We start from the raw sequence: 288,358 nt of genomic DNA on the forward strand, positions 1-288,358 counted from the left end.
GCCGTGAGATATGCAGCCGCGGGGACTCGAACATATTTTTCAAGCACGCCGAAGTCACTCGGTTAGTACAAGAGCATGCTCGGATAACATAACACTTTATCAGTGCACGTTCGCTCATCACTAGTGATTAGTACTGAGTAGCATGTATAACCTCTACACAAAGTACCCTGCTCGATAGGAGTGTCATGTGTCAATCACTGATCGCCTGCAGCCTTTACCAGGTGTCTACTCTAGACAGAATGAATATTGATGAGCTGCAACCGCTGATCGTCTACAGCGGTCACATGACACAAAACGTCACCTCACCCACCAAGAACAGTGCCGACATCATTCGAATTGTGCTGCTGCAGAAGGTGAGTAACCATTGTATTATTTTCCATGGAGCATTGACTTCTTTAAGAAGGTGTTGTCCAGTAGTGGAGAAATCCTTTAAATCACTACAAAAACACTGATTAACGATTAAATTTAATAAGCACAGTGAAGTAAAGTACAAAGAGCCATATCTTTGTGCCACCAGTCATCTATCAGCTAGTTCCCACGCCAGTGCATCAGAGTTCATCTGTATCTGCATTATACTGAGCATATTGTGTCTATACAGCTGGCTGCTGGCAGAGAGCTGTGCACCCAGCCTGCTGCGCGTCTGCTCCGCTCTCAGATCCTCCCGGTACCTCTCCACCTGTTCTTTTAGATCAGTAACGCAGTCGCTTGTGCTTGTGACTTTTCTCTCCGCTTTACAGTTCAGGGTCAAATCTTTTTCAACTTCACTTGCCGCAGCAGACACTAAGTTTCTTAAGGCGGACAGTTCTTCTTCCACAGACCGTGCTAGGTTCATGGTCATAGCATTCCTGTCACCCTGTCTCATCACATTTACCGCACAGGTTGGCGGGAGAACACATTTCAGGCTATGGAGACAGCGGAGGAGAACTGCATCATTCCTGCAAGACAAGAAAGCAAGTAAATAGAACACTGCGTCTGCCGTTAATAACAATAAATGGCCAATGTGTGAGCACAAAACAATTCAGAAGCACAGAAATGAAAAGTAATAAACGTTTGATGAACCTGAAATGTGTAATAAAGCTTCTATAAAATGCTATCACAGTGTGGAATGACTTCTCAGGCAGCAGCCAGGTCAACCAGAAAAGTCCGTCTCCATTTACTCCACAAAAGTTTGATGTAATTTTCCACGAATCCCCAATGTGTATTCCTCACAAAAATCTGAGGGTATTCCAGGTTCCACTGACTCTGCTGGGATTCTTCCACCATGGATGGCCATGAATTAGATGGACATTGGATGCGCTCAATCTGTGCGAGGGTCTGCGCCGCGTCACACTGCAAATCTTCGTCAGAAATCTGAGCGTCAGCCTGGGACTTATGTCTCGAACATCAGATCTGCCTCATTATGGTGATGTCAAGGAGCTGAATCACAGCCATTCGTTACCATTCAGGAGTAGTGATGAGCAGACCCGTGAATGTTCAGGTTCGCCAAGTTCGACTGAACTTTAGTCCAAAGTTCGGTTTGGGTAGCAGAACTCTACCCAAACATGAACCAGAACAGAAACCCCATAAAAGTCAATGGGGACTCAAACTTTGGTGCTGTAAAAAGGAATCTCTCTCTTCGAAAAGTCTGTGTTCGGAGTTCAGCACCGGACATTGAGTGTCGGGTATGAACCCAAAACCTTACAGTTCAGGTTCACTCATCTCTATTTAGGAGCTTAGGAAAATTTGGCAACAGAAGTAGTCATATCGGTTGTCACCCAGCTATCCGAGAAGCAGATTTGTTAAATTACTATATACTGATGGTATTTTTTTTGAAAGGGGGGAATGCAGATTACACAATTCCCTTGGCTTGACATGAAACGAGAAGTTGTCTCTGTCACAAGGGAAATGAATCAGTGATCTCAGTTGACATCTCTGAATCTCCAATGGTGGGAATCATCTGTGATTTGGTCTAGACCTTCCTTTATCTGTTCAGGCTGACATTTTTAGTCTACGTTCACACTCTGCAGCCATTTCTGTCCAATTTGATGGGACAAACAGCAATACTTGCAGAGCTAATTTTGATGACAAGACCTAACTAATGAAAATCATGGGTCTCTCCGGAACCATTGGCATCCACAACACATCCAGCACTGAACCATGGTGTGTTATGAATGAAAGCCATGCCACGCAGGAGATTGCAGCCTGGGAAAATTTACATTTCGCTTTTACATTGTAAATACTAAGACTAATACATCTTAAGTAGAGAAATAAGAAAACAAAAATAACACTTTCAATATCCAGCCAACTTTTGTTTGGCAGATGGTGCTCGGTGAGGGGGTCTTTCCCAGCTGATTACTAGCACCGGGCTCAGATAAGTTTTCTTACAAACTATAAAGACCCTTTTACTTGTCACTAAACTCATCTGAAGTTTTTTCTCTTTGATCTGTGGATCTCAGAAATTAAACAAGATGTCCACACTAATGAAGATAAGGTGCCGCAGCTAACTCCAGAGTGAGCCGCTATCCACAAGCCACAAGCTAAGGGTACTGTCACACTCTGCAACTTTCCAACGATCACGACCAGCGATACGACCTGGCCGTGATCGTTGGAAAGTCGTTGTGTGGTCGCTGGAGAGCTGTCACACAGACCGCTCTCCAGTGACCAACGATGCCGAGGTCCCGGGTAACCAGGGTAAACATCGGGTTACTAAGCGCAGGGCCGCGCTTAGTAACCCGATGTTTACCGTGGTTACCAGCGTAAAAGTAAAAAAAAAAAAAACGTACATACTCACATTTCGGTGTCCTTCAGTGTTATGATCCTTAGTGGTTGAGGATCACAAATTACTCCAGCTAAGTAACAAACATAGGACAAGCTCTAGGGAGGTGGTAAACTGGACTGACCGCAAAACTGAACCTATCCAAACACACTAGAGGTAGCCGGTGAACGTGCCTGAAAATCCTAGACGTCTCGAGCCAGCCTGAGGAACTAACTACCCCTAGAGAGAAAGAAAGACCTCTCTTGCCTCCAGAGAAATAATCCCCAAAGATATAGAAGCCCCCAACATGTAATAACGGTGAGGTAAGAGGAAGGCACATACACAGGGGTGAAAACAGATTCAGCAAATGAGGCCCACTAATACTAGATAGCAGAAAATAGAAAAGGGGTCTGTGCGGTCAGTAAAAAACCCTTACAAAATATCCACACTGAGATTTCAAGAACCCCCGCACCAACTAACGGTGTGGGGGGAGAAACTCAGTCCCCTAGAGCAACCAGCAAGCGAGGAGATCACATTTTAGCAAGCTGGACAAGAAACATGATGAATGCTGATAATCAAAAAATGAACAAACAAAAACTTAGCTTGTCTTGGAGAGACTGGGAGCAAGGTAGTCACAAGGAATCTGAAGAGCACTGAAAACATTGATAGCAGGCAAGGAACTGAGTATCCAGGTGAGCTAAAAAGGAAACCAACCAAGGATAACGAACCAGCTGATGCAGCCAACCTGCAGAAAGACAACACTACACAGTATCGCTTGTGACCACTAGAGGGAGCCTAAAAATAGAGTTCACAACACTTCAGGTCCCTTGCCGTCTGCTTCCCGCTCTGACTGAGTGCCGCCGTAAAGTGAAAGCAGATCACAGCGGTGACGGTTTGTTTTTTTTTACTTTTACGCTAGTAACCACGGTAAACATCGGGTTACTAAGCGCGGCCCTGCGCTTAGTAACCCGATGTTTACCCTGATTACAAGCGAACGCATCGCTGGATCGCTGTCACACACAACGATCCAGCGATGACAGCGGGAGATCCAGCGACGAAATAAAGTTCCAAACGATCTGCTACGACGTACGATTCTCAGCGGGGTCCCTGATCGCAGTAGCGTGTCAGACACTGCGATATCGTATGGATATCGCTGGAACGTCACGGATCGTACCATCGTAGCGATCAAAGTGCCACTGTGTGACAGTACCCTAACACCTCCAGCAGCTTCACGGGTTTATTTTCTTGGTTGTATCAGAACCTGAGATAATTTACCAAAATGAGTCTTTTTGGACAAGTCTCTTCCTCAGTCTATAAAAATACATCCCAGTGACACAATTGTTGACCAGAATACTATAGAGCACATTTATAATACCTCGCAATCAACCCTAAACCAAACCTCCAAAATCCAGACAATCTCCTCCCAGGACATTTAAAGTCTCTCAGTCAGCAGGTCAGTGTATGATATATTTCTTTGTGGCATTGATATCCGAAAATGAATACTTTTCTAAAGTCTATTTGTATAGGTTTTTATTAAAGGGATGTCCGGTCCAAATCGATAATTCTGCAGTTACTCTGTGTGACTGCAGAATTATGAATCCCCTTAATGTACGCACTGTGCGCTGGGGGGATTCACCAGTTTCTGAGTTGGGCCCGGAGGGCATGTACTGTATGTTTTATACATACTCCTGGCCAGAACCCGTCTAGTGACACTTGTATTGAGCAGAGGCCGTGCCCTGACTAGTGACACAACCATGCAATGGGCATGGCCAACTAGAGGGGGTGGCCTCGCTCCATGCAAGTCTATGGAGGAGGCCACGTCCACTGACCGGTAGTATGTGAAACTCATACATACCCTCCGGTCCCGACTCAGAAGCCAACAAAGTCTGCAATCACTCGCTGCAGACTTATAGATTTGGACAGGACAACCTCTTTAACCCCTTCATGACGGAGCCCTTTTTCGTTTATGTGTTTCTGTTTTTTGCTCCCCTTCTTCCCAGAGCCATAACGTTTTTATTTTTCCCTCAATATGGCCATGTGAGGGCTTGTTTTTTGCAGGACAAGTTGTACTTTTGAAAGACACCATATTGTGCACGCAAAAACAGGAAAAAAATTCTAAGTGCGGTGACATTGCAAAACAAAAGTGCAATTCTACAACTGTTTTTTGGATTTTTTTTTTACCATGTTCACCAAATGCTAAAACTGACCTGCCATTATGATTCTCCAGATCATTATGGGTTCATAGAAACCAAACATGTCTAGGTTCTTTTTAAGTGGTGAAAAATTCCAAAGTTTGTTAAAAAAATAATTAAAAAAATTTGTGTCTTATCCTGATACCCGTAGTGTCTCCATTTTTTGTGATCTGAGGTCGGGTGAGTACTTTTTTTTTTGTGTGCGGAGCTGACATTTTTAATGATACCATTTTGATGCAGATACGATCTTTTGTGCACTCGTTATTGCATTTTAATGCAATGATGTGGTGGCCTAAAAAACGTAATTCTGGCGTTTTGACTTTTTTTCTCGTGATGCCGTTTAGCGATCGGGTTAATTAATTTTTTATATTGATAGATTGGGTGATTCTGAATGCAGTGATACCAAATATGTGTAGGTTCGATTTTTTTTTTATAGTTTTATTTTGAATGGGGTGAAAGGGGGGTGATTTGAACTTGTATTTTTTTTTTTTTTCACTTTTGGCAATCTTCAATAGCTTTCATGGGAGACTAGAAGCTGCGATAACCCGATCGCCTCTGCTACATTCAGGCGATGATCAGGTCACCTGTATGTAGCAGAATTGCTCACTTGCTATGAGCGCCGACCACCAGGTGGTGCTCATAGCAATCTGGCAGTGACAACCATAGAGGTGTGCTGGAGACCTCTGGTTGTCATGCCGACCCATCGGTGACCCGCGATCACGTGACGGGGTCACTGATGGGCGGGATTTCCGGCGCGCTTGTCAGAAGCACACTTTAAATGCAGCTGTCAATGCAAATGCAGCAGCTGGTATCTCTAGTCTATTCAGGTGATGTAATTTTTCTCAGCTAATCCATTTATTTTTTTCATGACATTTAATGACTTAATATATGCATTGAACATTGCTGAATTATATTTGTGAAAACACATCCTCATATATGCCGGTGCTACAGCCTGTCCATGAGTAATTATTAATTAGGCTCTGTTTCTGCACTAAGAACCTTTTTGGAACCTTCAATATATTGTAATATACCGTAATTTTTCTAATGAGACAGAACTGAATACATTGACATACATGATAATGAATTGTGCATTAGACTACATCCTTATGTCATGAGATTTTGAATTGCATGGTTGGCCCAGCCTTACTTTATTTATACACATCTCCCCCGCTTTGGAGCTTTATTCCCACCCTGTTGTTTTATTTGGAATCTTCTCTCTCTTTTGTGTATTTTTAATTATATATTAATAAATCATTAATTTGAAAATTATTGCTGGAATCCTTAGGCGGTAAAACACCGCTATTCTGGAATAGTGTGGGTACTGACATTTATGTGTCTGTCGAATGAACTGTTTATTTGCGGTTACACCTTTGCGCCCAGAAGAGGCAGTTTTGGTTTTAAAACCCTTGAAGTTTTATGAAAGCAATAAAACTGCACGTTTGGATCAAACCGCATTGCCCATGTGAATGGTATCTAATGCCTACCTGAGGGCGTGAATCTCTAATATATACAATCGTGTTCAAAAGTCCTGCATAGGCGTGAAGAAAACTATATGTTTCATACTTCTGCATCTCTACAGTGAAACTGGTGGAACATACACTCACTGGCCACTTTATTAGGTACACCTGTCCAACTTCTTGTTAACACTTAATTTCTAATCAGCCAATCACATGGCGGCAACTCAGTGCATTTAGGCATGTAGACATGGTCAAGACAATCTCCTGCAGTTCAAACCGAGCATCAGTATGGGGAAGAAAGGTGATTTGAGTGCCTTTGAACGTGGCATGGTTGTTGGTGCCAGAAGGGCTGGTCTGAGTATTTCAGAAACTGCTGATCTACTGGGATTTTCACGCACAACCATCTCTACGGTTTACAGAGAATGGTCCGAAAAAGAAAAAAAATCCAGTGAGCGGCAGTTCTGTGGGCGGAAATGCCTTGTTGATGCCAGAGGTCAGAGGAGAATGGGCAGACTGGTTCGAGCTGATAGAAAGGCAACAGTGACTCAAATCGCCACCCGTTACAACCAAGGTAGGCCTAAGAGCATCTCTGAACGCACAGTGCGTCGAACTTTGAGGCAGATGGGCTACAGCAGCAGAAGACCACACCGGGTACCACTCCTTTCAGCTAAGAACAGGAAACTGAGGCTACAATTTGTACAAGCTCATCGAAATTGGACAGTAGAAGATTGGAAAAACGTTGCTTGGTCTGATGAGTCTCGATTTCTGCTGCGACATTCGGATGGTAGGGTCAGAATTTGGCGTAAACAACATGAAAGCATGGATCCATCCTACCTTGTATGGAGCATCTTTGGGATGTGCAGCCGACAAATCTGCGGCAACTGTGTGATGCCATCATGTCAATATGGACCAAAATCTCTGAGGAATGCTTCCAGCACCTTGTTGAATCTATGCCATGAAGAATTGAGGCAGTTCTGAAGGCAAAAGGGGGTCCAACCCGTTACTAGCATGGTGTACCTAATAAAGTGGCCGGTGAGTGTATGTTCTGGCCATACTGGAAATATAGCCTCAAGAGGGGAAAGTAGATGCGGAACCACGGATTGTGAATAAAACTTTTGCCAACTGGACTGTAGTATCGAGCTGGGACTATAAATTGTTATGGTATGCGCATTTTTGATAATTTTTTTTACAGCATAACCATACCTACACCAGTACAGTGTGTAGAATGGTGAACAGGTTTCTAAGTTCATTAACCCCTTTCTGACCTCGGACGGGATAGTACGTCCGAGGTCAGATCCCCTGCTTTGATGCGGGCTCCGGCGGTGAGCCCGCATCAAAGCCGGGACATGTCAGCTATTAACTAGTAAAATGCCGCTGTCAAACGCAGACAGCGGCATTTAACCGGTGCTTCCTGCTGGGCGGCTGGAAATGAGCGCATCGCCGACCCCCGTCACATGATCGGGGGTCGGCGATGCTTCTGTATAGTAACCATAAAGGTCCTTGAGACCTCTATGGTTACTGATCCCGGATAGCTGTGAGCGCCACCCTGTGGTCGGCGCTCACAGCACACCTGCATTTCTGCTGCATAGCAGCGATCTGATGATCGCTGCTATGTAGCAGAGCCGATCGCGTTGTGCCAGCTTCTAGCCTCCCATGGAGGCTATTGAAGCATGGCAAAAGTAAAAAAAAAAGTAAAAAAAAATGTGAAAAAAAAAAATATATAAAAGTTTAAATCACCCCCCTTTCGCCCCATTCAAAATAAATCAATAAAAAAAAAAAATCAAACCTACACATATTTGGTATCGCCACGTTCAGAATTGCCTGATCTATCAATAAAAAAAAGGATTAACCTGATCGCTAAACGGAAAAAAAATTCGAAATGCCAGAATTACGTTTTTTTTGGTCACCGCAACATTGCATTAAAATGCAATAATGGGCGATCAAAAGAACGTATCTGCACCAAAATGGTATCATTAAAAACGACAGCTCGGCACGCAAAAAATAAGCCCTCACCTGACCCCAAATCATGAAAAATGGAGACGCTACGGGTATCGGAAAATGGCGCCAATTTTTTTTTTTTTTTTTTTTAGCAAAGTTTGGAATTTTTTTTCACCACTTAGATAAAAAATAACCTAGTCATGTTAGGTGTCTATGAACTCGTACTGACCTGGAGAATCATAATGGCAGGTCAGTTTTAGCATTTAGTGAACCTAGCAAAAAAGCCAAGCAAAAAACAAGTGTGGGATTGCACTTTTTTGCAATTTCACCGCACTTGGAATTTTTTTTCCTGTTTTCTAGTACACGCCATGCTAAAACCAATGATGTCGTTCAAAAGTACAACTTGTTTTGCAAAAAATAAGCCCTCACATGGCCATATTGTCGGAAAAATAAAAAAGTTATGGCTCTGGGAATGAGGGGAGCAAAAAACGAACATGGAAAAACGGAAAATCCCAAGGTCATGAAGGGGTTAACTTCCAATGCAAGTTCACACAGACTTAAATTTTACTTTTTAAGGCTACGTTCACATTAGCGTTAAGCTAATGTGCGTCGGGTTTGCGTCGGCGACGCAGCGGCGACGCATGCGTCATGCGCCCCTATACTTAACATGGGGGACGCATGCGTTTTTTTTGTTGCATTGTGCGACACATGCGTCTTTTTTGCCGCAAGTGTCGGACCAAGAAAACGCAACAAGTTGCATTTTTCTTGCGTCCGATTTTCGGCAAAAACCGACGCATGCGTCGCAAAACGCAGCGTTTTTGCGTGCGTTTTTGCGTGCGTTGTGCGTTGCGTCGCCGACGCAACGGCGCACAACGCTAGTGTGAACGTAGCCTAAGATTTATTATTTTTTATTTAATTCAGAGTCCTGAAAAGGGCCTTTAGAGTGCATCTTTAGCTTCTAATACTTTATTGGCCAGCCTTTGCTCTTGAGCACCAGCTTGCATCTCTGTGGCATTGAGTGAACAAGCTTCTGCAGATGTTCACGAGTGATGATGTGGTTCCAGGCCTGTATTAGAGCCTCAATCAACTCACTCTTGGTCCTTGGCTGTTTTCTAGATATCTCTAATGATACCTTGGGCCACAAATTTTCAATTGGATTGAGGTCCGGGGACTGAGCTGGCCAGTCAATAGTAGCCATCTTGTTCTTCCAACACCATTGGCTGCCATACAGCCCCAGACCATTACTTTCATTAGATGTTTCACAGAGAAGCTCAAACACTCTGGCTTGTACTCTTCATGTGAGAACCTTCTCACATAAGACTTGCCATCATTTCCTAAAATGCAGAAAGTGCTTTCATCACTAAATAGCACTTTTTCCCACTCCTCCTTCCTCCATTTTAAATCTTTCAATGCCCACAGTTTTTGCCTTTGTCTGGCTGTCATCAATGGCTTCTTTCGGGCCTTGCACCCTCTCAATCCTGCTTCCAAACATCTCTTCCTAACAGTTGATGTTGCTACCTCAATATTGCACTTTTCTTGCCATTCTCGCAGAAGCTGAGGAGAGGTGAGCTTTCGATTGGCAAGGGATGTTCTTATCAGTACTCTATCCTCCCTTTTAGTTGACTTTCTGGGCCGACCAGATCTGCGCCTGTCCTGGGTAATTCCAAGCTGCTTATGTTTCTGCAAAATTCTTACGACTGTACTCTGATTACAGCCGACCTTCCTTGCGATCTGGGGGCCAGTATAACCCTCTTCATGTAGCACCACAACTCGCACACGATCCTCCGCTGACGAAAATCTGAAGGCTCCCATCATAAAATTCTACAGTATGATTCAGCTAGATAGACCAACAGATAAAACAAACAAACAAAGCAGCAGATGTGATGCAATGTAATGCAATGAGATTGGCTGCCATATCCAGGTTATGATTGGTCACAAGAACCTCATCTGTGATTGGCTAATTTTGGATCTGAAGCTGTACAATATTTAGCTGTGCTTTCAATTCCCATATTGTTGCAATAATTTCAGGCAAAACTGCTTCAAAAGCTAAAAATATTACAGGGAGAGAATGCAAAATTGTATTCTGAACAAAACCATATATAATATGTCATATTAGCACCGAAGATGTTCGACAGAAAACGTTTAAAACTTGAAAAATCAATTTATCCTATGCAGGACTTTTGAACACCAGGAATCACACAAGTGCAGGTTAAAACTTCCAAGAGAAACTGAAATATACAGGAAGAAACGCTTTTAAAAATATTTAAAAAAATAAAACGTGTAATTTAAATTTCTATCTTACTGATTTAAAAAGAAAAAATAAATAAATATAAATATATATATATCCCATTTTGCCACATCCGTAAAAGTCAAAGCTATCAAAATATGAAACTATGTAATCTATGAGGTAAAAAAAAAAAAAAAAAATTAAAAAACGAAAAAATTGCCTTTCTTCGTCTGCTGTGTTCAGCCTGAAAAATGTAATGAAAAGCGATCAAAATGGCATATGTACCCCAAATGCTATAATAGAAAACTACAGCTTGGCCACAAAATAAAAAAAATAATTTTCATGCAGCTTTGTCAACATGAAAATCAAACGGTTACGAGTCTCAGAAGTTGGTGACACAAACCACATTTTTTTTCATCTTTTGAATCAACTAAATTGACAGAAAAAAACTACACGTTTTGGTACTGCAGTAATCTTCCTGACCTGATCATTTTACTACAAAGACTTTCAGTTCGTTCGTGGTAAAATGGATGGTGCCATTCAAACTCGTCATGCAAAAAAAACAAACAAAAAACAACAAGCCCCCATACAGCTACAGTCACAGAAAAATATAATAGTCATGGCTCTTGAAAAAAAGAGAAAAAATAAAATCACAAAAATGAACATTTGCTGCGTTTTTATAGGGTTAATTTGTGACCTGATCTCATGCTGCATCATTACTGACAAGTGCGTGATCTATTCCTTGTTTCTCCCTGATCAAAAGATTGTGGAGCAGCCTATTATATGTGGAGTACCCTAAAAGTTTGTGGAGCACCCTATTAGTGGAGCACCCTAAAAGTTTGTGAAGCACCCCATTATTTGTTGAGCACCCTATTAGTGGAGTACCCTAAAAGTTTGTGGAGCACCCTATTAGTGGAGTAGCCTAAAAGTTTGTGGAGCACCCTATTAGTGGAGTAGCCTAAAAGTTTGTGGAGCACCCTATTATATGAGGAGTACCCTAAAAGCTTGTGGAGCATCCTATTATTTGTGGAGTACCCTAAAAGTTTGTGGAGCACCCTATTATTTGTGGAGCACCCTATTAGTGGAGTACCCTAAAAGTTTGTGGAGCACCCTATTATTAGTGGAATACCCTAAAAGTTTATGGAGCATCCTATTATTTGTGGAGTACCCTAAAAGTTTGTGGAGCACCCTATTATTAGTGGAGTAGCCTAAAGGTTTGTGGAGCACCCTATTATTTGTGGAGCACCCTAAATGTTTGTGGAGCATCCTATTTGTGGAGTACCCTAAAAGTTTGTGGAGCACCCTATTATTTGTGGAGTACTCTAAAAGTTTGTGGAGCACCCTATTATTAGTGGAGCACCCTATTATTAGTGGAGTAGCCTAAAGGTTTGTGGAGCACCCTATTTGTGGAGCACCCTAAACGTTTGTGGAGCATCCTATTATTAGTGGAGTACCCTGAAAGTTTGTGGAGCACCCTATTATTAGTGGAGTAGCCTAAAGGTTTGTGGAGCACCCTATTATTTGTGGAGCACCCTAAACGTTTGTGGAGCATCCAATTATTAGTGGAGTACCTTGAAAGTTTGTGGAGCACCCTATTATTAGTGGAGCACCCTATTATTAGTGGAGTACTCTAAAAGTTTGTGGAGCACCCTATTATTAGTGGAGTAGCCTAAAGGCTTGTGGAGCACCCTATTATTTGTGGAGCACCCTAAACGTTTGTGGAGCATCCTATTATTAGTGGATGTGACTAGTGCAATAATGAGTAAGTGTTTCCTTCAGGGTTACCTATAAAACACGGTGAGGCTTCCTTCACACGGTGTCTTAAGATTCCAAGTTAGGAGAGTCCCGTGAAGAGATCCATCTTTCTTACACACCAGCATTTCAGGCATGAGTTTCAGGGGCTCTCCCTGCATACGAGTCTGCATCCATTCACTTACTGATGGTATCGTACAATCTTGTGATAAGATATGAAGAGAACACTTCTTTAATGCTGAGAGAACAGCAAAAATATCCTCCAGACTCCAGGATCCTAATATTCAACAAAGAAAAAACAACAACAACGCTTTATTATATTCTTGATATCCATGTTTTAATTTTTTATGTTTTGTTTTCTTCAGTTTGCAAGAATGCAGTGATCAGGTCAGCTTCAGAGCAGCGCTTGCAGGCTCTATGTCAAAGAGCTTTGTAAGTGCTGCGCTCCTTGACTGGGAAACTGTCCACCTATGGTGCACTGCAAAGGTAACCGGTAACCTAGGTAACAAACTGTATAGAATAGAACTTGTAACAGCACTGTGCTCCTGAACATACACAACTCTGGCAAAAATTAAGAGACCACTGCAAAATTTTCAGTTTGTCAGATTTTTCTCTTTATAGGTATATTTTTGAGCAAAATGTAAATTGTTCTTTTAGTCTATAAAGTTCTGACAACAGGTCTCCGAAGTTCCAAGCAATAAATTTAGGTTTTTTTTTTACTGAAAAGGAGAAATTGTCAAAATTAAAAAAAACAGTGCTTTCAGACTTCAAATAATGCAAAGAAAACAAGTTCATAATCATTTAGAAACAACAATACTAATGTTATAACTCGGGAAGAGTTCAGAAATCAATATTTTGTGGAATAACCATGATTTTTAATCACAGCTTTCATGCGTCTTGGCATGCATTCCACCAGTCTTTCACACTGCTTCTGGCACAAAAATGTCAGCAGTTCTTCTTTGTTTGATGGCTTGTGACTATCCATCATCCTCTTGATTACATTCCAGAGGTTTTCACTGGGGTTCAGGTCTGGAGATTGGGCTGCCCATGACAGGGTTTTGATGTGGTGGTCTCTTCATTTTTGCCAGAGCTGTATATGTAGGGAACAACCCCTTAAACCCTTTTGTCACATGTCATGTCCCTAAGTATAAAGCGGGTTCAGGACCTGAGCCTGCGGCATAATCGGTAGATGCAAGCTGTGTTACACAGCCAGCATCTTCTTGTAACAGCAGTGGCCAGCATATAAATGGCATGATTGTCAGTGAGTGAATGCACTGGTTCCCGTTGACCCCTTCCGCAGCGTGATCGAGGGGTGTAAATTGGATATCATGACAGCTAGAGGACTGCTCAAGGCTGTTATCTTGTGGCTTGTTGCAGGACTTCATAAGAGGAAGTAATTTTGACTATTTGCTGCAAAACAGAAGTCTTTCAGTATATAGAACAAGCGATCAAAGTATAACAGGTTAAAAAAAGAAGAAAAATATATATATAAAAAACAAATAGGAATATTTCTCATCACTGCATCCACAAAATGAAAGTCACATCTACTAAAATCTAAAAATGAAATAATCTGTATGGTAAACGCTGTAAAGAAAAGAAAACCGATACTCCAGAATTAGTGTTTTCTGGTCTTCATGCCTCCATACAAATGTCAGTTCGCCACGCAAAAAAACAAGCCCTCATGAAACTCAAAGGAAATACAAAAAGTTGCGGAATTGGTATTGTATTAAATACCCCTTTACAGCATCAAGTCATTCCCGCTGGTCAAAAATCCTCCTCAAACCGCCTCCTGCATCACACTGTAAATTTTGTCCGGGTAGGAAAGCTGTCCTCAAGCAGCTCGTTCCAAAACAACCACTTAAAAGAAAACCAAAACAGCTAAACACAGGATAGCCCTGCTGGAAAAGTGATTTCCAATAAGGGTTTGTTTTTTTTTTGCGTCATTTTCTAAAATTGGTAAGTCTACGATGTGCTTGTAAAAACAGATAACTTTGAAATGTACTTATTATAGAACGTGGCCTTGTTCTTCCCCAAATCTTTATTTTATTGCTTACTGCTCTTCACCATGGGGATCGGTCACCACTGCTAGACCGCACTGTTCCAGAACGAGCTTGTAAGCGCTGCTCTACAGCTGGCCAGAATCGTGTAAGTGAGGAAGGGCTTAGCGCCTAAAACCCTCCAAGCTTAACCCCCAATTGCAGAAACAAAGCTGCCTCGGAGAGCAGCACCATGGATGCACAGGTCTGGCCAGCGGCAAACAAAAAGGGGAATTTGCCCCCCTAGTAATCTGGATTTTGGAGAACATAGGAGCAGTAGACCCCTAAAAAAAACCACTGGAGTAACCTTTTACTGCTGGCTATAGAATGCTATCAGCCAACAGTAAAATGTTACTGTAGTCTTCTTTTTCTCAATTTCCATTTTAATTGTGTGAGAAAACTAGAGTACCTGGTGAAAAAATTCTGCTGGTTGGTTGGTTGGGTGGGGGTAAGACATGCAAACCTCCTGCAGAAGCCATCCATGTCAGATGTAGACCCAGGACTCTGTACACACAAGGATAACTGTGCTACCCACTGAGCCACCATTGTTACCCACTGAGCCAACTTGCTGTTCACATTTCATCCAAGTTGCATTTTTTCCTCCATTTAAAATTCAAGTGAAAACTTTTCAGAGTTCTCGCTGAACCTTGTGAATAATAAACCCAGGAAGCCTTTGTGCCTTAGTGCTGCTGAATAATTTAGAGATGTTTTCTATTGAATCTTATGAATTTACCTTGACAGTGTTCAAATACATTTACTGTATGTTTTCCTTTCAAAACATCTTCAAGCCTTAAGGAAACGCTCCGGCATGGTACAATCAGCGTCTGGCTTGTAAGTAAACAGTCAGGCTGTGTTTTCCTCCTGGCGTGCAGCAGGACGGCACAAGCAGCGTTATTACGTGCCAGCAGCGGAGACAGCTCGGTGACAGCAGTGACCGTGCGCTCCAAATCATACTGATGGGACGGAGGGCAGGGTCTCCGCCAGCAGCTCCCGGCCGTGCTGTGGACGTCGAGCCTTTGTTTCTTTGCGGTGGGTTCTGTGTGGCAGATCGTACGTGGATCTTGGGAAGAGCTGAAGGCCAATTTTAGCACATTAGTTTGACACTTGGTGACTGGGGAGGGTGAAGCGCCTTCTCCATCCATTATAAGGGATAAGCCGATGTCACTCAGCGATCTGTGAAGAACAGCAGAAGAGCGCTGTAAACAAGCTGACATCTCCCAACATGAACGACGCACGTCAACAAGCAGAATTTACTGACACTACGAAAATCCAGCAAGATTCAAGGATGACAGGGACATAGGGAGATCGCAGGGTCCTGTGCACTTTGGATGACTTCAATTTTTCTTTCTCCGGCATCTTATGATTTAGAGAATAGTAAAATGCTGGATGAACAAAAAACTACCCTGAGGGTCTTCGGCAGCTCCTCTACAGGCACGGATTACAGATCATCGGAATTCGACTGTACTAGATTTCTGATTATTTTAGCTAAACATTTAATTTTCAATCTTTAGCACGGCAAAAGGGCTTAGAGACAATGTGTAACGGAAAAGCACCAACGGTGCCTTCTGACGTGCCGATCTCAGCCCTTCATACACCCAGCGAGCGCGGATCTATGACATACAAGGCAATCAGCGCTCGCTTACTGCCTTGTGGATGAACGAGAGAGAAACATTTTGCTTATTTGTCGCTGGCAGATTATTGCTGATTATCGGCCGTCTAACTGCACCATAACTCATGTAAAGTAATCTAACACTAAATAGGTTCATTCTACTGTAACATAACGTTCCTTTATATTTGGTTGGTCGTTGCAGCTCTCCTGCATGGGGTATATTCTAATTAATGAGACCCACGCACAATACACAAAGGGCGACACACTACTGTCCAATCCAGCCCACAATGGCAGCCCTTCAGATCTGATGCCAGATGGGGCTGGGAAGTATGCCCGCACAATCCCACAAGGCTGCGTTCACACTGGCATCTTAGTTTCCCTTCACACAGCCCCGACAGCTATGAAGGATCCGTTTTCCAACACGCCGACAGATCCCATTCATGTATGTTGGGATCGACTGACTTCCCTTTGGAAGTACAGTATTTTTGATGAGAAAATATAACATTGAAGATTACGGCATTTTTGTGTTTAAAGAGAAACTAAACCCAACAAAAAGGAAAAAAACTACCGGTGTGAACAGGCCTTAAAGTGTAAGTGTCATTTTATCAAAGTTTTTATTTACTACAGGCAATTATAAACTGTTGCTTATCAGCGGGGGTCTAGGTCCGGAGACCCCACCTCATCCGTGAAAACTTTCTGACGCTCTGAAGTGCGCCTCTCCAGCATGAGCTCCGTGCACACAGCAGTGTCTGTATCTATGGTCTGCACATTCACGCTCGCTGGGCTATGTCGGGACTGATTCACTTACTATTGACCCCATACACCACTATGTGTGAACAGCTCGTGCATAAGCTCAGCATTTCAGAAAGGTGTTTTGACTGATCTGTGGGGGTCTCAGGACCTAGACCTCCACCAGTCAGCAACACTGTACAGTGACTGCAATATACAAAACTGTTGTACAATGACAGTTACACTTTACATGGAACCAGTCATGTCAAAAAACGCTACTAACCATAAGATATGTGGCTAATCTGCAGGTTAGTAGCGTTCTAAACCTGTGAATCCACCATACTGAAAGCCCGGCTGCCGGCAGGAAATGAACTTTGTTTCTCCTGACAGCCTCCAGCTTTCAAAAATCCAAAAAAGAGCAGTTAAGCTGCACCCTATAAACACAACGCCTCCATGGGCATGAGGGCGCACGTCAACACCAGCGGGTCCATTCCAGATATAAAGTCCATACCCAAAAAGCTAAAAGGACAGCGCCACAACGGACAGTGAAAAAGCAGCTCACATTTTATTCTGCCTCCTGCGATGACGTTTCGGTCAAGAGACCTTGACCGAAACGTCGCCGCAGGAGGCAGAATAAAATGTGAGCTGCTTTTTCACTGTCCGTTGTGGCGCTGTCCTTTTTGCTTTTTAGGTATAGCCTCCAGCTTTCAGTCATAGAGGCACAGCCAGCATGGCTTCAGTCACTGCTCAGTACACAGTGAGCTGCGGCTAAAATCATGCCCCGGCATTGACTGACAGCAGGCTCAGGACTGCGGCTTCGTAGAGCTGACTGTCAGTCAGTGTTGGGGTGCGGTTACACCCGCTGCTCACTATGTACTGAATGGTGGGTGAAGCTGCACCTCTATGACTGAAAGCTGGAGGCCGCCTGGAGAAAATAAATAATATAATAATAAAGTTCACTTCCTTTCAGCAGCTGGGCTTTCAGTGTGGCAGCTGCATAGGTTGGTAACACGACTAACCTGCTGATTAACCCCATATCTTTAGGTTAATAGCGTTTTTTGACAAGACAGGTTCCATTTAAGAGTTTTTTTCGCTGAAGTGATGGATACACTATTGCTTACTGATAGTAATCAATTCCTGACAGTTGGGCCTGAACTATCTATTGTATGTACACGCACACAGGAATCTTTTGTCATCTTTAAATACGTAATTTCCTTTACTGCATTTTGTCCTATGTGCTGAAGAAAACAACCTAAACTGCGTACTTACTCTAGAACTGAGGATTTCAGCTTCACGCCCACCACTAATAAATCATCAACCACACGATACCATATTGTCTCAATCAGCTGTTCTGAGCTGACAGGGGGAGACTTATCTGCAGCAGGTGGAGGAGGACAATATTCTACATCTTCATCCCACAGCGACACAAGGCCTTCCTTTAACAAAAAAAGTCATATTGTAACACATTGTAGGCACAATAAAAGCTGACATTTCCCATTGAAAAAAAGGACTTGTAAAACATTTTTTAGCTTGATGAAATAGACCTAAAATAAAAAGCTAAGAAACTTTTCAAATAGTCTTGTTTAAAAATATTCTTCCATTTTAAGTCTACAAAGTCCTCTGCAGACCTTTGTATTTCCATTTACAGAAGATATTCTGTAATCCGATCCTGCAGTTGTACTTCTTTCTATCTGTCCTCTACTTTTTACCAACATATAGAATATTTGCTGCTAGTAGGAAACAGGAGACAGATAGAAGGAAGTATGTCTGCAGGGTCAGACTGTATAGAGTTTTGGTTGTAGTTGGTTACCATGGAGACACATTGGTTTGCAGTGGAGCTGTAGATGTAAAAGGTAGGATATTTTAGTAAAGGCTATTTGTATTTAAATTGTATTAAGGGATAATGTTTCTCCTTATGGAGACTAACATGCCTGATATACTAGGGTAAGGAGACTTATAGGCCATGCAATGGTCCTCTGGGAAATTAAATATGCAAATTGTCTCCTCAGAGAGGAAGAAGACTTGAACTCCGGTATCACCTATTGGAAGTGGCAATCCTAAAAGTCAATATTGACTCTTTAACGAGCCTTGTCATATGTCTCAGGATAAAAGCTAAACCAGAATCTCACATTTGCAGACATGTGTTTCAGAGTGTTGCTTCTTCTCAGTGCAAAGGTGACAGGTGACACTAGAGTTCCAGTCCTTTACTTCTCTGAAGAGGCAATTTGCATATTAAAATTTCCCAGAGGATTATTGCATGGCCTATACATCTTCGGGTCACTCTCCACAAGGAGAAACATTACCATTTAGACCCTTTAGTAAGAGGCCTCTTATAATTCCCAAATCAGACCTCATACTTTGCACTGATGAGGGGCAACTCCCCGAAACATGTCTGCCAATTGTGATTCTGGTTTGGCATTTATCCTAAGTTAAAGCTAGTCCTCTTCATCTGTAGAGAGGCAATTTGCATATTTAAATTGTACAGCCCTGTAATGGCAAAAGGATTCACAACAGGAACCTGTGATTGACAAGTCCAATATATAACATCTCATTTGCACAATGACATTTTCGATCCCAGTTCCTTTCCTGTTCAAAAAAACAGTGCAGATGAATAACTAAACTTGTGTCTATCCTCTGCTAATTCACTGACGCTTTACTCCTCTCACAATTACAAGTTACCATCTTTCCATAAGATAGGTGATAGGTTCATTTTAGTTTCAGGTACCACCAATCATGACAATGGGGGTCCTGTGTTCCCTGTTTCGAATGGCACAGGTATCACCCATGCACACTGCCCCTAAACTCATTACCAGCAGGACAGCAAAAACCGCCATTGCTCTTGTAATTGGTGGGAGTCCCTTCAGTGGGACCCCAGTGGTCAGAGACTTGGCACCGATCCTGTGGATAAGCGAAAAGTTGTAATTGTGGGACACTCGGCCCCTCAGCTAAACACTGAGATTTTGCTTTTGTATCTGAACAGTACTTTCTACACTGGAAGACATGTTGACATGGTGAAGTATTATCAGTAGAAAACTATGCTGCAAATACTGATGTGTTGGCAGGCAAATATGCATGTTTGTGCCGCTCTTATTTCTGTTTTCCCCATGCATTGAAATGGGGAAAAAATACTGTAAAAAAGCTGTAAAACTTGACAGGGAAAAAAATAATGAAATAAAAAATTAATGAAATAAAAAATAATCAAAGTGTAAAATTGACCTCAAGTACTAGGAAATGTTTCAGGTTTTGTCACAAAACTGCACGGAAAAAACACGACCCAAACCGCAGCAGATAGATAATGTGTGCGCACACCGTTCTGTGGATTTTTACCAGTTATCCCCATGAGATCACAAGGTGTCACTGTACCTTCCCTGCAGAGAGGACAGGCGTCTCCAGGCCCAGAGACATGTGCACTAATGCAGCGCAGGAAGAGTCAAGCACTCCATCTTGGACTTGTACGTGGCGCTGCAGTTCTTCAAGTGAAAGTAAATTAGCCTGTAAGCGGCACAGAGTAATTACCATCCATCACCATTCACTCCGTGGTTTACGTCTTCAGGTTTCAATCTTATTTACGATCAATAAGTATTTTCCGATTTTAGTGAGGCATTCTATGATAAGAAAGGAATAGAATCTACAGGATCTATGAACACCAGATTATAATGGAGGGGACTGCTAAGAACTAGTGATGAGCGAGTGTACTCGTTATTTGAGATTTCCGAGCATGCTCGGGTGTCCTCTGAGTACCTTGGGCGTGCTTGTAGATTATGTTTGTGTTCCTCCAGCTGAAAGATTTGCGGCTGCTAGACAGCCTGAATACATGTTGTGATTCCCTAACAACCAGGCAATCCCTGCATGTGATCAGGCTGTCTAGCAGCCGCAAATCATACAGCTGGAGGAACACAAACATAATCTCCGAGCATGCCCAAGATACTCGGAGAACACCCGAGCATGCTCGGAAAACCCGAGAAACGAGAACACTCACTCATCACTAGAAGAGACACTTCTACATGAGAAAAATCTGAAACTTGGATCAGGCTGCAAACTGCCTATCAGAAGGCCAGAAAATGAATAAAATTGCAGACTAAGATTTAGCATAATTTTTTCAAACAAAGGAAACATCTAAAATATGTAAACAGCATTTTTCCACGTCAAAGGTGTCTACTGCCTTTAAAGGGAACCTATCACCTGAATTTGGCGGGACCAGTTTTGGGTCATATGGGCGGGGTTTTCGGGTGTTTGATTCACCCTTTCCTTACCCGCTGGCTGCATGCTGGCTGCAATATTGGATTAAAGTTCATTCTCTGTCCTCCATAGTACACGCCAGCGCAAGGCAATATTACCTTGCGCTGGCGTGTACTCCGGAGGACAGAGAATGAACTTCAATCCAATATTGCAGCCAGCATGCAGCCAGCGGGTAAGGAAACGGTGAATCAAACACCCGAAAACCCCGCCCATATGACCCAAAACTGGTCCCGCCAAATTCAGGTGATAGGTTCCCTTTAAGACCCTTTAATAAGCAAATGATAGATGCCGCTAAATAACATATGTTTCAAGCTAATTCAGTCACGTTAAGGATTAAAATAATGATGAGCGATAAGTGGTATGGCCACCATCTCCACCTGGAGCCCTGCAAATGCGACTGATGGGAATCTGAAATAGATAAATAGCGGATTTAAAGGGAACCCGTCACCACCAAAATCAATGGTGAGGTAAGCTCACCGACATCAGGGGCTTATCTACAGCATTCTGGAATGCTGTAGATAAGCCCCCGATGTAACCTGAAAGATGAGAAAAAGAGGTTAGATTATACTCACCCAGAGGCGGCTTGGGTCCGATGGGCGTCTCAGGTCCGGTCCGGGGCCTCCCATCTTCATTCCATGACGTCCTCTTGTCTTCACGCTTCGGCGCAGGCGTACTTTGTCTGTCCTGTTGATGGCAGAGCAAAGTACTGCAGTGCGCAGGCGCCGGGCCTCTCTGACCTTTCCGGCGCCTGCGCACTGCAGTACTTTGCTCTGCCATCAACAGGACAGAAAAAAGTACACCTGCGCCGGAGCGTGAAGACCAGAAGAGGACGTCATGGAATGAAGATGGGAGGCGCCGGACCGGACCTGAGACACCCATCGGACCGCAGCGGGACCGCCCCTGGGTGAGTATCATCTAACCTCTTTTTCTCCTCTTTTAGGTCATATCGGGGGCTTATCTACAGCATTACAGAATGCTGTAGATAAGCCCCTGATGACGGTGAGCTTACCTCACCATCGATTTTGGGGGTGACAGGTTGCCTTTAAAGGGGTATTCCCATCTCTAAGATCTTAGCCCAAAATGTAGTAGGTGTAATAATAATATTAGCAGATACCTCCAATTAGAAATGCAGTATAGTTCTGATTAGCTACGTCACTTACACCATGTGCAGGGCATTGCAGTAGCTTAGGTATCAATGGTTACGACCACTAACACTATATGAGTGGTTATAATCATGGATCCCTAAGTTACTGCAAAGCCCTGCACATGGGGCAAGTGACATAGCTTAACAGAAGAACTATACTACATTTCTCATTGGAGGTATCTGCTAATATTATTACACGTACTACATATTGGGATAGGATTTTGGAGATGAGAACACCCTTTACCTTCTGGTCAGCTTTCTTTCATGTTCTACAATCCACTAACACAATGAAGCGTCTTTATTCAAAGTAAACCTGCAATCTGGCTTCTAGTGTCTGTAGCATGAGAAAATGATTTTCCTGGAACCCAACGCCGTCAGCATCTACACGGTCAGTCTGAAATAAAGCACAATAATGCGTGTTTAGTAAATGTATAAAAACACAATCAGAAATTATATGTCAATTAATTAACTTAAAGGTTTAATAGTTTTATGGTTGATAGACACAATTCCATTATTTTCATAATTCATAATTCATACCTTTATGTGGTTCTAACTAATGTTGGGGTCCATTCTGGAGCCCACCAACAGTCAGCAGCCGCTGCCACCATAAGTGATCATTAATTTATAGGTTTAAGTTCTATAAAAGAACTAAAATAAAACAAACAGTAGTTTAAACAAACAGAAAAAAAAAGTAAAACAGCATATATTATCCCGTTGCAAGTTCTGTATCTCCGGAGATATTAAGACAAATCATTTTTAGCGCAAGTGGGCATTAAAACAGAATCCAAAAAACAAATGTGGTGAAGTGAATGGAGTCATTAAAATGTACAGCTTGGCCCGGCAAAAAAACGTCCTCGCTCATGTCACTGAAAAAAAGAAAAAGAGGAAAAACAAAAGGACAAAAGTGAAAAATGTCTCAGATGGGAAGTGGTTAAACATGTGGACAACCTTTTAAAGAATTTGTGAAGTTCAAGGTCAAGGCAGCTGCACTAGAAAAGAAGATAATGTGGAAGCCGCCATCTCTCCTCCTTCTTCTCTAGTAGTCTTTGTCTCCTGGAGGAAACACTGTACAATTTGCAACAGTGCAAGCGAATTAAGGCTATGTGCACATATTTAGGAATTTTCACGTGTTTTTCCGCTATAAAACCGCGAAAAAAACGCATACATTAAGCATCCTTTTTAGAATGTATTCCGCATTATTTGTGCACATGTTGCGTTTTTTTCCATGGCGGAATCGCATTCCGGAAAAAACCAGAGCATGTTCATTCTTTGTGCAGAATTGCAGGGATTCCGCACACATAGGAATGCATTGATCCAATTACTTTCCGCATGTGGCTATGCCCACCATGCGGAAAGTAAGCGGATCATGTGCGGTTGGTACCCAGGGTGGAGGGGAGGAGACTCTCCTCCAGGCCCTGGGAACCGTATAATTGTTAAAAAAAAAAAAAAAAAAGAATTAAAAGAAAAAATCATGATATTCTCACCTTCCGGCGTCCCCGGCAGTCTTCCCGCTCCTCGCGATGCTCCTGCTCCCAAGGATGTTTTGCGGCAATGACCTATGATGACGTAGCGGTCGTCATCTGGGGTCATTGCCGCTAGGCATTACTGGGACCGGGAGCATCGCGAGGAGCGGGAAGGCTGCGGGGGACGCCGGAAGGTGAGAATATCACGATTTTTTTTATTTTTTTTTTATTTTTAACATTAGATCTTTTTACTATTGATGCTGCATAGGCAGCATCAATAGTAAAAAGTTGGTCACACTTGTCAAACACTATGTTTGACAAGTGTGACCAACCTGTCAATCAGTTTTCCAAGCGATGCTACAGATCTCTTGTAAAACGCTAGCATTCTGCAAGCTAATTACACTTTTAAAACGCTAGTGTTTAGCGGGAAAACGCATGCCAATTCCACATGTGTTTTTCCCGCGGCAGGGAGTTCCTGAATTGCCGTGGAAATTTCCGAGGCAATTCTGGACGTGTGCACATAGCCTAAGACTTGGATAGCAGAGTGGCCATCACACCCGTGTGTCTTCTGCACTATGCCCTGTTTGTCTTTACTTCCCGTAATCCAGTAATGACACAGGTGACAGCTATAATGGCTGCAGAGAGCCTACTGCAGGACCTATACAAGATTATTCTCTCCTCGCAGCCCACGGGCAGATCTGATAACTGAGTGGCGGAGAGGAAGCTCAGGAAATAATAATGTGCTATATAAAACGTGTCTGCAGATAAGAGCCCGAACAACTGATGTATGCCTGTCACCTATATACGGCGCAGGCGGCCGGGCTGGAAAAAAAAAATGAGAAAAAATCCTGGCATCGGACTAGTAATAGCACGACATGCCGCATCTTCAATATCTCTGCTTTTTAGTGATTATGGGCATGTTCAGAAAAAACAACATTTTAATTAAGGTGACACATGAGAAATGAATAGCAGCTGTAAGCTCAGGACTCCAGTCCAGCCTTTGACTCCTAAGTCTAAAAATGTAAGACTCCAATAATCTTTTTGGCAATTTGCAGCTCATATGAAGCCTGTAAGGCTCCATTCCTAGAAGAAATGTGTTTTTAGTTTCCTAGCTGCTTCAGGAGTCTTTGCCTTTGCTCCTGCTCTCCTATCTGTCAAACTGCAGTCAGGTGTGGGGGATGAAAGTTGCCCAATTGTATCTCAGGCCCTGTTCACTCGTGCTTTTGAGGAGTTCAACTGAATCCTCCTAAAAATTGGATTCAAACTTCCAAACAATGACACAAACATAGATCAAGTGTTTTTTTTTCCTGAAACTATCTATTCTTACAGACCTTTATAGAAACATCACAGACTATGTTTCTGGGACAGTGTAAACAGATGAACACATTGAAAGGGAACTTGTCATGTAAAGAAAAACACTATTAACCTGCAGATATGGCGTTCTGAAACTGCCCAACACCCACACTGAGAGCCCCGCTGCCAGGAGGAAATTAACTTTATTCCTCCCAGCAGTCTCAGGCTTTCAGTCATAGGGGAGTGCCGATGCAGCTTAGTCATAGCTCAGTTCACAGAAAGTGGTAGCTGTAACCGCACCCTTTACATTGACTGACAGCCGGGTCTCATGCTGAGCTGCTGTCAGTCAGTGCAGGGGCACGGCTACAGTCACTCACTGAGCGGTGACTGAAGCTGCGCTGGCCCACCACTATGACTGAAAGCCAGAGGTTGCGGGAGGAATAAACTTAATTTCCTCCTGGCAGCGGGACTCTCAGTGCTGATGCTGGGCTGCTTCAGAACACAATGATCCAGCAGATTGACCCCATATGTGCAGGTTAATAGAATCTTTTTATTTTTTTTTAAGCTGACAGGTTCCCTTTAAAAAAATAAATAAAGCACAAACAGGGTTCACATGAACTCTGTGTCAATGCAGTTTATTGCCCCAATTGGGGTTGGTCTGATTTTGGTTTGTGGGAGAATTCGGGTCAAACCAATGCACCACAGAAATGCAGTGTGAACATGGCTTTACCAGTTCTGAAGGAGATGGCAGACCTGCTTTAAAATCTGATTCCCATTTAGAATGTTCCCCTAAAACATCAAGCATTGGTGGTCCGGGTCACTCAGACCGGCAGTGTGGATTCTCCTCTACGTGAGGGGGCAGCCCCAGTCAATAAGTATCAGTGCACTAGGAAGTTAAAATACCAGTACGAGGCGCCATAATAAGTATGTAAAAATACTGCAGTGGCCAGACGGTGACTTTGGCCAAAGATGGCTATCAGATGTTGCTACATCGGCCCATAATGCTGATCAATGAGGTCACATTGTGACCTGCAGACTACCGAGACGAGCAAGGAGCAAAAAGTCAGAACCAGGTAAGATTTTTTTGCAACGTGCTTGTTGTGATGTCGCCATGTGATCCCATCACCTGTATTATGCTGCACGCTGTGATCTGGGGCCAACGATGGCGTTTAGCCCCAGCCCGACACGGCTGAGAAGGAGTCCGCGTTACATCCACCCCTGCCCTCGGGGACACGTACAGTAACACTTGACTCTCACCAGATGGTGTTATCATGATTTTAACATGTTTGTGTGCACTTGCTAAAAGCACTTGTTTTTACAAAGTACGTGCCCCAGGCGACATAGTTTCTACTGAGGAATCGCAGTCTCCGAGTTTTACCTGTACACACAACATTACAAAACCTTGACAATTTGTGGTAAAAATACCTGAGATTTTTTTTACATCTTTTTTTGGTAGGTAAAATAGGGTTTATAATAAAAAAAAAATGTTTTTTGCTATTTTATTTCCCTGCAATCAAAGTATGGTAAATTAGTGGGTGTAGCTGTAAAAAATATCTAGATGTTTCAGCGTCAGTTTTAGAGGATTAGACCACATCAGTATTTGGTCAGTATTTTACCTCAGTATTTGTAAGCCAAAACCAGGAGTGGGTGATAAATGCAGAAGTGGTGCATATGTTTCTATTATACTTTTCCTCTGATACCTTTCTCCTGGTTTTGGCTTACAAATACTGAGGTAAAATACTGACCAAATACTGAATGTGTGAACATGGCGTTATTCTCATGATTTCTTTTCTTTTTTGGCTTCTTGCTTTCAAAGGGAAGGTGTGCCCCTGCTTGTGACAGTTCAGACCTGCAGCATGGAGGAGCCACTGGTTTGTGCGCTCTCAGATGCTGCTGTAAGAGGCAGCTTTGCCTCTGCAGAAATGGAGGCGCACAGGGGCAATGAAAGTGAGTGGCCCAGCGCTCTGCTAGCGTCAGAGCAGTGCTTCCAAGCTCTAAAGCAAGCAGCTTGTAAAACACTTGGCTTCTTAAAAAGAAGACCATCATCCCCTAAAAGGTGGCCGGTGACCCTGGCAACAAGCAGTAAACGACTGAATTAAACATCCATCCGTTCTTGAGAACTGAGATTTTTGAAAACAAGTAAACTGCAAATTAGCCCGAACCTTGTAATTTTACCTTTCTAATATAAGCTCTCAGGTCACCTGTATATATCAGGCCGACCAGACAGGTGCACAGTTATCGTCTAGGCCATATCTACTATATAATTGTCTAAGGGTCACTTCCGTCTGTCCTTCTGTCTGTAACGGTTATTTGTTCGCTGATTGGTCTTGCCAGCTGCCTGTCATGGCTGCCGCGACCAATCAGCGACACGCACAGTCCGGAAGAAAATGGCCGCTCCTTACTCCCCGCACTCACTGCCCGGCGCCCGCATACACCCCTCCGCTCACCGCTCACACAGGGTTAATGCCGGCGGTAACGGACCGCGTTATGCCGCCGGTAACGCACTCCATTACCGCTGCTATTAACCCTGTGTGACCAAGTTTTTACTATTGACGCTGCCTATGCAGCGTCAATAGTAAAAGGGTCTAATGTTAAAAAAAATAAAAAATCATTATATACTCACCTTCCGCTGCCTTTCCCGCTCCTCGCCACCCTCCGGTAACCGCTCTGTGCAAGCGGCAGGTTCTGGTACCAATTATCGTATGGCAGAAGGACCTGCCATGACGTCACGGTCATGTGACCGCGACGTCATCACAGGCCCTGCGCGCCTGCGCGAGCAGGACCTGCCATGACGTCACGGTCATGTGACCGCGACGTCATCACAGGCCCTGCGTGCCTGCGCGAGCAGGACCTGCCATGACGTCACGGTCATGTGACCGCGACGTCATCACAGGCCCTGCGCACCTGCGCGAGCAGGACCTGCCATGACGTCACGGTCATGTGACCGCGACGTCATCACAGGCCCTGCGCGAGCAGGACCTGCCATGATGTCACGGTCATGTGACCGCGACGTCATCACAGGGCCTGCGCGAGCAGGACCTGCCATGACGTCACGGTCATGTGACCGCGACGTCATCACAGGGCCTGCGCGAGCAGGACCTGCCATGACGTCACGGTCATGTGACCGCGACGTCATCACAGGCCCTGCCATGACATCATGGTCATGTGACCGCGACGTCATCACACCCTGGGACCGGAAGCTGCCACCTGTACCGCGCAAAGGCGACAGAACTACAAGTATGGTGAGTATGTTCTAACTACAAGGGGACTTCGGATCGGAAGGTGAGTATGTTTATTTTTTAACCTGTCACTTACGTGGCTGGGCAATCTACTACGCGGCTCTGTGCTGTATACTACATCGCTGTGCAATATACTATGTGACTGAGCAATATACTACGTGACTGGGCAATATACTACATATCTGGGCAATATACTACGTGACTGGGCAATATACTACGTGGCTGGGCAATATACTACGTGGCTGGGCAATATACTACGTGGCTGGGCTATATACTACGTGGCTGGGCTATATACTACATGACTGGGCAATATACTATGTGGCTAGGCAATATACTACATGGCTGGGCTATATACTACGTCGCTGGGCAATATACTACGTCACTGGGCAATATACTACATGGCTGGGCAATATACTACGTGGCTCTGTGCTGTATACTACGTCACTGGGCAATATACTACGTCGCTGGGCAATATACTACGTCACTGGGCAATATACTACGTCACTGGGCAATATACTACGTGGCTGGGCAATATACCACGTGGACATGCATATTCTAGAATACCCGATGCATTAGAATCAGGCCACCATCTAGTGATATATAAGAGCAGTAACAGAACAGGACTGTCTCACACACTTACTGGGTAATCGATGTCTCCACAATTGGTGAGTCTGAATGGCCGCTGCTCGGGGGAGTTGCTCAGATCATCATTGAACAGCAGAAGAACTTGATCTGAGCCGCTGCCGATAAAATCATCCACCAGTATATTTCTCACATGTTTCCAGGTGGCAGCGGTCTGTAAAGATATAGATATGTACTGTACATTCATTACGAGTTTTCACATTTTCATCTCAGCTGTGACAGATAACTCCCTTAAAGGGGTCGTCCACTACTAGGACAATCTCCTCTTGATCTAAATGTTTGGTCCCGATAAAATAATAAAGCCTATACTCCCTGCCGTTCCAGCAGTGTCGGGGCTCCCAAGTTTGTTATGACACATGAGCCCGGAGCCCAGTCAGCGCTTGCGTCAGTGGCCCCGCCGCCTTCACACAAATTGAACATGAAGAAAAAGTCAGATCAGCTGCAGCCCGGACTTCCTCTTCAAGTTCAATTCGGAGACAGTGACGCCAGCGCTGAGTGGGCCCCAGGCTCACGTGTCACAACAACCGCACGAGAGCCCCAGGACCGCGAGTGCTAACACCACTGGAATGGCGCCGACACAGGAGGTGAGTATAGGCTTTATTATTTTATCGGGGCCAAGCGTGGGGTAGGAGAAGGGGCTATCCTAGTAGTCGACAATCCCTTTAATTAAAAGGAACATAGGAGCCTAAAAAGAAATACACTAACATGCCTGAAGGGACTATGCACAACATAGACTGAAGCAAAACAAAAGAAATTAGCAAAGCATAAGTTGGTATAAATACGTTGTTAGCGATATCCCCAGTCAGTTCTTAGTGATGCAATGTCAATTACCAACACATTTTTTCATTAAAAACAGTGGTCGAATCATGTGCAAAAAGCACTTTATATAGTTAGGTCTTACCTGCTCATTTACAGTAGTCATAGCGGAGTGCTTCATTGTGTTCAGTCACGGTTGTCATCACCCACGTAATTTGAATGATGTTCTCGGGGTTGCACCAAGGTCACTGGAATCGGCTTTGAAAAATCCCACACTTGCGCAGTGTATCGTGGAGCCGCGCATGCACAGCGTCGATTGTGGAGCCGCGCATGCACAGCGTCGATTGAGGAGCCGCGCATGCACAGCGTCGATTGAGAAGCGGCACATGCACAGCGTCGATTGAGGAGCCGCGCATGCACACCGTCGATTGAGGAGCCGCGCATGCACACCGTCGATTGAGGAGCCGCGCATGCACACCGTCGATTGAGGAGCCGCGCATGCACACCGTCGATTGAGGAGCCGCGCATGCACAGCGTCGATTGAGGAGCCGCGCATGCACAGCGTCGATTGAGGAGCCGCGCATGCACAGCGTCGATTGAGGAGCCGCGCATGCACAGCGTCGATTGAGGAGCCGCGCATGCACAGCGTCGATTGAGGAGCCGCGCATGCACAGCGTCGATTGAGGAGCCGCGCATGCACAGCGTCGATTGAGGAGCCGCGCATGCACAGCGTCGATTGAGGAGCCGCGCATGCACAGCGTCGATTGAGGAGCCGCGCATGCACAGCGTCGATTGAGGAGCCGCGCATGCACAGCGTCGATTGAGGAGCCGCGCATGCACAGCGTCGATTGAGGAGCAGCACATGCACAGCGTCGATTGAGGAGTCGCGCATGCACAGCGTCGATCGAGGAGTCGCGCATGCGCTGTGACGAGCGGCTCCGGCCGTACACAGTGAAGTTGGGTACTACACACAGCTTCAATACGCATGCGCAGGGAGCCGCTCGACAAGGCGCATTCGTGACCCCACGTTACACTGTGCAAGCGTGGAATTTTTCAAAGTGGATTCCAGTGACGTTGGCGCAACCCCGGGAACATCATTCAGATTGCGTGGACAGTGAAAACTGTGACAGAACGAATGAAGCATACGCCTATGACTAAATGAGCAGGTAAGATATACAGTGGGTACGGAAAGTATTCATACCACTTTAAATGTTTCACTCTTTCTTTCATTGCAGCCATTTGTTAAATTCAAAAAAGTTCATTTTTTTCTCATTAATGTACACTCTGCACCCCATCTTGATTGAAAAAAAAACCCATAAATGTAGAAATGTTTGCAAATTTATTAAAAAAGAAAAACTGAAATATCTCATATAGGGTTTACCTCCGTCAGGTGATGGGACTACTGCTCCCATCAGCCGAGTGAGAGCAGGAGCAGATGATGGGAGTATTCATCAGCTGGCTCCTGCGCTGTAAATAAAAACAAACAAACAAAAAAAACGCATGGGTTCCTCTGTATTTTTGATAACCAGCCAGGCAAAACTCACAGCTGGGGGCTGCAACCCTCAGCTGTCAGCTTCAGCAAGGCAGGTTATCAAGAATAATAGGGTGCCCACGCTGTTTTTTTTACTTATTTAAATAAATAATAAAAAAAACTGTATGGGGCCCCGCCCATTTTTGACAACCAGCCTTGCTAAAGCAGACAGCTGGGGGCTGGTATTCTCGGGCTGGTAAGGGGCCATGGATATTGGCACCCCCATCCTAAAAATTGGGGGTCACAATACAAAGGTGACATCAACCCCACAAATATGAATCCCACTTGCCACCGCTACAGGGCAAGTGGGAAGACTCGGGCAAAGCGCCAGAATTAGCGCATCTAATAGATGTGCCTTTTCTCGGTGGCTGTGGGCTGCTATTTTTAGGCTGGGGGTTGCTATATCCATAGCCCCTTACCAGCCTGAGAATAGCAGCCCCCAGCTGTCTGCATTAGCTTGGATGGTTGTCAAAAATGAGGGTGACCCCACACCATTTTTTCTAATCTCCTCTATTCTCGATAACCAGCCTTGCTGAAGCTGTCAGCTGAGGGTCGCTGCCCTTAGCTGAGTTTTGCCTGGCTAGTTATCAAAAATACAGGGGAACCCACACTGCTTTTTTTTTTTTTTAAATTACTTATTTACAGCGAAGGAGCCGCCTGATGAATACTCCCATCCGCCGCTCCTACTCTCACTGTTGTTAGCGGCAGCAGGCGTCGGCTAATGGGAGCAGTAGTCCCATCACCTGACACCAGTGACCAGAGGTAAACATTATACCTTTTGACAGCGTGGGAACCACGGCTCTCTGACCGGCGGGGATGATTTTACTGCCGATCAGAAGCGGTGTTAGCCACGCTGTCATGCACATGACAGCACGGCAAACACCTGATGTTTCGGTTGAACCCAAACAGTAACACAGACTTCCTGGTGAAGTCCGTGTTCAGTGTCTGTACCCGAACAGTGGGTGTTCGGTACGGATGCCAAACTTTACTGTTTGAGTTTGCCCATCTCATCAAAGTGTAAAGGCCATCGGGCAACAGTGTATGGGGTTAACCCAAAATTCTCTTGATAAATGATGTCGGAGGGATAGAAGAATCAGGCACTTTAATCCTTGATTCTTCTTGAATGATTAAGCTTCTATCAGAGGTTTACTAGCCCTTAATACTGATGTACGGGGCGATGGTGATAGACATCTGCTGATGGAACACGTATGCCCGATAGATATGTCCTGTATAAAGACATCTTCATGAAAAATCTGCTTACATGTACAAAGTATAATATAGCCTCACAAATACCTTCCATCCGTCTTTCCATATTCCGCAGGCATCCCCAGAAGAGAAGGAGAGAACACATAATGTATCTGCTTGGCTTGTATATGCAACCTGTAACTTTGAAAGGCTTTCAGCGGGAAGCTGGCAGACCTGCTTAGGGACTCCATTATGGAACCAGATCAATTGCTTACTGCTGGCTGCTATTGCTGCCGTCTCATATCTGCCATTAACATTTTGCATCATGCAAACTTCAAGGCATCGCAGCACGCTGGAGTAGACATGCGGAACAAGACATGATCCCGGCACAGCTTTCTGATTATCAATGCAATACAAAATAAACTCCTTTCCTTGCAGAGTTCTATTAGGAAGAGAAGAGCTTGTTAGATGCTCACTATCCAATCTCATGCTTGTTATCCCCAAAATACAAGTTCCTTCTTCAACAGTACCAGCCCAAAGAAGAGCGGAAATATTGATTGGAGCCGTTAAAACTTCTGAAGTTAAAGATGAGACGTAAAGGAGATTTTCCTGTTGTCTCCACAGAACGGTGGGGCCATCAGTTATGGAGAGATCGTCCATGGTTTCCGAGTTCACTTTGAACTTGGAGTAGGGTTCCAGTTCATTAGACGAGTGAAGAAGAAGCAGAATCAGCCTGAAACAACCGCTAGACTTTCTTTTACAAGTCCTCAGCAAAACGCATGGAAGCCTAATGCCGCTTCTGGCATCTGCCACACAGCGTACGAAGGCCAGTTCCAGGGCGGACTTACTCCACGGGACGTTGTACTCCCCACCAGAGGCCTCAATGAAACGTCCACTCTCGGAATTGAACGCCTTCCTCGAGAAAGCAAGAACATTTCTCTCTGCCGAGTCCGAGCTCTTTCTCTGTAGTAGCTGAAATGTAATGATCTGTCCATTGTAGGCGACAACGTGGCCATTGTTACTAGTGATCTCCATTCTTTCACTGTACCGATGTGACTACTAAAAGGTTCATCTGAGAAACAGAAGGATATTAGGTTTAAAGAAGATGAGAACTGACCTAAAAACACAAAATAGGTTTTACGCAAAATAATAAGTACTTCTGTGCAGAGATAACTGTGATGTAAATGATAGCGCCTCTTATGGTTGTAGCTCTCGCCAGCATCAGTGCCGTAGAGGGATCCCTCCTGGTAATACAGCCCTCTATTGGGAGAAAGCACTGGCTCCTCGTGGGTGGGTTTGAAGAAAGCACTGCCCTCTATTGGGAGGCTTTGGGACAAAGCACTGGCTCCTCAAGGGTGGGGTTATTATTGTACAACGGCGCAATGAAGAGGTCTTGTGACCCTCCCACAACTAAGCAGCACGTGGGAAAAATGCTGGAAAATGGCAATTTAATTTTTCTTAATTTTCAGAATTAGAAAGTTCTGTTTAGAGAATACCTGTATATGTGGTGTAAGAGAGTTCATGGGCTAACAGCATTAAAGGGACCTTGTCAGAACATATTAACATATGGATGTATTAGTATGGCTCTATAAGTCCTCCAATAAAAAATTATACTTTTCTTGTTGAGATCTGATGAGCCAGTCATTAGCACTCTAGTCACAGGCAAATCTGGCTGAAAGTGCACTAGGGGCGTGCCAGTACATTTGGTACAGCAGTCCAAGTGCATTAACACGCCCCTGTGCACTTCCAGACTGATTTGCATATGTCTTCTACGCTAGATTTCTCATGACTGGCCCATCGGATCATTACAAAAAATGTGTATTTTTTATAAACGTACAAGTTACTACACCGATACAAAAAAAAGCAGCACGTCTTTTGTACTACATTGTAGCTGCACCATGGCCTCTACGTCTGGCCTTACCCTAAAGTCCTGGCCCCATATGCGAAAGCACTGCATTTTTTTTCCTGCACAAAAATTCTTAACAGTCTGGTCTGATTGCTGCATTTTTGCAGCTTTTGTGTTGCATTTTCCTCCTTTTGATGCATTTTGATGTAGATGTGAAGCAGGATTTTTTTTCTGCTTATTTAGTACAGAAACGCTGGGGTTCTGCACCCAAACACAATTCTGCATTTATTTTTTCCAGACTCATTTTTTTTGTGAAAAAATGCACAGTTCAACCGCAGTTTAATTGCAGAGTTTTCATTAAATCACATCCACGCTGCTAGAATTGGCAACTGCAGCAGACTGTCCGGCTCAACAAAAACACAGTGCTTACGCTATGGGGGGAATACGGCCCAAATACAAGCAAGGAGTACTTCATTTACCAATCTACCCAGTTCGTTGTTATATAAATTTGTGATTGTGGATAACTTCACATTTGCATGCAGCTGAAAAATGGGGAGTTGGTTACTGGTGGGCCCTTGGCATCCCAGTCCAATACTCATCGCAACGCAATGCTCGGAGTGGCCGTCAGCTCTCCCAACCAGAACATGACAGCATGGCTAATCCGAGAATTGCGTTGCGATCTTCGTCCCAGTAACGATCATGAGATGCTTCCATTTTAACAAACATGCACGCTGTGCCAAGATGAGCATGAATGTATTTGGGGAGGTCAGGTCTGCTTGGCTGATAGCAGAAAGATAACTGTAGGCTCCTCTTGATCACACTGGTATTACGGCTTCCGTTCATACGATAGCAATGACAATCTATTCACTTTAATAGGATCATTGAATCCCTGACAGTGAGAACAGTACAGCAGACTGCGCGCTGTCCGAAACACCGCAACGTGTAACTAGTGATGAGCGAATGCAAAATTCTTATTTTAAAGTGGGCACCATCGATTAATATTATAACAATAAAGTAGAGTGGGCTCACTATAATGCATGTAAAGCATAGTACACCATAAATATTAAAGAGAAAAGGTACATGCATAAAGACTAGGATCACCACAAAATTTAAGCAAGAAACAAAAATATTTTTATTTCCAAACCGAAGAAACACTACACACAATTAAAAACAGCTAAAACATTCCAAATGGAAATCATTCAGCTGCGGCAAGAAAAACTAAATTTCCGAGAATTAAAAAATACTCGGAGGACCCCCGAGCGTGCTCTGGAAATCTCGAGTAACGAGTATATTTGCTCATCACTACGTGTAAGTGCAATGAGGTGGTGGGCACTGACTCGGGTTTTCTGTAGCCCCTAAAGTGAATAGTGCAGAGAGACAATACCACACACAGCCTGTAGACGGGGGCAGCGCTATTTTTGTAAAAAGACAGTCATAGTTTTCTAATCCAGGACAATCTCTTGAAGCCCTCTGGCACCTAAAATTTTATATATCTATAATATAACGCTGGGAGCGTCACTCTGTCCGAAGCCTCTATAGACTGCGCAAGCGCAAGCGCCGGCGCAGTCTGGACCGCACAGAGCGACGCTCCCAGGAGATCGCGGTATGCGTAAGCGCTGAACGCACACCGCGATCTCCACCGGACAAGCAGGGACGAGCCAGGAGGCGGAGGGTGAGTATACTTACCTGACCCGTTCCACCGACGCGCTTCCGGGCCGTGACTGTCCCCCTGCTCCCGGAATCGGCGCCTGCGCAGTCCGCGCTTTCCGACGCCATTTTCTTGAAGACACATTGCAGTGTCTTCAAGAAAATGGCGCCGGAAAGCGCGGACTGCGCAGGCGCCGACTCCGGGAGCAGGACCAAGAAAATGGCCACAGCCACGCACAGCCGCCGCACCCAGCACAGCCGACCATAGCCGCCCACAGCCACGCACAGGCGCCCACAGCCACGCACAGCCGCCGCACCCAGCACAGCTGCCCACAGCCACCCATAGCCACGCACAGCCGCCGCACCCAGCACAGCCGACCACAGCCACGCACAGCCGCCGCACCCAGCACAGCCACGCACAGCCGCCGCACCCAGCACAGCCGACCACAGCCGCCGCACCCAGCACAGCCGCCCACAGCCACGCACAGCCGACCACAGCCACGCACAGCCGCCGCACCCAGCACAGCCGCCCACAGCCACGTACAGCCACCCATAGCCACACACAGCCGCCGCACCCAGCACAGCCACGCACAGCCGCCGCACCCAGCACAGCCGCCCACAGCCGCCGCACCCAGCACAGCCGCCCACAGCCACGCACAGCCGACCACAGCCACGCACAGCCGCCGCACCCAGCACAGCCGCCCACAGCCACGTACAGCCACCCATAGCCACACACAGCCGCCGCACCCAGCACAGCCGCCCACAGCCACGCACAGCCCACAGCCACGCACAGCCGCCGCACCCAGCACAGCCGCCCACAGCCACGTACAGCCACCCATAGCCACACATAGCCGCCGCACCCAGCACAGCCGCCGCACCCAGCCCACAGCCGCCGCACCCAGCACAGCCACCCACAGCCGCCGCACCCAGCACAGCCGCCGCACCCAGCACATCCGCCGCACCCAGCACAGCCATGCACAGCCGCCTACAGCCACGCACAGCCTCCCACAGCCGCCCACAGCCACGGACAGCCGCCGCACCCAGCACAGCCGCCGCACCCAGCACAGCCGACCACAGCCACGCACAGCCGCCACACCCAGCACAGCCGCCCACAGCCACGCACAGCCGCCGCACCCAGCACAGCCGCCCACAGCCACGCACAGCCCACAGCCACGCACAGCCGCCGCACCCAGCACAGCCACCCACAGCCGCCGCACCCAGCACAGCCGCCGCACCCAGCACATCCGCCGCACCCAGCACAGCCATGCACAGCCACGCACAGCCGCCTACAGCCACGCACAGCCGCCCACAGCCACGGACAGCCGCCGCACCCAGCACAGCCGCCCACAGCCACGCACAGCCACCCATAGCCACGCACAGCCGCCGCACCCAGCACAGCCGACCACAGCCACGCACAGCCGCCGCACCCAGCACAGCCGCCCACAGCCACGCACAGCCGCCGCACCCAGCACAGCCGACCACAGCCGCCGCACCCAGCACAGCCGCCCACAGCCGCCCACAGCCGCCGCACCCAGCACAGCCGCCGCACCCAGCACAGCCGCCCACAGCCACGCACAGCCCACAGCCACGCACAGCCGCCGCACCCAGCACAGCCACCCACAGCCGCCGCACCCAGCACAGCCGCCGCACCCAGCACATCCGCCGCACCCAGCACAGCCATGCACAGCCGCCACAGCCACGCACAGCCGCCTACAGCCACGCACAGCCTCCCACAGCCACGCACAGCCGCCCACAGCCACGGACAGCCGCCGCACCCAGCACAGCCGCCGCACCCAGCACAGCCGCCCACAGCCACGCACAGCCGCCCACAGCCACGCACAGCCGCCGCACCCAGCACAGCCACGCACAGCCGCCGCACCCAGCACAGCCGCCCACAGCCACGCACAACCGCTGCACCCAGCACAGCCACCCACAGCCGCCGCACCCAGCACAGCCGCCGCACCCAGCACATCCGCCGCACCCAGCACAGCCGCCGCACCCAGCACAGCCGCCGCACCCAGCACAGCCACGCACAGCCGCCACAGCCATGCACAGCCTCCGCACCCAGCACAGCCACGCACAGCCGCCTACAGCCACGGACAGCCGCCGCACCCAGCACAGCCACCGCACCCAGCACAGCCGCCGCACCCAGCACAGCCGCCCACAGCTACGCACAGCCGCCGCACCCAGCACAGCCTCCCACAGCCACGCACAGCCGCCTACAGCCACGCACAGCCGCTGCACCCAGCACAGCCGCTGCACCCAGTACAGCCACCGCACCCAGCACAGCCGTCCACAGCTGCCGCACCCAGCACAGCCGCCCGCACCCAGCACAGCCACGTCACATACAGCCGCCCGCACTCAGCACAGCCACATACAGCCGCCCGCACTCAGCACAGCCGCCCGCACTCAGCACAGCCGCCCGCACTGATGGGGGCGCAGGATGGAGCAGTACGTGATAGGATGGGGGCGCAGGATGGGAGCACATGACAGGATGGGGATGAGGATGGAGCAGCACATGACACGGTGGAGCAGCACATGACAGGATGGGGGCGCAGGATGGAGCAGCACATGACACGGTGGAGCAGCACATGACAGGATGGGGATGCAGGATGGAGCAGCACATGACACGGTGGAGCAGCACATGACAGGATGGGGGCGCAGGATGGAGCAGCACATGACACGGTGGAGCAGCACATGACAGGATGGGGGCGCAGGATGGAGCAGCATATGACAGGATAGGAGCAGCACATACCAGGATGGAGACCATATTCCAATATAAATGCTCGCCACCCGGGCGTAGAACGGGTTCAATAGCTAATATATATATATATATATATATATATATATATATATATATATATATATATATTAAACAAAAAGTGAAACAGCACAAACAGATGTAAAAAAGAGGACTTTAATGCCCTGTGGCGTGGCAACTTTCGGATAAAACAAATCCTGGTTGTCAATCCTTTCTTGAGAAAGGATTTGTTTTATCCGAAACGTTGCCACGCCACAGGGCATTAAAGTCCTCTTTTTTACATCTTTTTGTGCTGTTTCCCTTTTTGTTTACTGTCTGAAAGGCCATTGGAATGCTGGTCAGGGAAGCGTGCACGCTTGAAGGTATTTTTTCTGGTGCTGTTCCTCTTTTTCTATCTATCTATATATATCCATCTATCTATCCACATACACTGATCAAAAAAAATGAAGGGAGTACTCAATCAACATCCTCCAATTCCGAGTAAAAACAAAACAAAGAAAGAAATAGTAGTGTTTTTTTGTAGTGTTTTTTTTTTTTACATATCTGGTATTGTTGTGTCCGTAAAAATCCAATGTATTCAAATGTAATTGTGTAATGTATTCAATGCGGGTTGGACGCTGTATACTTGTGCAGCGACCAGATGTTACAGCATAGTGGATGGCATTTCAAGAAATCCTTTGCCCTTTATGCATGCATAGATGCCCGCTGCTACCTGTGGAGACGGACATGCGGTGTGTCTTTCCAGATCGCAGCATGTCTATTTATCTATGTAGTGGAGAGCGAGCCCACGCAAGATAAATCTCACCCGTCCAATGCAATGGACATGGTGAATCCGCACGGTTCAATGTACATATGCGGATTCTCCTGCGTTCAACAGCTGGCAGCACTTTGGACGCAGCGGACATGTGCTACGCCCAGAGCCATGCCAGTTCCTGAGCACGTGCACGTACCCTAAAGCAAAAAAAAAAAAGGTTACAGGTTTCGGAAAATGGGCACAAACTTTTTTTCTTTTTAATTTTTATAAACAGCTTTCCACTCCCGCCTAGAGGTTGTGTTTAGTACTGCACTTTAAGAAAGCTCCTCCCACCGGAGGCTTTAATCATAGTGAGTCCATTGTATACGGGCACCATTTTGTTTTTCTGTCACAGAACCCTTGTAACTGAACACTACATGTCATATTCCCCTTATTTCCCAATGGAATGGCACAGATTCTTTAAAGGGAACCTGTCCCCCCCCAGTTGTTTCAAACTAAAAGAGCCACCTTGTGCAGCAGTAATGCTGCATTCTGACAAGGTGGCTCTTTTAGTTCTGGGTGCTGTAACTAGAGAAATAATCCGTTTTTTAATTTGTCAGAAATACCTGGTCTTCAGTCAAGGAGGCCGGCGTTTCCCCCCCTGCTTCAGATGCCACACAGCCGTCACTCACACCTTCTTGGCGCCGGGCGCCGCCTCCTCCTCAGCGCTGTTTTCAAAATAGCCGGCGCCTGCGCTCTTTTCCCCTGCCTGGTGCAGGCGCAGTGAGCACTGGCCGTCTTTCCTCATATGCAGCCCAGCTGACTGCGCCTGCACGGCCGCCCTGCCTGTGATTCCCAGCCCTGCAATGTGAATAAATCAGAAGACACTACGGGGCTGGGAATCACAGGCAGGGCGGCCGCACAGGCGAGGCGATTTGGATATTTCTACCATCCTTCGGGGGCCGTACAAACTCCGCCCACAAAGTACATCCTAACTCTGGCAGTGGTTTCAGGACGTAATCTTTCATTGCATGCCCTTCAGTGTTCAGTAGTGAACACTGCGTGTGTGTTTTAACAGAGCAAGGAGAAATTAATGAGCTGGTTGTAATCAAAATACACCTCCCTGCCCAAGAATGCGGTCCCTGAGAATCTGCCCGGGGGCCTGATAAAAGGTCATCAAGGGCCGTAAATGGCCCTGGGGCCTGAGGTTCCCCACCCCTGCTTTAAAGAATAACGTTACAAAGGGCTCCGGGACATGACGTCACTTTGTGCCCCGGGACTAGAGCCACACTACATGACGTCACTGTGGGCCCCAGGACTAGAGCCACACTACATGACGTCACTGCGGGCCCCGGGACTAGAGCCATATTACATGACATCACTGCGGGCCCCGGGACTAGAGCCACACTACATGACGTCACTGCGGGCCCCAGGACTAGAGCCACACTACATGACGTCACTGTGGGCCCCGGGACTAGAGCCACACTACATGACGTCACTGCGGGCCCCGGGACTAGAGCCATATTACATGACATCACTGCGGGCCCCGGGACTAGAGCCACACTACATGACGTCACTGCGGGCCCCAGGACTAGAGCCACACTACATGACGTCACTGTGGGCCCCGGGACTAGAGCCACACTACATGACGTCACTGCGGGCCCCGGGACTAGAGCCATATTACATGACATCACTGCGGGCCCCGGGACTAGAGCCACACTACATGACGTCACTGCGGGCCCCAGGACTAGAGCCACACTACATGACGTCACTGCGGGCCCCGGGACTAGAGCCACTACATGACGTCACTGCGGGCCCCGGGACTAGAGCCACACTACATGACGTCACTGCGGGCCCCAGGACTAGAGCCACACTACATGACATCACTGTGGGCCCCGGGACTAGAGCCACTACATGACGTCACTGCGGGCCCCGGGACTAGAGCCACACTACATGACGTCACTGCGGGCCCCGGGACTAGAGCCACACTACATGACGTCACTGCGGGCCCCGGGACTAGAGCCATATTACATGACATCACTGCGGGCCCCGGGACTAGAGCCACACTACATGACGTCACTGCGGGCCCCAGGACTAGAGCCACACTACATGACGTCACTGCGGGCCCCAGGACTAGAGCCACACTACATGACGTCACTGCGGGCCCCAGGACTAGAGCCACACTACATGACGTCACTGCGGGCCCCGGGACTAGAGCCATATTACATGACGTCACTGCGGGCCCCGGGACTAGAGCCATATTACATGACGTCACTGCGGGCCCCAGGACTAGAGCCACACTACATGACGTCACTGCGTGCCCCAGGACTAGAGCCACACTACATGACGTCACTGCGGGCCCCGGGACTAGAGCCATATTACATGACGTCACTGCGGGCCCAGGGACTAGAGCCACACTACATGACGTCACTGCGGCCCCCAGGACTAGAGCCACACTACATGACGTCACTGCGTGCCCCAGGACTAGAGCCACACTACATGACGTCACTGCGGGCCCCGGGACTAGAGCCACTACATGACGTCACTGCGGGCCCCGGGACTAGAGCCACACTACATGACGTCACTGCGGGCCCCGGGACTAGAGCCACACTACATGACGTCACTGCGGGCCCCGGGACTAGAGCCACACTACATGACGTCACTGCGGGCCCCGGGACTAGAGCCACACTACATGACGTCACTGCGTGCCCCAGGACTAGAGCCACACTACATGACGTCACTGCGGGCCCCGGGACTAGAGCCACTACATGACGTCACTGCGGGCCCTGGGACTAGAGCCACACTACATGACGTCACTGCGGGCCCCGGGACTAGAGCCACACTACATGACGTCACTGCGGGCCCCGGGACTAGAGCCACACTACATGACGTCACTGTGGGCCCCGGGACTAGAGCCACACTACATGACGTCACTGTGTGCCCCGGGACTAGAGCCACACTACATGACATCACTGTGGGCCCCGGGACTAGAGCCACACTACATGACGTCACTGCGGGCCCCGGGACTAGAGCCATATTACATGACATCACTGCGGGCCCCGGGACTAGAGCCATATTACATGACGTCACTGCGGGCCCCGGGACTAGAGCCACACTACATGACGTCACTGCGGGCCCCAGGACTAGAGCCACACTACATGACGTCACTGCGGGCCCCGGGACTAGAGCCACTACATGACGTCACTGCGGGCCCTGGGACTAGAGCCACACTACATGACGTCACTGCGGGCCCCAGGACTAGAGCCACACTACATGACGTCACTGTGTGCCCCGGGACTAGAGCCACACTACATGACATCACTGTGGGCCCCGGGACTAGAGCCACTACATGACATCACTGTGGGCCCCGGGACTAGAGCCACTACATGACGTCACTGCGGGCCCCGGGACTAGAGCCACACTACATGACGTCACTGCGGGCCCCGGGACTAGAGCCACACTACATGACGTCACTGTGTGCCCCGGGACTAGAGCCACACTACATGACGTCACTGTGGGCCCCGGGACTAGAGCCACACTACATGACATCACTGCGGGCCCCGGGACTAGAGCCACACTACATGACGTCACTGCGGGCCCCGGGACTAGAGCCATATTACATGACGTCACTGCGGGCCCCGGGACTAGAGCCATATTACATGACGTCACTGCGGGCCCCGGGACTAGAGCCACACTACATGACATCACTGTGGGCCCCAGGACTAGAGCCACACTACATGACGTCACTGCGGGCCCCGGGACTAGAGCCACACTACATGACGTCACTGCGGGCCCCGGGACTAGAGCCACTACATGACGTCACTGTGTGCCCCGGGACTAGAGCCACACTACATGACGTCACTGTGGGCCCCGGGACTAGAGCCACACTACATGACATCACTGCGGGCCCCGGGACTAGAGCCACACTACATGACGTCACTGTGGGCCCCGGGACTAGAGCCACACTACATGACGTCACTTAGTCACGGTCTCAGGCTACTTCCAGATACCCAAAAGTCCCGCCATATGCCGCAGTGCACTGTGGGTAAGCACGCCGCATGGCTGCGAGGAGCCCCCAGTCCCCGCTGGTCTCACCGTACACACCGCCCCGCAGTCAGGAGCGCCGTTACCCGCTCACGGTCCCAGCCTCACACCCGCTGACGTCATGCAGCAGATAGCGGAGGCGACAGCCGCCCAGGAGGGGGCAGGACGAGCAGTGACGTGACCGGTGACGTCAGCGAGGCCGGAAGGACTGGGAGACACCGGGCAGCGCAGTGTACGGAGAGCAGCGGCGGCAGACGGCGACCATGGCCGATGTGAGTAGTGGGGAGATGGGAGAGTAATGTACGGGGAGGAGGGAAGAGGCGGCCAGTGCCCGTAACACCGTGTGATGGCTGCAGGCACTGTCCTCATCAGGTGGCGGCGGGGGACGAGACGTCATCAGGTGGTGGCGCTGTGTGATGTCATCAGGTGGCGCAGTAGGGGCTGTGTGATGTCATCAGGTGGCGCAGTGAGGGCTGAGTGATGTCATCAGGTTCTGGGGCTGTGTGATGTCATCAGATGGAACGGTGTGATGTCATTAGATGGTACAGGTGGGACTGTGTGATGTCATCAGGTGGTGCAGGTGGAACGGTGTGATGTCATTAGATGGTGCAGGTGGAACGGTGTGATGTCATAATGTCATTAGATGGTGCAGGTGGGACTGTGTGATGTCATCAGGTGGTGCAGGTGGAACGGTGTGATGTCATTAGATGGTGCAGGTGGAACGGTGTGATGTCATTAGATGATGCAGGTGGGACTGTGTGATGTCATCAGGTGGCGCAGTAAGGCCTGTGTGATGTCATCAGGTGGTGCAGGTGGAACGGTGTGGTATCAGGTGCTGGGGCTGTGTGTCGTCATCAGGTGGCGCAGCAGGGGCTGTGTGATGTCATCAATCAACATGGGAGAGGGGAAAAAGGATTTTCACAGTGCTCCCAGAGTATCACAGGACCACGGGTGCCAGGTTCAATGTGGCTGGAGTCCACTTGTAAATGCAGGCAAAAAAGGAAAAACCAACACCAGGTGATATCCATAAAAATTAAAGTTTTATCTTTTATTTAATCCATTATTTGTAAAAAGTTAAAACAATGAGTAAGGACATAAAGTCCAGAACGTGTCAGGCGTGCGGGGGATGTTTGCCCCTTGAGACTCTGACATGTTTGTTTTTAACTTTTTGCAAACAATGGATTAAATAAAAGACAAAACTTGAATTTTTATGGAAATCACCTTGTGCAGTTTTTTTCTTTTTTGCCTGTGATGTCATCAGGTGGCGCAGTAGGGACTGTGATGTCATCAGGTGGTGTGGGTGGCTTTCTGTGATGTCATCAGGTGGTGTGGGTGGCTTTCTGTGATGTCATCAGGTGGTGTGGGTGGATTTATGTGATGTCATCAGGTGGTGTGGGTGGCTTTCTGTGATGTCATCAGGTGGTGTGGGTGGATTTATTTGATGTCATCAGGTGGTGTGGGTGGATTTGTGTGATGTCATCAGGTGGCTGCGGGGAACGAGACATCAGGTGGCGCAGTAGGGACTGTAAGTAGGAAATAAGAATGTGCAGAGTATGTGATGTCATCAATAGTGTGTTATTATATGTGATGTCATTGTACGGGGGTCCTGTGATGTCACCATGTGATGGCCCTGAGGACAGATGTGCTGGAGGATCACGGCTGTGAGCTGCAGAGTCTCATCCCGTCTTACCACTTACTGTGATCTGCGCCGATTTCAGTCTCCTGTTACTTTGTGTCAGAACGGAACAGAAAACTCCAAACTGTGGATTAGGTGAAAGTATCACTGTCAGCATGAAAAGTGTCAGAGCTTGCTGAGACCTGTAGTTCCTCAATAGCTGTAGGCCGTTGTACTGGGAGTGCCGGGTTATACGAGTAGGGACTGTTCACACATGTGCCAGGAGATCCGCGCGCCATGTCTGCACCTTGTTATATTCAGCTGTTTAAAAATGTCTTATTTGTTGCTGATCAAAAAAAAGTGACTCCTGCAATGTGAGAGTAGGAAGAAGGGGACTAACACTGCAGCATGGAATATTCTGGAATCTGTTAGACTTGCTGCAGGAGGCGCTCCAGGGCCTGACAGATTGGTTTATGGGGTCACATGTGAAGAAAAAATAAAAGAAGGTATAATCTCCTATTACATCCCTGCTGTTTCTCCACCGTCTCGTTCTGATCCTCCCCGACAGTCACCGATTACTTGGCTGCAGTGGTACAGCAGTATACCACTCAAAGCAGTGATTGGCTGCAGTGGTACAGCAGTATACCACTCAAAGCAGTGATTGGCTGCAGTGGTACAGCAGTATACCACTCAGAGCGGTGATTGGCTGCAGTGGTACAGCAGTATACCACTCAGAGCGGTGATTGGCTGCAGTGGTACAGCAGTATACCACTCAGTGCAGTGATTGGCTGCAGTGGTACAGCTGTATACCACTCAGAGCGGTGATTGGCTGCAGTGGTACAGCTGTATACCACTCAGAGCGGTGATTGGCTGCAGTGGTACAACAGTATACCACTCAGAGCGGTGATTGGCTGCAGTGGTACAGCAGTATACCACTCAGAGCGGTGATTGGCTGCAGTGGTACAGCAGTATACCACTTGGACTAGTAGTTATCTGCAGCAGTTTACCACTTGGACTAGTGGTTGGCTGTTTGGTACACCAGTATATCACTTAGACTAGTGATTGGGGGGAAGGTGAGCTGTGATATCCTCTATTCTGAATGGTGGATTCTGTGTTATGTACTGTGTATCCAGGTGTTATCTGTCATAGTACATGAGGGAGAGGAGGTGAGCTTTTGTGAATGGTGGATTCTTTGTTATTAGTCATTGTACAAGAGGAGGTGAGCTGTGATATCATCTGTTGTGATTGGTGCATCCTGTGTTATCTACTGTATATAGAGGTGCTATGTCTCTGTAATCCTCTTGGTAATGAGACTGCTGTAAAGTCTTGTGTATGAAGCACGTGACCATGGCCCCCCGGAGAGCCCTCTATCACTTCTTTCTGATCTATTAGGGCATATGGCCTGAAGTTGTCTGTATGGGACAAGCCCTTGGAGTACCAGGTTGTGATGATGAAGTCATCGGTGATAAATGAATGCGCGCTGGGCTTCTGAATATTGGGCCCCAGCCGATCATCAGCATAGGGGTCCCAACACCACTTCCTGAGATGCCGCCGTAGTCAAACAAATGTGGACTAATGCTCACACAGAGTAATCAAGACCCTGTTTAAATAATGGTCGGGGTCCTCAGTAGTCAGATCACTAGCAATCATATATCTATAAATGTTAAATTTGACATAGTCCCTGTAAAATGCACTTGACAGCTGATGCATGCTGCCCGAGCCACATTTCAGCTGTAGGGAGAGACCTGTCATCTTCGCAGTGAGGTGAGGGGAGGCTTTTGGGGTCCGACTGCTTGGACTCGTCCCCTGAGCGGCATGGTTCTTGGCCGGCTTTTAAATGTATGTTTTCTCTGAAACACTGCAGCGGTCCAGCTGTCAGATCGGTCAGCATGAATCAGCTGCCAGGTTCCCTTTAAAGGGATTCTCTGGGCAAAATAAAACTTTGTCCAAGGGACTGGATATGTATACAATATGAAATAGCAAAGACCGATATACTCTCCTACCAGCACCCACTGGACGGCCGCGGCCTGTGATGGACGGCCGCGGCCTGTGATGGACGGCCGCGGCCTGTGATGGACGGCCGCGGCCTGTGATGGACGGCCGCGGCCTGTGATGGACGGCCGCGGCCTGTGATGGACGGCCGCGGCCTGTGATGGACGGCCGCGGCCTGTGATGGACGGCCGCGGCCTGTGATGGACGGCCGCGGCCTGTGATGGACTGCAGTGGTCTGATGCCTTGAGCTGCGTGTCATTGGATGTTTTATGATTCAAGTTGCTGCCATAGCTGTTTCCGTATTCAGGTGAGTGCCGTACGGTGATTATGTCCGAGTGTGTTTTGTTTGTTTTTTTGTACTTATTTCATCCTCTGGGCAAAGTTTTATTTCTTCCTGACAACCCCTTTATGTCTCGCTGGGTGTGTGAAAATCTTTCCTGATCTCCCAGGAAAGAATCTGATCCTCGGTGTTCGGCCCCTCGGACGCCCCCTACTCTAGTCTACACTGGCACAGATAAATCTTTAGTTTTCTATTGTCGCAAGTCGTTTTTCAAGTTGCCTGTGACCGAGTTCATTGAGCCAGGACGACCCGAGGATCCTCTTTTCTGTGTTATACCGGCAGGGAGAAGCGGTTTTATTTCTGGAAGTGACATTGAGCTTTGTCACAGAACACTAAGTTCAAGTGTAAAATTAGGGAAGAAAGAAAAGAAAGCTGTCATAAGATCATGGGGATGATTTTCTATATGTGAGGGCTGCCTGCCATTATGTCACTGTATATCAGGGGTTCTCCGCGGTTATCACAGAGTACGGGCGTCCATCCATAATGAAACATTCAGTGCAACAGTAAGGCTCTGTTCACATGTCCACTTGTTATGTTAAATAAATATGTCTTTACAAACAGCAGAAAGGGACATGGAGTGGATCACAGGTTCTGAGCAGATCCTTCTTTGAATGATTTAAATTATAAACTTTAAAGGGAATCTATCACGTTGCCAAATGCTTGGTGGTTAGCACTGTAGCCTTGTAGCCCTGGGTTCAAATGCCACCAAGGACAACATCTCAAGGAGTTTGTATCAGGGCTGTGGAGTCAGTATTCAATCTTCCAAATCCTCGATGTCCCTGACCCCGACTCCACAGCACTGGTCACTACTGAGCATGTGCTTAAAGTGCAGCACAGATTCATCTCAACTACGACTCCACAGCACTGGTCACTACTGAGCATGTGCTTAAAGTGCAGCACAGATTCATCTCAACTAGAAGCCCAGATCCTTAGATCAGCAACAGAACAGACATTATAGGACATTTCAGAACTTTTATTATGAAAACATTTACAGCCCATCCTGCATTGTGCTACTGGACCCAATGTGTTAAATATTTTAGGAGACACTCAATTTTATACCAACTCCACCAAAATTGACACCTACTCCACAGCCCTGGTTTTTATGCTCTCCTTGGGTTCTGTGGGTTTCCTCCTACACTCAAAAGACATACTGATGGGAATCTAGATTGTGAGCCCCAATGGGGACGATAATGATGTGCAGACATGGAGCCGCGGCTTCAGTTACCGGTCAGTATGCAGTGAGTGGCGGCTGTAACCAATCCCCAGCACAGTGACTGACCATTTGCTCTGCTGTTGCTTAGTGTAGAGTCGTCATTACAACTTCTGCTCACTATGTACTGAGTAGTGACTGAAAGCTGGAGGCTGCCTGGAGAAAAAGTTTTTCTCCCAGTAGCTGCACTTTTAGTTCTGCGGCCACTTGTCTTAAGAAAGTTATTAATCTGCAGATTAATCCCATATCTACAGGTTAATAGCATTTGGATACATGAGAGGTTCCCTATAAAAATGAACAGCTTTGTTTACACTTTGTATCCTTTTTGTTGTGTTAGTAACGATCCGTTTTTACTAGGGATCTCTGAATACCTCTCGCGTTCCGTGTATGCGCCGTGCTGAATTAACAGATCCGTTAGCGGAAGACCTGTTTCCTCAAATGCTTCAATGTTTAAAGAATAACCTCCGTTTCTATCCATTTTTGGGGGGGAAGAAAAAAAGTTTGTGCCGACTGTATTTTTTTTTCTTCCAATTAAAAACAAGATATCCACCAGAAAGGAGACAGAAGACTGCGGTCAGTGTTATTTCCCCTGAGACGAGCGGTGATTCTACCAAACAACTATTCACTCGTATGGTTTTGGGCCCCTTTGGAGAGTTCATGGACATAAGTGGGGTCTGTGGAAAATCCGCTGGATGCTCTCCCCTTGGGAAGCTATCCTAAGGTGTATGTAAAGTGCCCCCTTTTCTGGTTCTCGGGTCTACAGCTCGCCTATGTGCAGACACCGAGGGCTGCTGCGTTGTTACATTGGTCAGTGGGGACTGATGTTATGGCAATGAGTATCCACACAGCGAACTGAGGTCACCAGCGAGCAAAGTCTCCGGTTGTGAGACCATCCAGAGAGCGCCTGTGACCCATCCCCCTGCTCTCTGGGTGAGTTCACACCTCATGATTTTCAGCCAGGCTCTCGGTTCCCGTTCTCTGATCTAACTGTAACTGTAAGAGCAGTGAGACTATGGAACTCTCTGCCGTATGATGTTGTAATGAGTGATTCATTACTTACATTTAAGAGGGGAATGGATGCCTTTCTGGAAAAGTATAATGTTACAGGGTATATACACTAGATTCCTTGATAGGGCGTTGATCCAGGGAACTTGTCTGATTGCCGTATGTGGAGTCAGGAAGGAATTTTTTTCCCCAATGTGGAGCTTACTCTTTGCCACATGTTTTTTTTTTGCCTTCCTCTGGATCAACATGTTAGGGCATGTTAGGTTAGGCTATGGGTTGAACTAGATGGACTTAAAGTCTTCCCTCAACCTTAATAACTATGTTACATGGGCATGTGTTTCAGACCAGTCCTGGGAACCTTGCTTGCTTTTAATACATGTTTGATCTGTTAATGGAGACTTGGAGTAAATATTAACTAATGATCTTATTGTTATAGGTTATAGAGACCTCTGCATGGAGGACATCTACTATATAATTGTCTATGGGTCACTTCCGTCTGTCCTTCTGTCTGTCGCGGTTATTCGTTCGCTGATTGGTCTCGCCAGCTGCCTGTCATGGCTGCCGCGACCAATCAGCGACGCGCACAGTCTGGAAGAAAATGGCCGCTCCTTACTCCCCGCACTCACTGCCCGGCGCCCGCATACACCCCTCCGCTCACCGCTCACACAGGGTAAATGCCGGCGGTAACGGACCGCGTTATGCCGCGGGTAACGCACTCTGTTACCGCTGCTATTAACCCTGTGTGACCAAGTTTTTTACTATTGACGCAGCCTATGCAGCGCCAATAGTAAAAACATCTGTTAAAAATAATTAAAAAAAATAAAAAATGATTATATACTCACCTACGCCGCCTTTCCCGCTCCTCGCCATGCAACCGGCACGTTCCGTTGGCACGGATGGTCTGGCAGAAGGACCTGCCATGACGTCACGGTCATGTGACCGCGACGTCATCGCAAGTCATACGCGCATGCGCGGAAAGGACCTGCCGTGACGTGACGGTCATGTGACCGCGACGTCCTCACAGGCCCTGCGCGAGCAGGCTGGGACCGGAAGACGACAGGCGACAGAACTACAAGTATGGTGAGTATGTTAGAACTACAAGGGGCCCTCGGATCGGAAGGTGAGTATGTTTATTTTTTTATTTTTTAACCTGTGACATACGTGGCTGGGCAATATACTACGCGGCTCTGTGCTGAATACTGCGTCACTGGGCAATATACTACGTCACTGGGCAATATACTACGTCACTGGGCAATATACTAGCAATATACTACGCGGCTTTGTGCTGTATACTACATCACTGGGCAATATACTACGTCACTGGGCAATATACTACATCACTGGGCAATATACTACATGGCTGGGCAATATACTACATCACTGGGCAATATACTACATCACTGGGCAATATACTACATCACTGGGCAATATACTACATGGCTGGGCAATATACTACATGGCTGGGCAATATACTACATGGCTGGGCAATATACTACATCACTGGGCAATATACTACATCACTGGGCAATATACTACGTGGCTGGCAATATACTACGTGGCTCTGTGCTGAATACTACGTCACTGGGCAATATACTACGTCTCTGGGCAATATACTAGCAATATACTACGTGGCTCTGTGCTGTATACTACGTCACTGGGCAATATACTACGTGGCTGGGCAATATACTACATGGCTGGGCAATATACTACATCACTGGGCAATATACTACATCACTGGGCAATATACTACATCACTGGGCAATATACTACATGGCTGGGCAATATACTACATGGCTGGGCAATATACTACATCACTGGGCAATATACTACATCACTGGGCAATATACTACATCACTGGGCAATATACTACATCACTGGGCAATATACTACATCACTGGGCAATATACTACATGGCTGGGCAATATACTACGTGGCTGGGCAATATACTACATCACTGGGCAATATACTACGTGGCTGGCAATATACTACGTGGCTCTGTGCTGAATACTACGTCACTGGGCAATATACTACGTTACTGGGCAATATACTACGTGGCTGGGCAATATACTAGCAATATACTACGTGGCTCTGTGCTGTATACTACGTCACTGGGCAATATACTACGTGGCTGGGCAATATACTACATGGCTGGGCAATATACTACGTGGCTGGGCAATATACTACGTGGCTGGGCAATATACTACTTGGGCTGTGCTATATACTACGTGGACATACATATTCTAGAATACCCGATGTGTTAGAATCGGGCCACCATCTAGTTATATAATACTTGTCAGAGGAGGACCCCTGTACCACATATCCTTTGGGATAAGTTGCTGCTTGGAAGGAGACCTTCTCCTATTGGCAGAAAAGGTCCCTCACCTCCACTTGGTCTCTAAACTCCTAGAACATTTAGTCTAATCTCATCCGATCCGCTATCTCTCAGAGAACTCTCTTGACCCTGTACAATCTGGTTTAATCAGTCTACTAAAGGCATTATCTAATGATTACTGATCCCTGTTGATTCTCCTGGATCTCTGCAGCATTCCACACTGTGGATCACCAGCTCCTCCTCACTATGCTCCGCTCCATAGGCCTCAGGAACACTGTTCTCTCCTGGTTCTCCTCCTACTTCTCTGACCGCTCCTTCACTGTATCTTTTGCTGGCTCCTCTTCCTCTCCCCTTCCCTTTAGGCTATGTGCACACGGTCAGGATTTCTTGCAGAAAATTCCTGAGAAAAACCTGAAATTTTCTGCAAGAAATCTGCATGCGTTTTTGCCGTGTTTTTGGTGCGTTTTTTTCCGGATATTTCCCAATGCATTTTATAGTGGGAAATCCGCAAAAAACCCACAAAATTAATGAACATGCTGCGTTTTTTACCGCGATGCGTTTTTTTTTGCGGAAAAAAAACGCATCATGTGCACAAAAATTGCGGAATTCATTCTAAATGATGGGATGCATATTGTATGCTTGTTTTTTTGCGGTTTTATAGCGTTTTTATCGCAAAAAAAATGCGAAAAATCAGCAACGTGTGCACACAGCCTTAGGCTATGTGCACACGTTGCAGAATTGCCGTGGAAATTTCCGCAGCAATTCTGCAACTCCTGCCGCGGGTATATCGCATGCTGAACTGGCACTAAACACTAGCGTTTTACAAGTGTAATTAACTTGCAGAATGCTATCGTTTTCCAAGAGATCTGTAGCATCGCTTGGAAAACTGATTGACAGGTTGTTCACACTTGTCAAACATAGTGTTTGACAAGTGTGACCAACTTTTTACTATTGATGCTGCCTATGCAGCATCAATAGTAAAAAGATAGAATATTAAAAATAATTAAAAAAAATAATAAATCATGATATTCTCACCTTCCGGTATCCCGCACAGCTTTCTCGCTCCTCGCGATGCTCCGGTCCCAGTAATGCTTTGTGGCGTGACCCCAGATGACGTAGCAGTCTTGCGAGAGTGCACGTCATCACAGGTCATTGCCGCAAAGCATCCCTGGGAACGCGAGCACCGCGAGGAGCGGGAAAGCTGCGCGGGACGCTGGAAGGTGAGAATATCACTATTTTTTATTTTAATTCTTAACTATTATATGGTTCCGAGGGCCTGGAGGAGAGTCTCCTCTCCTTCACCCTGGGTACCATCCGCACATGATCCGCTTACTTCCCGCATGGTGGGCACAGCCCCATGCGGAAAGTAAGCTGATCAATGCATTCCTGTGTGCGCAGAATCCCCACGATTCCGCACTTTAATGAACATGCTGCGTTTTTTTCCGGAATGCGATTCCGCCTCGGAAAAAAGCACATGTGCACAAGAAACACGGAATGCATTCTAATAATAGGATGCTTAATGTATGCGTTTTTTTGCGGTTTTATAGCGAAAAGACTTGAAAATTCCTAAACGTGTGCACATAGCCTAAGGGTACCGTCACACAGTGGCATTTTTATCGCTACGACGGCACGATTCGTGACGTTCTAGCGATATCGTTACGATCTCGCAGTGTCTGACACGCAGCAGCGATCAGGGACCCTGCTGAGAATCGTACGTCGTAGCAGATCGTTTGAAACTTTCTTTCGTCGCTGGATCTCCCGCTGTCATCGCTGGATTGTTGTGTGTGACAGCGATCCAGCGATGCGTTCGCTGGTAACCAGGGTAAACATCGGGTTACTAAGCGCAGGGCACGTCACTGCTGCGCTCTGCTCTCACTGTACGGCTGCACTCAGTCAGAGCAGGAAGCAGACGGCAAGGGACCTGACGGACATCAGATGGTCAGTATGTACTGTTTTTTTTTTTTTACTTTTACGCTGGTAACCACGGTAAACATCGGGTTACTAAGCGCGGCCCTGCGCTTAGTAACCCGATGTTTACCCTGGTTACCAGCGAACCTCGGCATCGTTGGTCGCTGGAGAGCGGTCTGTGTGACAGCTCCCCAGCGACCACACAACGACTTACCAACGATCACGGCCAGGTCGTATCGCAGGACGTGATCGTTGGTAAATCGTATAGTGAGACGGTACCCTTACTGTCAAAGTTCCTCAGGGTTCTGACTTAGGTCCCCACCTCTTCTCCTTATATACTGCCCTTATTGGACAAACCATCAGCAGATTTGTTTCTCAGTACCATCTCTCTGCTGATGACACCTAATTGTACACTTCGTCTCCTGATATCACCCCTGCATTACTGTCTCTAACGTCATGTCCTCCCTCTATCAAAAACTCAACTCCTTATATGTCATCCCTCCACTAACCTTCCTAAACCCAATATTGCCATTTTCTTGTGTGGTTTTACAATACACTAGCTGGCTCAGAGTTGTATTTAACACAGATTTTTTTTTCACTTTTTGACTCTGCAAAAACGTTTACTGTTGGTCTGATTCCTTCTTGTCTGGACTATACAGCTCTCTGCTAATCGGTCTCCCTCTTCCTTAACCCTCCGTAATCCATCCTGAATTCAGTAGACTGGATCAATCATATTTCTGTCCAGCTGCTACATCGGTGTCTCCACCCTGTGCCAGCCATTGCACTGGTTGCCCATCCAATACAGTGAACTGAATAAACTTATCATTCTCATCCAATCTGCATATAACATATACAATAAATCAATCCGTACACCATGGCAATGTAAAAAATTAATTATTCCTTACACGTTTCCAAACCTCAACCCAAGCCTTAAGGGTGTATTTACTTATGTAAAAGTTACGATAATGTCTGCGCACATTTGCTTGGCCGTTTTAGGAACTCTCATAGAAATGATTAGACTTAGAGAGTGCCACGATATGGAGCTGCCTCTTCATTCACAGGGACATGAGAGGAGGCCCCATTCCTGGGATGGGGGCAGTTTATCAGGTGGGGCATGCGTCCCATGGATATGCCATGTGTATCTGAGATAGGAAGAGCTCTTTAACCCATACATGTCTGCAAACCATAATGATAAATGAATAAACCAATAAAATGTTATTTTTCTTTACTAAAAAAAAGTCATCTGTTTCCGTTCTATTTTTAATTAGTTTGGGTTTCAATTAACTCTTAAAGAATACTTGTCACTTGCTCAAAAAAATGAGTTGTATACCTTGTACAGTATTTCCTTTCCTGATTCTGCAGCTTTTTTTTTTTGTTTGGCACTGCGTTACTTCAGTGCAGAGATAATCACATCTGTTGCATTTGGCGTGCAGTATGTGAAATCTCTGCTTGTAGTGCAACTTTCACCTCCTTCTACCTTACCTCCTTTTTTCCTGGATTTTTTCAAAGTAAGTACACCAGTCTCATCAGGTACTATTGATCTGCGTAATAATTTTAGCAGTTTGTGTTGTTAAATATAGTTTTAGACCTGCTGTGATGAGAATTTGAGAATTGCATTTTTCTTTTTCCTTTCCATTATTAAAAAATAGTCAAATGGAAAACAACCTAAAAGTTAATGTAGTAGCGATAAGTTTATTAAGGCTGTCTGTTTTACATAAAGAGGTTTTGGCATCTTCATCTTTCGTTTTTTGGGGGGAAGGGTTTGCGGCAGTCAATTTTTGCCAAAGTAACAACAGGAAATGATAATTATTTTGTTATTTCTTCATTCCATGGTGCTGTACATGTGAAGAGGGTTCATATACATATAGAATATACTATAAGTAGACTACCATTGAAAGACTGGTCCGGAGGGGAGAGGACGCTGGCCTCATGGGCTTACAATCTAAGTTCAGCCATACTGCCTGTTGTTTATTAATGAACTTTCTAGAAATGGATAGTAAAAATGTCATTTTGCTTTATCCAGCTTTCATTAAAAAGAGGGAAAACCACAATGACCAAACCTGAGCTTTGGCTCTAACTTCTGAGTTTCTAATACTAAAATAATAGACATGTATTTCCCACATGTATCGATTGGAAGTTCACTAGAGAAGAAGCTGGACAGGACTAGTCTTCACAGTGTAAGGGCTGGGGCGGATGGCTGTAGATTCTCTCATCTGAAAGAATAGGGCCGATATTGTGGTCGGAGCGTGATCAGATTCTCTTGGACGAGGAGAAGATGGACAAAAAATGTCTCCATCTTCTTCATTCTGAAATAAGACTGCACTCAGATGTCATCCGAGTGCAGTCTGATTAGTTCCATGAACTCACTGACTTGCACGGGCGAGTTCTATCCAAATATCTCATCAGACTCGGGCATGTAGCAATTTTATTTATTTTTTTTCCCTGTTGCTAGCTCTGTGCATTCTATGTGCACGGCCCCATAGAATTACATTGGTCCGAGTGCGATTCGATGTTTTGTCGGATCACACTCAGACAACAGATGCGCTCATCTGCACCTGCCCTAAGGCTCAGTCCACACTACGCCTGTGCACACTGTCGGGTGCATACACTTTGGATGTGTATGGCCGCTGTCGGGACGATACCGAGGATCCGTCACTATAGGAAGCCATTGTAATGAAATGTGCATGGCATGGTAGACTTCTCTTTGTAATGGCCACTGTATAGGAAAGTGCTGGGCAAACTCACAAATGGCATACATGTCCGCCAGATGGAGGCTGAAAGAACACACTTTTGGCTTCTCCCTGGTAATTGGAGGTCTACAGCGATGTTCCAGTATACGATGGGAACTACTCCTAACATATACTGTTGTAAAGGCGCACAGGTGCAGTGTGCGCATAGCCTTAAAGGGGTTGTGCAGTGAAAGCAAGTTATCACCTGTCCTCAGGTTAGGTGATTATATGCTGATTGGTGGGTGTCTGTCCGCCAGGTCCTGCACCAATCAGCAGATTGGGAAACTTTAATCCCTATGACAAAATGTTGGATGCTCAACCACCGCTCCATTCATTCTCTGTGGGGCTGCCATTGGGAATGAATGGATGGACGGTAGAGCGAGCGCACTGCCACTCTATTCTATTGGGGATTAAAGTTCCTTGTTCTGCCGCTCGGTGCAGGTCCCTACGGTCGGACCCCCATCAATCAGCGTGTTATTGTCTATCCTGTTGGTATGTGATGACTTGTTTTCACCACACAGCCCCTGGCAGTGGCAGTGATAGTACAGTAGTAGCAGAGTCTCCAGTGGCCCCTGAGGATGATGTCTGCTCAGGGGCTTCTCTCCAGATGGTGTATTCAGGATGGTGGGCGCCTTTCTCCTAACACATCCCCTCGGATTACATGTATTGTGCCGAGTATAGAGCCCCGCTCCCCTTACTACCTACAGCTGAGATTTGTGTAGAATTTGTCATGGATCAGTCTCTGTGAATCTGAATGTACATGTCCTTCAGTTCTTGTCCGTCCCCTGATGCCGCACCATTGTGCCTGCGGACTGCACGTTAATCTGGTTACCAGGGGAATTAAGCAGTGCCCACATGTTGTGCCAGGTTTATCTGGTTCACTGATGTTATTCGAGGTTATGTGGTGCTTGGATTTTCCGCACAGTGACAGTGCCCCGCACACTGCAGTCACCCCAGACTAAACCAACAGTGCTGGATTCCAGAAGTTACAGAGCGCACTGCTGCTGCTGACAGTTTTCTTCTCTCTACCCAGGCTGAGACTTTTGTGCTTGATCAGGATGCTGTTGGGCTTTGTTCACATGTTGCAAATTTGCAATGTTTTTTTTTAATGCAAAGTAAAAGCTGCTGTTTACAGCACCAGCAAAAGCTGAATTGGAAACTGCTGTCAATTTGTTTCAGCCTTATTGCAGCGTTTTTTCATCTATACAAACAATGAGAAAGCGAAAAAAAGCAGCAAAATTATTGCCAGTTTTTGGTGAAAAAAATCAGGTACAGCAGGATATGAAGCCTAGGCAGAGAGGTTTTGGGGTGCGCTGAGGTCCGTTGTAATTTATTTTTGCGATTTTTCCTTAAAGATGTTGTCTACTACTTTTACATTGATGCCCTATCTTCAAGATAGGGCATCAATGTCTGATCGGTCGGGGTCCGATATCCCCTCCCCCGCCGATCAGCTGTTATCAGTAACAGTGGCTACCAGCCTGAAGCACTTACTTGTGGAGCGGGCCGTCTACTTGTAGTGGCTGCCGTGGGGTACTACACATCCGCCTTCTATTCTATTCACTATTCTACACTACAAGTAGATGGCCAGCTCCGTACATGAGCACTGCCGGTCTGCGGCCATTGGCACAGATAAGAGATAAGATCCTATCCTCAATATGTAGTAGGTGTAGCAATAATAATATTAGCAAATACCTCCAATTAGAAATGTAGTATAGTCCTTCTGATTAGCTGTGTCGCTTACACCATGTGCAGGGCATTGCAGTAGCTTAGGTATCCATGGTTACGACCACTCATCTAGTGAAAGTTGTTGTTGTTAGTGGTCGTAACCATGGATCCTGACGTTGCATATCCTGATTGGTGGATCCTATGTTATCAGCTGTGGTGGTGTAATCCTGACTCTGATGATAATAAAACTGCTGTAATTTCTTACCGAAACACAAATACCTGATTAACTATATTTCATTTTCTGAATGCTTTTTACACAGTGATGACGCCTTTTACCAGTTGCTATTGTTGTCCTTTTAATACCTAACATCTACCATGGATATAAGCAGCCAATCACTGGGCTCTGCAGTGATGTCCGTGTACACAATGTAAGGTGGCCCTGGTGAAGTCATGTAAATGGCGATACGCATTTAGTCCATGAGCCGGGCCAGATATCGGTACCACCCGGAGTGACTAATTTTCTTTGGTATTTTTAGGTAGATGCATGTCTGTAGTTTATTTTTTGATATGATAGCCCTTACATATACGTAGCTTATTAACCCCTTCAGCCCTAGGCCTATTTGTACCCAAGTGCCTAAGCCAATCTGACCTGTGCCACTTCATGGGCTAATAACTTTGGAACGCTTTCACCTATCCAAGCCATTCTGAGATTGTTTTCTCGTGACATATTGTACTTCACGTCAGTGCTAAATGGGAGTCAATATATTTTACCTTTCTATATAAAAAAATGCTAAATATTCGGAAATTTTGGAAAAATCGGCAATTTTTTAACTTTGAAATTCTCTGCTTTTTACAAAAATACTGATACCCCCCATAATAGTTATTAATTTACACTCCCCACATGTTTACTTCATATTGGCATCATTTTGAAAATGAAACCTTATTGTTTTACGACGTAATAGGGCTTATAGTTTTATGCGCAATTTTTCACATTTACAGCAAAACCCACTTTTCAAAGGACCAAGTCACTTCTGAAGTCACTTTAAGGGGCTTACATAACAGAAACCACCCATAAATTACCCCATTTTGCAAACTACACCCCTCAAGCTGTTCAAAACTCATTTTTAAAAACTGTTAACCCTTTAGGTGTTCCACAGGAATTTTAGCAGAATGAAGGCGAAATTTCAAAATTTCATTTTTTTTCCAGATATTACATTGTAATCCAATTTTACCTGCAACCTAGCAAGGGTTAACGGCAAACCCAAACTTGGTTACCCTAATTCTGCAGTTTATAGAAACACCCCACATGTACTCGTAAACTAAAGTATGGGCACACAGCACAGCTCAACACGGAAGGAGCGCTATGTGGTTTTTGGGTGGCGGATTCACTGGAAGAAATCTAGGGGGCCATGTCACATTTGAAGGCTGCCTGAGGTACCCCCACAGTGGAAACCCCAAAAAGTGACCCTATTTTGGAAACTACACCCCCAAGGAATCTTTTAGGGGGTATAGTGACCACTTTGACCCAACCAGTGTTTCACAGTAGTTGGAAACACTTGGTTGAGAAAATGGAAAAAGTGCATTTTTTACATGAAGGTGTCATTTTAGGCTCATTTTTTTATTTTTAAGAGGTGTACCAGCAAAAAATGCACCCCACTATTTGTTCACCAATCTCTCCCGAACACAACAACACCCGATATGTTGTCGTACACTGCAGTATTGGGGAACGGCAGGCCTCGGAAGGGAAGGAGCGCCAAATGACTTTTGGAGTGCAAATTTTACTGGAAGAAATCTAGGGGGCTATGTCACATTTGAAGACACCCTGAGGTGCCCCAACACACGCACACACACTGACACATACACGTTCTGTGCTGAACAGGACTCTCCGGTCTTCTCTGCAGAGCTCCTATCTCCCTCTGTAGAGGCTGACACCTATTTCAGGATGCAGGCCTTAGAGATCTGTGTGTTGAATCCGGTGTAATCGCTGAAGGATCAGTGTCTGGAGTGATGGACGGCCGGAGGTACAACAGAGCAGTGAGACTACACAAGCTGGTCTATGAAGCACTTATGAGGCTTGCATGGAAAAACTTCCTTCCATGGCTAGAAGAAAACCATGCAAGGGACCTTCACCATCTGGATGAAACACTGAAGAACATCACAAACTTTCGCATCAGTGTGTCGCAGGGATCCTTCGAAAAGCTCTTGGATAATGAATCTTGCACACTTACCCTGAAGCTCTTTCAAGTTTATCTTGAGACCCTCAGAAATGAACAACTCTCAGCATTCTGGATGTCATACTTGGACATGGTCGAGACCATGCTGGCCCTGGTTCGAGCTTCAAGAGAAGGCAACTGGATGCTTCACCTAGGAGCAATCCGACAGATGATACCATGGTGTTTTGCCTATGACAAGGTCAACTATGCCCGATACCTAACCTATTACTATGCCACAATGTCTCGGCTGCCCATAGAACACCCAGAGGTCCATGAATACTTCATGCAAGGTGGCTTTTCGGTCCAGATCGGTAGCAAGAATCCTTTTGGACGAATTCCTGTGGACCAGACCATTGAAGAGACAATCAACAAAGACACCCAGACACCAGGGGGCACAAAAGGCTTCAGCCTCAAAGTTGGAGCTGTTTCCAGGTTCTACCTGACATCAGAGTACCGCAGTATGTACTTGAGGCAGCTGAGGGCCCTGGTAGGCCAACAATATACTGACTTCAGCCATTCAGACCTACAGGTGTCTAGGATTAGAAGAGATGAAGCCGATGTCCAATCTTTCGTTCAACTGCTGGAGACAGGTTGGGTGAACCCCTTCAACAAAGAGCATAATGGTGAACTTATCAGTTTGTCAACAGCGACTGTAGCACCACCAGATGTAGCCAAAGACCTTCAAGGGGCATACAGTATAGGAGAGGATGCATATCAAACATTCAAGGATGAGCGTTTGGGTACCGATAAGCCAACTACATTGTTTCATGACAAGATGACGAAGAACAAACTTAAAACGTTCTCTAACATCCAAATGAAGACACGCAGACAAGGTCTTGGCAAGGAGGTAATTTTGAAGGCTGACAGAAACCTATTTGGCCAGATGATACTTGTAGCTGAGAACAGAAAGCTACAAATGAGTGATGTCTTGACTCATCCCCTGGGTCCATTGCCATGGGCACTTGCCAATGGTGATGGGTCTATCCGCAAGACCAACAAGGCTGCCCTCGCAAGGGAGTTGGAGAGGAATGCTCGTCCTGCAGAAGTGATCCCCGAGCCCTCTGCAACCATCATTGATGGGATGAGCCTGGTTCAGAAACTGAAGGGAAACAATGCAACATTTGGCCAGCTAGCAGGCACAGCAATGAGTCGCGCTATCCATGAGGGTGCTAAGAGCAAGCGCATTGATATTGTCTTTGACGTCTACAAGGAGACATCCATCAAAGATACAGAAAGAGTCAACAGATATGAAGGCACAGGGATCCATTTCAAGAACATTCAACATGGGCACAACATCCAGCAGTGGAAAAAGCTTCTAAGTAGTTCCTCCAACAAGGCAAGTCTCATAAAGTTTCTGGTAGAAGAATGGAAGGCGAAACACCACAGGGAGAAGCTTGAGGAGAAGGAGCTGTATGTCACATGTGAGCAGCTCTGCTTTAAGATCACCAAAGAACAGTGGGAAGAGGCTGCTGACCTTAAGTCAAATCAAGAAGAAGCAGACACACGCCTCCTTCTCCATGCTCTTCATGCAGCAGAATCTGGTTACAAGTCGGTCATCATCACTTCGGAGGATACTGATGTCATGGTCCTGTGTCTGGGCATGTGCCACAAAATCCCATCCCACCTGTTCCAGAAATGCGGTACACAGAACCGGACAAGATTCCTGGATATCACCACTCTGAGCCGAACATTGGGAGGCAGCGTATGTGATTCATTGATTGGTATGCATGCATTTACAGGCTGTGACACCGTCAGTGCATTCGCTGGCCGTGGGAAGATGACGACACTCAAGCAGTTGAAGATGAACAAGACATACCAGGATGCCTTTCAGGAAGTTGGTCGTTCATGGGAAGTGTCTACCGAACTTTTTGAGAAGTTACAGGAAATCACCTGCCACATGTACCTGCCAACTACCCAAACAACTGAGGTAAACAGGCTCCGTTATCAGCTGTTCTGTGCCAGACGTGGAGTGGTAGAGTCAAGTCAACTCCCTCCTTGCCAGGACTGCCTTTTCATGCATGCACTGCGTGCAAACTACCAGGCTGCGATCTGGAGGAGAAGTCTGCAGAGCCAGCCATGGGTTGCAAACCCAACAGACTGCGGTTGGATGATAGATAACGACGGAAAGCTTGTTGTCAAGTGGATGCAAGGGGCACCAGCACCAGAAGCTATTATACAGCTACTGTCCTGCAAGTGTGTGCGGTCATGTGAACTTCCTCAGTGTACTTGCCTCAGCAATGGCCTGAAGTGCACAGACATGTGCAGATTACAGACATGCCAGAACAAGGGTACTGAAGACGAGCCAGTAGAACAACAGTCAGATTCAGAGTCCGATGTTGAAGATATTATGGAGTAACATATATATATATATATATATATATATATATATATATATATATATATATATATATATATATGCACATGACATGTTCAGTGTGTATTTACATAACTTGGATTAAATTTTGTTACAAATACTACATCTAGTCACTCCGGGTGGTACCGATATCGTCATATTTGGTTCTTGGCTCATGCTAAAATTCCTGTGGAACACCTAAAGGGTTAACAGTTTTTAAAAATGAGTTTTGAACAGCTTGAGGGGTGTAGTTTGCAAAATGGGGTAATTTATGGGTGGTTTCTGTTATGTAAGCCCCTTAAAGTGACTTCAGAAGTGACTTGGTCCTTTGAAAAGTGGGTTTTGCTGTAAATGTGAAAAATTGCGCATAAAACTATAAGCCCTATTACGTCGTAAAACAATAAGGTTTCATTTTCAAAATGATGCCAATATGAAGTAAACATGTGGGGAGTGTAAATTAATAACTATTATGGGGGGTATCAGTATTTTTGTAAAAAGCAGAGAATTTCAAAGTTAAAAAATTGCCGATTTTTCCAAAATTTCCGAATATTTAGCATTTTTTTATATAGAAAGGTAAAATATATTGACTCCCATTTAGCACTGACGTGAAGTACAATATGTCACGAGAAAACAATCTCAGAATGGCTTGGATAGGTGAAAGCGTTCCAAAGTTATTAGCCCATGAAGTGGCACAGGTCAGATTGGCTTAGGCACTTGGGTACAAATAGGCCTAGGGCTGAAGGGGTTAATAAGCTACGTATATGTAAGGGCTATCATATCAAAAAATAAACTACAGACATGCATCTACCTAAAAATACCAAAGAGAATTAGTCACTCCGCTTGGTACCGATATCGTCAAATTTGGTTCTTGGCTCATGGACTAATTGGACTCCTGAGAGTGTCTCTTCTCTTACTTACCCCCAAATGCTTCCCAGATCCCTGGCTGCTAAGTATTTATTGCATTACTCTATACCTTTTTTTTTTTCCCCCCTTTACATGTGTTTTTACTTAAAGGGGTTGTCCTGGAGTTTAACATTGACGATGGCCTATCCAAAGATAGACCGATGTGTGATCAGTGGGTTTGTGACTTCCGGCACCCCTGCCGGTCAGCTGTTCCTGGTGTCGGCGCCGGCCGGTACTACACAGTGCAGCTCTGTCAACGGAATAGTGGCCACGGCCCGGTACTGCACCTCCACCCCCTATTGATGTGAATGACTGGCGGATGTGGAGTACCCGGCCACGGCCACTCTACAGTAGAAAAAGCTGAGCAGCTCCATAGCGAGCAGTACCGGCCGCTGCCAACACCAGGAGCAGCTGATCGTGAGGAGTGCCGGGTGTCGCACCCTCACTGATGAGACATTGATGACCCGTCCTAAGGATAGGCCATCAGTGTTAAAGCCCGGGATAACCCCTATAAGATATTACCTGTCCACTTGCTGATTGTGGGGTCTGACCGCTGGGACCTGCACCAGTCGTCAGGATGCTTGACCTTTCGCCCCTATGGGTCATGTTGAGCGTTACGTTTTAGCTTTTTCTGGCAGCTCCATGGAGAATGAATGGAGCAGCAGTCGGGCATCCAAGCTACCGCTTAATTTTTGAAGTGGAGATAAAAATGCCCCGTCACTAATAAAAATTCTCCAAGCTGCCAGTTGGTGCGGATGCCAGCTGGTCAACCACCGATCGACACGTTGTCACCTACCCCATGGATAGGCAACAACTTGTTTGCACTGGACAACCCCTTTAATTGTTTAGTGCATTAGCAAGTTAATGTCCTTTTTTATTGCTTTTGACTTGTATGGATGTTTGCTTTGTTATGTGTAGATTGTTATATTTTGTGTATTCGTGTTTGTGTGCTGCTCTCCTTTTTTATGATGTTTGCTTGCTTTCCTTAGTATGTTCAGATGGACACGGTGTGTTTATTTTTTTATATATATATATATTAATGTAAGAATAACATTCTCGGGGGCCTTGTTGCACAGTCAATTCTGAGAAATAAGTTCCTGTTCAGGAACTGAAATTTCTAGGGACGAGTGATAACCTTTGGTATAACTGCAGATCTGCTGAGCTGTAAACCATGGAGAGTTATTTCCAGCAGCTGCTAATGGTGAAAGGTCAGCCCTCATAACCTAAAGCCGTGCTCCCCAGCGCCCGTCCTCGGGAGCCTCCAACACATCATGTTTTCAGGATTTCATTAGTATGGAATATTCAGGAAATCCTGAGATCATCATGATCTGCGGGTGGCTCTTAACTAGAGATGAGCGAACTCATTCGGAAAACCTTCGCCAATCTCAAATTCGACACGAACGTAGCACATTTGGATTCGTGTTCATGAGCATTTTTACCCAAAGTCGGCAAAATTCGGTCACAGTTCAGTAAATCATCGTGTTTGTCCTAATGCTTGTGTGATTACTTTGGCTACGATAGTGATGCTGTATGACGTGCGGGGGGACGGAGGGACGTGTTTGATGAGGGGAGGGCTGTGGGGAGATTAGAAGAACGGCACACTTTTTTTTCCCCTTAACTTTGTGTGCACATTCCAGCAGCCAATCAGGGTGCGGAAACAATCCACAAAATAATGACATAAGGTCTTCTGTGATTGGCTGCCGAAATCACATGTCCTTGGCCATATAAAAAGCGGACATGTTGTTTTGCTGCCTCCATTTTCTCAGTGTCACAGTGCAGAGAAGCTGATAGTGCTGAAAGTGAACTTGTCAGTTAGCTAGATAGGATCCTGTCCTGTGTGATATGGATCTTCCAGCATCTAACTAGATTAAGCAAAAACTGTGTCATTCTCAGGAGGTCCCACTTGCTACTCCAAATCGTTTGTGATAAAACTGTGTTTCAGTGGCAAATCAGAAGGCCAGATTTCCACGTAAAAATCGTTAGGTATCAATGTTGTTCAGGCACACTACCTAAGAAAAAAATAGTAATTGTTCATTTATTGACAGGTGATTGACAGCTGTGGGCCTAAGGTTGTGAAACAGCAGGTTACAAGAGAGTAAGGGTACATACAACATGAGTGGGGGAAAAAGCGAGGTCGTGGTGGAAGGAAGAATAGGCTTGGTGTTCTACGTCTAGTGGGTTAGGCGTTAATGTTAATGAAAGCTCAACTGAACAAACACGGTCTTGTCCTATCGAAAGACCACTGACAACATCTGTTACTGAATGGCCTACTACAATCCCTTTCTTTGACAGCCACACACTGGTACGCCTTGTGGACGAGGGCTAGAAAGAGCATTTCCTTCAGTGGATGGCAAGCGCTGCGTCAAGTGGTCTCTTTTCCTCCACCTTAATATCACACACAGTACAATCCTCAGAGGTGGCTCCCCAATCACAATAGTTTGCCCCCCCCGCATCACAAATTTCCAAACTCCCAACTGACTGTGGGGAACCACAGATGGGCCTTTCTGCAGAGCTGTTCACACATTCTATTTCATGGGCATCAGAGGTCTTCTCTGAAGATTCACAGAATCCAGAGGAGGAAAGCATGCGCAGCACCGATGCCCAATATTTTTTCATGTTGGATCCGGGGCCGGACAAAGTAGAGTCTGAGCAGAATCCAGACCCTCATCACCAGACGGTAACAACTAGGGTTGAAGGTAGTCCTGATGAGGCTCCTATTCCAGAGGCGCACGCAGACTCTACTGTGGTGTCAGGTCAGGAAGAGGAGGAGGGTGACTCAGGGTGAGGATTGTGAGAACAGAGAGGATGACTATGAGGTTGTAGGTACCACTTGGTGTGAACCCAGAGGTCCGCAGCTGAGTAGCTCAGCAGAGGAGGAAGACGACGAGGAGGTGACATTGCGGCTTCACACAGACACGTAGTGATGCGAACATGACAAGCACTGCATACTCAACCCCAACTGTGGCTGTGGCCAGCTCCAGTTACGAGTGGGCAGTTCGTAAGGGTTGCCTAGCCTGGGTCTTTCTTGAAACTGCAATTTTGCGTTCTCTGCCAAATTTGCAAAAAAAAAAAACTACAGTAGAGGCAAAAATTGCAATCATTTGACAACTACATGCATGAACCGACACATTCACAATCAACATGCCTTAGTGTGGGAATCTCACTGCGCTAAAATGCAGTCTAGCAGGTCTCGCCAACCAACAGCCATTCCATGAACCACATCTGCCGCTTCTTCCTCCTCACCATGCCAAGTCTTCTCACACTTCTCTCCGGCCGCAGAAACTCCACTTGTTTACCCCTACAGTCGGGGGTGAATGAGAGCCCGTCAGCTGTTATGGAAGTAGACATAACTGCTGTTTTTGTGTCACCTAGCACAACACATCTTTGTCAATCCACCATAACATCTCCGCCTGCACCTCACAGTCCAGCAGTTTATCTTGTTCTCTGTACTCCACCCTCTCACAGCACAGCAGCCAACCCTCAGTCCCGTAGTTGTGGTCACGTAAAAGGATGTATCCTCCTACACATGCCAAAGATAAGAGCTTGAATTCCAACATCTCCAATCTTTTGAACAATAGTCAAAATAAGCAATTCATAACAATTCTTCCATGAGAGGAGAACAGCTCACTTCCTACATAAATCCACCACAGAGTAGTGGTAAGTAGTGAAATACTCCCAGAAGTACAAGCAAACGAGAAGAAACAAAGTACAGAAAACCACCAAAGGATATTAGAAATAAGTCATTTTTATAAAATCAAAGTAAATACAAAAAATAAGATGCATACAGCATCAAACTAAGGGAGGAAAATAACCAAGGAAACATGCTGATACAGCAGGAAGAAGATGGGACCCAAGTACCCAGAGGTAAGCAAGCACGGAACTACAGTAGACTCAGATACAAACAATAATATGTGACCTGCATAGTGAGCAAAGGCTACTAAATAATCATAGGAGTGCCAGTACATGAATCCTGCCAGGCTCCCATGCCACAATAGCTTAGTCCTGCTTACCCATCATCAATGGTAGTGTCCACACGTCTCTCCACTGACCCGCGTTTTGCGTGGCAGCTTTATCAAAAGGGTCACACAAAAGGATCTATCCTACACTTGCCGAAGCTAAGAGCTTGAACTCCAACATCTCCAATCTGTTGGTAATTGAAATGCTGCCTTCCTGCCTGGTGGATACAGACAGTTTCAGAAAGTTGTTGACAGTTGCCCAGTTGTCATTATTTCTTTAGGAAAGCTATGCCTACGCTACTCCAACATGTCGCAGACATCGCCTGTTCCCTGAAAAAATTGATGTCTGCCATGGTGCATTTCACTACTGACACCTGGACGAGCAAACATGGGCAAGGGCATTACACCTCACTGACTGGGAGCTGGGTTACTCTGGTGGTTGTGGGTGCAGGTGGCAAGGCGCTGCTCCACAAGTCTTTGAATCCCCAAGACTTGTGGGGCAATCCTCTGTATCTAACACTTCCTCTACTGCTGCTGGCTCCACCACCTCTTCTAGGGCCTCCATCTGTGCCCTAAACCTCTCCCTTAATCAGACACACATTCCAACAGTGCAGATAGAATCCCCCCCACCTCCGTACTGCGCAGCCATCGCTCACCGCAATCGGCAGTGTTCAAATTAATATGCCTTGGAGATTGCAATCACACAGCTTAAAAGTTGCGGACAGCTATCCAGACCAAGTTAGAGCAATGGCTGTCTCCTGGAGCTAGGTAAGACTGTGTGTTATAACGGTGCAAACCTGGCGGCGGGCCTATGCCTGGGGCAACCTCACAAACATGCCTTGCATGGCTCACATCCTCAACTTGGTGGTACAGCAATCTTTCCCCAACTAGCCGTCCTGGATGCGCTGCTGCAGAAAGCATGGTCGCTGTGTGCTCACTTCTGACGATCAGATCATCGACTTACATTGCTGCAGAGGTCTTTCGGCCTACTGGATAACTGTTTGATTTGCGATGTTACCGTGAAATTCCACTCTGCGCATGTTGCAGCAACTGTGCCTGCTGCGAGGAACCCTGGTGCAGTATGTCCTTTTGCATAGCCTGGGCCAAGGCAGTATGGATGTGGTGCAAATCATGCTTGTGGATTGGGCTCAGATGAAAGACCTCTGCACCTTCTGCACAGTTTTGAAATGGCTACTAAGATGGTTACCGCTGATTATGCCGTCATCAGCATCACTATTCCAGTCATCTACATGCTGGAGCGCACTTTGAATAGTCTGCGTGAGGAGGTGGTGGTCCCAGAGGACGAGGTGGAAGCAGAGGAGGATATGGAAGGGATAACAATATCTCAAATTTCCAGACTGTTGTTGCACAGGCTGATGCCATGGGAGGGTGGCTTACAGTGATTGAGGGAGGCTCATGGTATGAGGCAAACTTAGTGAAGATGCAGAAGCCGAGGATTAGCTGGAGGAGGACAAGGTGATAAATGCACAACAGTCAGGAGATGAAAAGGATAGTGATCCCCTCTCTGTTATCGGTGGTTGGCGGGAGGGGTCGGAGGTAGCAATCTTGAGAGTTACCCTGCAACCAACACACCATGGACTTGGACCACATGGAAGGACCTGACGCATGAGCGCCTTCTTGCTGCACTTCTTCACATCTTCCCGAGCACTGCTGTCCCTGGGAATCTGCATGTCGTAGGTTCCCCACCCCTGTAATACAGTTTTGTTTTATTAGAAGGACGCTATGAGAACCCCCAAGATGTGTTGATCCCTCGAAAAACTCAACAGTAAAATTTCTCAATTTTCCAAGCCCAACTAACACTAAGGTCTAAGGCTACGTTCACATTTGTGTTGTGCGCCGCAGCGTCGGCGACGCAACGCAAACAAAAACGCAGCAAAAAGCATGCACAACGCTGCGTTTTGCGACGCATGCGTCCTTTTTTTGGTTGATTTTGGACGCAGCAAAAATGCAACTTGCTGCGTCCTCTGCGCCCGGACGCGTGCGCCGCAGTGACGCATGCGTCGCAAAACGCAAGTGCAACGCATGTCCATGCGCCGCCATGTTAAATATAGGGGCGCATGACGCATGCGGCGACGCTGCGGCGCCCGACGCTGCGGCGTAGACCGCAAATGTGAACGTAGACTAAAGGTACCGTCACACTAAGCGACGCTGCAGCGATAGCGACAGCGATGCCGATCGCTGCAGCGTCGCTGTTTGGTCGCTGGAGAGCTGTCACACAGACCGCTCTCCAGCGACCAACGATGCCGAGGTCCCCGGGTAACCAGGGTAAACATCGGGTTGCTAAGCGCAGGGCCGCGCTTAGTAACCCGATGTTTATCCTGGTTACCAGCGTAAAATGTAAGTACATACTTACATGCGTCCCCCGGCGTCCGCTTCCTGTAATGACTGAGCGCCGGCAGTAGCAGGGCACAGCGGTGACGTCACCGCTGTGCTGTGCTTTCACTTTCAATTTGCGGCGCTCAGTCAGTGTGGGAAGCGGACGCCGGGGGAAGCATGTGAGTATGTGCTGTTTGTTTTTTTTTACATTTTACGCTGGTAACCAGGGTAAACATCGGGTTACTAAGCGCGGCCCTGTGCTTAGTAACCCGATGTTTACCCTGGTTACCAGCGTAAAATGTCGCTGGTATGGTTGCTTTTGCTGTCAAACACGGCGATACACGGCGACCTAGCGACCAAATAATGTGCAGACCTTCTAGCAGCGACCAGCAATTTCACAGCGGGATTCTGATCGCTGCTGCGTGTCAAATACAGCGATATCGCTCCCTAGGACGCTGCAACGTCACAGATCGCTGGCGACGTTGCTTAGTGTGACGGTACCTTAAGGCAGTGTTTGCCAAACTCCAGTCCTCACGACCCCCCACATGTCATGTTTTCAGGATTTCCATAGTCTTGCATAGGTGAGAGAATTCCTGATGTGTTGATGATAATTCCATCACCTCTGCAATAGTAAGGAAATCCTGAAAACATGACCTGTTGTGTGCTGTGAGGCCTGGAGTTTTGGAAACACTGGTCTAAGGCTATGTTCACACAGTGTTTTTGCAACGTTCAAAACGCAGGTTTTGTTGCTTTTTACTGGATTTTTTGGTTGCAGATTACATGTGTGATTTGTTTACAGTACATGTTTAATAAGCTTAGTTTTATTAACCAAAAACACAGTAAAACCAGTGTGCTGTGTCACTTTATCATTGCTTTCTATCGGTTAAAAAGATGCTTTAAAAACACAGAAAGAATTGACTTGCTGCAAATTTACAAAATGCTGCAGTGATCAAGTGCAGTCAGGAAAAAAGAAACAAAAGTGTAAGACATTTCTGAAATTGCTGATATTAATAAATGCAGCATCTTTTCTGCAGAAAAGAAAAATGCTGCGTGTAAACATAGCCTAAGGGGACAGGGTTGTTTGCAAGATATGCCAAAAATCATGGTTGGAATTTTTTTTTGTATCGGTCACAACAGTGACCATCAATTGCAAAATCACAACTCAACGTTGTCTCCCTCATGTCTCAGTGTATATTACAGTTTGGCCTCTAAGTATTGGTCGTGGCTACCGCAGCGGCGGGGGGGCTAGTTACACACCTCCTCCATGTATTGTCCAGTACATTGGCGCCGGTGATCAGCATGGCGCTGACACTTCGGGAGTACAGTATGTGCTACTTACATCAGACTGTAGAAACCTTCTTTCTAGGTGTCACCTTGAGACTCGCAGTTATACAGTGCACTGCATTTACCGAACAATTTCTATATATTCTACGACATAATCTAGACATGGAAGATAATTGTATGCGACTAGCATGGCTTTTTTGCACTTGTTTCATGACTCTTTTAGTTGTATTCTTAGTGACGGTTTATGCATATTTTTTTTTTTGTTCTCAACAGGAGAAAGAGAAATTAATTCATGAGACGCGCAGGAGATTTACACAAGAATATATCCAAGGTCTGTAGATAATGCGTCCGTTCATGAATGCGTATATTACATGTCACTATGTACTTGTCTTACCACTTAAAGATGCCTACATATCGTGCTTCTGGCTCTCATCCCTCATCGCTCCTCTTCTAGAATGTTGGTAACATTTCAAAGACAAGTCCAGCGATACCTTTACATGACCGGTCAGTTCCTCCATTACTGAGAAATCAGCGATTGAATTGAAAGGCAAATGAGGCTGAAGAACTGTGTGTAGATCTGAAGCCTCTGTCACTCCAGCTCTATTTGCTGCCTCCTGCTTTACTCATTGCTCCTTTGCCTCAAGTCAAACATCATAGAGGATGTCAGTCAAGCAGCAGGAGAAGGCGGCACTGGGCGAGGAATAGAGCTGACAGTATGCCGGCAGTGAGTGTGGATCCACTGCGCCACTGGCCGGGCATACCCTGGAGGCTAACTAAGTGACTACCTGGTCTCTACTAGAGTCTCTTTTGGTGAGGATAGTGTTGAGCTGTTAGGATAGTCACCAGGTGCCCCTCCTAGACCTGCAGCAGGTGACTTATTGGTCACAGGCACAAGTCAAAGCATGGAGGGTGAAGACCAAGACGTGATGAGAAAGTATGAGTTTGGGGCAGGCGCACTGGTTCAGAATACAAAGAATGAGTAAACTAGCCAGATTAGTACTTATAGTACTATAAGAGACAAAACAATAAAGCACCTTGACAGGGAACTAGTATCAACTGCAACTGTGACCTAAGCTAAGGCAAGGTGTGGAGGGAGGCGCTGCCTGATATATTCACTGCTGGCTGGGGATAGGCTAGGGAAGCAAAACTCTGTAGCACACAGTGGATTAAACTCCTGGAAAGTCTGGCCGCGCCAGGAGGAGACTATCTAGCAACAGGACAATGTAGAAGTGTTGCACGAGGCAGCTCAGCGAGATGATCTAATACTGGGAGGAGCAGAGCGGTGCACTCGATGAGTAGGACGGCGCTTACCAACCGTGCGAGTCACTATCCTGACACTGTGGGGGGAGAGTGGTGGACTGTAATATATTTGCAGCAAAGTTTGTGACTTTTTGAAAAGTGACAAATAATGAATTGTGTGAAACATCTGGAAACCCTAATTCCTCCATTAATGGTGGCAAACTAGAATAAAAACCAGGCGAAGACATAAAATAGACTTTAAAAAAGGCACAAATGAAAAAAAAAAATTAAAATGGCGTAAGAAAAAAACCTAAAACATCAACATTTCAAGAGAAAGTAAATGCAATAATGATCCCACTATGTTTCATATGATTAGTCCCAGGCTGGTCCCCGGCAGCTTCTTCCCACCCTGCTAACTTGGGCTAACAGGTCTCTCCCTTTACACACACATAGAAAGAGTCCTGGCAGCTGTGGGGAGCGAGGTGGGAAGCCGCCGGAGACCTGCCTCGCACTAGTCATGTGGAACACATAATCCCTAGCCCACTATTCTACCGCAGCATTTCATCGTAACATGGCAGCAATAACGCAGCTACTGTCTGATTCATGCTGCTCGCCGTTCAGGCAGCATGAATCTGATGACCATTTCCAATTTAAGTACGGTATTTCCTCTTTACTTTTTTCCTGTATTGTTTGTTTTTGCTGCTTCCTGTTTTGTAAATGCCTCATGCATTAAAGGTTTGGATGTATCGTGGAAAAAAGATCGTTAGCGCTTTTTCACCCCTGTAAATAATCCAAACTTTGAAAAGCCGTACCGAAAAATGAGTAGAAAAAGATTCATATGTTAAATAGAAAATGCGTTTTTGGTCCTGAATCGGGAGTTTCATCATGTTATAACCATGCATAAATTAAAGGGATTGTCCACTACCTCGGATGTCGGCCCTGTATCTCTCCATAGTATAATGTGACATTATCAGGAGCCACTGATTTCTTATTTGTCTTCCTCTGCTCTTTTGTCTCCATTATCTCTGTTCTGCTTCCCCTTTTCTTTTGCCTCTTTTGCTGTTCTTCTTCCTTGTTTCCCATCTTCTTTTTTCCTTTTTCCTTCTCTTTCATTTCAGTGCTGTGCAGGTTTTATCTGTCCCCTATTTTGCTTGGTTTAGGATGTGTGTTGTGTTTGTTTTGTCCCTAATGACCTATTAAACGTAACCTAAATGGAAAGAAAAACATTTTAATATGCAATTGTAACTATGCAACAGATCTATTTTAGTGTGACCTGGATAGATAATGTCTGAAATCAGGCGCTCCCTTTTATCTTTTCTTGAGCGTGTTTTCTGTCCACTCCATCTCAATCACCAGATTCGGCTAATGCTTTTAATGCTTTATATCTTTAGTTGTTTGGTTTATCTCATTATTTAGAAAAAAAAATTGCTCCGAGCTCATAATACTGCAGTAATCGGCGATGTTTATTATCCTAAAAATAATAATTACATAGAGAATGTTAAAATCCGGCCTTAAAATCAGTTTGTAGTAATTATCATGGCATTCAGTATTCTACTAATTCAATTATTACTGGAAAACTAAACCTATAAATTAGAAAAAACAAACAAAACCTGAAGCAAGCACCCCATCAGTCTGTATTCAGGGACCACGGAGAACTCCTGCAGAAATGTGTCTAGGATCCTTACAAATTGTTTGCATAATTAACTTTCAAGAGGGGAGGGGAATGAAACAAGCGCTACTCAAAAATGACCGGAAATAATAGAACATTTAAAACTGTTCTGTACAATATCTTGTGAAGTTATTTTTCTGCACTTCTAGAGGTTCACCAGAAGTAGAAAACAGCAATAATTTTAAGAAATGCCATTATAAATACATTTCTATACAGTATATCTTTAATTACCAAATCTCTATTATTTACTTTAAGGACCTAATCATTATAAAATTAAAATAGTAGCCATTAGGTCAGAAAGACGGTGTACAGCAGTGTTAGCAGCCTCTTCTTACCTCACTACTTCTGGTATCTCCAGTATTACATCAGGTATTGTGAACAGCAGTGTTAGCAGCCTCTTCTCACCTCAGCTCCTCTGGTATCCCCAGTATTAGATCAGATAGACAGGGTAGACAGCAGTGTGAGCAGTCTCCTCGTACCTCTCTACTTCTGGTGTCTCCAGTATTACATCAGGTATTGTAGACACCAGTTTGAGCTGCCTCTTCTTACCTCAGCACTCCTGGTATCTCCAGTATTAGATCAGACAAACAGGGTGGACAGCAGTGTGAGCAGCTTCTTATATCCGCACTCCTGGTATCTCCAGTATTTGATTATGATTAGATAGGCAAACAGGGTGGACAGCAGTGTGAACAACCTAATTTTACCTCAGCACCTTTGGTATCTCCAGTATTAGATCAGATAGACAGGGTGGACAGCAGTGTGAGCAGCCTCTTCTCACTGCAGCACCCCTGGAATCTCCATTATTAGGTCAGATAGACAGAGTGGACAGTAGTGTGAGAAGTCTCTTCTTACCTCAGCACCCCCGGTATCTCCAGTATTAGATCAGACAGGCAGGGTGAACAGCAGTGTGAGCAGCCTGTTCTTACCTAAACACTTCTGGTATCTCCAGTATTAGGTCAGATAGACAGAGTGAACAGTAGTGTGAGAAGTCTCTCCTTACCTCAGCACCCCCAGTCTCTGCAGTATTAGATCAGATAGACAGGGTAGACAGCAGTGTGAGCAGCCTCTTCTTACCTCACTACTTCTGGTATCTCCAGTATTACATCAGGTATTATGAACAACAGTGTGAGCAGCCTCTTCTTACCTCAGCACCCCTGATATCTCCAGAATTAGATCAGACAGACAGGGTGGAATACAGTATGAGCAGCTTCTTCTTACATCCGCACTCCTGCTATCTCCAGTATTTGATTATGATTAGATAGGCAAACAGGGTGGACAGCAGTGTGAACAACCTAATTTTACCTCAGCACCTTTGGTATCTCCATTATTAGATCAGATAGACAGGGTGGACAGTAGTGTGAGGCTATGTGCACACACGTTAACCATTGTTTTTATAAATTTGATTAAATAAATAATGGATTTTATTCGGTCTCTTATGGATCTCTTCATTGGAGTCAGGGGTTAATTCCACTGAACTTCCAAATTGTTGTTTTTTATGTGCACACGTTGCGGATCTGCCTGCGGATCCGCAGCGGATTTGACGCTGCAGATTCACAGCAGTTTTCCATGCGGTTTACAGTACCATGTAAACCTATGGAAAACAAAATCCGCAGTGCACATGCTGCGGAAAATCCCGCGCGGAAGCGCTGCATTGTATTTTCCGCAGCATGTCAATTCTTTGTGCGGATTCCGCAGCGTTTTACACCTGTTCCATAATAGGAATCTGCAGGTGTAAAACCGCAGGTGAAATCCACACAAAAAACGCAGGAAATCCGCTGTCAATCCGCACACGAATCCGCAACGTGGGCCTTAGAAGCCTGTTCCTTACCTCAGCACCCCTGATATCTCCATTATTAGGTCAGATAGACAGGGTGGACAGAAGTTTGAGCAGCCTGTTCTTATTGCCTCAACGCCCCTGGTATCTCCAGTATTAGATCAGATAGACATGGTGGACAGCAGTGTGAGCAGCTTCTTATATCCGCACCTCTGGTATCTCCAATACTTGATCAGATAGACATGGTGAACAGCAGTGTTAGCAGCTTCTTCTTACCTCAGCAATCTTGATATCCCTGATATCTCCAGTATTAGATCAGAAATACAGGGTGGGCAGCAGTGTGAGCAGCTGTTACGACCGCACATACTCACCTGTCTTCTCCTATCCCTCGGCGCGCTCGCAACTCTGTCTCTCGCCGCTCTGCTTCTTTCTTCGCTGGGACACAGCGTCTGGGTTCTTCGCGGATGCGCAGTCGCGTCTCCTGTGCCGCAGAGCCTCCTGGGAGGTCGCGACCTGATGGCTCCGCCCCAACATGGCGGGACCCATCGGGTATTTCTTCTCGGCGTCTTCCCAGGTAAGACGCCTTTGCTTTGTAGGTTTCTCTGAGCTTTGTTCAGCGTACCTATGTCCTAGGCTCCCCCGGTCTCTGTACCATTCTCCTTGCTGGTTGTGCTTTGCCCGCTCTGTGTCCCCGCTGTGTTTGTCCTTAGTTCCAGCTTTGCCCGCTCTGTGTCTCCGCTGTGTTTGTCCTTAGTTCCAGCCTTGCCCGCTCAGTGTCTCCGCCGTGTCTGTCCAGTGCTCCAGTCCATTGTGTGTCTCCGTTTTACCTGCCCTTTCTCTAGTCCCGCGTCTGTTTTCCCTTCCTGTTGGTATCCCTGTTCTTTAGTTCTTTCTTTTTGTTTTTTTGCAGCCTCGTGGTTTCCTTGTTCCTCTCCAGTGACCCCATATATATCTAACTTCCCAAGTCTGTTCCAGTTCCCTATTGCTAGTCCTCTGTCTCCCTCTTTTGTTTTGGGTCGCCCCTTTGGCTCTAGCTGTTGTGTCTCCATTCCCCCTTGGACCTGCTCCTAACGCTCCCTGTATAGGGGGTGTTTACATCTGGTCCACTCGTCCTCGGGGGCTCTAGAGTCACGACCCAGAGGGTCCACTTTCGGATTCTTCTCCGAATCCCTACAGCAGCTTCTTATATCAACACCTCTGGTATCTCCAATACGTGATCAGATAGACAGGGTGGACAGCAGGGTGTACAGCCTTGTTATACCTTAGCACCCCTGATATCACCAATATTAGATCAGTGTACCCACAGGGAGTACTTCTTCCTATACATGAAAAAAGGGGGCTTAGCTTCCCCCCAGCGCAGTCTATTTCTCAGTGTGCACAACAGCCATCATTCTCGCAATAGATGCAAGTCCCGATGGTGGGACCTACAGCTATGTGAGTTTAATAGCATACTGACAGGATATGTTATTCATGTCCCAGATAGGACAACCTCGTTAAGGATATGCTATAAATGTCCTAGTTGAGACTAGCCCTCTAAGCTGTAGTGGATCTGATCTCATTACAGATTTCCCATTACAAGTGTGTTGGGAGGACATGACACCTCTCAGGTCACTACCTATTGGGCTAGCTATGGGAGGACATGACACCTCTCGGGTCACTACCTATTGGGCTAGCTATGGGAGGACATGACACCTCTCGGGTCACTACCTATCGGGCTAGCTATGGGAGGACATGACACCTCTCGGGTCACTACCTATTGGGCTAGCTATGGGAGGACATGACACTTCTCGAGTCACTACCTATTGGGCTAGCTATGGGAGGACATGACACCTCTCGGGTCACTACCTATTGGGCTAGCTATGGGAGGACATGACACCTCTCGGGTCACTACCTATTGGGCTAGCTATGGGAGGACATGACACCTCTCGGGTCACTACCTATCGGGCTAGCTATGGGAGGACATGACACCTCTCGGGTCACTACCTATTGGGCTAGCTATGGGAGGACATGACACCTCTCGAGTCACTACCTATCGGGCTAGCTATGGGAGGACATGACACCTCTCGGGTCACTACCTATTGGGCTAGCTATGGGAGGACATGACACCTCTCGGGTCACTACCTATTGGGCTAGCTATGGGAGGACATGACACCTCTCGGGTCACTACCTATCGGGCTAGCTATGGGAGGACATGACACCTCTCGGGTCACTACCTATCAGGCTAGTTATCCCCAGAAGCCTCAGCTTTAATGTACAGATTTGTATAGCCCACAAGTAATTTTCTCAGTTGTTGTTTGCTCTTGTTTTTATAGTCCCGTTACAGGTGTAACAGGTTTATTGTGTTTCCTGCATTTTGTGTCCTATGTTTACTGCAATTCAACTGCTACATGTAAGAATTATACTTACAAGTGGACTCCATACAGACAGGCGATATTGAAGGAAAGGAAACAACAAATTTTTAGAAATGTCAAAATAAAGGAAAAAAGAGCATGAGGACTTAAAGGGAGTGTTTCATGCCTTTAATACAAATTCAGCTCCTTAGACATTTATAAAGGGGAGTTCGCCCCTGTTAGACTCATGCCAGTAATCTACATTTTAGTGTTGTAGTTGCAGATAAATTCACCTTTATTCCATGCGCAGCTGAGGGCACTTTGGTGCACCCTTGGTGTGGCCAGTGGCTCGGGGCACTGTTACGCCCCATGATTTGTATATCCAGCATCGGCCCTGGTCTTGATAGGATGGCTTTCTAAACTCCAAGCCCTGTTCCTGTGCATGCTTACTGACATGGCGGAGCCCAGCGGTGGGCACACAGTGTCGGGGCTGCCGCTCTCAGTGCCGGTCTGGGCACAGTCAGTTGATGCCACTCGTTACATCCAGAAGCTTAGTGACCGAGCAGATTCAGTGAGGAGCCAGATATCAGATCCTATGTTCCCGCAATTTGCTCCTACAGTGTTAGTGTGCAGGAACAGGCTGTGAGTTTAGGGAGCGCTCGCTGAATGCTAATGGGATAGTGTAAGAGTGCACCTCGAGCCATTGGCCATGCCAAACCCTGACTGACGAGCCCTTATTTGCATATGGATCAAAGTGAATTTATCATATCAAATCATAAGTCGCTTTGCATTTTTGTGGTGACAAACTTCCTTTAAAGTGTTCCTGCCCTTACACACACAACTTGTAGAAAAGCATGGTCTTCCTGGCCTCATGCCCTACAACAGGTTAAAACTGCTTTTACACATATCAGTCTAATATATGTCCAGAAACAGTCTTGATTCTCATGCTAGCTTACAATCCACACTTTTCAGTGGATGGTTCCTTTTTAGCATCATTCTGCCAGCACTATTGGTGCTGCAACTTCCCTTCCTTCCCTTCTCGGCATTCATTGCTCCTGCTTTGCCCAATGAAAACCCCCCTCTATGTTATGCATGTATGCAACTTAGAAGACAGTAGAAATGGAGCCGATGTAGTAAGACCTGTGTCCCCTTCCTGTAGTCCATCTCTTTAGGCATTTACACAGTGATCAGCAGTACCCAGTAATGGCCACTATGTGGTGCAAGGAGTGTTTGTGTTCTGGCTGCCGCCTGACCGAAGAACTGCTGAAAAGTTGGGGTGCTGACTGCCGGACCACCACCGATCTGATACTGATGACACATCCCAAGAATATAAGCTATTTCTCACCACCGTGTAGCGGGCGTATTTTCTCTTTTGTGTCTTGGCCTCTGTTCTTCGCTCATGACTCAATCTCAAAGGTTTTCTTGTCCTGATGAAGAAGTCTGTAGTACCTCGAAACGCGTCGACTGAATGAAGAAAGCCCGCAATTACTTTCTGCCTGCACTTGGATCTATCAGATGTGATACCAGCAGCACAGATTATCTGCAAATCCTCCTTATCTGTGTAATCCTGGTCTGATGATCCGTTGGATCTCTTCAGCAGCTGGATTTATAAATTCTAGAAAGGTTGTTGTGTATACACAACTAAATCAGGTTACCATAACCCCCTGTGCTGTTTTTCTTCTCCTAGCTTTTTCCTACATGTAAAGAGCAGGAAGTAAGAGATATTAGGCCGATTAGTCAGATTTAATTTTTTTTTTTAGGGATTAAAAAAATTATTAAAAAATGATAGTAACATAAACATCTGATTTAAAGAGAAAATAAACCTTTTTTTTTAAGTTTGTGCAACATGTAAAGTTATGAATCTTTGCAAATCAATTTATTAAGGAATTTGTCTTAATTTCTGTAAAAGAATTTGACGTTTTGCAGTGATGACTCATGAGTCATACAGGGAAAATTGACCTTCTGTTCCTACATAGAGCTTAGAAGGATTCAGCTAGTCAATTTTTAATCACGTGATGTCATAGACCTAATGGAAAAGAGAAGTAGTATTGGGTAGAAAGGCAAAATGAGCAATTGTAAGTTCTCAGTGCTATATAATATGATGACTGCAATATACTAAGAGGATAACAATTTTGATGGGCGGAGGAGGAGGAGGGCTTCTTTAATTTTAGGGATGAGATGTTGCTAAGCACAAGACACAGAGGAGGACAGGGGTGCAGAACTGACCCTTTCACTGCCAGCATCAGTACTCCTATTGAATTACGGTAGTTTTATCATCAATGCAGCTGAAGACAGACAAATAGACCGTCAATAGAAAGAAAGGGATCTGGAAGCCATTTACAATCTTGTTTTTTCTACAGTGATCCTTCATAAAGTGATATGCAAATTTTCAGAACTTTCCATGATGGACAAAGCTATTTAAAAATAAAACAAAACAATTGAAAGTTTACTCCCTATTTGAACAATGGGTCCTTTTCTGATGTCATATTCCAGTTAAAGGTGTCGCCTCCTGACCCCTTTTTAGGAAGAAGACTATCCAGCGATCAGCTGATCGATAAAAGTCCAACTTCTGGCCGATCTGTTGCAATGGCCTGTGTAGGTGTCCTGTGCAGCGGCTGCTTGTCACGTGGCAGACATGTATATACGTATAAACCGTTGTTTCCATTGCAGACAATTCCAGTAAATATGATTCCCGCGATGTGGATCGGCTACAGACGGACGACGCCTGGGTGGAGAGCTATCTTCTGTGGAAGCACAACGTGGCAGACGATGCATTGAAGATGATTGATGAAAGCTTCAGATGGAGAAAAGAAATAAACATTAATGGTGAGCTGTCACATACCTGTCCAGGATAAACACTGATTGGGTTTATGATATCATACACATAGTTTTTGACATTTTTCTTAGAATCTAATGATGCTCTACCTAAATGATACTTGCGTCCATCATTGAGTAATATAGCTCAATTATACGCATGATGGAAATGTATAAAGTTCTTGCTATTGGACCGGTTTTCCCAGGAAAGTGGCTTACAAAGAGGTGTTCCTTGGCAAAATGATGCCCAAAAGTGTTCGTCTGATCCAGGCTGCGCAGTAGAATTATGTAGTAGACCATCTTCCTCCTTGACATAAATTGCTCTGCGATTATTATCTTTCTGTAAGAGGCTTCTGCGTCACGCAAGAAATGCTACTCCAGTCACGGACTGGAGTAGCATTTTTCAAGTCCCAGGTGAAAAAGTAAAACAAAACTTACTCTGCCATATAAAAGGTACCAACGTTTCAACCTGTCAAAAAGGTCATTATCAAGCGACGTGATAAAGACCTTTTCGATAGGTTGAAACGTTGTTACCTTTTATATGGCAGAGTAAGTTTTGTTTTACTTTTTATTTTACCCTGGACTTGGAGGCTGTCTATCACCACATACTGGAGTATCTTGGAGCTTTTGAATTTCCGACCGTTGATAGAGTGCTGCTGGAGTAGCTTTTTTGGTGTACAAAACGTAAGTATTTTTGATTAAATACACCCCTGTCCCACCCCGGCTCTGCCAATTTGGACTGATCGACTGATTTTGCGCCAGTTTTCTGGTGTAAAACTTTTGATGAACCAACCTTAAAATCTGTTATGGCATTAACTGCAACCGGAGCTTCATGAGATTGATAGCCATGGTTACCAATCAGCTGCATTCCAGCCTTACATCACCAAGCGCAATACAATGTGCCAGATCAAGTGATGTAAAGCTACCATCACTGGTGTCTGGAGCAGTGGAAACGTGTTCTGTGCCGTGACGGATCATGGTTTGCTATCTTGTATCTGATGGACGAGTCTAGGTCAAATTCATGGGGAATGTGCCTACAGTAAAGTTTGGTGCTGGAGGGATAGTGCTATGGGCTTGTGTTTGCAGGGTTGGACTTGCTCCGATTGACTGTAGCTTTTACCCTTTTTTTCTCTGCAGTGGCGGTATAGCGTCTTTCTCCATGTCGGCACATGAATACATAGTATAGAATAGTCTGGATTTACGTTTCGTGTCTCGTGTTTATATATACGATATTGATTTTTAATTGTATATTTCATCCCACGGTCAGAGGCGCAGAAACTTCAGCATTTCTATTGTGGCGCTTTATCACACCTGATTTATGGGTAATGTGAAGTCGGATTTCATCTCCAGCGAGCCAACGTTGTGCCGTGCCTGTAATAGAATTTCGATATTTTAGCAGACAGTAAAGAGACAATGGCTGAGTTATAACATTAAAGTCTTCTGATTTGTGCCTCCTGCGCTTCCCTATTCACAGGAGAAAGCCAAATTCCCTGTTGACATTAATCATTAAACGCACATTCTTCATTCTGAAGACAAGCTGCAATTCACAAGCTGGGAATTTACCTTCCCTTTGTTATATTAGTCATTTTCATAACCTCCAGATATCCTTGAATAGAAAAGTTCCCTTCCAGCAAACTCTAAAAGGTGTTCGCACAATATTTCCCTTTGACTATTTATTTTTAGACAAAAACAAAAAAAAGCATTGCGGTATATATATAAAAAGAAATAAATTAGAAAAGTTCTGCAGATGCACGTTAAGGCGAGCTGGGCGATGGGAGTAGTGTCAGTTTTTTTTTTATCTGCATTTCCTGCTCTAGTATGCATATAAGTGCTGCACCCTGTAACCTTACTCATCTGCTGATTTGTAGTCATTTGTATATTTACTTGTAGGATATCCTACTGCCCTTTATATACCGCAGAATGTGCTGTAATACTGTGGGACTCGGGAGAGCTGGAGCATGGCCTGAAGGCAGTGAACCCATGGGGTTTATTTAGGGCTGTGGTTCATCTGCTGATCTTTGGACCTTTTATATAAAATGTTTTTGTCACATGGTATTTCTATTTTTCTTAATTAACGTAGAGGACCATTGGGGGGTTTATATAACGAGGTAGAGCAATTGTTTAGTACAACTGGTGCTGCCATAAGGGGTACTGGTAACAAAAGCAGAAAAAAAGGGCACGACATTGGAAAGCAGCTCCGGCGGCTTGTTGATTTCTTGACTAAAGTCTGTATTTTTACTCTGTTTGTTGAGCTCTCCATGCATGTGTTGTGACGGTCACACAGCCGTGACACATGTGGGACGCCGGGTTCCCTCAGCATAAAACTCGGTAAGTGCTTTAGCTTTCTGAACAAGCAGTTGCCCTGCTCAACTCTAGTGACCACCACAGAAACTTCAGGACCTTGAATGAAAGCAACCCTTGGTGGACTTTGAAGCATGCTCCTGTTGTAAGGTCCAAGCTTCAGCTTCTCTGATTTAGTCATACAGATCCGTCGTGGCAGAGTATGAACCCAGTCAGTCAAAATGGTGGAGGGGAAACAATAACCCTACCATTCACCTATTCTCGCCTGAACCTAACCACAGAGGTTTGTACCCTAACAATGCAATTAGCACCCCTGCTGAAAGATGTCTAGCCCTGATAGGCCCTATAAAACTGGAAAATTGAGGGATTTATCTTTCTCCTAAAGTTGATTGAGGTTTATAGGTGGCGATCTTGTAGAATCCCTTTGGTCATGGTTTTATAGGGCATTATAGGACCTTTTAGGGCTAGCCGTCGTTGAGCGGGGGTGCCAATTGTGTTTTTGGGGTACAAACCTTCACAGTTTAATAGGGTGAGAATATGTGAATGGTGGTGTTATTGTTTCCCCTCCCAAACTTCTTTGACTGACTGGGTTCATACTATGACCAAATCAGAGATTTAGATATTGCTGGGTATGCGACAAGCTCACTCCGTGATCCTGCTCTTTGCTGACTTGCACCGTACGTGTATGGCGGATGTCAGTAAGTGGTTAAAGGGAACCTGTCACCACGTTTTTGGAAGATGGGATAAAAATAGCGTTAAATAGGGGCAGAGGTGGGCATTACATTAGTGTGTTTGTTATGCGTTTATTACCCACCTAAGTTGCCGAAATACCTTTGCAAAGTCTCCGTTTTCGCCTGTCAATCAGGCTGGTCTGGTCAAAAGGGCGTCTTGTCTTCCCCCAGATTTTGCGTAGTTTTCCGTTGGTGGCGTAGTGGTGTGCGCATGCCCAAGGTCCCGAATCCTCTGCCAGGGGATTTAAAAAAGCGCGCTGTTCGTGATTTCATTGGTGATCGGTGGGCGCGGCCATCTTCCTTTGGCCGCGCGTGCGCAGAAGCGGCGCTCTGCTGGCCGCGGCTTCAGGAAAATGGCTGCGGGATGCCGCGCGTGCGCAGATGGATATCGCGGCGGCCATTTTCCTGAAGCCGCGGCCAGCAGAGCGCCGCTTCTGCGCACGCGCGGCCAAAGGAAGATGGCCGCGCCCACCGATCACCAAGGAAATAACGAACAGCGCGCTCTTTTAAATCCCCTGGCAGTGGATTCGGGACCTTGGGCATGCGCACACCACTACGCCACCAACGGAAAACTACGCAAAATCTGGGGGAAGACAACGCCCTTTTGACCAGACCAGCCTGATTGACAGGCGAAAACGGAGACTTTGCAAAGGTATTTCGGCAACTTAGGTGGGTAATAAACGCATAACAAACACACTAATGTAACGCCCACCTCTGCCCCTATTTAACGCTATTTTTATCCCATCTTCCAAAAACGTGGTGACAGGTTCCCTTTAAAGACCGTTAACAATCTTCCCAGGAGTGGACCATCCAGCAAATTCACTGCAAGGTCTCAGAGAAACCCAAGAGCTACAGCTGAGACTCTAAAGTCCCACTTAGCATGCTAGATGTACAAGTTCATAACAGCACAATTAGAAAGACTGAACAAACATGGTTTGTTTGGCAACATTGAAACAATGTCCTTTGGGTAGACCATAATTATTGCATTATGGCCTAGCTTTTCTTTGACCCGATGTTACACTAGCAGAATCCATGCAGTTCCCTTCTACAAGCCAGTAATGTGCACGGTGCTGCGCTCTTACAGACCGCGGACGTGTCTCTAGCTCCGGATTATTGCACTTTGCTAATAAGCTCCTGGGCTAATGAACAGAACGAGATGCCAGACTCTCCAGGATGTTTTTTTAGCTTGGCGGTCATGTGTTTTTAATTGATTCCTGGAATTCGTCCAAGTGAAATTAATGTTGAAGGTATGTGGTGATTAGACTTAGCGCCAAGCTTAGGAACCGGGCTCATAAGAACATGAAGGTGCGGACTCACAAGGCGGGCTGTGTGCCATGGCTTCATATCTCTACTTCTGAGCTCAGACCGTCACAATCTTCCAACAAGTTTCCTGTCCATTAAAAACAGGAGACATCCACCCAAGATAGGGATCTGTCCCTTAGGAAGTACAGGGAATATGTAACTATCATTCTATACAATGGCTGCAGTGCAAATTATTGTAGATCTGTTTTCAGATGAAGCCAAGTAGGGTTCATAGGCCTTTACCTATAAGGGGTATTAAAAAAAAAACCAAAAATCGTTAACCCCAATCTATGGGATAGGTGATTACTGACTGATCGCTGGGGATCCTAAGTGCTCCTGAGATTGTGGCTCTGGAACTCCAACAATGCTCTGTCCTCAATGGAGCGATGTGCGTTTCTTCATCCTCCGATCTTTGCCAACTCGGAGAAGTCACAACTCGCTACTTCCAGTAATTCCAAGGATTCTGGTGACGTAGAAACGGCAGCAGCTTCATTTCCGTTCTGCTCTGTTGATGGGCCATGACTGCTGATATCATATTCATTGATAGTCTGCTCCCTGCTGCATAACTGCGGGGAGCCGGCTATCGATCAGCATGATGATGGTATTTATGTCCCCTCGTCAGCTTTCTGGAACAGGAAGAGCTGCTCTGTTAATCTGTGGTCGCTCTAAGCCGGCGTCGGGCACAACAGACATGTAGTTAGCAACTACTTGCCTGTCAGTTCTTAGCCCCATAAGACAAAAATAAAAATATTCCCAGACAACCCCTTTAAGTTCCTTTCACCGTGACATTATCTTTATGATCAGGGTCTACAGCAATCTATGGCTGTACTCTGTAGTTGCTTATCAGACCTTCCATTAGGGCACAAAAGTATTACCGGTACTTTTATTACTGTTGGTTTATGACCTGGCCTTTTCCATAGATGTGAACTGTACGTGTTTGTCACAATATGTTGCACTTAAAGGGTGATTGTACTTTAGATGCTGAGAGTTGTCTGCTTTAGCACTATGGCCCATAGTAGAGAGATTCAGAATCCTGTTCCTATATCTGCAGTATACGTTCACCATATGCACTGGATCCACCCCATGGAAACCAGTTTGGGCAGTGTTGGAGCTTTTCTAGCATGTGCACTTATGGAAGCCAAAATGTGTGAAAAGAGCCTGGTTCTGGGTACACCTTGTGTTAGTGACGTTTGTCTTTTTGCTCTGAAGTTAATTTTTTTTTTGGTTCTCTTTTTCCCAGATCTGAGTGAATCTGTTCTACCCCGGTGGTGCTTTGATGTTGGAGCCACCTACCTGCATGGCTACGATAAAGAAGGCAACAAACTATGTAAGTATAAAGCAGAGCTTACATACGGCTTCATCTTTTTCAGAATCCAATCATTCAAAAATGTCTTTATTCACATAATCTACGGTGGTTCTTTAGAGAGAAACATGCTTTAAAAGTGCTCTTCTAGGCAGAGACCTGTCACTACAGGGCAGCGGGCGGGGAGAAGCCACCAGGGACCCGCCTGTCCGACCAGTCTACAGCACAACTCGATATCCAGAGCCTTTTAAAGTAGGTTTTTCTCTGAAACACCGCAGCATTTTAGTGTCAAATATACCAGACTGAGAATATACAGGCCGTGCCTGATACATGCTGGCCGCGGATTGGGCAGGATCAGCTGTCAGGTTCCCTTTAAAGCAGAGAGAGGAGAGAGACATTCTCAGCCTCACCATTTGCCTTACACCTAGTTTTTCAATATTCCCACAAAGTACAATAAAAATAACCAGATGCATGCATGGCTACCTCACTACCTCATCTACTCCTGCCTAGACAACCACAACCATGTTTCTCTGATCTGTGGAGGTCCAAGAGATGGCCACAAAGTGCACCGTTAGCACTTCCCAACGCCTGCCTCTGCCTCTGCACCACTCCTCTCTGATGTGGAAAATGTATGGGGGGTTTTGGAAGCCATACTGCATCCCTGCCCTCTCGTCTGCCTCCACTATTTTTCAGGGCTCTGGATGTTGTCAGAAACTCCTGTTCTTCTGTGTGTAAGATTTTTCCTCCACTCCTACATCAGTGTTGTGTATTTTTTTTGTCTTCTCTGTGTAGGAGGGGAGGTAAGAGTTAACACTCTCACATGTGCCTCCTTCTTAATTTCTCCCCTGTGCCTTCTCACCTCTGATATATACCCTCCATAAACTGCAATAAAGGTTCTGACCCTTCACCTATCACCTCCGCCCCCTGTTTCCCAGCTCCCCCTTCCTAGCATTTGCCATGACCCCTCATCTGACACCTCCTTCCTCTGTTACCCAGCTGCCCTTTCCTAGCATTCGCCGTGACCCCTCACCCGTCTCCTCCATCTTGTTACTCAGCTGCCCTTTCCTAGCATTTGCAGTTAACCCTCACCCGTCTCCTCCATCCCATTACCCAGCTGCCCTTTCCTAGCACTTGCCGTGACCCCTCACCTCCATTCCGTTACCCAGCTGCCCTTTCCTAGCATTTGCCGTGACCCCTCACCTGTCACCTCCATCCCCTGTTACCCAGCTGCCGTTTCCTAGCATTTGCCGTGACCCCTTACCTGTCACCTCCATCCCGTTACCCAGCTGCCTTTTCCTAGCATTTGCCCTGACCCCTCACCTCCATTCCGTTACCCAGCTGCCCTTTCCTAGCATTTGCCGTGACCCCTCACCCGTCACCTCCATCCCATTACCTAGCTGCCCTTTCCTAGCATTTGCCCTGACCCCTCACCTTCATTCCGTTACACAGCTGCCCTTTCCTAGCATTTGCCGTGACCCCTCACCTCCATTCCGTTACTCAGCTGCCCTTTCCTAGCATTTGCCGTGACCCCTCACCCATCACCTCCAACCCATTACTCAGCTGCCCTTTCCTAGCATTTGCCCTGACCCCTCACCTGTCACCTCCATCCCGTTACCCAGCTGCCTTTTCCTAGCATTTGCCCTGACCCCTCACCTCCATTCCGTTACCCAGCTGCCCTTTCCTAGCATTTGCCGTGACCCCTCACCCGTCACCTCCATCCCATTACCTAGCTGCCCTTTCCTATCATTTGCCCTGACCCCTCACCTCCATTACGTTGCCCAGCTGTCCTTTCCTAGCATTTGCTGTGACCCCTCACCTGTCACCTCCATTCCGTTACTTAGCTGCCCTTTCCTAGCATTTGCCGTGACCCCTCACCCGTCACCTCCAACCCATTACCCAGCTGCCCTTTCCTAGCATTTGCCGTGACCCCTCACCTGTCACCTCCATTCCATTACTCAGCTGCCCTTTCCTAGCATTTGCCGTGACCCCTCACCTGTCACCTCCATCCCCTGTTACCCAGCTGCCCTTTCCTAGCATTTGCCCTGACCTCTCGCCTCCATCCTTTGTTACCAGCTGCCCTTTCATAGCATTTGCCATGTGTGGAGCAGGCTCTGCTCCTGAGCCCGCTTCAAAGACTGACACGTTCCATGACATATATTTCTATCATCAAGTGTGAACAGGTTACGCTGGAGTAGATTTACATCACTTTCTGATGTAGATTTGATGACCTGAAAATGGCCCACACCTTTACTGACACCCACAATAAAAAAGAAAATTGAGTTTAAAGTCTAAAATTGTCTTTAAATTTAAATCTCTCAGCCCTACATTATATATTTATATAGTATAGCATTATTATTGCAATTGCAAGTTAGTGCATGTCTGTCTTACCACTGTTAAAGAATCCCTCCCATGACATTTCTTTTTTCACAAAATCTGCGTATACATGCCTGTAATGTGGTGTGTGTATTAATGTATTGAAGTACAGCCGACTCCTCCGGTCTTCTCCTCTTCTCAGTGACATCACCACTCTTGAGACTCTCCCACTCACTCTCTGCGTGACCCAGAAGTCTTTCTTACAATGTTAGTCTATGTAGTCTCATTCTGAGCCTTGTTCTCATGCTCCATAGACTTACATTGTAAAAGTCACTTTCCGGTCACACAGAACCCAGCATGACCTGAAGAGTCTGGAGAGTGGTGACATCACTGAGAAGAGGAGCTGAATGACACTGGATCCTGGAGAAGACAGGCACATACAAAAAAAACTTCATGGGAGGGCTCTTTCACGTCGTGTCCATAAAGTGAATGCCGGGTGACAAAGAATATAGCAGAGGTCACTGCCCAATAGATTCATTATTGTGGTTTCTCAGTTTGGTAGAATGAAGAATTCAGTAGAAGTGAGATGGGTGAAATACAAGCTCAGTCATGTAAACACCCGACATCAATGCCGCTGTTTCATCTCGTAGGGATGATAATGTTCCACTTGGCGCAGACCGAAATCTGTGTGATATTTCATTAGCGCCTTGTTTTATCCAGGAAGACACAGTAGTCTTGTGACTGAGCCTGAGGTCGGGCCTTGTTCTCCTCCATGACTGGAGTCTTTGTTTCCCTGCAGTTAGTCAGATGAAAACTAGTTGAGCGTGTGTTTGTCAGTGACAGAGTTTGTGTTTGTAGTTATTAGATGTTATTATAAGTTATAGCTGCTTTGTGTTTGATTTGTAAATAGCTTTTAGTTTGTGCGGTTGGAGGAAGCATTTTTAATGAGCCAAAACTACACTGCTCAAAAAAATAAAGGGAACACAAAGAACAGAATATAACTCCAAGTACGGTAAATCAAATTTCTGTGAAATCAAACTGTCCACTTAGGAAGCAACACTGATTGACAATCAATTTCACATGCTGTTTTGCAAATGGAATAGACAACAGATGGAAATTATTGGCAATTATCAAGACACCCTCAATAAAGGAGTGGTTCTGCAGGTGGGGACCACAGATCACATCTCAGGACCAATGCTTTCTGGCTGATGTTTTGGTCACTTTTGAATGTTGGTTGTGCTTTCACACTCGTGGTAGCATGAGATGGACTCTACAACCCACACAAGTGGCTCAGGTAGTGCAGCTCATCCAGGATGGCACATCAATGCAAGCTGTGGCAAGAATGTTTGCTGTGTCTGTCTGCGTAGTGTCCAGAGGCTGGAGGCACTACCAGGAGACAGGCCAGTACACCAGGAGACGTGGAGGGGGCCGTAGGAGGGCAACAACCCAGCAGCCCTTTGTGCAAGGAGGAACAGGAGGAGCACTGCCAGAGCCCTGCAAAATGACCTCCAGCAGGCCACAAATGTGCATGTGTCTGCACAAACTGTTAGAAACCGACTCCATGAGGATGGTCTGAGTGCCCGACGTCCACAGATGGGGGTTGTGCTTACAGCTCAACACCGTGCAGGACACTTGGCATTTGCCACAGAACACCAGGATTGGCAACTTCGCCACTGGCGCCCTGTGCTCTTCACAGATGAAAGCAGGTTCACACTGAGCACATGTGACAGAGTCTGGAGATGCCGTGGAGAGCGATCTACTGCCTGCAACATCCTTCAGCATGACCAGTTTGGCAGTGGGTCAGTAATGGTGTGGGGTGGCATTTCTTTGGAGGGCCGCACAGCCCTCCATGTGCTCGCCAGAGGTAGCCTGACTGCCATTAGGTACCGAGATGAGATCCACAGACCCCTTGTGAGACCATATGCTGGTGCGGTTGGCCCTGGGTTCCTCCTAATGCAGGACAATGCCTGACCTCATGTGGCTGGAGTGTGTCAGCAGTTCCTGCAAGATGAAGGTATTGAAGCTATGGACTCGCCCACCCATTCCCCAGACCTGAATCTGATTGAACACATCTGGGACATCATGTCTCGCTCCATCCTCCAACGTCACGTTGCACCACAGACTGAGCATCTTTTCCTTGTCATGAGGCATTTCCACTGAAGTTGAATCAGCCTGTAATTTGATTTTCCACTTTGATTTTGAGTATCATTCCAAATCCAGACCTCCATGGGATATTCATTTTGATTTACATTGATAATTGTTATGTTTTATTGTTCTGAACACATTCCACTATGCAATGAATAAAAATTTGCAACTGGAGTATTTCATTCAGAGATATCTAGGATGCGGGATTTTAGTGTCCCCTTTATTTTTTTGAGCAGTGTATATTTTACAATGTCATGTGGAGGACTCCTTGTGTGGATTCTGCTGATTTTTTTTGTTTGTTTGTTTGTTTTTTTGAGCATGGCCTCCTGTGATGACCTCTCATCCCACGTAATTGCTGCAGACAATGTCTTGAATCATCTGTTGTCTTGAATGTTTTCCACTTGTGAATAATCTTTCTCCTTGATAAACTCTAAATTGATTGAAAATTGCCCTATAACCCTTCCGAACTTAATGGGCAGCAACAATTGCTTCTCCAAGATCATTGTTGATATCTTTCCTCCTTGGCATTCTGCTAACACACATCTGAATGCTTTGAACCAGCAAAATGCCAAAACTTCTGCTTTTATAGTGGTGGTTACACTTTTTGATGAACAATTACTTGCACCTGGCTAATACTTACCCTCTTAATTCCTTTGGAAGAAGTAAGAGTGTACTTAATTTTTCACATACTACTTCTGGATTTTGGCCTAGTTTTTAGTACATAATGGCACAGTGTAATTTATGTGTTGTTCATTAAAGATTGTACTTACCTAATTTTACAAATACCTCAAGCGCTCTGCCCAGTTCAGACTAATGTCCGCCGAACCTGCCGATATTAATGGGTTTGGCCAACAGTCTTGTATACGGGAGCCACGAACAATTCAGTTTTGGGGGGAAATTTTAATTCGGCTTGTCCAGTTTCAGACTGCTGATCAGATCATCCACCGGGGATAAGTCATGTCTGGTGAGGACCCTCCTACAGAACACAGGAGCACTAGGCGGAAGGAGCGCTGCTGTGTATGGGAGAGTTGAGAATGAGGTCTTTCTGGGCCTTTTCTGCTTTGTCCTCCTGAATGATGGGGCCAAGTAGCTTCATTTGAACACATGAACATTATTTTTGGGGGTAGATTAACACAGTATACTATTATTATACTGAAATTTTGATTAAAAAAAACCCATCGTGTTTAGACGTACTTTCATTGGTTGGCTAAAGGGGTGGTCCGGAATTAATATTGATTGTTATAATCGAATCTTTTTATAATATGCTTTAATTAAAAAGTCCCTATTGTTCTATCATTACAACACTTAGATTACGACTTTTTTTTTATATAAGCTCCATGTTGTTTATAGGGAACCTGTCAGCTGATAGATGCCCATGGGCATAGTTGTACGCGCACACAGGACCAAGGCTTATCAGTCACCATCAGCGGGCATCGAGAAGCCACCGGGTTCCCGCCTGTCTGACTAGTCAGTAGTGTGTCTCTGACCCTGGCGGCTATCAACAGCATGGTACATGGATGTGATCATTCAGCCAGTGGCTGGTACATGCCGCCCAACCCGCAGGCGGCATGTATCAGATGACTATTTTCATTATAGGTAACCAGTCTGAACTAATAACATAAATATATTATCTGTATCTGTTTAGTTTGGCTCCGAGTAAAGCTCCATGTACGTGATAATAAAACAAATGAAGACAAGAAGAAATGTGTTGCGTTTTGGTTGGAGCGCTACGCCAAAAGGGAGCCGGGAAAACTCCTGACGGTTGTGTTTGACATGGCGGAGTGTGGACTGAGTAATGTGGTAAGTTATCGACATTCACCAGATGTTAACTGTGTGACGTTTTTTGATCTGTTAGTAATTTTCTGTATTATTTGGCAATCCGTGCATGGTCAATCTTAAAAAGCCTCTCGAGTTTAACGGGAATCTGGCAGACGATTCTTGCTGACCGGACTGCGGGCAGCACAAATGCAGCCCGGTATATTACTCTGCAAAACGCTCCGACATTTCAGTAAAGTACACCTTAAAGATCTGTCCGGGGACTGTAGCCAGAGACCAGACTAGTTTGGCTCCGACCCGGACAGCTGTTCTCAGGGCCGCTGCAGGTAATTGATGGGTGTCTCTTTATCATGTACGCAGGGAGGGGAGAGATCTGTCAATCAGCTACAGCGGCGCTGGGAATAGCCGGCCTGGGGGCAACGCCGGACTAGTCTGGTCCCCGGATGGGTTTTCAGAGTAGATCTTCTCTGAAACACCAAAGGAGAGTAGTATATAAATAAAGAGAAAAAAAAAAAAAAAAAAAAAAGAAAAAAAAAGATAGACCTGACAGAGTGGGAGTCACCACCATATAGATGTAAAATATAAAAAATAACAACCTTTATTGAACACTTATGCAAAAGACAGCACATTTAAAAACATTTAAAAAGGGATCAAACATATCCCTGAACCAAACAGCCTATAATAAGGCCTAAGCACCGCACCTCCTAATGAAGGGTTAAATACACATGCCAAATACAGTGAACAACGAACGACCCTATAACTAGCACAATTGCTACAGATAAACTGTCCCCATGGTCCAAATACTGGCTAACGGTGCCTGTCAAATAACAGAAGTGTCAGCACCCCATGATGGCATACAACCTGAAAAACAGCAGTAATAAACACAATCCATAAGATACAAACTATACAGAAATGCTGTGACCATACCAGGATTAAAATACCCACCAAAGCGGGAGAGACCGGTGACCCAAAGTGCAGGAGCAGGCAAAGACCCGTAGAACCCAGTCCTGAGCACAATAGCATACAAGGGCATGTGTACCCTAACATAGGTGAGTGCGGGCAACAGACACCCAACGCGTGTCGCCACACAGCGGTGGCTTCGTCAGGGGTGATGTCTGTGTGTGCTGCCTTCTGCTTAAATAGCGTGGCTGCAATAACTTACCGAGTGGCAGCTGTGTGAGCGGGCGGACCGCATGGAGAAGCCAGAACGAAGTTCCTATCAGCCGGGCCCGGCTTGTATTTACTGCGCATGCGCCGGCGTCCCAGAGCGGAAGTGTGCACTCCGCTCTTGGTTGCCGTAGCAGCGCATAAACAATCTACAGCGCTTGCGCAGAGTGAGAAGAATGGTTGCCGTAGCAGCGCTTAAACAAAAATGCGATTGCGCACCGGTGACTTGTGGGCTTACCAAGGCTGCGCTGAACAATGGTGAACAGCGCTAGCACAGAAATGAAGAGATGGGAAAAAGGGGAAGGGGAGAGGAGGGGAGGGGAGGAAAAAGGAGGGGTGAACATCACCATGAGGAATATGCCATAATAATGGAAGCAATAAGCAAAGGCTGCTCCAAGCTGCAGAGTAATAATAATGATGCTGTGGCCAAAGTAAATACATGGAAGACCTAAATCATTAGCAGGAAACAGTACAAAACCTTATCATGCATTACTTGGTACCTTATGCTTAACTATTGCTAGTACTAAAGCCAAACTCTATAGAGTAGGTAATCTATGGCTTTCAAAAAGGAAAAGCATGAACCCTATCCTATACTCATAAGGGGTTTACAGCTGTCAAGGGCATTTATGCCCTCAGCACACAATACAGTGGAGTGTAATGTACGATAGCCCTAACGTTGACATTCAAAAAAGACCAACGTTGACCCTGTCCTATATTTGAGAGAAATTTACAGAATCCAAAAGCATTAATGCTCAAAGCACCCAATACAGTGGAATATGATATACACTGGCCCCAAAGGAAACACATCTCAAAATAACTAAAATAATTTCAAAAAAAAAAAAAAAAAAAAAATACAAAAAAATACAAAAAAATTATAAATAAAATACAAAAATACACAAAGAGAGATGTATCCCTTAACATGGGCTATTAATCAAACATCCATGGATGCAAGGCATAAAGAAAAACCAAAGCTGTATATACAGCTAATTGTCCCTTTTACTGTTTGTAAAAACCAGTAAACAACAGGTCTTCATTGATACCAAATGGGACGACACTGTTTAGGTCAAAGATCCACTTGGATTCCCGTTTTAAAAGTTCAAGGGTAACATTTCCACCTCTCATATTCATATTCAATGCTTCAAGTCCTAGGACCTTCGTGCCAGCCCAGTGCGAATGATGTTCATCCAGATAATGTGTTGCCACTGACGTAAGGGTTTTCCCCTTAGCCTTGTCCCTTTGCGCTGTAGTTACATTGGATAGATGTTGTTGTGTACGTCTCCTGAGCTCCTGCGTGGTTTGGCCCACATAGATTTTTGGGCATGGGCAAACCAACGCATAAATCAAGTTCCGGGACCTGCAATTAAAATAAGTCTTGGTAGGGGTCTGCGAAGACAAAAAAGGCACCATAATTTTCTCATCACGAGTGGTAAAGGGGCAAATACTGCAGTTACCGCATGGGAAAGTACCCCTAAGCCTAACCCCTCTGCAAAGTGTTCCGAACAGTATACCCTTGTGTCTTCCCACCAACCCAAGGCGAGGTTGGCATACGCAGGGGCACAACGTGCCCCCATGGCGGTGCCCCTTACTTGCCTGTAGTAGACACGATCAAAGGTGAAGTAGTTTTGGTCCAGGACAAACAGTAATAGGTCCAAGATGAATGAGTCATGTCCTCTGTCTCCCGTGGTCCTCAGGTCCAGAAAATATGATACAGCTCCAACGCCCCAATCGTGTCCAATACAGGTGTACAACGACTCAACATCAAGTGTGACGAGCCATGCCCCTGGTGGGATCTCGAGGTCCTGAAGTTGTAGGATGAGGGATGTAGAGTCCTTGACATAGGACTTAAGGGACAGAACTAAAGGCTGAAGGAAGAAATCAATATAAACACACGGTTTTTCAAGTAGACCACCTATCCCAGACACAATAGGCCTACCCGGAGGGGCCTGAATGGACTTGTGTACCTTGGGAAGCATATAAAAAGTGGGAATCCTGGGATATTGGTTGGTTAAAAAATCCCTTTCACGTTTGTTAATAATACCGCGTGTGTGCGCAGCCTCCAGTAAACGATTCAGTTTGGCCTGAAAAACACAAGTGGGGTCTGAGGGCAATACTTGATAGCATACTGTGTTGCCCAACTGGCGCCTGGCTTCTTGAGCATACAGATCAACCGGCCAAATGACAAGGTTACCCCCCTTATCCGCTTCACGGATAACGAAGTCCCGGTTAGAACCCAATCTAGCCAAAATATCCTGATCCCGTTGGCTAATGTTCCTCCCCCTAGTAGTATCTAACCTAAGATCATGTACCTCTCTGCAAACGGCATTAAAGAAACTCTGTACCGCAGGGAACAGAGTAAAAGGGGGAGTGGCCTGTGAAGGCAACCTTCCAGTGAATTTTCTTCTGGGCTGGCACTCCTCACCCTCATCCAGGAGGTCCAGAAGATCCCTCAAAACGAGTCTGTCCGCCATAGGCAATTCATCCAGAGCTGAGGGACGATGATATAACAATTTAAAAGTTAGCTGTCTGCAGAAAAGATAAACATCCTTGATGAAAGTGAATTTGTCAAGTCCACTGGTAGGGCAAAATGACAGCCCTTTTTCCAGTAATGTTTTTTCTCGTTCTGAGAGAGCATAATCGGACAAATTAATGATTTGTAACTTACCAGTAGGACAGGGCGGATCTAGTATTGGCGATAGGGACAGTCTATTACAAGGTAGGCATAGGACCAATGATAGACCGCTTGGCATAATCACGGCTTTTAACAATCAGTGGCAGGACCTACGAGGGATTCTGTCTAAATATTGGGGCATTTTGCAAAGCGAGTCCAAACTTCTTCCCCACATCGCCCCCCAACCCAGTTTGGTGGCCAGGAGGGCCAGGAGCCTCAGGGACCAGTTGAGCCACAGCCATTTCCAACGACCTGTCACTAGATTGGGCAGAGGGGTTAGGCTTAGGGGTACTTTCCCATGCGGTAACTGCAGTATTTGCCCCTTTACCACTCGTGATGAGAAAATTATGGTGCCTTTTTTGTCTTCGCAGACCCCTACCAAGACTTATTTTAATTGCAGGTCCCGGAACTTGATTTATGCGTTGGTTTGCCCATGCCCAAAAATCTATGTGGGCCAAACCACGCAGGAGCTCAGGAGACGTACACAACAACATCTATCCAATGTAACTACAGCGCAAAGGGACAAGGCTAAGGGGAAAACCCTTACGTCAGTGGCAACACATTATCTGGATGAACATCATTCGCACTGGGCTGGCACGAAGGTCCTAGGACTTGAAGCATTGAATATGAATATGAGAGGTGGAAATGTTACCCTTGAACTTTTAAAACGGGAATCCAAGTGGATCTTTGACCTAAACAGTGTCGTCCCATTTGGTATCAATGAAGACCTGTTGTTTACTGGTTTTTACAAACAGTAAAAGGGACAATTAGCTGTATATACAGCTTTGGTTTTTCTTTATGCCTTGCATCCATGGATGTTTGATTAATAGCCCATGTTAAGGGATACATCTCTCTTTGTGTATTTTTGTATTTTATTTATAATTTTTTTGTATTTTTTTTTTTTTGAAATTATTTTAGTTATTTTGAGATGTGTTTCCTTTGGGGCCAGTGTATATCATATTCCACTGTATTGGGTGCTTTGAGCATTAATGCTTTTGGATTCTGTAAATTTCTCTCAAATATAGGACAGGGTCAACGTTGGTCTTTTTTGAATGTCAACGTTAGGGCTATCGTACATTACACTCCACTGTATTGTGTGCTGAGGGCATAAATGCCCTTGACAGCTGTAAACCCCTTATGAGTATAGGATAGGGTTCATGCTTTTCCTTTTTGAAAGCCATAGATAGAAAGCGCTGTAGATTGTTTATGCGCTGCTACGGCAACCAAGAGCGGAGTGCACACTTCCGCTCTGGGACGCCGGCGCATGCGCAGTAAATACAAGCCGGGCCCGGCTGATAGGAACTTCGTTCTGGCTTCTCCATGCGGTCCGCCCGCTCACACAGCTGCCACTCGGTAAGTTATTGCAGCCACGCTATTTAAGCAGAAGGCAGCACACACAGACATCACCCCTGACGAAGCCACCGCTGTGTGGCGACACGCGTTGGGTGTCTGTTGCCCGCACTCACCTATGTTAGGGTACACATGCCCTTGTATGCTATTGTGCTCAGGACTGGGTTCTACGGGTCTTTGCCTGCTCCTGCACTTTGGGTCACCGGTCTCTCCCGCTTTGGTGGGTATTTTAATCCTGGTATGGTCACAGCATTTCTGTATAGTTTGTATCTTATGGATTGTGTTTATTACTGCTGTTTTTCAGGTTGTATGCCATCATGGGGTGCTGACACTTCTGTTATTTGACAGGCACCGTTAGCCAGTATTTGGACCATGGGGACAGTTTATCTGTAGCAATTGTGCTAGTTATAGGGTCGTTCGTTGTTCACTGTATTTGGCATGTGTATTTAACCCTTCATTAGGAGGTGCGGTGCTTAGGCCTTATTATAGGCTGTTTGGTTCAGGGATATGTTTGATCCCTTTTTAAATGTTTTTAAATGTGCTGTCTTTTGCATAAGTGTTCAATAAAGGTTGTTATTTTTTATATTTTACATCTATATGGTGGTGACTCCCACTCTGTCAGGTCTATCTTTTTTTTCTCTTTATTTATATGGTTCAGTTGTTATAGACCTGGGTTGAGTCCCACTGATCGTGGTGCCCCCATTGCTTTGTCTGATGACCAAAGGAGAGTAGTTCACCTAGCTACATTTATGCCACCACGATGCATTTCATGTTCCAGTTTCTAATCTAAAATTAACAAATATAGTAAATGCTTTGATATGTCTAAGTTGATACTGTCTCTTTTAGAATTTGTACTCAATCACAACATATTTACATTTAATAAAGACATTTACCTCCAAACTCAGGGCACTGCCATGGGGGCCTCCTGTGCCCCCTCATACGCAAACCTAGCTGCATTTATGCCATCACGATGCAATTCATGTTCTAGTTCCTAATCTAAAATTATCAAATAAATGCTTTAGGCTGTTCATTCCCAAGCTGAACGTGAGCGATAAAATATACAAAACACCATGCCAAAACCGATAAGGAGAAATTATTTTTTGTTTTTGGGAGAACATGCTAGTTAATAAAGTCCTGTGATCGCTGCAGCATCAGCAATAATTTGGTCTCAGGGGGTTAGGAGAATGCGATGTGACCTAGTGGTCAAGCTCCGCTACATCTGAATTTGAGAGACAATGATAGGAAAGGAAGGAAAGTTTTGTAGTTGTAAACCCTCCCCGTCAGGACTAAGTTCGTTTCTTTGTATTTTGCCATCTTTTTTTCCACGAGCCATATTTTTTTTTTTTTCTTTTTCCCACCAACATGGCCACACGAGAATTTGTGTTTTTTTGAGGGACAGATTATATTTGAGTATGACACTGTTCACTTTACCATCTAATGCACTGGAAATGGGAAAAATATATTTAATATTGGAAAAGACAAAGCTACTCCAATCCGCCATTGTTTTTTAGTATTTATTTATATGACAAGCTGCCAGACTATTGATATAAGGGTTGTGACTAATACAAAGATATATTAGGATATTCATTCACACTAAGTGTTCTCCCCTTTTGCACCTATGAAGAACCTATTTTTAATCTCAGAAGATTTGAGAGGCGCTTTATCTAATATCTCACGCTGGGCTAATGTGTTTTTGAAGCGAGTCCCACATCTCGGTAGGATCAACATTAAAGCAGGCTTTGAAGGCCGCGAAGATTTGTTCATAAAGTATCTGTAATCTAGTTGTGAAGGGATCGGGCGCCGGTGTCGCATAAATCAAGATTTTGTACAATCTGAAACCTTTAGCGGAGTGTATACATTTACACATCAAAAATCTGGCGGAGAATGAAAAGCTTTTGAGTCATTTTTATCTTTTGTGAAGCGATTCCCCTTGATGGAAGGAATGACCTTTTCTGTTTTAAGTTTCTATTTCTTGCAATAATTACAAATGCAGCTGTAGATTTAGGATCTGCACGGGTTTACCATTTTTTTTTTTTTTTTCTTAAAAAAATATTGCATCTGAATTTAAAGGGAAATTCCCATCAATGCTGAGAATGAAGGAGGCTCTGTGCTGTTTTTGTACTCCATCCCCTTTATAGTTTTGCACAGGGTCATTGCTGGACGTTGTCGCTGCGCAGCTTCATTGGAGTGAAGGAGGCTGGCTGCAGTTTCCTGCACAGTAGGGAGCACCACTATGGTGCAGCCAACTTCATTCTCAGGATTGGTGGTGGTCCCAGAGGTCTAACGTGCAGAGATCAGGGCTGTGCAGTCGGTGTCATGGAAATTGAGGAGTCAGAGGTTTGGCTTACCGTCTCCTGGTAGGGCTGTGGAGGGGAGTCGGAGTCGGAGCCCGTTTTGGTGGAGTCTGAGTCGGTGTCATGGAAATTGAGGATTCGGAGTCGGAGGTTTGGCTTACCGTCTCCACAGCTCTGGTAGGGCTGTGGAGTAGGAGTCATAGAGTCGGAGTCTGAGCCCGTTTTGGTGGAGTCGGTGTCATGGAAATTAAGGATTCGGAGGTTTGGCTTACCGACTCCACAGCCCTGGTAGAGATCATTAATGGGTTATTCCATTCTTTTGGATTTCTCACCAACCCAACCTGGGAACCCTCTCTCATGCCAAGCAAAAGGGTTTGAAATACCCCTTTTGAATTGAGTGGTGTCCGGGCATGTGCACTGCTGCATTCTTTGTCTACGGAGCTGCTGGAGAGAGTTTAGTACAACGCTCGCTTTTTTTCTAGCATAGAATGATTGATGGTGGCTGTGGTGTACAGGCGCTGCCACTGCCCAATCTACGAATAGGTGATAGCTTCTAAAGAAAAGATCGCGATAGTGAAATGCCATCACTTACTAAGATAGCAATACCCCTTTAACCTCTTGACAATGAGCGCCATAGATGTACGCCGGGTGTATGGAGCGGGCTCAGGAGCTGAGCCTGCCCCATTCTTGGCAGATGATGTCTGTCTTTCAGCCATCATATGCCTCTAACAAAAGCAGTTTCTGATCCACCCACTGCTGTTAACCGCTTAAATGCTGCTGTTAGAGATTGTAGCTGGCGGCCCAGGGTCGCCCCATTCCACCCGCTCATTAAAGCTGCAGCCTTTAAAGAGATATTCCCATCTGCAAGACCCTATCCCAATATGTAGCAGGTGTAAATATAATAATATTAGCAAATACCTCCAGTTAGAAATGCAGTATAGTTTTTCTGATTCTCTATGTGTCTTTCCTCATGTGCAGGCATTGCAGGAACTTGGGTATCCATGGTTACGACCACTAGCAACTAGCTGTCACTATATCAGTGGTCGTACCCATGGATACCTAAGGTCTTGCAATGCCTGCACATGAGGAAAGAGACATAGCGAATCAGAAAAACTATACTACATTTCTAATTGGAGGTCTTTGCTAATATTATTATATTTACACCTGCTACATATTAGTATAGGGTCTTGGAGATGGAGATACCCCTTTAAGCATAGTTGTGTTCTAATGCACTAAACAAATATGTGACATTTAATGTGAATTAAAGGTTAAAAGTTCTCAGAGTTGTACATCTACCTGGTGCCCAGCTGGCCAGGCAGTAATCTATGCCAGTATCCCCATGACAACACTTCTTAGCTCCATGAATTAGCTCAGTGTTCCAGTGGATATACTGGATATATTAAAGACCGATCTTTTCTAGCCCAAGTCAGAGATAAAATAAGAGATTTACTCATTTACTATTTGTCCCATGGTAACTCTAAAGTTGCTAAAGCGCCAGGCCAGGCAGTGTTACCATGGGAGCATGGATCGAGAAGCTCTCATTATTGCAGGCCTTTAATTTCAAGTGTTTGACTAGAAAAATCAGTCCCTAAATTTGACTGTAAAGGGAAAATATCTTGGTAATATCAGATGGTTGGCAGAATTGCTGTTAAAGGGGTATCCCCATCTCTAAGGTCCTATCCCAATATGTCTTAGGTGTAATAATATTAGCAAATACCTCCAATTAGAAATTTTGCATAGTTCTTCAGATTTGCTATGCCGCTTACCCCATGTGCAGGGCATTGCAGTAGTTTAGGTATCCATGGTTACAGCCACTAAGAGCTGTCTAACTAACTGTCACTATATGAGTGGTCATAACCATGGGGTAATCAGAAGAACTGTACGAGACATAGTGGAATCAGAAGAATTATACAAAATTTCTCATTGGAGGGATTTGCTAATATTTATTTATTTATTTATTTATTTATTAGTACACCTACTACATATTGGGGTAGGATGTTGGCGATGAGAATACCCCTTTAAAGTTTGGCTCCTACTGGGCATGTTCCTCCGGGGTTTTCCTATACCCAGTCTTCTGCATGGCAGTTAATATGCCACCATAGCAGTCACAAATCCACATATTCACTGTAGGAACTGCCATATTGCTTACCACCCAGCCCTCCTAGGTCTGCAAAAGACGGGGTTCACATCTGCGCTCCTAGATCAAAAATTCTGGGAGTACTAGTTCTGTTACCAAAAGCGCCCGATGGAACCTATTGACTTTAATGAGGTGTGCCATTACACCGGGGGAGGGGGAAACACCGCTGCCCTATATTTTTCCATTTTTTTTTCTTTTTAAAGAGTCTACGTCTCCAGCGCGGGTACGAACCTGAGAAAGCTGACTATACTGAAAGCTCTCACATAATAGGACAGCACGTGGCATTGTATTCACCCGTGATTCTCTCACTTTAGGGGAAATAATCTTTCCAGAATTTGTATTTCCGACTCGTAGCATCTTTTCCCATTGTGAATTATCTCCTGGAACAACCTTCGCGATAATTGTATTTGTAATCTGCGGCAGCGCCCGCTCTCTCCGCGTCTGATATCTTCTGCATAGTAATAAGCAAATCCATATCGCTTGTAAAAAATAGAAAAAATAAGAAAGATAAAACGCGGTTCTCATAGCGAGCGGCTTCATTAGAAGAGGTTGTTCTCCAGATAATGTGCATTTGCATATGTAATCCTCCTGGGTTTTTAGTTTCCGGAGATAAAGTGAAGTTTTGTTTTTTTTCTTGCTTCTGCGTTTTGAAGTGGAAGTGATCTATTTCTAAAAGGACGGAGCCTGAAGGACATTCATCTTGTGGAGTTGGGGAGATGTCGTGCTATGTGCTTGTACGGTGATGCATTACTAGCAGACTGTGGTTTAGCCCTGTGCTAATAGTATGTAACTCAGGGAGAGGGACATCGTGATGGGCAGGGGCATTATCAAATCACTAGAAATCAAACGGGCAAAAATCACCTTTAATATTACTATTTATACTTCACAGGCCGCTTTTGAACAATCCGTGTTCAGATTGTGCTCGGATCAGAAGATCAGACCCGACTGTCTCCTAACCTGAGCTACCTCCTATTATATGTCTGCGAGGCTATTGACTAAAGTCAGGAGACTCCGCTGTCAGGCCAAGCCTTTTGATCTGAGCGCGGTCCATAGTCCACGGACATGTGAAACCAGCTTTGGAATAAAATTTCAAGGCTGGCACATTTAGGAGTTCTTTTTTTTTATTTTTGTAAAAGTTTGGGCACCCCTGGGAAAAATTACTGTTATAGTGAATAGTGATTAGTTAAGCAAGATGAAATGAACTCTAATATATATATGTATATATATATATGTATGTGTATATATATATATATATATATATATATATATATATATATATATATATACATACATATACATACAGTCATGGCCAAAAGTATTGACACCCCTGCAATTCTGTCAGATAATACTTTCTTCCTGAAAATGATTGCAATCACAAATTCTTTGTTATTATTATCTTCATTTAATTTGTCTTAAATGAAAAAACACAAAAGAGAATGAAGCAAAAAGCAAAACATTGATCATTTCACACAAAACTCCAAAAATGGGCCAGACAAAAGTATTGGCACCCTCAGCCTAATACTTGGTTGTACAACCTTTAGCCAAATAACCGCTACCAACCGCTTCCGGTAACCATCAATGAGTTTCTTACAATGCTCTGCTGGAATTTTAGACCATTCTTCTTTGGCAAACTGCTCCAGGTCCCTGATATTTGAAGGGTGCCTTCTCCAAACTGCCATTTTTAGATCTCTCCACAGGTGTTCAATGGGAATCAGGTCTGGACTCATTGCTGGCCACCTTAGAAGTCTCCAGTGCTTTCTCTCAAACCATTTTCTAGTGCTTTTTGAAGTGTGTTTTGGGCCATTGTCCTTCTGGAAGACCCATGACCTCTGAGGGAGACCCAGCTTTCTCACACTGGGCCCTACATTATGCTGCAAAATTTGTTGGTAGTCTTCAGGCATCATAATGCCATGCACACGGTCAAGCAGTCCAGTACCAGAGGCAGCAAAGCAGCCCCAAAACATCAGGGAACCTCCGCCATGTTTGACTGTAGGGACCGTGTTCTTTTCTTTGAATGCCTCTTTTTTTCTCCTGTAAACTCTATGTTGATGCCTTTGCCCAAAAAGCTCTACTTTTGTCTCATCTGACCAGAGAACATTCTTCCAAAACGTTTTAGGCTTTTTCAGGTAAGTTTTGGCAAACTCCAGCCTGGCTTTTTTATGTCTCGGGGTAAGAAGTGGGGTCTTCCTGGGTCTCCTACCATGCAGTCCCTTTTCATTCAGACGCCGACGGATAGTACGGGTTGACACTGTTGTACCCTTGGACTGCAGGGCAGCTTGAACTTGTTTGGATGTTAGTCGAGGTTCTTTATCCAACATCTGCACAATCTTGCGTTGAAATCTCTTGTCAATTTTTCTTTTCCGTCCACATCTAGGGAGGTTAGCCACAGTGCCATGGGCTTTAAACTTCTTGATGACACTGTGCACGGTAGACACAGGAACATTCAGGTCTTTGGAGATGGACTTGTAGCCTTGAGATTGCTCATGCTTCCTCACAATTTGGTTTCTCAAGTCCTCAGACAGTTCTTTGGTCTTCTTTCTTTTCTCCATGCTCAATGTGGTACAGAAAAGGACACAGGACAGCGGTTGAGTCAACTTTAATCCATGTCAACTGGCTGTAAGTGTGATTTAGTTATTGCCAACACCTGTTAGCTGCCACAGGTAAGTTACAGGTGCTGTTAATTACACAAATTAGAGAAGCATCACATGATTTTTCGAACAGTGCCAATACTTTTGTCCACCCCCTTTTTTATGTTTGGTGTGGAATTATATCCAATTTGGCTTTACGACAATTCTTTTTGTGTTTTTTCATTTAAGACAAATTAAATGAAGATAATAATACCAAAGAATTTGTGTTGCAATCATTTTCAGGAAGAAACTGAGTATTATCTGACAGAATTGCAGGGGTGTCAGTACTTTTGGCCATGACTGTATATATATCTTCATTTTTTACAAAAAGGAAAATGGGCCGATGCAGAAGTTTGGGGTGTATCCCCTGCACACTGGCAGATAAGTAATGGTTGTTTATTAAAGGAAATCTGTCTGCAGGTTTTTGCTATGTAATCTGAGAGAACCTTAAAGGGGTTGTCCGTGCCAAATCGATAAGTCTGCAGTCACTCTGTGAATGAATCCCCCCCCCCCGCTCCTCATAACTCATACTTGCCCTCCAGTCTCGGCTCGGAAACTGGCGAATCCTGGCAGCGCATAGTTTCTGAGCTGGGGGGATTTATAAGTCTGCAGTCAGATCGAGTGACTGCAGACTTATTGATTTGGTATGGAACCCTTTAATGTTAGGAGTAGAGACCCTCATTACAAGGATTTGTCACTTACTTTGTTTTCTCAGCAGGATATCATCACTACAGGACTAGGTGCCTCGTGCCTCCTAGTCCATCCTCTCCCCCAGTACTGACTAGCAGCTCTCTGTTACTGTACCATGTACCCAGACAGCTGTGGTGTGGTCGGCTTATACACAGCTCAACCTGCTAAGGCTACGTTCACATTTGCGTTGTGCGGGGCAGCGTCGGCGACACAACGCATGCAAAACGCAGCTTTTTGTGACGCATGCATCCAATTTTGGCATGATTTTCGGCGCAAAAAAAAATGCATCATGCAGCGTCCTGTGCGCCCTGACGCTTGCGCCAAAAATGACACATGTGTCACAAAATGCAAGACAACGTATGTCCATGCGCCCCCATGTTAAATAAACATGTTAAATAGTTAAAACATGTTAAATAGCCTATCACGTTTCCTTTAACACATTTTCAGCTCTTAGCCATTTTTTTATTATTCCAGGTAACCCTCTAAACATTATTATCCTCATTATTGCTTTTTCGTTCTAGTTTGAAGATAATAAAAAAAAAAAAGTTTAATTCCCCATAAGAATAACGTAGCTGTGTTACAGCGACAATTATATTCTCGTTTCTTGTCTCCTAATAAACTGTTGTCATTGTAACTGAACCTTTGTAATGGAATATTCTTCACTTTTAGGACATGGATTTTGTTCGCTTCGTAATCAGCTGTTTTAAGATCTACTACCCCAGATACCTGTGTAAGTAGTATCCTGACTGATGTGTGATGTGATAATTTTTTTTTCTTATTGACTTTGGCTACGTCATGATTAGTTTCCCTTAGTAAGGGCGGGTGCAGACGGCTGTATATTCTCTCATCCAAGAGATTATGATCAGAGTGTCCGTGTAGTGTGATGTGATTCTCTTGAAAGTGGAGAAAAAAATTCCTCCATCTTCTCCATTCTGTCAGTCTGTGTGAATCAGACTGTACTCAGATGTCATCCGAGTGCAGTCTGATGGTTTCCACACACTCATTGATTGCACGGCCAAGTGCAATCTAAATATCTGCTGAAATTTGGGCATGGTGCGATTCTTTCCTCTGTCCGGTGAAAAAATTGGACATATAATAACATTGGTCCAAGTACGATCCAATGTTTTGTCGGATCACACTCGGACCGAAAATACAGCTGTGTGCACCGAGTGGCGTATCCAGGGGGGGCAGCCGGCATTTGCCCCTGGCGCAGCCGGCCGCCTGATGATGCGGCGGTCCAAGGAGGCTCCTCGTCGAGTCATACCCAGGGGTCGGCAGGGGAGCGGGGGCTGTCTAATTATACTCACCTGCTCCTGACGTGGTCCCTGCAGGTCCCTGGCTCCCCGGCGCCCGAGCTTCTTCCTGTACTGAGCAGTCACATGGTACCGCTCATTACAGTAATGAATATGCATCTCCCCCTTCCATAGGGGTGGAGCCGCATATTTATTACTGTAGTGAGCGGTAACACTGACCGCTCAGTACAGGAAGAAGCTGCCGGGGAAGCAGGGATTGCACCGCGCCAGGAGCAGGTGAATATAATGGGGAGGGGAGCGCTGCGCGATATTCGCCTGCTCCTCGTTCCAGCCGCCGCTCCGTCTTCAGCGTGTTCTGCAGTGACGCTCAGGTCAGAGGGCGCGGTGACGTGGTTAGTGCGCATCCTCTGCCTGAACGTCAGTGCAGAAGACGCTGAAGATGGAACGGCGGCTGGAACGATGAGCAGGTGAATATTGAAAGTGCCGGGGGCCTGAGCGACAGAGACAAACTGATCCTTTGCCCCGGGTGCAGGAAAGGCTAGATACACCTCTATGTGCATTGGCAATAATGGTGTAGACACGAATTACTGCCTCACTGGTCATACACACAAAAATGGGGAAACTTTCTTATTTTTTCATTAAGAGGGCTTCAGCGTCCCACCCACCATGTCTTCATGTATCTCATATGTTTGGTTTGGAGCTTTTAGCTAAAAGGGGATCACACTTTCTTTACTCAGACCCCTCTTAATCTACATAAAGGGGTTTCACAAAATCACAAGTTACCTCCTATCCATAAGATTGGGGTTCATTTGCTGATGGCTGAGATCCCCAATGATCCTGAGATCAGGATTCTGCAGGGCCCCATGTAGGCTGGAGCACAGGTGCAGATGGTCAACCTCCAGTCATTGACTGCGGGAGAAAGCCGAGGACAGCACTTGGCGGGTTCTGGCAATCCTGTTCACAATTAATGGAGTGGACACCGAGCTTGTGCACGTCTCCTCCATTCAACACCGAGTTCTGCAGAACCCCCCCCGTTCTCAGGATTGTTGGGGGGCCCAAAGTCCAGACCCTAAGCGATCTGCAGGTTGTCCCCTATTCAGTGGATAATCTGGGAAAAGCTCATCAGGACCACCCCTGTAATGCTGCCGCTAGCCCACCGATCAGCTGGTTGTGTCAGTGGAACAAGCTTCTCGATAGCACGTGTCGCGGGATAATAGAACACTTGCCAGTAACCATGGCCCAAGCTCCAGTTGGATCCTTCACATGTTTTGTAGTGTTATACAGTAATATTCATGTATTTCCATCTACATGGCAAAAAAATAAAACGTGCGATTGTATATTGTCCAATAACTTATTCATCTACCCCATTTCTCATGTGTTTTCTTTTTTTTTTTTTATAGCAAAAATTGTAATATTTGAAATGCCGTGGATAATGAACGGTAAGTTTAATTTTATGATTTCATTGTTGTTTTAGGATCCTTTATGTTCTTGGCTAGTCTAGGCTAATAGGCTGAGCTATGTTGGCAGAGGAAAGGACAAAGAGCTGACATTTGATGGTTTTAGGGCTCAGGACAATGCCTCCTCCCTTCCTTGGCGGTCTATGGTGGACGTGTTACTTTATGATTCCTTAGTGGTCTAGCGTAGGAGAAGTGGTAAGGCCACGCTTCTTACAGAGATTCTATATGGGTTGTCTGCTACGAGTAGACTAATGACCGATCCATATAAGATCAGTGCCGACAGGCGACACCGGTCAGCTGCCATCACCGCTAACGGCAGCCAGGTGTAAACCGTGTACGGACCAGATGTTGAGTGGCCGCCGCCGGGGACTGTTGGTCGACTCTTCTTCTTCAATACCACAAAGGTGATAAGAGCCGATCAGTGGGGGGCATCTGTCATACTACGGATAGATCATTATAAATCTGGTAGACCGCCCTTATGATATTTGAATCCTTGGGGGTTTAGGCTACAGGAGGTGGTTCATCCCTTTCGGTAACGACAGCTCCTTTGGTTGTCTATGGTAGAAGTGTTTTTCTTTTTTATTCTGTGGTGGTCCGGCATAGTCAGGATGGCCTTTTGGGTTACCTATCTTCTGTCTCCCATACATTACCCAACCAGTAATTGGAAGAATAGGTCAGATACTGTAAAGCTCCGGCTTCATACATGGCAATACTGCCATGTGCAGCTTCTTCTGTTGTCCTGCACCACAGGATAAACCCAGAATCAAACATAACCCGGTATACAAAGCTCGGATGTGAGCGCTGCCGACGTCGGGTTTCTCAGGCAATAGTATGAGCGATTATAGTGAGCGGCCGCTTCTTCAGGCCACGCTCTTCATTCTGTGGCCGATCATGCGTGTCCTGCCTAAGACTGGCAGCTGAACGCTCTCTGCGCTTCCTGCCTGGCAGTGCTCAAACACATCAGTGCCGGGCGAGGAGACAGGACTGCCAGGCCATGGACAGAGAGGGGTTTCTGTGGCCCGGAAAATGCAGTGTATTTGTACATTTTACTGTCACTAGCGCTCTGGGGTAAGAGGAGCATTGTCCTCCCCGCTGGGACGCTTCTTCACCGACCATCTTGTCTGCACAGTATCTTCTTTCTTAAATAGATGTCCTCTAGTAAAAGGAATTTTACATTGTTCTATTATTTCATGTCCATTGTGAGTTTATTATTAATTTTTTTCTCTGATGTTTCGCACTTATATAACATATTATATGCCTGTTTGCACCTTTTTTACCTGTATAAAGGAGTATTCCAGTCTATGTAGTGGACAGGTGATATTTCGTGAGGTCTGTGTGGGTCCTTGTCCTTATCATTGTTTATCTCTGCGTAGTGTCCATGTCCTAGACGTTGAATGCAGTGGCTAGATACATGCCTTTTTTTTTCAGTTCCTCATGGGTGGAGCTTTTGCCTTCAAGCGACAACTGGGAACATAAGCTCCCAGTTCTGACCCTCAGTCCTAGAGGTCCTGCACAGATCTAATAATTATCACCTCTCCAGTAGATAGTGATTTAATTTGTAGACTTCATTATTGCTTTACAAGGAATTTGTAATCTGAGGGCAATGACTCCCGTGATGTGTCACTTACTGGGCTGTTTGCTGCAATTTTGATAAAGTCACTGCGTTATCTGCTTCAGGTTTAGCAGTTCCCTTAAAGGGAACCTGTCACCACGTTTTTGGAAGATGGGATAAAAATAGCGTTAAATAGGGGCAGAGGTGGGCGTTACATTAGTGTGTGTGTTATGCGTTTATTACCCACCTAAGTTGCCGAAATAACTTTGCAAAGTCTCCGTTTTCGCCTGTCAATCAGGCTGGTCAGGTCACATGGGCGTGGTGTCTTCACCCAGATTTGGCGTAGTTTTCCGTTGGTGGCGTAGTGGTGTGCGCATGCCCAAAGTCCGGAATCCTCTTCCAGGGGATTTAAAATAGCGCGGTGTTCGTTATTGCATTGGTGATCGGTGGGCGCGGCCATCTTCCTTTGGCCGCGCGTGCGCAGAAGCGGCGCTCTGCTGGCCGCGGCTTCAGGAAAATGGCCGCGGGATGCCGCGCGTGCGCAGATGGATATCGCGGCGGCCATTTTCCTGAAGCCGCGGCCAGCAGAGCGCCGCTTCTGCGCACGCGCGGCCAAAGGAAGATGGCCGCGCCCACCGATCACCAATGCAATAACGAACACCGCGCTATTTTAAATCCCCTGGAAGAGGATTCCGGACTTTGGGCATGCGCACACCACTACGCCACCAACGGAAAACTACGCCAAATCTGGGGGAAGACAACGCCCATGCGACCTGACCAGCCTGATTGACAGGCGAAAACGGAGACTTTGCAAAGTTATTTCGGCAACTTAGGTGGGTAATAAACGCATAACACACACACTAATGTAACGCCCACCTCTGCCCCTATTTAATGCTATTTTTATCCCATCTTCCAAAAACGTGGTGACAGGTTCCCTTTAATGCTCATCTCCGTACAACCCCGCCCACATCACTGATTGGCAGATTTCTGTGTACACTGTGCATTGGCAGAAAGCTGCCAATCAGTTGTGGGGGCGGGGTTATACAGAGCTCATGAATATGGAGGACAACCTGGCAGCAGGTTTACTGGTCATCTGGTGATAATCTCCTGCTGATTAAACTGCTATTTTATCAAAACTACAGCAAGCAGCCCAGTAAGTGATACATCAAGGTCTCTGTCTCATGCTGCTCTCAGTTTAGGTGGCAAAAACCTGGCGACCGATTCTATCTTAGGCTGTGTTCACACGTTGCATTTTTGGTGCATTTTTTGCTGCTTTTTATGCAAATGTAAAATCTGCTTTTTACAGTACCAGTAAAAGCTATAAGATTTAAGAAATCTCATGCCCACACTCTGTTTTTTGTGTTATGTCTGACTGAATTGGAAAACTACTGCTTTTTTGAAAACTGCAGCATGTCAATTCTTTCAGCATCTTTGCATTGTTTTTTCACCCATAGAAAGCGATGAGAAAGTATAAAACGCAGTAAAAAACATTGACTTTAATTTTTACAGTGTGCAGGGACAGCAAGATGTGAAACCCATTTATTTTTTCATGATTTTTCCAAATTTAAACCATAATGTTTTGGTTTCCTCACCTGAGAATGGCATTTAGGATTAGAACAGTTTAAATCATTTAGTGATGTGCGCTAAAGTAAATATTGGCTGACCAAGGTGTGGAACCAAACCATGTCCAACCAAGGTGTGAAAGTATAAAATGGACTCCTGTGAAATGTCCTATAAATGTCTGTTCTGTTCCTGATCTAAGGATCTTGGCCTTTAGTTGAGATGAATCTGTGCTGCACTTTATCTACATGCTCAGTATGAGGCAGTGCTGTGAAGTTGGAGTTGGAAGTCAGGGAAATTGAGGAATCGGTGGTTTGGCTTGCCGACTTCACAGTCCTGCAACCTCTTCTATGAAGAATTGAGTTCCGGACTGGACCAATGGAACCCAGTAGATGTAGTGTATATGGACTTTTCAAAAGCTTTTGATACGGTGCCACACAAAAGGTTGATACAGAAAATTAGAACAATGGGGATAGGGGAAAATATGTGCAAGTGGGTTAAGAGCTGGCTCAGGGATAGGAAACAAAGGGTGGTTATTAATGGAGCGCACTCGGACTGGGTCGCGGTTAGCAGTGGGGTACCACAGGGGTCAGTATTGGGCCCTCTTCTTTTTAATATATTTATTAATGACCTTGTAGGGGGCGTACAGAGTAGAATTTCAATATTTGCAGATGACTTCAATCTCTGCAGGGTAATCAATACAGGGGAGGACAATTTTATATTACAGGCTGATTTATGTAAACTAGAAGCTTGGGCTGATAAATGGCAAATGAGCTTTAATGGGGATAAATGTAAAGTCATGCACTTGGGTAGAAGTAATAAGCTGTATAACTATGTGCTTAATTCTAAAACTCTGGGCAAAACAGTCAATGAAAAAGACCTGGGAGTATGGGTGGATGACAAACTCATATTCAGTGGCCAGTGTCAGGCAGCTGCTACTAAGGCAAATAAAATAATGGGATGCATTAAAAGAGGCATAGATGCTCATGAGGAGAACATAATTTTACCTCTATACAAGTCACTAGTTCGACCACACTTAGAATACTGTGCACAGTTCTGGTCTCCGGTGTATAAGAAAGACATAGCTGAACTGGAGCGGGTGCAGAGAAGAGCGACCGAGGTTATTAGAGGACTGGGGGGTCTGCAATACCAAGATAGATTATTACACTTGGGGCTATTTAGTTTGGAAAAACGAAGACTAAGGGGTGATCTTATGTTAATGTATAAATATATGAGGGGACAGTACAAAGACCTTTCTGATCATCTTTTTAATCATAGACCGGTGACAGGGACAAGGGGGCATCCTCTACGTCTGGAGAAAAGAAGGTTTAAGCATAATAACAGACGCGGATTCTTTACTGTAAGAGCAGTGAGACTATGGAACTCTCTGCCACAGAGGTGTCAAACTGCATTCCTCGAGGGCCGCCAACAGGTCATGTTTTCAGGATTTCCTTGTATTGCACAGGTGATAATTTAATCACCTGCACAGAATGATTCCAGCACCTTGTGGAATGCTAAGGAAATCCTGAAAACATGACCTGTTGGCGGTCCTCGAGGAATGCAGTTTGACACCTCTGCTCTGCCGTATGATGTTGTAATGAGTGATTCATTACTTAAATTTAAGAGGGGAATGGATGCCTTTCTGGAAAAGTATAATGTTACAGGGTATATACACTAGATTCCTTGATAGGGCGTTGATCCAGGGAACTAGTCTGATTGCCGTATGTGGAGTCGGGAAGGAATTTTTTTCCCCATGGTGGAGTTACTCTTTGCCACATGGGTTTTTTTTGCCTTCCTCTGGATCAACATGTTAGGGCATGTTAGGTTAGGCTATGGGTTGAACTAGATGGACTTAAAGTCTTCTTTCAACCTTAATAACTACCGTATGTTACTATGTAACAACACCTTAAGGTACCGTCACACTAAACGATATCGCTAGCGATCCGTGACGTTGCAGCGTCCTCGCTAGCGATATCGTTTAGTTTGACACGCAGCAGCGATCAGGATCCTGCTGTGATGTCGCTGGTCGCTGAATAAAGTCCAGAACTTTATTTGGTCGTCCGATCGCCGTGTATCGTTGTGTTTGACACCAAAAGCAACGATACCAGCGATGTTTTACACTGGTAACCAGGGTAAACATCGGGTTACTAAGCGCAGGGCCGCGCTTAGTAACCCGATGTTTACCCTGGTTACCAGCGTAAAAGTAAAAAAGTAAAAAAAACAAACAGTACATGCTCACCTGCGCGTCCCCCAGCGTCTGCTTCCTGCTCTGACTGAGATCCGGCCCTAAAGTGAAAGTGAAAGCACAGCGGTGGCGTCACCGCTGTGCTGTTAGGGCCGGAGCTCAGTCAGTGTCAGGAAGCAGACGCTGGGGGACGCGCAGGTGAGCATGTACTGTTTTTTTTTTTTACTTTTACGCTGGTAACCAGGGTAAACATCGGGTTACTAAGCGCGGCCCTGCGCTTAGCAACCCGATGTTTACCCTGGTTACCCGGGGACCTCGGCATCGTTGGTCGCTGGAGAGCGGTCTGTGTGACAGCTCCCCAGCGATCAAACAGCGACGCTGCAGCGATCGGCAGCGTTGTCGCTATCGCTGCAGTGTCGCTTAATGTGACGGTACCTTTACCAACTCAATGGACAATCAATGTGTAATCAGTGCCCAACCTACACAATGCACTGCTGATGTTTTAGGTAAAATACACACAACCAACTCAACTCCCCCCTGCTTTTACATTTAGGCTATGTGCACACGTTCAGGATTTTTCGCGGTTTTTTTTCGCGAAAAAAACGCAATAAAAACTCATTAAAAATGCATACATTATGCATCCTATCATTTAGAATGCATTCTGCATGTTTTGTGCACATGGTGCGTTTTTTTCCACGAAAAAAACGCATCGAGGTAGAAAGAGCAGCATGTTCATTAATTTTGCGGACGTTCCGCGTTTTTCCCACAATTCTATGCATTTGGAAAAAAACTCTTCAAAAACGCATGAAAAAACAAGAAAAAAACGTATGCGGATTTCTGGCAGAAATGTCCGGTTTTTGTCAGGAAAATTTCTGCAAGAAATCCTGACGTGTGCACATACCCTTACAAATTGTGTGTTTTTCATAAACTTTTTTAAGTTCAAAATAGTCACTATTTTTTAAGACCTAAAAAAAATTTTTCCACTAATTTGCTCAAATTTCCCTTTTTTCCCTAAAGTGTTTTACGTCCTGCATTGGTGGCCTAACACCTTGCATTGTTCATGCCTGTATGGTGGAAGGAAAGCTAAACTTTGTGATCCTGAAAAAAGCAGCAAAAAAAAAGAAAAATGCCAGCAATACGTGTTTTTTGTCCGCAGCTTCTTTACTGCTAAAAGATCAGGTTTTGGATGCTGAAAAAAAGCAACGTGTGAACATAGCCTTACAGTTATATGAAACTTTTCCTATTGTTATTAATATTTGCCAATTAGATTGATAGTATGGTAATTAGAATACAGTCTCTCCGGGTAAAGTCTGTATCGAACAATCACTTTGCTCATCCGTCCGTCGGTGACCACAAGCAGCCATATTGCCATTTGTCACAGTGTCTGTATTCATTGTTCCTGCCCGCTATTTGCACACCAGACTGCAGACAGCAGTAATTTCCTATTAGTCAGTGACAGCCGATTATTGTGTACGGTGTCTGCCCTGCAGGAATACACGGCTGGGAATAGTTTATAGCCATGTTATTATACCTGTTCCACAGAATCATTTCCTGTAGGGCAGATGAACGGCTCCTCGCCTCCGATCCTTGTAGAAAATGGCACTATAATGTCACTATAATCATAATAATAAAGGCATAATGTGCAGAACGCCCTACAAATTATACATATTAGTGCCTCTAAGTGAAGGCTTATAAATATGTTGTCTGGAAGATGTTACCTGCCTTCGGTCCTGTTCACTTCCATGGGGTTGAGCTGCAATGACAGACACAGCCTATGATTTGTGAGAAATTCCTGAAAAATCAGGCACTTTTTTTTTTTTTTAATTAAAACCTCTCTAATTTGATAGTTTAACTAAAGCAGTTGTCCGTAGATGGAGACTTATCAGTGTGTCTGATTCAAGTACCCCCTGATCACATGAATGGAGGTCCCGAGTCCTCCTAAAGGTCATGCGTGTACAGTGGCAGTGTACAAAGTCTGGCCCTGATAATGATGGCCATGCGCTCGGTTGTGTAGCTCCGTCCCACAGGCTTTGAATGGAGGTACACTGCACACACCGGACCCCTGTGTCCATCTTAGGTTGACCCCCTTTTAAAGATCATTTTCTTGTTATTGTTGAGGAGCAGTATTCCGTCATTTCTAGGTTCACCTATTTCCTATCATGCTATTTTCCTAATTATGTTACGGATACTATGATGGAAACCCGTCGTTCCTCATTTAGATCAGTGGGGTCTGTTTGGCGCCGATGGGGTTTGTCATATAACGGATCCATCCCAGACATCAGTTCTGCTCCAAGTATGTAGCACAGTAACAAAACCTGAACGCCGGTGTGAACGTGGCCTTAGATGTGTCTGTATCTGAGAAGGCTGGTGGCCAGTGTGGTGTCTTCACAGCACTCCTAAAACACTTAGGGTACTGTCACACAGTGCAATTTTGATCGCTACGACGGTACGATTCGTGACGTTCTAGCGATATCGTTACGATATCGCAGTGTCTGGCACGCAGCAGCGATCAGGGACCCTGCTGAGAATCGTATGCCGTAGCAGATCGTTTGAAACTTTCTTTCGTCGCTGGATCTCCCGCTGTCATCGCTGGATCGTTGTGTGTGACAGCAAGGCCGCGCTTAGTAACCCGATGTTTACCGTGGTTACCAGCGTAAAAGTAAAAAAAAAAAAACGTACATACTCACCATCTGATGTCTGTCAGGTCCCTTGCCGTCTGCTTCCCGCTCTGACTGTGAGCGCCGGCCGGAAAGTGAGAGCAGATCACAGCGGTGACGTCACCGCTGCACTCTGCTCTCACTGTACGGCTGCACTCAGTCAGAGCGGGAAGCAGACGGCAAGGGACCTGACAGACATCAGATGGTCAGTATGTACGGTTTGTTTTTTTTTACTTTTACGCTGGTAACCACGGTAAACATCGGGTTACTAAGCGCGGCCCTGCGCTTAGTAACCCGATGTTTACCCTGGTTACCAGCGAACCTCGGCATCGCTCCAGCGCCGTGATTGCAAAGTGTGACCGCAGTCTACGACGCTGGAGCGATACTCATACGACGCTGCGACGTCACGGATCGTGCCGTCGTAGCGACGAAAATTGCACGGTGTGACAGTACCCTTAATCCTAGTTCTTTAGTCCTGCTGTCTCCTGCCTAAACCTCAGGATACGTAGTGACATTTAGGCTATGTGCACACGTCAGGATTTCTTGCAGAAATTTCATTACAAAAAATTGACATTTCTGCCAGAAATCTGTATGCGTTTTTTTCGCGGTTTTTATGCGTTTTTTTGCGCGTTTTTTCCCAATGCATTTAAATAGCGGGAAAAATGCGAAAAATCTGCAAAATTAATGAACATGCTGCTTTTTTTTACCGCAATGCGTTTTTTTCGCGGAAAAAAACGCATCATGTGCACAAAAATTGCAGAATGCATTCTAAATGATAGGATGCATATGTATGTGTTTTTATCGCGTTTTTATAGCGAAAAAACGTGAAAAAAACGCAACGTGTGCACATACCCTTACTAGTTAACATCACTTTCTCTGAAGCTGCAGCTGATTTCCCAAAAACACAAAATTGTTATGATACATTTGGGTATAAAGTAAGAGGATGTGAATCAAAGAGTTGAGGGACCATATAATTATTTTACTCACATCTAGCGCTAGCATATAATATTAATAATAATTTTTTATTTATATAGCGCTAACATATTCCGCAGCACTTTACAATTAAGCGGGGACTTGCACAGACAATAAATTCGGTACGAGTTAAGACAATTTAAACAGTGACATTAGGAGTGAGGTCCCTGCTCGCAAGCTTACAATCTACAAGGAAATTGGGGGACACAATCGGTGAAAAGTGCTTGTTATTTCAGGTCTGGCAATTATAATAAATAGGGATTTTCATATAAAGCTGCATGATCTGGTCATCAGCCCGTGTGTTTAAGTGCAATAGTCAAGTATCAAGTGCAGGTATCGTGTGCATGGAGGGTGTGGAGACAGATGAATAGTAGGGTGCAGATTCAGGCCATGCGCACACGTTCAGTATTTTTCGCGTTTTTTTCGCTATAAAAACGCGAAAAAAACGCTTACATATGCCTCCCATTATTTTCAGTGTTTTCTGCATTTCTTGTGCAAATAGTGAAAAAACACCTACAGAGATAACATGGATCCCACACACACCGTGTGTAGTTGTAGAAAGCTGTCGAGGTCTACCCATGTATATATAAGGACAGTACCGTATACTCCGGATATTCATAAGTAACAAGAAAAAATGGAGTTCTATACGAAATATTGAATAAAAACCAATATTTTATTACAACAACATAATAAAAAGACAATTTTACAAAAAATGTAAAGAAAAAAAAGGGGAGACCCTAGTACAAAAACATCCACGTCACAGACACATAAATTTGTAAATCACCATGGTGTAAGTGTCTAAGAGAGTATTTATATTAGCACACAATGGTAGAGCATAATTCTAGTTCTCATATGGACCAGTGTCCTCCATGCAAAATACGCAGGAACACCATTTGTAATGCATATTAGATAAACAGTTTCTTACCCATGGTAAAGTAAAGTGACCAGTGCCCTTAGGGGGTCTCCAGAGACTCTCCTCCACGGACTGGGCACCATATAATTGGTAAAAAAAAAAAAGAATTAAAATAAAAAATAGTGATATACTCACCTTCGATGGCCCCTGGAGTCTTCCCGCCTCTCAGCGGTGCGTGCTGCCGCTTCCGTTCCTATAGATGGTGTGTGTGAAGGACCTGCAATGACGTCGCGGTCACATGACCGCGATGACGTCGCGGTCACGTGACCGCGATGACGTCGCGGTCACGTGACTGCGATGACGTCACGTGACCGTGACGTCATCGAAGGTCCTGCACACACCATCTATAGGAACGGAAGCCGCTGAGGAGATCCGCTGTCTGCAGGTGAGTATAACCATTTTTTTTAATTTTTTTTAATTATTTTTAAACATTCTATCTTTTACTATTGATGCTGCATAGGCTGCATCTATAGTAAAAAGCTGGTCACACTTGTCAAACACTATGATTGACAAGTGTGACCAACCTGTCAATCAGTTTTCCAAGCGATGCTACAGATCGCTTGGAAAACTTTAGCATTCTGCAAGCTAATTACGCTTGCAAAATGCTAAAAAAAAAAAGGGAAAAAAACACACACAATAAAAATGCGGATTTCTTGCAGAGAATTTCCGGTTTTCTTCAGGAAATTTCTGCAAGAAATCCTGACGTGTGCACATACCCTCAGAGTAATATTTGGAAGGAGGGAACAGGGCAAAGTTAGTTTACTGAGTAGTTGATGTGGTAGGCTTGTTTGAAGAGATGGGTTTTTAGAGCGCGCTTGAATAGGTCGGTGCTAGGTATCAGTCTGATCGTCTGGGGAAGTGCATTCCTGAGAGCTGGCGCAGCACGGGAGAAGTCTTGTAGACGGAGCATATTCCACAGCACTTAACACACATTATCATCACTGTCCCCGATGGGGCTCAGAATCTACATTCCTTATCACTATGTCTTTGGAATGTGGGAGGAAACCGGAGAACCTGGAAGAAACTCACTCCGACATGGGGAGAACATACAGACTCCTGGCAGAGGTTGTCCTTGGTGGGATTTGAACCCAGGACCCAGTGCTGCAAGGCTGCAGTGCTAACCACTGAGCCACATAACATCTAGGAACCTTGAGACTGATTCACCGAACCGTTTTCAACAGAATCCTCTTATCAAACTGCTTGTAGAGTCGCAAACTCGGAGTTAAACAACAAATGTGTGATCCTTCTACACCAGTCTACTATCATTCCTAAGAAGGGCAAAAACGCCTATATGACAGTCAGTGGAGTGAAGAAACCAGTGATGGAACCCCATCTGGTTGTTAGATTTATTTATTTTTTCATATGGGGCATTTTTTTTATTTTTTATTACAAACAAAAGCATACAGCAGCACTATATACAGTAAGATGTATGCAAATGTAGCATATATGGATTGCATTACTGCTATATAGAATTTATTTTAAAATGAAGGTACTTAGCGCATAAATTGGCCAATTTCTGTGCGCCCACCAGCCACGACAAGGTATACCTTGATGGCAGGAGCTCAGCCAAAATATGGAGGCAGTCACTACTTCCAATAGTAAAGTACAAAAGAAAGACTGACAAGCACATTCAAACAGAATAAAGCAAGTGTGAACAGGTGCACGTAGCTATGACTGCATGTTTTTTATTAAGATATTTTCAGACATAATTGTATTTGTCTTCTTTTTTTTTTTTTTCCCGTTAGCTGCTTTTAAAATTGTGAAGGGCTGGCTCGGTCCAGAAGCGATCAACATGCTGAAATTTGTGAACCGGAGCGAAGTCCAGGACTACATCAGTGCGGAGTACTTACCGCCACACATGGGAGGAACGGTAAGTTCTGCGGGAATCATTTCTTACAAGGCGGTAATTTAGATTACTAAGGAGCATGTAAAGCTTTGACATCCCGGATGACTTCTCACATGACTACTTCTGGTGTGGATTATTAAGCTGTGTATTTCCTTACCTGTCTCCTAATATAGCGCCTGTCATCATTTAGTAATCACAGAGCAGAGTAATAATAGGGCTTCCTATTCTGCTAGACTGGGCACACAGCGCTTGTGTTATGGGCTTCTCATAAGACTTCTTAGGTGACAAGTTTTATGGTTTACGAAAAGTTGTGAAAAGTGCGCGGATATTTGACTTTTTTTATCCTTCTGATTAATATTGGATTGGTTAATGTGGGTCATATATTTTTTTTTTTAGACAACCTAAAGAATGAAAAGGGGCTGCTCCATAAACAGCATTTATTTGATTATTTTTTAAACATAGGAACAATTTAAAATGTTCCCTACCCCAACAGGTCAGTTTGAGTGAACACTTGTATTTTTCATAAACTGAGCATTGCGTGTTACTATTCCACCTGTCCGTTCAAACTGACCGGTGCTAAAAGCACATAGCCATTTTTATTTTGCTGTGAAATATTCAATTAACAAGGCAATACTTCACCGCTTCATTCATGTACGTTTGTAGGGATTTTTAACTACTTCTGGACCACCCATAGGTGATAAATATCCAGGCGGTCCACATTGTACTCTGTAGTGACGTTGTAAAACGTCATTGTAGAGTATAGCAGTAGCACGGGATCGGGGGACCAGCTGTTAGACACAGCCGGACGTCCCATGGAGAAGGCAATGATGGTTTATTACCGTCTCTGCCTTCTCTATTACTGCGTATACAGTATTGGATACGTACTAAATACAGTAATAGGAAGCGTTGATGGCGTTACTCGGGTTCCCTTTATTCTCCTACCGATATCGGCAAACAAAACAAAAAATGCGAAAATAAAACTTAGGCCACAATTATTAACCCCAAAAGATGCAAAAATGACTTGAATATCCGAATGAGAAAAACAAATGTTTACACCTCTTTGAAATCGCATGTATGAAAAACTCAGAAAATGTGCTTGATCGTGAACGGGGAAGACTGGTGCGCGATGGATCTGGTTTTCTAATTGATTTGCTTCGGCGGGTGACGCCCGTGTACAGTGACAGGTCCTGAGAGCACACCGTGTCCTCCAAGACTTCTGAGCCAGGATGTTTTTATGTTTCAGGATCCTTTCAAATACAGTTATCCTCCATTACCCGATGATGATTTCCAAACTCCAATTTGTGAAAATGGCCCCGCGTCCTGTGAGGATGAATTAGAGAGCAAAGAGGAGAGCGAGGTGGACGCCAGGGACTCTGTGGATTCGTTTGGAGCTGACGAGGGTGCACCAAAGCCTAAAAAGGTATTTCACGTCATGTGGCAGAACAGTTTGTTTCCCCACATTTTACTACAACTAGTTAACTAAGTAAAGAGCAACAACGTTTGTTCTACAGCCTGTGCGTCTTCAAATGATCAGGCTAAGTGGGGGTCGGATCACTGAGACCCCACCAGTCACCACAATGGAGCGACGATCACACATGATGATTGCCACATAATTCATACTCGGCTGGAGCTGCGCTCTATAATCTCTCCAGCAGCGCCACAGAGACTGAATAGAGCAGCAGCGGTCATACGCGGCCATCACTTCCTTACATACTGGTTCTAGCGTCACTTCGGTCCCCCTCCTTCATCTGCCGACCGCCGCTGTGACTGGTTGGAAGTTCCTGCTAACGGTCACTGTCTTTCTTAATGTCAGTCTATGCGAGCCTCTTTTTGAGTCTCCTAGACTTAAATTGAGAAATAACATACGGCCCACCCAGCAAACAGCGGGGCAGTCCGGCCAGTCACTACTCATGGGCGCATGGTGGAGAAGAGGACCAGGGCGGTGCTGGAAACAGCAGAAGACGGTGGTCAGTTAATATTATACTGCACATGGGGAATATACTGTACATTAGTGATGCAAAAAATATGCCAGAGTGGTACTCTAATCGGAATACACAATATTATGTTAAAAATCAATCACATGATGATGTCGTATTTGGTTCATGAACCAGGAGGCGCAGTATGAACATGTTTATGTACTCCTTACATCTGTCTCGCATACTAATGTTATACTGGGAGTCGGCTGTATTTTCGATGTCACGGTGTTATCTTGGGAAGGCAATTACAAATGAATGATTTTCGGTTCCGCGGCTGATAACGCCTGTCATTTCTAAAGAGCAGTTTGCGCTACGTTTGAGAGATTGTTCATTTCCCTGTAAGTGGCAGATCCATTTGTTGCTGAGGAAGACATCAGGTTTTTTATTTTCCAGAGTTAAACATTTCATTTTCACAACAGATTGACAGCCATTGTATAACCATAAATGACAAAAAAATGATAATCTATATTTTATGTGCGGCAAGTGTGTCGCGGGCAGAATAAATATCGAGAGTGTGCAAGATTTTCTTCCCAATTCATCCCCAGAGTAAAAAAAAAAAATGTATTAAAATGTTCCTTTTTATTTTATTAACCTCTCTGCTCCGCTTTAATGTATTGCATAGAGAAAAACTAATGCGTATACTCTGTACTCTTATTAAAGTCTGAACTTATTATCATTTTCGAAGCGCGTCGCGCGAACACGATCCCCAGCAGCGACTTCGCTCGATGAGCTGGGTCCTCATTTATGTGCTAACACGGTAATCCAGATCAGCGGTTGTTGGACTAACTGGTTAATTACTATTAATATTGCATGTCTGCCTGGGTGGAGCGCCAACAAATTGTGCAAAATGATTCTATTGACTGCCGATAATCTGTTTCCATTCTCGCAAAGAGGAGGGGTTGCTAATCTAGGAGGTGAAGCTTCTACTCAAGGCTTGAAGAGGCCTTCTGTATGGAAGGACTGCTGGTAAAGGGCTGGAAAAAGAAGGTCGCACATGCTTAATATTTCATCTATAATTCCTGGTGTAAACTGCTAAACCTAACCCTGACCCTGTGCTGCCCTGTCTCTGCTCTGCGTCTGCCTCTTCATATCTGTTTCTTAACCAGCCGCGGAGTGTGGATCGTAGCTCTCCTGTGCATCAAATTGTAAGTTTCCAGCAAATTGCATTTTTCTTTTTATTTCCTTAGACTTTTTTTCTTAAATTTCTACATACTTCAGAGTTTATTTTTTTGTGTATATGTTGCAGTTCCAAGATGTCAGTCTTGTCTGCGGTACGTCTGACGGTCTAGAAGAAGAGGAACTGCACAGTGGGACATGTCACAAGACCAGGGTGTAAGTAGAAACTGAGATGGTAGTGACTCGAGATATTCACAGGCATCTACGAGGAAGGTTTCCAGATTTGCTGATTTAACTGTGTGAGAGTTAGGACTTGACTGTTAGCTACAGAAGAAGGACAGGGAAGGAATTATTCTATTCTGGTAGGAAACGGATACAGTCAAAATTATTCAACCCCCATTGCAAATTGGTTTATTAGTAAAATTTAGGATCTAAGGGGTAACATGACTCGTTGGTGAAAGTGACAACCCAGGCCTGGCATGTCAGAGTGAGGAGACCTTTAAGCCATGCATGCTCCTCTGGGAAATTAAATATGTAAATTACCTCTTCAGAGAGGAAGAGGACTAGAACTCTAGAGCCACCTATTACAAGTAGCAATCCTAAAAGTCAATATTGACCCTTTAACGAGCCTTGCCACATGACTTGGGATAAAAGCCACACCAGAATCTCAGTTTGCAGACACTGTGCCCCTCGTCATTTCAAAGATCTCATACTTTGTACTGATGAGGGGCAATACCCCGAAACACTGTGTCTGCAAATTGAGAATCTGCATATACAACTGTAAGTTGGGGTAAGTAGACCCGGCCCCGGACTGGGCATTGCGTTCTGTATACGGACCATGGAAAACGCTCATGTGAAGAAAGACCTCTTTTTCTTTTAGACAGTCTTATAAGTCCCCCTAGTGTCATGGTAAATGGTTGTTGTGTAGTGACCGTGAGTAAAGGGTTGTCTCCTTTCAGATAATCTGTCCGGGGTGCAGTTTTTTATAACATAAACCTCCACCACTGCTTTTGGTGTCTGATGTTGTCTGTGGCACCAATGGGACGTTCTGTCTTCACTGTCGCTGCCCTCACTGATAATCGGCTGCCGGTCGGTGAAAATTGGCTGCCGCCCGGTGATAATCGGCTGCCGCCCGGTGATAATCGGCTGCTGCCCGGTGATAAATTGGTAATCGGCTGCCGCTCGCTGGTAATCGGCTGCCGCTCGCTGGTAATCGGCTGCCGCTCCTTGGTAATCGGCTCGGCTGCCGTTCGCTGGTATTCGGCTGCCGCTCGCTGGTAATCGGCTGCCGCTCCTTGGTAATCGGCTGCCGTTCGCTGGTAATCGGCTGCCGTTCGCTGGTAATCGGCTGCCGCTCGCTGGTAATCGGCTGCCGCTCCTTGGTAATCGGCTGCCGCTCCTTGGTAATCGGCTGCCGCTCCTTGGTAATCGGCTGCCGCTCCTTGGTAATCGGCTGCCGCTCGCTGGTAATCGGCTGCCGCTCCTTGGTAATCGGCTGCCGCTCCTTGGTAATCGGCTGCCGCTCCTTGGTAATCGGCTGCCGCTCCTTGGTAATCGGCTGCCGCTCCTTGGTAATCGGCTGCCGCTCGCTGGTAATCGGCTGCCGCTCGCTGGTAATCGGCTGCCGCTCGCTGGTAATCGGCTGCCGCCCGGTGATAATCAGCTGCCGCCCGGTGATAATCGGCTGCCGCCCGGTGATAATCGGCTGCCGCCCGCTGGTAATCGGCTGCCGCCCGCTGGTAATCGGCTGCCGCCCGCTGGTAATCGGCTGCCGCTCCCTGGTAATCGGCTGCCCCGCGCTGGTAATCGGCTGCCGCTCGCTGGTAATCGGCTGCCGCTCGCTGATAATCGGCTGCCGCTCCCTGGTAATCGGCTGCCCCGCGCTGGTAATCGGCTGCCGCTCACTGGTAATCGGCTGCCGCTCGCTGATAATCGGCTGCCGCTCGCTGATAATCGGCTGCCGCTCACTGGTAATCGGCTGCCGCTCTCTGATATCCGCCACCATGTTGTTAATATGACTTCAGCCCTGCAGCCAATGTCAGACACTAGGGGCAGAGGTGGAGGCTCGCGACTGGACCCAGGACAGTGAGTACAGCCAGGTTTGTTATGTTTTAACTGCACCTTGGGCAGATCATTATCTGAAGCAAAACCGCTCCTTTTAATTGTTAAACACAAAAGATTTTCTGTACAAAAAAAGCAGCAGAAAAAACACAGTACATAGGAATTTGGCTTTACATGCAACTGTGGGGCCCATGATCCAAACTAAAAGCACACGTGACGTATATGATACTGTTAGTTTGAGGTAGTCTGCCAATGTCAACCCCAAAAAGCAAATTAAACCACTTCTACAATTTTTACGTATGTAAATGAGGGTGTGGCTAAGGGCTTACTGTGCCGTTCTGCCCTCTCATCATCGGCCACAAGTCTCCATGGCATTATTGGCACCACATGATGGCACACACAATGTCACTACCAACGCACTTCTATCCCTCTCACCTGTCTGCAGCGGCTGCTCACAGCACACCTGAGCTTACTGTAGCCGGCAGGAGAGGGAGATAAGAACATTGCCACACTAACACTGCAGGAACCGAGTGCACACACTCAGTGTTGGAGCCATTTCTCCTGTCCGCATCGGCCACTTGCTGCTGTGTGATCCTGTGTGCTGCATACGGCCGGTGCAGACAGGAGAGTGGGATGAGCGTGATCCCGCGGTGACACTGTGTGCGCTCTTTTCACCTGCAGTGTCAGTGCGTCCAGGGCTGAGGATCCAATTATCAATCACGCTATGGAGAAGCGTCTGTCAGCACCCCGAACCCTCGGCCACGCCAAGAGAGCACCAAGGTCCCCTCATTTACAATATCTTTTTAGGGGCTGTATGATTGTATTACTGATTTAATTTTAGGTTTGGGGGTGACCGACTCCATTAATGGTCAGTACAGGCATTTTTCAATATGATCACATGAATTGTCTTTTGTCGATAGTGTGATATGAATCCTGGTTATAATCTACACATTGGCCGTCTATCCATCCCATGGATGATTAGAGAACAATAACCATTGTGCCAAGAGCAGAATTCTCTAGGGTAACGTGACAGCTCATCTGGCTTTGGCCATCTTGTTTAAAGGCCTTATTTCAGCCAAGTGATCTTTCAAGACGTTTAATTGCATTTAGACCCCTAATTTTCGAGTGTGGCTTGTGATGTGGCTTGTGGATATATAATGTGTCATGCTTACTCATGTCTTAAATTGCATTTTTCTACATGATCGGTTTACTTAGGAGTCCCCAGTAACAATTGCTGCATCTTTTTTGCAGCTTAGACATTGAGGGCTCCTAATCCCCTGTAAAGTGCTTTCTAGCCTTATTTAGACTCTTTCCGACTGCCCCAAAATTCATAACACTGCCTCTGAATTGTTGAACCGCTGCTGCCAATCATAATTAATGGCTCATTGACAGCAGTGGAGAACTAGAGAGCAATTGTTTATTCCTTTCTAGTGCTCATTCTCCCTCCAGATTGTATTATAGAGGATGATATTACATCTGGAAGTCTGTATTGTACCGCTCCTCACTATTAATGTACAGCCATATGCTGGATGATAGTAGATGGTGGTAACCACCATAACTTGTTCCCTATCCGCAATTACAGTTTTATTTCTTTCTATTTTTGCAGGTGCAAGGATTGAGAGCGACTTTCAAATCACAGCTTAAATAATTTAATCAGTTTTCATCACCAGATTATTGGTGCAGGTGATTCTGTAGATGCTTCCGAAATTATAGTATTGCAAAGTTGATTTCTTTTTTTTTTTTTTTTTTTGTTCATTTTTCATTTTTTTGTTCTAATTAAAGGAGAATCCATTAGAAAGTCTGCATGAAATTAGAGGCAAACGGGGTCCAGTACTGTCCCATAGTCTTCTGTAGGTGCAGTATTTTGACTGTGCCCTCCATACACATTAGATTGACATCGGCTAAATTGACTGACCACCTAATGTGTATTCGCGCCCCTGTCTTCACACAGCCATGTTAAATTTCAATATCGAATCCATTAGTACCCACCCTGGGAACAGGCGCCGCCACCACCCAAGTTTCTGACCGCTGCTTATTTTCCTTTTTGCATTGAAAATGAAGGAATGCTCGGCCAAACTAAGATTTCCGTAAAGGGATGCATCAAGAAGAGCCAGGAGAGAGAGCTTTAGGTTACGTTCATCTACGATGTATGGACACCTCTGCTCGATAGCTCCTACAAAGGTTTCATTCAGACGTCCGTTTTACACATAAATGTTCAAGCTGTGATTTTTCCATATCCATTATAGTATATGGGACTATTCACATGTCCATGTTTTTTGCAGACCGTGTGTCCATGCAAAAATCAGTCATGGACATGGTTTTTATTGCCATCAAGGATCAAAAGTACCAATACAAGAGTATGGGTCCGAGAAAATCATGGACAGAACACGGATGGCATCAGTGTGTACACTGTGTGCTGTCCGTCATTAACATTGCAATAGATAAGAGAAGCTTTGTCACGTATTTTTTTTATATGTGAAAATCACTGATGAAGCTCTGATGGTAAAAACTGACAACTAACCAAATACTGATGACAATCAGATCCAAAACACTGATGGTAAAAACGACTGACCAAACACTGATGAAACTCAGATCCAAAACACTGATGGTAAAAACGACTAACCAAACACTGATGAAACTCAGATCCAAAACACTGATGGTAAAAACGACTAACCAAACACTGATGAAACTCAGATCCAAAACACTGATGGTAAAAACGACTGACCAAACACTGATGAAACTCAGATCCAAAACACTGATGGTAAAAACGACTGACCAAACACTGATGAAACTCAGATCCAAAACACTGATGGTAAAAACGACTGACCAAACACTGATGAAACTCAGATCCAAAACACTGATGGTAAAAACGACTGACCAAACACTGATGAAACTCAGATCCAAAACACTGATGGTAAAAACGACTGACCAAACACTGATGAAACTCAGATCCAAAACACTGATGGTAAAAACGACTGACCAAACACTGATGAAACTCAGATCCAAAACACTGATGGTAAAAACGACTGACCAAACACTGATGAAACTCAGATCCAAAACACTGATGGTAAAAACGACTGACCAAACACTGATGAAACTCAGATCCAAAACACTGATGGTAAAAACGACTGACCAAACACTGATGAAACTCAGATCCAAAACACTGATGGTAAAAACGACTGACCAAACACTGATGAAACTCAGATCCAAAACACTGATGGTAAAAACGACTGACCAAACACTGATGAAACTCAGATCCAAAACACTGATGGTAAAAACGACTGACCAAACACTGATGAAACTCAGATCCAAAACACTGATGGTAAAAACGACTGACCAAACACTGATGAAACTCAGATCCAAAACACTGATGGTAAAAACGACTGACCAAACACTGATGAAACTCAGATCCAAAACACTGATGGTAAAAACGACTGACCAAACACTGATGAAACTCAGATCCAAAACACTGATGGTAAAAACGACTGACCAAACACTGATGAAACTCAGATCCAAAACACTGATGGTAAAAACGACTGACCAAACACTGATGAAACTCAGATCCAAAACACTGATGGTAAAAACGACTGACCAAACACTGATGAAACTCAGATCCAAAACACTGATGGTAAAAACGACTGACCAAACACTGATGAAACTCAGATCCAAAACACTGATGGTAAAAACGACTGACCAAACACTGATGAAACTCAGATCCAAAACACTGATGGTAAAAACGACTGACCAAACACTGATGAAACTCAGATCCAAAACACTGATGGTAAAAACGACTGACCAAACACTGATGAAACTCAGATCCAAAACACTGATAGTAAAAACGGACACTGACCAAATACTGATGAAACTCTGACCAAACCACCGATGGTAAAAACAGGCACTAACCAAACACTAACAAAACTCAGATCAAAACACTGATTGTAAAAACGGTCACTGACCAAATATTGATGAAACTCCGATCCAAAACACTGATGGTAAAAACAGGCACTGACCAAACACTGATGACACTCGAACCATTTTTTTTTGTGTACATGAACAAAAACAGACGTCTGAATGAAGACTATTTGATTTAAAAATGCTGCTGATTTCAATAAGACCGTTTGACTCGTGCAATAAAGCTCAACCTTGGGTATGTGCACACTGAATTTTTTTAAGTCGTTTTTTGGAGCAAGTCTGCTTCAGAAAATGCCTGAAAATCAGTTAAAAAAATGCTTGAAAAAATTCATATACATCTCTATTGTCAAATCCCTTTTTGCTGTTCATACGTTCAGCCTTTTGAGCATTTTTGAGCCTTCTGCTCCAAGTTTTGAAAAAAAAAATATTTGTTGGGACAAAAGAAAGTTCATGTCACTTCTTTGAACTAGCTCCCAATCAAATTTGCTTCATGTTGGCACCGTCCAATCAAAAGCCTGCAAAAATTGATTCAGAAAAATAAAACTCTTTAAACAAAAAAAAATGTCAAGTCTCCGCAAAGAAGGAGTATTTCCTGAACTAGTTTTCACTATAAAACTTTCCACAAAAAAATCTCTGGCCCCCATTCATCTAAAAAAATTCCATCAGAATTGTTGGTGTTGTGCAAAAATTCTGTGACTTTTGACATTTTTGGTTTTCGTAGCTCTGCCAAGGTGGGAGTATGCGGGGGTATGATGTAGCCATGAGTTTGCCTAATTCATGAGGAGCTGTGGCGTTCCCCACATTAGGAATATTACTCCAGTCGGGGACAGGAGTACGATTTATGGTGAGCCACTCATAAGACACTCCTTATACATTAAGGTTCATGTTCCTCTTACTGAATCAGGAGCGTCTGACTCCAAAACTCCCACTAGTTAAGACTGGTGAGAAAATTGGGACCTCTGTGTGCATTTGTGGCTTCACTAATAAAGAAAATGGGGCACAGTTTTAAAACCTGAAGGCTATTAAAGTGTCCGACTCGTTTAAGCTTCTGGCTTTTCCAAGTTGAGATCCAAGCTGATGTGATCTTCCGATAATCCATAGCTCTTTGACAAGGACACTAGTTTTCCGATGACCATTCATGACTTGACGCCTCCATTACTAGTGACTTATATGGTACAATAAGAAGACTGTTTAGATTTTAAGAAGAAGCCTGAAAGTTCAGAATGTTATATATCCAAGTGCCAATGGCCTGAGGTTAATTTTCTCTTAATTATTACGTCTTTGATTATTACGCTGGAATTATCTTATTGTTATGTGTCCAACTTGTGCATCAAATAAAACCATTTCAGATTCGACTCTCCTCTTGTGTTGTGGGGTTTTCTTTCTTCTTTTTTTAATCTGTAACTACTTGACCCTAATAAATGTTTGTATAACAATTTCCGGAGCGCGGCACGTGTATCTGTGACTGAGTTGAGTTCAGTGTTTTAGGCGAAGAGGCTTGAAGACAAGTAACCATACAATTGTTTGGTTTTTTTTGTTTTTTTCACTTGACAAAGGCACTAGTCCTGCTTTGAAACGCGTTGTAGAAATAAAAACCGTTCAACTCTTCCTGGTCCTAAGGATTCTTCATTACAGCACAGCAGCCGGACATCGTCTTTTCATCCAAATTGGTCAATATGGGTGTACAGAAATACAACTTTATAGTCAATCTGACAACACAGAATGGCTGTTCAAACCAAGTACAAGTGTTTGGTGCATCATGGCGGGGCCAGTCATTTAAGTGCACCTTTCCACCGACTTGTCCACCCCATCTTCTTTGAGTGACAGTTCTGGCTCTGCCAGGGAAGGGTGGAGATTAGTGATTAGCGAGCATGCTCCAATAAGGTGTGTCCTAAATAAGTATTTTCGGCATGTCCTGAAAAAAAAAATTCTACTTGCCGCTCATGTATGTGTCGCGGCTGTTCAACAGCCACAACACATGCAGGCGCAGCAACTAGAGCATTTTTTCAAGCACGCCACTAATACTCAGGACACAAGGTTTCTCAGATAACACCTTATCAGAGCACTCACGCTCATCACTAGTGGACATGGATGAAAAATAAGTAGGTGGCAAGGTACACTTTACTGTTTGGCCACACCAAGGGTGCGCCTGTACTTAGTTTGAACAGTCATTCTGTGCTGACAGTCTCCCTTTAATTGTTTGATTTTTTTATCGGAATGTTTCCTCAACGCAGAGAATTAACATAAAGTCTTTCAAGCCCCTACTATGCTGATTTTCTTTTTTTATTCTGTTCTTGGCTATTATGCTGAGTTTAATGAGGAAGTTCTACAATTTATCCACAAGTCAAAATTTACAATAAAGTCAGTTTATTGTAGATTTTGCTGCAGATTATCCACAGGTCTGTCCAGAATAAAGAGGAAGCATTTGACTTTTGCTGCCAATCTTTACGGTCCTACAGTATGTCCAATGACGGTGTCAGTGCACCCCAGTGTATTTACTGTCCTTGCATTCTATATATATTATATATGTGTAAATCCTCTTCCATGCACAGCACCTTGGAATTAATGTTGCCTTAAAATAAATGCTGCTGAAATCTGTAGGGAAATTAACACCAAGACCTGCACGATCTGGTGTGAGATCTGCTGCTCTACACTTCCCTGTGAATTTCAGATTTCAGCATCATGCTTACGTGTGTGTGTGTGTGTGTGTGTGTGTGTGTGTGTGTGTGTGTGTGTGTGTGTAAAATAAATATATATATATACTAGCTGTACTACCCGGCTTCGCCCGGGTTAATGACTGCTGTTAGCAAAATAGAATGTGTTAACAAAAATTTATTCTGCACACAAAAACCACAAAACAAATAGATAGAAATGTAATTATTAAAAGGCAAAAACTAAGCAAATAGAAGCATTTCACAACATATATTAGCTTTGTTATACTGAGAATGTCTTTGTTGCCTATATTAACCAATCAGAGCTCAGGTTAATTAACTGTAGCAAAATAGAAGCTGAGCTGTGATTGGTTGCTATTGGCAGCCTGATAAATCCCCAGCCAACAGGAAGCCCTCCCCCCTGGCAGTATATATTAGCTCACACATACACATAATAGACAGGTCATGTGACTGACAGCTGCCGTATTTCCTATATGGTACATTTGTTGCTCTTGTAGTTTGCTTATTAATCAGATTTTTATTTTTGAAGGACAATACCAGACTTGTGTGTGTTTTAGGGCGAGTTTTATGTGTCAAGTTGTGTGTGTTGAGTTGCGTGTGGCGACATGCATGTAGCGACTTTTGTGAGATGAGTTTTGTGTGGCGACATGCGTGTAGCAACATTTTGTGTGTTGAGTTGCATGTGACAGGTTAGTGTAGCAAGTTGTGTGCAGCAAGATTTGTGCATGGCGAGTTTTGCGCGTGGCGAGTTTTATGTGTGGTGCATTTTGAGTATGTGCAAGTTTTGTGTGAGGCAACTTTTGCATGTGGTGCAACTTTTGTACATGTGGCAATTTTTCTGTGTGTGCAAGTTTTGCATGAGGTGAGTTTTCCATGAGGTGAGTTTTGCACGTGTGGCGAGTTTTGCGTGAGCCTAGTTTTGCATATGGCGAGTTTTGCATGTAGCGAGTTTTGAGTGGTGACTTTTGTGTTTCGACTTTTATGTGGCGAGGTTGGTGTGTGTGTGTGGTGAAATGTGTGCTGAGGGTGGTATATGTGTTCAAGCACGTGGTAGTGTGTGGCGCATTTTGTGTTTGTGTTCATATCCCCGTGTGTGGTGAGTATCCCATGTCGGGGCCCCACCTTAGCAACTGTACGGTATATACTCTTTGTCGCCATCGCTCTCATTCTTTAAGTCCTCATTGTTCACATCTGGCAGCTGTCAATTTTCCTCCAACACTTTTCCCTTCACTTTTTCCCCATTATGTAGATAGGAGCAAAATTGTTTGGTGAATTGGAACGCGCGGGGTTAAAATTTCACCTCACAACATAGCCTATGACGCTCTCGGGGTCCAGACGTGTGACTGTGCAAAATTTTGTGGCTGTAGCTGCGACGGTACAGATGCCAATCCCGGACATACACACATACATACATACACACATTCAGCTTTATATATTAGATATACCTGTATGTAATCTCCTGTATATAGTATATACCTGTGTGTCATCTCACCTATATATAGTATATATCTGTGTGTCATCTCCTGTATATAGTATATACCTGTATGTCATCTCCTCCTATACATAGCATATACCTGTGTCATCTCCTCCTGTATATACTATATACCTGTAGGTAATCTGCTCCTGTATATAGTATATACCTGTGTGTCATCTCCTCCTGTATATAGTATATACCTGTATGTCATCTCCTCCTGTATGTAGTATGTACCTGTATGTCATCTCCTCCTCTATATAGTATATACCTGTGTGTCATCTCTCCTGTATATAGTATATATCTGTGTGTCATCTCCTCCTGTATATAGTATATACCTGTGTGTCATCTCCCCTGTAAATAGTATATACCTGTGTGTCATCTCCTGTATATAGTATATAGCTGTATGCCATCTCCTCCTGTATTAGCCCTCGTTCACACGTTATTTGGTCAGTATTTTTACCTCAGTATTTGTAAGCTAAAATGGCAGCCTGATAAATCCCCAGCCAACAGTAAGCCCACCCCCTGGCAGTATATATTAGCTCACACATACACATAATAGACTGGTCATGTGACTGACAGCTGCCGGATTCCTATATGGTACATTTGTTGCTCTTGTAGTTTGTCTGCTTATTAATCAGATTTTTATTTTTGAAGGATACCAGACTTGTGTGTGTTTTAGGGCGAGTTTCGTGTGTCAAGTTGTGTGTGTTGAGTTGCGTGTGGCGACATGCATGTAGGGACTTTTGTGAGATGAGTTTTGTGTGGCGACATGCGTGTAGCAACTTTTTGTGTGTCGAGTTGCATGTGACAGGTTAGTGTAGCAAGTTGTGTGCAGCAAGTTTTGCGCATGGCGAGTTTTGCGCGTGGCGAGTTTTATGTGTGGTGCCTTTTGAGTATGTGCAAGTTTTGTGTGAGGCAACTTTTGCATGTGTTGCAACTTTTGTGCATGTGGCAATTTTTCTGCGTGTGGCAATTTTTCTGCGTGTGCAAGTTTTGCGTGTGGCGAGTTTTGCACGTGTGGCGAGTTTTGCATGTGGAGAGTTTTGCGCGTGGCGAGTTTTGAGCGGCGACTTTTGTGTTTCTACTTTTATGTGGCGAGGTTGGTGTATGTGTGGTGAAATGTGCACTGAGGGTGGTATATGTGTTCGAGCACGTGGTAGTGTGTGGCGCATTTTGTGTGTGTGTTCATATCCCCGTGGTGGTGTGATTATCCCATGTTGGGGCCCCACCTTAGCAACTGTACAGTATATACTCTTTGGTGCCATCGCTGTCATTCTTTAAGTCCCCCTTGTTCACATCTGGCAGCTGTTAATTTGCCTCCAACACTTTTCCTTTCATTTTTTCCCCATTATGTAGATAGGGGCAAAATTGTTTGGTGACTTGGAAAGCGCGGGGTTAAAATTTCACCTCACAATATAGCTTTGACGCTCTCAGGGTCCAGACGTGTGACTGTGCAAAATTTTGTGCCTGTAGCTGCGACGCCTCCAACACTTTTCCTTTCACTTTTTCCCCATTATGTAGATAGGGGCAAAATTGTTTGGTGAATTGGAAAGCGCGGGGTTAAAATTTCACCTCACAACATAGCCTATGACGCTCTCGGGGTCCAGACGTGTGACTGTGCAAAATTTTGTGGCTGTAGCTGCTACGGTTCAGATGCCAATCCCGGACATACATACATACATACATACACACACACACACATTCAGCTTTATATATTAGACTAGCTGTACTACCCGGCTTCGCCCGGGTTAATGACTGCTGTTAGCAAAATAGAATGTGTTAACAAAAATTTATTCTGCACACAAAAACCACAAAACAAATAGATAGAAATGTAATTATTAAAAGGCAAAAACTAAGCAAATAGAAGCATTTCACAACATATATTAGCTTTGTTATACTGAGAATGTCTTTGTTGCCTATATTAACCAATCAGAGCTCAGGTTAATTAACTGTAGCAAAATAGAAGCTGAGCTGTGATTGGTTGCTATTGGCAGCCTGATAAATCCCCAGCCAACAGGAAGCCCTCCCCCCTGGCAGTATATATTAGCTCACACATACACATAATAGACAGGTCATGTGACTGACAGCTGCCGTATTTCCTATATGGTACATTTGTTGCTCTTGTAGTTTGCTTATTAATCAGATTTTTATTTTTGAAGGACAATACCAGACTTGTGTGTGTTTTAGGGCGAGTTTTATGTGTCAAGTTGTGTGTGTTGAGTTGCGTGTGGCGACATGCATGTAGCGACTTTTGTGAGATGAGTTTTGTGTGGCGACATGCGTGTAGCAACATTTTGTGTGTTGAGTTGCATGTGACAGGTTAGTGTAGCAAGTTGTGTGCAGCAAGATTTGTGCATGGCGAGTTTTGCGCGTGGCGAGTTTTATGTGTGGTGCATTTTGAGTATGTGCAAGTTTTGTGTGAGGCAACTTTTGCATGTGGTGCAACTTTTGTACATGTGGCAATTTTTCTGTGTGTGCAAGTTTTGCATGAGGTGAGTTTTCCATGAGGTGAGTTTTGCACGTGTGGCGAGTTTTGCGTGAGCCTAGTTTTGCATATGGCGAGTTTTGCATGTAGCGAGTTTTGAGTGGTGACTTTTGTGTTTCGACTTTTATGTGGCGAGGTTGGTGTGTGTGTGTGGTGAAATGTGTGCTGAGGGTGGTATATGTGTTCAAGCACGTGGTAGTGTGTGGCGCATTTTGTGTTTGTGTTCATATCCCCGTGTGTGGTGAGTATCCCATGTCGGGGCCCCACCTTAGCAACTGTACGGTATATACTCTTTGTCGCCATCGCTCTCATTCTTTAAGTCCTCATTGTTCACATCTGGCAGCTGTCAATTTTCCTCCAACACTTTTCCCTTCACTTTTTCCCCATTATGTAGATAGGAGCAAAATAGTTTGGTGAATTGGAACGCGCGGGGTTAAAATTTCACCTCACAACATAGCCTATGACGCTCTCGGGGTCCAGACGTGTGACTGTGCAAAATTTTGTGGCTGTAGCTGCGACGGTACAGATGCCAATCCCGGACATACACACATACATACATACACACATTCAGCTTTATATATTAGATATACCTGTATGTAATCTCCTGTATATAGTATATACCTGTGTGTCATCTCACCTATATATAGTATATATCTGTGTGTCATCTCCTGTATATAGTATATACCTGTATGTCATCTCCTCCTATACATAGCATATACCTGTGTCATCTCCTCCTGTATATACTATATACCTGTAGGTAATCTGCTCCTGTATATAGTATATACCTGTGTGTCATCTCCTCCTGTATATAGTATATACCTGTATGTCATCTCCTCCTGTATGTAGTATGTACCTGTATGTCATCTCCTCCTCTATATAGTATATACCTGTGTGTCATCTCTCCTGTATATAGTATATATCTGTGTGTCATCTCCTCCTGTATATAGTATATACCTGTGTGTCATCTCCCCTGTAAATAGTATATACCTGTGTGTCATCTCCTGTATATAGTATATAGCTGTATGCCATCTCCTCCTGTATTAGCCCTCGTTCACACGTTATTTGGTCAGTATTTTTACCTCAGTATTTGTAAGCTAAAATGGCAGCCTGATAAATCCCCAGCCAACAGTAAGCCCACCCCCTGGCAGTATATATTAGCTCACACATACACATAATAGACTGGTCATGTGACTGACAGCTGCCGGATTCCTATATGGTACATTTGTTGCTCTTGTAGTTTGTCTGCTTATTAATCAGATTTTTATTTTTGAAGGATACCAGACTTGTGTGTGTTTTAGGGCGAGTTTCGTGTGTCAAGTTGTGTGTGTTGAGTTGCGTGTGGCGACATGCATGTAGGGACTTTTGTGAGATGAGTTTTGTGTGGCGACATGCGTGTAGCAACTTTTTGTGTGTCGAGTTGCATGTGACAGGTTAGTGTAGCAAGTTGTGTGCAGCAAGTTTTGCGCATGGCGAGTTTTGCGCGTGGCGAGTTTTATGTGGTGCCTTTTGAGTATGTGCAAGTTTTGTGTGAGGCAACTTTTGCATGTGTTGCAACTTTTGTGCATGTGGCAATTTTTCTGCGTGTGGCAATTTTTCTGCGTGTGCAAGTTTTGCGTGTGGCGAGTTTTGCACGTGTGGCGAGTTTTGCATGTGGAGAGTTTTGCGCGTGGCGAGTTTTGAGCGGCGACTTTTGTGTTTCTACTTTTATGTGGCGAGGTTGGTGTATGTGTGGTGAAATGTGCACTGAGGGTGGTATATGTGTTCGAGCACGTGGTAGTGTGTGGCGCATTTTGTGTGTGTGTTCATATCCCCGTGGTGGTGTGATTATCCCATGTTGGGGCCCCACCTTAGCAACTGTACAGTATATACTCTTTGGTGCCATCGCTGTCATTCTTTAAGTCCCCCTTGTTCACATCTGGCAGCTGTTAATTTGCCTCCAACACTTTTCCTTTCATTTTTTCCCCATTATGTAGATAGGGGCAAAATTGTTTGGTGACTTGGAAAGCGCGGGGTTAAAATTTCACCTCACAATATAGCTTTGACGCTCTCAGGGTCCAGACGTGTGACTGTGCAAAATTTTGTGCCTGTAGCTGCGACGCCTCCAACACTTTTCCTTTCACTTTTTCCCCATTATGTAGATAGGGGCAAAATTGTTTGGTGAATTGGAAAGCGCGGGGTTAAAATTTCACCTCACAACATAGCCTATGACGCTCTCGGGGTCCAGACGTGTGACTGTGCAAAATTTTGTGGCTGTAGCTGCTACGGTTCAGATGCCAATCCCGGACATACATACATACATACATACATACACACACACACACATTCAGCTTTATATATTAGATATATATATCTTCTACTAGGTGTAAAATATACAAAATGAAATGTAAACAGTATTTACACTTTATAGTCATAAAAACTGCATCCCACAGATCAACTGTTCCAAGAGTTGGAAAGTATCCATTACAAAGCTTTATCACTTTTGGAAATCGATCCTCTAATCCATGGCTCATGCATTCTGTTAAATACTTCACGTTTCCAATTCCTATTATGTATTTATTTTTTTCAATCATCATATATATATTTGCACTGCTTGCCTAAATTTTAGTACTGTTAATAATTTTATATAGCGCCGACATATTCCGCAGCACTTTATATTATAGACTTGTACAGACAATAGACATTACAGCATAACAATAAACACAGATCAAAATAGATACCAAGAGGAGTGAGGGCCCTGCTGCTCGCAAGATTACAAACTATGAGGAAAAGGGGAGACACGAGAGGTGGATGGTAACAATTGCTTTAGTTATTTGGACCAGCCATAGTGTAAGGATCGGGTGTTCATGTAAAGCTGCAGGAACCAGTTAACAGCCTAAGTATGTAGCAGTACAGACACAGAGGGCTATTAACTGCATGAAATGTATGAGAACATGATGCAAGGAACCTGATTATAGTTGAAGATTTTGAATGGGCCACACAGGGATAGTTAGGTTAATGCATTGAGGCGGTAGGCCAGTCTGAACAAATGCGTTTTTAGGGAACGCTTAAAGCTGTGGGGATTAATCGTATTAACCTGGTTAGAGCATTCCAAAGCATTGGCGCAGCACGTGAAAAGTCTTGGAGACGGGAGTGAGAGGTTCTGATTATTGAGGATGTTAACCTCAGGTCATTAGCAGAACGGAGGGCACGGGTAGGGTGGTAGACAGAGACCAGGGAGGAGATGTAGGGTGGTGCTGATCCATAGAGCGCTTTGTGGGTGAGGGTAATAAGTTTGTACTGGATTCTGGAGTGGATGGGTAACCAGTGTAATGACTGGCACAAGGTAGAAGCATCGGTGTAACAGTTGGTGAGGAATATCATACTGGCTGCAGCATTCAGGACAGATTGGACAGGGGAGAGTTTGGTAAGAGGGAGACTGATTAGTAGAGAGTTACAATAGTCCAGACGACAATAGTCCAGAACAGTAACAGAAATTGGTAACAATGGTGCTTTAAGGTAAAGCTCGATCACCACCTATAAACTAATTATACTGCTGCATCTTTTAAGGCTGATTACAGACGACCCCATTGTGTGGGAAAATATATAGCATTTAGTGATGGGCACGTTTTCAGTCTTTCGCAACATATCCAAAGGATTTAGACTAGTCACAAAGGCGAGCACTAGAGCCGACTAGTCCTGCCTTATTTGACAATGGCATGCCCACTGAGGCGTGACTGTGACCACTGATCCAGCCGCACTCTCTCCTCCAGAACTTTGTATCCCACAGCGGCGTATGAACGCTGCGACTTCGGGCAATTGCGTGACCAAAGTCACGGCGCTCTCAGGCAGTCGTGGCATGCTAGGTGTGTGAGCGACTGTTCCTCAGTGTTAGTACCGTCAGATTTGGTTTTCTTCTGCACCGTGAATGCTCAGCTAACATTGTGGCTTGTGTGCATTCTGCTGGTAAATGGGATCAGAAAATGTGACCTAGAGAATCACAGGTCACAGAGGTACATTAGCACATTACATGCGGACAGGATGCCTTCTTAAAGTATTCTCACTGAAGTCTAAAATGTCACCTAAATGTTGCCAAGCAAATAAAATGGCAAATGTGTGACAGTTTGCAAATGAATGCCTGATCGCATCAGGAGCAGACTGCTCAACAGATTTGTTTTTTTTCCCTGTCAAAAATGTTAAATGCATTTTTATAAACTTTTGCCAAATAATACTGTCAGGCAGGAAAATCCGGAAAAGGAAAAAACTGATAACTTTTTTTTAATTGCCGACAAAACTTTATAAAGTCTGAGAAGAGTAAAAATTCCGGTAAATGTAATGTGCGCAAACCATAAACCAAGTCCCCTTATTGTATTAGGCCCTGTTCAAATCAGGTTTTCACATACAAGCTAAAAATACCCATATGCTATATTTCCAGATGGAAGCCAACGGAGGTGTCCTTTTTTCTTCTGTCTGGCCAGTATAAAATGGCAGAACTATAGGTGCTGTACACACCTTTCATTCACTTCTTACATTATATTGCTCATTCTACTTTGCAGTTACTTTGCCTATCCTAATATCAGGATACCGCGATAAAGACGGGCCAGAAGATCGCAGCATCTGGTCACACAAAATCCTGCACTGATTAGAACTGCTTCACCATCCTATTAAACAGTGCAGGTTTTTCTTGCTCTGTCATTCCAAGGGTTTATCAGTTCAGTTGATCTCCTGGAGCGTTTCATCCTGAATTAACTTAGCTGTTCTGTGTTGGCCACTCTCTTCTGCTATATATGCTAGCCATTGGCACTTGGGAGTTGCCAGTGATAGTTCTATTTCCTGATAAGGTGTTGGAGGAAAAATTCAGTGTTTGAAGTTTGGCGAGTGTTCAAGAGATTTCTGTTTGAAATTGGTGTGCATGTTTATCTTCATCCTCTCCTATTTGGTTTATCCTACCTATTCCCTCCCCTGCGTTCCACCCAGTTGTTTTGTGAGTATTTTTGTATGATTGTAGTTTCCTTTCATCCCTGTCTGTCTTCCCTTATCTGTCTGGTTAGTGTAATCCTTTTCACTTCAGTCTCATACCACCCTGGGTGCGGGAGAGAACACATAAGGTTTAAGACAGGAGCATAACAAAGTACATGTCCCAGCATCTCCACCTTCTGGGGTAACCTTGGAGACCGGGATAGACTAGGGTGCCCCCAAATTCGATGGATCAGGTAGATGCCCACAGTCCCAAGCCACTATGTGACACCTCCTCTGTGCTATGCCTGTAAGATGTATGACAGACAAGAAAGCAGGCACGAATTGACAGACCCACCCTTCTTCCTGTAATCGTTTTAGCATTTCTGCTGCTAGATCCAGACTGCACTTGAGAGCAGTCAGCGGACACAGCAATTTAGACAGAATGGAGACACCCAGTGCCCGGCACTTAGGAGTGATTTAACACGGGAATGACAACATCATTTTTAAAGATATGTATGAAAACTATTTGCGCAGATGTGACAATTACAAATTGACATTATTATATGAATGGTATTACCACTGATAAGTCTCAATTAGGTAAGTATTGGCAAGGGATCTAGTTTACACAATTCATAAAGTTCTGAATAACAGCCGCCTACTACCAAGTCATAGTTCCATCGTTTTTGAGGTTGAAGGTAGACATAAGTCCATTGAGTTCAACCTATAGCCTAAAATGTTGATTCAGAAGAAGGCAAAAACCCCATGGGGCAGACACTACTAGCTCCATGTTCAGCTCCATTGTCCGGTGGACTTTATTGGTGTATGGTAGGAAGAGTTCAGTGGATCGAGCGGTCGGTGGTGTGCCAAATGAGGAGTGCTCTGCCCGGAAGCGCTCGCTCAACTGAAAGTGGTTTGAGGACGTAAACCATGTTTCCGAAACAGGTTGCATTATTGGTCCATGTTTTGAACCGTAGCAAGACAGTGCCAACGCTTGGCGCTGCCTACCGGAACTCTCGTTTAGAACCACATTCAGCTGAGTGAGCGCAACCGGCCGGAGCACTCCTCAGTCAGGAGACCACAAGTCAATCCTCGACTGAACTCTTCCTACCGTACACCGATATGGTCGTATATACACGCGTGTGTCTTACTACTGCATTTGGTGAATGAAAGCGTTGTATTATGCCGCAGTAAGTGGCACCGTTGCAGTTTTACTTTGTCATTCTTTGTCAGTTTTAAGTATCAAGTTGTCTGAGAGGACAATGACCATTTAAATAATCATCTAATATTTATAACCCTATGTGTAATCCATATGTATGTGCACATATTTAGAAAATGTTTGTTTTGGTTTTATGGCCCCAAAGTTGTTTCACATTTATGACAGTACTGCAGGATCCGTCGTAAGTGTATTGCACCTTTAGCTGGAGCAAAGCCTCAGGACAGTTCTAGGCTGGATTTACGTCTTGTTCTGTAGAGGTTTTACAAACCTTAAGTTGCTGTTCTTGTTTTATCCTATTACTACACGGACTGCAGAGGAAGCAATTTCTGTAGGTGTCTGTAATGGAGCGAGGAGATAAAAGGGTTTCAGTCAAATGACAGATCAACAGATTTCATCCTCGTTGTTTTCTATTGCAGCTACACAGCTCAGAAGATCATTTCAAACACGACGACAGCGAAAAGGCTGATGCCAAGCCAAAGAACAACAGGAAGACGCCATCCGTTTTTAAAGGGCCTTTTCTGCACATCAGGTATGTTAGAGATCACAACTCGCTTCCAAGGTTCACTTTTATAATGTTGGTGGCTGTGAAGATTGAGAAACGCGTTTCTTAAAGCGCTGACATCAATTACGCTCCATCTTCAGAAGTGTATCTCGCCACGGCTGACGTTTTGCTGATTTATCTCATTTGCGCACCAAAGTCGCGTCTTTCTGTTGATTTTTTTTTTCCTCATCTGCTTCCTTCTAAAGGAAAACTCCCAAAGGGTTGACGACGTTTCATTTTCTGTCCTTGCAAAATGAATCTTCGGAAAGTTCTGTAATAATCTATCTTGCAACATCTGTCTTTTCTCCTTAAAAAAGTTACCTTTGTATTTGTTAACGTTGAATTAATTGTTCCTTTTAGTCCCGCAGAGGAATTACATTTTGGATCCAAGGAAAGTGGAGAAAGGAAATGTGTTATTGTCCTTAATAATGTCACCAAAAATACAGTGGCGTTTAAGGTAAATCAAGCTTTCTGTTCTATGGGATATTGTATTTAAAGGGCTTTTTGAACGGCCTCCTGCAGTACTACATCTGTCCTGCAGTGGCGCCAAAGGAAATCCCAACAGGGAGAACTTTCCCTGGCAAAATCGGTGGTTTTGAAAAGGAGTGTGAAAAAGGCAATGTCAACCAGAGAAGGGGTTATCTGTGTGGGGAAAGGCTTCCACCTCCACTAATGTTGATGCTAAAATATATGTTCTATTATATAAGAATAAAAAAGTCGCCTCAACTGGCCCTCTCTGCTAATTTATGACCACATCAAAGATCAGTTCTCAATTGATGTGGTCTGTGGTTATATATCAGTGTAGAGGAGCGTTACAAACTCTCTGTCAGAACTTAAATCAGTAATTCTGCAGCCAGAAATAGACGTGGCCACACAGAGGCGATAGAAGGAAAATTGTGCAACATTTTTAAAGAAACCCAGTTGGAAAGAAAAATGTAACCAAAAATACATTTAAGAAAAAATAGAAATTCCCCAAAGGTGTCCATATTGTTTGAAGCACACTTTCAGAGTGGTGCCTCTAATCTGAGTTCCCTGACCGTAGGTTTATACTTACCAGCTGCCGTCTTCAGCTCTTCCCGGCGCCGCCCCAGTTCCGTGCCGCCATCTCGTAACCACAACTTCTGACTGACCGGTAGTTAGAAGTAACAGTCACCAGCTTTCAATGTAAGTCTATGAGAGTCTCTTCCTGGCGTCATTCCGGCTCTCATAGACCTACAATGGATTTTGACTTCCGGATCACCCAGCAAACACTGGAGCAATCTGCTAGAGACTGACCTGAGTGGCGCCAATAAAAGATGAAGGTAAGTATAATACTAGGTGCAGAGAAGATTAGTAGCACCACTCCAGTACTGCAATTAAAGAAAATGCTGGAGTGGTGCTTTAAGGGTTTTTAAGTGCTTTTTTCTTTTTCTTTTTTTTTTTACTTTATAGTTATTTATCCTTTCTGTTATGGAAATCGGCCCTAGCTTTTTTCTTAGATCTTTTATATTATAGCAGAGCAGATCAGTAGCGTCGCTTTAGGCTGAAAGGGCCAGCCGCTATAATGTGTCCCATAGAAAGCACATAGAGAATACAAGAGATTCTTCTCCCCTATTTCTCTTGTATACACTTAAAAGCTGAAATATGAAGGGCAATTTACAGCAGAGATGAGCTGCGCTGTGAATCCAGCACTGGGGCGAAACACTAGAACTCTTGCTGAAGCAGAGGCATCTGCGTGTGTCTCTTTGCCTATTTTTCTAGCTTAAGCCTCTTCTCTCCATACACTTCTATGGGCTGCAGGTATTACCTGACCTCGCAGTGAAGCTAGCCAGTCTCTTCTGCAGGGATTCTGCTGCTTTTTCTGAGCTCCTCTGCACTAATTTATTACCACAGACCACATCAAAGGAGAGCTGATCTTTGATGTGGTCATAAACTAGCTGAGAGGGCCACTGAGTGTTACTCGTGAATGGAGGGAGAAAAGAATCTGATAACTGGAGAAAGCAGCATTTTTCTGTAAAAAGATACGTTGCAAAGTTTCTTTTCTTCACTTTTACAATTGGTTTATGTTACGTTTGTTTAATTTGGCACAATTGTACCCATACATTCTGCCTTTAGGTTAGGACAACAGCCCCTGATAAGTTTCGGGTGAAGCCAAGCAACAGCAGTTGTGAGCCTGGATCGACGGTGGACATTGTGGTCTCCTTGCATGCAGGTAATGTCGTGTGATCCAGGGGGTAACTTCTATTAGAAGACATGTAAGGGGTTTACATTTAGAGATTTGTCTTTTTCATTCAGGGAGGATTTTTCTATTACAAATTTCCATCTCTCGACTTTACACAAAAACCATTTGCACTTAAGAAATGTTCCATAGAAGCTATAAGGAGACTTTTAGGTGGACGTTTCTCATCACATAAGTTTGATAATATAAGGGAAAGCTCAAGACCTTGTCATGACAAGCCGAGACAGTGATTGATTGCACTGCAATTACAAAAGGCTTCTCCACAGGTAGATACCCAGCCCAGGAAATGTGCCGCACATTCAGGACCAATTGGCTCCAAGTGTAATCGAAAATGTATTGGCCTCTTAATCTCCACTTGTTAAACATTTGTTCCTAAATTGCTTTCCTCCTCATTTTTTTCCTTGTTGTTTTCTTTTGCATTACAAAGCATCCACAGCATCACTTCAAGACCGCTTCTTGGTAATGGCTGCTGAGATGGAGCAATCATCGGGGACAGGAGCACAGGAACTGGCACAGTTTTGGAAGGAAGTGCCCAGGAATAAGGTCATGGAGCACAGGTAAAGCGCCCCGATATGGCTCCATCCAAGGTGGCAGCTATTTATGTGCTACAGTAACTATACTCCGCTGGGGTACGGTAATACGCGTTCTTGGCAGCAAAGCTCGTTGTTTTAATTTATTCAGCTTACTTTCTTCATGTTACTGAGCATTAGAATGATAACACCTGGTCCATATATACCATACCTCCAGTGTTAATGCACCAAATTAGAAGGTGCACCAGAGGACACGTTTTTGCAGCTTTTATTGAGGTCATTTCATCTCCATCGTGCTCCTTCTAGTGATGACCGCAAACAACCAGAATTATTAGCAGTGACTGTATTAAGGTAGCACTCCAGGTTTGTTGGTTTTAATTCATCATGTCGTTAGTCCTCCACTATGTGTAAATCAGGTAGTATTACATTACTTTATGTTCTTTTATATAACTGTAAATTGATGCTATACTTGTCGTCAGTTACTCCTTGTGATCACGGGGTGGTGACCCCCTAGAATTGCTTGCAGATTATCATGTTCTGTGAAATAGGTCACTATCTTAGTCACTAGACATTTCTTATCTGCTGCCATTGCATGGACTGTATCACTGAAGTTCTTCACGGCGGGGGGGCAGAAGCTTATATCCAGGATAATGATGATGACTGCACAGTGCCTGTAACAAAATTGTAATGTAGGAGCTGACAGTTCAGCTCCCTTACTGTTGCTTATAATATGTTTGCTTGTTTTGGAGAATATAGGGGGACAGATAATCACATAGTGAGAAGATGGAGATGGTAGATAGATGCCCATGTGGTGCTGCACTGATGCCAAGTGGGATTAATGGCAGAGCATAAAGTAAAAAAAAATGCATGATGAAAGCCAGAAATCAAGATAGAGGCTGAGGGAAAGAAAATGGGAGGTTGAAACACATGGTAGTAAGTGCTAAGTATAAAAGGCAGTCAGGTGAGTGCTTCTTTTAAAGTGATCTGGACCTTTGGAGCTCCACCAGGCATATTTCTGACTTAAATATGTGGAAAATGTTTTGTTATGCATCGTGTATATTTAAATGTTTGGAAAGATGGTGAGATTCAGACAAAAGATAGATTGGACTTTTCTTCTGAAGAGAAGCAATGGTAGGTCCAACTCTGCACTGATTTCAGCCTATCAACAACAGGTCCGCCATCTTCATTTATTTTCCCAATCCATGAAAAAAGCGGAGAATATTAGCCAAATACCCGCTAGTATCTGGCTTATGTACATGGGGAGCCAACTCCAGTGTTGCGGAACATCTCACTGCATCCATAACAAGCCTGCCGTCACTATTTTCTGACTTTGTTTACTTGTGCGTTGTTGTTTTGGGGCCTTAGATTTATCCAATTTTCTTATAAATTAGCTTCCACCATTAGAACTATCGGCAAAGGAATCCAGGTCTTGCCCCATATAACAAATGTACAAAGATCCGGGCACACATCCGTGTGATGCATTACGTATATATCGGTATGCAGTCTAGAAATATGTTTGGTAAATCATATAGACCTTCATCAGATGGAGGGGTGGACTAGGTATTTAGTGGTGTTAGGTCTATCGTAGATCCCTCTGTCCAGCGCCATCCTCCATTGCTGGATTTCCACTATATGTATTGCCGTTACAGAATACCTAGTCCTTCCGCAGTCTGATGAATGTCTATGTGATTGAACGAAACATGACATATCCCATTGCATATCAATAAACCAATATACTTTTTGCATCATAAAGAATGCCGAGTTCTCTGTGCCACCATTAGGACTATGAGACGATGACGCATGGATGGAGCGTCTGCACTGTAGGAGATTGACCAAAACCAGTTGGGAAAAAAAGTGGGATCATCCTTCCAAAGCAACCAGTCAGTTCTAGAACTTATTTTTCTAAAGAAGCAGTGTGCTTATTTGCTATCCGGTTAACAGGTGCAAAAAAAAAAAAAAAAAAAGTGGAGCAATTTCTTTCTCATGTAACCGATGCCAATGTTGGGTCTTCTTCACAATAGGGCGAGTTCTTCACTGGTAATACAGTGTGGGCTTTTTAGAAGTTATCTCTGCATTTTCATCCAAAATAAATGGATTGTCCAATTGACAGGAAAAAATTGGCCAAAGCGAAGAATGTTAGAAACCTATACATTCTCAATCAATCCCTCTAGGTCAGGTGCCTGAAGAACCAGACATTACCAACTCTTGTCCAGAAGAAAACCATCGGAGTGTAGGAGGGCTGAACTGTGCATTATAGGGTCACAGGCGTAGCATTTTGATAAGAAATCTCATTATTTTACTAAAACAGTAGCTATTGGTCAGAAATAACATCGGCTAAAAGCATTAAATGTACTTGGCCGAAAATAATAGAAGAAATGGTATTATCTGTAATTACTTTGGCATTTAAATCTTATGAATACTGTAGGTTCAAAAGGTTTCGTCTGCGGAACGCACGGAGACTTCTGAAGTTTAATGAAGCACCAACTTTGCCGCTGAATCGTCATTAATTAAGTTCTCGCTCCGAATTGGTTCCCATTTATTATAATGAATAGAGTGGTAACATGGAGACGTTGTTCATTACATAAGTCCCTCTGTTTTCTGGCAATTAATTCTTGTTCCGAAGTTCAGAGCCTCTTTGAAGTATGATTGTTTGTGTTGCTGTTCACGTCTTTGCTTTTAATGACATGCGGCCAGGCATTAATGAAGGTGCACTCGAGAATTAGAAGTACATGTACACTTTGGATTTCACAAGCGTTCCCATTATCGGCAAAGATTATTATGCCCAGCGTGCAGGTAATATCTGATCGCTCTACTTTTAAAGTTTGCGGTGGAAATCCGACATTACCGGGACACTTTCACATAGGAAGGATGTAAGTGCAGATCCGATTTCATTTTGAGCATTTTTTAAAGCAGTCCCCTAGAATTATTTTTATTGAATTCAGCATTGATCAATAATCTTTATAGCTGATGATTACTTCTAATGCCCAGTCTCCGACTTGTGCTTCCCCCTGTCCGCCAGCCTTCTGACAGGGGGACTTGGCCAAGCTTCTGACAAACACATAACTGACTTCTTGATCTCTTTCTCATTTGTAACTGAAAAAAAAAGATAAATGGAGAAATTGCTGGAATATTGTTTAGTGTTCCTTAAAGGGAATCTGTCAGCAGGTTTTTCCTATGTAATCTGAAGACAGCATGAGGTAGGGGTTAAAACACAGATTTCAGAGATGCCTTTGTTATCAAGCTCTGTGGTTTTGTCTGCTTTCAGTGATTGTTTTAGCACCAGGAGCTTCTTATTGCAGGGACACAGCAGCAGGAGCCTCCTGGTCCAACTCCGCCCCCTTCTTTGATAAGCATCTCACTGTTTATAGTCATTGTCTGTACAGAGCCTGGTGTGGGCGGGGTTAGCTGAGTGTGGGCGGGGTTAGCTTCCTCGGCTCTGCTTCATGCTAAATCTAAAAACTGTGTCAGAATGGCTGCACCCAGTAAACTAAGTGATACATCGTTGAAGTCAGGGAAGCTTTGCCTACATCATGCTGCTCTCAGATGAGATGGCAAAAACCTGCTGACAGATTCCCTTTAAAAAGAGGACCTGTCAAAAGTGAGCAGTTTGTGCTCTTATCTTATTCCTACTGCGCCCCAAGTATTACATTGTTTTCTTTTTTAAATCCACCATATGGTTCCTGATATATAGAACTTTTAATTATGTATTAGGCTATGTGCACACGTCAGGATTTCTGGCAGAAATTTTCCTGACAAAAACCAGACATTTCTGCCAGAAATCCGCATGCGTTTTTACCGCATTTTCTGCCAGAAATCCGCATGCGTTTTTACCACGTTTTTGCTTTTTTTTTTTTGCGTTTTTTCCCAATGCATAGAATAGCGTTAATTAATGAACATGCTGCTTTTTTTACCGTGATGCGTTTTTTTCGCGGAAAAAAACGCATCATGTGCACAAAAATTGCAGAATGCATTCTAAATGATAGGATGCATAATGCATGCGTTTTTAATGAGTTTTTATAGCGTTTTTATCATGAAAAAAAAGCAAAAAAAACTTGAACGTGTGCACCTACCTTTACTGCTAATCTTCTTAGTCTTTACCAATTGGGGTATGGCTGAGAGGATTCTTTGTTGGCACCCCTTAAAGGGATTGGGGTACTGGTCAGTGTGCTCCATTTAATGGTGCTTTAATGATGGTGAGTTCTGGTAGGTATTGGTGCTAAGCACTATTGCACTTTACCTTGAAGCTCTGGTTAAGGGGTCTTTATTAATTGCTCTATATTCATTTATTATGTTAAGTTGGTCAGGGCTTCACTCAATGGTTGTTGTATGAATTGAAAGTTTTTCAAATATTATGACTATGGTTATGGTTCCTTAATTGTTATATTTGATTATTTGTGCAAGCACTTGATTATAAGTGTTGTTTTTTTACTGGGATTGGGGGGACATAGAGATTCAGATGTGGTTATCTGGGTAGTGGTCGTGGACAACCTCTTTTAAGGCTGTTCTGCATTATTGCCCCGTAATCACCAACCCTTGCTAAAGACCATAAAAGTTAAACTGTGCACACTACATAAAGGCAAATATCCAAAAGACCCTCAATATCTCCCATATTGGCTACTGCAATATCCTCCACTGTGGCCTCCTGGCTGCCACTCTCGCCCCATTCCAGTCTGTACTCAGTTCTGCTGCCCCATTGATCCATCTGTCCCCTCACTACTCCTTCACCTCTGCCTTAACCCTTCCCTGGCTTCCCGTTCCCTAGTGGATCCAGTTGAAATTACCGTACTAACACTATTTTACAAGGCTGTCCATAATCTGTCTCCCCCATACTTCTCCAAACTAATCCACCAATACTTCCCCTCACATAATCTCTGGCTCCCACAAGATCTGCTTCTCTCATATGTTCCTCACCCATTTGCTTCCCAAGATTTTTCCCCTAGAGTACCCCCCATCCTCTGAAATTCAGTGCGTCAGTGCATCTGATTGTCTCCCATGTTTGGAAGCTTCAAATGTCACCTGAAAAGACATCTCTTAGCCTACAGCCTGCAAAAATCCTCCTCACCACCACCGGAACTGCTCCAACTACTGTCTTCCTCCCCAGCACCCATGAGAGCAGGGTCCTCTCCCCCTCTGTACCAGTCTGTCAGCTAGTATGTATATATATATATATATATATATATATATATATATATATATTGTGTGTGTATAAACCCCCTTGCACATGTACAGCACACTGGAATTTATGGTGATTTAAAAATAAATACGGTAATAGAAATAATATCTCTCAAAGGTCAACATCTGATGTTTTTTTTTTGGATTCCCTTAGTATCGCACAAGTGATGGAATTATTATCAAGACACCAGAGATTTCCATAGGTTCTTTCACCTGTGAGATATTGATAATCTGTTAGGGCCTGTAAAGGACTGGAGTTTGGGACACGCTGGTTTGGAGCAGTCGTGTTGGCTAGGAGACCAACCACTGCTGATAGGCTGCAGAGGTGGCCAGTAACCTAGGCAACGAGCAAAAAACTATAACATTTAAAACAAAAAACCTTTATTTTCCTGATTTTTAAATAAAGGTAAATTACAAACTTTTTTTTTTTTTTAACATGTATGGTACTTTGCAGTTTTTCCCTTTTAAGAAGTTGGGACAACCCAATTAAAATAGCAAAAGCCATGGAAGCTGTTCAAAGTCCGATGTCGAGTTCCACTTTTGTGCACTGTATCTTGCTACGAAATGCTGTATCTGTAGCATAACTCAGTTTTATTTCCAAAGGCATTCAATTACTGGAGCAAAAAATAAGAGTAAATGCAGCTCTCCGGCAGGTTCTGATACCTGTGATTCTCTGGGATAGTGCAGGATAAGGCTACTTTCACACTAGCGTTAACTGCAATCCGTCACAATGCGTCGTTTTGCCGAAAAAACGCATCCTGCAAAAGTGCTTGCAGGATGCGTTTTTTCACCATTGATTAACATTAAGCGACACATTGTGACGGATTGCCACACGTCGCACCCGTCGTGCGACGGATGCGTCGTGCAGTGGCGGACCGTCGGGAGCAAAAAACGTTACATGTAACGTTTTTTGCTCACGACGGTCCGCTTTTTCCGACCGCGCATGCGCGGCCGGAACTCCGCCCCCACTTCCCCGCACCTCACAATGGGGCAGCGGATGCGCTGGAAAAATGCATCCGCTGCCCCCGTTGTGCGGCAGAGACAACTCTAGCGTCGGGAACCTCGGCCCGACGCTAGTGTGAAAGTAGCCTAAGGCTCAGTCATAACTGCAAGTGTTATATTCCTAATCTGAACTCCTCTTTGTGCCACAATAACTTTCTTTATAGTCACTGGCGCCTTTGTGCCCTCAGCACTTTTTGTTAATCAAAATCACAAAATAATATTTTTTTAGTTCTTGTGACCGTTCTTGAACCATTAGTAAAAGCACAACCTCAACTAAAGGGATGCATTCTACTTTACAAAAAAAAAAAAAGTGGTCTCCAGCAGTCATGCTGATGTTGAAGTGAGCTCAATGATTGGCTGCAGCGGTGACAGGTGCTGTAGTCATGTCACCAGTGCAGCTAAAATACAGAGACCTTATCAGCGGCAAAGATTTTACCTTGAGGAGCATGACCACTATTTGTCTTTGTTATTTTACATGACTGCAATTGTTTGGGGAACACATTTTTGAAAGTGGGAAGCTCCTTCAAGTTACCAAATTCTGGCTGCCTACCACCAGGAAGGAGCGTAATAGCTTCCTGATGAAGGCTTTATTATTGATGGATTGGTTGTTCCCTAAATCTTTTTAAGGAAGATATAAACTTTACACATATACCTCAATTAAAGGGAATCTGTCATCAAGTTTTTCTTAATGATTTGAGATCAGTGTCATGTAGGGGCAGCGAGCCTGATTTCAGGGATGTGTCACTTATCAGGCTGTGTTCTGTAGTTTCAATACAGCCAGTGTTTTATCAGCAGGAAATTATCATTCCTGGACTAGGTCACATGCAAGTCAGTCCGGCTAAACTATGGAACCCCGCCCCCACCAGTGATTGGCATAGGAAACTGCTAATCCGTGCTGGGGGGTGGGGTTATACCGACCACTCCTACATCTACAGCTGGAATTCTATGAAAACTGCACCAAGCAGCCCAATAAGTGACATAATGCTGGAATCAGGAACTCTGTCTCAACATTATGCTGCTGTCAGATGGCAAAAGCAAAGGTTTTACCATCTTCAGATATGAGTGTCAGTCTCAGGACCTGTCAGCTCTACTTCCGGCTTATGCTCAACACAGGAGAGAATTTCTTGTTCTGGTAAGTCATCAGTGCTGTGTGTGATGGTGGCTGGCTGACCTCCTCGATAGAAGACTTCACCACGATCATCAATGGAGCACGGTGACCGGCTCCACTGCGCAGGCGCCACATTCCGAGCCCCGCAGTGTGAATGCATCATAACACACTGCAGGCGGGATCTAGGGCCTCCGCTACAAGAAGGCGCCGGTGACGTCACGACAGAGAGGAGGCGGCGCCCGGAGGACACAGGGGGATGATGGACGGCTGCGAGGCGGTTGAGTCAGGGGGAGAAAACGTACCTCCCTGACTTAATAGAGGTATGGCGGGAAATTTATAAAAGTCTTTATTTCAGCGTCTCTAGGGGTAATAAACATAGGAGCCACCTTCACAGAATGCAGCCTTAGTGCTGCTGAAGGTGGCTCTTTTACTTTAATAGGCCCTGGGGGGGTGACAGGGTGCGTTTAAGTTTATGCTAGCTTCATAGTTTTTTGAGCAACAAGATGACAGCCGTTCAAATAACTATTCTTTGCAAATTGCCTCTTCTGAGAAAAAGAGGACTTTACTCTATAGCGCCACCTATTGGAAGTAGTGATCCTACAAGTCACAATCAACCCTCTAATGAGTCGTGCAATATGACTTAGGATAAAAGCCAAATCAGTATCTCAATTCGCAGACACGGTGTTTCGGGCTGTTGGCCCTCGTCAGTGCGAAGCATGAGAACTAATTTGGCTAGATGAGAGGCTCTGGACTGGGGTCTAAGGGGTATCGTTTCTCCTTACAAATTATGAATGAAGAGGCGACAGAATCAATAGGATTTTTAAATAAAACTTTTCATACCCAAAAAGTTTTGATACAGGTTTGTTAAGCTAAAACATTGTACTTCATGGATTAACTATAATGTTAAAGAATTACCTTACTGTTATTCCCAACTTGGCAAGTTATCACTTGCTGATCGCTCGGGGTTCCAGGATGAGGGTCTAAATTGGCCCGTCGGAATGTATTCATTAGTCTATGGGTCTGCACTTGGGCTAGGTGGGTTCCCAGTGGTGGGAGCCCTACTTGCACAGGCAACCCACTCTGCTGTACATGGCCTGTCCTTGCATTACATGGTTGACCAGACATGTGTTATGGCCTATTAATCACACATGTCACAAATGTCAATTTGTTGCTAAACTTTCAATAATCCTCATAAACAACTATTACCCTTGACAATGTCATCAGATAAACAAGAGATTGTATTGAATTAAAACCTAAAACAAGTAAAAAGTAAAAAAAATTAGGACAGGAAGCCTCCAAATAGTGAAGAACACTGACTACAAATCACAAATGTCCAGGTCAATCAGTTGGACTTATATTGAAATCCGTAAGACCCTTACTTGTCAAATAACAAGAATAAATTAAATAAAGTACTGGTGCAGATGCAAAGTACAAAAGTATGCAAATAAAAAAAATGCATTGAAGTTCAAAATGGACTGTGTATGCTAAAGTAGCGCAATACCCAAATATAAAACTAGTAGGCTGTCTAACCTGCATAGTATTGATACCTATACACGGTCCATGTATGGATCTGACATGACTATCATACTCTAGTCAGCAAAGAGTGAACAGATAAAAGCTTAAATACTTACGTAAGAAGGCTATCCGGATAGAGTATAGTGTGCTGTGTCTCCAAACACCCCAACACCGTTTCGCCACGCTTCCTCCGGGGACGTGTTTGGAGACACTGTACTCTACACTCTTATTGCCATAGTGTTGTACATTGCATCTGCGCCAGCACTTTATTTAATATGTTCTTGATATCTGACAGGTATGGGTCTTATTGATTTCAAATAGAAGTCCAACTGACTGACTTGGACATTTGTGATTTGTAGTCTGTGTTCTTCATTATTTGGAGGCGTCCTGTCCTATTTTTGACTTTTTTACTGCTTTTATGTATTCAACACAAAATATATTTTAATAATTAAGCTTGTGTCTCTTGTTTATCCGGTGACATATTTGATACATTGTCACTGGTAATAGTTGTTTATCATGTGTTATATTCTGTATGTAAGATGCGATCAGCTGGGGACGCTTGTAGTAAGTGGTCCCTGTAGACAGATGGTGAGCACAACCTTAGAGAAGAGGTTGTATATGGATTGATCGGTTTCCGAAACTTCAGCTGTGAGTAAAGTATTTCTAATATTAGAAACGTCATGGGAAATGTAGACCATAAGGGAGACATATGACAAGTTCACCAGCTTTTTCAAACTGATCGTTGTTGTCAGCGACACCCCTAGACTTGCTTACTGGACAGATCATATTCCCACAGATCATCTGGTTAGACAAAGTGCAAATTCATGATTATGACACTTCCTAACATTCTATAGAATTATTACAAAACTTAAAATAATTACAAAACTTTAAAAAGGGTTTTGATGGTTCAGCATAAAAAAATTCTCTGACTTCCATCTGGGTCCCCTTCCATCCTCTGTTTTCATCACCTTTGTGTACAGAACATATCACTACGACTAGCTGCTCCACTGGCTGCAAATCTCACAAATACAAGTGAAATTGTAAGGGCCTCATATTACAGGGACAGAGGTCTTCTCTTATTTGCCAAAATCACACCAAAAATATTACACTATTTGGCTTATGAAAGCCCTTGTCTACTCCTACTCGGACAACCCCTTGTGAATCCCTATGTTTCCTCCCCCAGTAAAATAATAACACATCTGAGGTGCCAGTGTGATCCATCGGTGTTGGCACTGGCTTTCCCAGGGATCAAGTAACATTATGTCACGTGATCTCTGTGGCCAATAAGAGCTGGCTTCACTCTCCTCTGTTTTGAACGGCGAGTATAAGTGTTATTATTTTACTTGGGAGAAACCTAGGGAATCAGAAGGGGCTGTTCAAGTAGTTGACATCCCCTTGAAAGAATAGAGGACACTTATTTTATTATATTCTTGAGAATAATATTTTTTGAGCTATTTTGGGTAATCACAGATTAGACCTGTCCCTGTAGAATGGAGCATTTGCATAGGATTGTATATTTAGGCTGGTTTCACACATCAGTGTTGGCTCTCCTGACCTAAACTCAACAGCCTCATTTATGCCAATGAGGATTCTGTATTTGGGTCAGGAGATTCATGGCCACTTTGTAGATTGCAGTTGTTACTCAGACTGTGAAACGTGATGTGTGAAATCAACCTTATGTAATATTCTTTATCCCTCAAGTCCTGTCCTGGTTTGCGTCTTCATACTTTTCTTAAGCAACTCATATATTGTCTTACATGTAACCTTCTCTCTACTCTATGCATTCATTTTCTCACCTCGTGCTTCCCAGCTTCTGGGATTTCCTCCCCTTTTCCATCAGACCCTGTCTAACCATCTAAACCCGCTCTAAAAGCTTTCCTCTTCCACTAAGTATAAGCCCTGATCTGAAAAGTTCCCTATAGGCACCTGACATGTCTAGAGGCATTTACTCCATTCCCTAGGATTGTAAGCAATAATGAATGGGGCTCCTACAGATTGTGGACTGTAACATAACAATCAGCGGCCTCGGTGGTTCTCTGCTCTGACGGAATGTTGATGACCATCAACCAATCAGTGGCCACTAATTGTCTGCGGTCCAGTAGTGGATACCCGCTTTACGTAGTTTTGCTAGTAGCTCGTTCTCTTTGCTATGCTACTATTGACAGCCTTCAGACTACGGCCCCGGTTGGCATAGGTGGCAGCTTTTATGAAGAGCCTTTGGGCAGCACGGTGGCTCAGTAGTTCGTACTGTTGCATTGCAGCGCTGGGGTTCTGGGTTCAAAACCCACCAAGGACAACATCTGCAAGGAAATTGTATGGGTTTCCTCCGGGTTCTCTGGTTTTCTCCAAAACTCCAAAGACATACTGATAGGGAAATTAGATTGTGAACTCCAATGGGGACAGGGATGATGTCAGTAAAAGACTATGGAATACGATGGCGCTAAATAAGCAAGCATAAAAAATAAATTAAGAAAAGAGCCAATAACCCAATAATATGTTTCATTAAGTATACATTTTTGTCTTGAGATTTCTGAATCTCGTCTTGTTTTTGTATCTTCCAGATTAAGATGCCACGTTGTAGAAGCCAACAAGCCGGCCACATTAGGAATTAAAGAGAACGCAGTGAATAGGCCATTATTAACCAATGAAGATCTGCATTTTAAGGTGATAATGTCTGCTAAATGGGATCATGGGCAAGTAATTTAATTTCTACAAAGTAAAATATAATGATATTATAGAATAGTGTACACCAGAGGTGGTCAGATATCCAAGGGTCGCAGCCAGCTGCCATTATGAGTCCTCAAACACAGGTGTATCCAAGTACATTCTTCAACCTTGGAATTGATGTGATGGTCGGGGAGATCTGTGAGGTCCCCATACATCTCAGATGGTCGGGCGATCCCACCAACTCCACTGTATTTCCTGATTATCTATAGTCGCTGTTGTCTGTGTTACTTCTCAAACGTTCCAATTTTTTGTGCGGAAGTAGACCGTCTTCATACTACGACCACACAAGGCCAATACCATGGTCGCATCTAGGCACTTCTGACACATATGAAGGCAGCCTTATTATAAATGGCAATTAGCATGTAGGATATTGTATCAGGTAATTGCATTGTGGAGTAGGCACTACAAGTAACACCTCTGCATTTCGCTGATGTTACACACTGCTGGAGGCCACGCTGTAATTCCAGCACAGTATTTGAGTTGGCATAAGTTACCCATAAACTTGTAAAACAATTTGACAGTTTCCCTTTAAATTAATTCCTATAATGCCTAAATGCATTAGTCTCCTCTATGTTCCTGCCCTCCTGGAGCTTAGGAGAAAGCTCGCTCTCTGGCTTTATGACCGCACTGTATGGACAGTGACCACGAGACATGGCTTCCACGTTGCAATAGTAGTTACTAAGTAAATGTAAAGGAAATTGGTATAGGGGTTGTCCTGTACTAGAAACCACTTTAAACTGCTACAATTAAAATAAAGCAAGACATACTCGCCACTGATACCATTTATTGATGAAATATCAGCACTGTATCTCCTGAATTATGTCACCTGACCGCTGCAGTCAATCAGTGGCCACTAATCAGCGGTAAGCTTCACTCTTCCGTCAGGGCATGTATTCATTGTTGTGGATTATTTGTCTGTAAAAAAAATCATGGATATGTTAATTTTTTATTAGAATTATCAGAATTACTCATATACATATGAGTCCATGAAAATTCTGGACCGCACAGCTTTTAACTGCAGATCCTGTCTGTTTTTAACATTGTAATGGGATAAACCAAAAGAAAGACGGTGCTATAAAATATCTCACAAAAATATCAACTTTATTAAATATAAAATACCATTACAGATTTTGTTAAAAAACAGAACAGCTCAATGGAGGGCTAACAAGAACCAAAGCTATAAACAGTATGTAGTTCGTATGCCCACATGTCTATTCCAGTATATTTCCTAGTGGTTAACATATATCTCAAATGGGATGCAAACTTGCATAGTAATGATGTGGAGCTCTGTTAGGTGTGTAGCCCTTGCACCTCAATGCACGTTTCACCCAGCTTTTTCAGGGGGTAGGAAAAGCTTTACAAAAATGTTTGTTTATTTTTTGCAGATTAGAAAATCACCGTGGGTAAAAAAAAAAAAAAAAAAAAAAAGACACACTGGTCAATCCATGATGGAAAAATCTGATAGAGCACACTGCTGAAAATTGGTCCATTTTTTTCCATATCCTAGAAAGAAAACAAATGTCCGAATTAAAACAGACATGTCTGGAAAGAGGATATGTCTGTTTTAGTTTGTACTTGAGAAGGACCGGTCACCAGGTCAAAAGTGTCCAGTTTTAGTTCTTCTTTTATTCCTGCAGCTCCCCTGAGTATTCTGCTTTTTGTATTTTAAAAAAAATTACCACTAAATAAAAAAGCCCATAAAAATTACCACTAAAAAGGACTATGGAATCGTATAAAAGATTAAAAGAAAGAAAAAACAGGGAATACTCAGGGGAGCAGCGAGAATAGAATAAGAGCAAAAACTGCCCACTTTTTACCTTGTGACAGATCCTCTCTAAATCCCTCACTGGGGATTTTCCATATGTAATCTGATACTGTTCATTCAGTATTAACAATATATTGGAATGATATCACCACTTTATACATTTCCCGTACGAATAACAGAGAAATGGCACTAGCAGATTTCTGAAGTAAATACATAAAAATGGTGTGTATTTTGCTGAAATATGTCTGAAAACATGACCGCTCCTTATCTTACAGCACATAATGTTACTATACTCTCTCGTGCGCTGGTCCGGCTGTCTTTAGAAAGACTGCATGGACCAGGGCTCATCCCAATGAACGCCCACTTTTGGGCAGATTACTACTCAGACAACACAGGGTGAGGGTTAAACAGTGTGGCAATCATTTATTGAACCACCAATAAACAATAATATATAGAACAGTCCCAGCAAATACCCAAAATGGTGAAAATTACACAGTCTCACCCTTCCGCGGACTCGCCAGGATTAGAGCAGATGCTTCTTCTAGAGCTGATTACCCCCACCAATGGCACCCCGCTTTTGGTGGGCACCTACAGCGAGAAACTGACGACACGCTTCGTAAGCAGTGAGGTATGAGGCTTCGTGACCTGATTGTCCCAACCTGGATTCTTCAAGAAATCTCTGAAGGTTCAATGATGGTCAATAGAGCAGAACTGTGTTCTTCCAACTGGGGCCATGGTCTCCAAGCTTACATGCTGTAGAATGTTCGTGGCTGTGGTTTTGTAAAGTCCCTCGGATTCTTCTCGCGGAATGATTGAAATCCCTTTTCATACTCACATCTGTGGCTCAGGTCATTATCCACATATCAGGGGGGAGATGGGATGAGTTTAACTCTCATTGTTTGAGTATTTAATCAGTTTGTATAGTTAGTCATTTTCTGTTTTGCAGGTCAACAAGCTAGCTAACCTGGTACAATGTGTATTCAACATATTAACAAACATCTATTGTTCCATAACCCTGCATCCCTGTCCTTAATACATAACAGACAATAAGTTACAACAAGCATCAACTCAAGTGTCAACATTCAGACAATATGACAATAATCCATGTTTCTTGACCAATCGAAGAAAGAAAGAAACAAATACAGGTCCTTCTCAAAAAATTAGCATATAGTGTTAAATTTCATTATTTACCATAATGTAATGATTACAATTAAACTTTCATATATTATAGATTCATTATCCACCAACTGAAATTTGTCAGGTCTTTTATTGTTTTAATACTGATGATTTTGGCCTACAACTCCTGATAACCCAAAAAACCTGTCTCAATAAATTAGCATATTTCAACCGTCCAATCAAATAAAAGTGTTTTTTAATAACAAACAAAAAAACCATCAAATAATAATGTTCAGTTATGCACTCAATACTTGCTTGGGAATCCTTTGGCAGAAATGACTGCTTCAATGCGGCGTGGCATGGAGGCAATCAGCCTGTGACACTGCTGAGATGTTATGGAGGCCCAGGATGCTTCAATAGCGGCCTTAAGCTCATCCAGAGTGTTGGGTCTTGCGTCTCTCAACTTTCTCTTCACAATATCCCACAGATTCTCTATGGGGTTCAGGTCAGGAGAGTTGGCAGGCCAATTGAGCACAGTAATACCATGGTCAGTAAACCATTTACCAGTGGTTTTGGCACTGTGAGCAGGTGCCAGGAAGCATGAAGTGCTCCAAAATCTCATGATAGCTAGCTGCATTGACCCTGCCCTTGATGAAACACAGTGGACCAACACCAGCAGCTGACATGGCACCCCACACCATCACTGACTGGGTACTTGACACTGGACTTCAGGCATTTTGGCATTTCCTTCTCCCCAGTCTTCCTCCAGACTCTGGCACCTTGATTTCCGAATGACATGCAAAATTTGCTTTCATCAGAAAAAAGTACTTGGGACCACTTAGCAACAGTCCAGTGCTGCTTCTCTGTAGCCCAGGTCAGGCGCTTCTGCCGCTGTTTATGGTTCAAAAGTGGCTTTACCTGGGGAATGCGGCACCTGTAGCCCATTTCCTGCACACGCCTGTGCACGGTGGCTCTGGATGTTTCCACACCAGACTCAGTCCACTGCTTCCCCAGGTTCCCCAAGGTCTGGAATCGGTCCTTCTCCACAATCTTCCTCAGGGTCCGGTCACCTCTTCTCGTTGTACAGCGTTTTCTGCCACATTGTTTCCTTCCAACAGACTTACCATTGAGGTGCCTTGATACAGCACTCTGGGAACAGCCTATTTGTTGAGAAATTTCTTTCTGGGTCTTACCCTCTTGCTTGAGGGTGTCAATGATGGCCTTCTTGACATCTGTCAGGTCGCTAGTCTTACCCATGATGGGGGTTTTGAGTAATGAACCAGGCAGGGAGTTTTCAAAAGCCTCAGGTATCTTTTGCATGTTGATTCAGAAGATTAGGGTAATAAGTCGTTTAGAGAACCTTTTCTTGATATGCTAATTTATTGAGACAGGTTTTTTGGGTTATCAGGAGTTGTAGGCCAAAATCATCAGTATTAAAACAATAAAAGACCTGACAAATTTCAGTTGGTGGATAATGAATCTATAATATATGAAAGTTTAATTGTAATCATTACATTATGGTAAATAATGAAATTTAACACTATATGCTAATTTTTTGAGAAGGACCTGTAGCTTCACATTCAACATAGCCTATGTCTCTGGGCCTACTGAATTTACGTCTGGCATAATTAAGAAGAAATGCTGTGTCATCACAATGGCTATTAATAATGAGCTATTAAAATACTCAATTCGAAAACTGACATTCTGCGAATATTGGACTTCACTTGTTTCCTTGGCCAATCCTTTCTAGAACCAACAATTGTTCTTTTCAGGCTTCCATTCAGCTAGTGAAAACTCCTGCATTTTCTTGTTCACCAGCGTGGTGGATATTTACTACATTATTATTCTTATTAGTCTTGTACCATGTATGTAATAATATTAGATTTTCTTTTCTTTGCAGGTAAATCAGCTCTTAGAAACAAACCGAAGACTGGAAGAACAGATCGGACACTGCGTCTGGTACCAGCACTTGATAGCATTCTTATTGTCTGTTTTAGTGGCCATAGTCTCCGCCATCATGTACTCGCTGAAGGACACCAGCAGATAACCTTTCAACCCTGGACAATTTCAGATTTTTCTGCTAAATAAATATTTAATATGCTACTCCTACAAGAAGTATCTTCTGCCAGAACCAAAGTTGCCTTTAGTGTTTGGCATATAACAAAACTAAAACATGATCTAACTAACAGACTTATGAAGAATGCGGAGAGAAGGTGCAGCCGGGTGGGGAGCACTTACAATACATCTGTATCCAAATTTTGATATCTCAGGGTATATCCGTGCATCTAGTCAAAACTAAAAGGGTACTAGACCTAATCCACGGATTGGTTTATGGTTTATTGGTTTTTTTTTCTGAAACATCAATTTTCATAAAGCTCTCTGCCGAAGCACTTGACAAGCTACTCGGTCCTATTTTTTTTTTTCCAAATTTGGTATTCTGTAGTTTATGACGAGCAGTGAGCTAAGTCTCTGATCACATCAGGATATTTTTACATGAAGGGGAGTATATACAGTGACATATATGAGGCATTGGCCACAGTGGTAAAATATCCATCATAGTTGTAGTAGCCCCTGACTCGGCAGCTGCATCTCTCTGAGGCCATTCTTACTTATTCTGCTCTACAAAAAGCCTACGTGTCTAACCCTAGTACTGTAGCGCCATTAAGTTGGCGGCTGCTACCTCGGTATAGTGTGCTTTGATCTTTTATTGTTGGCCAACGTTAAAGAAACATACAGCAGGCAGAAAATAAAGGATATGCTGGCACATATCACAAAAACGAAGGCCACTCTTTTGTCCTCCATTGGGTCATTCATGGCCTATGACTTTGGGGATGATAAGCCAATCCCATTTGCTTAGTGTGAAGTGAACACAGCTTAAGTCTGTAATGGAAGGACAGTTATGCAAGGCTTTGACATTCCTCAGTAGAGAGATGACTGCCATATTTTTTTTTTTTTTTGAGGAATACTTTTGCTCCTGGGGGCTTGGTGATAATGGCACCTCTTAGGTTAATCTACAGATACCGAGTTGGGCCCAGAGATGCCATCCACAAGCGTATGAGCATCCTATAGATGAAATTAATGCAGATAGTCGGGAGGGGATCCAGTAATACTCCGACTTGTCCCCAGTGTCACTGGAAGGAGAGCTGGAAATGTCATTGTCAGTAGACCTCCGGCACTGAGCCATCATGTTGGGTAACACTTCCTGGCTGGTAGGTCACCATCAGAGGGGGCTTAACTCAGTTTGAGTTTTGTCCCGATTATCTACTTATGCTTTTTCAAAGGTTTTGAGGATTTTCTAAGAAATCGTGTCAGCAGTTCATCAAGACAGAGCTGCTCTTTAGGAGCTTTCTAAGAATAGGCGACATGTAGAATGTTTTTTGGCTTTGTTTTTATAGTTCCCCATGCCTCCATTTCTGCTTAAAGTCTGGATACCTTTCTGGACTTTTTTTTTATTAAAATGCATAATTATTTGACTGAAATACATTTTTGCAATGTGGTTGCATTTCATTTTGGCTTCATTTGACTTTTGCAGATTCTGTTTCTCAGTACTTAGTCAGCTGTACAGTAGAATGCCAGGCAAGCCCCGCTCTGAAGATGGCTGGATCACTGGATCTGGCCAACCTCAGAGCCTCCACGCTCCTCCAATGCTGTTCAGAACAGCCACTGCTCCAAACTGTCAGTCACCCAGGAACTCACCGGCCTCTTGCAAGGAGGAAGTTGGGAGGCAGGGGAGTGGTGCGCTCCTGAAGGTTGATGATGAGAACAACCCTGTAATGCAGTGGGGAGGGTTGCAGTTTTCTCTATTTGATCATTGAATAGTTTATATCTGAAATAATGCAGTGTGGGGGGTAAAGAAGTGCACTACCCATAATGCACTTCAACGCTGTGCAGCCTCTTTTGGAGAATTCAGCTCTGAAGACTGCAGTATTATAAATACAGCTCTGGACTATAAAACAAGCTGTAACTCGGAAGCCGTACTTAACAAGTTCTGAAATGTACTTTCAAAATGATTCACCTTTTGATGCAAGTTAAGGCCAGCATCGTTAGTCCACAATTCACGGTCTGTGTGTGAACCGCAATGTTCTGACTGGCCGTGATATAGAGATATATGAGGCTGAGTTTGGAACAGGAGACTTATGGACAGGGGTAGATATTGAAGTCTGCACACAGACTCTCGGTTGTGGACGTAAGAAGACAGCCAAAGTCTCTGTTAATTGTGAAAGAGTTTTTAACAAGTTGGCTTAATGGGAACTTGTCTCGTCGGCTAATGCTGCTAACCTGCAGATATAGGGTTAATGTGCAGATTGATACTATTATAAAGGTACCTGACAACTGTACTGAAATGCTGCACTCGGCAAAGAATAAACTTTATTCCAATTGGGTGCCGCCAGCTTTCAGTCGTTGCTTACAACACTATCCGCAGCAGCTGGTAGCACGCCCCGCCACTTTGACGGACAACTCTGTCAGCATCGCATTAGTGCAGACCCAGCTGTCAGTTAGAGTGCCAGGGCGTGCTTACAGCTGCTGCTGATAGTGGTGAATGTAGCCACGCCTGTATGACTGAAAGCCGGCGGCACCCAGATGGAGCAAAGTTAATTTTCTCCTCGGTGCTGCACTTTCAGTACAGGAGCCGGGCAGCTCTCTAATGCTATTGACCTACAGAATAACCTTCTATCTGCAGGTTAATCACGTTATCCAACATGACAAGTTCACTGTAAGTTTAAGATGTAAAGACAATGAGTTACTAGTAACAAAAGGAGCTCCTACATAACACTCTTGATTCGCACCAGTGTCATCACTGGGAACAGCAGGACATTTGGGAAATCTAACAAAATTTTCTTGAATATTAGAGACGTCAGATGACCGCGCTAGTGGGATCCATGAGCTTGGACTTCCTACGGTTCCCCATAAAATTCTTTGGGGAGCTTTGCAGAGAGCTTTTTGTAGATTTTTTTTTTTTTTTTAGATCAATTTCGCCTTTAAGAGACGTTTATGCTGATTAGTAGATGTGCATATGTAGATGTGCATATTAAAAGTTGGCACTAGCTGTGACGCATAACGTCAGACACTGCAAGTATTATAGATGGTAATGGTGGGTTACCACGTATCGTAAGCTGAATTCCCACATTACTTTGGCACATTTGTGATGTACTGAGTAGTGATCAATGTGAACTAGCCTTGCAGTATTGTCAGTGGCTCGCTTTATGGTGATATAAGGAAAAGAGAGAGAACGCTAAATCTGTCTTAGATTTTCTTCAACAACAAACAACGCAATTGAAATATTACCAAAAATGCTTTGTACCTTTTTATTTTTCAATGTTCTTAGTTACAAATTGATAATTAATACTAATTTAAAACAGTTGCAAATCCAAATTTATCAAACTGAATGCGCCAAAATTCTGCCGCTAATTGTGCCAAAAAGCATTTATATTTATGATGTGATTTAGACTCTTTCTGCGCATTGGCCATCAATACGTCGGTGTTGGACAATGCACCGAAATGATTTCTGACGCAAAGTAACAGGCTGTGTAAATTTAGACTAGACAGGCTGAAGATGCGCCACAAACGGCATTAACCGCTGTAATAAATCTGGAGCATTTTACACTGCCTAAGATTTAGGCACTATTAATAAATAAGATCTATAGTTTTTACTACTGTGAAAATGTATACTTCTAAATTGTATGTGTTAATTTCATGGCATAAAAGCAAATGTATCACCAGATTTCATAATACGATCTGCGTTCAATTAGATCTGTTAGACCCAATGAGACTGGTGAATGTGCGTGACTGAGCGAACTCTCAGACCTCACGCTCAAGGCATAGTCATTTGCAGGAGGCTGGATGGGGGCACACAGAGTCCCGTGAGGCTGGTTACTGTATTATGGAGACGCCGGTAGCGAGCTGTGCCGGGTACCGCATAAGGCAGGTTTCCCACATCTGACTTTAACGGTCTGAGTATAGACTGCGATATCCGAGTCGGCTGCAGCTCTCACCAGCCTCATATACACTCACCGGCCACTTTATTAGGTACACCATGCTAGTAACGGGTTGGACCCCTTTTGCCTTCAGAACTGCCTCAATTCTTCGTGGCATAGATTCAACAAGGTGCTGGAAGCATTCCTCAGAGATTTTGGTCCATATTGACATGATGGCATCACACAGTTGCCGCAGATTTGTCGGCTGCACATCCCAAAGATGCTCCATACAAGGCAGGATGGATCCATGCTTTCATGTTGTTTACGCCAAATTCTGACCCTACCATCCGAATGTCGCAGCAGAAATCGAGACTCATCAGACCAAGCAACGTTTTTCCAATCTTCTACTGTCCAATTTCGATGAGCTTGTACAAATTGTAGCCTCAGTTTCCTGTTCTTAGCTGAAAGGAGTGGTACCCGGTGTGGTCTTCTGCTGCTGTAGCCCATCTGCCTCAAAGTTCGACGCACTGTGCGTTCAGAGATGCTCTTAGGCCTACTTTGGTTGTAACGGGTGGCGATTTGAGTCACTGTTGCCTTTCTATCAGCTCGAACCAGTCTGCCCATTCTCCTCTGACCTCTGGCATCAACAAGGCATTTCCGCCCACAGAACTGCCGTTCACTGGATTTTTTTTCTTTTTCGGACCATTCTCTGTAAACCCTAGAGATGGTTGTGCATGAAAATCCCAGTAGATCAGCAGTTTCTGAAATACTCAGACCAGCCCTTCTGGCACCAACAACCATGCCACGTTCAAAGGCACTCAAATCACCTTTCTTCCCCATACTGATGCTCGGTTTGAACTGCAGGAGATTGTCTTGACCATGTCTACATGCCTAAATGCACTGAGTTGCCGCCATGTGATTGGCTGATTAGAAATTAAGTGTTAACAAGAAGTTGGACAGGTGTACCTAATAAAGTGGCCAGTGAGTGTATATGCTGATGAGATTGTTGAGTTCGGATCAGGAAAATCTTGGCCACTCCAAGCATCGTGGTCATGCTCGGACTCTAACTTACTGAACACTCCAATAAACATACCTTAGGCCACTTTCACGGGATGAGTGCAGACCTTGATCTCCGGGTGGCCACGGTTCTCCGCAACAACATCATCTATGCTCATGAGGCTGTTGAGTCAGGTCAGGAGATCTGCGACCGCTCCGGACATCGCACTCGATACTTGGACCATGAATGCCACCCTAAGGGACATCTTTCCTTTTTTTTTTCTGGAAGCTATGATTTATTTCTTTAATGTATTTCATATGGAATCCAGCAGAACAAAAATTCTGATTTTTAACATCCCCATGTAGATTTATAGGCTTCCCTATTCTGACTCTGACGGAGCCACAATCCAGCCATGTGTACAAGTACTTGCCATTTTATGTGGCTTTATTCTGACTGTAACTTGCCATTGTTGATGCACATTCCAGTAAATGTCATCTCCTTTATTAATGGGATGAAAATAATCATTCACCCTCTGCTCCTATATTATATAAAAATGTCATTTTATGGCACTTTTGATGTTTAATTGACCTTTTCCAATTTTTTTTTTCCATTACTACATTTTTGGAATTCCCTTAGAATCATTCAGGTTCTTATAGAAATCAAGAAGTTAATTAAACCCTTGCTGTTTTTCTATAAGGAGACAATTAAAATGAGTGATGTGCAGCGAGTTCTTCCTAGCAAACAATGAGCCATTGCCGTGCACATTCAATTCGACAGTATTGATTCCAACATCGAGTCCTGCTTCTAGGAATCACTATGATAAAAGGCCATCCAGATTCAGCGTCCAATTCAGTGGTCCCCAGCCCGAATTTCTAGAAGATGAGTGATTGTAGGTACAGGACTGGCAGGAATGCATTAACCTGTACAAGGTATATAGAAATATATATATATTTAATAGTTTGTCACCAAAATGAAGAAAGTGTATTTTTTTTCTTGAATGCCAATAATGTATTTAATTGCAAGATTTCTTATGTACATGCCTTAATATATTTATATGAATATATGTAAAACACGTTTAGAGTTTTTTAACATTATAATTGTGTTATGTATTTCAGATTATGTAGTAAAATAATATTGAAAATAATGTGTTCATGGTCCTGTTATTACACAATAAAGGGTTAAAAGTAGTGATGAGCGAACATGCTCCGATTAGGTGTTATCCACCATGCTTGGGTGCTAACCAAGTGTCTTCGGTGTGCTCGAAAAATATGTTTCAGCCCTGCGGCTGCATGTCTCGTGGTTGTTAGACACCCGCTACCACACATGCAGGGATTGCATGGCCTGCATGTGTTACGGCTGTCGAACAGCCGCTGGGACTCGAGCATATTTTTCGAGCACACTGGAGACACTCAGTTTGGCAAGATAGAGGATTTTGTGGATTTAATCCGTGCTGCCGATAATGATATAAAATCAATGTGTTCAAATAAACAAAAGTGGTTTAATTCAACGCATTTCAAGGTTCAAATGACCTCTTCCTCGGGACATAACCACAAGAAATGCATCAAGAACTGTGATGGTAACCGCTGATCATCGGGGAGATGCTGTGTTTCGCACTACCACCTGTCGGATGTTTATGGCCTATTCTGAGGATATACCGTATATACTCGAGTATAAGCCGACCCGAGTATAAGCTGACCCCCCTAATTTTGCCACAAAAAACTGGGAAAACTTATTGACTCGAGTATAAGCCTAGGGTGGAAAATGCAACAGGTACCGGTGAATTTCAAAATTAAAAATAGATGCTCCATACCGTTCATTATGGCCCCATAGATGCTCCACATAAAGCTCTGCCATATATACAATGCTCTGCACCGTTGCCCCATAGATAGCTGTGCCATATATATAATGCTCTGCACCGTTGCCCCATAGCTGTGCCATATAGTGCTCTGCACCGTTGCCCCATAGCTGTGCCATATATATAATGCTCTGCACCGTTGCCCCATAGCTGTGCCATATATATAGTGCTCTGCACCGTTGCCCCATAGCTGTGCCATATAGTGCTCTGCACCGTTGCCCCATAGCTGTGCCATATAGTGCTCTGCACCGTTGCCCCATAGCTGTGCCATATAGTGCTCTGCACCGTTGCCCCATAGCTGTGCCATATAGTGCTCTGCACCGTTGCCCCATAGCTGTGCCATATATATAATGCTGTGCACCATTGCCCCATAGCTGTGCCATATATATAATGCTCTGCACCGTTGCCCCATAGCTGTGCCATATATATAATGCTCTGCACCATTGCCCCATAGCTGTGCCATATATATATAGTGCTCTGCACCGTTGCCCCATAGCTGTGCCATATAGTGCTCTGCACCATTGCCCCATAGCTGTGCCATATATATAATGCTCTGCACCATTGCCCCATAGCTGTGCCATATATATAATGCTCTGCACCATTGCCCCATAGCTGTGCCATATATATAATGCTCTGCACCATTGCCCCATAGCTGTGCCATATATATAGTGCTCTGCACCGTTGCCCCATAGCTGTGCCATATAGTGCTCTGCACCGTTGCCCCATAGCTGTGCCATATAGTGCTCTGCACCGTTGCCCCATAGCTGTGCCATATAGTGCTCTGCACCGTTGCCCCATAGCTGTGCCATATATATAATGCTCTGCACCATTGCCCCATAGCTGTGCCATATATATAATGTTCTGCACCGTTGCCCTATAGCTGTGCCATATATATATAATGCTCTGCACCATTGCCCCATAGCTGTGCCATATATATAGTGCTCTGCACCGTTGCCCCATAGCTGTGCCATATATATAATGCTCTGCACCATTGCCCCATAGCTGTGCCATATAATGCTCTGCACCATTACCCCATAGCTGTGCCATATAATGCTCTGCACCGTTGCCCCATAGATGCTCCACATAAATCTGTGCCATTGCTGCTGCTGCAATAAAAAAAAAAAAAACACATACTCACCTCTCTTGCTTGCAGCTCCTCAGCGTCCCGTCCCGGTGTCTCTCCGCACTGACTGATCAGGCAGAGGGCGGCGCGCACACTATATGCGTCATCGCGCCCTCTGACCTGCACAGTCAGAGCGGAGAGACGCCGGGAAGATGGCGCGGCGCCCGGCGTGTGGAACGAGGACAGGTGAATATGCGATACTTACCTGCTCCCGGCGTCCCGCTCCTTCCCCCGGACAGCTGGTCTTCGGTGCCGCAGCCTCTTCCTCTATCAGCGGTCACCGTTACCGCTGATTAGAGAAATGAATATAGGGCTCCGCCCCTATGGGAGTGGAGTCCATATTCATTTCTCTAATGAGCGGTCCCACGTGACCGCTCAGGGGAAGAGGCTGCGGCACCCGGAGACCGTGGGACGGGCAGGGGGAGCGACAGGAGCGCCGGGACTAGGTAAGTATATGACAGTCCTCACCCGCCGACCCCACCACCGATCATGACTCGAGTATAAGCCGAGAGGGGCACTTTCAGCCCAAAAATTTGGGCTGAAAATCTCGACTTATACTCGAGTATATACGGTAACAGCAATAAAAAAAAAGTAGTAGCAAATCTCTTTAATGAAACCCTTTACCATGTCTACTCTTCACAGCAGGCTTTACAGTCTGGTTTCCAGAGCTGAGCCGTTACCCAAGTCTTCTGGCACATTTACTCTGCATTTGACCCTTAGGACTGTTTTTTTACCTGCAGTTTACTTTGTCTTCTTGCCTCAAATAACTTAAGATCAAAAAGTAATTTAGTTGTGACATTTATTAATGATATTTTATACGATCATCTTTAATATGGAAGTTTTTGTCTTCTTTCATGGCTTTAATGAGACGCTTTCGGCCATAGTTTAATAAATCATTAAAGCATGAATCTAATTGACTTTGCTTTTTGAATTAAACCCTTTGATAAAAGAGAGATACATCCAATAATTTAAAGAAACATGACTTCAGTGTCATAGTCTCTGTGCTTTAAAAGGGACCTGTCACAAGGTTTTCCCACTGTACAGCCAGCATCTTTAAGCAGTCTTTTACAGCATATTAGCATGCTGCATGTACAGTGGGGCAAAAAAGTATTTAGTCAGTCAGCAATAGTGCAAGTTCCACCACTTAAAAAGATGAGAGGCGTTTGTAATTTACATCATAGGTAGACCTCAACTATGGGAGACAAACTGAGAAAAAAAAATCCAGAAAATCACATTGTCTGTTTTTTTATCATTTTATTTGCATTTTATGGTGGAAAATAAGTATTTGGTCAGAAACAAACAATCAAGATTTCTGGCTCTCACAGACCTGTAACTTCTTCTTTAAGAGTCTCCTCTTTCCTCCACTCATTACCTGTAGTAATGGCTCCTGTTTAAACTTGTTATCAGTATAAAAAGACACCTGTGCACACCCTCAAACAGTCTGACTCCAAACTCCACTATGGTGAAGACCAAAGAGCTGTCAAAGGACACCAGAAACAAAATTGTAGCCCTGCACCAGGCTGGGAAGACTTAATCTGCAATAGCCAGCCAGCTTGGAGTGAAGAAATCAACAGTGGGAGCAATAATTAGAAAATGGAAGACATATAAGACCACTGATAATCTCCCTCGATCTGGGGCTCCACGCAAAATCCCACCCCGTGGGGTCAGAATGATCACAAGAACGGTGAGCAAAAATCCCAGAACCACGCGGGGGGACCTAGTGAATGAACTGCAGAGAGCTGGGACCAATGTAACAAGGCCTACCATAAGTAACACACTACGCCACCATGGACTCAGATCCTGCAGTGCCAGACGTGTCCCACTGCTTAAGCCAGTACATGTCCGGGCCCGTCTGAAGTTTGCTAGAGAGCATTTGGATGATCCAGAGGAGTTTTGGGAGAATGTCCTATGGTCTGATGAAACCAAACTGGAACTGTTTGGTAGAAACACAACTTGTCGTGTTTGGAGGAAAAAGAATACTGAGTTGCATCCATCAAACACCATACCTACTGTAAAGCATGGTGGTGGAAACATCATGCTTTGGGGCTGTTTCTCTGCAAAGGGGCCAGGACGACTGATCCGGGTACATGAAAGAATGAATGGGGCCATGTATCGTGAGATTTTGAGTGCAAACCTCCTTCCATCAGCAAGGGCATTGAAGTTGAAACGTGGCTGGGTCTTTCAACATGACAATGATCCAAAGCACACCGCCAGGGCAACGAAGGAGTGGCTTCGTAAGAAGCATTTCAAGGTCCTGGAGTGGCCTAGCCAGTCTCCAGATCTCAACCCTATAGAAAACCTTTGGAGGGAGTTGAAAGTCCGTGTTGCCAAGCGAAAAGCCAAAAACATTACTGCTCTAGAGGAGATCTGCATGGAGGAATGGGCCAACATACCAACAACAGTGTATGGCAACCTTGTGAAGACTTACAGAAAACGTTTGACCTCTGTCATTGCCAACAAAGGATATATTACAAAGTATTGAGATGAAATTTTGTTTCTGACCAAATACTTATTTTCCACCATAAAATGCAAATAAAATGATTAAAAAAAACAGACAATGTGATTTTCTGGATTTTTTGTTCTCAGTTTGTCTCCCATAGTTGAGGTCTACCTATGATGTAAATTACAGACGCCTCTCATCTTTTTAAGTGGTGGAACTTGCACTATTGCTGACTGACTAAATACTTTTTTGCCCCACTGTATGACCCCAATTCCCTTTGCAAAGTATAAAAAAGACCCTTTTATTATACTCAAGACGGCGCAGTCCAGTCTGATGGGCGTCTCTGGTCTTGATCTGGCGCCTCCTGTCTTCTTACAATCCCCATCCTCCTTCCCTGCTTCGTGTGGATGACGTGTCCTACTTCATCCACACAGTGTCCCCCATCATGCTCCTGCCCGGGAGCACTTCTATCTTCCCTGTCGAGCGCAGAGCAAAGTACTACAGCGCAATATGCTGAAAAAAAGAATTGACAGCACCTCCAATATAATACATTGATCTAATGCCACCAGGCAAAAATATATATAACTGAGCATGAGGTTCTTAGTTGAACACTATGATCAGACTGTCTGAAGCTGAAAGCCACGTCACAGTGAACCTCTCAGTGGGCCCTAACTTGTTGCCTTAAAGAAGTGGCGTTGTGCGCTAACCACCGCCGCATGCTGGTGCCTCACTGCGCCCATGCTGCAAGACCGAGTCCCCTTGACTCCAGACTGAACTAATGTATGATTTTTTTGTAGGTGCGGTCTATTCTCTTTTTTCAGCGTATTGCATGCTCTGTCCCCTTTCTTGGACCAGCACTCCTACCATTTGGCACAGGTAATTTTAGTTAGCGGGAGACTGAAAAAGGGTCCAGCCTATTTTTTCCCTCACTTGAGAGATTCAGGAAGGGGAGTTTCAATGCTCCTTTCATTTGGTGTTGGTACTGTGTGGCGGCCATTGTTGCTGTGGTTTTGTGCTTGTGGGGCGGTGCGGTCTGGAGTCATGGGGACTCAGTCTTGCACCATGGGCACTGTGAGGCACCAGGCCACCTGCCCTGCTGGTGCATTGTCGCTGCAGCGGTGGTTCATGCACAACACCGCTCCTTTAAGGCTATAAAAGTTAGGACCCATTGAGAGGTTCGCCATGACGTGGCAGTGGCTTCATATAGTCTGATCAGAATCTAAGAACCTCATGTTCAGTTATATATTTTTTGTCTAGTGGCATTAGATCAATGTATAATTTTTTGGCTATGCGGTGCTTGCTCTTTTTTTTTCAGCTAAATACTAAAGAGTGCTTGCATAAGTAAATCCGGTCCCCCTCTCTCCTTTTTTCATCTTTCTCATTGGCTAAGTTTCCAATTTGACTGCTATTTCCTCACCCACTGTTACACTAAGGGGAGAGTGAGATCCTCTCCTCTACACAACAGTGGCCGGCTGATCAGGCTTGGAATATCCTGCATTAATACAATGAGTTCCATAGTTTTGTTGCTTTTACAGTAAAGAATTCTGTTCTAGCCCTTCTATGCTGGTGCAGAATCCATCTTTCCTAAATGTAACAGATACCTACTTGCATATAAAGACATTACTGACAAATTTCTACATATTCGGATACCTTTTCATCCACATTTGTTAGTAATTTTCTTAAGAATAAAAGCAGATCCCAACACAGATCTTCATTATAGTAAAATATTCACAAACGTAAAACTGTTAGAAGGCAGCGTCTTGAGGACGGACATCTCTGCAAATGTTTTATCCTGAAACTCTGGGTTGTTCATCGATTATTCTTGTGAACTATCCCAAAGAGTATTTTTAAATATATTCTTCTCCTCTGCAATCTCCTACTGGGCACATATAGAATATATACCCTTTGATTTTTGTTTCACTTTAAACTTTTTTGTCATTTGGCTTTCAAACATAGACAGAATTGAAAATGTCTGCACGCCGGCTTTCTAGTCTTAGAAGAAAGTAACTTCATATTCAAAAATATGCAAAGTATCTCAAGTTCCAAACATATTCTGTGTTTCCAAAAAATAGTAAAAAATCCAAAGTTTGAAAAAAGAGCCACATTGTCTACATCAGGGAAAATCTTCATTAAGACTTGAGCAAAAAGATTTGCACTGACCTAGTTCAGCATCCTGTCCGGTCCTCTGTGATAGCCTTGAACAACTCCTAAATCAACTATAAATCACTAAAAGTAACTTATAGGGTTGGTCCGAAACACAAATTAATTTTCATTCTAAGTGTCTATTTAATGCCATAATCCAATCTATTTTCTAATATACTTTAATTAAAAACTCCCTACCATTCCCTCTCTAATTGCTATATTTTTTGTACTACTTCCTTTTTGATGATGCTTCATTTGAGAATCCCAATGCATGCTGGTATTCTCAAATGAAGCATCATCAGTGTCCTCCGCATCAGAGGCTGAGCTAGTTCCTGCTCTAATGAGCAGTTGTCAATAGTGATGAGCGAGTATACTCGTTGCTCGGGTGGTCTCAGAGTATTTGTGACTGCTCGGAGATTTAGTTTTTGTTGACACAGATGTATGATTTGCAGCTGATAGCCAGCCTGAGTACAAGTGGGGGTGGCCTGGTTGCTAGGGAATCCCCACATGTAATCAAGCTGTCTAGTACCCGCAAATAATGCAGCTGCGGCAAGAAAAACTAAATCTCCAAGCAGTCACAAATACTCGGAGACCACCCAAGCATGCTCGGGAAAACCCAAGCAACGAGTACTCGCTCATCACTAGTTGTCAATTCTGATGTATGCTCAGTAGATTCTTGTCACTGCGCAATATGCACAGTGACAGTGCGCTCTCTCACCAGCTATGTTCAGAAAAAAACAAGCCGGCAAGAGAGTGCACTGTCAGCACGCATTGTAAGAAGAATGCCAACGCTGCCCCTGCAAGTGACGTCACTTAAAAATACATTATATTGTATAAATAATCTGGGGTGATTGATAGATTTAGATATAAAAATGAGAAAAAGACAAACAGCAAAACTGCACCAATCTACCAAGGTGGGTACAAACCTCCAGATCCACTGCCAATCAGACTTTAAAATATAAGTAGCAAAATAAACTCGAGAGAGGCTCAGTGCTAGAACCGAAACACTGCTTACCTTGGATGTGGAAAAAATATTTTTCTAACTATGAATGATGGATGTTTTGCATCTATTTTTGCTACTTTGATGTTGAGATAGATGTGAGTGCCTCTTTATAAATGATTATCGTCTATTTTTTCTCTACCACTAGCCATCAATAACTCTCTGAACTACAGGATAACATTGGTATAAGGAGACATTAAGTTACTTAATAGAAGCCTGAGGAGAGGGAAGCTGTTGGTATAAGGAGGCTGCTTTCTAGTCATTTCATTTCATCCCAGGGCTGAGTTCACAGCTACACTTCTGAGTACTGCTGTAGGCTGTCTTCCATGTTGCTGTTGCTACTGAATGTGCTGCAGAGAGAGATGGAAGCAGAATCTCCTCTTCTCACTGTGTATAGTGTATGGGGGGCATCAGAGCAACTATTGTTTGTCCCTTCTGGAGCTTACCTCAGAGAATACTAATGGTTAAATATTGAGTCGCAGAAAGAAAAAAAAAATGTTCACCTTCCGCTAAGAAAGTTTTATTCCTACAGTATAAACAAATATGATCTCTAGCTTTGTAATGTAACCCGAAATGATACTTTAAATGTAAATTTTTGTTTTGCAATTGTTAGAAAACATGTTTAATAATGCAAAATTCTAAACTGCTAGAATCCAAGTTCTGGCAGAATCCGGAGCTGGCAGTCATCTCCACTTACTGCCGATCCTCTCTTTAATTAGATGGGAAGCAGTGGGTGGTACCTACTGGGGATTTTAAAATTGCCTAAGATATTACTAAATGCTAAGACTGCATATTCAGGAGTGCACTTTGGCTTGTATATAAATTATATAGTGGAGCTCGGATATAAAGCCGGGTGCTTCACAAAATGATGATCAGAATTACAGTTATATAAAGATTGCACGGAAGTAAGTACACAACTGGAATATCCGAGATTCCCACCATGCTAAGTATGCTACTAATCATTCCCACATGTACAAAATTAGTAGGCATTGCACACTTCAAAACACATAAACCAGCATAATGTAATATGGCTGTTATCATTACTCTCTGAACACACAACTGTCTGATATTGTTCCATGTCTGCACTAGCCAGCCTCACCTCCCTCCTTTCCATCTTTTTGACTTATACCATAAATTGCTGCTTTTCTTCCCCTCCCTTTTGGAGGCTTTTTTGCCCTGTCTTTTTAATTGTGTTTATATGTTATTTAATAAAATATTTATTTTTTTACCTTAGTTAAAATCGCTTCTCTTAAGGTGTTCAACCATATTAGATTATGTTGGTTTAAATATGCTATTAAGACTAAAATAAAACATAAAGATGAGTCCGTGGCTGTTGTTTGCAGATAACTTGTGTGCAGAGGCGTAATTAGAGTCCAATGGGCCCTGGCGCAAGGTTTGGACCGCCCTTCCCCCACCTCCATCCTGGTATATATGTCCCTCATCCTGGACCTGTCCTGGTGTGTATATGCGAGGTGGCCAGGGTGGTAGTCGTGTCGAGGGGCTGCTATTTTTCCACGCCCTGGCACTCCACAAATAAAAGATAATGTCCTATCTGTCGTGTGGTTTGTGTATAGTGTATAACACGTTTCAGCTTGGAGATTCCTCTGGTCCTGTGATCCCGGATCCAGATGCCATCACACATTCAACGACAGACTGTTTCCTTTTTCAATAATTAAACTTTACTGACAATCAGATGATTAATTGCAGATTCAGCATAGTACGAGTCCATTTGTTCATCCTGAACTCACCCTTCACTGCCCCCATCCCTTATGGGAAATATGCAAATGCATGTAGAAAAGCCGCGGAGACACCATCACGTGTTTCTCAACACAAGCAATGAATAGCCAGGTCTTTCACCGGGAAGGAACAACCACGGGAAGGGCAGCATCCAATAAAGGAAAACCACCTATGCCAAAACATGGTATCCATCCACAGCTGTTTCGGGGTATTTGCCCCTCATCAGTGTGGAGTAGGAAACTGGCTATTAGGAGCAGTGCCTGGTGAAACAGAGCGATCTCGTGAGACCGCTACGTCATCATCTCGCAACACCACAATGCACTCTTGAGACCGGAGCGCACAAGCAGCGTCTGTAACCGCTTCGCTTGGATCCGGGGGCTCCGGAAGGTGAGTATATAACTATTTTTTATTTTATTTCTTTCTTTAACAGGGCTATGATGCCCACATTGCTATATACTACATGGGCTGGGCAATATACTACATGGGCTGTACTATATACTAGCAAAGCACAAATGAAGAAAAAACGGCTAAAAAGCCGCAGCCAGCTCACCAACCAGACCAATGGCACGTAGCAAAGGAGTCCATCCTGACCCAGACGTAGAACATCAGCAGCAAATCCAAAACATGTAGATACTCCAGCTTCGATAAAATTGGTAAAGTCTTTATTAATCCAAAGTGGTTAAAATATGATCCTTACAGACAGTGGACCACATAGGTGCTATATAAAGAAATCCTAGCAACGCGTTTCGACCTACAAGGTCTTACTCATGCTTAAGTCAAAGCAGGAATGACATTACATATATAGAGCTCATGGTTTAAGACCCGCCCCTTAAAAGTCACATGATCTACCTTCTAGGTCCTGCAGATATCCCGACTTATAATACAAAAGATTCCTAAAATTGTGCATATATAAAAATAGAAACAAATAATAACTATACATAGTTAATAATGATATAAAATTTTGTTTCTTTTATTTAATCCTGATGGGAAGCGAGTGTTTAAATTATATATCCAAAAAGCCTCTCGCGTGAGTATGCGTCTTTTCATATCTCCCCCCCGTTTAGGAAAATGTATTTTTTCTATGCCATGCACTCTAAAGGTAGTAGTGTTGCCATTGTGCACTGTATGGAAGTGTCTTGCTGCCATGGATACATTTCTATTTGGAATGTCACAATTATTTATATCCCTAAGATGCTCCGCTATACGAGTTTTTAATTTTCGTGATGTGCACCCTACATACGAAACATGGCATGTTGTGCAATCTGTGGGCTGGGTGGCTGCTATTCGCATGTAGGATTGTATTCCCACTAATGGGTTTAGTATGGGTACGACTAATGACATATTCCCCAGTAACTCCGCATAATTCCAGATCTAAGAAGGAAATAATTATCTGATTAAACACAAATGTGAATTTCAAACCAAATTCATACAATCCTACATGCGAATAGCAGCCACCCAGCCCACACCATCAAATCCATACCTGTGGGGGAACTCACTAGGTTAAAACGCAACTGTAGTCAAGAAAAGGACAAATTAAATGAGTTTCAAATGTTAAAAAATAAACTAAAAATTCGAAATTATCCAAACTGGACATTGGAGAGAGCCACAAATATAGTGGAACATAAATGTAGAGAAGATATGCTGGTATCCAGCACACTAAAAAATGCGGAAAATAATACACTTGCTAGAAAACCATATCTATGTCTACAATTTTCCCCTCAATTTAATCAAATTAAAAAAATTATAAATAAAAGATTACCCATCTTATACGAGGACAGCATGCTAACGCAGATATTAAGTAATGGAATAAACATAGTAGCCAGAAGAGCACGCACAATTGGTGACACAATTGCCCCTAATTCGGTTATGTCCAAATCAATATCTGGATCTGAAACATGGCTGAGCTGTAAAGGTTTTTTAAATGCGGTACCGCTGCCTGTAGTACGTGCATTCATGCACATGTTAGTAAAACTTTTCAAAACACAGAAAAAACTAATTATACTATCAACAGCTTTATAAACTGTCATACGAAAAATGTTGTCTACAAAATAGATTGCACAACATGCCATGTTTCGTATGTAGGGTGCACATCACGAAAAATTAAAAACTCGTATAGCGGAGCATCTTAGGGATATAAATAATTGTGACATTCCAAATAGAAATGTATCCATGGCAGCAAGACACTTCCATACAGTGCACAATGGCAACACTACTACCTTTAGAGTGCATGGCATAGAAAAAATACATTTTCCTAAACGGGGGGGAGATATGAAAAGACGCATACTCACGCGAGAGGCTTTTTGGATATATAATTTAAACACTCGCTTCCCATCAGGATTAAATAAAAGAAACGAAATTTTATATCATTATTAACTATGTATAGTTATTATTTGTTTCTATTTTTATATATGCACAATTTTAGGAATCTTTTGTATTATAAGTCAGGATATCTGCAGGACCTAGAAGGTAGATCATGTGACTTTTAAGGGGCGGGTCTTAAACCATGAGCTCTATATATGTAATGTCATTCCTGCTTTGACTTAAGCATGAGTAAGACCTTGTAGGTCGAAACGCGTTGCTAGGATTTCTTTATATAGCACCTATGTGGTCCACTGTCTGTAAGGATCATATTTTAACCACTTTGGATTAATAAAGACTTTACCAATTTTATCGAAGCTGGAGTATCTACATGTTTTGGATTTGCTGCTGATGTACTATATACTACGTGGCTGGGCAATATACTACATGGGCTGTGCTATATACTATGTGGCTGGGCAATATACTACATGGGCTGCGCTATATACTACATGGGCTGTGCTATATACTACGTGGCTGGGCAATATGCTACATGGGCTGTGCTATATACTACGTGGCTGGGCAATATACTACATGGGCTGTGCTATATACTATGTGGCTGGGCAATATACTACATGGGCTGCGCTATATACTACATGGGCTGTGCTATATACTACGTGGCTGGGCAATATACTACGTGACTACAACGTGGGCTGCGCAATATACTAAATGGACTGCACAATATACTACGTGGGTTGCGCAATATACTACGTGGGCTGCGCAATGTACTATGTGGGCTGCGCAATGTACAACATGGGCTACGCAATGTACAGCGTGGGCTGCGCAATGTACTGCGTGGGCTATGCAATGTACTGCGTGGGCTGTGCTACACACTACGCATACATATTCAAGAATACCCGATGCGTTAGAATCGGGCCACCATCTAGTATATATATATATATATATATATATATATATATATATATATATATATATATATATATATATATAGTACACCCATGAATAAATATTTTTATAAAGAAAAAAAAAAAGTACACATTTCATATTGCTGCGTGCCGAATGACCGGACCTATAAAGCTGTCCCACCAGTTAACCCCTTCAGTGAACACCATACAAAAAGGCAAAAAATTATGCTTTATCATCAAACCGCCGATGAAAAAGTGGAATAAATAAAAAATACAAATGTAAATAAAAATGCTACCGCTGAAAAGGTCATCGTGTCCCACAAAAAAGAAGCCAGCATGCAGCTCAATCAGCTGAAAAATAAAAGTTATAGCTCTCAAAATAAAGCAACGCAAAAATAATTATTTTTTCTATAAAATAGTTTTTATTGTGTAAAAGCGCCAAAATATCAAAATAAGATATAAATGTGTTATCGCTGTAATCGTACTGACCTGAAGAATAAAGTTGCCTTATCAATTTTATCTCGCACAGAACAGCATGAAAATAAAACAATTCCTGAATTGCTGGTGTTTGTTCATTCTGCCTCCCAAAAATTGGCATAAAAAGCGGTCAAAAATGTCATGTGCCGAAAATGGTACCAATAAAAATGTCAACTCGGCCCACAAAAAACAAGCAGTCACATGACTCTGATGGCAGAAATATGGACAGATTAGAGCTCTCAAAATATGGCGAAGCATTTTTTAGTATGTCACAGCAGCCAAACATAAAGGAACAATATAAACTGGTATCGATGTAATCGCACCAACCTAAAGAATAAAGTCATCAAATAACTTATACCGCACGAGGAATGGTGTAATAAATAAATAAAAACCAATTCTTAACCTGTGGTTGATTTTTTCATTCTGCCTCCGAAAGATCGCAGTAAGGCTCGGCTCACATTCATCCTACGCTGAGCGCTTATATCGGGGTTTTCGTGTAAATCTCTGAAATGCGTGATTCAGATGGAACCCCAGACAGATGATTCCCTATATTGAGACAGATGGAGTCGCTGTGGATGCTGTCTGGCCTGTGATTCGGCAGTGTCCTTTTTAGGAGAGTATAAAAGCGCAGTCTGCCACAGTTTTGTGCACCTCTGAAATTAAGGACACAGCTGAACAGAGGCCAGACGGAGTGCAGAATAACTCTGGAGCCTACTGCTTGTTTCTGGAAAACATCCATAGAGTCAAAATGATCACTACACCTGTAGATAAATTTCCAAAGAGGTATAATTTCCAAAATGGGGTCACTTGAAAGGGATTCTGCTTTTCAAGCACTTAGGGGCTCTGTGTATGGAGTCTGCAAACTATTGTAGGATAATCTGCGCTCCAGGAGGCAAATAGCACTCTGTCCCTCCCGAATTTCTTCGTATGGCTAAGCAGTACTATACAGCCACTTATGGGGTAATTCCACATTCAGCAGAAATTGTGGGACAAATTTTGGTGCCATTTTTACCCATTTTTCAGTGTGAAAATGTAAAAATCTGGGGTTAAACAACAAGTTTTGTGGTAAAAAATGTAATTTTTTTTAGAGGTCAAAGGTATAAAAATTATGCGACCCACCTGTGGTGTCAATATGATCACTGCAACCCTAGATAAATTTATTGAGAAGTGTAGCTGTAAAATGGTGGGGTTCTGCTGTTCTGGCAAGTTAGGGGATTTACCAATGTGATATGGCAACCTCAACCAGTGGGTGCTTCACATAGACACATCGGTGCCTCGATTCTTATTTTACTTCCATTCACTCAGTCTGGAAATGGTTAGCTGTATTGTTTTGTCTCTTTTGTAATATATTTTGAATGTTTTTTATAAACATTGCCTATCGTTCTGGATTAAATATAAAATGTAACAGTTCTATTCTTTTTGTTCTGTAAACCACACTCCTGAAAGCCACACGCTACCAGAAACCAGACGTCCAGTCCGCCTGTATAAATGACTCAGCTAGTAGTTATTGGTTATCATGGAGCTAACAGTATATATATACACTCACCGGCCACTTTATTAGGTACACCATGCTAGTAACGGGTTGGACCCCCTTTTGCCTTCAGAACTGCCTCAATTCTTCGTGGCATAGATTCAACAAGGTGCTGGAAGCATTCCTCAGAGATTTTGGTCCATATTGACATGATGGCATCACACAATTGCCGCAGATTTGTCGGCTGCACATCCCAAAGATGCTCCATACAAGGCAGGATGGATCCATGCTTTCATGTTGCTTACGCCAAATTCTGACCCTACCATCCGAATGTCGCAGCAGAAATCGAGACTCATCAGACCAAGCAACGTTTTTCCAATCTTCTACTGTCCAATTTCGATGAGCTTGTACAAATTGTAGCCTCAGTTTCCTGTTCTTAGCTGAAAGGAGTGGTACCCGGTGTGGTCTTCTGCTGCTGTAGCCCATCTGCCTCAAAGTTCGACGCACTGTGCGTTCAGAGATGCTCTTAGGCCTACCTTGGTTGTAACGGGTGGCGATTTGAGTCACTGTTGCCTTTCTATCAGCTCGAACCAGTCTGCCCATTCTCCTCTGACCTCTGGCATCAACAAGGCATTTCCGCCCACAGAACTGCCGCTCACTGGATTTTTTTTCTTTTTCGGGCCATTCTCTGTAAACCCTAGAGATGGTTGTGCGTGAAAATCCCAGTAGATCAGCAGTTTCTGAAATACTCAGACCAGCCCTTCTGGCACCAACAACCATGCCACGTTCAAAGGCACTCAAATCACCTTTCTTCCCCATACTGATGCTCGGTTTGAACTGCAGGAGATTGTCTTGACCATGTCTACATGCCTAAATGCACTGAGTTGCCGCCATGTGATTGGCTGATTAGAAATTAAGTGTTAACAAGAAGTTGGACAGGTGTACCTAATAAAGTGGCCAGTGAGTGTATATATATATATATATATATATATATATATATATATATATATATATATATACATACATTCCACGTGTTGGTATCGGGCGTGTATATACCATATGCTCACTGTTAGTTCTCCAGTAACCAGCCTATTAGTGGTAACAGCTGCAGTCTCATCCGTTAATCGTCGGCGAATCATGTAATTGTCCTGAATATAGGAGGCAGCAGAGCGCTGTTTGTGACAAAAAGGTAACAGCAGGGTGGTTCAGCTGACTTCCCTGGCTGTGATCTTTGACAATTGGTGGCAGTGGTGGGATTTGTGTGATCTCTCTGGTGTCATCCTAGACAGTATTTTATCTCAGTATTTGTAAGCCAAAATCAGGAGTGGAACAATCAGAGGAAAAGTATAATAGAAACACGTCACCACTTCTGTATTTTTCACCCCCTCCTGGTTTTGTCTTGCAAATACTGCTGTAAAATACTGACCAAATACTGAAAATGGGCACATGGCCACAGTAGTTTGCTAGGAGTTGCTTGTCATAAGTATTTACTAACTGACCCTGGCCTGTTTTCTGGATACTCTGCTACCTGACCAAGTTTACTTGAGACCTTGCTGACAATGATCTTACTATAGCCGCCTGTTGATTCTACCTCTGATTCTGTCCTTCCGGCTCTGACCACAACTCTGTTCATCTCTGACTTTGTCACAAACCTAACCTCTTTTGTTTTGACCCAACTTGTCATCATCTCTCCTTTGCCAGCTCACTCCCTCTGCCAGCAGCCACTTCGTGGATGTAACCCAGAGGACTCTGGTATTATTATTTCAGATTCCTTCACAGGGGTCAAAGAGTTAAGGGCAGGGTTCCTCTGGTACCTGCTAAGCAGAGTAGCTTGAGCACAGACTGTCCATGGAAGCCACTGTAAGAGCTGCCAGGCTTTCCTGTAGAGTTACCCTTAGGCTAATTTATGAACATTTAAACGTATTATTGATGAGTGAGTGTACTCGTTGCTCGGGTGGTCTCCGAGTATTTGTACCTGCTCGGAGATTTAGTTTTCCTTGCCTCAGCTGCATGATTTACAGCTGATAGACAGCTTGAATACATGTGGGGATTCCCTAGCAACCAGGCAACCCCCACTTGTACTCAGCCCGGCTAGCAGCCATAAATCATGCAGATGCAACAACAAAAACTAAATCTCCGAGCAGTTACAAATACTCGGAGACCACCCGAGCGTGCTCAGGAAAACCCGAGCAAACGAGTACACTCACTCACCACTAATTATTAACATATTTTTTTTAAATTGGGCAACTACTTTAAGAAAGCCATTGCAATATAAAGTAGGTGATGGAGGACACCTACAAAATAGACTACACAGGGCTAGCTTGTAGTTGACTGCCGTGGAGACACATAGTTCTGTATGTAAACTGTAAACACGAAATAGCAGATTTTAATGGAGAATATTAGCATGGTTACCTCATTTAATATTATTGAAAAATACTTATAAAAATGGAAATTCAGTGTTATTGATTGGAGCCGTTATAAATAAGATATAAAGAGCAAATTCTCTACTGTACAATTATATATCAGATGTCAGTCATGTACAATGTAAAATGAATGTTTTATTGCATCCATAGTGATATGGAGCAAGTCAGCATCTCCATGTTCTACACTTAATAGATGGACTGTAACTATGGTAACAGATGTAAAAGGACATAGTGAAGTCACCGAGAGAAGGAGAACCTCGAGGTTCCTCTGCCTAAGTTCCTACACAATATCATAAACACAGGCACGGCAGATGGGTCATAGATGCATCGGTGCCTCAATTCTTATTTTACTTCCATTCATTCAGTCTGTAACTGGTGAGGCATTTCAGTTACACAACAAGTACGTGTGTGTATTTGTATATACATATATATTTATATACACAGTTGAAGCCAGAAGTTTATATACACTATATAAAAAGACACATCTGCATGTTTTTCTCAATAACTGACATGAAGTCACAATAAACTTTTCCCGTTTTAGGTCTATTAGGATTACCATAATTATTAATATTTGACAAATGCTAGAATAATGGGAGAGAGACAGAGAGAATGTTTTAAGACATTTTTATTACTTACTGCACAGTCAAAAGTTTACATACACTATGATTACTATGCTTTTAAACACTTCTGGACTGCCCATATGATGATGTCACATGTTTGGAAACTTCTGTTTTTTGGCAACATTTGAGTTAGTTAGAGACACACCTGTGGAAGTTTTTAATGCACACCTGAAACATACTGTTTCTTTGTGTAGCATCATGGGAAAGTCTAAAGAAATCAGGCAAGATATCAGGAAGAGAATTGTGGACTTACCCAAGTCTGGGTCATCCTTGGGTACAATTTCAAGATACCTTAAGGTGCCTCGTTCATCTGTACAAACAATTATATGCAAGGATAAACAAGATGGAAATATCCATCATGAAGGAGACGGGTTCTGTGTCCCAGAGATGATCATGCTTTGGTCTGACAAGTGCATATCATCCCTAGGACAGAAGCAAATATACTTTACAGGTCTACACAGAACCTGTCAATCACCAGCAGCACTCTACATTCAGCAATTTTTGTTCCCCCACTAGGAACTATCAGGAGCGCCAGTGCTTTCTACTTCCTTTTTTAGAAGCAAAAGACCTTTTGAAGATGATGGTGGAAGCTGGTAAGATTGTGTCCATATCCACAGTGAAATGAGTACTGTATCAACATGGGCTGAAAGGCCACTCTGCCAGAAAGAAGCCATTACTCCAAAAGAAACATAAACCAGATTAATGTTTGAAATGCACACAGGAACAAAGATCTTATTTTTTGGAGACATGTTCTGTGGTCTGATGAATCTAAAATTGAACTTTTTGGGCATAATGACCTTCGCTACGTTTGAAGGAAAAAGGGAGAAGCTTGGAAGCCTAAGAACACCATCCCAACTGTGAAACACGGGGGTGGCAGCATCATGTTGTGCGGTTGATTTGCTGGTGCACTTAACAGACTATTTGTCATCATGAGAAAAGAAGATTATGTGGCAATACGGAAGCAACATCTCAACACATCAGCCAGGCAGTTAAAGCTTGAGTGGAAATAGGTCTTCCAAATGGACAATGACCCGAAGCATACTGCCAAAATGGTAACAAGGTGGATTAAGGATGACAAAGTCAATGTTTTGGAGTGGCCATCACAATGCCCTGATATAAATCCTATTGAAAATGTATGGGCAAACTGAAAAGGGAGGTGCGAGCAAGGTGACCTACAAACCTGGATCACTTACATCAGTTTTGTCAGGAGGAATAGTTCCAAATTCCGACCAACTATTGTGAGAAGCTTGTGGAAGGATATCCCAAATGTTTGACCCAAGTCATTCAGTTTAAGGGCAATGGTACCAAATACTATTGGAGTGGCCATCTCAGTCTCCTGACCTCAATATCATTGAGCCACTCTGGGGAGATCTCAAGCGCGTAGTTCATGCTAGACAGCCCAGGAATTTGCAGGAACTGGAGGCTTTTTGTCAAGAAGAAGGCAGTTTTACCATCTGAGAAAATAAAGAACCTCATCCACAACTACCACAAAACACTTCAAGCTGTCATTGATGTTAGGGGGGGCAATACACAGTATTAAGAAATGAGGTATTTGAACTTTTTATTGGGGTCATTTGGATGTTTTGGGTTGTCATTATGATTTAAAAAGAGAAAACAGTAGTTTGACAACAAATGGATTCAGCCAACCACTAACCACTAGTGGAGAAAAAGTTTTGGTGTTATCATTCACACTCTCTGAAAAAAGGCCAAGAAAGCAAAAAATTCTACTGGGGTATGTAATATATATATTTATATGCACTGTATATACAGCAGGTGAAATAAGTATTGAAGACATCACCAATTTTTTAAGTAAATATATTTCTGAAGGTGCTGTTGATGTGAAATTCCCACCTGATGTGAGTAACTACCCACCCAATCCAAATAGGTAAAGTAATCAAAATAGATGTCCATAAATTAAGCTATGCTTAAAAATGAGAAATGGCACAGGGAAAAAGTATTGAACATGCTTGCTGAAATTTAATACTTACTGAAATTTAATAAAGCTTTTGGTGATGAAGCTTTACTTATAGTTTTATTTGAAACAATTGTACCTGCTGATTCCAGGTTTTTCTGCAGCTCCTCACAGGTGGTCCTTGGCTCTGGGACAACTTTTCTCTTAATTCTTTTCACTCCTTTTTCTGAAATCTTGCATGAAGCACCTAGACGTGACCTGTTTATGGTGAAATTATGTTCTTTCCATTTCTGGATTATGGCCCCAACAGTGATCACTGGAGCATTCAGCAGTTTAGAAATTCTTATGTAACCAATTCCGTCATTTTGTTTTACAACAATAAGGGGATGAAGGTCTTGAGACAGCTCACTGGTTTTACCCATCATGAGATGTTTCTTGTGTGGCACGTTTCATGTGTGTGTACCTTTTTATAGGCCATCAGTTGAACCAGCTGATATTATTTTTCACTAAGTTGTTGGATTGCTTTTAATTACTGCTATATTTCAGCTGGTGTCATGACTTTTCATTGCTTTTTGCACCTTTATTTCTATATATATGTTACAGTAAATACTTTTTCCCTGTGTCGATTCTCATTATAACATATAACATAATTTATGGTCATCTATGGTTTGATTTCTTTTCCTGTGTAGATTGAATGGTTTGTACCAACATCTGGTGAGAATTTCTTGTCAATAGCACCTTTACAAATATATTTACTTAGAAACTTGGTGACGTGTTCAATAGTTATTTCACCTGCTGTATATCGTTTGTTACCCGTAGAACAAATTACATTTATTACATAGATATGTCTAAATTAAAGTGTGGCATTTAGAAATCGTTTGCTCCTGTATTGTCTTCCTGAGGGTAACGGATCAGAGGTTTGGGAATATTAGCTGTAATTCTTTGTTTTAGCTTCAGTAAAACTGTAATCCCAATGTAGCACAATAGCAAGGAAGAAACTGAGTTGTTATGGAAACTGAAGCTCTGGAACAAAGTTGCTTAAAGTAGTTTAATCATCTTTATGTGGATTTGGAAAGCAGAAGCTATACACAATAAAAATCAGATTAGACAATGTGTAATCAGGCGATCATTCACAGATGGTAGATATGGGTTGAATGGATTTTGGCCAATGGTAATCAGAAATGAATGATGCACGGCAGCAATAAGTCTTATTAATTCTATATTAGATGATTCCTGAACAATATTTAAAAAAATATATTAATAAGATAAGGAATATAGGAAATATGGATAATTTTTATTTCGGAATGCAAAATATACTCGATATTCCTTGCAATTTTTCAAATTGGTGAAATAACAGCCCTATTAATGATAACTAGTGTTTAGTAAGCGTGCTCGCCACTGTTCAATACTCGATTGAACATCGGGCTGCTCACTATGCTTGGTACTTGATCAAGTATCGCTGGTGCTCGAGCACAATGCTAAAGTCCCTGACCCACATGTTTCGCAGCTATTAGATAGCAAATAAGCATACAGAGATATCCTGCCATTCACAGTAATGTAGACATGTTGGCTTCTGGCATTACTGTGATTGGCCGGCGGCATAGCGTCATCGGGTCTTATGCGATGCCCAATAGACTGTCCCCCGGACGATCATCACTAATGATAACTAATAAAAGAATTGTTGCTCTGATATTAAGACTGATAAATCTGCACTATGTTTATTTCTATCAGTCAGATGGCCGCTATTGAATTAGCGTGAAAGTTCAGGACGTCATTTAATGTTATTTAATCTAAGTGAACATTTGAACATTCGACTGAAGATAAATCTGATTCTACCCCTGTTTTGAATCAACCCATATTCTAGTGCAACATTTTTTTCTTTTTTTCTTTATTCAGCTTGGGGGATTGGAGGACTTGTTCATTATCTGTAGCAGCTCCATTGGGATCTTCTCGGTTGAAGCAGCAGCATAAATCTATATCATTATGATTGTTAATACATTGTTCTAAATAAAACCAATATTCCTGTACTCTCCAACATCTGTCATCATTTCGTTCAACTTCTTTGTTATACAATACTTACCGGTAAGGTGGAAACATCCGGACTTGTGAGACAGACCTCTCCCTCTCCAGCTCTATTGTGTGTCAAACCTCTCCCTCTCTACCACTCCCGTCAGATCATTTCTCTCCAAGGGTATGTTTCCACAGGCAAAAACCAGCAGCAAAACACACCCAGGCTTCCATCACAGGGCCACCCACCTCTGTGATACATAACGGCCATTCATCACGACACCGGTCAGTGTCTCACCATCACAGTTACGCCTCCAAGCGTATCCTGAGGAGCCCATACAGCGCCCCCTAGATGTAACAGGGGTCACTGCCTCACACAGACCACACCTTCTCTACCACTTTTGTGAGTCAGACAACTCCATATCCATCTCTACTTTGTGTCAGATTACTCCCTAGTTAATTCTCCGATCTGTCAAACCACACCCTATTCAGCTCTTTTTTTGTGTATAATCTGTTGTGAACTATATTTCTTGGCTCCCTCTTGTGGTCACTAGCGGTATTACACTTGGATCATCTTTCTCCAGGTTGGTACCCACCTGGTTCGTTAGGCCTTGGGTGTTCCTATTTAGACTTCCTGGAAACTCAGTCTAGTGCCTGGAATCGATGTAGTCAGTCTATGTCTGTTTGCTCCTGACTCCTGGTCTCCTGTTCTTTGCAAGATAAGCTAAGTCCTGCTTTCTTATTTTTGTTTATTCGCTTTGCTTCTATTTTGTTCCAGCTTGTTCATAATGTGATTCCTGATTTTTGCTGGAAGCTCTAGGGAGCTGATATTCTCCCCCCACACCGTTAGTCGGTGCGGGGGTTCTTGGATTTTCAGCGTGGATATTTTTGTAGGGTTTTTGCTGACCGTATAAGTCTCCTTCCTATTTTCTGCTATTAATTAGTGTGCCTCTCTTTGCTAAATCTAGTTCATTCTTACGTTTGTCTTTTCTTCTTACCTCACCGTTATTATTTGTTGGGGGCTTGTATTATAACTTTGGGGTCCTTTCTCTTGAGGCAAGTGAGGTCTTATTTTCTCTGAAAGGGTTAGTTAGATCTCCGGCTGGTGCGAGACGTCTAGAATCAACGTAGGTACGTTCCCCGGCTACTTCTAGTTGTTGTGCTAGGATTAGATATACGGCCAGCCAAGTTACCACCTCCCTATGAGCTGGTTTTTGTGTTTGCGGACTTAGCTGGAACTTCTGAGATCCTCTACCACTAGGGTCATAACAATAATCACTGCCTCTGCACCACTTCTGTGCCAGCCAACTTCCTCTATATAATTACTATGTCAGACCACTCTTTATTCAGCTCTTCTTGTGTGTCAGACAACTTGCTCTGTACCACACCAATGACAGAATACTCTCTTTATACAGCTCCAATGACAGAATACTCCATCTCTACCACTTCTGTTTTAGACCACTCTGTATTTAGCTCTTCTTGTGTGTCAGACCACTCTGTCGCTTCCACTCCAATTTTAAAAAACAACCGTCACATCCAAACATAGACTAAGTGTGAACAGGTGCTGAACCTTAGAGTCACCAACTCCTATACAGTCAAGCAAATAAGGCAGCACACTGCAGCGCTAAAACATGCAAAAATGAAACACGAACATTGAACAGCATTACTGCACTAGAAATATGAAAAATGAGAGCGTTTAGCACATAAAAAGACCAATTTTATGTGAACCTGGTAGCCACTTTACGGCATCTCTCTTATACCAGGTCCAGGTTTTTCATATTTCTAGTGCAGTAATGCAGTGACTTTAAGGTTCAGCACCTGTTCACACTTAGTCTATGTTTGGATGTGACGGTCAGTTTTTTAAAATGTATTATTTAGCCTTCTGACCGAGCACTCCACCTCCTAGTCACAGGTGTTTTAATTGCAACAGGTCCAGTACCCCTCCACAGAGAGAGAGAATGTTAGTCTCATAAGAGGTTTTCATAGGTACCCATTCAGATGGAGATGTTTGTTCTCAGCGAGGAAGAAAAGCATAGGACCTGGTGTAAGAGAGATGCCGTAAAGTGGCTACCAGGTACACATAAAATTGGCCTTTTTTATGTGCTAAACGCTCTAATTTTTCATATTTCTAGTGCAGTAATGCAGTTCAATTTTCGTGTTTCATGTTTGCAGTGTGCTGTCTTATTTGCTTGGCTTCCACTCCAATGACACAAGAATCCCTCTCTACCACTCCAATGACAGACCACTCTCTCTCTACCACTCCAATGACAGAACACTCCCTCTCTACGACACCAATGACAGAACACTCCATGTCCACCATTCCAATGACAGAACACTCCCTCTACCATTCTAATGACAGAACACTCCCTCTCTATGACTCCAATGACAGACCACTCCCTCTCTACCACACCAATGACAGAACACTCCATGTCCACCATTCCAATGACAGAACACTCCCTCTCTACCATTCTAGTGACAGAACACTCCCTCTCTACGACTCCAATGACAGACCACTCCCTCTCTACCACACCAATGACAGAACACTCCATGTCCACCATTCCAATGACAGAACACTCCCTCTCTACCACACCAATGACAGAACAATCCCTCTCTACCACTCCAATGATAGAACACTCCCTTTCCACCACTCCAATGACAGAACACTCCCTCTCTACCACTCCAATGATAGAACACTCCCTCTCTACCACTCCAATGATAGAACACTCCCTCTCCACCACTCCAATGACAGAACACTCCCTCTCTACCACTCCAATGATAGAACACTCCCTCTCTACCACTCCAATGATAGAACACTCCCTCTCCACCACTCCAATGACAGAACACTCCCTCTCTACCACTCTAATGACAGAATACTACCTCTCTACCACTGCTGTGTCAGACCACTCCTATCCAACTCTCCTGTGTAAGAACACTCCATCTCCAACTGTACTTTGTAACAGGCATTTCCATCTCTACTTTTCTGATACATCCAGTGATGGACACTCCTTCTTCAGATATAGTTGCAGTATATAAATTCTAATTCTTTTTTTTATGGTTAAGTACAACCACTATAATATTGCAATCCTACTATATGTCAGACAACTTTACAACCCCACCTAACAATTTTTAATTTGTTCATATTAAATATTTTTATGAGCATATACTATGCTCATAAAACCACCACTTATTTTACACCTGTTATTGAATTGCATCCCATAACAAACCAAGAATGGAGCGTTAAATGGGTCTTTCATGCATAAATATTACTTCCAATGCTAATGGGTAGCATTTGTTGCTTTTTTTAACCCCTTTACCCCCGATGGTGGTTTGCACATTAAGGACCAGACCAATTTTTACAATTCTGACCACTGTCCTTTATGAGGTAATAACTCCGGAATGTTTCAGCGGATCCCACTGATTCTGAGAATGTTTTTTTGTGACATATTGTACTTCATGGAAATGATAAAATTTATTCGATATGACTTGCGTTTATTTGTGCAAAAAAACAGAAATTTGATGAAAATCTTGCAATTTTCAAACGTTGAATTTTTATGCCCTTAAATCAGATATGTCACACAAAATAGTTCATGAATAACATTTCCCACATGTGTACTTTACATCAGCATAATTTTTGAAACAAAATTTTTTTCGTTAGGAAGTTATAAGGGTTGACCAGCAATTTCTAATTTTTACAACAAAATTTACAAAACCATTTTTTTAGGGACCACGTTACATTTGAATTTGAAAATACCCAAAAGTGACACCATTCTAAAAACTTCATCCCTCAAGCTTGTCAAAACCACATTAAAACATTTTATTAACCCTTCAGGTGTTTCACAGGAATTTATGAAATGTGAAACGAAAAAATTAACATTTAACTTTTTTTCTTTATTTTCACAAGGGTAACAAGAAAAAATGAACACCAAAATTTGTAATGCAATTTTTTCCTGAACATGCCGATACCACATATATCGGTAAAAAACACTGTTTAGGCGCACGGCAGAGCTCGGAAGAGAAGGAGCGCTGTTTGACTTTTTCAATGTAAAATTGGCTGGAATTGAGACCGGATGCCATGTGGCGATTGGAGCGCCCTTGTTGTGCCTAAACAGTGGAAACCCCCCATATGTGACCCTATTTTGGAAACTAGACCCCCCTAGGAACTTATCTAGATGTGTGGTGAGCACTTTGAACCCCAAGTGCTTCACAGAAGTTTATAACATAAAGCCATGAAAATAAAAAAATCATATTTTTTTTTTTTAAAAGATCTTTATGAAGTTGTTGTGCAATTTGTCCTAAGTATGCTGATACCCCATATATGGGAGAAAACCACTGTTTGGGCGCATGGCAGAGCTCAGAAGCGAAGGAGCGCCGTTTGATTTTTTTCAACGCAAAATTTGCTGGAATTGAAATCGGATGCCATGTCGTGTTTGGAGAGCGCCTCATGTGCCTAAACAGTGGGAACCCCCTACAAGTGACCCCATTTTGGAAACTACACCTCTCCAAGGAACTTATCTAGATGTCTGGTGAGCACTTTGAACCCCAAAGTGTTTCACAGAAGTTTATAAAAATCATATTTTTTTCCACAAAAATTATCTTTTAGCCCCCAATTTTTTATTTTCCCAAAGATAACTGGAGAAATTGGACCCCAAAAGTTGTTGTGCAATTTGTCTTGAGTATGTGGGGGAAACCACTGTTTGGGCGCATGGCAGAGCTTGAAATGGAAGGAGTGCCATTTGACTTTTGCAAGCAAAATTGGCTGGAATTGAGTTCAGATTCCATGTCGCGTTTGGAGAGACTCTCATGTGCCTAAACAGTGGAAAACCCCCACATGTCACCCCATTTTGGAAACTAGACCCCTTGCGGAACTTATAAACTTTTGTGAAACACTTGGGGGTTCAAAGTGCTCACCACATTTCTAGATAATGTAGAGCCGTGAAAATAAAAAATCATATTTTTTTCATAAAAATTATCTTTTAGCCCTTAATTGTTTATTTTCACAAGGGTAGCAGGTGAAATAAGACCGCAAAAGTTGTTGTGCAATTTGTCCTGAGTACGCTGATACCCCATATGTGGGAGAAAACTACTGTTTGGGCACATGTTAGGGTCTGGAAGGGAAGTTGTTACGTTTTGGAATGCAGTCTTTGATGGAAACGTCTGCGGGCGTCATGTCGAGTTTGCAGCGCCCCTGATGTGCCTAAATAAGTGGCCCCATTTTAGAAACTAGACCCTTTCAAGAATTTATGTAGGTGTGCCTAAACAGTGGCAATGCCCAACAAGTGCACTCTTTTTGGAACTAATCTACTGTTTCCTGGTATGTGATTTTTATAATGTAGTGGCATATGTGAGTTGTGTAGTGTTTGTCAGGTTGTCATACATCAGTTGTGTAGTGTTTATCAGGTTGGGTAAGTCAGAAATTAATTTAGTAGTCTATGGATGTGTGGTAAAGTCTGAAGCATTCTTTCATACACAGGCCAGGTTTATTGGGGCAGATGTCGCATTGCTAAATGGTGCCCTTGCGTATTCCCCTTCTGTAACACACTCGGCACCTCTTTTGCAAATTACCTTTTTGTTCCGCTGTGAAGGACCTCCCCCGCGAAATCTTGGCCTGGTACAATACAATAAAGCATGTGAAAAAATTTTTTTGTACAAAAGGGAAATCAAACAAGCATGTGACATAAATTCCCCTTAAAAGTATTAAATCTTTAATAGGATACCTTTAAAAATACCACTTCCCAGTGTAAACAGAAAAAAGAAAAAATTAATTAAATGGACTACAGAACTACTAGGTGCACCTAGCCTAATAAATAGCCCTCCACTATCCTGCTATCCCTGCCTAGCAGTGGAGGTTGGCACCCTGATAGATTATTTGGCGCCCCCACTCCGCGGCGGCTGTCACCTGCTGGCCCTATTAAATAACTAGCCAGCTAAAGGTGAGAAAACAATGAGCAAATTAAAGTTATGAAAAAAGCAGGAGTAGAAAAACTAAGGTGCACACTAGGTAAAAACTGTCAACCTCCATTCTTGAAGCCCCACTTAGGACAATATGCTAAGAACATATAACCAATTTGGCTAGTAAAATATTGATATAATTGTCCTCCGCACAATCACAAAGACGCATATAAACTTATGTGCATAAATAGTGGGAAAATCAATAGGAGGAAAGACATAAAATGTGAATGACCTGGTTCAGTCCGAATGAGAGACTGTGCATACCCACACTATCTGACAAATATTATTACACATTAGTCATGATGACTGCATACAGAGATGTATAAACAATATTGCACAGGCACCTGCACTCAAAAACAACAGTATACAGGTGCCAATAGACAATCATGACAAGTGGTCAGCATCTATACTTATGCACAGTACAGTGGACCAGAAACATAGATAATATAAAGGGCAGCCAAGGAAAGTGGGGATATTGTCCCCAAAGCAGGACACTTAGCTGTCAGTAGAACGCCTCGACGCGTTTCCCCGTCATACGGTTCCTCAGGGGGCAAAGGCGGATACAATGAACCGGAGGTCAATGATGTAGGTGCCCTGATATCGGGACAGACCTGGTACAATACAAGCATCTTCTGTTCTGGAAGTACTGAAGCCCTGACTGACAAATATCAGGGCCTTAATCACTACCTCCTGGAACTGAAGGTACAACGTAGTAGTCTGACCTGCACATTGAGACGACAGGAAAGCATTGAGCATTGCCATCTGTACGATGTGCACAGCCAGCTTCTTGTACCACACCTTGGCCTTTCTCAAAGCACTGTATGGCTGGAGGTCTTGATCAAAAAGATCAACACCCCCCCCATGTTTTTGTTGTACCCCAGTACACAGTCTGGTTTGCAGACCTGTATAGAGGTACCTCATACAGTGAAGGTGCTGCCATCTCAATGTATGGTGTTCAAGAAAAAGACATCCTTCTCGACCTTGCACTTGACCACCAGCAGGTAGTTGCTACATTGGACTCTGCTGTCACCCCTTCTGAGTATCTGCCCTATTAGCGTTTTCGGGAGGGCTCTCTGATTTTTGGGGACAGTACTGCAGGCTGCGGTACCTCATGCAGAGAGGGACTTGAAGAGTGGGATGCTGATGTAAAAGTTATCCACGTAGAGATGATAACCTTTATCCAGCAGTCTGTTGCACCAAATCCCACACAATTTTTCCACTCCCAGGATAGGGAGGCATTCAGGGGATTCAATCTGGGTGTCTTTCCCTTCATAAACTCTAAACCTGTGGATGTACCCTGAGGTATTCTCACCAGCTTATAGAGTTTAATTCTGTACCTGGCTCTCTTACTGGGCAGGCACTGACAGAATTTGAGCTTCTCCTTGAAATGAATTAGGGACTTACACTTCAGCAAACTTTTTGTTGAAGTGTTCGATGACCGACCGAACTTTGAACAGATGGTCAAAGTTGGGGTCATCTCGGGGAGTACACTGTTATCAATAACATTCAGGGCCGGACTGGCCATAGGGCACTTCTGGCAAATGCCAGAAGGGCCGGTGCCAGTGGTGGGCCGCTCAATCCGCCGCCCCCGCCGTCGCATTCAACTATACCGGCGTATAGACGCCGGTACAGTTGAATGCAATGATGGAGGAGAGAGCGTCCACAGACGCTCCTCTCCCATCATTCCCCGCTCTGCCTCTGACACTGCGGGTGCGCGATGATGTCATATCATCGCGCACCTGCTGTGTCCCGGGCAGACTGCAGCTGCTGAGACAGGAGCAGGAACCAGGAAGCAACGCTGGGCACGAGGAGAGGTGAGGAGAGTTTTTTTTTTTTCTGGACTGTGGGGCCATTCTCGGAGGAGGTGAGGGGAGGAAGAGAAGAGATGTGGGCTGTATATAGTTCTCTGTGGGCTGTGCTCTGTGCTGTATACTGCTGTGGGCTGTATATAGTTCTCTGTGGGCTGTGCTCTGTGCTGTATACTGCTGTGGGCTGTATATAGTTCTCTGGGCTGTGCTCTGTGCTGTATACTACTGTGTGCTCTGTACTATATATAGTTCTCTCTGGGCTGTGCTCTGTGCTGTATACTACTGTGGGCTGTATATAGTTCTCTGTGGGCTGTGCTCTGTGCTGTATACTACTGTGGGCTGTATATAGTTCTCTGTGGGCTGTGCTCTGTGCTGTATACTGCTGTGGGCTGTATATAGTTCTCTGTGGGCTGTGCTCTGTGCTGTATACTGCTGTGGGCTGTATATAGTTCTCTGTGGGCTGTGCTCTGTGCTGTATACTACTGTGTGCTCTGTGCTATATATAGTTCTCTGTGGGCTGTGCTCTGTGCTGTATACTACTGTGGGCTGTATATAGTTCTCTGTGGGCTGTGCTCTGTGCTGTATACTACTGTGGGCTGTATATAGTTCTCTGTGGGCTGTGCTCTGTGCTGTATACTACTGTGGGCTGTATATAGTTCTCTGTGGGCTGTGCTCTGTGCTGTATACTACTGTGGGCTGTATATAGTTCTCTGTGGGCTGTGCTCTGTGCTGTATACTGCTGTGGGCTGTATATAGTTCTCTGTGGGCTGTGCTCTGTGCTGTATACTACTGTGGGCTGTATATAGTTCTCTGTGGGCTGTGCTCTGTGCTGTATACTGCTGTGGGCTGTATATAGTTCTCTGTGGGCTGTGCTCTGTGCTGTATACTACTGTGGGCTGTATATAGTTCTCTGTGGGCTGTGCTCTGTGCTGTGTACTGCTGTGGGCTGTATATAGTTCTCTGTGGGCTGTGCTCTGTGCTGTATACTACTGTGGGCTGTATATAGTTCTCTGTGGGCTGTGCTCTGTGCTGTATACTACTGTGTGCTCTGTGCTATATATAGTTCTCTGTGGGCTGTGCTCTGTGCTGTATACTACTGTGGGCTGTATATAGTTCTCTGTGGGCTGTGCTCTGTGCTGTATACTACTGTGGGCTGTATATAGTTCTCTGTGGGCTGTGCTCTGTGCTGTATACTGCTGTGGGCTGTATATAGTTCTCTGTGGGCTGTGCTCTGTGCTGTATACTGCTGTGGGCTGTATATAGTTCTCTGTGGGCTGTGCTCTGTGCTGTATACTACTGTGGGCTGTATATAGTTATCTGTGGGCTGTGCTCTGTGCTGTATACTGCTGTGGGCTGTATATAGTTCTCTGTGGGCTGTGCTCTGTGCTGTATACTACTGTGGGCTGTATATAGTTCTCTGTGGGCTGTGCTCTGTGCTGTATACTGCTGTGGGCTGTATATAGCTCTCTGTGGGCTGTGCTCTGTGCTGTATACTGCTGTGGGCTGTATATAGTTCTCTGTGGGCTGTGCTCTGTGCTGTATACTGCTGTGGGCTGTATATAGCTCTCTGTGGGCTGTGCTCTGTGCTGTATACTGCTGTGGGCTGTATATAGTTCTCTGTGGGCTGTGCTCTGTGCTGTATACTGCTGTGGGCTGTATATAGCTCTCTGTGGGCTGTGCTCTGTGCTGTATACTACTGTGTGCTCTGTGCTATATATAGTTCTCTGTGGGCTGTGCTCTGTGCTGTATACTACTGTGGGCTGTATATAGCTCTCTGTGGGCTGTGCTCTGTGCTGTATACTACTGTGGGCTGTATATAGTACTCTGTGGGCTGTGCTCTGTGCTGTATACTGCTTTGGGCTGTATATAGTTCTCTGTGGGCTGTGCTCTGTGCTGTATACTGCTGTGGGCTGTATATAGTTCTCTGTGGGCTGTGCTCTGTGCTGTATACTGCTGTGGGCTGTATATAGTTCTCTGGGCTGTGCTCTGTGCTGTATGCTACTGTGGGCTGTATATAGTTCTCTGTGGGCTGTGCTCTGTGCTGTATACTGCTGTGGGCTGTATATAGCTCTCTGTGGGCTGTGCTCTGTGCTGTATACTACTGTGTGCTCTGTGCTATATATAGTTCTCTGTGGGCTGTGCTCTGTGCTGTATACTGCTGTGGGCTGTATATAGTTCTCTGTGGGCTGTGCTCTGTGCTGTATACTGCTGTGGGCTGTATATAGTTCTCTGTGGGCTGTGCTCTGTGCTGTATACTGCTGTGGACTGTATATAGTTCTCTGTGGGCTGTGCTCTGTGCTGTATACTACTGTGGGCTGTATATAGTTCTCTGTGGGCTGTGCTCTGTGCTGTATACTGCTGTGGGCTGTATATAGCTCTCTGTGGGCTGTGCTCTGTGCTGTATACTACTGTGGGCTGTATATAGTTCTCTGTGGGCTGTGCTCTGTGCTGTATACTGCTGTGGGCTGTATATAGCTCTCTGTGGGCTGTGCTCTGTGCTGTATACTACTGTGTGCTCTGTGCTATATATAGTTCTCTGTGGGCTGTGCTCTGTGCTGTATACTGCTGTGGGCTGTATATAGTTCTCTGTGGGCTGTGCTCTGTGCTGTATACTGCTGTGGGCTGTATATAGTTCTCTGTGGGCTGTGCTCTGTGCTGTATACTACTGTGTGCTGTATATAGTTCTCTGTGGGCTGTGCTGTATATAGTACTCTGTGGGCTGTGCTGTATATAGTACTCTGTGGCCTGTGCTGTATATAGTACTCTGTGGGCTGTGCTGTATATAGTACTCTGTGGGCTGTGCTGTGTATAGTACTCTGTGGGCTGTGCTGTATATAGTACTCTGTGGGCTGTGCTGTATATAGTACTCTCTGGGCTGTGCTGTATATAGTACTCTCTGGGCTGTGCTTTATATAGTACTCTGGGCTGTGCTGTATATAGTACTCTGGGCTGTGCTTTATATAGTTCTCTGTGGGCTGTGCTGTATATAGTTCTCTGTGGGCTGTGCTGTATATAGTTCTCTGTGGGCTGTGCTGTATATATTACTTTGTGGGCTGTGCTGTATATATTACTTTGTGGGCTGTGCTGTATATATTACTCTGTGGGCTGTGCTGTATACTACTGTGTGGACTGTGCTGTATACTTCTACGTGGGCTGTGCTGTATACTACTGTGTGGTCTGTGCTGTATACTACTGTGTGGTCTGTGCTGAATACTGCTGTGTGGGCTGTGTTATCTACTACGCGAGCTGTGCTATAGTATGCAGGCTGTGCTGTATACTATGCGGTTTGTGCTATATAATATGCGGGCTTTGCTATATACTATGGGGAGTATATTATATTCTATGGGGGATGCCATGTTATGTACTATGTGGCTGTGTTATATACTATTGTGGGGGTATATTATATTCTATGGGGGAGGCTGCGTTATATTCTATGGGGGGCTACATTATATATTATGGGGAGGTGGGCTGTATTATATTCTATGGGGGTTACATACTCTGGGGTGGCTGCATTATACTCTGTGGGGTGGCTGCATTATACTCTGGGGTGGCTGCATTATACTCTGGGGTGGCTGCATTATACTCTGGGGTGGCTGCATTATACTCTGGGGTGGCTGCATTATACTATATGTGGGCTGCATTATACTGTATCGAGGACTATGGGGAATACGTTATACTATATGAAGAACTATGGGGTGCATTATACTATGGGAAGTGAATTGTACTACATGGATGACTGTGGCGGTGCATTATACTATATGGAGCACTATGAGGATTGCATTATGCTATATGGAGGACTATGAGGATTGTATTATGCTATATGGAGGACTATGAGGAGTGTATTATACTATGTGGAGGACTGAGCAGTGTATTTTAATATATGGAGGACTATAGGGAGTGTATTATACTATATGGAGGACTATGGAGCACATTATAATATATGGAGGACTATGGGGTGTATTTTACTAAACAAGTAAAATGCTGCATATTCGGATTGTTTTTGCTGGAACAAAAAGCCTTGTTGTCAGCAGCACATTGCCAGTGTAAACTGTAGATGTGCTGCTGAAAACATGATACTGTATGGTGATCTATTAGTGATCGTTCTGTCTCATCATTATTCCTCAGCTGGTGGAAAGAGGCCGGGAAACAAGCGTTGAACAACTTCAGTATTGTCGATCAAACTCGTTTAGCGGCCTGAACTCAGCGCACGTAAATACAACAGAAAGGCTTCTGTGTGATGTGCAATATGTTAGCATTTGGGGACCCATTTTAAACTTTGCCTAGGGCCCCACTTTGCCTAAAACCGGCCCTGCCTACAAGTGTACAAAGATATTATACAGTCACCATGTGACAAGTGGGCCTGTGTAACTTCAAATGCCAGGGCTGAATTTTAGTCCCAGTCCGGCCCTGATAACATTATAATGCAAGCATTTTTAGATGGCCTCAAAACATGTTCGGGCCATGGCCATTCGGATCACTGGAGTGTTGTATAAAACATCAACACTCCAATATTGCCAAACGTCTGGTTTCTTCAGGATCACCATGTGACGGACCAGGCTCGAATACTTCATCATTTCAACTGCATCTACAGAAGTCCATTTAGAAAATGATGAATGATGAATCGTGGTTTTGTGCCAAAAATTGATGAGCGTACAAATTAGTTTGGTCCACCATGAGGTTAATAAAATCCTCAACGAAAAAGACTTTAAAAAAGTCTATTTCTGTGAGGCCGCTGGTGTCAAACTTGATTCCTGATTGCGCAATAAAATCAGGAATCAGTGGCTCATAATTTTCAGTGGGCGAGGCCCATACGGGGTCAGTAATGGGGGGCGCTGGTTTATCTTCTATCCTGGAACGTCTTCATGTGGTTCCACAACACAGGATGAAGAAGAGGAGGAGGACATAGAGTCAGAATCTGAAAAACAAAGGAAGATGGGATCCTCTCCCTCACTGTCAGTGTCAGAGGCTAGGAAAGCGTATGCCTCCTCCACTGAATAGCGTTTTTGGGACAAGCGGGACTACATTTTTTTATGTAAGTGGTGTTTGTGCCAGTGCTTTATTTATTCAGTTGTGTGTGCGATAAAGTGCTTGGTGTAAACCTTTTTTTTTTTTTAAGAAAAAAGCAGCAACTGGGGAGAAAAAAAAGTGCAAAACAGCAGCACAAGTGCTGATTGAACTGAGTGAACAGCGTCACTAATCAACGCTCGGCGGCTGCTGCTGGATGTGCACATGAAGGTGGTGCAAAGGGGGAATGAAAAAGAAAAGTGGAAAACATTGGGCACGAGTGCTGATAAGTGAACTGTGTCACTAGTTAACGCTCGGCGGCAGCTGGATGTGCGCATGAGGTGGCACAAAGGGGAGTTGGAGGGAAGTAAAAAGGGGGTGAAGGGTGAGAGAGGGATTGGGGTGGATAAGGAGAGGAGAGAGATCAGGCAGGGATCAGGGATCAAAAAAACAGTTGCAGTCTCTTTCTTCCTTCTCGCTTCATTCTTTTGGAAGGGGGATGGTGGAGGGTGTAAAAAGAAGGGGAAGGGGGGAGAGGGGGATTGGGGTAGAGAAGAGATATGACAGGGATCTTCTTATAGATGTCTTGTCTTCTTTCTTCTCTGTTCTTTCTTCTGTCTTCTTTAGCAGCAGTGAGGGATTGTGGTGTCACAGGCTTCTGTGGCACCACAAGGCCCAGCACAGCAATGATATTGTGACCGACCTGCACAAATTATCAGCTACTGTGAGGACGTGCAGGGCGGTCACACTGCTTCGGTGCCCTGTGATTGGTGCGATTGACGATGACATCGATTGCACCAATGGGAGCTGGCCCTGGTGATGCTGGCATTGCTAAGCGCCAGCCTAGGATCGGTGCTCTTACAGCTCCAATCCTAGGCAAGGCAATCGTCGATAGTGCCAATCAGAGCGGGTCCAGTCCATGCCTGGCAGTGCCAGGCACCAGCCTAGGATCGCTGCTCTTAGATCACCGATCATAGGCTTGGACATCAGTGTTTCAGACAATCTGCCTTCTGGAGCAGGGGGACCTCGTGGACACTGCAGTATTTTAAACCATTACGGAGTAATGTGTTACAATGGTTTTCTTGGTGACTGTGGTCCCAGCTGCCTTGAGATCATTAACAAATTCCCCCCGTGTAGTTTTAGGCTGATCTCTCACCTTCCTCATGATCTGTTTTTTTTTTAAGTGAAGATGAGGTGCAAATTGTACATTAATGAGAAAAAAATTAACCTTTTTGAATTTACCAAATGGCTGCAATGAAACAAACAGTGAAAAAAAGGAAAAGGGGCCTGAATACTTTCCGTACCCACTGTATATTAAGGTTTGGTGTCTCGGATAATTTACCATTACTCAACTTATTCCTGTAATAAAATCTTCATATCGATTTCAACTCTAAATTTATCAACTCTAAATTGCTACTTAATTATAAACCTTCTGTTCTGTAACAAAAAAAAAAAAAATCATTTTATAAGATACCTTTAATCTATTTCATTCCAATAGATGCCACGTCCTGGTCATTTATAGATTTGCTCGGTCAGCAGATACAAATGACCAGAAAACCCTGCTCCAGATTCCCCATCTAATCGCTAAATAATTGTGTTTTCAGTGGAGCTCCGAGTCCCAGAGGTTATTTTGGAAGCGATGATAGAATGATCCGAGGCCAAGGAGGAATAGTAAAATCACATGAAATGTCTATGTAGCAATCAGTCTTTTGGAGCTTTGTGTCACAGTATTAACTTTTGCTTCATTAAAGCTGCAGTAATTGTCCAGTAACTCTCCAGTATCATATATTCCTTTATGGATGTTTTGAGCCTTCATCAGCACTACAGTGTCAATGTGTCTATGAGTATGCAATGAGGGAATTAATGATAACTTCTTAGAACCTCATAAACTGTCCAATATATCTATGGCTTTGACAGTATCCAATACTTGTATAAATAATTGCTATTCCATGACTTCTGTTCTTCTTTATTTTTAAAAGTTGATTTTGCATCTATGTACTACTTGCATTGAATAAAGAAGGATTGTTTTACGGCATCACCGAGTGCCACCTATTTTTCTTCTTTGGCCTGGACTTTGTATGACGCTGATCGTTCCAGGTGTTGCACCTGGGATCTTGCAAGCCACACACTGCTGGTCCGCCGAGCAAGACTGATAAGGTATGCAACAAGTTGCTTGGTGCTGGTTCTCCTTATTTTCCACATCTGTGATGTACGCCCAAACTTTGCAGACATAGTTGGTCAATAGAAGAGAAGAAAATAGAAATGAGGAAATAAGCCTCACCGTGTGATGTATAGTTGGTTGCTTCTCAATAGTACAGGCAGGATCCAAGTCCGTTGACCATCAGATACATTTAGAAAAAAGGAGAGAAAAAAAGATCCATAGGCTGGATTAAAAAGAATCCATTCTAACGCGTTTCTGGCGGTAGCCCTTAGTCGTAGAATAAGCCCTTACAACTAAGGGCTACCGCCAGAAACATGTTAGAATATTGGATTCTTTTTAATCTGTCTGGACAACACCTTTTTCCTTTTTAATGGAATAAAATAAAAAGCAAATTGTGTTTATATCCAGCCTATGGATCTTTTTTTCTCTGCTTTTTTCATAGTTGGGCAATAGTAGCAAAAAGGTTCAATTTGCATGTCTCCCCCATTCTCCCAAAGTGAGGAATCAGTTCCTTATTAAGTGAATATATTCATGTAAATATCTTCTAAATATCCCCCGGCACTGGCATTGTGCTTCACGCTTTACCTATTATGGTCTGCACAGTAATTCCAGGTGAATTGCGCTTTTGTCTGGACAGCACTATCGTTACCAGTCGTCAACTGAGAAAACACTCTTGAAAGGTCTTCCTATGTTTCCTTTTACGGTTTGGCATTTACATGATGAATCTTCGGGCTTTTGCTCTTTGCTGACCACTATCAGTGAAGTTTTTCCTGTACAGCTCCATGAAGAGAACTGTCAAGTGTTCGTCTGTTCTTGTCTATCACTGCACGTGAAATGAAGATAATAAAATGGTGAACCTGAATGAAAAAAATGAATTTCCATTAACTAACACTTTTTTTGAAGGCTCCCAGTGAGTTTCAGTCTCAACATCCCTTTGAAATGTTCAGTTGACAGCTACAAGAGCGCTGCGGCAATCACAGGGATATTATAGCTGGATATATTACATCTAAGTGCCGCAACAGAAGGGTTATTATTACTCTAGATACAATTGAAAGATAGAACTGATTCCCCGTGAATAGAAGATGCATCTTGTTCTTGTTTCCTGTTATATTAATGCAACAAAAACTTTTCTTTGCGAGATTTCCGGGAGGATTTTACTGCACTTTGATGGTGCTGACACCTCTGCAAACAGGAATAAACTTACTGCAAATCTAAATGAACTGTCATATAAATCTTTATACTACCTCAAATGTTCTCTTCCCTCCCAGGCATACATAACAATAAGAACGTATCCTCAGCAACTTCTTGCTAAGGAAAATCCTTCCCTAAGGCCTCTAGTCTGCGTGAGCACAAACGTGAACTCGTTTTGCACATGCAGAACAAGATCAGGATTTAGGCAAACTTTCTGCAGGAAGGTTGAGTATCCCACATCGAAACAGAATTTACAAGAAAAGTCTGATCCTAGAACTTCTACAGTAAAGTTTACTGCTATCTGTCATAAATACCCACCTGTAAACTTTTGAAATTCTATAGGACTGTCGGAGATAGCGGAATATCATGGTTGGTTGTAGACAGAGTGATTTGGGGCAAAATAAAAGGTGGGGCCCCAAATGCTGATATATTGCACCATCACTTAAGAACATACTGTATAGGGTGAATTTACACATGATGATTTTTGTTCCAGCAAAAACAAACCAATCACCTGTTTCATTCCTTCATTGCATAAGTGCTGACATGTTTACACCTTTGACCACTCGTCTACACTGCAGGTATTCTTAAATGTGGATGCTACACACGCTGTATGTTACACACACCCCATGCTACACATTAAATGTGGAACGCCCGCTAGGGCCGTGGGGTACTCGGTACCGGGTCGGTACTTAAAGGTCTGTTTCCCTGGGCGCCCATGTTAAAGGGAATGTCTTTAAAGGGGCTTGTGAAAGAAAGCCACCAGTGGTATTTGGTCAGAGGTGACCGACGCTGCTTAAAGGGGTCCACCAGGGTGATATTATGGCAGCAAAGATGGTATAACGTCCCACAGGTGAAGCTGGGCCACCAGGGCTCCCGGGGTATAGATAAGGATGGTGGGTGGTGTAGCAAGAAACGGAGGACACAGGTTTACAGTCTCTTTACCTGGTTTACTGATGAATTCATGCAGCCACAGTCCAGGGTACCAGATCACAGATGCAGGTGTAGTCCGGCCGGCTTGGTTGCGAGATGAGAGTCCCCCTTGCCAGGTGGGGTTGGAAGCCTTCCTCCTAGCGCTGTGATGTAGTACCTTGCTGCCTTAGGCCTCTCACAAGGTCCTCACGTATTCTCTCTGTCCTCCTTGCAGGTACGACAGGTAGCTGGAGCCTTTTTACAGGGTCTCGATCACGACCCAGGCTCTATGTCCTACTGTGTCCTCAGGTTTCAATGGCGGACAGGTGACGTGTCACCCGGCTGTCCTGCCGGCTTCTGCTGTGCGACTTGGAGTACGACACAACCCCGATCTTCCAGCTACCAGTATCTGCGCTCAGTAGGGAGATAGCTCAGTCGCAGTTAACCCCCTAGTTCTTCACTCTCCTGCGCTTCAATTCCACTCCACGCTCTCTGCAGCTTGTCCAGCTTTCTGTTATATCTCTTTCTTTTCAGGAGCTGCAGCGCCTCACTTGGCTGCATGGCCCCTCTTGTCCTCTCTCCTCTGTCCCTCTGACAGACTTTCTTCAGTTCCTGTCTCTGGCAGACTAACTAACTTTCCCTCCAGACCAAAATATATATATAGGAGCCACCCACAAACTGGATCAGAGCTCCCCCTTCTGGCCGGGAGTATGAACATGTTGCATGCTTGTGATACCTAATAAAGGAATCCTTCCTTACTTCCAAGTGTGGCATCACTTTCCCCGTGAGGAAAGCAATGCCACTGTGACTACCAGGAACCTGGGGTGTCACAAATGCATGTTACACACATACACTGTATGTTATATACACACTCTCCATGCTACACACTCTCTGTTACACACATTGTGTGTTACATACTCACACATACACGCAGACTGTATATTGCATACACATCCTCCATGCTACACATGCATGTTATACACATTGTATTTTACACATACCCTTCATACTACACACACTGAATGTTACATACACTCTTCATGTTGCACATATGGTATGTTATACCCAAACACACTGTATATTGCACACACACTTCATGCGACACATACTGCATGTTATACACTGAGAATGTTACACACACTTCATATTGCCACCACACACTCCAGGCTACCTACACCTTCTCTCCGTTTCTTCCACACTCTGCAGGGTGAAGGATCTTTGGTCATGTGACCATTGTGTAATGAAAGGTCCTTCTACACTTCTAGATTTGGAAATTACACTGATAATGCAGGACTGGCATTATCAACGCAGTTTCTGGTTGTAAAATCAGCTGGTACAGACTCACTGGCCCATAGAACCTGCTTAGTTTGCCCTCCCCTAATATCAGTCCTGCTGCGTGCTATACTCTCTAAACTCTGACAGTCCCATAGGCAATGAATGGAGAGGTAGTGGACATGTGCAACCATTGTTGCATTCATATTGGGGATGTAGGAGCCTTATTCTCATGATCAGAGGGACCCCATCATATATTTAGTGTGTGTGTGGTCATTGTTACATGATATTCTAATTATTTGTGGTTGGACTGTACTTCTTATTGTATATCTAGCAGTTAAGTTAAGTTTTTAATAAGTGTTTTTGCCTCGTGGTTGTACGCTTTTAGGGGTCTAATCCAACAGATTCCTATCAACAACATACAATAGACCGTAGTACATCCTTAGTTTTATTTATTTCTTGTTTTTCTGTAGCAGTTATGCTTAAACGTCTGTACCGAGACGATTGCAATGTTTATACAATGATGCTTAATTGACTTAATGAGCTGAGTAATTTATTTTTAGTATAAAGTGTTTACTTTCTACGCACAATAGTATCCTAGGGCGAGAGCACCGTACAGCTATATTTTGCAAAAGAACAAATATGATGAAATCTATTATGTAGGAGACGGTAAATTTACAGTGGGTACGGAAAGTATTCAGATCCCATTAAATTTTTCACTCTTTGTTTCATTGCGGCCATTTGGTAAATTCAAAAATGTTCATTTTTTCTCATTAATGTACACTCTGCTCCCAATCTTGACTGAAAAAAAACAGAAATGTAGAAATTTTTGCAAATTTATTAAAAAAGAAAAACTGAAATATCACATGGTCATAAGTATTCAGACCAGATTAGTTGAAGAAATGGGTTAAGGCTAAGTATAAGCACAGTAGTAAGAGCACAGACGGTGAGGTGCCACTTAGAGGAAAGAGTCACAAACTTATCTTCAGTAACGGTTTGGATGAAGGTTTTGGGGGAAGGGCAATGGTGGTTTGTTGAGGTTGAACGTTGCACACTGATGGCTCACTGATAACATCCATGTGTCATCAGCATGACACTTACTGACAACTGGGGAGAAGCGGTGTGGGTTCCCGCACACTTTTCATAGTCAGCAGAGGGAAAGTCTACAGCTGGGGCTGATGTTAATAATCTGAAACAAGGACAATATCCCATAAGGTTCCCATACTATTAATAACAGCTCACAGCTGTTTGATTAGCCTTTCCTGGTGAATTTAAGGGTTACCCCAGAAGAAAAATGATGTATGGTCCCCTATAAATTCAAACCAGCAACACTCAACACGGACCGCAGATCTCACCAGTACTGGTTTTGCCTGTACAGGAATCACCAGGACATGTGAAGGAGGCTTTTCAGCACCATGTTGCAACCCTGAAAATTCACCTCATCTTTTTTGTGAGTTTGATGTACCATGGGTGCATGAAAGGGCAACTGAGTGAAGAAATGAGGTTATTGTGGTCTTGTAGAAAATGGTTTTGGTGCCTGTGCCTTTAAGTGAGGATGTGGTTAAGTGTAAGAAGATGGACCAGCTGCCGTGTTCCCCCTGAACATATCAATGCTGCTGTGGTATAGAATGTGAATAATGTTTTGTTCCTGATATGTTTTCTTGTATTAACACTTGTTAATTGCCTTGGAGGCTGCAGTACTCACGGTCACAAGATGGCACTGTGCAGAATGTAAATGAAAGGTGAAGACTGCCCGCAACACAGCAGGCACAGAGACAGTGAGAGAGTTAAGGCCAGCCCATTGTGGGGAGGAAGTTTGGAAATCTCTGGTTAGTGTAAGGAACAGGAAGTAGTGTCCAGTTAGGGAGAAGTAGTGAGAGGTGACAGCAGCAGTCACCAGGGTTAATGTGAACTGCAAAGTCGACACTGTGTAAAGCTTCATCACTGCATTTGACCGTAATTAAACAGTGCAGGATATACTAAATGACACTGCCAGCTCTAGGGGACAATAAACTCTTGGGATATATGTATTGCAACATATAATGTTGTGGCTTCTAATTATTTCACATAGCAAAATTGGTGTCTAAGGGGTAATGTTTTTCCTTGTGGAAATTGACATGCCTGACATGCAAGGGCGAGGAGGCTTATAAGCCATGCAATGCTCCTTTGGGAAATAAATGCAAATAAATATGCAGATTGCCTCTTTAGAAAGGAAGAGGACTAGAACGCTAGTGCCACCGATTGAAAGTAGAAATCCTCAAAGTTAATATCGATCCTTTAACGAGCCTTGCCATATGACTTAAATTAAAGAGATAACAATGGTGATGTTCTATACGGGGTAGTAAACTATATACTTCTGTAATTATAGTAATGAGGACAGGGCGACGTAACCATGGTCATAATGGGAGGAAGTATAGGTATGCAGGAAACTAAAGACAGAGTCATTTACCTTCAATAGATAGAAATGTGTCATTATATTAAGGATCATATGTCCAAGTTTGAACGATGAAGTGTGATCCACAATGTGTGGATGATGAGAGTCACGGTACATTCAGAGCAATTATTACATCTATAATACACATGAAACCCTAAACCTTAATCATTAAGCTGCAGCTACTCACATGTTCATTATTTAGTTATGCTGTATTTGTTTCATGTGTTAATTGACTTACCAGAGGCACATTAACCCACATATTGCCATAATTATGAATTATGAACTGCTGGAAAATATCCACAGCCAGTTCTTTGTTACCACTTGTTTTTTTTTTAAAGCCATTATGTAATTTTCGTGAGTATTTTTATCACCCTAATGAAGACATTTGAATAGAAATCAGTCTAGGGAATTGTGAGCCTCCCGAAGTAAGACATAAACAATCTAGAGAACGACGCTGTGTTTCTTTCACTGCTCATGAATAAAATACTGCATAAATGGAGCAAACATTGGAGTCTACACAAGTCCATTCATTATTTTTATACCTTCAGAGCTGTTCTCCTATTGAGACTGCCTCCTAATTGATATTATTCCAAAATGTTGTGTCTATCCATTATTTTTCATTATTTAGTATTCCACTCTAAAAACTCCTTTCATGTTTAGCGCAGTAACACGGCTATCTGGCAAGCGGCCACCATACACTCTGCGCTACTACTGGTATTAGATGATCACAGGATTGCAGTAATCTACAGTGAACAGGACCGGATTATAGTGTTGGCAATGCAAGCATTTGCCCATGGGTCTCAACCACTTTGGGGTGCTTCTAAATATACTGTGCATTCGTAATGTACCATCAGCTCAAAATAGGCTTCATTAGTCAAATTTTGCATTTGTCTTCCTTTAAAAAGCTCTCAGGTTCTCACCCTTTAATCTCTAGATCTGGAACTGGACTTCACTCCAGGGATTGCCATGTAGAGAATAATCATCGACTAGTGGTTTCAGCTTAAAAAGTATACCAAATGAGCAGAGGGGGAGGCAAAGACAGCATTAGAGTTCATTGGTAAAGTCATTGAAAGTTTGAGTCAAAATTAGGGTCGAAGAATCTGAGATCAGAACATCAGCCAGGGTCAAAGGGTTAATCTTGATGAGTAGTCTATTGATATGGAATCCTCCAAAAATCTCAATCTTATATAGTAAGGCAGTTAGAAAGTTTATTTAGATATGCGGTTATGGAAAAAAAATTCTGAACTGAAAAAAGGTAGAAACAAAGTGTTAGGCGAAAATACATGGCCAAGAAAATTTTTCATAGAAAATATGAAGAAGTCTGAGGCCCAGACCAAAAGCTTTGGCATTTACGGTATGTGAATACGGGGTCTTTTTTAAGTGGATTCTGCCCAGAATCCACTTGGAAAAGTGTCGGAAAAGATACACATAAAATGAGCCTAATACACAGCAGTGTCAAAACTTTGAAGTATTTACATGAAGTGACATACATGATCAATTCTTCGGGAGGCTGGGAAGTCGCCCACTTTGTGTACTTGGGGAGTGGTAGCTGTGGGCGAAGTACTCATTTATTGCACCCTGGTACATTTCATCAAGTGGGGGTCCTGGCTGGGTGTGTGGACTTGTGCTGTGAGGGCGCTATGCCAGTGCAGGCTGCATGAAGCCGATGATGATGGTTTGTCAGGACCAGATGTTTCACATTTCAATGAGGGAGACCACAATTAAAAAAAAATCTTTTTACTGAAAGGGAACTTGGTAGAGATTATATACACATGAAAGCTGGTACACAGTCTTATGAACATTTTATTTACAACTTGAAGCATTTTCCACCTGCAGTTTCCTTCCTTGTTTTCTCTATTGTTCTCTAATGTATGATATTACCCAGAGGAGCATTGCGGCTTTAAGTCTTCTCATCTCGGCATGCTTAGCATGTCAATCTCCTCAAGGAGAAACGATACTTCTTGGATATCGGTCGGACGCCTCTCACACAGCCAAACCAGATCTCCACTTTGCAATGATGAGGGGCACTACCCCGAAACACAGTGTCTGCAAATTGAGATTCTAGTTTGGCTATTATGCAAAGTCATGTGACAAGGCTTGTTAAAGGGTCAACATTGACTTGTAGGATTGCTACCTTCCAATAGGTGGCACTAGAGTTCTAGCTCTCTTCCTCTCTGAAGAGACAATTTGCATAATTAGCATATTACCCAGAGGAGCATTGCGGCTTTAAGTCTCCTCATCTCGGCATGCTTAGCATGTCGATCTCCGCAAGGAGAAACGATACTTCCTGGATAACATTTAAAGTTTAAAAACTAATATCTCCTCAAGGAAGATGAGGAAATAGAAAACATAAAAAATAAGTTTTTTTCGGATCTTCAGTCACTTCATCATCATGTGGCCAGTTTTGCATGTAAAATGCAGTGAAAGATCCTCTTTAAAATGCTTCCCCTTCTACGCTTATTTGCATGTGTCAGTTTTTTGGTCCCCTATACTCAGCCTTGGATGGCCCATAGGGTAACGGGAATCCCCCCGGTGGGCCCCTGTGCAGATTTGGGCCCCCAACCCCACTGTATGAGCAGTACTTGGCATCACTCAATTGATTCTGTATAGAAAAAAACAATATCTCATCATTCATTAATCAAACTACCCAATGTATTATTATATAGATATATATGTAAATTTGTGAGCAAGGGTATAGTAATAGTTGTATGCAAGTGGGCCCCCAAAGTCAGTGTTACCGGTGGGCCCTTGGCACCCCAGTCTGACATAGCCTATACTACATTGTCAATTGGGACGCATGTGGCAAGGAAGTCAAATTGCATGCCTGATGCATGTGAGTAAGGCTACTTTCACACTTCCGTCTTTTGTCCTCCGTCGCAATCCGTCGTTATGGGCATAATACGGATCCTGCAAATGTGCTTGCAGGATGCGTTTTTTGCCCATAGACTTGTATTAGCGACGGATGGGCACACGTCGCATCCGTCATGCGACGGATCCGTCGTGTTTTGGCGGACGCACAAAAAAAGTTCAATGTAACTTTTTTTGTGCGATGTGTCCGCCATTTTCGACCAAGCATGCGAGGCCGAAACTCCGCCCCCTCCTCCCCGCTCATCACAATGGGCAGCGGATGCGTTGTAAAACTGCATCTGCTGCCCAAGTTGTGCTAAATTTTGCACAACGTCCGTCGGTACGTCGGGCCGACGGTTTGCGACGGCCCCGTACTGACGGAAGTGTGAAAGTAGCCTAAGTGAGGCTTTTCCTTGGACATGTTCACTTCTCAGTGACTTCATCGGGTGTGCATGCAGCAAGGAAACCAAGTTTCTTGTTTGGAGCATGCGCAGGGGAAGCGAAGCTTTTTCATGGGTACATCCGTCTCATATTGGATGTGATGTGACATGTGATAACGCATACATTGCCCAGACAAGAAGAAAAGGCCGAGTATGAGACATGACCAAAAATGTGGAAATCTTTGAGCTGGTGAATGTGACTGGGGAACGGCTACACACAAAATGCTTTATTTTTTTATAGGAAAAGATTCAAGACTTTAAGACATTCATTACACTTGTCTCTTCTTCCCTATCGTTATAGGGATTGCATTTCCCACGCCTTTTCTTTTCTTCCTTCTTTTTATTCCACTTCCCCACACAAATAAACATTTGGTTTTTTTTCTCGCTCCTTCCAGTTCTAGTATGTCATGTATGTATGTGCCCTGGCAATTGTCCATATAAACTTTAATTTACTGTCTGCTATGAAAATGACCTGCTACATAGAACAGAGCCGTCTACATCTTTTACTCATGATTTCAATTGAATGTGGTAAAGTTAAATGGAATTGTGGCTTGCATTGACCTTTGCATTGACTTGTGTGATTCTGACAGTATCCCGTCCTCTCTGATGTTATCTTGTCCTTGGGTAATTTTTAATACTGCACGCACCGCACAGCCTCAAAGTCTTAATGAAGCAATTAACCTTTCCTATGTTTCATTTCTAAAGCTGCAATATTTGCTGTTGTGTCTGCCTCCAGCATTTAAATACTGAAAGAATGATACAAAAATCTATGACTCATTTTCGTAAGCCTAATTACATCAGAGTGTGACCCACACCGGGTCCTGATCTTCTTCAGATTTCTGAGATATCACTAAAATTGCCAAAGGAAAACAAAATCAAGTGGAAAATGAAGCTTTTCATATTGTTGTTTTTATAGAACAAAGGGCTTTGTATCGAGTTTTAAAGTCGTCCCTTATCTGTAGACCTGCAGAGAATGAATGGGGCAGATGTGGGCATGATTGACCTCTGCGCCATTCACACGGAGCTCTGCAGATCCCCAGCGGTCGGTAAGTTACCCCCTGACCTATGGATGAGGCTGAATTCACACATGTAATTTTTTTCTCTTATATTAAAAAAAATAGTATTTTCATCAGTGGATCCAGTTGTTTTCATCTGATTTTTTTTGCCCATATGTCTGTTTTTTAATCTGTGTGTCAGTTATTTGCTGACAGCTGACCCATTCACTTGAATGGAGGAGACATGTACATGTGAAAAGGCTCATAAACTATAATGGTTACAAATTAAATCCAAAAAAATAAAAATAAAATAAAACATGTTCATGAAACTTGGACATGTAATGAGTCCTAAGGGATAACTGTAAAACATGTCAGGGACCTTTTAATGGATATGAACAGAACGGTGTATACTAGTGTCAATTTTGGATGCTTATCACACAGGCAAGGAATGCAGAGCTTTATTACATACGCTAGGATCGCGCCATCAGATCTATTTCTTTATCATTGGAGTGGTGAGAAATCAAAGCCAAATTTACTCCTAGATAAGGAAAGATAGCAACTGGAGATGAGCAAATCTTTTGAAATTAGAATTTCCCAGAATAGCTGAATTTTTCTACGACTCTCCATTCTTATAGGATTAATTCACTATGAATCAAGAATCTTCCAAAGCATACAATTGCCTGGAAAAATGTGAAAGCATTATTCTCTATTCCCCGTACACTAATCTTTATTGCCATGCTGTCAAACATTATGTGTAAAGTTGTTTCAGTGTTTTCTGGCTTTCTCTCCCTTCCTCTGTGGCTAAACTGTGAATTGAGACGTCCTCTCACTATTCAGATTTACCATAAAATGTATGGTTGCTACATTCCCTGCATCTGCTTTTATACAGGCTATGAGAGTTTCTCTTGACTGCTTGTTAGAGTTGGAGCAAATCGATTTGCACAAACCTGTCCATGTGCCATGTCAGTAATCTAGCGTTTTTGTTTTTTTACTCATCATTTACTGATTAGGTTAATTTATTTTATGTTTTAATAGATTGGACTTTTACAAGTATGGTGATACCAAAAATGTATATATTTTTAAGGGGGATGATGTGAAATTTTATATATATATATATATATATACATATATATTTTTTTTTTCATATTTTTAAAAACATTTTTCTGTATTTCTTAGTCCATCTAACAGAAACTTTGTAATTTATCTATCCATCCGATTGAAAACACTGATGAAACACTGATGACATTTTTGTGTGTACATGAAAAACATTGAAGTCTGAACGAGGCCTTAGAAGAATAAAAATGTTAAAAAAAACACCTTATATGAAAAGCAAAGTGGATTCCCCACAGAAATTAATAGGAAGAGTTTGCCATGTGGTACTTAAGGAGGATTTTCAAACAGATCTGATCCAAAAGCGCTCCTCAAAAAACTTTCTGCGAACATAGCCAGAAACTTTTTACCAACTTGAGCACTTGTGTTTGCTCGGCCTCATGTAACTTGTTAGTAACAGCTGTTACATCTGCTATTCTGAAAATCCGATCACAGATCATTTGGTTGGGATCCAAGTTTTTGATATGATATTTTTTTGCTATTGAATAAATTAAGGCATGTTAGAAAATTAGATTGGAACAGATTCAAGTTACTGATCAGTGGCCAGCTTGCCTGTCTGAGCACATAAGCAGCAACAGTAAAAAGAGATAAATGTTTATGCTAGCTGCACATCTGGACCAAAAGGCAGAGAAAGTGAGGGATATCAGTGTATCAAGCACTCATCAGTTATGTAGCAAACATTATAACAATGTCTTTCATCAGCAACAACGGACTCCATTGTAGTTAGGCAGAAATCCTCCCTTGGAGTCCCGATTGCACAATATGGCCCTGATTTATCATTTGTGTTTTTTTAAGTCACTTTTTTTGTGTTGTGCTATTTGTTGCTGGTTTTAGTGCCAAATTGTTCAAAGTGGCACATGCAGATGAATACGTTTAGTGCAAAATTAAAAATGCTCTTTATTTTAGTTTTTTACACTTTTTTTTCGCCTTTTTACAGCAGAAAGTCATATGATCCATTAAAATGTTGCACGCAACTCGTTGACAATAATGAATTGGCCACAAATATCTGTAGAACACAAACCACATCCAAAATGGCAAATGGAGAAAAAAGTAAAAAACAGTTCGTGCATGGCCCCGAAGCAATATTTACAGTCTGCAGCGATCTTGTCTGGGTGGGAAGCACTGTGCCTTTAAATGTGCCTGGTGGCGTCCCAGCCGCATCACAGAGTAGCAGACGCAGCAATGCAGCACGCTATGCACATCATGTATGCTCCCCTGACGCTGTCTGTACCCGTCAGTTGACACCTGGCTGAAAAGTTAACATGGTTCATAGTTGCTTTTCGGGTTGAATACTTTATGGACAAGGTTTTTTTTTTTATTTTACAATACATTTTTTCGCTTATATCTTTTACAGTGGCTTAAAGTATTTTTCCAGCAGTGAAATATTGATGACCTATCCTTAGCAAAGGTCATCAATATCAAATGTTAGGGGCCCGACACCTGACACCTCCACTGATAACCCAATTGTGGTACTATTCATGGCCACTACACAATGTGCTGAGCTGTACTAGTACTGGTGCATCATTGTCCTGCTCATTCTAGGGGTCTCAGGAGTCAGACTCCACCAGTCTGATATTGACGACTTAAAATAAGTGACATGTCCATTCTGTAGGCATTTTCCACTAGAATGACACTCCATATTACACAATAGAAGTCCATAAGAAGGCTAAAAAAATACCCAGAAAATGCCTGTATGTCTTTTGAGTGATTTATTTTATTGCCACAAGAACAAGAGAATTGTACTCACTGCCTAATGGATTTCAAAAACTATCAAAAAAATGCTTATAAAAATATACCCAAAAATGCTGAAAAAAAACATGAAAATAAAAAGCTGATGGAAAATATATTGAAGAAGCATTTCAGTAAATGACTACACTATGCTAACAAAGTTCAAAAGATTACCAAAAAGAAACAATGGAGCAGACATCACCTGTATATTAACGGAGTGTTAACCAACATACAGTATGTGTCAGACAAATGCAAGTCACAAGAGAAAAGACATGTACAAAAGATCTGATGCACTTCCTACTTTAAAAATGTACATCTTATTTAAGCAATAAGCACATAGACAAGACAAATGAAAGCATTTAAAATGTCCATATTGCTCCAGAACCTGTTTCCTAGGCCAAAAATTGGCACACAGAATTTTTCACGGTGATCTGCAATGAACTCAGCTAAACTGCGGTGAACTCACTGACTTTTCCTCACAATGCTGAGGTCACTGCAGTTCAGTCCGGCTGGAAAGGCAGCCTCAATAACCTGTGGTAACCTGGATGATGTCACCCCTGGTCACTGATGCTTGCTCGCAGCAGCTTATTCATTTTGTGTGACATATCTCCGTGATTTAAGGGCGTGAAAATTCAAAGTTTGAAAATTGCGTAATTTTTGCCAAACTTCCATTTTTTTCACAAATAAACGCAAGTCATGCGGAAGAAATTGTACCACTATCAGGACATACAATATTTCATGAAAAAACAATCTCAGAATCACCGGGATCCTTAAAGTGTTCTAGAGTTATAACCTCATAAAGTCATTAAGAGACAGTGGTCAGAATTGTAAAAATTGGCCCGGTCATTAACGTGCTAACCACCTTCAGGAGTAAAGGGGTTAAAGAAAAAGCAGAAAGAAATGCAATAAAAAAACGCAAGTAACCTAATGTACATAATAGGCTACTTTCACACTAGCGTCATACGACGCACGTCGCAATGCGCAAACTGTGAAAGCGCCGCACAACGGTGGCAGCGGATGCAGTTTTACAACGCATCCGCTGCCCCATTGTGAGGTGCGGGGAGGCGGGGGCGGAGTTCCGGCTGCAAATGCGCGTTCGGAAAAGACGGTCACAACGCACCAAAAAACATTACATGTAACTTTTTTTGTGGCGATGGTCCGACGCAACACGACGCAACCGTCACACGACGGTTGCGAAGTGTGGCAATGCATCGCACTGCGTCGCTAATGCAAGTCTACAAAACGACGCATAGCGATGTGCAGTGCACGACGCTGGTGTGAAAGAGGCCAAAGGTGCAGAAATTCTGAAACATCAATTTTTTTTTCTCACTTGTCATCCGTGTGCTGTCCGTATACAGTCTGTTTTTTTATTAATCTTTTACAGGACCAGTAAGTTTCCTATGCTACAGGATTGTAATCTGTCTGTAAAAATCGTATGCTATTCTGATGGTCCGTATAGCATTAAATTCTTTTCTCACACTGTCCGATTTCAGAATGAAATGACAGCATGCCGAAGACAGCTGAGAAAGAATACTCAGATCTGCGCTGCCTCATTGAATAACATTGGAACAAGTTCAATCCGATTTTTTATCAGATTCTACTCGTCCGATTAATAGCAAGTGTGAGCGACCCCTAAAACTGAATATTATTCATCTCTTGGTACCTCAGCATAAAAAGTGTGAAAAAAGCTTAAAAAGTGTTTTATATTCTTTCAGTTTTCATCTGTAAGTTATATAAAGACTCAATATATCTAATTATATAAAGACTCCATTTTTTTGTAATCGAGATCAAAATTTCCTAGCAACAAAAATGCATAAAAAATGCATAAAAAAAAAATATCGAAATGCATCAAAAACATGTGTAATTTACAGTTTCACTTTCTGGGAATAGTATTCCTTTTTTCAATAGAGAAAAATGCATAAAAAGGCTGTGTCAATCGTAGCCACTTACACAAAGATTGGCCAGAACATGTAACCGGTCCTGCTATAGATTTTCAACTGAAATGAATTCACATCCTGTTCCCTTATTTGCCATTTGCTCTTTCTTTGACATGTTGTTTCTAGCATTATCACATATTTAACTATTTTGTTGTCAGATTTAGGCCACTAAAAGACCAACGCCACAAAAACCTAAAATGTCAAATTCCTTGCGCAGGCAAATTTCATGCACTCTCACACGTATACTGTAGTTTTTGCTATTCAAGCAAAATGGTTAATATTTACATGTAAAATCCTTCAGAAAGAAGAAAAAGGCCCAAAATCTGCAAATTACAGGTAACATTCTGACTAATATTCTGATTTTATTTTCAGTTCTTGATGATAACTACCCATAAAACACCATGTGTTTTCTATAAATTGCCTTGTGGGTAATTGTAGTATATTTCTGGCAGATTTACAAAGAGTTTCTAAAAAATAAAAAATTTGTTTGTTGCTTACAGCAATCAATCAAATTGCAGCTTTCATTTTACCTAAGCTATTTAAGAAATAACAACTGATCTCTGATTGGCTGCTGTGGGCAACTATGACATTTTTTTCCTTTACGACAGTTTTGATAGATGAGGTTGTTTGTACGGTATTTGGGACTCAATGACAGAAAATAAGGAAGCAGAGATAGCATTGTGCCTTACATCATCAATCTATCTTGACGTTATGCTCAAAGACTAAATGGGAATGACAATTCCTTTGCGAGAAGGGAATATATGTGAGCAATAGTGAGTTCATCCTTCAGATCCGTGTCCGCATCTTCATGACAAATCACCACTGCTACAAAGAAAAAAAAAGAAAAGAAAACAATTAAATTAATCAAAATAGTTCAAGTATTAACTTCCTGAGCAGAGAAATAGTATAGCCTCATGTGCTGAAAAGTAGCCTGTTAGAGATTTTTAGACTATGGCAAAGGAAATATGTTCCCTGTACTGTAAGGCTGTGTGCACACTGTGCATTTTTTATGTGCTTTTGTGGCGTTTTTTCCCCAAAATTTTCCAATTTCTGCAAGCAAATACTCAACGTACGCATATACACCAATGGTATGTCTTTTTCAGGCGGATTATGCATTGAACCTTGTTGAAAAGACTGCTAAAAAATGCTGCAAAGAAAGAACATAATGTACAGCAAAGTCTAAACGGAATTTCTGTGCACATGCTCCGTCTTTTGTCGCTTCTTTTAACTGCTTCAGGCTTTAAAAGCTGTATAACGGCTACAAAATATATAGGAACGCAAGACGCATGCGGATCTTAAGGAAAAAAGTACGCAGGCGTACGCTGCACACTGAAACACTAGTGTGAAACCGGCCAAGTAGAGAACATCCGGCAATGCCAGCCGCAAGAAAACTGCCAGAAAAAAGGTCACAAAGGTCGCATCATACACCGTGAGCACATACCCTAGGCGAGGGTTCATACCGAGATTTGTCTTTGCTGAGTTTTTGGAGCACAAGCTAAATGCAAACTAAGATGGTAGACTTTATATAAGGCCTCATTCACATGACTGAGTTTCATCAGTGATTTCAGTTACAGTTTCATCAGGGTTTTATCAGAGTTTGGTCCTAGTTTAGTTCAAGTCTCAGTTTTTCTTGTATGTGAAAAAAAAAAGTTTCTCCACCTCCTCGTATCTAATAGTTTGTGAAAATGAGATGGCACCCAGATAGCAATTGAGTGAATTGAATTTTTTTCACGTACCCATAGACTTGCACTATCGATTTTGATGCTACACTTGGAACAATATCGGACATGTCTCCACATGGTCTGAGAAAAATCACAGAAATGTGAAGTTGATACGAGGGCTATCCGTGAATCTTCTCAGAATCTTTTCAGAATCTTCTCAGAATCTTTCGACAGTATGCTGCTTCTCAATATGGAATAATGCCCTGACCACCTTGCATTAATTTAGCACAAATGACCATGATGTATGACATAAGGGAGGGACGATGAGGGTCGCTTGCATTTTATATCACCATATGAATAGAACATTTTATTTTTTATCTACTAAGTAATGTGTTTTGGCAACTAGATGTATCTGCTGTAGCCCCATTTATAATCCCAGCATGCAAGACCATGACTTCGCTACTAACCCCTGGCTAGTAATTTAGTGCCGTCCATCCATGATCATACTGTAGTCAGACCTCTAAATGGATGCAGCAAGTTGGTTCCTCTGAGACTTGCACAATATGTCGCCCTGGAGATACAAGCTATATTTATCCTTTTCTGCATAGTAACCGCTAAATTGTTGTACGCTCCTGGTTTCCTTTCATCAACATCAACCTCTATTACCTTTTAATGTTCACAGTCCTGAACTGCTTCCTAAATAGATTTTTTCAATTCTCGTCAACACTGGTTGTCGAAAAAAAAAAAAAAGCATTAAAATCAAAAACATAAAAATACATCATATCCGAACGAAACTTAACCCATGAGCTTCTCTTCACGCCGCGCTACGAGGTATGGCATTAAATGCTTGCAGTCTTCAACGATTCTCATTGTTTCCATCGATGTCCTTTGTGTCCCTGGAGATGATAATAATTGGTTAATGTGTCAGGTCATTCGGTGAGATTAATTATTGGTGACAGCACAGCTGTGGGTGTCGAGAATGAGCAGGTCAACACGAGAAGATTCTGACAAATGGTTTCACAAGAAATGTTGCTTGAAACACACATGAAAATGGATTCGTGTTTTGAGGTTTGATCACAGTCAGGGGTTTGGCAGATACAATAATAGTACAATTTGGATTATTTGGATTTTTACATCATCCAAAAAGTTTCTTGATATATGCAGACTATGCAAAACCCAAGTCATGTGCAATACAGTTTTTTTTTTTTCAGATATGTCAACAAGATTTGTGCAAAGATTTAGGGAATAAAAATAATTCAGAATCAGGTTCCTATAAAAAAGTTTTGCAGTAATGGAAATCTACACATGTTCTATGGTAACAAGTTATCACCCATCCACACTCTCTATGGGACTGCTGGAAATAGCAGTACTATTCTCAGCCACCTTTGGCAGTTTCATAGCGCATGCATGGTTGACTTGTCAGGCCTCCACTTCTTCGAGTGGCAATACTACTTTAACTAATGGTGGGCTTTTACTTAACCCCTTCCCGACCTGTGACACAGCGTATGCGTCATGAAAGTCGGTGCCAATCCGACCTGTGACGCATATGCTGTGTCACAGAATGATCGCGTCCCTGTAGGTCGGGTGAAAGGGTTAACTCCAATTTCACCCAACCTACAGGGACAAGGGGAGTGGTACTTCAGCCCAGGGGGGGAGGCTTCGCCCCCCCCATGGCTACGATCGCTCTGATTGGCTGTTGAAAGTGAAACAGCCAATCAGAGCAATTTGTAATATTTCACCTATAAAAAGTGGTGAAATATTACAATCCAGCCATGGCCGATGCTGCAATATCATCGGCCATGGCTGGAAGCCCTGATCTGCCCCTGCCACCGCCACCGATCTCCCCAGTCCTCTGTTCTGTCCTGTACACTGCTCCACTCCCCTGCGTCCTCCTGTCCGCTCCCCCATACTCCTGTCTGCTCCCCCATGCTCCGATCCACCCCCCTGTGCTCCGATTCCACCCCCTCATACTCACGCAGTGCACCCGCCGAATCTGCCGGTTGGCAGATTCGTTACAGGTACATTTTGATCACTGTGATAAAACCTATCACAGTGATCAAAATAAAAAAAATAGTAAATTACCCCCCCTTTATCACCCCCATAAGGAGGGACAATAATAAAATAAAGAAAATATATTTACTTTTATTTTTCCACTAGGGTTAGGGCTAGGGTTAGGGTTAGGGCTAGGGTTAGGGTTAGTGCTAGGGTTAGGGCTAGGGTTAGGGTTAGGGCTAGGGTTAGAATTAGGGTTAGAACTAGGGTTAGGGTTAGAATTGGGCTATGTGCACACGGTGTGGATTTCGCTGCTGATCCGCAGCGGATTCGCAGCAGTTTTCCATCAGGTTTACAGTACCATGTAAACCTATGGAATACCAAATCCGCTGTGCCCATGGAGCGGAAAATACCACGCGGAAAAGCTGCGTTGTATTTTCTGCAGCATGTCAATTCTTTGTGCGGATTCCGCAGCGTTTTACACTTGTTCCTCAATAGGAATCTGCAGGTGAAATCCACACAAAAAACACTGGAAATCCGCGGTAAATCCGCAGGTAAGACGCAGTGCCTTTTACCTGCTGATTTTTCAAAAATGGTGTGGAAAAATCTCACACGAATCCGCAACGTGGGCACATATCCTTAGGGTTAGGGTTGGAATTAGAGTTAGGGTTGGAATTAGGGCTAGGGTTGGAAATAGGGTTAAGATTAGGCTTGTGGCTAGGGTTATGGTTAGGGGTGTGTTGGGGTTAGGGTTGTGGTTAGGGTTGGGATTAGGATTAGGTTTGGGATTAGGGTTAGGGTTGTGGTTAGGGGTGTGTTGGGGTTAGGGTAGTGAATAGGGTTATGGCTAGAGTTGGGATTAGCATTAGGGGTGTGTTGGGGTTAGTGTAGGAGTTAAAATTGAGGGGTTTCCACTGTTTAGGCACATCAGGGGTCTCCAAACGCAACATGGCGCCACCATTGATTCCAGCCAAACTTGCGTTCAAAAAGTCAAATGGTGCTCCCTCCCTTCCGAGCCCCGACGTGTTACTAAACAGTGGTTTACCCTTACATATGGGGAACCAGCATACTCAGGACAAACTGGGCAACAAATATAGGGGTCCAATTTCTCCTGATACCCTTGCAAAAATAAAAAATTGCTTACTAAAACATAATTTTTGAGGAAATAAAAATGATTTTTTTAATTTCTCGGCTCTGCACTGTAAACTTCTGTGAAGCACTTGGGGGTTCAAAGTGCTCACCACATATCTAGATAAGTTCCTTGGGGGTCTAGTTTCCAAAATGGGGTCACTTGTGGGAGGTTTCTACTGTTTAGGCACATCAGAGGCTCTGCAAACTCAAAGTAATGCCTGCAGACCATTCCATCAAAGTCTGCATTTCAAAACGTCACTACTTCCCTTCCGAGACCCGACGTGTGCCCAAACAGTGGTTTACCCCCACATATGGGGTATCAGCGTACTCAGAACAAACTGGGCAACAAATATTGGGGTCCAATTTCTCCTGTTACCCTTGTGAAAATAGAAAATTGCTTACTAAAACATAATTTTTGAGGAAAGAAAAATGATTTTTTATTTTCACGGCTCTGCGTTATAAACTTCTGTGAAGCACTTGGGGGTTTAAAGTGCTCACCACACATCTAGATTAGTTCCATTGGAGGTCTAGTTTCAAAAATTGAGTCACTTGTTGGGGAGCTCCAATGTTTAGGCACACAGAGGCTCTCCAAACGTGACATGGTGTCCGCTAACGATTGGAGCTAATTTTTCATTCAAAAAGTCAAATGGCGCTCCTTCCCTTCCGAGCCCTGCCGTGTGCCCAAACAGTGGTTTACCCCCACATGTGAGATATTAGTGTACTCAGGAGAAATCGCCCAATAAATTTTAGGATCCATTTTATCCTGTTGCCCATGTGGAAATGAATAAATTGAGGCTAAAAGAATTTTTTTGTGAAAAAAAGTACTTTTTCATTTTTACGAATCAATTTGTGAAGCACTTGGGGGTTCAAAGTGCTCACTATGCATCTATATAAGTTCCTTGGGGGGGTCTAGTTTCTAAAATGGGGTCACTTGTGGGGGAGCTCCAATGTTTAGGCACACAGGGGCTCTCCAAACGCGACATGGTGTCCGCTAAAGGTTGGAGCCAATTTTTCATTGAAAAATTCAAATGGCGTTCCTTCCCTTCTGAGCCCTGTCGTGCGCCCAAACAGTGGTTACCCCCACATATGGAGTATCGGCGTACTCAGGACAAATTGTACAATAACTTTTGGGGTCCAGTTTCTCCTTTTACCCTTGCGAAAATAAAATAATTGTTGCTAAAAGATAATTTTTGTGACTAAAAAGTTAAATGTTCATTTTTTCCTTCCATGTTGCTTCTGCTGCTGTGCAGCACCTGAAGGGTTAATAAACTTCTTGAATGTGGTTTTGAGCACCTTGAGGGTGAGTTTTTAGAATCGTGTCACTTTTGCATATTTTCAGCCATATAGACCCCTCAAACTGACTTCAAATGTGAGGTGGTCCCTAAATCGAAGTTTTGTAAATTTCGTTGTAAAAATGAGAAATTGCTGGTCAAATTTTAACTCTTATAACTTCCTAGCAAAAAAAAAAATTTGTTTCCAAAATGTTGCTGATGTAAAGTAGACATGTGTGTAATGTTATTTATTAACTATAACAGAATAAAAATTCAAAATTTGAAAATTGCGAAATTTTCAAAATTTTTGCCAAATTTCCATTTTTTTCACAAATAAACGCAAAAATTATTGACCTAAATTTACCACTAACATGAAGCCCAATATGTCACGAAAAAACATTCTCAGAACCTCTAGGATCCGTTGAAGCATTCCTGAGTTATTACCTCATAAAGGGACACTGGTCAGAATTGCAAAAAATGGCCAGGTCATTAAGGTCAAAATAGGCTGGGTCATGAAGGGGTTAAAGATGTGATCTTACTGCATTTGATTATCTGGAGAATAGATCCCAGAGAATCAATATTAGGATTATTGGTTTACCAGAATCTATTACCCGTAGCCAGCTTACAAGTATATGCACACTAGACCTACCGAAAACTCTGGGCATTAATACACCATTGAAAGTGAAACACGCTCACAGATCAGCTCACCACCACCACCTCTTGTGCTTATAAGTCCAGGCCTGGTATTGTGAAATATCTGAGCTATGCAGACAAAGCGGACATCTTACAAAGGTACAGAAAATCCTCTCCACCCCAGTGCTAAATGGACATAGAGTGTTAATTTTCAGTGACTACTCGGTGGAAGTAACAAAGAAAAGATGCGCCTTTAGTGGAATATGCACTGATCTGGTAAAGAAAAAAATCCGCTTCTCATTACAATTCCCAGCGAATCTTAAAGTGTTTTCACCTGGAGGAAGAATACAAACTTTTTCAGCACCAGAACAAGCATCAGACTTTCTTAAAGACATAGAAGATCTTTGCAATAAAAACAGCAGAAAACACAAGGTCCCATAAAACAGTAGGGGCAGTAATGATCTGATGGTGGTCCTTTCCACACATGAAAGTATAAAATAAAGACTCAGACACATCATTGACAGTTTAAATAGTGTGAAGTTTATTATATGCTTTATATGTGCTGGTTACCTCCCATCACTCACAAAGAGCGTACAGCAACACTCAGGTCAGGAAAAAACCCCAGTGGTGGAAACCTGTAGGGAAACCATGGCGGCTGTACTGCCCTTCCTCCTGGCATACTAAGGGAGGTTACCACTATAAAATATAACAACTGGGAAAAAATAACAATTATGTGTAAAGTATACAGTGTGTCTATGTGTACAGCATATGGGGTGTCTGTGTGTATGTTGGCTGTGTATAGTGGGATGTGCATGTTCTGTGTGTGACTATTAAGAATACATAGTTGCATAGTTATTAAGGTTGAAGGAAGACTTTAAGTCCATCTAGTTCAACCCATAGCCTAACCTAACATGCCCTAACATGTTGATCCAGAGGAAGGCAAAAAAAAACCATGTGGCAAAGAGTAAGCTCCACATTTGGGTAAAAAATTCCTTCCCGACTCCACATACGGCAATCAGACTAGTTCCCTGGATCAACGCCCTATCAAGGAATCTAGTATATATAACCTGTAACATTATACTTTTCAAGAAGGGTGTCTGTGTGTGTATGTATGTATGTTGTCTGTGTACAGTGGGATGTGCATGTTCTGTGTGTGACTATTAAAGGGAACCTGTCACCCCCCAGGCGTTTTAGACTAAAAGAGCCACCTTGTGCAGCACTAATTCTGTCAAGGTGGCTCTTTTAGTTGGGGTCCCTTTCAACGCTGCAATATCCGTTTTTATAATTTGTTCCTCATACATATAGTTCCTTCATTAACGTCCCCGGCGCCTGAGCTGTAAGATTTTTTGGGGGCATGCGCAGTTTGCGCTGCCCTTCGACTCCCATCACATGATGGGAACTTACAGCGCAGGCACCAGGGACGTTAATGAAGGAAGTGGAGGCGGCCCCTGGCCTACGGAGTATTGAGTGATGGCTGGGAGGCGTTTGTGTCCAGGGGGAAAAGACAGGTATGAGGGACAAATTATAAAAACGGATATTGCAGCATTGAAAGGAACCCCAACTAAAAGAGCCACCTTGACAGAATGCAGCATTAGTGCTGCACAAGGTGGCTCTTTTAGTTAAAAAATGCCATGGGGGGTGACAAGTTCCCTTTAAGAATACTTCTCTCCTGTCTCCAGTTCTTCATCTGTCACGTCTTCTAGCTGTTCTTCTTGCAGGACCAGCAGCTATGTTCCTCTTCCAGACATGTTCTTCTCCTTCCAGGTCCAGCAGCTATGTTCCTCTTCCAGCCATGTTCATCTCCTTGTGGGTCCAGCAGCTCCTCTTCCAGGCAATAGATATTCGTATCTTCCTCCTTCTTGCATGGAACGATGTTACAGACAGAGCAGGGTAGGGCATTATTCCTCCTGAACCAACGAATTGCCCAGCTGTGATGGATATTCCAGTCTCTCTTCCATGCCCAGTGGTCAGGGTTTTGTGCCATGATCTAGAATGAAATAATTGATTATAATCAGAGTTTAAAGGGAATATATCACCATTAATCATAATTCAATTTGCATATATTTTAGACCTGATGATATTGATGTGATGAATGAAAAACCATGGCAGAATGACTGCATAATTACTTATTAAAGTTTTCTTCCCTGACATTAAAACAAGCATTTCATGAGTCCAGCTATGGCTGCATTCATAAAATGCTCTACCTAACATAAGGATTACAAGACCATTTTGACATGGCTTTTCAAAGTAAGTACAACCACCCCATCAGGTCTAAGGGATTTATTTATGTACACTGTTTATATTGTGATACCTATTTACAGATCAGCTTTATATTATTATTGTTTATATTGCTAACCATATCACAGGTGGCTCAATCCACCCAAGCCCGAAATCCCATCCTGGTGAGAAGAACATTGCGGAATTGCAGAAGTCGGTCCTTCTTCATGCTCCACGTCCATCTGAGGGCCCAGCGGTAGATCTCCTGTTGATATGGCACGTCTTCTTCAAACTGGTTGGCTAAAAACCTGGATGGAAGAAAAATGAATCCAAATAAATTAGAATCCACTTCAGAAGAAAATACAGAAATATAATAACAAATACAATTATCATGTATTTACATGAGTGGTAGAAAAGATATTTTGGTTTTACAATAAAATAAAGTTATTTATAGACATAAATGTGTAATAATAAAAGAGACTCACAGAGCTGGAAAGAAGAAGGTTCCATATTCTGAAGATCGCAGTCCTGCTCTCCTGAAGTAAGTGACGACCATGGCGAGAAGATACTAGAGGGATGGGAAGTAGAGGTAGAGGGTATATATAATGCAGAACATATATAGCTGTATATTCCTATGTTTGGTAATATCTGGCCACTATTACATAAGAATAAGCCCTTTATTTCCCTATGATGGATCTTCTCAAATCTGGATGATTTCTTATCCTTCACTACAATAATACCTTGTCCGAAATCTTAAGACAGCTGTCCCTGGCTAGAAAACATCTGATGTATTCTTCTTCTACAAAAATGAGAAAATAGAATTATTTCACTATGAACTTTGTAATGAAAACCTTTTTAATGCTATTAATGTTAAATTATTGGGGTTGTAGAGTTCTTCATTAATGATGGATTATCCTCAGGATAGCTCATCAATATCAGATTGGTGGAGGTTTGGCCCCCGACACCCACTGATCAGATACTGAAGAATTGTCCTAAAGATATGCCATCACTATTGAGGTGAAACCAAAGCCACAACACTGCTCACCACCACATAGTGACCGCTCCTGTCTGCTGCATCATACTAGGTATAATTATAGGAGGCTGAGGGAGAACACTTCCCTACATGCTTCTCTACCATTACACACATAAAATAGATTAATATAAAAATACATGTCATATAATCTAATACTTTATATCTGGAAACCTTGTAATGTGCAATGAGTCTTACCAAGGAGTGCGGCGAAAGCTGCCCGCTCTTCTGGCTGGGGGATGTCATCTTCTGTCTTCCTCCTCTTGGCCACTTCCTTGGTGGCAGACAGTGAACTGTGGTAGAAGAGGTAGATAATATAGTATTAGGCCTCATGCACATGGCCGTACTCTGGCTACACATAATTCACTTACATCCTGATGGGTGTTCTCCTCATGGGGATCTGACATTAGTTTTGTGCTGTAAATGGTATAAATATGTGTAGTGATGATGGGTAATGGTCACTATGATTTGCCGATATAAGTGTATGGATTGTGATGACTGCAGTGATGTAACCTCATCTACTTACCACTCCTCTTCATACTGGGCGATCAGTTCTCTCTTCCGCTTCCTCATGGCCATCTTTACTCTTCTTCCTGGAAACATACAGACAAAGGAAAAACCTGAATATGCAGAGAATGGCTCTGTCTATAGGATCTCTAGTGGGGTAATACTACCAACCTAATGTGTAACCCAAAACCAAACTACCACAACCTGCATTACATGGGTTGCAGTATTGCAGCTTTATTGACTTGATTGGTGCTGAGTTGTAATACCCAACATGACCCATTGACAGAAGTGGCGCTGTAGCTAATAAACAAAACAAACCCTATTTTCTACTTAAAGCACCACTCCAGCATTTTGTTTTGTTTGTACTGCTGAAGTGGCACTTTTAATGTAAGCTCCCCTGCCCACATTCTTATACTTGGTGCCATCTTGTGCCTGTAGCTTCTGACCGGCCTCAAGTGAGAAGTTACGTAACAAGAGCTTAATACAAGTCTATGAGAGCCAGAACGAGGCTCTCATAGAGAGGTATTGAAAAGTGACGTCTGCGCCGCTCCATGAATCACTGGAGCTGATGGCCGGTCACAATTCACCGGAGACTGATAGGAGCAACACTGGAAAAGGATGAAGGGGCGACAGGTGAGTATGAGACAGGGGCCAGGAGAATTACATAGAAAGCACCACTCCCGCGGGGCAGTAACAAACCCGCTGCAGTGGTGCTTTAAAAAAACCAAAATATATAATCGGTCATTGATGCCTACCCTGATTTATTTCATGTCCTATGATAAGAAAAGACTACACATATCTACATTCTACTGACTGCACTGTGACCCGCCATATATACCTCTGCATATATCCGCTACCTCCCTGTATAGTGACTGATGATCCAGTACAATATTCTTCATATCTCCACTACGTGTGTGATATAACTATTATATACAGGCTAATAATGGCCATGCACTTCTAAGTATTGTATCTGGGAATTTCTAGGAGAAATATGTGGCCCCGTGTTTTTTAGATTAATATTTACACATCATTATCCACATTTTAAATATTTATTCAAAGTCACCAAATTTTATCCCGTTTATCCATAATCACCCCGTTATCCAGATTTGGGATTTATGGTGAAATCATTAGATTTTTTATATGTGATTGCTTTCAGTATAGATCCCAACTGTCAGTATCTGGAATGACATAGATCGGCAGTTTATTCATCACACAATGATTCTCACCTCTGTAGAGCGGCCGGTGGCGGTTGTCTTCCGATCAGCAGGTAACGATCCGGGTACAAATCCCAAAAGTGTCGCTTCTGGGAATCAATAAGGAGCCTGTCTTATCTCTAATAGAGCTATCGCAGACTGGCACCAACTGACGTTTTTTTCTTTCCTTGAGTTCAAATCCTGCGATGCTATTGGTTGATGGTTGAGGCACGCGGCGCAAAATTTAAAGGGAAAGCGCATTCTAATAATGAATAAGGAGATACAGTGTATTACTTTTATATCTATATTTGTAGTTTTCCTCTTTATTCCAATTAGTGTTATTTGAGGAAGTTATCATGTTATTCCATTTATTAACTGATGATTGGGAAATGGCAGCAGTGAAAGTCGCATGTAATAATGATGACACTAAAGTCGTGATGAGAGAAGTGTGATGTGCAACATGTTCACTAGATCGTCCATTGTGTATGGAGTAAGAGAATAATTGTCATCTGCTTTCTTGCTCCCTGTAAAGTCATTATTGAACCCCCTTAGCGGCAAGGTCAATTTTCATTTTGCGTCTTTGTTCTTCCTCCATTTTTCCCAAACTCACAACTTTTTTATTTTTCTGTCCACATATCCATATGAGGGCTTGTATTTTGGAGGACAAGTTGCACTTTTGAATGACATCATTCATTTCACCACATAGTGTACAGGAAAACTTAAAACAATTCCAATCGAGGAAAAATTGTAAAAATAGAAAAATAATTCTGGCATTGCTTTTAGGACTATAGGTTGCATTATTCTGTATGGACTATGGGGTGCATGATTCCAAATGTAGGACCATGGGGTGCACTATACTGTATGGACTATGGGGTGCATTATACTGTATGAACTATGGGGTGCATTATACTGTATGGACTATGGAGTGCATTATACTATACAGATGACCATGAGGTGCATTATACTGTATGGAGTACTGGCTGCATGATTCCAAATGTAGGACCATGGGGTGCACTATACTGTATGGACTATGGGGTGCATTATGCTGCATGGACTATAAGGTGCATTATACTGTATGGACTATGGGGTGCATTATACTGTATGGACTATGGGGTGCATTATACTGTGTGAATGAGTATGGGGTGCATTATACTGTATAACATATTGGGTGTATTATGCTGTATAGACTATGGGGTGCATTATACTATACAGAGGACAATGGGGTGCATTATACTATACAGAGGACTATGGATGCATTATACTGTATAAACTATGGGGTGTATTATGCTGTATGGACAATGTATTACATTATGTTGTATGGACTATGGGATGCATTATACTATACAGAGGACTATGGGGTGCATTATGCTACACAGAGGACTATGGGATGCATTATCCTATATAGAGCTTGGGGTGCACTATACTATACAGAGGACTATGGGGTGTATTATACTGTATAGATGACTATGTGGTGCATTATGCTGTATAGACTATGGGATGCATTATACTATACAGAGGACTATGGGGTGCATTGTAATGTATAGAGTATAGGGTGCATTATACTACACAGAGGACTATGGATGCATTATACTGTATAAACTATGGGGTGCATTATGCTGTATGGACAATGTATTACATTATGTTGTATGGACTATGGAGTGCATTATACTGTATAGATGACTATGGGGTGCATTATGCTGTATAGACTATGGGATGCATTATACTATACAGAGGACTATGGAGTGCATTATGCTACACAGAGGACTATATGATGCATTATCCTATATAGAGCTTGGGGTGCACTATACTATACAGAGGACTATGGGGTGTATTATACTGTATAGATGACTATGGGGTGCATTATGCTGTATAGACTATGGGATGCATTATACTGTACAGAGGACTATGGGGTGCATTGTAATGCATAGAGTATAGGGTGCATTATACTACACAGAGGACTATGGGATGCATTATCCTATATAGAGCTTGGGGTGCATTATACTATACAGTGGACTATGGGGTGTATTATACTATAAGGACCATGTGGTGCATTATACTATGTTGAGGACCATGCAGTGCATTATACTGTATGTATGGTTGTGTGAGGGTCACAGTTGGGCGATCATATGAGGGTAGGGGTCATCATACTTTTCTGGGTGAGTTGTGGGGTGGGGTACAGTAGGGTCATCATACTGTGCGTGTGGAGGGTACTGTGGAGGAATTCACTGTGGTGGTATCTTAGGGTCTGTGGGGGGCTTTTGTTGATATCATACTTTGAGTGCAATGATAGGAGGAATATTAGAGGGCACACAGTACCAAACAGTATGTGCAAAAATATGGACACATACGGAAGCAGTGGCTCAGCATTGTGGTATCAGCAGGATTTTAACCCTTATAACATCCTAACAAAAAATATATATGTTTCCAAAATTGTGCTGATGTAAAGTAGACATGTGGGAAATGTTATTTATTAACTATTTTGACATAACTCTCTGATTTAAGTGTACAAAAATTAAAAGTTTGAAAATTGCAAATTTCCATTTTTTTCATAAATAAAAGCAAGTTAATTCGAAGAGATTTTACCACTAACATGAAGTACAATATGTCATGAATAAACAATCTCAGAATCAGTGGGATACATGAAAGTGTTCCAGAGCTATAACTTCATAAAATGACAGTGGACAGAATTGTAAAAAGTGGCTTGGTCATTAAGTACCAAATTGAAACCAAATTAAGAAACATTTATGTCCATAAAGGATCTCCATTTGTGGAATAATTTGATTGTTGACTTTTCGTTTTGTCTCTCTGAGTCTAATTTGCATATACCACTAGAGTTTTTAGAGTATTTATCATTTCAGACACTTGAGGTACTTCTTCCTTTAGCCAATATCGAAGTATGCGCTTTTTGACTACAAGAAGAGCTACGTGTATTATTTGAGTGGATGCAATTCTATGAAATAAACAAGCTAGGAGAGTATTTGGGTCTTTGATTTTCCAAATTTTATCAATATTTCTAAGAGCCTCAGCCCAAACCCTCGGCACGTAGGGGCAATCCCAGATGCCGTGAAGCAGATTTGCCCAGGAAAAATTGCATTTGGACATTTTCTTATATAATGAGATGGAGCATCCTTGTAAGAAATATTGAAAGCATAAATTGCTTTATGTACCAGTTTCTATTGCATTTCTCCCCATTACTCATTAATCATTACTTTTTTAACATTGCTCCAACCCAATATAATCTTCTCTCCCGAAGTGTCGTCTTTTAGTTCTGTACTCCAATGAGTGAAGATGCCATGTGATACCCCATATAGAGTTTGTTTTCAAATCTTTTGGTAAATTGTGGGCTGGGAAGCTGTGTCTGTTCTAGGTCCAATCAATTAGTCAAAACCCCCTTTTTATTTCTACTTTTCTGACCTTTTCCAGCATAGACTGATAATGACTGATCACTTGCTGGTATTGTAAATAATGATGGTTTCCTAGCTTATATATCTCTGATAATTCCTGCCAAGTGTGTAACCTGCCTTCATTTTCCCTTATTAAATCTCACAACAAAATCCCTTTCTGTTCCCATTGTTCAAAAAGTTTATTTTGCTTACACTGAGTAAATCTCTGGGAACGAGGAGACCCAGAGAAGTTTTTCAGCTATGTGTGGATGTAAGCGGAGAACTTTGATCTACTGGTGGACCGAATTGGACATCTCATCCGAAGTAGTGACATGTTTTGCCGATTCTCCATTTCACCGGCGGAGCGTCTGATGGTCACTCTTCGGTAAGCCATTTTTATTGTATCTCCTCCTGTAAAGCACACTTAACTTTAATGTTGTTGCTGGTATTTTTTTAGAATAATTTTTAGTGTATTTCATACAGTTAAAGCTGCATTATAACCGCAATGTTATTGCTGGTATTTAGTAATAATTTTTGCCTTGCTTTTATTCAGATTCCTTGCAACTGGAAAATCCCTTTCGTCATTACATTTTCAGTTTCGGATGGGAATTTCCACCATATCGGGAATTGTCAAGCACACCTGCCGTTCATTGTGGGACTCTTTGCACAGCGAATTTATACCACATCCAACAATGGAGAGTTGGTGGGAAATAGCTGATAAATTCCAGCAACTTTGTCAGTTTCCCAATTGCTTGGGTGCTGTGGCCGGGAAACATATCCGCATCGTGAAACCAGCTGGATCTGGCTCTGAATATTTTAATTATAAAAAATACTTCTCCATTGTGCTGATGGCCATCGCAGACGCGGAATACAAATTTATAGTGGTGGATATTGGGGCGTATGGCGGCTCCAATGATCCTCTGTTGCAGGACCGCCCCATTTCTCATCCGGGCCTACTGCCTTTCTGCTACTATACACAGTATAGAACTTATCAACCTTCTCTCAATTCAAGATCACTGAGCCATCTCTGTATGGCTCCTAGGAGGACTCACCGACTAACCCCGAACGGGTTCACTTCCTGTCCTCGTTCTCTAACACATTATCAGACATTTCTTACAATCAACTGACTGACTACATATAACTTTTACATGTAAGCATTATTCTACTTTAAGTGCTATTGGTGAACGTCCCCTTTAAAAGGGGACCAAGTCTCTTAGAGGTAGTGCAACTTCTCAAGCTGCAAGTTCGTGTACAGCAGGGACTCCGGTACTGTTTCCAGGAACAGTTTCTTCGCAGAGTCCTTTTCTTTGTAAAACCAGTAGAGGGCACCTTTAAGAAGGTGCAAACTATTTACAATGAGTTTGTAATCATGCAGTGTTCATGATCCAGCAGTTCTTTTCAACAATGATGAACGAGGAACAAAAACAAAAAGGCAAAAATAGGGATCCCGGGTAAACTAAGGGATCCCTTTAAGAGTTAACCCTAGTCGGGTTGTAGCAGCAAGAAGACACATAGACAGTCGAACAGTTAACTATATACAAATGTAATAATATCTGAATATGAATCAAAAAACTCACACTGGCGCTCACCACATAGAGGGATAGAGGTCGGTGACAGGGAGCGAGAGAAGGGAGGGGAAGGAAAACAAGGGTTACACACCCCTAGCTGCTGGGATCAAAAACCAGGATCTGTACCTACCCTGGAAACACAATAAGGAGTGATCTTAAAGAACGAGGTGATCCCGCGCTCAGAGGTTGAATGGACGTAATACAGTATGAATTAAAACTATTTGAAATAGCCCCGAACCTGTGTACAAGTGTATATATACATGAGTAATTCGTGGCGGGACAATGATACCCCGACACGTAAATACGCTAGTAGTCCCAGTGGGAGACCTACAGGATTACCTGGTCCGGTGACCGCTGAAGGCTTGTTGCAGTGTATGCGGGGAATGAGGGAGCAGGAATATGTAGCAGCTATGGCGGTGCCTGGGAGCCCCGGCCGAAGGCGTCCCTGGCAACCACGAGGAGGAGGATAGCTACAAGCGCCGGCTCACGAGTGCCTATGCTGTGACGTCACAAAAGGTACGGAGCGGCGTTGGGGCCACAAAGGATGGACTAACCAACGCGTTTCGAAGGTTCCCGGCCTTCTTCGTCAGGGTTACCGTGTGTCTATCCATCTCTCCCCTATATACGCTTGAATGTGCCGCTACTACGCCCACACCCCACCTCCCCACTGCTATACACTGAATCTGGAGCACTGTGCCGGATCCTAATCTCTATAGTAGGCTGAGCGGTGCTGATACACTAACTAAACTTTATTATATACAGAATGTAGCCCATCTAAAACTCTAGGTTTGACCACTACATTAGTATGTGACCATATATTTAAAATTAAACACTTTATTACTGTTACATAATTAAAGGTCTGAACCAGGAACTAGAGTTGTATGCCCTCTAAAATGGGTACTATTATTACATGAATTACAAGTTAGTAAATATATGCATGTCATGGGTGGGAATCTCTCTTTTTTTGGGGGTCAGGCAGTGGAGATATATATAATCCTCCCCAAGATTTCCCCCCCCCTTTTTTTCCCCTAGGTAATATATAGGTAATATACACACAATTTTTGGATACTTTTAGGATACCACCCTAAGGGCCCGGATAGGGGAACCAGAATTAATACGCACAATAAGAGGGCCATGCCCCTGAGATAGGTACATCCATAAGTTCAAGTGTTAATGTTTTTTAGTTTTTTAATTTCAAGTATTTTAATGTTTTGTAGTGTTTTTCAGCTTTTAAGGGTCTATATATAACCCCATATTTTATAATGTTAGGGTTTTAATTATGTAACAGTAATAAAGTGTTTAATTTTAAATATATGGTCACATACTAATGTAGTGGTCAAACCTAGAGTTTTAGATGGGCTACATTCTGTATATAATAAAGTTTAGTTAGTGTATCAGCACCGCTCAGCCTACTATAGAGATTAGGATCCTGCACAGTGCTCCAGATTCAGTGTATAGCAGTGGGGAGGCGGGGTGTGGGCGTAGTAGCGGCACATTCAAGCGTATATAGGGGAGAGATGGATAGACACACGGTAACCCTGACGAAGAAGGCCGGGAACCTTCGAAACGCGTTGGTTAGTCCATCCTTTATGGCCCCAACGCCGCTCCGTACCTTTTGTGACGTCACAGCATAGGCACTCGTGAGCCGGCGCTTGTAGCTATCCTCCTCCTCGTGGTTGCCAGGGACGCCTTCGGCCGGGGCTCCCAGGCACCGCCATAGCTGCTACATATTCCTGCTCCCTCATTCCCCGCATACACTGCAACAAGCCTTCAGCGGTCACCGGACCAGGTAATCCTGTAGGTCTCCCACTGGGACTACTAGCGTATTTACGTGTCGGGGTATCATTGTCCCGCCACGAATTACTCATGTATATATACACTTGTACACAGGTTCGGGGCTATTTCAAATAGTTTTTAATTCACACTGTATTACGTCCATTCAACCTCTGAGCGCCGGATCACCTCGTTCTTTAAGTTAACTATATACAGTTTTTAAAGCATTTTTGCTTACTCAGTTTCTGGCTGAGCAGGAGGCGGCCTCCTTCCGGGCCTCACCTGGCAGACGGGTCGTGGTGGTGTAACAAGGACCGGTCCTGGCCTCAGCAATGACAGGATTCCTCTTTGGGACACCCTCCTCCACCGGGTATAGGTTACTGCATCTCCGGGCTCCAGGTCGCGATCGTGCCTTCCCCCGCAGGGCTCCACCTCTTCCCGGTCAACACGGACCTGCAGTGGCTCTCCAATTTCTTGGATAACTCCCCTTCCTTCCCGGGATTTAAAGAACACCACCACACCCCAGTGTGACGGAGGGGTCTCCTCAACGCCCGTCAGGTCGACCTGGGCCGCGGGCTGGGGTCTGTTCCACCACGCTGTCATCAGGCGCCGCAGGTGTTCTACCTCCGGCAAGATCCTCAGGCCCGGTGCCTGCAGCTCACATTCTGCCGAGATAGGCGAACCTCCGTTGGCCGGCCCAACCGAGCAGTCACGCGGGCATCGGCCTCCCGACGGCGTGCTACCTGCCGGGCCTCAGCTGCAGCCACACACTCCTCAGACGGCGGCCAGTTAGGTCTGCCCAGCGGTAGCTCCGTGAGGGCCAGTCCCTGCAACGATGGTGAGTCTGGGACTGTGACGGATGGTGCAGCCTCGTGCTGGGTCAGGTCGTCCCCACGCGGTGCTTCCGATGTTGCCATCTTTGCTTCCTCCTCGATCTCTTCTTCCCACGCTCTCTTTCGTGGGCGGCCCCATCTCCGTGGTCTCCACCCTCCATAGAGGATAAGGAGGCGGACTTCAGTGGCTGATGGACACGTCCTCAGGATGCACAAATGCTTAGACTGGGCGGCCATGGTCTTCCGCGCTCTACAGCTTGTCTACGCCCACTCCATGCCCTCCTTCTTCTCCTGCGCTCTCCTTAGCGCTGTAATGGCGGTGGTTTTGGCGGCAAATGGCAATACACAGTCTCTGCGATAAGTCACAGTCCAAGCACAATAAATCACAGTTCCAAGGCACACATGACCTGATTTTTCAGGCTTAAGTAGATCCTGTTCGTGACACCAAGTTGGAGCACCCCCACTGCCGCAGGGCCGAGGGGTACCTGGTACCGGGCCTCTGTGTCTCTGCTCTGGGGTTGTCACGGTGGCTAGACCCGGTCCGTGAGCCTGCTGAGGGGCGTCCAATGAAAGGTGTGGATGGTGGTGTGCGGTGCAGGTCGCGGAGAATAACGAGGACACCAGGTTGCAGTCTCTTTACCTCTTTACTGAAGGCTTCTGGGTCCTCAGTCCGGAATACGGTTAACAGGGCTGTCTGAGACCGGCCGGTCCGTTGGCACCTCCAGAGTTCCCTTTGCAGGTGGAAATCTGTGCCTACCTTCTAGCGCTTGTGTGTTGTAGTCCTTCCCTGCTGAGCTTACGGGATAGTCCTCACAACTTTTGTGTCTGTTTCTGAAGTTCCCTCACAACTTATTCTGATGTTCTTCTTCGTCCCCCCAGATGATATGGCTAGGACGCACCCGTATGACGGGTAGGCTCGGAGGTCTTCCGGGACCCTAGAGTCGCCCCTCTCCAATTGTTGCCCCCTATGTCTGCTTAGGTGATTGGGGTGAGACAGCCCGCCTATAACTGACTGTCCTGCTGTAGGTTTGAAGTAAGGCCTGGAGCTCAATACTTCCTTGGCGTTTCCGGCCACCGGCTTCGCGCCTCAGTAGGATGTTGCCTCGTCTTACAGCACGACTCCTACTGGTGTTTCTCCTTGTTGCGTCGATCTCGTTTCTCACTCAGCACAATAAACCTCGCTTCTTGTCCTTTCTTGGGGTACCGCCGCAATGAAGTGCAGGTGCGGTCCCGTAACGTTCTTTCTGTTCGCTAGGCCTCTGTCAGGATCCCACCCCTGACAGGGACCCCCCTGAATCTTCCCCTGCAACACCCTCTGCCACAGGATGTTGCCTGGTTCCAACCCAGTCAGCTTTCTCTCTAACTTCCTATCCAACCCCCAGTTTTACCAGATTGTGAGGAGTGGCCTAATACATAGCACCCTTAGCTCCCCCTGGAGGCCAGACTGTGAAGTGTATTGGTGTCTGTGATACCTGGTCGGGTGAACTCCTTCAGTGCCATCAGACGTACCATAGCCCCCCTTAGTGGCGGAGCATCAGTACTGCAACGACCAGGACTGGGGCGCTGCACTCAGCAGGGAAGTACTACAACACACAGGCGCTAGAAGGTAGGCACTGATTTCCACCTGTAAAGGGATTTATGGATGTGCCTTCGGACCAGCCGGTCTCAGCCAGCCCTGTTAGCAGTGCTCTGGATTGAGGATCCTGAAGCCTTCAGTAAAGAGGTAAAGAGACTGCAACCCTGTGTCCTCGTTATTCACCGCGACCTGCACCACGCACCATCATCACACCTTTCATTGGACACCCCTTAGCAGGGTCACGGACCGGGTCTAGCCACCGTGACAACCCCAAGACCGAGACAGAGAGGCCCGGTACCCAGTACCCCGCGGCCCTGCGTCTGGGGGTGCTCCACAAGCAGCAGTGGATATTGCTGAGTGAAAATGGCAATAGCCATTAGAGTTCGCAGTACGTTGTAGTCCTCAGCACATTGTATTCCCCAGTACGTTGTAGTGACCAGTTCGCTGCAATGACCAGTATATTGTAGTGCCCAGTACATGGTAGCGCTCAGCTCATGCTTCTGGTGACACACACCCATAAATTAGGCAAACTCTCATCGCTACAGAAATGTCAAACATGTGGATGCTAAATGTTGTTTACACATACTGGGGCTCAGAAGGGACGGGGATTTGGATTTGGGAGAGCAGAATTTGCAGAATTTCTTTTGAGGGCAGAGGAGTAGTGATGAGCGAATATACTCGCTACTCGAGATTTCCCGAGCACGCTCGGGTGTCCTTCGAGTATTTTTTAGTACTCGGAGATTTAGTTTTTATTGCCGCAGCTGAATAATTTACATCTGTTAGTCAGCATAAGTACATGTGGGGGTTGCCTGGTTGCTAAATTTCTGAGCACTAAAAAATACTCGGAGGACACCCGAGCATGCTCGGGAAATCTCGAGTAACGAGAGAGGAGCCATTTCGCTTTTCCAGAGCCTTTGTGCTACCAGTAACATGGAAGCCCCTATACTTCTATTGGCAGATGACTGACCTGAGTGGGGACTTGCTTTTTTGTGAATTGAGTTGAAGTTTTTTTTAGGAGAATTTTACAAAACATTTGAGATCACATTTATCCGGTGCTGTATGCTGAGCACTTATATTGGGTTTCCATCAAAATCTTCGAGTAATGTAATTCAGGTGAAACTCTCAAAGGATCTATTCCCTATAATGAGGCAGCCAAGTTACTCTGAACTCTATTTGGCTTCTGTTCAGCTGTATCCTTTTTTCAGAGGTTCACAAAACTCTGGCCAACCGCACTTTTATGCATGCCTAAAAAGACGGACACTGCTGGATCACAAGTCAGACGACATTCACAGATCCTCCATCTGCCCCGCTGTAAGCGCTCAGCAGCACAGAGCACAGGATAAATGTGAGCCGAGCCTTACCGCGATTTTTGGAGACAAAGAACAAATTATCAGCTGGTAAAAAATTGGTTTTATTTATTTTTTACGTCTTTCCTGGTGTGATATAAGTGATTAGGTGACTTTATTCTTTGGGTCAGTGCAATTACAGTGATACCAGATTTATATAGTTTTTTTATGTTTAGCTGCTGTCACACACTAAAAGGCGCTTTTTTTGTAAAAACTTTAAATAGCTGTAAGTCCTTCATTGTTCGACTTACAGAGTCATGTGAGGGCTTGTTTATTGCAGGACCAGTTGATGTTTTTATTGGTTCCATTTTGGGCACATGATGTTTATTAATCACTTTCTATTCCAAGTTTTGATAGGCAGGATGAACAAAAAACAGCAATTCGGGAATTTTTTTTTTTTTTATTTTGGGGGGGGGGGGGGGTTATGCCATCTCGCATGTGGTAAAATCGATAAGGCAGCTTTATTCTTCGTGTCAGTACGATTGCATGATACTACATTTATATTGTTTTTATATGTTATGGTGCGTTAACACAATAAAAACTATTTTATTGAAAAATTGTTTTTTTTTTGCATTGCTTTATTCTGAGAGCTATAACTTTTTTATTTTTCTGCTGATTGAGCTGTGTGATGGCTTGCTTTTTGCGAGACAAGATGATGTTTTCAGCTATATCCTTTTTTTACATTCATCTTTTTGATCACGTTTTATTTTACTTTATGTTTGGTGTCATGATGAAAAAGCACAGTTTTTTGCCTTGCTTACTTATTTTTTTACAGTGTTCACTGAAGGGGTTAACTAGGTTGACATTTTTATAGGACAATTTGTTCCAGATGCAGCAATATCAGATATGTGTACTTTTTTTTTTTTCAGAAACATATTTTTTATGGGTACATACAGTATATATGTATACGTTTTATTATTTTAATTTTAAACATTTTTAAAACTTTGTTCTATTTTTCACTTGTTTGCTTAGTCACACTATGGGACTTTCACTTTTAGCTCTTTGATTGCAGTTATAAAAAATAAAAAATGCCAGAATTACGTTTTTTTGGTCGCCACGACATTGCATTAAAATGGAAAAACGGGTGATCAATAGAAAGTAGCTGCACCAAAATGGTATCATTAAAAATGTCAGCTTGGCATGGAAAAAATAAGCCCTCACCCAACCAGAGATCACGAAAAAAGGAGACGCTACAGGTATCAGAAAATTGCGCAATTTTTTTTAGCAAAGTTTGAATTTTTTTTTTACCACTTAGATAAAAAATAACCTAACCAAACAAAAAACAAGTGTGGGATTGCACTTTTTTTGAAATTTCACCGCACTTGGAATATTTTTAACCGGTTTCTAGTACACGACATGCTAAAACCAATGATGTTATTTAAAAGTGCAACTTGTCCCGCAAAAAACAAGCCCTCACATGGCTATATTGATGGAAAAATAAAAAGTTATGGCTCTGGGAAGGAAGGGAGCGAAAAACGAAAACGCAAAACTGAAAAATGGCAAGGTTTTGAAGGGGTTAAATGCAACATCTTTTCATAGCAAGCTGAGCAAAATTAAAAAATAAGGGTGAGGGTAACACAACCTGAAACACTATTAAGACCACAGGGGTGATAGATTTCAGATTATCTCATAAATTAGATTGAATAATGTACAGGTCCTTCTCAAAAAATTAGCATATAGTGTTAAATTTCATTATTTACCATAATGTAATGATTACAATTAAACTTTCATATATTATAGATTCATTATCCACCAACTGAAATTTGTCAGGTCTTTTATTGTTTTAATACTGATGATTTTGGCCTACAACTCCTGATAACCCAAAAAACCTGTCTCAATAAATTAGCATATCAAGAAAAGGTTCTCTAAACAACCTATTACCCTAATCTTCTGAATCAACTAATTAACTCTAAACACATGCAAAAGATACCTGAGGCTTTTAAAAACTCCCTGCCTGGTTCATTACTCAAAACCCCCATCATGGGTAAGACTAGCGACCTGACAGATGTCAAGAAGGCCATCATTGACACCCTCAAGCAAGAGGGTAAGACCCAGAAAGAAATTTCTCAACAAATAGGCTGTTCCCAGAGTGCTGTATCAAGGCACCTCAATGGTAAGTCTGTTGGAAGGAAACAATGTGGCAGAAAACGCTGTACAACGAGAAGAGGTGACCGGACCCTGAGGAAGATTGTGGAGAAGGACCGATTCCAGACCTTGGGGAACCTGAGGAAGCAGTGGACTGAGTCTGGTGTGGAAACATCCAGAGCCACCGTGCACAGGCGTGTGCAGGAAATGGGCTACAGGTGCCACATTCCCCAGGTAAAGCCACTTTTGAACCATACACAGCGGCAGAAGCGCCTGACCTGGGCTACAGAGAAGCAGCACTGGACTGTTGCTAAGTGGTCCCAAGTACTTTTTTCTGATGAAAGCAAATTTTGCATGTCATTCGGAAATCAAGGTGCCAGAGTCTGGAGGAAGACTGGGGAGAAGGAAATGCCAAAATGCCTGAAGTCCAGTGTCAAGTACCCACAGTCAGTGATGGTGTGGCGTGCCATGTCAGCTGCTGGTGTTGGTCCACTGTGTTTCATCAAGGGCAGGGTCAATGCAGCTAGCTATCAGGAGATTTTGGAGCACTTCATGCTTCCTGGCACCTGCTCACAGTGCCAAAACCACTGGTAAATGGTTTACTGACCATGGTATTACTGTGCTCAATTGGCCTGCCAACTCTCCTGACCTGAACCCCATAGAGAATCTGTGGGATATTGTGAAGAGAAAGTTGAGAGACGCAAGACCCAACACTCTGGATGAGCTTAAGGACGCTATTGAAGCATCCTGGGCCTCCATAACATCTCAGCAGTGTCACAGGCTGATTGCCTCCATGCCACGCCGCATTGAAGCAGTCATTTCTGCCAAAGGATTCCCGACCAAGTATTGAGTGCATAACTGAACATTATTATTTGATGGTTTTTTTGTTTGTTATTAAAAAACACTTTTATTTGATTGGACGGGTGAAATATGCTAATTTATTGAGACAGGTTTTTTGGGTTATCAGGAGTTGTATGCCAAAATCATCAGTATTAAAACAATAAAAGACCTGACAAATTTCAGTTGGTGGATAATGAATCTATAATATATGAAAGTTTAATTGTAATCATTACATTATGGTAAATAATGAAATTTAACACTATATGCTAATTTTTTGAGAAGGACCTGTATATAATCTGGACCCACAGGACACAGTAATTAACTCCAGGGGATTCTGTTGGCCCCAACATCTGCAGTTCCATTCTATCATTTTTGCATAAGGCAGGGGTGTCAAAGGAAGTTTTACATCAAGTACAGAGACTACAGGGGTCTCTGCATTTTCATACTATCACAGATTAGAAACATACAGTAGTTCTTTCCTCTGATTTATTTTCACTCATTGATAGACGCTTTGAAATACTTCTAACCACGGCCTAGCCAGCTGAAGTCTGTTCTTATCTATATTTCAGCCATCCTTTTGATTTGCAGATACACTTCTCCTATTCCTACTTCATTTTTCTACTATATCACATGAAGGGACAAGGGTAGTACATTTGAGGTTGCTTATTCCTTACAGTCAGCAGTCCTCACGACGGCAACTTCCATGCCCGCAGGTATCCAAAGAACTAAACAGGCCCATAGAGTCTTAACCGCGGAAGGCTCTAGTCTTCTCCCAGCATTAATTTGCTCTAAAAAGAAGGATTTCAACTCCCATAACCACTGTTCTTGCAAGAGAAGAATTTTTTAGGAAATATCAACATCAGGTAGGTAATGAGCCGTTTGTACCCGTGCCACTTTGAAACACAACCAACAAATAACAATTCAAAAACTATACTACCAATAGCTATTGCAATTATTTCCACTAGTCAAAATAACATGCCATGGCAGAATAAGTTATTTTTTTCTATAAAACCTTTATCCACCTCCTCTTATTCAAACAGATTACATCTATCACAAAAGAGGAGGGGTTAACTAGATTAGAGCATAATGGCAGGTATTAACTACTCAAACAATGAGTTCCCTTTTACATCCTTTAGGAGGCATAGCTTGTAGTGATGAGCGAACACTAAAATGTTCGGGTGCTCGTTGTTCGAGTCGAACATCTCCCGATGTTCGAGTGTTCGTTTCGAATAACGAACCCCATTGTAGTCAATGGGAGACTCGAACATTTTTCAGCGGGACCAAAGCTCTGCACAGGGAAGGTCGCCTAAAAACCTGGGAAGCTCAGAAAATGATGGAAACAACACTGGAATGGACAGGAAACAGCAGGGGCAGCATGCATAGTTGCCTCTGAGGCTGCCCAAATGCACCATTACGCCAAATTATGGCCAACAGCTTTGTGGTGACAGAGTGACCCACTTTGATGAGGTAGCAGGTGAAACACACCGAAATTGAGCCTGACACAGCATGGCAGCTATGGGCACGGCATGCGGAGGCAGCATCAGGCCGGAGAGCGGCACAGTGACGGACCCTTGAGGAGGCGGCAGCAGCATCATTCCTTACACATTGAGGCCACAGAGTGGCACAATTACATAGTTTGGAGGTAGCGAAGACCCAGCATGTGGAGGCGTCAGCACAGAGAGTGGCACGGTGACGGACCCTTGAGGAGGCGGCAGCAGCATCATTCCTTAATCCTTACACATTGAGGCCACAGAGTGGCACAATTACATAGTTTGGAGGTAGCGAAGACCCAGCATGTGGAGGCGTCAGCACGGAGAGTGGCACGGTGACGGACCCTTGAGGAGGCGGCAGCAGCATCATTCCTTTCACATTGAGGCCACAGAGTGGCACATTTACATAGTTTGGAGGTAGCGAAGACCCAGCATGTGGAGGCGTCAGCACGGAGAGTGGCACGGTGACGGACCCTTGAGGAGGCGGCAGCAGCATCATTCCTTACACATTGAGGCCACAGAGTGGCACAATTACATAGTTTGGAGGTAGCGAAGACCCAGCATGTGGAGGCGTCAGCAGCGTCAGCACGGAGAGTGGCACGGTGACATGACAGACTTCAGTTTGAGCTGCTTTAACACGGTGGCAAGTGGAAATCTGTAGAAATCCATGCTTTATTCATCTTGATAAGCGTCAGCCTGTCAGCGCTGTCAGTTGACAGGCGTGTACGCTTATCGGTGATGATGCCACCAGCTGCACTGAAGACCCGCTCTGACAACACGCTAGCGGCAGGGCAAGCCAGCACCTCCAAGGCGTACAGTGCCAGTTCTGGCCACGTGTCCAGCTTTGAAACCCAGTAGTTGTATGGAGCAGAGTGATCATGCAGGACGTTGGTATGGTCACCTAGGTAGTCCTTCACCATCTTTCTGTAAATCTCGCCTCTACTCTGTCTAGACTGTGGATTGGTGGCATACTCTTGCATGGGTGACATAAAACTGGCAAAGGCCTTGGAGATTGATCCTCTGCCAGCGCTTGACAAGCTGCCTGCTCCCCTCCTCTGCCTCGCTTGTTGGCCCTCAGAACCACGTCCTCTGCCGCTAGCGGTGTCAGATGGGAAGGCTATTTTCAGCTTGTGCACCAGGGCCAGTTGGTATTGATGCAGTCTCATACTCCTTTCCTCTATAGGAATTAGAGTGGAAAAGTTGTGCTTGTACCGGGGGTCCAAGAGGGTGAACACCCAGTAATCGCTGGTGGAAAATATTTTTCTCACGCGAGGGTCACGGGAAAGGCAGCCTAACATGAAGTCAGCCATGTGCGCCAGAGTCCCAACACGTAAGAATTCCCCCTCCGCAACAGGCCGACTCTCCATTTCCTCCTCCTCCTCCTCCTCCAACTCCTCCTCCTCAGCCCAAACACGCTGAACTGAGAAGAGGGAATGGGTACCGTCTTCAGTCTCGCCCACAGTCTCCTCCTCTTCATCCTCATCTTCCTCCTCCCCCTCCTCAGTTACACTCTGAGAAACAGACTGGCTGGTGTTCTGGCTCTCAGTCAACTCTTCTTCCCCCATCTCCTGTGACAATCGATGCGCCTCAGACTTCATGCTGAGCAATGATTTTTTCAGCAGACAAAGCAGCGGGATGGTGACGCTGATTATGGCGTCATCCCCGCTGACCATCAGTGTTGACTCGTCAAAGTGGCTTAACACCTTACATATATCAGACATCCACGTCCACTCCTCATTGTAGATTTGAGGAAGCTGACTAACTTGACTACCGGTTCTGGTGGAAGTGGTCATCTGACAGTCTACAATGGCTCTGCGCTGCTGGTAAACCCTGTTTAACATGTGTAGGGTGGAATTCCATCTCGTTGGCACGTAGCACAACAGTCGGTGAGCTGGCAGTTGTAAGCGCCGTTGCACTGCCCTCAGGGTGGCAGCATCAGTGGTGGATTTGCGGAAATGGGCACAGATGCGTCTCACCTTGGTGAGCAAATCTGACAGATTGGGGTAGGTCTTGAGGAACCGCTGAACCACCAGATTGAACACGTGGGCAAGGCATGGAACGTGTGTGAGTCTGCCCAGTTGCAGAGCCGCCACCAGATTACGCCCGTTGTCACACACGACCATGCCTGCTTTCAGGTTCAGCGGCGCCAGCCAAAGATCCGTCTGAGCCGTCATGCCCTGTAACAGCTCCTGGGCAGTGTGCCTCTTGTCACCTAAGCTCAGCAGTTTTAGCACCGCCTGCTGGCGCTTGCCCACTGCGGTCCTGCTGCGACTGCAGCTGCCGACTGAAGGTGGCGTGTCCACGGATGGAAATTTACAAGTGGTGTTTGTGGAGGAGGAGGAGAAGGAGGAGGAGGAGGGGGGAGAAGTATAGTAATCCTGGGAAACAGTCACCGAGGTAGGCCCCGCAATCCTGGGTGTGGGCAACACATGAGCTGACCCCGGTTCAGACTCTGTCCCAGCCTCAACCAAATTAATCCAATGTGCCGTCAGGGAGATATAGTGTCCCTGCCCCCCAGCACTGGTCCACGTGTCCGTGGTTAAGTGGACCTTTTCTGTAACCGCGTTGGTCAGGGCACGGTTGATGTTCTGAGACACGTGCTGGTGTAGTGCTGGGACAGCACATCGAGAAAAATAGTGGCGGCTTGGGACGGAGTAGCGAGGGGCAGCCACCGCCATCAGGTTGCGGAATGCCTCCGTCTCCACCAGCCTGTAGGGCAGCATCTCCAAACTCAGGAGTTTGGAGACGTGGACATTTAAGGCCTGTGCATGTGGGTGGGTGGAGGCATATTTGCGCTTGCGCTCAAATGTTTCATGCAAAGACAGCTGAACACTGCGCTGGGACACATTGGTGGATTGTGGGGGGGATGGTGAAGGTGCAGGGGTGGTTACATGGCGGGAGTCGCTGGTGCCGGGCTCCTGGGCTGGGGAGTTACTGGCAGAGCCAGCATGTGACACAGGGGAAGGAGCAGCGGTGCGACCAGAAGGAGGTGAACGGCCTTGATTCCAATGAGTTGGGTGTTTAGCACTCATATGCCTGCGCATGCTGGTAGTGCTTAGGTTGCTAGTGGTGGCTCCCCTACTGAGCTTGGTGTGGCACAGGTTGCACAACACAGTCCGTCGGTCCTCCTCACTTTCTTTAAAGAAGCTCCAGACTTTAGAACACCGAGGCCTCGACCAAACTGGTTCACTTGTTGAACCTCTGTCTGATGAAATTACTCTGGCCCTGCCTCTCCCTCTGGTCGCACGTCTACCTCTTGCAACGTTTTCTGATGTTACACTTGCCTCCCCCTCCGAAGCACTCTCTTGACTAGGCCTAACAACCCAGCTGGGGTCAGTCACCTCATCATCCACCGGCTCCTCCTCCTCCCATTCATCAGCCTGCTCCCCCCTGGGAATTACTGCACTGACAAGCACCTCACTGTCTGACACCCGTGTCTCATCCTCAGACACCTCTCCACAGACTATTTGTAAATCCCCACTTTCATCACCCACAGACTGGGAAAGCTCTCTATTTTGGGCATCGGGACAGGCCCACTGGTCAGGTTGCTGCTCAGCAGTGCTTTGTGAATCTAGGAAGGGTTGGGAAAACAGTTCCTGGGAGTATGCAGGATTTGAATCACTAATTTCCAAGGAGGGGCCAGGCTGGGCGGGAGGAGGTTGAGCTGAAAGATCCTGAGGTCCACTCCCTTGGCTAGCGTTGGTGGACTGCGTGGAAGACTGGGCGGTGGATAAACTACTGGATGCATTATCCGCTATCCAGTTGATCACCTGTTCGCACTGCTGGGGATCCAATAGGGGTGTGCCACGTGACACTGTAAATTGGGACAGGAAGCTAGAAAAGGGTACTCTGCGGCGTTCCAGTGCTCCATCAGAAGCAGGTACTGTGTCACCCTGCCCAGGACTACGGCCTCTGCCTGCAACCTCACTTTGACGCCCACGACCACGTCCTCGTCCTCGTCCCTTACCCCTGGGGTTCACCATTGTAAAGGTTATGCTAGAAAAGCTAGTTATGAAGGTGAAATACACTCTATTTGTCCAAACAGAGGATATATTGCGTGTTGCAAAAAGGACTATTCGGTAAAGAGCGTATTTTATGCAACCAAACCTTGGTTTACAGCAAACTGATGTGTATCAGTAACAGATATAAAACTGTGTTTTATATTTGTGGTATTTCTTCAGATCAAATACCCCTTCTTTATGTAACTATTAGATATGGCGTGCACAAAACTGGCCACAGGCCTAGTCACTAAATACAGAGCTTATTTTTGGACCACAAAACTTGGGTACCAGTAACAGATATAAAACTGTGTTTATATTTGTGGTATTTCTTCACATCAAATACCCTTTATTTCTTTAACTATTAGATATGGCGTGCACAAATCTGGCAACAGGCCTAGTCACTAAATACAGAGCGTATTTTTGAACCACAAAACTTGGGTACCAGTAACAGATATAAAACTGTGTTTATATTTGTGGTATTTCTTCACATCAAATACCCTTTATTTCTTTAACTATTAGATATGGCGTGCACAAATCTGGCAACAGGCCTAGTCACTAAATACAGAGCGTATTTTTGAACCACAAAACTTGGGTACCAGTAACAGATATAAAACTGTGTTTATATTTGTGGTATTTCTTCACATCAAATACCCTTTATTTCTTTAACTATTAGATATGGCGTGCACAAATCTGGCAACAGGCCTAGTCACTAAATACAGAGCGTATTTTTGAACCACAAAACTTGGGTACCAGTAACAGATATAAAACTGTGTTTATATTTGTGGTATTTCTTCACATCAAATACCCTTTATTTCTTTAACTATTAGATATGGCGTGCACAAATCTGGCAACAGGCCTAGTCACTAAATACAGAGCGTATTTTTGAACCACAAAACTTGGGTACCAGTAACAGATATAAAACTGTGTTTATATTTGTGGTATTTCTTCACATCAAATACCCTTTATTTCTTTAACTATTAGATATGGCGTGCACAAATCTGGCAACAGGCCTAGTCACTAAATACAGAGCGTATTTTTGAACCACAAAACTTGGGTACCAGTAACAGATATAAAACTGTGTTTATATTTGTGGTATTTCTTCACATCAAATACCCTTTATTTCTTTAACTATTAGATATGGCGTGCACAAATCTGGCAACAGGCCTAGTCACTAAATACAGAGCGTATTTTTGAACCACAAAACTTGGGTACCAGTAACAGATATAAAACTGTGTTTATATTTGTGGTATTTCTTCACATCAAATACCCTTTATTTCTTTAACTATTAGATATGGCGTGCTATAAAAATGCAATTTTTATCTAATGCGGTTTTTTGGACACACAAAACCTTGGATTAGAATGTAGGGTATTCTATACTATATATATATACTATATATGTGGCAGAATTGCGTATTCTGTACACTGCGCTTATGTGTACGCTAAACAAATATTTTTGGGCCAGGTGTGGTATATCTGTATCACTCAAAAATGCATTTTTATATCTTATGCGGTTTTATTTTTAGGCCGCAAATATTTCCTTTTTTAATTTATTAATTATTGTTATTAATTAATATTATTATTATTAAATGAGGTGACAGCGTGTGCTGTACCACTCTACGGAGTCTGAGGCACTACAAGTCCCAGACAGCAGCACAAATGAGGTTACAGCGTGTGCTGGAGTCTGAGGCACTACAAGTCCCAGACAGCAGCACAAATGAGGTTACAGCGTGTGCTGGAGTCTGAGGCACTACAAGTCCCAGACAGCAGCACAAATGAGGTTACAGACAGCGTGTGCTGGAGGCTAAATGGAGTCTGAGGAACATCCAGCAGCCGATATTCTAATAGTGCGGCGTTCGCCCAAAATGGCGGACGCCGCACTATAAAGCCCAGCCTAATGCACACACGATCCCTGCCTAATGCCTAATGCCTATAAAGATTGACTTGGAGACTGAGATTGAGACTTGGCACTGAGACAGTGAGTGCGCAGCTAAGATGGCGGCCGCTGCACTCCTGGTCCCAGCTGCCACACAGCTAGCCAGCAAATACAAGAGAGGACTAGTAGTAGTAAACGTAGATTAGCCCTGACAAGGGCTGTTGATTTCTGCACCCTGCCTGCCTGATTAATTCTGGTCTTTGTCCCTGCTCTAGTCCCTATCAATTCCCAGTCCCCCCAGCACGTCTGTCCCTATGCTCTTTCACACTGCAAATGGCTGAAAGCGCCGAACATAATGAAAGCAGTCTATTGGCTGGTCAGGTCACCTGATCTGGCCAGCCACTCACTGCTCTCGTCTTGTACATGTCCCTACGTCATGCTAGTAGCTTAGAAGGCTCACCTAACATGATTGGCTCCTTGAAAAACCGCCAAAAATGAGAAAAACAAAAACGAGATTTCACTCGAGTACCGCGAGATGTTCGGCCGAATACCGAACACCTTCGAACGCCCTAATGTCCGATCGAACACCAGGTTCGAGTGAACACGTTCGCTCATCACTAATAGCTTGGCAATTAAATCTGTGTTATGTCTCCCCTCTCTGGCTATTGTTTCTCGGTCTGGATATACTACTATTCCTATCATAAGACTTCCTCTCTTGCGTTCACACAGCACAGACACCAAGGACGATGATTCCTCAGAACTAACGTCATTCATTCAATCCACACTGCACAGTGCCCTTATTGGTCACTCAAAAAATCACTCAGTCCAACATCCAAGGATCCTCATAGTTTACAGCAATGGCAGTCATAGAGACAATAAAGATAACCTATAACAATCCTTCGACTCCTACAATATTATACTCGTCACTTCATTCAATTTCATTCAACAATTGTTAGCTATACATCTAAAGACACATTGAAGCATATAATAGACAACAAATTATGTTATAACTCTGTAAGTTCAATAATACAAAATCCGAGCAATGGCAGAGGTTTGATAAGAATGGTCTTGTAGGACACTATGTACCCTATGGACAACAAGAAAACACTGAAACGTTTGTAACACAAAGTGCTACTCACCGTGGGGTTTTTTCAGTGATTTATGGAAAACTCTGCGTAGTCGGGTCACAGAGAGGTCCAGTTAACCATCCAGGGTTTCTGGCACCATGTAACGTCACGGTAACTCCTTCCAATAAGAGCTAATTTGGGATGAGATACAAGCGAACTCCAGATCTGCCCTTATTTGTCCAAATTAAATAAATACAATGCATCAGAGATAAGAAAATAACACACAGCCAGTGTCTGTCAGTGTACAATTCTTTTTTTTTCAACCAAAAGCAAAAGATACCCCTAAAATATAATTTTATTCAATAAAGGTAAAATTACCCATAAGTTAGGGTCAAAAGAATGAACACAATCTTATCATAAATAGAAAACATAAACTATGGGGGGTGAACTCTCCCTTCCTTACTCTACCGCGGAGGTTGGCACCCTAAGTTCAACATGGTGACCCCACACAATGTCTACTCTCCCTTGTGACCCTAAAAGGAGGAACTAACAGAAAAATCCATCACCAACACCAATAATAAAGTGCTATAGTGCAATAAAGGGGGTGATACAATAGTATTTATCAGTAACAGTAATCTGTATTTTTTCAGAGAGGCTGTAACAATGACTCTCAGAGTAGACTTCTTTTTTGTGTCATGAATCTGAAATAAAAGCCAAATACGTTTATGGCAAACAGTGTCCCGAAAAAAAGGCACTCTGGTGGTTTAGATAAGAAACGTCACCAAATGGACCAAAATCAGATAACCAACCCAAATATCTTCAAATTCACAGTTTCACAGTCGGTTTCCTTATAGATATATAAATACAGGTAAACCCATGAGAACATATGCAGTGACAGACATCTATCCATATATTTCTAGATCCAACATATCTCCACAGTGGGTTCCAAATATAAATACAGGTGAACCTATTAACACATATGTAATAACTGATACAGACAATAATAGTAATTAGCCCATAAGTTTCATGGCAGTGGTCTCAATAAGATAATAATAGAGAATATATCCATCCCGCAGTAGTGGAGTATTATTGTGAATTTGAAGTCTACTCTGAGGCCATGTGCACACGTTCAGGATTTTTAGCGTTTTTTTCGTGTTTTTTCGCTATAAAAACGTGATAAAAACGCGAAAAAAAACGCTAACATATGCCTCCTATTATTTACAAGGTATTCCGCATTTTTTGTGCAAATGTTGCGATTTTTTCCGCGAAAAAATCGCATAGCGGAAAAAAAAGCAACATGTTCATTAAAAATGCGGAATTGCAGGGATTCCGCACACCTAGGAGTCCATTGATCTGCTTACTTCCCGCACGGGGCTGTGCACACCATGCGGGAAGTAAGCAGATTATGAGTAAGCAGATTATGTGCGGTTGGTACCCAGGGTGGAGGAGAGGAGACTCTCCTCCACGCACTGGGCACCATATAACTGGTCAAAAAATAAGAAATAAAATAAAAAATAGTCCTATACTCACCCTCCATGTCCCGCGCAGTGTTCCCGCCTCACCGCTGCACGCTGCCGTTCGGTTCCTGTAGCTGGTGTGCGGTGAAGGACCTCGCCGATGACGTCACTGTCCTGTGATTGGTCGTGAGCGGTCATGTGACCGCTCACGTGACCGTGACGTCACGGAAGGTCCTGTGCGCACAGACCAGCTATAGGAAGACGAACGGACGCCGCTTATAAGATGTCTGGGTGAGTATAAGCATTTTTTTATTTTTTTAATTATTTTTAAACATTCGATCTTTTACTATAGATGCTGCATAAGCTGCATCTATAGTAAAAAGTTGGTCACACTTGTCAAACGCTATGTTTGACAAGTGTGACCAACCTGTCAGTAAGTTTTCCAAGCGATGCTACAGATCGCTTGGAAAACTTTAGCATTCTGCAAGCTAATTACGCTTGCAGAATGCTAAAAAAACGCGAAAAAAACGGAAAAAAAACGCAAAAAAAAAAATGTGGATTTCTTGCAGAAAATTTCCGGTTTTCTTCAGGAAATTTCTGCAAGAAATCCTGAACGTGTGCACATACCCTGAGAGTCATTGTTACAGCCTCTCTGAAAAAATACAGGTTACTGTTATTGATACAGACTATTGTATTGCACTTTATTGCACTATAGCACTTTATTATTGGAGTTGGTGATGGATTTCTATTTGTGATAAGATTGTGGTTATTCTCTTGACCCTAACTTATGGGTAATTTTACCTTTATGGAATAAAAGTTATATTTAAGGTGTATCTTTTGGTTGAAAAATTAGATGTATACTCCGGTTCTCATAACAATTTGTTTAATTCAGTGTACAATTCTTGTCTGAATCTCATACTGCCAGTAACAAGTGTCATGCCTCAGGTTTTGATCCAGCAGTCTGGATGTTGTCTGCCGGTGTCTCTATCCGCTGAGCCACTGGAAATCCTGTCGCTGTCCGAGTGCTGATTAACCTTGGTCTTTCATCCACTCTTTTCTTACAGCAGGTGTTTTCCATTTGCTATTTGGCATTTCCTCTCTGTAGGGCCTTCTATTTAAACCTCACAGCTTTGTCTGTACCCTGCTGGTGATAGCTTAGGGCCCCTTCACACTGGTCGATTCTGCTACGATTACGACGCATTTGCGTCATATTCGACATCGCAGTACGAGCTCGTAGCCAGCGGTCACACTCTACGATGTTAACGCTTTTTCTGACGTAGTTGCGATGTGAACGTCACGCGTCGCAATCGTACGCTACCCTTCACACCGCCATAGTCCTACGACTCCGAGCGTGACGTATTACCAGCATGGGCGTGCTAAAACGTCACGCCCAATCAGGAGACAGGTATGCGGAAGCCCAACCCACGTAGTCGCATTACGAGCTCGTATGACCGCCGTCACATACTACGATTTCGACCGCCACAGCGAGACATTTACGACGAAAGAAAGTTCTGCTCTTTCTTTCACATCGTACGATGCTGGGCTGCGTCGCAAATCGTAACGCCATGTCACACTTTGCAACCTCGGAACGAGGACGGATAAACGTCACAAATCGAACGCTCGTTCAGACTTTGATTGCACAGTGTGAAGGGGCCCTTACAACCTCCCAGTTTGGTGTTGAAGTAATAGTCCTTATTTTGTGGCAGTTAGTTGATGTTAACTCTAGGAGATATCTGCATGGTTTTGGTTGTATATGTATTTCTTTATCCCTTCCCATTTGGATGGTCGCTCCTATTGTTCCCTTGTTCTCCACTTTGTTGTTTCATGAGTGTTTCAAGTCTGTCCCATACCTTCCTGGGTGGGGAAGGGAATATTTCAATGTGCATTCAAGAGCATAATAAGGATGGAGACCCGGGCCTCTCTTCCTTCAGGAGTACCCCCAGGACAGGCATAGGTAGGGTCCCAGCTCCAGGGACAGTTTGAGGCCTCCGCTCTCTTACTTTAGACTGGCACATCGTGACAAGTCTTTATTAGAACCATAAAGATAAGGAAAGTGGTAATAGCTTAATACATTACCTCAGAAAGAAGATATTTGGGTTGGGAATAACAAAGTCGTAAATTATGGATTATGCCAAGTTCCTTTCAAACTGGTTCTGTCCAGCTTACTATACTTTCAGAAACAAAGGAAAGTTTAACACACATACACCTCTATATCAGACACAATGCCCTATGTTATTGCTTTTATGAATAACACTTATAAAACTAATACTAAAATAGAAAATTATCCAAGATACAGTAGGGAAAAAAGTATTTAGTCAGCCACCAATTGTGCAAGTTCTCCCACTTAAAAAGATGAGAGAGGCCTGTAATTGACATCGTAGGTAGACGACAACTATGAGAGTCAAAATGAGAAAACAAAACCAGAAAATCACGTTGTCTGCTTTGGTAAGATTTATTTTGCAAATTATGGTGGAAAATAAGCATTTGTCATTAACAAAAGTTCATCTCAATATTTTGTTATATATCCTTTGTTGGCAATGACAGAGGTCAAACGTTTTCTGTAAGTCTTCACAAGGTTGGTACACGCTGCTGGTGTTATATTGGCCCATTCCTCCATGCAAATGTCCTCTACAGCAGTGATGTTTTGGGCTTGTCGCTGGGCAACACGGACTTTCAACTCCCTCCAAAGGTTTTCTGTGGGTTGGAGATCTGAAGACTGGCTAGGCCACTCCAGGATCTTCCTATGCTTCTTACAAAGCCACTCCTTCATTGCCCTGGTGGTGTGCTTTTGGATCATTATCATATTGAAAGACCTATCCACATTTCATCTTCAATGCCCTTGCTGATGGAAGGAGGTTTGCACTCAAAATCTCACAATACATAGCCCCATTCATTCTTTAATGTGCATGGATCAGTCATCCTGGTCCCTTTGCAGAGAAACAGCCCCAAAGCATGATGCTGCCACCTCCATGCATTACAGTGGGTATGGTGTTCTTTGGATGCAACTCAGTATTCTGTCTCCTCCAAACACGACAAGCTTTGTTTCTGCCAAACAGTTCTACTTTGGTTTCATCAGACCATATGACATTCTCTCAATACTCTTCTGGATAATCCAAATGCTCTCTAGCAAACCTCAGACCGGCCGGGACATGTACTGGCATAAGCAGGGTGACATGTCTGGCACTGCAGGATCTGAGTCCCTGGCGGCGTAGTGTGTTACTGATGGTAGCCTTTGCTATGGTGGTCCTAGCTCTATGATGGTCATTCACTAGGTCCCCCCTTGAGGTTCTGGGATTTTTGCTCATCGTTCTTGTGATCATTTTGAGCCCACGGGGTGAGATCTTGCATAGAGCCCCAGATCGAGGGAGATTATCAGTGGTCTTGTATGTCTTCCATTTTCTTATTATTGCTCCCACAGTTGATTTCATCACACCAAGCTGCTTGCCTATTGCAGATTCAGTCTCCCCAGCCTGGTGCAAGACTGCAATTTTTTTTCTTGTTGTCCTTTGAAAGCAATTTGGTCTTCATCATAGCGGCGTTTGGAGTGTGACTGAGGTTGTGGACAGGTGTCTTTTATACTGATAACAAGTTCAAACAGGTGCCATTACGTCAGGTAATGAGTGCTGGACAGAGGAACCTCTTAAAAAAGAAACTACAGGTCTGTGAGGGACAGAAATCTTGCATGTTATCGGGTGACCAAATATTATTTTCCACTATAATTTGCAAAATAAATCTTGCCAAATCAGACAAGGTGATTTTCTGGATTTGTTTTCTCATTTTGACTCTCATAGTTGTGGTCTACCTATGATGTCAATTACAGGCCTCTCTCATCTTTTTAAGTGGGAGAACTTGCACAATTGGTGGCTGACTAAATACGTTTTTTCCACACTTTATATTGGAATATTTAATTGTCTAAAAAAATAATCAAAGCACAGTATAAATATTTGTAATAATAATTTACTCACTTGCATAGTGCCATTAATTCCACAACATTTTACAGACATCTTCATCGCTGTGCCCTTTGGATTTCACAATCTAAATTCCTTGTTAGTATGTCTTTCTGGTATTTCCACAGGCAATTCAGAAACCAAGTAAAGCAGAGGGATAATATACTAAATAAGCCAAACTTACAACAGTGTATAGACCCTTATACATCCACACTTTCATATTTTCAGCCGGCTTTAAAATCAGTATCTTATTATTTCTTGAGTCCATATAATTCTCAGTTTGATTCCCTTTTACAGTTTGGAGTCATCACTTGCTTATGTTTCCCATCCACTGGTTTCTTTACAGTGTCTTGGAATATATTCTAGAGATTTAATTGCCATTCACCTGTCACTGCTGAGCAGCGCACAATCCAATACAGATGCAGCAATGTTGCTATTTATACACCTAAATAAGGGGAATGTTTACTAATTTCTGGAAAATATGTAAATTTTATCCACACAATAATGAATAATTAGCAATTACTGTCACTATATTTTCATGTAGTAATGTTCTAAACATTTTATCAATGGGAGGTGGCTGACACACACAAAACATACAACTATGTTAAAGTGATTTTGTCATGTTGATTCTTCAAGAGCTTACCGCCCCTGGAAACATGGAAGCCTAGAGGCAGAGGATCTCCTGAAGACAGACAGATCAGACCAGCGGCATGTCACATCACTGGTTCGAACATAGCGCTCTCCCATTGTGCTAGCACAGGCTGTTTTGCCTCTGCAGCATGAGAGAAGTGCAGCCACTCTGACGCTCGTTGGATCCAGCAATCTGTCTAGCTTCAGAATGGGGCTTGCAGCCCTCAAAACGCATAGTGCTTCCTAGAAGTGCATGCTTCTTAGTTACTTAACCTAATTTCCTATTCATCATAATATTTATTAGAAAAATTTACGAAAAACACACGACCGTTAGGTAAGGATAATCGTGTGTATTGTTAGTAGCTTTTTGGCAGAGGTCTAGTAGTTTAGCTCAATGGCTTACTTTTTAATTGTGGTTTCGACAACTATGGTGGTCAGTTGTTCCTCTACCTTCTCGTTGGCACTTAGTAATTGGTCTTATGTATGCTGTTTACCTAAATTCCCTACATGTCGATAGAGTTACCACTCTCTGTTCTGAAATTCACTGGTCGTTTTAGGCTGACGAGATACAGGATGTCAGAGTCCCACAACAGGTGGCACAATGACATCACTGCCTCACTCGGCATGCGCCGTGACGCTCACTGCGCTGGCAGGTTTGACTGGTTCCAGGGTCAGGTAAGTATATAGATTTTATTGTTTTATTTTATAGTTCAGTACTTGTGGGGGGCTTTGGGGACATCATATTGTGCGGGGGGGTTATGTGGGGCCGTCATACTGTTTGTAGAGGGCCCATGAGGGCATTATTCTGTATGGAGTCATCATCATTCTTTGTGGTGGGAACTGGTGTGAGATCCCCATCATAGTGTGTGACATGCTGTGGGGCCATCATATTATGTGTGGGGCTATGGGAGCCATCATAAATGTGCTGTAGGCTGTGGGGCATGATACTGTTTGGGGCCATCATACTGTCTGTGATGGGGCTGTGGGGGCATTATACCGTGTTGAAGGCTGTGGAGGTAATTATATTATGTAAGGAACTGTTTGTATCTGTATATTTTTGTACATTTTTTACTTTATGGAGCTTAAGGGACAACATTAAATATTAAGTGGGCTGAAATCATTCTGGCGGTACTATCTGATTGGGAGAGTTTGTAACTTTTTTATCTGTCTTTTTAAGACCTGCTATCAGTTGATTTATTATGACAACAGACCAGACCACGTCAAAGTTGAATGTGCATAGAGACAAAAAGTCTTTAACATTCAGATGGTGCAATATTTTTAATGAAGTGGAACTGCAAAAATAATTTTTAGCCACAAATACATGCATTTAAGAAACAAAATGACCTCAGAGACAGACAAGCTCTTTAAGAAGAGATATTCTGTGGGTTAAAAATTTGTCTTAGACACTGATAAATGATGTCACCAGCTACGACCACCCACTCCATTCACTAGACTATTGTAGTCTGAAAGACAAGACGGAAGAGGGAAACAGGGGCATTTGCCCCAAGTGCTAAGTACCTGGTGTTGGGAGCATTGATGCCAGTAAAATACTTTGTCCTGGCCAAGATCTTTAGATGTAAGGCATGGTAAGTGAACAAGCAACATCCGTCACCCTGACTCCTGGTGGGATCACGCTAGCACAGTCCCGGACATCATATCTAATGTGACTGTCCGACTGCACAGATATTCACAATAGCAAGACATTATCCCAGAGGCATCATTGAATCCTAGTCTACTCAAGTCATTAAAAAAACTGAAGAAAACTTTTGCGGGTTCATGGCAGGTCATAAATACCAAACAAATTTGATTTGTCCTAAATTACTAATGAAAAGTGTTCCACAACTATACAGCAAAGAAATTACTATCTCAATATAGGGGAGGATGAAAAATAGATCATGACATTAACATTAATCATATATAATGCTCCTTACAGGCCCCTAGGAAAGAAATATGTGTTGTGAGGCCGGCAAACAATATGGTTGATTTAATGTTGCCATAGCAGCTTCTTCTTGGAGCGTGTAGTGTTGGTTCCTCTGTCTGGATATATTAATTTTTCTACCAATTCCTTGACTTTCTTTCAATTTAAGTTAATCAAAACAACTTTATGCACCAGGAAAAAAATATCATCTTTCACAGTCAATCTCTCCTGGTATGCAGCTTGAATACCCTGATTATGTTTGGTATTCAGCAAATGCCACCATTTCATTCAAATAACTGGGTTGTTGTTTGTTTCAAAAACTGCATGATTTAACCCCAAACAAAAACAATATATTGCAACCTAAGGATTAGAGGGGGAGGGGAAATACCACAAAGTAAGGTATTAAGAGATATAGGAACATTTATCTCAATGGCCAGTACTTACGAGGAAGCCTTCAGGAATACTATTCTTGGTGTGTCTCATAATCCCGCCAAGGAACTCAACCATAATAGTGTTATAATAACACACTGTAATACTTCTACTATACCGTCATACTATACTATACTGTCATTGTAATGCTAAAGCCGGGGTCACATGACCGTCTATTCTCTCATGCAAGAGAATCGAGCCGATTATGCTAATGTCACTTGGATCAAACTCTGTCCGAGTCTCAACCGAGTGTCATCTGAGTGTGATCCAATTTTCTCGCATGAGAGAATTGCAGTCCAGGTGCAGAGAACACAGAGAACTTAATTTCTCCATTCGAGTGCAGTCCGATGTTTGACATGGACCCATAGACTTGTATGGGTGCACGTGATCTGATCATCGGAGGCACTCGCAGCATGCCGAATTGGCATGAGAAAATAATGACAGATCTGCCCTATAGTATAACAATGGGCTGAGTGCCAACCGATAAAACATTGCATAGCACTCGGCCGCGTTATACGGCAGTGTGAGCGAGCCCTTACCAGCATTTTGTTAGGCAGGGCCTCTTAGGTGTACAAAGATGGCAGACACGTGCTTCAGTGTTAGGCCTTTATTGGCAGCAACTCATCTGATCCGGTGGATGCATCATGTACCGGGAAGGAGGGAATGGTGCACATGGCAGCAGGTGACAAGGGAGGCCCTTCCTTAGGTCTAACCACTTAGATACCATACTGTTTTTTGACTGTGGCATATAATGAGTTGGTGTTATATTTGATCCTAGCCATGGCTGCAGAACATCAGCTGTAATATACTCATGCTGATGCCCTGAAAGCCAAACTTCAGTCTCATCTAAATGCTCAATGTGTGATGGAGATCTGGGAAATTAAGAATCTTGAATGAATGAGGCTTATCGGCAAATCTGGTAATGATGAGGGAAACAATACTCGTGAGTATAGGAAATACACAATGAAATGTCAACACAATGAAGGATAAATCGTGGAATTATGATAATGATCTGCAAATGTTGAAAAAGTAGAAACTACATTTTAAAAATGTTTCAATAAATTCAGTATCGAGTCGAAGTGCCACATGCAGAAATTCCTGCACTTACACACCTTGGCGCACTATCAGTTATTAACCTCTTGGGTTCGCAGCCAATTTTCTTTTTTTGCGCTTTTGATGTTTTTCCTCCCCTTCTTCCAAGATTCCTAACTTGTATTTTTCTGTCCACACAGCTGTAGGACAGCTTGTTTCTGGCAGGACGAGTTGTAGTTTGAATTATTCATTTTACCATTCAAATTTCTGAAAATGGAAAAAAAAAATTCAAGTATGGTGAATTTTGTTGAAAAAAGTGAATGTCTGCCACTTTTTTTTTTAGAGCTTATATTTTGTGATAAAAGATACTCTGAATCATGATAGTGCAGCGCCCCAGAGTCCTGGTCGTTGCAGTAATGTCGCTCTTCCACAAGGGGGAGTGATGTTACGTCTGATGGTACTAAAGGAGTTCACCTTGCCAGGTATCACAGTCACACACTACACTTTACACTCCAGTCCACCAGGGGGAGCAAAGCTTCTATCTACTAGGGCACTCCTCACATACGGGTAAAACTGGAGGGTTGGATAGGAAGTTAGGAGAGAAGCAGACTGGGCTTCGACCAGACAACATCGAGGGAGAAGCAGCCTGGGTTTGACCCAGAGAGGTCCTGTCAGGGGTGGGATCCTGACAGAGGCCTAGCAAGAGATAGAACATTACGGAGCTGCGCCTGCACATCATTGCGGCAGCATCCTAAGAAAGGACACGAAACGAAGTATATTGTGGAGAGTGAGAACCAAAGTCACAGCACAAGGAGATAATACCAGGAGGAGTCCTGCCCCGAGGTCGGCAGCCTCCTTCCGAGGCATGTAGCCGGTGGCTGGAACACAGAGGGAGTACTGACTCTACGCATTACTCCAGACAACGGCAGGACAGTCAATTCCAAGTTGGCTGCCCAACCTAAATACCTAAGAAGACACGGAGGCAATTGTGGGAGAGGGGCGTCTCTAGGGTCCCTATAAATTAACTCCAGGCCTACCCCATCATACGGGTTGTCCTATCCACATCATCTGGGGGACAGAGAGAGAGAACATCAGAAATATTCACGAAGGTTGTGAGGACTTTCCCGTGGTGCTCAGCAGGGAGGTACTACAACACAAAGGCGTTAGTAGGAAGGCTACTGATTTCCTCCTGGCTAAAGGAACTCTGGATGTGCCTTCGGACCGGCCGGACTCTGCCTGCCCTGTGAGCGGTACTCTGGACTGCGGACACTGAAGTCTTCAGTAAAAGGTAATGAGACTGCAACGTTTGTGTCCTCGTTATTCATCGCGCCTTACAACGACCACTATGATCATCCACACACTTTGGGAAGCCCTGGGGACATACTTCACCTGTGGGAAGGTATACCATTTGGCTGCCATTCCATCACCCCAGCGGACCCCCAGCAGCATCGGTCACCCTGACCGAATACCACGAACACCGTACAAACTTACACCTTTAATTGGTCGCCCCTCAGCAGGGCCACGGACCGGGTCGGGCCACCATGACATCCCCAGAACCGAGACCGAGGGACCCGGTGCCGAGTACCCCATTGCCCTGTGCCTGGGGGCGATCCAACTGTTTAGGTCAGTTTGATTATAGCGATACCAAAACTGTACAGATATTTTTTTATTTTGTTTTTCTGTCGAATTAGTTTTTTTGAGGGTTTGTTTTATGCATGACGAGCTGACGGTTTATTGATAAAAATTTTGGCTATACATAACATTTTGATGTTTTATTGCATTCTTTTAGAGAGGAGTGGTGACCAAAAAAGCGCATTTCTGGCATTTTTAATTTTTTTCCTCGTTCCACGGTGTCTGACAATTATGTTGATTATTTTATATTTTGGACTTTTCTGAATGCAGTGATACCAAATATGTTTATTTTCAAATGTCTTTATTTTAAATGGGGAAAAAGGGTGGTTTGATCATTTATATTTTTTATATTTTTAAAAACTTCTTTATTTCACTTTTTTTTTAGTCTACCGTATATACTCGAGTATAAGCCGAGATTTTCAGCCCTCTTTTTTGGGCTGAAGGTGACCCTCTCGGCTTATACTCGAGTCATTGTCAGCGGGGGGGGGTCGGCGAGGGAGCGGCGCGGTGACATACTCACCTGCTCCTGGCGCGGTCCCTGCATGTCCCATGGTCTCCGGGCAGCTCTTCCTGTGTTCAGCGGTCACGTGGTACCGCTCATTAAAGTAATGAATATGGACGCATATTCATTACTGTAATGAGCGGTACGTGACCGCTGAACACAGGAAGATGCCGCCTGATCCCGGAGACCATCTGACAGTGAGATGCTGCCAGGGACCATGCCGGGAAGCAGGTGAGTATATCGGGGGAGGTGAGCATTGCGCGATAGTCACCTTCCTCATTCCACCGCTGCGCGCTGCTCTGTCTTCAATCCTCTGCACTTACTGTTCAGGTCAGAGGGTGCGATGACGCGATTAGTGTGCTCCGACCTCTGCCTGAACAGTCAGTGCAGAGGATGGAACTGGAAGACAGAGCAGCGCGCAGCAGTGGAACGAGGAAGGTGACTATCACAAGTGCCGGGGGCCTGAGCGAAGAGAGGTGAGCATGTGATTTTTTATATTTTAATCGCAGCAACAGCATATGGAGCAAATGTGTGGAGCATCTTTTGAGGCCACAATGTATGGAGCATCGTATGGGGCCACAATGTATGGAGCATCGCATGGGGCCACAATGTATGGAGCATCTTATGGGGCCACAATGTATGGAGCATCGTATGGGGCCACAATGTATGGAGCATCTCATGGGGCCACAATGTATGAAGCATCTTATGGGGCCACAATGTATGGAGCATCTTATGGGGCCGCAATGTATGAAGCATCTCATTGGGCCACAATGTATGAAGCATCTTATGGGGCCACAATGTATGAAGCATTTCATGGAGCCACAATGTATGGAGCATCGTATGGGGCCACAATGTGTGGAGCATCTCATGGGGCCACAATGTATGGAGCATCTCATGGGGCCACAATGTATGGAGCATCTTATGGGGCTCCAATGTATGAAGCATCTCATGGGGCTACAATGTATGGAGTATCGTATGGGGCCACAATGTATGGAGCATCTCATGGGGCCCCAATGTATGGAGCATCTTATGGGGCCACAATGTATGAAGCATCTCATGGGGCCACAATGTATGGAGCATCGTATGGGGCCACAATGTGTGGAGCATCTTATGGGGCCACAATGTATGGAGCATCTCATGGGGCCACAATGTATGGAGCATCTTTTGGGGCCACAATGTATGGAGCATCATATGGGGCCACAATGTATGGAGCATCCTATGGGGCCACAATGTATGGAGCATCTTATGGGGCCACAATGTATGGAGCATCGTATGGGGCCACAATGTATGGAGCATCTCATGGGGCCATAATGTGTGGAGCATCTTATGGGGCCATAATGGCTGGAGCATCTTATGGGGCCATAATGTGTGGAGTGTTCTCATGGGGCATAATGTGTGGAGCATCTTATTGGGCCATAATGTGTGGAGCATCTTATGGGACCATATGGGGCAAATGTTTCTATGGAGCATCTTATGGGGCCATTATTAACCTTTGTGCAGCATTATATGGGGCATATTTTAATATGGAGCATTATATGGGGCGTATTTTGTATGGAGCATCTTATGGGGCCCATCATGAACTGTATGGAGCATTATATGGGGCTCCTGATTCAATATGGATATTCAAAAACATTTAACCTACTGATGTCTCAATTAATTTTACTTTTATTGGTATCTATTTTTATTTTTGACATTTACCAGTAGCTGCTGCATTTTCCACCCTAGGCTTATACTCGAGTCATTAAGTTTTCCCAGTTTTTTGTGGCAAAATTAGAGGGGTCGGCTTATACTCGGGTCGGCTTATACTCAAGTATATACGGTATTTATTATTTTAGGGAACATCAACCTGTGATCGTCTGATCGCTTGTACTATACACTGTAATGCCACAGTTTTGCAGTATATAGTGTAAATTTCAAGCTCCTTTGAAGTTCAGAATATAGCTACACTTCAATGGAGAACCAAGATGGAAATGACGAGGGCCTTCGGCAAGCCCTCGGCTGCCAAAGTCACCCATTGAAGCCAAACAATGATGGTCAAAGGGTGCCAATGTGAGCAGCTAATTGCAAGCAATGGCATGCGTTCCATTTAAATGCCATTGTGAGAGATTGACAGTGAAGTTTAAACGGTTAACAGAAATGGCTAGAGCTCATCTCTGGGCACGTCTGTTAGAGACAGATACCGGCTATTTAGTAAAGTCGATATCTCCAGTGTGTCGAGAAAGCTGGAGCAGCTCCAAAACCTGAATTTTTTTAAACGTACACTTTTATCGCGTTTTTACTCTGGCTTTTGGTTCTTTTTGGTGTGTCATGCTTTAAATAAAGTGGCTTTGTTTTTGATGCTTCCTGTTTATTTTGCTTTGAGAAAACTTTATTGACATACTTAGGTGCAGATTGCCGGCGTTTTTTATGTGTATCCACCACAGAAACGCACTAATGGATGTGCATCTTCTACAAGTCTGTGGGAAAAATCTGCACATAAAACTCACCGTATCAACAAAAGAAATTAATGTTTCAGATTTTAGAAACGTACCGCAGTTCAGTTTATGCTGACTAAAAACAAAGCACAGTGGGCATGAGATTTCTATAAATCCCTCCATCGAGAAGTGCTGGAGTGCTAGAAGTCTAGCTGAGAGCTAGGAGTGCTGCTTACTAAACTCTGCATTTTTCTTTTGTGTTTGCTCTGTTTCCTGGAGGAGGTGAAAGATTTGGTGGAAACATTAAAGATAAGCATTGTCATCACACAAGGAAATTAATTAGCGAATATCTATTACATTAAATCAGCAACAAACTTGAATTATCTCATTAACAGACGCATATTGAACATGTACCTAGAAAATGCACAAGAGCCTAACAAGTGCCAGATTATATTATCAAAAGGCATAAAGACGTTTAAAAACGAGTCGTACTATAGAAAGACTTGTAGCCAAATGGAAATTATTGTATAACAGCTCTGTCTTTCTCGATTTTTAAAAATTATTTATTTTCTTTCGTTTTGAAATCGGCATGAGAAAACAATCGCAGCATGCTGCAATTTGTAGTGAAACTTGTCTCTCTTGCACCCATACAAGTCTATAGATGCATGTAAAACATCAGACTTCCCTTGGATGTCATCCCAGTGCAGTCCTATATACACAAAGACAGGCCATGGAGGAGAAGGATAAATTACTTTCTACATCTCTTCCACACTTGTGCTGCGATTCTCTCATGCGAGAGGATCGGAGCACAGTGCACTGACACTCAGCTCTTGCTCACATCTCGCATTGGATGCCATATGCTGGTGTGCCTAAGTGTACAAATCGCACATGTGCTTGTGATGGGGGTAAGAGGACAAACTGAATTCTTGGCCCAGGGTGCTGTAAAAGCTAGATACACCTCTGCCGGCTGCACCCTCAGCATCAGACTGTGGTGTCTGGGACCCACAGTAGGAATTGACTCTAAGGGCCACACTACAGCTTTATGCAAATACCTTTTAGCTGAAATCTCCATTGTACTGAAGCATCAACTGTAAATACAGGTGGTCCTTGCACATATCCCCACCACATAGTGACCGAATAATACTACATACAAGAGATAAATGCTGCCACACCATGACCAGACCACATATTACCACCACATAGTGACTGAATAATACCACATGCAAAGGACAAACCCTGCCATACCATAACCAGACCACATCATATCACCACATAGTGACTGAGTAATACTACATGCAGTAAACAAATCATACGATAACCAGACCACATCATATCACCACATAGTGGCCGATTAATACTACATACAATGAACAAATACCACCACAACATGACCAGTCCAGACCACATATTACCACCACATGGTGACTAAATACTACCACATTCAAAGGACAAATACTACCACACCATGACCAGACCACATCATATCACCACACAGTGACCAAATAATACAATACTGATCATGAATAAAAACCACAATACTAATAACACTAATATTACCATCATTATACACAGGAGCTCTGAACATAATGTATAGTATACAGATAATATAGAAATCATGATAACATTATACACAGGAGCGCTGTATATAGTGTACAGGTGATTCAGTTACCACTGGTGACATTATATGCAGGAGCTCTGTATATTGTGAATAGTGTGCAAGTAATACAGTGATCACCAGTGACATTAAACACAGTAGCTCTGTATATAGTGTATAAGGTACAGATAATACAGGGATCACCAGTGGCATTGTACACAGGAGCTCTGTATACACTGACAGTGTACAGGTAATACAGGAATCACCAGTGGCATACACAGGAGCTCAGTTTATAGTGTATAGTGTACCTGTGATACAGTGAACACTGGTAACATTATACACAGTACCTCTGTAGATAGTATATAGCATAGAGGTAATACAGCGATCACCAGAGACATTATATACAGTATCTTTGTATATAGTGCATAGTGTACAGGTAATACAGGAATCACTGGTGACATTATACACAAGAGCTCTGTATAGTGTACAGTGTACTGGTTATACATGGATCACCAGTGACAATATACAGAGGAACTCTGTATATAGTGCATAGTGTGCAGGTAATGCAGGGATCACCGGTGACATTATACACAGGAGCTCTGTGCTGTATATATTGTATAGTGACCATTGGTGACACGATACGCAGGAGTTCTCTATATAGTGTAATTTTAGTAGTAATGCAGTGATTTACCACTGATGTCTCTAGTTGAAGGTATTCATCTTTGCTTTTCTTATTCATCTGGAGCAGACTGCTATCACTCTTTCCGTCCACGACTTGTCTCTGTAGAAAATAACACACAGATATCTACAGCTCATTGCTGCTAGAGCACATTCTCCACTTTTTCATAAACTTCTATACTGAGCCAGATGAAGGAAAAAGTGACATAGTGTCTCCCTGCACAGTAACAGGATCTCTGTTTTGTTCCCCCCATGGCAAACAGTGTCCTCAAAAGTAAATTATATTATAGCATTAATAATGCTCTCTAATTAGCCTCTACCGTAAATGTCTGGACTCATCTTGTAATAATGTCTCCTATCATGGGCCCTTTTGCATAATAATGTCCCCAATCATCTAATAAAATTAATCATATTCCCCATCCTAGCTGCTTTATGTAATATTGCCCTCCATTCTGGATCCCTTCTTGTAATAATGTCCTCCATCCTGGGCCCCTTTCTGTAATAATATCCTACACCATGGGCCCCTATGTTCTTCAATCCTGGGCTCCTATGTTCCACCATCACCGGCTGGGGCGCATGTGCAGTAATATCTATTGCATTCCGATAGATGCTACTGTTCTACCGCCGGCACCATTTTACTCAGCAAAATGTTTTTTTCTCTAGCAAAATGGTGCCAGCGGCGCTTGCGAAGTAGTATCTATCGGAATGTGATAGATACTACTGCGCATACGCCCCCGCTGGCGCCATTTTGCTCAATGTAATTTTTTTTCCATACAATATTCTATGCAGAATGTAAAATAGGGGGCAGGTGAGTGAGGGTTCAGTGACCTGTCATAATCCCATACAGATAAATACAGTTAGGTCCATATATATTTGGACAGAGACAACATTTTTCTAATTTTGCTTACAGACATTACCACAATGAATTTTAAACAAAACAATTCAGATGCAGTTGAAGTTCAGATTTTCAGCTTTCATTTGAGGGTATCCACATTAAAATTGGATGAAGGGTTTAGGAGTTTCAGCTCTTTAACATGTGCCACCCTGTTTTTAAAGGGACCAAAAGTAATTGGACAATTGACTCCAAGGCTAAAATGTTGTCTCTGTCCAGATATATATGAACATATCTGTATGTAAGCAGAGCGCCACATAAAGCCTCGGCCACAGGCCCTTCCGGAGCACCAGAATCTCATTAACTGAAAACTACAAAAAAAGATTAACCAACAACCAGAAGACGGATTTCATCAACCAAGGAATCATTGTAATCAGTATAACGGCACCAACCTGACACTCTCTGTTGTTTACTGAGCACAACCCTGCTGACAGGTTGGCTTTAGTATTAGTATGATTTCATGTGGTTACTTGTACTGCCCCTGATGAGTTTATAGTAACTTACTGCATACTGTGTCATTATTGAGTTCAGGGTATAAAGCTTATGCAGGTAACTGCTGAGCATCTTTTCATTGTGGCTACTGGCAGCTAGAATATTATTATTTTTTTTATTATTTATTAATAATAATAATAATAATAATAAAATCAGGGTTCAAAACAATTGTTTCTGCACAATAAATCAATGGATAACAGGACAGATATCACTGATGATAAAGCGGAGTGGTAAACAATTTAGGGTTTTATTATATTTGGCAGAACATCGAGGGTAATTGAATTCCAGTAACTATGTGCTAACTACTCAGGTTTATGAATGTTCAAACTATAGGAAGGAATTGAATCGATACCCGGCGCTATCCTGCTGAACAAATGTTACCGCACAATATTTCTGTGAGCACATGTCAAGGACTAATTGCCTTTATTGAGTATTTCACTCGATGATTCCAAGAACCGTGTAGACCATTCTGAGCCGGATCAGCACATGTCATTTCTGAATAAAGATGTGAGTTGACTTGAGGAGCAGTGCCCATGCGAAATGAATAAAATCATCAACTTAAATTAACTTGTAATAGCAGAGATTCTGTGTGTATTTAGCAGGCTAATGTTTGTATGAAAGGGTCTATAAAAGTGGAAGCATCTGAAATGAGATGCATTTAAAAACATTGCCAAGGCCTCATTCAGACATCTGTGTATAAACACACACGTGAACATTTTTTATCTTAGTCATACCCTGTCTATTGATATACCACACATCAATAACAAAATAGATATAGGGAGTGTAAAAAAAAATAGGAACAATCTCACTGATGTAGATGGAGGCTTCAGTGTAGTCCTCGCAAATCTAATCCTGCCACATACACAGTCCTGTTCCTTGCTTCTGGCAATCAGGTGCTGACTAGTGATGAGCGAATATACTTACCGGTACTCAAGATTTCCCGAGCACGCTCGGGGGTCCTCCGAGTATTTTTTAGTGCTCGGAGATTTAGTTTTTAGCGCCGCAGCTGAATGATTTACATCTGTTAGCCAGCTTAATTAAAGTGGGGATTCCCTAGCAACCAGGCAACCCCCACATGTACATATGTTGGATAACAGATGTAAATCATTCAGCTGCGGCGATGAAAACTAAATCTCCGAGCACTAGAAAATACTCGGAGGACCACCGAGCGTGCTCGAGAAATCTCAAGTAACGAGCATATTCGCTCATCACTAGTGCTGACCCCACAGAATTGCATTTTTATCCCCACAGAAGTAAAGGACCTGCTTATCGTACACAATGGAAACAGCAAAGGAAGAAGAATCATCTCCACAGGGTAAAACCTTTTGTTCATTAGTGAAAAAATATAAATCCAGTAGTGAAAGTAAAAATATAGCATGCCAAAGCTTAGAAACAGGTTCAAAGTCCATAGTTTGGTAGTCATATCACTGGCCAGGCGATCAACGTGTTTCTGGTGTTATACACCCCACCCCAAGACTTTTGCAAAAAGTTTCTGAGACTTAACAGGAAGGACATGGCGAATCACAGCCTGGAATTTATAGCTAGTTCATGGGTACATTAAAAAAAAAATCGAATTAAAACAGCACTTTTGAAAACAATGTAGGAACATGCCTCAGGATGATTATGATTCATAAGAGTAATATGATAAATACACATGTATACTAATAAATCATATTAATTGCATAATTCATAATTCACCTTTGTATATATTAAAAACAAGATAGCTCATCCCATATGTTTTAATTCATGGCCTACAATTCACCAGAAGCCAGGGTACTAGAGTAAATAGGCATTATTTATAAAGTTAAGCATACTAAACAAGTGGTTAAAGTACCAACAGCAAAAAAAAAACCCCAGTAGTACTCACAATTTTTAGAAACACCTGTCTTGATATTCTGGAGTGCTCTTCCGAGACTGCTGACCAAACAGGAGTGTGAAATAAAACACAAAAGTGGGTAAGCACATTCAAAGATAAAAAATTCTTCAGGCTTTATTATAAATCCATATCTTTAAAAGTCCATATGTGAATAGTGGTATAGAAACTGCTCTGACGCGTTTCTGCCACTAACTGTGCCTTTAGTCATAGAGCATGCAGTTAGTGACAGAAATGCGTAAGAATGGTTTCGGTACCACTATTCACATATGGACTTTTAAATATATGGATTTATAATAAAGCTTGAAGAATTTTTTATCTTTCGGTGTGCTTATTCAATTTTTTCTCAATATTAAACAAGTGGTTAGCTAACTGTGCCTATGCGCTCTTGCATATAAAGTAAGAAAGGCTGATAGGTGCCATTTTTGAAAAGGTCAAAGGATTCACACCCCTTGCTTACAAAATAGGGAACATTTTCTGGCACCATATTGAAAAAGGTATATGCTAACTACTATTGACAGGCACCAGACGGTAAATCATATCTAGTCCATAGGTAGCATAGATTTTATTTCTGGTGCATCCAAATTAGTCCAAATTAATTTGCCGATCAGTTTTCCAGTACCAAACTGTACTGAACTGAAGATCAGCCTCCCTGTTATTTCCATATTGACAGACAGGAGAGCAGGAGCAGAGAGATAAAGTCCTGCCCTCTGTGTAGTCTGTATCCACATCTCTTCTGCTAGATACAGATTGCATTTGACACCAGGCAATAACAGTAAGTTAGGCATAAGGAAAATATCTAGTGGCACTGCTGTGGAGTGGTTCAGGAGGTAAAATGGCATAAGGCAAATTTATGACAAACTGCGTCTTCATCACATACTGTATCTAAGGGTAAGCCACATAGTTCGGCCACCACATCTGAAGGCTGCCAGCCACTCTTTGATAGTCAACATTGTAAATCTCCCTTAATACTACATAAAAAAGTGACTCTCCCCTTACTAATGCTGAGTTTTAAACAGCCTGCACTTGGCTACTTGTAAATCAATCAGTGGTTGTTTATTGTCCTGTTTAGACTAGTCGACCACAATTCTATGCATATAGAACAATTGTTAAAACGATCGTTCTGTGCACATAAAATGTTATGATACCCGCAGCATATACATTTTCCAAATGAGGCAATGTGCTGCTGATAATGAGGATTTTACACCAGCTTAAAAATCAAAGCACCTGATGAACAACCATTGGGTTAGATGAGTCAGTATTCGGAAATGAGTGTTTCTATGAATGTTTGTTCCTCAATTATTGGCTGGCCTGGCCTGTCTAAATCAGCCATAATGGCAATTATCTGATAATCTTCCTGTTGCTGTAGTAGAAATCAGCTTTCTGTGAGTGTTCTCACCATAGACTTTCTGTATTTACACACAGCAGCCAATCGGAGAAGGCAGAACTGCTAAAGGAATGAAAGACAAGAAGTCTGAACCAATGACGAGTTAGGGGTTGTGTCTCAGACTACCGCAGATGTCTTGTAAAACTGTAGTTATGGAGAGCCCGTCAGGGCAAGGTGTTACTCGGTACCGGGTCCTGTGGTTCACAGGGGGATGTCACGGTGGTTGACCTGGTCCGTGGCCCTGGGTCATCCTTATAAAAGGGAAAGGTCGTTAAAGGGATAAAGTTTATGTTCGTGACACCACCTGTGGTATTCGGTCAGGGTGACCGACGCTGCTTTAAGGGGTCTGCTGGGGTGATGTTATGGCAGCCAGATGGTATACCTTCCCACAGATGAAGTATATCCCCAGGGCTTCCCAGTATGTAGATGGTAGAATGGTGAGAGGTGCAGTGAAGAACAAGGACACAAGGTTGCAATCTCTTTACTTTTACTGAAGACTTCAGCATCCACAGTCCAGAGCACCAGACCACAGGGTAGGCAGAGTCCGGCCGGTTTGGAGGCAAGTCCAGAGTTCCCTTGTCCAGGTGGAAATCAGTAGCCTTCCCTTGCGCTGCAGCGGTGTAGTCCCTTGCTGCCTATGGCTTCACATAAGGGTCTCACAGGTGTGATGTTTCGCTCTCTCTGTCCCCCATATAGGATAGGACAAAACCTGTATGACTGGTGACTTGAGCCTGTTTATAGGGTCTCTTAGATAAACTCGGCTGTATGGGGTGTCACCGTGCCTCCTGGGTGTAGGTGCGGACAGGTAACTTGCAATTAGCTGGTCTGCCGGTCTCTGGAATAAGGTGTAGAGGTCCTTTTTCACTCGGTGTTCTGGCTACCGGGGTTCTGCACCTCAGAAGGAGGCAGCCTGTTCGGGGCTGGTCCTCTTCTGGTATCCTCTCCTTTGCTTCGACTTCCTTCACGCTCGCTGTAATACAATTCTGCCTTCCAATGTCTCTTTCTGGGAGCTGCAGCTCTGAGGGCATGCACAGCTCCGTTGACCCTCTGTCCTCCTCAGACTACTGTCTGGAACTCACTGAGCTGAGCTCAGCCACCAACTAACTCCTGTATGGAACTAACTAACTTTCCCTACAGACTACCAGTTATATATATATATATATATATATATATATATATATATATATATATATATATATATATATATATATATAGGGAGTGGCCTAATAAATAGGAACAGAAGCTCCCCCTGGTGGCCTGGAGTATGAAATGTGTTGCATGTTTGTGATACCTGGATGCAGTTATCCTTTCTCACCTCCAAACTTAGCATCACTCTCCCCTGGAGGAAAGCAATACCACTGTGATGACCAGGACCCTGGGGCGCCACAGTTACACTGTAGTCACAGGTCCCAGATCTTCCCATAATGGTGCTCAGATACAAAGTAGCCAAAGAATCAACAATGTGGACTTCTAAAGTTGACCTCCACAGATCAAAGTCTTAGCATATTCTAGCAATAGGTAGCAGAGAGAAAATTATTAAATTGTGAAATTATATCTCTACTAGATGGTAGCCCGATTCTAACGCATCGGGTATTCTAGAATATGTATGTAGTTTATTTATGAAGATTTTAGAATAATACATTGAATACACAGGATTCAGCCGGCTGCGACCAATTAGCGAAGCGTGGTTCAAATCCCGCACCAATTCGAATCCGGATTGCACCTGTCGCTGATTGTTCACGGCCGGCCATGTAGTATATACCAGCCCACATAGTAAATAGCACAGCCACGTAGTATATTGCACAGACACGTAGTATATAGCACAGCCACGTAGTATGTAGCACAGCCATGTAGTATATAGCACAGCCCACAGAGTATATAGCACAGCCCATGGAGTATATAGCACAGCCCATGGAGTGTATAACAGCCCACATAGCATATAACACAGCCACGTAGTTCATAACAGCCCACGTAGCATATAACACAGCTCATGTAGTATATAACAGCCCATGCACGCAGTATATAACACAGCCCACGTAGTGTATAACACAGCCCACGTAGTGTATAACACAGCCACGTAGTGTATAACACAGCCCACGTAGTGTATAACACAGCCCACGTAGTATATTGCACAGCCCATGTAGTATATTGCACAGCCCACGTAGTATATTGCACAGCCCACGTAGTATATTGCACAGCCCACGTAGTATATAGCACAGCCCACGTAGTATATTGCACAGCCACGTAGTATATTGCACAGCCCACGTAGTATATTGCACAGCCACGTAATATATTGCACAGCCCACGTAGTACACTGCACAGCCCACGTAGTATATTGCACAGCCCACTTAGTATATTGCACAGCCCACGTAGTATATTATACAGCCCACGCAGTATATTGCACAGCCCACGTAGTATATTGCACAGCCCGCGTAGTATATTGCACAGCCCATGTAGTATATTGCACAGCCCATGTAGTATATTGCACAGCCTACGTAGTACACTGCACAGCCCACATAGTATATTGCACAGCCCACTTAGTATATTGCACAGCCCACGTAGTATATTACACAGCCCACACAGTATATTGCACAGCCCACGTAGTATATTGCACAGCCCACGTAGTATATTGCACAGCCCACGCAGTATATAGCACAGCCCACGTAGTATATTACACAATCACGTAGTATATTGCACAGCCCACATAGTATATTGCACAGCCACATAATATATTACCCAGCCCACGTAGTATATTGCACAGCCACGCAGTATATAGCACAGCCCACATAGTATATTGCACAGCCCACGCAGTATATAGCAATGTGGGCATCATATCCCAGTTAAAAAAAAGAATTAAAATAAAAAATAGTTATATACTCACCTTCCGTTGGCCCCCGGATGCAGGCGAAGCGGTTACCGACGCTCCTCGCGCGCTCCGGTCCCAAGAGTGCATTACGGTCTCGCGAGATGATGACGTAACGGTCTCGCGAGACCACTACGTCATCATCCCGCGAGACCGCAATGCATGGAGCTGTTACCGGAGCGTCGCGAGGAGCGGGAAAGGCCAGTTCTGGATCCGAGGGGCCGACGGACGGTGAGTATATAACGATTTTTTATTTTTTAAAATTATTTTTAACATTAGATCTTTTTACTATTGATGCCGCATAGGCAGCATCAAGAGTAAAAAGTTGGTCACACAGGGTTAAGAGCAGCGGTAACGGAGTGCATTACACCGCGGCATAACGCGGTCCGTTACCGCTGCCATTAACCCTTTGTGAGCGCTTACTGCGGGGAGTATGGAGCGGGCACTGACTGCGGGGAGGAAGGAGCAGACATTTTGCCACCGGACTGTGCCCGTCGCTGATTGGTCGTGGCCGTTTTGCCGCGACCAATCAGCGACTTGGATTTCCATGACAGACAGAGGCCACGACCAATGAATATCCGTGACAGACAGAATAACAGACAGACAGACGGAAGTAACCCTTAGACAATTATATAGTAGATAGTAATGTATAACAATATGCAACTCTGGCAAAAATTAAGAGACCACCACTTCAAAACCCAGTCATGGGCAGCCCAATCTCCAGACCTGAACCCCATTGAAAACCTCAAGAGGATGATGGATAATCACAAGCCATCAAACAAAGAAGAACTGCTTACATTTTTGCTCCAGAAGCAGTGTGAGAGGCTGGTGGAAAGCATGTCAAGACGCATGAAAGCTGTGATTAAAAATCATGGTTATTCCACAAAATATTGATTTCTGAACTCTTCCTGAGTTAAAACCTTAGTATTGTTGTTTCTAAATGATTAGGAACTTGTTTTCTTTGCATTATTTGAAGTCTGAAAGCACTGTTTGTTTGTTTTTTAATTTTGACCATTTCTCCTTTTCAGAAAAAAAATACAAAATGTATTGCTTGGAAATTCGGAGATATGCTGTCAGACGTTTTTAGAATAAAAGAACAATTTACAGTTTACTCAAAAATATACCTATAAAGAGAAACATCTGACAAACTGGTCTCTTAATTTTTGCCAGAGCTGTATATTAGCCAACATTTCTAGAAATCCTTTGTGTGGAGTGTATTTTCAACTCCCCTTTCCACTGACAACTCTGCAAAGAAGCTGTTTTATTAATTTACCACGCACATAGAATAGTACTTTACAATAATTTATTTTTAGCACATTTCACAATGATGTCAAAGAAAAATCTTTAAACATTCTTGGAAATTATGAACATTCTTGATTTATATCTAAAATAGATTTTCCCTCCCTGAGCTATCATGTCCAACAAATCTAATCGAAGAACATTGTAGATTGTGAGCCCTCGCGGGCAGGGTCCTCACTCCTCCTGTACCAGTTATGACTTGTATTGTTCAAGATTATTGTACTTGTTTTTATTATGTATACCCCTCCTCACTTGTAAAGCGCCATGGAATAAATGGCGCTATAACAATAAATAATAATAATAATAATAATAATAATAATCTGCATAGATAGCTCAAGATCCCGGCTCGAAGAATAAACATTCTCTGTTTCTGTTAAAACACCATCTGCATTGACTCATAGAGGAGTGAGATAAGCTCTCATTGATCATATTGGTTTGCATACATTTACAATTAATTTCCATCAAACTCTCTCCATTCCAGAAAGAGAGGCCAAACCTAACTAAATTATTCACAGGACTATTCCCCGGCATAACTTTGTGATGCTTTAGGAATGCAAAGTTGGGAATATCCATATGAGTCAAATTTCTGCAAAAGTGCTTTACTGCTTTTTGTTTTTTTATCTCATAAATTCTTATACCCGGGAAAAATACATTTACCATCTACAATTGTGTGTAAAAGTGTTTGCCCCCTTCCCACTTTCCTACTCTTTTGCACATATGTCACACTTAAATGTTTAAGATCCCCAAACAAATGAAAATATTAGACAAAGATAACACAAGTAAATACCAAATGCAGTTTTTAAATTAAGGCCTTTATTATTAATGGAAAAATAAATCCAAACCTACAGGGCCCTGTCTGAAAAAGTGATTGCCCCCTAAACCTAATAACTGATTGGGCCTCCCTTAAAAGCAACAACTGCAATCAAACATTTGCGATAACTGGCAATGAGCCTTTTACAATGCTCTGGAGGATTTTTGGTCCCTCATCTTTGCAGAATTGATGTAATTTAGCCACATTGGAGGTTTTCCAAGCATGAACCTCCTTTTTAAAGTCATGCCAGAGCATCTCAATTGGATTAAGGTCAGGACTTTGAATAGGCCACTACAAAGTCTTAATTTTTTTTTTTTCTTAAGCCATTCAGAGGTGGACTTGCTGGTGTGTTTTGGATCATTGTCCTGCTGCACAACTCAAGTGCTCTTCAGCTTGAGGTCACGAACAGATGCCCGACATTCTCCTTCAGGATATTTTGGTAGTCAGCAGAATGAATGGTTCTATTTACCACAGCATGTCTTCCAAGTCCTGAAGCAGCAAAACAGCCATAGAACATCACAATATCACCACATTTTACTGCTGGTAAGATGTTCCTTTTCTGAAATGCTGTGTTATTTCTACACCAGATGTAATGGGACAGACACATTCCGAAAAGTCCAACTTTTTTCTCTTCAGTCCACAGAGTATTCTCCCAAAATTCTTGGGGATCATCAAGATGTTTTCTGGCAAAACTGAGATGAGCCTTTATGTTCTTGTTGCTCAGCAGTGGTTTTCGTCTTGGAACTCTGCCATGCAGACCATTTTTGCCCAGTCTCTTTCTTGTGGTGGAGTCATGAATACTGACCATAAATGATGCAACTGAGGCCTGCAGTTTTTTGAATGTTGTTGTGGGGTCTTTTGTGACCTCTTGGATGAGTCGTCACTGCGTTCTTAGTGTAATTTTGGTCTGCCGGCCACTCCTGTCAAGTTTCACCACAGTTCCATGTTTTCTTCATTTGTGGATAATTGCTTTCAATGTGGTTTGCTGGAGACCCAAAGATTAAAAAATGGCTTTATAACATTTTCCAGACTGATAGATTTCAATTACTTTGTTTCTCACTAGTTCCAGAATTTATTTGAATCGCGGAATGACGTCTATATTTTAAGGATCTTTTCATCATCTTCACTTTGTCAAGAAGGTCCTATTTAAGTGATTTCTTGATTGAGAACAGGTGGGACAGTAATCAGGCCTGGGTGTGGCTAGGGAATTTGAAGTCAGCTTACCAAAGATGTGATAAACCACAGTTAATTTATGCTTTAAGGGGTACAATCACTTTTTCACACAGGGCCCTGTAGATTTGAAATTTTTTTTCCCTTAATAAGAAAGACCATTTAAAAACTGCATTTTGTGATTACTTGTGTTATCTTTGTCTAGTATTTAAATTTGTTTGGTGATCTGAAACATTTAAGTGTGACAAACATGCAAAAGAAGAGGAAACCAGGAAGGGGCAAACACTTTTTCACACAACTGTAATTCTACAGTAAATGTCTTTTTAATCTTATAATTTTTGTATGATCAATTTCCATTTTTAAGAACTAAATACACAACCCAGCATCAGATTCAATGTATGGCGATTACCATTGGAACGCAATGGACCCCCATGACTTATAATGGGGTCCATTGCAATGCCTGTCATTTTTATGGGATGAATGACTTTGCATAGAGCGTACAGCGCTATTCTTCTGATAAAATCTGTCTGATTTCTAATGAGCCTCCAAGGCTAAAATGGCAATTGTATTGACACTAGAGAAAGGAAAATGAATGGTTTGTATAGTAGTGTAACTCCTCAACTGCATCAACAATGCACTGTAAATTTTAATAGTTTTCAGATGTCCAATATACAGTAGCCATTATAGGCAAAAAATAAAGAAACAGAAACATTAGAAAAAAGCAAGAAACATTGATGGATACCTCTGGTTTTACATGAGCTAAAGAAAGACAGAGAAAGCTGGAAAATAAGGAGATGGGAAGCTGTACTGAACTGCTATGCTGCACCAAGGGTGCACCGTGCATCTGTGCATGGATTGAACAGTCATTTTGTGCTGTCAGACTCCCTATATCTGGTTCATATTTGCAGACAAGAACTTGCTTTAATAATTGTCCTTGTTTTACACTCAAGACAGTGCTAGAAAGTGGCTTCCTCTTGGTGGTGTCAGATGTTGACCTCCCATTTTAGTTCATGAACATGGTGGCATGATACTATAAAACATCTTTGCCAAATCTTTCCATGGATGAATTTTGCTTAGAATATAACGCAGGTATGCTGTGGTTGCATCGTGCATTCTGATGTGGAGACTGATAGCTTTATAAGTTGGAGGTTGTTTTGGTGAGATTAACTTGGGCATATTACTATTGTACTATTGAAGCGATGGCCCGAGGGACCACCACGGTGCAGGAGACTACTGTACACAAGACGAGGTGCAATCAACAAAGGATGGATTTATTGGGAGACAGGGAATGGAGGGGACATGGAAGATGCAAACAGGAATTTACAATAGCAAAAGATAATGCACATGAGTCAACTTGTCTGTATAACAGCACGGTACTTCAACAATTACAAACTCAAAATCTATCTCACCAGCCACTGTACACAATGAAACATATATCGATGCTACTCTGTACATAGCCTCCCTGGCCTTTACTACTCAGGCCACACGGCTACCGTGCTCTAGCTACTGAAGTCTGCACTAGACCCTAGCTGGTGCACCAGGCAGGAACAGACTCACGGTGATGTTGGGGACACAGGTCCAGTCCCAGGGGGCCCCAAGAGTCCACAACGGTGGTGCGCACGGATTCCTATCAGCTCTGCTAAGCGTGGTCTTCTCCTTGCTCCTGGAAACCGTAAGTCCCCTTCCAAGTATCTTCGTGGCTTCACAAACCAGCGCAGAACAGCCACCCTTTGCTGTATCCGGGAAAGTCTCTCTACCAAACGCAGTTCGTCTCAAGCTGTGAAATCTTCCTTGCAGCCTACGGCTCTTCCTTGCAGACAGGCCAGAAGACAGGCCAGCACACAGTTTACACAGTTCACACAGTTCCCTCTAGAAACTTCTCTCTCTTCTCCCTGGAGACTTCCTATCTCCCACGCAGTCCAGGCTCAACTCCTCCCCTCAAGCTAGGGCAGTTCATCTTACAGCCTAAAGCAGGGGAAAAAGCAGAACAATCCATCTCACACCAGACAAGGGGGTGCAGTCTCTTAAAGTGACAGGGTGTTCCTTACTGTGCATAACAGCACCACCCTCTTACATGCCTCCCTTCTTAATGATGGTCGTCCTCGGCCATCACAGCTTCAGGATAAAAGTATAATTGAGGAGACAACAAGGGTATACAGACAGACAGAGCACACTGTTCTACATATCGGACTGGTGGAACCCCTGCATTAGACCTCTGGGATCTCCGAAGCTCTTGGCTGTCAGGCAAGGCTTGACTATCTTCCAGAGGAACACTTGTTGCAGGGGACATTGTGAGCTCTTGTCTGGTCTCATCCTCACATGGCGGTACTGGTACATCCATGGGATTACCGTTTCTGGGCGGCTGAGGACCCCCTACTGTGTCAGGGACGGTCCACCACTCCTCATCGATTTGGCCATCAAGCATGACAGATTCAGGAGGTGGAGTGGCGCCTTCAGGCGACAATGGCGTAGAACAGACCTCAGACCGGCAAGGCCGCAGCATATTTCTGTGAAGTACTCTAGGGGCGGATGCCCCATTCTCAATCTGTACCTTGTAGACAGGGCCGTTAGCATACACTCTCTCGATAACCTTGTACGGCTGTACTTCCCATCTCTCACTTAGTTTTCCCTTGGGGCGTTTCTCTCTGACCAACACTCGGTCTCCAGGTTGGAGCGGTAACTCTTGAGTCGGTTTGCGGGCCGCATGTTCCTTTTCTTGCAGTTGCTGACCCGCCAACTGCCGTATCGTTTGCAAACGTTGCCGACGCTCTTTCACCCATGAGGTGACATTTCGCTCCATCAGCTCCGTAGTTTGTATGGTCTGGAAGGGTGCCCTCTGTTCAGTACTCTTAATGAGGTCACATACTCGACACTGCCGGCAAACCTCTTCCACCACAAGCTCCAACCGGGGGCAATACACATACCGCTGCAACCATTGGTAGGTCTTTGTGGGGCCGAAGTGCGCTCCGAATTCATGGGCTTCTTTAGCTACTTCTTGAGCCATTCTTCCTGGGATGACCACTTGCCACCTTACTTCCATATCCTTTGGCTGTTACCTCTTACGATATAGTACTGACTCTCGCACTTCCAGTCTTTCCCACTGGTGCAACACACTCCTCATTTCAGAGTCCAGATCATCTCTTTCTTGTTTGCCAGGCTTCCGCTTTTGCGTTACCCACCATTTCATCTGTCTCAGCCCTTCGTCTTCATCCTGAACGTGTCCCCATTCTTCATTGGTTCTTCCCAGGGACCGAGGTAAGGCACAGGCCTCCCTTCTTGACTGGGCCACAACCATCGGGGGCTTGAACTTATTAAAGTCTGGGGTTTCCTCCTCTTCAAGTTGTTCATCAAGATCCCCCACTGGAGTCTCCACAGGCACTCTGGACAGCCCATCCGCATTTGCGTTTTCGGTAGCAGAGCGATAGCGGATAGTAAAGTCGAACTTGGCCAGGCGAGCCATCCACCGTTTGGTAAACATAATCTGATCGAGTTCACGTAGGATATTCATTCCCAGTACTACAGGCACATCTTTCTTGACAGGCTCAGGGACTAGTAGGATCCCTTTTCTTCCAACTACTTGTCCACAGATTCGAATATTCATCCACACGACCCCTGTGACCGGAATCGGTTGTTGGTTGGCAGCAAACAAGCGAATCAATGTCTCCTTTTCTGGCTTGGCCAGGTTCTGGAAATGCTGCTTGAAGCACGCTTCTGACATCATTGTCACTTGTGACCCGGTATCTACCAGGCAATCCACCAGAACTCCTTCAAATTCAGCACGTAGGATGGGGCTCCCAGCGATCAAGTGTTCGTTATGATATGGAGCGGCCTCTCTTCTCGCCTCCCCCGCAGAGTGCCGCACTACTGCGGGGGTTGGTAGTTTAACGGCGGCTTCCACTGGCCTTGAGTATAGTTCCGACAGTCTCTGGCAAGGTGCCCCCGTCCTCCACACTCCCAGCATTGCATGCCTCCTCCTCGCCGAGGGGTACTTCGAGCCTGTCCTCGTGCCGCCGATACCTGAGGGAGGGGGCCTGTTCCCACTGATCCCTTGTCGATCGGGCCGAAGAATGGTTGTATGAGTATGGTGGGTCAGTTCCTTGTAGTTCCCCCACTCTCCGCTCCATCTGGGTCAGTTTCTCTTGCACGTTAACAAGGGACCGCTGCAAATCTTGCACTACCTGGACCAGCACATCTTGATGGTTTGGGTCCCCTCTGGAATTGGCGCCCTGGACACGTATCACTCCAGACGCATAGCTTCCTTCTTTACTTCGGGCCACTGTTTCCCCTCTGGAATTGGCGTCCTGGACACGCATCACTCCAGACGCGTAGCTTTCTTCTTTACTTCGGGCCACTGTTTCTGCCAGGACTTGACGAAACGTAAGGGCTGGATCTGCCCGGACCCGTTCTGACAGTGCCTGCCTCAAGGATGTGCTGTGTAGTCCCAGAATGAACTGCTCCCGGAGTATCCGGTCTTTAGAGCCCATGCCGCCAAGTCCATCTGCCTCCTTTCTCTGCACCTCTTCAAACACTTCCTGCAGTACCGTTGCATACTGAGAAATTCCTTCCTCTTCCCGCTGCAGCCTAGAGAAAAATTTGGCGCGAAGATGTCCCGCGCTAGCGGTCTCACCGTAGATCTCTTCCAGGAACTTCACTAGCTCCTTCAGGGTACTGCGGGTGACTTCTGGTTGTAGGCAGACGTTTTTGCGGGCTTCCCCCTCTAGGGCAGTTAAAGCAATGTCCACTTCAAGGACTGGGCTTATGTTATAAATCTTCAGGGTGCATTGCAGCCGGGACACCCAGTCGGACAGTGGCATATTCTTGCCGTCAAATTTTGGGAGCACACTAAATATGGTGCCCATAGGGAGTGTCCTTGCAGGGGTTCCACCAATGCCCACAGCATCTCCATTAACATTAGCATTCCCGCCATTGCTGTCTGCTGCCTCCATCTTGGTGACAGTACCCTGCTCGCAGCGCCACTTGAAGCGATGGCCCGAGGGACCACCACGGTGCAGGAGACTACTGTACACAAGACGAGGTGCAATCAACAAAGGATGGATTTATTGGGAGACAGGGAATGGAGGGGACATGGAAGATGCAAACAGGAATTTACAATAGCAAAAGATAATGCACATGAGTCAACTTGTCTGTATAACAGCACGGTACTTCAACAATTACAAACTCAAAATCTATCTCACCAGCCACTGTACACAATGAAACATATATCGATGCTACTCTGTACATAGCCTCCCTGGCCTTTACTACTCAGGCCACACGGCTACCGTGCTCTAGCTACTGAAGTCTGCACTAGACCCTAGCTGGTGCACCAGGCAGGAACAGACTCACGGTGATGTTGGGGACACAGGTCCAGTCCCAGGGGGCCCCAAGAGTCCACAACGGTGGTGCGCACGGATTCCTATCAGCTCTGCTAAGCGTGGTCTTCTCCTTGCTCCTGGAAACCGTAAGTCCCCTTCCAAGTATCTTCGTGGCTTCACAAACCAGCGCAGAACAGCCACCCTTTGCTGTATCCGGGAACGTCTCTCTACCAAACGCAGTTCGTCTCAAGCTGTGAAATCTTCCTTGCAGCCTACGGCTCTTCCTTGCAGACAGGCCAGAAGACAGGCCAGCACACAGTTTACACAGTTCACACAGTTCCCTCTAGAAACTTCTCTCTCTTCTCCCTGGAGACTTCCTATCTCCCACGCAGTCCAGGCTCAACTCCTCCCCTCAAGCTAGGGCAGTTCATCTTACAGCCTAAAGCAGGGGAAAAAGCAGAACAATCCATCTCACACCAGACAAGGGGGTGCAGTCTCTTAAAGTGACAGGGTGTTCCTTACTGTGCATAACAGCACCACCCTCTTACACTATGACCCCTCTATCTTAGGAGGCAAGCAGAGAAGCAGAGATTGAAGGACTGAGATTCCTGCAAAGTGGGGAAAGCTTGGAGAGATTAGCTGCTGTACTGGCTGATATACCAGAGAAGTTGGCCTCAAGGGTGCTTGAAAAGGACGGATAACAGGTGATTTGCTGAGATAATGGAGCACATAGCGAGGGGCAACAATGGATGTGCAGATGGAGAAAGTTATGTAGACAATGATCCAAGGACTGCATGCTGAGCAGTAGTGAAAGTGGTTGCAAGTTTGCATTAGTCACAAGACTGCTAAAGAAATGTATTTTTGAGCAAATGTTGACATCATAGAATGTCCAATTATAGAGCCACCACCCAGGTCCAAATGTATAAATATATTTTGTGTTGTTTGAGCGTTACAAAATCTTCTCTTCTACGAAGTGCCACTAAGCTCCATCTACAGCAGATAAAGTTGTATGGAAGAAAAATAAATTACTCTTCTCACAACCTAACCTTAGAAACACATGGATGAATATTCGTAGATACGTTGGCCTTACTCTTGAAGCTGTTAGACATTGACGACTATAAAATGCTCTTCATTTTCTAGCCTCTGTGGCACACAGGTATTTTCATGATTTACTAAAGATACAAAGAAAGCAGGAAAAGGAAATTTCTTCCCTTTTGCAGCGCACAGGGCACAGCATCCCCGTCCTCCTTCCCCTTCCATGTTCATTAGTACGACTAGTGAGCAGCAATCTCCTGGGCATAAAGAGGAGGCTGGAAATTAACTGGTGTTGACATCAGTCCTGAACTGACTTGACGTTCCTCTGGAACCTGATTTAAAATAGATTCTCCATAAGACAAGAGGACATTGGTGAGTTAAACCAGTCTGGAGATACTCTGTATAATTATACAGTACATCATATTCGTTTTAAGTGAAGCTGCTAAGAAGATGAATTGCTGTTCTCAGTAGGAGACGTCATCCAGTGTTCTTTATTCAGTGATAGCATACTGATATAGACAGGCAAAATGCCAGAGGAATTCTCTGCTGTGAAGATGCGGGTTTATCAGATGTGAAGACTTAATTTTCCCGAAGCAAATAACATTTGGTTTCTTACGTGCCTGCCCCTGGCTACCCCACGTGGAGGGAAAAAATAATACAAATGCAAGGTAAACTTCATAGCCAATTACATGCACAACACTAATAAGGTGGCACAAAATGGGTAAAATAATACAGTATTTCCCGCTACCATCAGTTGAGTACTAGCTAAACTGATCATGGATCTTTCCTTCTTTATGTCACCAAGCAATTGGACTGCACAATTTCAGGTAATTGTTGCCCATGTCCACTTTCCTGAGCTGACATTTACTCCCAACTTCATGTCATGGCTCAGGATATGTATAACAGATTTCTCAGACTTTTATGTGCAGAATATTTTAAATGGCAGATTTGAAATCTTCCAATTCATCCAATGATTTATTGCCTATACACTAGACTATTAAAGGGACACAACCTGAATTGTATCTGTTGGGCAGATGAATTGAACCCGGTGATCTCTATTGTTTCATTTCAGCCAGGGAAAAGCATGTCGGTACTATTTTTTAAGGAGATCAATAACAGGAAGTCCCGGAAAATCTCTGCCCCAAAAAACACAGACTTTTGCCCTTTGCCCTGACAGTTGTCATGCTGCTGCAGTGCAGCATAGCGCAACCTCCACCAGAGGGAGCTTGAGAGGGAAGTGAGACTTCGTACACAGAGAAAAAATCACAGAGCAGCAGCACAGGCGCCACCATGTGGTGAGAGAGTGGTCAGACAAGCCGAGTCAAAAAACAGTATAAGGCAGAAGTACCAAAGGGATCAGCAATAGACGTGGTCAGGAACAAGCCAGAAGGTTCAGCAACTGTCAGAAGCGGATAAGACAAAGTAAAAAGGCAGAAGCGAGTCCAAATACAAGCCAAGTGAGAAACCAGAGAATCAAACCGACAAACAGGAAAACAATGGGAGAAGGGGAGACAGAGGGAGTCAACAGACATGGGGCAAGTCAGGGATCACAGCAGGACAAATCAAGAGCTACCAGAGTCAGGTTCACACACCGAAGGAAGAGGTATAGCTGACACCGCCAGCAGGATGTGGATCGCCCCCAGGCGCAGGGCAGTGGGGTACTCGGTACCGGGTCCCTCTGTCTCGGTTCTGGGGATGTCACGGTGGCCCGACCCAGTCCGTGGCCCTGATAAGGGGCGCCCAATTAAAGGTGATAGTTTGTCAAGTGTTCGTGATGCCACCTGTGGTATTCGGTCAGGGTGACCGACGCTGCTAGGGGTCCGCTGGGGTGATGGAATGGCAGCTAGATGGTATACTGTTATGACCCCAATGGCGAGGGTCTCAGAGGAACGTGGAAGTCTGCAGAATACAAAAATCCAGCTCATAGGGCAGTGGTAACTGGGTTGACCATATATCTACTCCTAACGCCAACACTAGAAGTAGCCGGGGATCATTCCTACGTTGATTCTAGATGACACGCGCCAGCCGGAGAATCTAGCTACCCCTAGTAGAGGAAAACAAAGACCTTTCTTGCCTCCAGAGAAGGGGACCCCAAAGCTGGATAGAAGCCCCCCACAAATAATGACGGTGAGGTAAGAGGAAATGACAAACACAGAAATGAACAAGGTTTAGCACAGAGAGGCCCGCTTACTGATAGCAGAATAAAGAAAGGTAACTTATATGGTCAACAAAAACCCTATCAAAATCCACACTGGAAATTCAAGAACCCCCGAACCGTCTAACGGTCCGGGGGGAGAACACCAGCCCCCTTGAGCTTCCAGCAAAGGTCAGGATATAGATTTGGAACAAGCTGGACAAAAATACAAAACCAAAACAAATAGCAAAAAGCAAAAGGCAGACTTAGCTGATATAACTGGAACCAGGATCAGTAGACAAGAGCACAGCAGACTAGCTCTGATAACTACGTTGCCAGGCATTGAACTGAAGGTCCAGGGAGCTTATATAGCAACACCCCTAACTAACGACCCAGGTGCGGATAAAAGGAATGACAGAAAAACCAGAGTCAAAAAACTAGTAACCACTAGAGGGAGCAAAAAGCAAATTCACAACAGTACCCCCCCCCTTAGTGAGGGGTCACCGAACCCTCACCACGACCACCAGGGCGATCAGGATGAGCGGCATGAAAGGCACGAACTAAATCGGCCGCATGAACATCAGAGGCGACCACCCAGGAATTATCCTCCTGACCATAGCCCTTCCACTTGACCAGGTACTGAAGCCTCCGCCTGGA

The 288,358-nt window shown here is 43.8% G+C and overlaps 2 protein-coding genes across 6 annotated transcripts; one reads left to right on the forward strand and one right to left on the reverse strand.

Annotated features, from left to right (window-relative positions):
* Positions 1-449: 449 nt before the first annotated feature.
* FANCB (FA complementation group B) lies at positions 450-44,933 on the reverse strand. 5 transcript variants are annotated; one of them, XM_077294167.1, is made up of 9 exons: positions 44,895-44,933; positions 32,275-33,238; positions 28,693-28,848; positions 22,371-22,451; positions 20,038-20,166; positions 17,944-18,110; positions 15,070-15,509; positions 12,334-12,577; positions 450-935 (listed from the first exon to the last, which is right to left on the reverse strand). In XM_077294167.1, the coding sequence occupies exons 2-9, from the start codon at positions 33,199-33,201 to the stop codon at positions 518-520; spliced, it is 2,562 nt and encodes an 853-aa protein (XP_077150282.1). In that variant the 5' UTR covers positions 33,202-33,238; positions 44,895-44,933; the 3' UTR covers positions 450-517. The 5 variants fall into 5 exon arrangements, with proteins under 5 accessions (XP_077150282.1, XP_077150283.1, XP_077150281.1 ...); XM_077294168.1 differs by lacking the exon at positions 44,895-44,933 and adding an exon at positions 43,538-43,557; XM_077294166.1 differs by lacking the exon at positions 44,895-44,933 and adding an exon at positions 43,502-43,521.
* MOSPD2 (motile sperm domain containing 2) lies at positions 43,336-161,788 on the forward strand. The gene is made up of 15 exons (XM_077294170.1): positions 43,336-43,469; positions 71,313-71,370; positions 80,722-80,877; positions 86,440-86,526; positions 92,606-92,760; positions 106,339-106,399; positions 108,323-108,361; positions 119,964-120,088; positions 121,308-121,484; positions 142,328-142,440; positions 142,813-142,909; positions 144,547-144,643; positions 145,098-145,227; positions 156,559-156,661; positions 161,506-161,788. The coding sequence occupies exons 1-15, from the start codon at positions 43,461-43,463 to the stop codon at positions 161,650-161,652; spliced, it is 1,554 nt and encodes a 517-aa protein (XP_077150285.1). The 5' UTR covers positions 43,336-43,460; the 3' UTR covers positions 161,653-161,788.
* The last annotated feature ends 126,570 nt before the right edge of the window (positions 161,789-288,358 follow it).

The sequence above is a fragment of the Ranitomeya variabilis genome, chromosome 3, assembly GCF_051348905.1.
Source record: "Ranitomeya variabilis isolate aRanVar5 chromosome 3, aRanVar5.hap1, whole genome shotgun sequence".
NCBI lineage: Eukaryota > Metazoa > Chordata > Amphibia > Anura > Dendrobatidae > Ranitomeya > Ranitomeya variabilis.

What these genes read in the sequence shown, in the direction of transcription:
- FANCB (XM_077294167.1), bottom strand. Translation starts at nt 33,201, where the DNA reads ATGGAGATCACTAGTAACAATGGCCACGTTGTCGCCTACAATGGACAG. An exon ending in GTGGAGACATCGATTACCCA is followed by an intron (nt 22,452 to 28,692) that starts GTAAGTGTGTGA and finishes GCTTTATTTCAG; the next exon opens with ACTGACCGTGTAGATGCTGA. An exon ending in CTGTCCTCTCTGCAGGGAAG is followed by an intron (nt 18,111 to 20,037) that starts GTACAGTGACAC and finishes TTTTTGTTAAAG; the next exon opens with GAAGGCCTTGTGTCGCTGTG.
- MOSPD2 (XM_077294170.1), top strand. An exon ending in CTACTACCCCAGATACCTGT is followed by an intron (nt 106,400 to 108,322) that starts GTAAGTAGTATC and finishes TTTTTTTTATAG; the next exon opens with CAAAAATTGTAATATTTGAA. An exon ending in GGGCCTTTTCTGCACATCAG is followed by an intron (nt 142,441 to 142,812) that starts GTATGTTAGAGA and finishes TGTTCCTTTTAG; the next exon opens with TCCCGCAGAGGAATTACATT.